This window comes from Cydia pomonella, chromosome 19, assembly GCF_033807575.1.
Source record: "Cydia pomonella isolate Wapato2018A chromosome 19, ilCydPomo1, whole genome shotgun sequence".
Lineage (NCBI taxonomy): Eukaryota > Metazoa > Arthropoda > Insecta > Lepidoptera > Tortricidae > Cydia > Cydia pomonella.
Window position 1 is genome coordinate 7957239 of NC_084721.1, and position 270267 is coordinate 8227505.

Here is a 270267-nt window from a genome sequence, read left to right on the forward strand (position 1 = left end):
AATTGGGTAGCGTACCTAACCACAGTACTATATCCACTAAATATATTATAAATTACTTTGTATGTAGCAAAACAAACATCATCTTAAGAATGATAGGGGATAAGCCTGATTGTCCGCTAATGCTACATTGTGCGGGACTACATTTTCCCCTGTGGACTCCATACAGTGGTAACTGGTAGGTTAAGTGGGTAGGTTTACGTTTAATTTTTAGGCTTAAGTACTAACCCTTTGAAAACTGTTCTTTACTAACAAAATGTATGTACGTGTCACAGTTACATGAAACAAATGATTTCAAATTCAAAGCTAAATCTATCCAAACAGATTTGGCTTTTCACGGATAGCAACGGTTGTCACCAGCTAATCGAATACTGCGATAACTGTTTCCCAAGCAACACAAATTGAGCTGTTTATTCAGACGACTCGAGTCCGCCCGGTTTTTGCGCCGGGTGCGCAGTAGGCCGTGTTCAACGCTCTCAATATTGTTAAAACTGCACTTTCACCTTCGTTAGGAAAGGGGACTGTGACTGTGAGCCCGTTAGCTCGTACCCATAAGCTTTAAATGAAATGAGACTACACCCACCAACGATGAAAGGGATTATGTTTTATGGATATTACATACATTCCCGTTTCCATTCGCGCTTACGTCAGGTATACGATAAGATAAATAAATAAATAGATAATAAATAAATATTATAGGACATTAGTACACAAATTGACTAAGTCCCACGGTAAGCTCAATAAGGCTTATGTTGCGGGTACTTAGACAACGATATATATAATATATACATATTTATAAATACTTAAATACATAGAAAACATCCATGACTCAGGAACAAATATCCATGAACATCACACGAATAAATGCCCTTACCAGGATTTGAACCAGGGACCATCGGCTTCATAGGCAGGGTCGCTACCCACTAGGCCAGACCGGTCGTCAAAAAACGTCTAGGTATAATAAAACACGAGGTTGTAAAATAAGTACAACTACGTAGCGGGAAACCACTGTCGGTCGGTAGTTGGCGCGGAAGAAGGAACTCGACTAGATACGATCGTAGGTATCTATCTACTCTGAGTAGTTAGTGTTGTAACCATAACCACAGACGCAAGGATGGCCAATATTCATCTAACCTCCTACCACGCAAAGTAATTATCCATCCCAGGATCAAGTTATACTTGAAATGATCCTACAGTTGAATACAAAATTGTTTGTAAATAAAAGACACACAGCCGGTTGAGGTCGCTTGGTCTAACTCCTGGCAGTGGCGAGCGATAGCTATCCGTAGTTATCGGTATCGGTACTACCGGGTTGGGAACTTCTGGAAAACTTATATAATTAAAAGATTGAAGTCCTACGTCCCTACGTAAGTACCTAAAATAATACTTACAGGGTTACATAACGACCATAAGGTTCGATCAATAAGACTAAGATTTAGATGACTAAATATAAGGAAGCTTAAATAATGCAAAATGTCTTAAACTAAATAAGTAAATAATCCGTAGTACTTTTATCTGCTTCCTTTTCCATACTTATAGCTGACATTTATTATATATATAATATGTATTTTAATATATGTATGTATATGTATTTATATATCTTTTTAGGGTTCCGTAGCCAAATGGCAAAAAACGGAACCCTTATAGATTCGTCATGTCCGTCTGTCTGTCCGATTATGTCACCGCTACTTTTTTCCGAAACTATGAGGGCTATACTGTTCAAACTTGGTAAGTAGATGTATTCTATAAACCGCATTAGGATTTTTACACAAATATAGAAAAAAAACAATAAATTTTGGGGGTTCCCCATACTTAGAACTGAAACTCAAAAAATCTTTTTTCATCAAACCCATACGTGTGGGGTATCTATGGATAGGTCTTTAAAAATGATATTGAGGTTTCTAATATCATTTTTTTCTAAACTGAATAGTTTGCGCGAGAGACACTTCCAAAGTGGTAAAATGTGTCCCCCCCCCCCCCCCTGTAACTTTTAAAATAATAGAATGAAAAATCTAAAAAAAATATATGATATACATTAGCATGCAAACTTCCATCGAAAATTGGTTTGAACGAGATCTAGTAAGTAGTTTTTTTTTAACACGTCATATAATTTTTAAAAAAAATTTTTTCATCAAACCCATATGTGTGGGGTATCTACGGATAGGTCTTCAAAAATGATATTGAGGTTTCTAATATCATTTTTTTCTAAACTGAATAGTTTGCGCGAGAGACACTTCCAAAGTGGTAAAATGTGTGTCCAAAGTGGTAAAATGTTGAAGGAGATCTAGTAAGTAGTTTTTTTTTAATACGTCATAAATGGTACGGAACCCTTCATGCGCGAGTCCGACTCGCACTTGGCCGCTTTTTATTTATATTTGTATATGATATATTGTTTTGTTTTGTGTTTATTCTGTGCTAGACTTCTTTTATTGCATCTGGAACACCTACTGACATAACATAATTTTTTTTTTAATTCCGCTACCTACAGGTTTTCTGGAAGAGATCGCTTTTTAGCGATAAGACCGCCTGTTGTTTACCTCTTCTTTATATATGTGTTGTATTATTTGTACTGTTTCTGTATTGATGTGTGCAATAAAGAGTATTTGTATTGTATTGTATTGTAATACTGATTATGCGGAACCAAAAAACTAGATTACTTGTATACTTAAGTAAAAAGTACTCTTAAACATTTAGTTGGCACTCATTTCTAAATTTGCTCATCAGAAACTTTTGACCTCTGTAACATATACAAAATGACTCACATTCTGCGACTGTAAATCCGTATGCAAATGGGTATACAGATTACATAAATAAACGATACACATTTAGCATGTATTGCGATATTTGTTTTGGAAAGATCTGGAAAAGATTTCGATAAGATGACGCGCTTTGCTTATATGGTAATGACCTAGTGAGTTAGTGACCCTACCTACGAATCTAGCGGCCCGAGTTTAAAATTTAAATCTTAGGTATATATGCACATCTAACACGTCTCATTCGTTTTTATTTAGCATTAGAAAGAAGGTAAGCGATTTTGTGTCTTTTAATTGAAAAACACTTTTGAAAAATAAGTCACCGGAAATATGTAAACATTATAAATCATAATAATATGATACGATCGAGTACCTATACTACCTATATTAAGTATACGATCATTTACATTATTTTGCTTTCATAAATAATAAGTAGTTACTGATTTTTTGAAAAGCGTATTTCAATAAAATGACTTCAAGATTGTTTACCTTTTTTCTAATGACCTACCTACTCGTAGATAAGATACTCGTAGTACGTACGTAGATGTTAAAAAATACCTAGTTAATAAGCATCATGCACCTATACTTACTTATTAGTAGGAACTTACAGGCAGCTAGCAAATATCATAAACTTACCTAATGTAAGTATAGACTTGAATCTATGATCCTTACCTAGATACCTACTTTGCCAGCGTACGCTGACAACTTTAAAAATTACACTAATGTGATCTTATTTTGACTAGTTGGACCAAGCTAACTCTGCATGGCGTTTTCATTGACAAAGTGTGACAATATCATCACTTATGTCAAATATCTACGAAAATACGACGTTAATAAAGTCACTAAGTGTCGAAGGCGCGACTAACTCGCGGGGGTTTTCCGTTCAAAGGGTTAACATTTACATCACTTATGTTAGATAGTATTGAATTTCCATTTCCACGTTTACCACAGCTTGCGCTTAAGTATTTGGAGTTCTTGTAATAAGTTGAATTACCAACTCGCTACCTGCAGAGTATAATATGAATATGAATATGTTTGTTATTTTATAACTAAAAATAACCGGTCTCCTTTTTTATGTTTGGTACCCAATAAAAACTCAAGCCGATGTTTTATCTGAAACTATTGCATTTTTCACATAATATTAGATTCAGTGAAATATGAACACATCGGCATTATGCACCATATTAGTAAAAGAATTCGTCGACTACATTACATAATTTCAATTTCACCTATTAACTGCCTGTTAAAATTGAAATTGATCTCAGTTGCACAACACTCACTAAAAAGTCCATAAAGACCTACAGTAAATTGAAAAGGTTTTCACGAAATGGGAGGCTGGACCGGCCGGGTGTCGGGTAGACGGGTAGGTACAAGCGCGCGCGTCGCGTCGTACAGTTCACGCCACTAGCCGCGCATGCGCGCCGGCGCGACGTCTCCGCCCGGTTACCCAACACACCACCACCACCGGACTGTTATTCAATGCTTGTGTCTTTATATGAAAACATGAACATTGTATTTATCTATCCATACTAATATTATAAATGCGAAATATGTCTGTTACCTCTTCACATTCACGCTTGAACCGCTGAACCGATTTCGTTGAAAATTGGTTACACGGGATACTTTTTATCCCAGAACTCACCCCTTAGGGGGGTGAAAAGGGGCTTGGAAATTTGTATCGGGAATCAATAACCGGTAAACCTATTTAGGTTTGGAGATAATTTGAGTTGTGGGGAAGAATGTATAATAGCTTTTCGTTAGACCTTTCGTTACAAATAAATACTTTTTACGCATTTTTGACCAATTAGTCATCCCTTTAGAGGATGAAAAGAAGGATGGAATAAAAAAGAGATTAATTTTAAAAATACTAATTCCACGCAGACGAAGTCGCGGGCAAAAGCCAATATACATATAAATGCATAAGTAATATGTCCTGACTGAGTGACTCATCAACGCAGTGCCTTGGAATTTTTACACCAATAAGCTATAACTTATAATGTGTACAAGAACTAATAAACAATTTTGAAAAATTCAATTGTTTGGATATAAGTTTTATTTTAAGCTTGAAATATAGTGAGCTTGTGAGTACGTAAAAATACGTTTTTTTTACTCATTTTCTAGTTAAATATTGACTTCTATTACCTATACTTCGTCCTCTAAAGTGATGAAAGGCAGTTGAAATTTCCTATCGAGAACGAAATTTTTGTTCATGTAAGCGACTTGTAATTTCATAGAAAGACACTAGGTATGTTATGTATGGTAGTAGGTATGTTAGAAAACGAGAAAATTATTTAAATGGTTCTGAAAATACATCCCCTCAGGGGGTAAAAGACGGCTTGAAAGTTTGTTTTGAAAACAATACCAATTTATTTGTTTTACTATCGGGCAAATTGGTTGGTTTGACCTCTCTCACCTCTGAGATAAAGATAGAGATCTTTATTAGCATTCAAGTACGCTTTCACATTACATTACAAGACGTTGACGTTTTCTATGGGAGAGCCGACTTTTTTTCGCTATTTCGGGGTTGGTCCCATGGTAAAAGTTGCTCACTTGACCTATATATATATTCACATTGCAAAATATTGCAGATAATTTAAACAAACGGTATGTACTGTATTTATCATTCGAAATCATCACATCACTGAGTCCATCACTAGATTCATCCTACCGAGGGACGACAGAAAACATATTATCAAGCATCAAATTACTTTACACCCTAAATGAAATTTAACTTTGCCCACTTATATCAACGAAAAGCCTTCACTTCAAAAGAAGCAAACGCCTATTACTATACACTAGCAATGCTTACAGCCAAAAAGCTAACTTTGCTCGAGTTAAACATCCAGCGCCTAATTTTGTTATTAACTATAATAATTCAATTCAATTCAATTCAAATATACTTTATTCATGTAGGCCTAGCAACAAGCACTTATGAATAGTAAGACAGTATTACATATAATTATCTTAATCTAATTATCAGAGCAATTTATTGATGTTGTAAATATTATTCCATATATAATACTAATGAATATAATTCATAGATCAAATTTAATACTAAAACTTTCACAAAATATAGTCATACAAAAAAAAATGTATAAAAAATACTAGTCTAGATTGTTTCTAGAATAAATTCTAAATGTCAAACAAATATAATAAAAACAACAAAGGAAATACATGCATTGGAATATCCATTTCATCATCATTATTCAAATATAATAAATAATTAATCATTTCGAATCACAATTAATCCCACGTTGTTTTATCATTCATGTAGTCTTGTGTGGTATAATAAGCTTTAGAAATAAGTTTACGCTTTACATTATTCTTAAATTTATTAATTGGTAACTCAGTAATATGGTTTGGAAGTTTATTATAAAATCTCACACAATTACCCATGAATGATTTTTTAATTTTATGGAGCCGAGTGAAGGGCACGGCGAACTTATGTTTATTTCTAGTATTGATATTATGAATGTCACAATTTTTCTTAAAATCGGCAATATTTTTATGCACATACAGAATATTCTCATAAATGTATTGACAGTGCACTGTCATGATGTCAATTTCCTTAAATTTATCTCTCAGTGAGTCTCTATGGCTCATTTTATATATTGCTCGAATAGCCCTCTTCTGCAGAACAAAAATGGTATTTATATCTGAAGCACCACCCCACAGTAAAATACCATATGACATAATGCTATGGAAGTAACTAAAATATACTAATCGAGCTGTTTTTACATCAGTTAACTGACGGATTTTGCTTACTGCAAAAGCTGCAGAACTCAGTCTATTCGAAAGAGTAGCAATATGGGGACCCCACTGGAGTTTAGAATCTAAAGTTATACCAAGAAAAACTGTACTATCAACTAATTCCAATTCCTCATCCTTCACAATGACACTTGTTTTTACATGGCTTACATTACTAGTGACAAACTTAATACATTTAGTCTTATTCTCATTTAACAATAAATTATTAACATTGAACCAATTTACTACTTTTGAAATAGCATCGTTTACATCATTGTAAGCTTGTTGCTGTCGTTTGACTTTGAATAATTATAATATAGTTACTATATTGTACTAATGAAATGCATAATAGTCCGTTTTCTATTGGGAAGCAGTATGACATTTTTGAGTATAGCAATGCCATTTGGTACGAATGTTATACACATCCACCTAAGCCCAAAACGCCCGGTAGCCAGGTTGAACTCCGCGACAAGTGGGGGGGGAGGGGGGCTCAAAGTATAGAGCTCCCGGCGCTCAGAAAAATCTGACGGATTAATTTGTACCTTTGAGCCAAGTTTGGTGTGTTCTTAACATTATTTTGGAGTGTCTTTTCAGCATAGAATCAGCAAGATGAAGCATGATTCGTGTGTCGGCTTCTTCGTGATTGCACGGTGCCACATTTTCAGTCGGAGTGGTTTTATTGAGAGCTTCGTCACCATCAGTTATGATGAACTCTTTACCCATTGGAATTGGAACTCTATGTTTGAGTAACAATGTGACGACAAAAGATAGTATAGCTCTTCTTTGTTTGATCCCTCACAAAGAAAGTTAGCCCATCCTTCGTGTTCCTCCTTGTATGTTCGCCAACTAACACGCGTTGGCCAGAACCTCGTTTTTCTCGAGTTGTATTCTTGAGACTGTCTTTCTTGTATGTATCCCAAACTACATCGATCAGTCTTTCAACATTAGATAACTCTCCAATCAGAAAGGATGAAAACACATTGGTAGCATAATCCCCGAATGTTTTTGATGGTCCTGGGCTCAAGATATGCATAGCCGAACCATTTAATATCTTAGAGGGAGTTGCTGGAAATGATTTACCCGCCGAGCGACGCCCGCACGCCACCCGCAAAATTCAAGTAGGTACGTGCAATAATTATTTTATTTTACATTGAAAATAGTTAAATGTATATTTAATGTTAATGTTTTTATGATCTGCATTAAATGGGCTTTCAGACAGTATTTTTATAAACCAAGTTTTTTTGCTACGGAACCCTAAAAACTGGTATGGGGAATGAATTGGGCATCATCTAGTTACCTGATAACGACACCAAAGGTCCAAACTAATCCATCAGATTTTTTTTTCTGGGCGCCGGGAGCTCTATACTTTGAGCCCCCTCCTCCCCACCTGTCGCGGAGTTCAACCTGGCTACCGGGCGTTTTGGGCTTAGGTGGACGTGTATAACATTCGTACCAAATGGCACTGCTGTACTCAAAAATGTATACAAGCATTCCCAATAGAAAACGGACTATAAGGAATATATACGAATATAACAACGATCCCAGAGAAAAAATAGGTACTAATTGACCGAGCGAGCGCGTAGTGTGAACCAAGCGTCTCTGATTCAGCTTAGGCAAATAACAGCTGTCCGACAGCTGTTCTTCTCTACAGGTCGCTGAGGTAGCACATCTCGACTCGTAAAATTTTGTAAGTGGGTTCGATAATTATTTAGAATTATAATTGGCATTTAAAGCGCGATACCGCGTCCGTTGTTTTTCCTGACGGGTATTTCCCGAATTCATTTTTGTCATTGGCAATATTGACAATATGTAACATGACGTGGTGATAAGATAACATGTTAGAGTCTCGTTCGGAAAGAGAAGAGTCGTGGAATGTATTGGGCCGCATATATTCTACGACACTTCTCTTTCCGAACAGACTATGTTATTGGTCATTGCTCTAGCGCCAATTACATCCATCGACAATATCGACATCCATTAAGTACATTCATCGTTAACAATATTTGAAATGTAAAAAATACTTTGTCTCTAATTGCCAAAAATGTTCAATGTTTGATATTTTTGCATATTAACCCATTTTTTTACATTTAAAATATTGTAAATGATGTGATGACATTTGGTGAAACGGAAAAATATTATTTCTCGGGTCCGAAATCGGGTCAGATTACGGGCCTGATAAAGTGTGGATGTAATTGGCACTTCTGCTGGCACTGCTTTCCAGCCATTCTTCCAGCCAATGGGATTAAACCATACACATTTTCGATAGACAGTTTATTGTGTATTGCAACTATAGGAAAGAAATCTCCATATACCAAAAAGTGTCAAAAAACCTTAAATAGGTGGCGCTACAATACCTAGAGTACTTGAACAAAAAAAATCATAGACAGCGCACTTCACTCTGTCAATAACGCCTAGGTTCTTAGCTACTCTAGCGCTACTCTGGAGACATTTTGAACTATTATTTATAGCTGACAGGACACTTTTGCAACAGTTCTACGTTCTACCGTAAGAGATTTCTCTCCTTTTAATCCACACTCCATAATTGCAACATTGCAACCAATAGTGTAGCTTGAATGCAACTGAGTCATGAATTTGGTACTTATATAGATGGTAGGATCAACTAGATACTAGATATGATATACGCATGCGCCCGTGAGGGACAGAACATAAGCAATGCGCCAAATTAAAAACACGTTTTAACATTCCCGACAACATGCCAAAAACAACCTACGTAATTTGGTCGGGTTATCTGTTGCCCACCATTCTATACAAGAACATTTAGATGCTAACAAATGGGAACCATAAATATAAACTATACATATATATATATTTATTTATCTTTTTTGTGTATTCTGTAATTTGTATGTTATAATTATAATTGTTTTATGTGTTAGTGTTAGGTAGGTCTGTATCAATCTGTATGAACACCAATGTGAAAGCAATAAACAGCTAGAACCCATTCACGGGTACAAATAGATACCCGTAAATCGGTCCCAGCTGGTGCAGTGGCTATTGTAAATAAAGTGGAGAAGAGGGGCCCGGTTGTGGTGTTGAAGTTTGGCTGGTCAAAAGACGGGGCTATTGTAAAGAGGTCATTTATACGCACATATACATAGCTTGCTCACCACCAAAGTGGCTACGGCTCGAGTAATAAATTTTGTACTCAGAACAGCTAACGGGGAGGCCCCGCTTGATAGATAAAACATTGAGCATTTTTCTGGGTACATTTTCCTTGCCTGTGGTATTTTCAATTAGCATTTGACAGTTGTCTTCATGTTTTGACGTCATTGTCCTAATTCGTTCAATTTCGTTCACTCATTGGGGAAATCCTAATCATATTTATTATCGTTTTGTACTTTTCGACTAAATACGCTTTAAATTCAAAGTTCAGTGTGACTAACAGTCGTTGTTTAATACGGAGAAAACATTACGTTCTGTTATTGATTAACTGTTTCTTGGGTTGTGATTTGATTGCCGTCTAATAGTAGTGTTTATAGTTCGTGACAATGGCTAGTAATACTCCGTCCGCTCCAAGCGACCTTCCACCCGCGTATTCGGAGGTCGTCGGTAATCCGCAGTACGGATTCGTGGCTCCAGAGGGTTCGTTCGCAGATCCTCACGCTGCGTACCAGCCGCCGAAGTCGTTTACTCCGGCGGGGGTGTACCCGCACCCGCCTAGCGGGGCCACGACGGCACAGCCCCAGCCGGGCGTGCCGCCGCCGCCGCCGGGCGCCGTTCCCGTGGGGATCGTACTGCCGCAGGCGGTAGGCAGTGAGCCAACAACCATCACCTGCTTCAACTGTGGCAAAGTAGTCACCACCAGAGTTACATACACAACAGCCTGGCATACCCATTTAGTAGCTGGATCAGTGTGTGTTATCACAATGTAAGTATACTCATCAGTTTATTAGCACCACAATAGCTACATATACAATACATATTATATATGACAAAGCATTATCATTTTTATCTATAAAAGGTTTACGTGATCATCATTGCTAAAAATAACACACATGAACCAGTATGTTCGAAATATGTATAGACTCAAGTTTGCTATCATTAGATATAGCAGTTAGCTACCACCAAAATAAATTAAACCTAAATATAAAATCTAAAGGATAAAGTTGTATTCAATTAAGGTTGGAAATGGATATCAAGGCTTTAATGAACAGTGGCCCAATTGGTTTAGTTAACTTCCTTTAATTTACTATGGGTAATAAAAACAGATCTATATAATATAATTTGAATTCTGATGTCTGAAGATTGTGGGCAACAACTAGTTGACATTACTTCTGAACAAAAATATGCAAAACAAAAAACCAAAACTACCTTAAGACATATTATTGCAATATTTTTCCTTGTGATGAAACCTGTTTTCCTTTAAACTTTACCTTGTTATTAATATTTTAAATCAATGCAGAACAGGATATTATTAATCTTTTAAGATACATAGATCTGGATGTAGGGACTTGGTATGGCACTTAGAATGTAGGGGGCCCCCTTCTCCATCTCAAAACCATTGCTAAGTTGTCTGGGCCCCTAGGCCCGGGCCTTGTGGGCCTAGGGGGAATCCAGCCCTGCTTTTAAGTATAGTTATAAATCATATTAACATGTATTTTAAATGTTGCTGCAAATGACAAATAGAAGTACAGCAGTATTAAGATTGTTTGTTACAAACTATTGCTAGCCCTTAAACATTAATTCTTATGTTTTAGTCTCTCATAACCATCTTTTCTGTCAAATATCACTGTTTTATTATTACTTTAAGTTCTATCTATCTTTGCTATTAGCCTTAGATTAAAGTTATGACTCACTTTGATGAGTATAATTTTGCAATGTGTGTGCAATCTTAACATACATAAGTGTCTGAATGACAAAGTTTTATTATAGCAATATGTACACAGAGTATACAATAGGAATAGTACACAGCACTGTATCAAAAAAATGTAGTTGGAATGGCTCCAAAAATCTATAATAAATTACCACTACGAATGAAATCTGTACAAAAGCTGAATATTTTCAAAACCCTCCTAAAAAAATTGCTAGTCGATAAGTGCTACTACACTGTTAACGAGTTTCTGGAAGACCTAATTTAAGTTTAGTATAAATATGGTGACATGAATGCCCTTACAATTTGTATACCGAAAGGCGCCACATAGTGAAGCTATACCCTAATGTAACAACCTGTATACCTGTTTTGGACAAATAAAGATTTATGGAATCGGGGGGCACATTAGTGCCCCCGCCAAGACATGCAAAGCAAAGCACAAGGGCACTAGCTACCTTTTTTCCTAGCGCTTTGTTGTTTTTTTGAAGCCTCATAACTTGAGTTTGGACTAAGATGTAGAGTTTGTGAGTTAGAAGTGTGGCTCTATAAGAGATCTGATATCTTTTGGACAGTGCGAGCATTATGGTTTCGTCTTGGCAACATTTTACAAGAAAATGGATATTATTTACAGGTACATTATGAGCAATATTAGTATAAATATGAAAATTGTTTTTACAGGGTGTGCTCTCTGTGCTGCCTCGGACTGGTGCCATACTGCTTCGACACATTCAAGGACGCGGAACATTATTGCCCCAACTGCAACACATTTGTCGGAAAGAGCAACAAATGCTAAACATTCTTATGAAATTTTACCCTCTTACAAGTTGACAATAGCAATGACTTATTAATTAATTATCTATCTTATTGAGACCTTCATTAAGCCCTTGATTAAGATAATTACATCTCCTAGTTAGTTTTTAATTATTATCCTTCATAGTGCTGCTTGAGTTATATCATGGCCTATCAATTTTATATACTTTTGCCTTATAATCTTTTTACATTTAGCGCATATACAAATGTTGTAAATTATGTACTATTTTTATAATGAAATCAAGCACTATTTTAATATATTTTTCATCACACTTGCTTGAAAAAGATCTTATTTCATGTGGATATCCTAAAGGACAAAGGCCTATATTGTTCCCGGGGGAGTTATGGTCTGTGAAAAAAATATTTTTTATTTTTTCGCTAATTCATACGAACAATGTAGGTTTACTTTAAGAATACTGACATTTCTAATTTAATATTTTTGCTTATGTTTAAAAAGATTTGATTTCATAAATTTAATTAAATGCTGTTTAAAATATTTTTATACAATTTTCAATCGTGGCTGAATGCCAGATAGGCCTGTGCCTTCGATACCTAACCTGCCAAACAATGGCAATATGTTTGAAATGTCACCGTATTTAAGAATTATTTTGCTTAAAATTTAGTTTTTTCTTCACAAGTGTGAGGAAAAACATTGTGTGTAACTCCGGGGGTAAGAATATTGCAAACTCGGGTCTTTAATTCCCTCCAGCCGGCGACTGTCGGGAATTATCACTCTCGTGTCCAATATTTCACTTACCCCCCCATGTTGCACAATGTACTAATTCAGTCTAAGCCTCATGAACATTGTAAGACATGAATTAGGTAGTTGAAAGAATAATTTACATAGTGGATGTAATAAGCTTTTATATTTGATAGATATTAATAGATTTACCTAATTGTAGTTGTCAACCATACCATCCGTAATTTTGTACTGCCAGCCGGCTTAAAGCAGGAGCACTGCTACAGTATCTCGCTCACAAAATAGGCTGACTACCCGTCCCCATCAGCTAGAAAAAGACCGGTAGTCTATCTCGCGCGCGAGATAATGTTGCGGCACTCACTCCTGTCCTGTGCTAAGCCCACAGAAGGCAAAAGAAATCGTGGCAATATTTTGGACAAATGTGTATGTGTCATATTCACTGAAGACACAATGAAATCCAATGAAAATAATTATGATCCTCGTCGACGATTGCTAGCAGCGATGAACGAGTTATTTCTTCCTAGGCGAGTCTTTTCTCGGAGAAAAAGATTTTGATGTAGTGTAAACTAAACAGTCTGTAAATAAAAAAGCGTTTTGTTCACGCGTCGGAAATAGTCAATTGCCAGTCGCTTTCTCGTCGCTGGCGCGACTACCAGAATAGTAAAGTGGTTAATATCCACATACCTACGCGTAACTTTCTCCATCTGACCTCGGCTACGCACTTGGCCGTTTTACCTGCATGGGCATATATGGTCATTTTCTTTTACGGTATTAAACAGTATACACCAAGAAAGTTTTCGACAAATATAAATATAAATAAATAAAAAATAAAAAAATAAGGCTAAGTGCGTGCCCAAGGGTATGATGTTATGATAGGGCCGGACATGCTTGCATGCATGTTTTGCGGTTCAAAGTCCGATTAAGATATAGACAATCACATTATGTATAAAGCGACCGTAAAACCTAATATTAATATAATTTTAATGTTTTAGATGTTTCCGTTCTTTTGTGATGCTGATCATCACTTTTCTATACAACATGACAACATACATGTATAATGTCAACATGCCTAGGTAATAGGTATAGAATATATATCCTTGTAAATTTAACGAGTTCCCAAAAACTTTGGCTGAAAATAAGGGGGTGAAAATCCGGCTTATAAATAAGTTAAAAGAAGTAATTTTAATTTTTCGACTGAGTAGCTTTTTTACCATGTAGTATTACCAAATAAGAACCATTAATATGGTTACTGTATATATGTTAATAGGTATGTTGCTGTTGTGATTACCTACTTTTATATATATATATATATATATATATATATATATATATATATATATATACATATATATATATATGCTAGTATTCTTTTCAAGCCAGGTTTACATGGTAAAAACCCTGATATCTTACCTCTATATTGATGTATCAAAGGGAACTTACTTTTTGTAACATTCCAATACTAACCTGGCAATTATTTGTCAAAATAGTTATTTTTGTAGAATGTAATTTTTGACCCATGTTAAATCCACTTTACTACGGAGTATAGACTACAATTTAAAAGACGTTGCTTTATTTGGCTTTATTTTTATATGTATATTAGGTATGAGGTGCCAACTTGTAAACGTTTTCATGATTCAAAAATAAGTTCACGTAAATTTTTTGGTGATTTATTGTTATTAGTATTAGGTATATTCAACCAATTTAGATTTTGGCCACAAGATTGTCACGACTAATACAAATAGAATGATTTTTATGTGTATATCCATACTCTGAGAGGTGAATCTCTGTATGTATAGGTCATACTGAACCATAGAGAAATAGTAAACATAGAGTGCTCACTCCATACATCTATTTTCTTACCAAAACACGGGTTATTTCGTAGTCGACATCATGCGTCGAGTAATGGATTTATCAGTAATGCTACTTGACAAAAGATGTCGCGACGAACGAAAATTCTAATGCTCTACAATTTTCAGCTAATATTACCGGAACTCAATTTCAACTCCTTCTGCTTGTAATATTAGTTGTAAATTGTTGAGCAATACACTTTTTGTCAGTCGCGACACTCTTGACTCTAGATGTCGACTATGAAATAACCCGCGTTTTGGTAAGAAAACTGATGAATGTTTTGAGCACTCTATGCTTACTTATTTCTCTATGACTGAACTACTCTTAGTCAGTGGCGGGGCAAGACCGATATGTGGGCTTGGTACATTTAGCGAGGCCCTCTGGTGGCGCAAGAAATAACGAACACTTTTACGTTGTGTCAGAGTTATTTAAGGCGCCCACGCCTAACGCCGCCTCTGCTCTTAGTACTCTTTCTGTAGAGTAGTAATTACAGTAGTAATACCCGGCGAAAAATTTTCATATCGGTCTTTAGAAAGAGAATATGGGAGACTTGAAACCCAGAATTTGAAAAAAAACTGCTGTTCCGTAGGGATTGTTGTTAAATATGACCTACATATTCACATTTCGGAGACAGGTATAACAAATCACACTGTATTAAGCTGAGTGATCTCATACTACGCTATGTGTTCAGGTACATAGTGGCTCAATTAAAATTGGTTCATATTAGTTACATATCTATTTTAGTATAAGGTACCTAATTTGTTTCTTTATAAAATAATATTATTCCTTGATTTACCTTTTGAGTGCCATCAACAATAGAATTTTCCAGTACATAATGTAAAAACTACAATGCCTACCTAAATAAATTTACACATACTAATTAACATCTACTTCCTAGTGAGACGTCTGGGTTATAATATAACCGGGAACCATTTCGTTCATTGGCTCGAATATGCAAGAGCGATAGAGGCAAATAAGTTCACGCCTCCAGGTCTATTGCATATTAAAGTGGCGTTAAAAGTATTCCATGTTAAATCTTTACACACATAAATATGCATGTGAAAATTATATTAATAAAAGCTTAGATAAATAAGACTTCAGTGTTTTTCTTCAAATCTATTTTATTCCTTAAATACCTATAGATTTACATATCTATTTGTTATCTGTACTGAGAAGATAAGTACGCACACTAATAAGTAATAACACTGATAAGAAACATAGCTGGGCAAGATAAGTAGATAAATTATATCTATTAGCAGGTATGGCTTATGTGGGAAATATTATGCATCAGACAACAAGAAATGAATATGGATACTAACAGTGATGTCAATTGTGAACAAAGTGACTCCTCGAGGGCAGAGATCAATGTACACATGGAAACAGTGGGATACCATAGAGACCTACCTCCACCATACACTGTGCAGGATGTGCAGCCTCAGACAGTTATCAGGCAAACTATAATCATACAACCTCCACTAAAAGATGCTCCTATGTTTTTCCATTGCAGCAAATGCTATAAAAGAGTATTAACTAAAGTGGAATACGTAAATACAAGGAAAACTCACATGATGGCTGGTTTCATCTTCGGATTTACATGGTAAGCACTGACAACGGAAAGGTGACAAGTCAAAGTTGTATTACTCATCTCATCTATTTTGTGAATTCTGTCTTGAAATTTTGTAAATTATTGGGCATTTATAGGACATCCATTTTCAATAAGGCAATACCTATGATATGAGAAAAAGTTCACAATTGGGAAGAGAAATTGCTTGCATTTTTATAAGGGATCATTAAACTCACCCTTTACACTTGATTTCTTCTTAGATTTTTTTATAAGGTAAGGTGGGGTAAGACGAACATAGTTTATTTTGCTCGGGGCAATACAAACAGTATGAGGATTCCATAGAGTCACACCAAGATAAGTTGGCAGCGATTTTGACAGCCCCGGTAGTGCAAGTATTATTTTAAATGTGAAATTGTGATGTTTACTTTACACTCGCTGCCAACAGATCTTGGTCTGACTCTGCAAGTGTTTGTCTTGCCCTCATGAAAGTCTTACCCCACCTTACCTTACAAATATAATGCGACTGTCTTGCACAAATCCATCAAGTTCCACAGAGATCAATAAGGTTTGTGCTTAAACTCTTAATGACAAATGTTTCTATTTCATTTTCAGTTGGTGCCTTTTGTGTTGCATTGCGTTTATACCTTATTTAATACCAACATTCAAAAGGGTGAAGCACTATTGTCCCGAATGCAACACATACCTAGGTGATTATTCTAAGGTATAAACTTCCACCCAAAGACTGCTTTATAAAGCACTTATTAACACCATGAGAAGCTGTTTTTCTGGAAGTTTGTAATTTACATGAGTACAGATGGTAAACAAGAATGCAACTTTAATGAACACACTTGAGTACTAGATTTGCATGAGAACAGTAATGTGTAATGACCAAGAGCCCTCTTATAATGCTCTGTTTAATAGGAAAGTCATCAGTGGTTATGATGCAAGTAAGATACAATATATACAGAGATATAAAACTATCTTTATCTTTACTGTGTAAATGTAAGCTGTAAAATATAACCAATATTACTTAAAATTCTTGTTTTTATTTAACCTGCTTTCACAATTCTACCTAGACCCTTTCATCAGGATTATGCAAATTATAAAAAAAAACACTAGTTAGCTATTTTAATTAGGTATCATTGATTTTTGGAATTTCAACTGGTGAGTCAGTAATTCGTCAACAATACAGTTATCTTACAAATTGCTGATTGTCCATCACTGATATGTTAAGTAATTATCAATAAACATATAAAAACTTCAAATAGACCATGGGGCAAGGAAATGAAAAGCCAGCAATTTGTGAATATTACATTTATATCAAACATTATAAATGACACTTTACAATGGTGGTTTTCAATATATATTCTTATTATTATTCTTAAGAATAGCAAGTCTTGGAACCAAACACTTGTTCACTAATCTCCTTTTTTGCGTAACATTAACACACAATTCATTACCCTGTCTACCAATTGCACCATCTTATGTAGAGTATGGTACTTGCAATCTAAAGCAATCTGACGCAATCTTCCACTTGCCATCGACCGCAACAATCAGGAAAGTCTGCTGGAATGGCTTCTTTACTTCGTCATTCTGGTAGGTCACGTCTCCACACGCTTGGATTAGGTATGTCAGCTTATTGTTCACCAGAGCTTCCGCTATCGGTTGGGCGTCCAGAGTTTTCAGCACATGGTTGCTAGCAGGTAAGTCCAACAAAAACTGCTGAATTCTGTCACTGCCAGTTATGCCGTTACCATTCCAAACTAAAAGTCCGGTGTCCAGGTACAATTTTGAGGTTAAGTGTCTGCTGTTGTCCACTTGCTTATAAAATACTCTGGTGAATTCTTCTGCAGTTTCGCAAGCATTTTCCACATTCTTGACTGCAATTTCAGCCATTTCAAAATCAAAATACTTCTGTGTAATACGGTAATTACGGTATACAAACAAACGAACAAGCCAACCAGAATCTGTCACTGTCAAAAACTCCAACCAGTGTTGCCAGCGTGTACGAAAACAAACTCTGAACATTGTTAACTTAGTGTATCTATCTGCTACACGCTCTTCCCTCCCCAAACTTAGGCACCTTACTAGACAACGACTCGATGCGGGTGGCGGCTGCTCTCCGCCTGGGTTCTGATGTATGCCAACCCCACCAATGCATCTGCGGTTCCAATGTGGAGAGCAACGGCCACCATGCCTTGAGCTGCTGCCGCTGTGCGGGAAGGTTCCCACGGCACCATGCTCTTAATGATATCATTAGGAGGGCCTTAATATCAGCAAATGTCCCTTGTATGCTGGAGTCGCCAGGCCTCAGCCGATCGGACGGCAAAAGGCCTGACGGCTTGACCCTGGTGCCGTGGGAAAAGGGTAAGTGCTTACTATGGGACGCCACATGTGTCAGTACTTTTGCCGCCTCGCATCTTAGCCGCACTATGCGGTCGGCAGGAGCGGCTGCTGAGCACGCGGCGTCCCTTAAAAAAGATAAATACTCGGCGCTGAGCGGTTATTTATTCGTTCCTCTTGCTGTGGAGACTTCGGGATGCTGGTGCTGTCGCGACGGACGCGAAAATCCGATGCCACAATACTAATTCACCTGCGGCAACACCGAACAGCGCCCTCTATGTGGAACTGTGGTAAGTTAACCAACGTAGTAAGTTGGTGAAGCTAGATTCAGTATGGCGCGAAACGCGCTAGTTCTATAAAATGTGATATAAAGTGAGGAAGCCTACAGCTGTCCGGAATCATCTAAAGCTAAGTATTTTATTTACTTGGTGAAAGCTCGCAGTAGTGGTATGGTTTCTCTGTGCGATTATCTCCTTTATTCCTTTCTGGTTCGAGCTTGCCACGTGACCTTGACGTGGAAGCTATTGGGAGCCCATCTTAGGTAAGGCGGACTAGGGACTTATGATTGTGTAGGAGTCTGCGGCTTCGGCCGCAGATCCTCCTATATCAATGTGTAAGAGAATGGCAGGTTTAGCTGCTAGATGCTCCCCGTAAGGGGGGCGGCTACTATAGAGAAAGGCGTTAGGAGTTCTGTGGCTTCGGCTGCTAGGTTCTCCTTTATCCCCGTGTAGGAGTAAGGTGGCTCCGGCCGCTAGTTACTCCTTTATCAGCACGCAAGGGGCAGCTTCGGCTGTGGTACGCCCCCTTGAAACCAGAGAAAGGCGTTAGGAGTTCTGTGGCTTCGGCTGCTAGGTTCTCCTTTATCCCCGTGTAGGAGTAAGGTGGCTTCGGCCGCTAGTTACTCCTTTATCAGCACGCAAGGGGCAGCTTCGGCTGCGGTACGCCCCCTTGACTATACAGCTACTTAGGTAGTTGGCTTTGTGTAACCTACATCCGGCCGGGTAAGATGGGGCTCACTAGTAAGATATATAGATTTATGTGTGGAGGTTAATGGTTTGGAGAATACCATGTTCATAGAGCAATTTTACCCACAGATCTCGGGTGTCATACATTCAGCCGCCTTAAGATAAGCGAAGCAGATTAAGGCTCCTCTGGCCCAGGAGTTGAGGTGCAGAGAGAGTGAGGATGAAGAGTCCCTTATGGGATATGAAGGTATGTATGCGATGCATTCTATACCCCAATAGATCCCCCTAATATAACATATAATATAAGTTGCCGCCTTTCCCCTCTTTACGGTCTCATTTATATATCGTAGGCGGCTAGGGGAGAGGCGGCCACAATGGTGGTTAATGCTGGGATTCAGCAGTTAAAGAACCAAGGCTTTGTTGAGAATAAATAATATAAAGAATGCAAAGCATACATCTTCACTATAGGCATATATGTTTACTATCGGAAATCATAGATGGCGCTAACAGTAGCGAAAACTGCGAGGTTTTATATTTTATGTGTACATTTTAAAGTGTTTTCTTATTACATCTGGTTCGACATTAATTTAGGCTCGTTTTAAATAAAGAGGCTGGCATTAATATTCATCAATTGAAGATATTTTGAGTTAATAAGTCATGTTTTTATATACGTGAACGGCAGAACATCAACATTGTACGGAGCCAACATGAAGAAATTACATCGCGGTGACCGGAAGCAGTCACACGACATTTTCATAATGGATGTATTTTATTTTCCAATTAGAATGGAGTCGCAAATTAGTAAAAGAATAAACAAAGATGAATAAAAAAGGGATTGGTGCATTTGTCTATATTTATCAATTATGATATTTATTACTTTAAATTAATAAGTGATACACTATTGTGTAATAATGCCTTCGAGTTACCAACGTAACCGGAAAAATAGGCGGCGCGAACCGCCTAGAACAAGATGGCAGGTGTTGCCACACTAGGAAGATTATCCACCAAATCGCGGAAAATGTGCGGATTATCGGGATTCTCAAGAAAATTAAAGAAGAAAGAAAAATTATGTCGCTAAGCTGATTCAACATAGAAAAGTTATACGATAACCAATTTCCAATAAGACGCTTCAGTAGGTACGTCATAGCAAAGCGTACTTAGATATAAGTAGAAGATTTACTTTATTTTATTATACATTAGTTGTTAGAGTTGTGGATTTAATATGATTATAATAAGTAAACGTATGCGAGTCAGAATAACTAATAAGCATCTTATAAGAAACGTACGTGTAGTAGATAAGAGTTTGTATGAGTAAGCACTCTACATTTTACCTTTTATATTTACGTTATACTTTAGAACTTAAGTAGTTTTAAGAACACAAGGATGCAATCATTTATACGGAATCAACATAAAGAAGAAAGAAATTTGTTAAAGGCCCTAAATTCATTTCATATTTATCGAAATTTATGGGGTTTGAGTTGACTTTGGCAACACTGACTGTTGCAAAGCGAACGTTCCACCATTTTGAATCGTTGGCGGAAGATCTCCAAGCAGACGCGAGTTCCCCGGGAAGGTTCCTCAAATTATGCTGGTAAATATTGAGAATATTATAATTTAAAGGGCACCAACAAAGGGATAAGCGTGTAGATAGGCAAGATTGTGAAAAACTACGTATTTACTTCATAGGTACAGTGAACTCGCCGCCGCCAACCACACCGGACAAGACAACTCGGATTTGACGAAAACCCCCCTGATTAGACCTGCTATCGGACTAGACTATTTCTCGGTAAGTTTTTAAACATTTACTTCACAGTGACAGAGCTCTATTCTGTAAAACAAATGCGCGCGACGAAAATTATTTCATAGCAAGCGATCCGACAGCATGGCGGCCATGATCATTTGGGTTTCTAACAAGAAAAGGAATCCGTTTTTAACTAAGTATCCTTCCGTATGTATGAATTATGAGTCGATTTCGTCTCCTACTTTATTGAAATAATTTCACTTTCTAGAAGTTGATAGTTGGGGACGACCGTAGACAAGAGTCAACCCTATTGTTTAGGTAACACGGCTCATATTAGTACGACTTAGTTTTAGAAATATCTAGAATTTTCCAAACAAGAGGCGAACCTTAGTAATTTTCCAAGCTTACTATAGGCCTTCTGGAATGTTATCTCGGGTTCCCTAGTTAGATAGTTTGGTATTATTACGCTACCTTATTTAAACTAAGAAAGACAATTTATTTCTTTATGAATTGTTTTACGGCGTATGTACAAAGGATTTAGTTGAGTAAGTAAACGTTAAGTAAGAAGTATAATTATATACAATATTATGTATATAGGCCTAAAGGGAACTTATACCTGATTTATTTTACATGCATTCCATATTGAAGTCCATGATTATATTATACGAAAGCAATTGTGGTGTGTATATGTATATATAAGTTAACATCTTCTTTCCAGATTTATTGTGGTGACTTTTATGTGCAATTAGACTCATTAGATAAGTGATTCTTTGAAGTGTTCAAATAAATAAAATTAAAATGATTACTAAATAAATAAACCAAACAAGTGAAATAAAAATAAAATAATCATTTAATAGATCAATAAAACAAGTGAAATGGAAATAAAGTATTAATTTTCGTTGTGCTACGAGTGAGCTTGAATCAGAGACACCAACATTAGAGGTTGTGTTGTGGCAACAGTGTATAAACGTCAACATCACTTACTGACGTCGATGACGCTTGTATTGGTGTAACCTATAAGTTATAAAGATAAAACTAGACACATTTATAGGTAGGTGTGTATGTTATGTTGCCTTCCATCCTTGTTTTACTCCCTCTCATGATATTTAAATGAAACATCGGATTATAATTGGGTCAATGGTTTCATTCATGTAATTTAATTGACTTTGATTTTTATTCTTTTTTGGTTTCAAATTTGAAAGGATTTTAGAGATCATTAGTTAAATTTAGATTTCAATATTTTGAGATCATTAAAATAAAGAATAAATAAAATAATTTAAAATTAAACAACCTAAAGTAGTATGAAACATAGTTACTGCAAGGCAGTATTAATTAAATCTACAAGCGTAATCATTTCATACATAAGCAAATAAATAGGACTTTAGGTTAAATGGGTTTATTTCTATACGTTACAGGATTAAACAAGAAAAGAGCTTATACAAACAACATAATGGACGATTTGCTTTTAAGAAGGCTTAGGCTCATTAACGACAAACTCACCACAGACATAGAAGTTATTCCTGTTACCATTAATTCAGAGAACTTAGGGCAGGCTCAAATTACTTACAGTAAATTAGATGCATCTCTGAAAAGACTTGACAACGACTTGATGGAGTACTTTCGCTTGGCTTCGACACCTGCTTCTGATGAAATATGTTTACTGAGTGGATTGCAACTTCAAGCAGAGGAGACTTTGGCTGAACTTAAAGTGAAGATCGATCAAATAACTTTGAAAAGCAACGCTACAGAGAAACCTCCGGAAGCGAATGCCTCGTGCCGACTCCCTAAACTTCAGCTGCCGGTGTATAGTGGAGACGTGCTCTTTTGGTGTGAGTTCTGGGACTCCTTCAAGAGCAACATTGATTCAAGAAATCTGCCTGATGTTGACAAGCTCTCCTATCTTAAAGCCTCGGTGACGGGAGATGCCAAGAAAGCCATAGATGGTCTGTCAACTACTAATGCTAATTATAGAATAGCCATATCGATCCTAAAGGAGCGTTTCGGCAAGACCTCTCATCTCATTGACGCGCATTATGCAACACTATATAAGGTTAAGATGGCCAAAAGCACCGCTGAAGACTGTAGAAAGACATTCAACGAAGTTGAACGAAATCTCAAAATTTTGGAATCATTAGGTGAAAACATCAATCACAATCATCTTCGTTTTATGTTGCTGGAGAAATTTCCACCCGATCTAGTTTACGAAATTAAGCTGAAGGTTAATGATGATTCTATACAAGAAATCAGGAACCAATTAGATAGAATTATTACCGCAAAAGAGGATGCTGAAAGGATTTCAGGAAGAAAACGCACGCATGAAGCAGAAGATAGTACAGTCGGAACTCTACATATAAATGTGAAACGTGCAAGAAGCGCATATCCACCCAAACAGCAACAAGGTCCCCCTAAGAAACAAAATCCTCAAGGAGGTTTTGATAGAAGACCGGAAAGGAAGAATAAGTTTGATAGTATTAATAAACCCAATAAATGGAACAGACCAAAACAAACTCCGACTTCTAACAAGGATCAACCAGAACCTCAGCAGGGCTCTTCGAAGGGGAGAACAGCGTGGACATGCATCTTTTGCAAAGGTGATCATTACAATGATAAGTGCTCTGAAGCTACTACCTTAGCAGAAAGAAAGAAACGACTTGGAAAGAAATGCTTCATGTGTTTGAAGTTAGGCCACTTTATAAAAGACTGCAAGAACAAACGTAAGTGTAGCATTTGCTGTAGTGAGACACCGCATAACAGAGCTTTATGCCATTTAAATTTTCAGAAGAATACTGCAATGAAGAAACAGTCCTGACGGTTCTAGGAAAGGGATTCACTACTCTTCAAACTTCTGTTGTTAGGGCTAACCCCCTAGATGATAAAAATAAACAATATAAATATAGACTTCTTTTAGATCCAGGCTCTCAGCGCTCCTACGTCACATTTCAAACTGCCAAGGAATTGAAGCTTCCCATTGAAGAGGAAAGTCATTTAACTATATTTACCTTCGGTGAAGATCCTCCTAAAGAAATACATAGTCCAATAGTTACTTTACAATTGCTGTCAAGGACAAATAAGAAGATAGTTATACAAGCCAACTGCGTTGAACGTATTTCAAGAGGATACATACCCACTGTCAAGTTGAAGGACTTACCGGAGTCATATATACTAGCGGATGACGGCTCGCTAAGCGGACAGGTGCAGATTCTGGTTGGAAACGAGTACTACTTCAACCTAATTTACGAGAAGAAAATACAATTGGGTAGTAACCTGTTCCTGGTCGATTCTGCCCTTGGTTGGATAATAAGTGGTAGAACAGAACCACAGCTTAGTGACGAGCCCTATGTAGTGACTTACGCTCAGACTTGTATAGAAACGAAGCTTCATCAACCTGACCCACCCCTTTGTGATGGAGACATAAAGAGCCTCTGGGAACTAGAATGTATAGGTATTAGTGATTCACCGAAAGCAACTAGAGAAGAAGAAGCAATCAAGTATTTTAATAATACCACTCTAAAATTAAGTAATCGTTACACGGTAAGCTGGCCGTGGATAACTTACCCACCGGACTTACCCAATAATTATGGAATGGCTTTTGGTCGCTTATCAAGCTTATTGAAGCGTATGGATCAAGGCACGTTGTTATCATACGATGATACGTTTAAACAACAATTAGATAAGGGTATAATAGAAGTTGTACTTGCTTCAAGAACGTCAACGGATAACGTAGTTCACTACCTACCCTTCCATGGAGTATGCCATCGAGGGAAACCTATGAGAATAGTTTATGATGCTAGCTCCAAGAGCAGCAAAGACACCAAGTGTCTGAACGAATGTTTATACAGAGGACCACTCATGTTAGAAGACCTCACAGGTTTACTCATTAAATTTAGAACTCATCAGATAGGACTAACCTCGGATATTGAAAAGGCGTTCTTACAGATGGCGTTACACGAAAAGGATCGTGACGTAACCAGATTCCTGTGGCTCAAAGATACCTCTAAACCGATATCTCAAGACAACCTATTACACCTTAGGTTTTGTAGAGTTCCATTTGGCGTCATTTCGTCACCGTTTTTGCTTAATGCAACAATCAAACACCACCTGTCTAGTGCGGAACATCAACAAGTCAGACTAAAAGCAAATGACATATATGTGGACAACTTTGTTTCGGGTTCCAGCACTACAGATGAAGCGATGGAGCTCTACAGAAATCTAAAAGGATCTTTTCAAGATATTTCAATGTCACTCAGGGATTGGAGCTCAAATTCTCGAGAATTTATGAAGAAAGTTTCTGATACATGTAAAGAAGATAAAGTAAAGGTACTTGGTTTAGAATGGGACATTAAGAAAGATACTCTTCAGTTGAAACCTAACTTGCAAGAGGAAGCAGTCACAAAAAGAGGAATACTGAAGACTATTGCATCAATCTATGATCCATGTGGTTATGCCGTGCCCTATACTCTATCATCTAAACTCTTTCTACAAGGACTCTGGAAGGCTGGAGTGTCGTGGGACTCGCCATTGTCAAGCGAACTAACAGAAGAGTGGAACGTCATCAGACAGAACTTAGAAGCCATTAGGGAAGTGTCAGTGAACAGATGCTACATGAAGACACCAGTGGGAAAAGGCTACCAACTACACTGTTTCACTGACGCCTCCCTACAGGCTTATGCAGCATCAGTCTTTTTAGTTTGCGGCTCGGGGAAAAGCTTCATCATTGGTAAATCCCGTTTAATACCAAGTAAAGATCAGGAGAGTCTCAAGATACCCCGTCTTGAACTATTAGGAGTACTGATTGGCAGTAGATTGATAAAGTTCGTTCTTAAATTCTTCCAGCAGAAGATAGCAAGGCAAGTCTTATGGACCGACAGCCAGATAGTCATAGAATGGTGTAAATCTGACAAACTATTACCACCTTTCGTTGCCAGGAGGATAGAAGAGATCAGAACAAATAAAGATCTGGAAATCAGATACCTTCCAACAGACCTAAATCCAGCAGACGTAGGCACCAGACCCACCTGTTCGAGAGAGGACGGGGAGAAATGGCTGAGTGGTCCACAATTTATAGTAGAAGATCCGAAGACGTGGCCAACTACATCCGGCAGTGGACCCACCAGTTCTCTCTTGACTGGGGAGGGTCTTGGGATCCAAGAAGATGTAGAACTGATGGAAATAGATGATCCAGATATACCTAATGTTAACCCGGTGGAAACGGAAAATGGCACAACTGCAAAAGAGATAATAAATCAAGAGAATGGTCAGATGCCAGACAATAAGTTTCAAAAATTGAAAGAAATTCAATCAGAGTATTTTCCTCTAGAAGTAGAGGGAAAAGTAACTAGTTTAAGTTTGAATTTAGGCATATTTAAAGATATAGATGAGTTACTGAGGTGCAAAGGTCGTATGAAACACACAAACTGGTCATTTGACAAACGCTATCCTATACTTATTCCAAAAAATTCAGATTTCACCAACGAAATTATAATAAAGACTCATCAAGAAAATAAACATGTTGGAGTGAGTCACACGTTAGACAAGATAAGGGAAACATACTGGATTCCACAAGGAAGAAGCCAAGTTCAAAAGATCCTGAAGAAATGCCCTGAATGTATGAGACATGACGGAGGGCCATATAGACTACCGGAAACTCCTGCTTTACCGAAAGAGAGAGTCAACTATAGTTCTCCATTTACATACGTTGGTACCGACTACCTGGGACCACTTCTAGTTAACAATGGGAATGGCAATTGCAAAAGGTGGATTAGCCTATATACATGTTTGGCTGTAAGAGCCATTCACCTAGAAGTTGTAAAGGACCTAACAGCGGAAGAAGGTTTATTGGCCTTACGCAGGATGATTTCAGCAAGAGGAGTGCCTATCTTGATAACGTCTGACAACGCAGCTCACTTTAAGTTACTCTCGGAGATTCTTCAGAATCCATACTGCGTAGATAAAGAAATAAAATGGAAATTTATACCACAGTTAGCACCATGGCATGGAGGATTCTACGAGAGATTAGTCGGATTGGTTAAGAACTGTATGAAGAAAACTTTACAGAAACATTTATTGAATGACAGCCAGCTGGTTACAGTGGTTAAAGAAATAGAAGCGGTTCTTAACACAAGACCTTTAACTTACGTGGACTCGGAGCCTGATCATGTATTAAAACCTTCAGATTTTCTTACCATGGGAAAATTTATCATTATGGAAACGTCAGGAAAGGATCCTACTACGTCACAAGGAACGGTGACTAAAGACAATTTAATTAAAGGTTGGAAGAAAGCACAGATAATTCTAAGAGAATTTAAAGAGATGTTCGAGAACCGGTATCTCCTAAATTTGAGAGAAAGATATTCCCACCATCCTAAAGAACCTAGGGTAATATCCAAGTTGGCTCCAAAGATAGGTCAAATCGTGCAGATCAAAGGTGACACGAAGAACAGAGTCAATTGGAAAGTTGGGAAAATAGTATCTTTAAGAAAAGGCGCCGACGGTTTATGTAGGGTTGCCACGGTACGAGTAGGAGATACAGAGTATACAAGATCTATCGCGCATCTCTACCCGTTAGAGATCGAAGATGGAGAAGAACAGTGTAAACAAACATCATCTTACGACGAAAGCGCAGAAGAACCTCTGCAACTTCCTAATCTACCCCGTTCGTCACGCAGAGATGACATGACGGTGGATTCCGTCAACGATGTTGCCGAATCCGAGTCTCTTTCTGAGCAAAGATGCACGCAAGCAGTCAGAGATAAGCCAGAAGAAGAAGTACAACCTTATGCCTCGCCAGTAGAGGGAAGGAGTTCCTCTCAACGAATCCTAGAGCCTATGTATAGTGAGTCAAACGAGCCTAAGCCTAAATCTATGTCCGAACCAGAACCGTTCGCGGTCGTCGACCTCGAATCTTACGAGCACACTAAGCCAGAATCACACAACCTGGAGGAGGTTACGCTAGGCAACGAGTCAAGACCTAAGAGAGCCGCAGCTCTTCGAGCCCTTGAGAAGATCAAAGAATGGACCAGCAATCTAGTCGCCCTATTCCTGCCTGTGTTGGGGAGTGTCGCGACGGACGCGAAAATCCGATGCCACAATACTAATTCACCTGCGGCAACACCGAACAGCGCCCTCTATGTGGAACTGTGGTAAGTTAACCAACGTAGTAAGTTGGTGAAGCTAGATTCAGTATGGCGCGAAACGCGCTAGTTCTATAAAATGTGATATAAAGTGAGGAAGCCTACAGCTGTCCGGAATCATCTAAAGCTAAGTATTTTATTTACTTGGTGAAAGCTCGCAGTAGTGGTATGGTTTCTCTGTGCGATTATCTCCTTTATTCCTTTCTGGTTCGAGCTTGCCACGTGACCTTGACGTGGAAGCTATTGGGAGCCCATCTTAGGTAAGGCGGACTAGGGACTTATGATTGTGTAGGAGTCTGCGGCTTCGGCCGCAGATCCTCCTATATCAATGTGTAAGAGAATGGCAGGTTTAGCTGCTAGATGCTCCCCGTAAGGGGGGCGGCTACTATAGAGAAAGGCGTTAGGAGTTCTGTGGCTTCGGCTGCTAGGTTCTCCTTTATCCCCGTGTAGGAGTAAGGTGGCTCCGGCCGCTAGTTACTCCTTTATCAGCACGCAAGGGGCAGCTTCGGCTGTGGTACGCCCCCTTGAAACCAGAGAAAGGCGTTAGGAGTTCTGTGGCTTCGGCTGCTAGGTTCTCCTTTATCCCCGTGTAGGAGTAAGGTGGCTTCGGCCGCTAGTTACTCCTTTATCAGCACGCAAGGGGCAGCTTCGGCTGCGGTACGCCCCCTTGACTATACAGCTACTTAGGTAGTTGGCTTTGTGTAACCTACATCCGGCCGGGTAAGATGGGGCTCACTAGTAAGATATATAGATTTATGTGTGGAGGTTAATGGTTTGGAGAATACCATGTTCATAGAGCAATTTTACCCACAGATCTCGGGTGTCATACATTCAGCCGCCTTAAGATAAGCGAAGCAGATTAAGGCTCCTCTGGCCCAGGAGTTGAGGTGCAGAGAGAGTGAGGATGAAGAGTCCCTTATGGGATATGAAGGTATGTATGCGATGCATTCTATACCCCAATAGATCCCCCTAATATAACATATATATAAGTTGCCGCCTTTCCCCTCTTTACGGTCTCATTTATATACCGTAGGCGGCTAGGGGAGAGGCGGCCACAGGTGCGCTGAGGGTAAGTCCTTCCTCCTGGATCTGGGTCGTCGCCTGCTAGAAAGGGGCCTTGACCCCCGCTCTGGGTTTTTCCTGATGCAAAGGCTATCCATCGCAATCAAACGCGGCAATGCAGCGAGCGTGATGGGCACCTTTGCATCGGGGGCGGCCCGGTAGCCAATAGGTAGGTAGTTATTTTATACATATTTAGTTTATATTTATATTTAAGTTCTGATATATTTAGGTTTAGTTGTAAATTAGTTTTATGTTTAGATATATTTTAGTATGTATCTTCTTTGTTTTTGTTATATTAGGTAATTTTTCTTGTTTTTGTTTACGAATAGTTGAATAAACATTGTTTTATCTGCATATGCAAAAAGATAAAGGGTCTAGCAGGCTAAGCGAACAAGAAGTGCCCCCAACGACGGATTTTGTCGATATTTCTGGTAGTGTACTGTTAGGTCCTAAGGACCCTCCATGCTTAACATCAGACCTCGATTCTCTTTTGTTTGCGAGTTATTCAGGATAACGTAAAATAATTAGGGTATCATTGAAAGTGTCATATTTTATAAACGATTCAAGTTACGTGAACCAAACAAAATTATATTTGATAACAATAAAAAAAACTACAAAATGCATATTTTTTACCAGCATCCTGTCCTTAAACTTCATTGCAAAAAATAAAAATATTTTTTTCCTTCCAATTTTTTTTTTTTACTTTTCGCGGAGGTACACCTCCAAACAAAAATATGCATGAGTAGCCACTAATTCCCACTACATACACATATAAAAATATTTGCACAAATGTTCGTGCTTCATGTCAAAAAAAAACCGATTCTCCAATAAGTAGTCACTGGCATTATATGTACAGATAGAAGTACCAGTGCAGTTTGAAGATTAGTGTGTAGGTATACAAACTCTTCTAATAAACCTATTTGGAGTGCATCAACGATGACGTGTCAGCTTTGATAACATCTGACACATAATATTATCTGCATTTGTTTTTTGCATTTTGTAGTGGAAAATGGAAAACATTAAATGCAAGTCTTGTAAAAAAACATTAAAAAATATCCGTGGGAAACAAAAATGCATAGAAACAGAGCAAGAGGCTGATTTATATAGCAAATGCAGTAATATGTTAATTTGCATAAATGATTTATTGTGTGGTAAGTGTCGACTTTTAGTGTATAAACATAAAGCAGTAGGTTGCAGACGAAGAGCCAGCATCGCCAATTGTTGTGCATGTACTCGCAGAAGTTGATGCTACTGCTTTATGTTTATACACTAAAAGCCGACACTTACCACACAATAAATCATTTATGCAAATTAACATATTAGTGCATTTGCTGTATAAATCAGCCTCTTGCTCTGTTTCTATGCATTTTTGTTTCCCACGGATATTTTTTAATGTTTTTTTACAAGACTTGCACTTAATGTTTTCCAATTTCCACCAAAGAGCATATAATCACTACGTTTTAAGAGACGGGACTTCCATACTAGCGAGTGGAATCCCTTTGTTTCGCAAATCATTACCAAAATGTACGACAAAGAACTGTCAAAGCACTGTCAAAGAACCATAGTACCAACATAAGCAATTTAAATAGTGTAGTACGCTACACGCTTGCGTTTCTTATCGATATCGATAAAATGGGGAGGCTTGAAATATAGACTCTTGTCTACAAATTTTGTACTCGAAATCAAGTCCACATTTAAGTTGTATGTTATATAGTGGATAGTTCTATGAGTGGACTAATACTTGGTCGAGCTTAATGTGGACTCGATTTTTTTTTAGAACACCTTGTTGTTCTTCACCACTAGGAAGGATCAAAGTAGCACTTTTTCCCTACTAGGAGGGATCACTTTTTTCCTCTTTTTGCATACTTCTTAGGTTAAATTATTTAATTTAATTACCATTAATTAAATTTATTTATTTATTCGTACCATAATAATTTCCTCATAGGTGATGTGAAAAGCAGTATGTAAAATTATCACGTGTTAGCCTTAGGGTGGTATTCCACCTATCCAATTTCTTGGTCCAATGTCATTGCGTCTCACTTATCAAACATTAATCAAAATGTGAGACGCAATACACATTGGACAAAAAAATTGCATAGGTGGAATACCACCCATAGGCGTTAACACTTGAATCCCTCACTACGCTAGGATTCTATTTTAGAATACCTTGTTACACTCAGAATGTAATTATAAAATCCTTCACTATTTTTTTTCTTATTTTTTTATTTTATTAAAAGCACTATTTTCAAAATGATCTGCAGATACATGTTTAAATAAATGTAACTTTTCTATGGGAAGATCTACCACGTCTTCGTTCCCAACAAATTTGACCCACTGCCTGCATCTGAAAACATACAGCCTTGGTTATGTACAGTTTATATTCCAAGTGTTTGCTAATGAGATGATCAACTGATTATTTAGCGCTAATATGCATCTATAAATCATGTTTTTTGGCATCCAATTATCAACAACCCTTTATCAATGCTCTAACTTTTTATATATTTATATGTCTGTTAATCATGAGAACCGGTCATGGTCCTACTGGGCAGTAACCCTGCCTATGAAGCCGATGGTCCCAGGTTCAAATCCTGGTACGGGCATTGATTTATGTGATGACCATGCATATTTGTTGAGTCATATGTGTTTTCTATGTATTTATATATATATATATATATATATATATATATATATATATATATATATACATATATATATCGTTGTCTAAGTACCCACAACACATGTCTTATTTAGCTTCCTATGGGATTAAGTCAATTTGTGTAATAATGTCGTATAATATTTTTTATTGATCACAAAAAGAGAGATTAATTTACTTACATTTCAGATTAATATATTAAATAATTACTAGATTAAAAAAAATATGTTAAATAATGACCATTAATGCATAGATGATAGATAATTTTCCACTGAAAATCTTCGACGAAATAATTTTGTCATATTGCATGCAAGTTCTCAGGAAATTTCACATATTTTATTTAATTACTTACACTGATATACAAATAAACATACAGTTATCGATAGTTTTAGTACATCCCTAGTTCACAACTAAAAATAATATAAAATATCAAATTTTCGATGTGTTTAAAGCCTGCTGCACCAAAATAAGGTCAAAAGTATCTAAAGCAATACGTACCGGTCTTTATTCAAGGGAAATTCCGCCATCAAATCCCTTTTTTCGTGATTTTCTCGAGTGGCTCGCTTGCCACATATTTCACACTTAGTAAACCGTTTTCTAGGTGGCATTGTAACAAACTCGTTCTTTACTCTGATCACGGTTCACTATTTTCGATATTTTCACTAAATAATAAAGAAATTGCACGAAATACCCGAACAAAACATTGAAGCCTTCATAACAAACGAAACAATTAGGCTGACAGTTGACTTAATGTAAACTTGACATAATAAATAGCACTGACGTTTTATTTTTCTTCGTTGGCAAAGATTTGCGAAACAAGTTCCATACAAATCTTATTTTGTTCCTAGTTGCGTCAGCCTGATTTCCACTACAAAATGCAAAAAACAAATGCAGATAATATTATGTGTCAGATGTTATCAAAGCTGACACGTCATCGTTGATGCACTCCAAATAGATTTATTAGAAGAGTTTGTATACCTACACACTAATCTTCAAACTGCACTGGTACTTCTATCTGTACATATAATGCCAGTGACTACTTATTGGAGAATCGTTTTTTTTTTTTGACATGAAGCACGAACATTTGTGCAAATATTTTTATATGTGTATGTAGTGGGAATTAGTGGCTACTCATGCATATTTTTTTTGGAGGTGTACCTCCGCGAAACGTAAAAAAAAAATTGGAAGGAAAAAAATATTTTTATTTTATGCAAAGAAGTTTAAGGACAGGATGTTGGTAAAAAATATGCATTTTGTAATTTTTTTTATTGTTATCAAATATAATTTTGTTTGGTTCATGTAACTTGAATCGTTTATAAAGTATGAACTTTCAATGATACCCTAATTATTTTACGTTATCCTGAATAACTCGCAAACAAAAGAGAATCGAGGTCTGATGTTAAGCATGGAGGGTCCTTAGGACCTAACAGTACACTACCAGAAATATCGACAAAATCCGTCGTTGGGGGCACTTCTTGTTCGCTTAGCCTGCTAGACCCTTTACAAATTTTTACTGTTAGGATACAGTATGGTATCGGCAAAAATAAAAAAGCAGAGCCCCTACCGCGACAACCAAAAATCTAAATTACGTTATCTGCCTCTCAATTTTTTTTTACATTCGAGCTATAAAGAGGCAGATAAAATAAAATTAATTTTTCGCGGTAGGCCCTCTGTAGTTACATCATGTACTTGCATACGTGTATACCTACAGTTTGGCAAGCCATTTACGTATTAAAAAAACTACTTACTAGATCTCGTTCAAACCAATTTTCGTTGGAAGTTTGCATGGTAATGTATATCATATATTTTTTTAAATACCGATACCGTGGAGGATGGGACGAGTGTTGGTGTGGGACGCGACCTGCGTGGACACACTGGCACCGTCTCACCTTCACGGTACTACAAAGAAAGCGGGTGCGGCTGCCGAGGCTGCCGAGGCCCTTAATAGGAGGAAATACAGGGGTCTCGACGCCAATTATAACTTTGCTCCTTTCGGTGTCGAGACCCTCGGTCCGTGGGGCCCGGGAGCTCAGAGCATTTTTAATAATTTGGCCAAACGGCTGGTTGACGTTACAGGGGACAAAAGAGCTGGCAGCTTCCTCGCTCAACGAATAAGCGTTGCGATTCAGCGAGGAAATGCTGCCAGTATCTTTGGCACTATGCCCCAGGGGCCCTCTTTAGAAATTTTTTTTTAGAATTTTCATTCTGTTATTTTAGAAGTTACAGGGGGGGGGACACATTTTTTTACTTTAGAAGTGTCTCTCGCGCTAACTATTCAGTTTAGAAAAAAATGATATTAGAAACCTAAATATCATTTTTGAAGACCTATCCATAGATACCCCACATGTATGGGTTTGATGAAAAAAAATTTTTTTTTTAATTTTATGACGTATTAAATATTATATTATATATAATATAATATTATATTAAATAAAAAATGAAGGGTCAACTTATCAATAGAATAGAACATTTAAATGTCGTGCCTTATTCCACGGACTAAGTGGGTGTGCCAGAAGTGCCAATTACATCCACACTTTATCAGGCCTGATATCAGACCAGACTTCGGGCCCGAAAATAGTATTTTTCCGTTTCACCAAATATCAGCACATCCTTCACAATATTTGAAATAAACACCTTTCCCTTTGTCAACTTCTGCTGCTGACTGTATATAGGTACAGTCAGCGTCAAATACTTTGTAGCATCCAAAGTAGCCAAATAGTTCGGTACACCATATATTTAGTATGGTGTACCGAACTATTTGGGCACTTTGACTGCCACAAAGTATTTGATGCTGATTGTACCTACTTATCAAGATCAACGGTCCATATATAATATAGGTCACAGTTAAAGCGCCAATTACATCCACACTTCCCGATATCAGTTCCGATGTCGGGTCTGATAATCGTTTTCCGTTTCACGGCATTGGGCACGGGATTTCACATCCACTCACACTCATCCATCCACTTTGAAATAAAAAATACTTTCTCTAATTGCCAAAAACGTTCAATGATAGTTCAATGTTTGATACTTTTGCATAAGAACCATTTTTTGATATTTCAAATACTGTTAACGATGTCCTTTGGTGAAACGGAAAAATACTCTTGCTCGAGCCCGACGTCGGGCCTGATAGTGTGGATGTATTTGCCACTGGCAGCCTGTGACATGACTTAAGTTTTTAATTAGAAGTCTGCCCTCAATAGGGACCGTGCGCGTTGGAGGGTCTGCCATCTTGTGGTCTGAATCGGAACCATAAACAGGCATATTTACACGTCAAGTGTTTTCTTGTGCATAGTAGGTTCTGCCATCTTGTGGGCTACATCGGAACAAAAAACATCACATTTACACCTCGCGCCAAAAATCTGACGGCTCCTGTGCTGCCTCCTATAGTTCATGCACGCTCCCTATAATGCCGTATAAAATAAGAAACCAAATTATGATTAAGATTTTTTTTATTTCATAATGTCTTTAACTAATATATTAATTATTATACAAAGTGGCTTATTTATTTTACAAATTAGATTCCATAATACATTATAATGCTATTTCAATATTCAGGACATTTGACACGCTGATTACAATTAAAATATTTAACTGTAACAAATCAATTTAAAATCGTCTTAAAAGTTAAAAACAAGCGTCGTTCACGAATTTTAGGATTCATTTCTTTGCACTGTAGAACCAGTAGAGGATAAAAGTTAAATCCAAAATATTGCACACCACCTTATTTTAACCCTTTACCAGAGGGCCTACCGCGAAAGCCGAAATTCGCAAATTGCGGGGATCTTGCTCTTTTACTCTCACTAAGACGTTATTAACTTATTAGAGTGACAGAGAACTACGGAACCCTAAAAATGGCCGCAATTAACCAACTTCGATTTTGGAGAGGTTACAGCCAAGGTATATTTCCCACATACGGCACTTCAAACTCGTGTTCTATTTTCAATGAGTAAGACTGACATTCGATTTTCTTTTTGAACTGTCAGCCTGGTAAAGGGTTAAAGATCTCATGTTTACATCTATTCCAATACTCGATACTAATATATTGTTAAAGATTTAAACTAATTTTCACGACTCCAGCTCGTAAAGGTTCTTTTGTTTGTTTAAAAACTGATGAGCAATGGAGCATGTTGCATTTTATCCACAAGAGTGGCAAAGTAATTGGATGCAAATTTTGAGTTGTTTCGTTATGTTGGCTGGCAGAATTGATGATAAATGATGATTTTGAATAAATATTTAATAACCTTCATTTGGATTTTATTTTGTTTGATGTTTTCCAGGTAGTATTTTCCTTGCGATGGTGTGGTGAAAAACTTTGTGTTCTTGAAACTCTAACAACGCTTAAGATTCCACTCTTCGAGCCACTCCCTCGTGGTTCAATTTTGGGATATTAGTATGAGCGGTTAAACAACAACTTTGCTAACTTGTAAAACAAATAACTAAGTATTAACGGTTTAACTCGGGTATTTTTAGCCACTCGCGCTACATGTTCGTATTGGTTGGAGTTTAAAGTTATCATGAGTATTATGACTAATGACAATTTACAAGTCTATCAATATGGTTATTTCTATTACCGAGTATTTTTTAGTACAGTGCAAAGAATATGATCTGTATTCAAAATAATGTAGTAGAGGAGGCTCAGAGTCGCATCTGAGACGGGCCCCAGACATACATAATATGCTTATCAAAAACGTCACTAAGCACTTACAGGCGGTGGACGGAAGAAAAGATTGAACTGTTTCCGAGAAGACGGGAGTATTCCGAAGATTTTATCACATTTCTAAGTTCCACTAATCTAAAATTATCCAGGTTTAAGCAAAGCTACAACTTCGGGCTTATCAATTTGAATTGTACCATGACTCCATCCGCGACGGCGCGGGGACGACGCAGTTCAAATCTTCGCCTTCTTCCGCCAGATATTAACTAAAATTTTACGGTCAGCTTGTCTAATTCAAACCTTACACTAAGGCACTGACAAAATGATTATGCTCTAGATACAAAAGTCATTTACAAATAATATATTTCTAAAGAGTAGATAACATTCCTTAAAAATCATAAGAATACCACTCAAGTTAAATTCGGTAGCTGCAAGTCATATCAAAAATAACAGAAATTAATTTATTGATGTTACACTGGTCTATAATTAATTTTTCTTACACAATCATAAAAAATACACGTATCATTTTTTGTATCAATAGATAATTGTTTCAATAATTGATTAAAATAAAAATGTTAAATATCTACCTAAATATATGTATCATACCTTGAATTTTAAATTGCAAGATCACGTTAACTAATTTTATCGATCGCATTACTAGATAAATAAGTATTTAAATTTAATAGAACAGCCGGGACAGCAGAGTTCAAAGAATTACTAAAAACGTACTTCCACAAATTCCTCGCAATAACTTTAATATTGATCTGTAAACCCGGACACGCGACACACTAACACAATACAACCAGGCCGCGTAGCCAACGTGCCAATCGCTTACGCTCCGTTGCGATCGAAACGCAACTGTCCCTGTCGCACTAATACGGAAGAGTGATAGAGAGACACAAAGCGTTTCGTTGTCGTAGCGATAGCGATTTTCACCTTGGCTAGGGCGGCAGGACTCGAGTTTTCGCTATACAATTTCGTATGTTACACAATGGCCTATGAGTACACAGTTTCTCGTCGCCGCTTCCCAACGTATATCGTATATAGTTTTACACTTCATAAGTTCCTCAACCGTCACCGACCATAGAGTTGTCTATAATAAATAAAACCGAAACAGTTGTGCCGTTCGGGACGATTACAATTGATTAAACAAAAATAATCCTATGATCTAAATTGAGCATGTCGTGCGTTTTCTGGGAAGTGTGTACACTCGGCGAGTCGGTTCTCCGCTCGAACCGTATACAAACGATTCGTAGCAACCGATAAACCGAAAGACAGATTCGTTCATATAATAATTTCACATTGTTCGAAGTATGAATGAATGAGTCTCTGAGTGTGTACGTGTACGTTGCTAGCGGACGTATAGTCGCCATCAGATATATCGGAGCGTCCAAGGTGTTCACAAATATGTGAACACGCACTCTGACGTCATGGCAGGAGAGGCGTGTTCAGGTATTTGTGAGCACCTTGTCTGCTTCGATATATCCGAAGGCGACTGTAGAACCAGTAATGAGGTCGGGCTTGGAGTGTCGGAGCCGCGCGCCGCTACCGCGCACGGCGCCGCCCGGAATGATACCGCAACACTTCTTCATATAAATATGTATTTTTTAAATGTTATTTTTCTTCTAAGCCCACCTGTGGAATAAACGAATTTCATTTTTGAAACAATGTTTGCATTGTCTGACATTAAATTATTCAGGACTATTATAACGGACCTGCGTAGCTAACAGGTCAATCGTTAACGCTCCGTAGCGTAGTAGGTAAGTGACAAAGAGAGACAGAAGTATGGTCACTCACCTGCAAGGGGCCATTGCTCACGTCCGTTTTGAATTTTTCTGACAAACCAGCAGTCAGTAATCTCTCCTGCAAAGAAAAAAAAATCACAAACTGCTAGATAAACAACAGTGAAAATAATTGACATTACTCATAGGGCGCTTTGATATTCTTCGCAACGTACTGACAATAAAAAAAACTTAAGTCTAGTCAAAAAGTCCCCCCCGAGTTGTCCCCGGCGCAAAGGTACCCATAACGCAAGCTCATTGCCACCTGGATGGATAACTGACAGTTGAAAATAATTGGAGAATATAGTTGGCAGTCGAACAATAAAGCAATAAAGTAGTATCAGATGTAAACCTGTAGGTGTATGGGCTGAGTGGCCGCTCGAGTTGGGCGGGGCGAGCATGTTCAACAAATAAATGCTAACGTATAGCGGCGGCCTCGCGGCGCTCGCGAGCCCGGCGCCGCGTGTGCCCCGCGCCGAGCGAGCGGCCACTCGGGCTTACTGAGCGTGGCATACCTCCGTGAGCCGCTCCGAGTCCGCGAAGCTGTGGTTGTGGTTGGCAGCTTGCTTCTCCTGCAGCTCGGCCTGTAAGCTGTCTATCTTCTTCTGCATCTGTTTACACAAATGCACAATTTACAATTGCCATTCCACTTACATTGTGACCAAAAATATTATGAGCCTTCTTTAAGGCAAATTCTGTTCTAGTTATAAATACTTTTGGTCGCTAAAAGACCACCACCGACACGAATAACATCGAATACCCGAATGGTAAGAATAAAAGTATATTTACATTGTATAAAACGACAATAGCAAGAATAGGAACACGATAGTGTAGCAACACGATTTTTTTTTCAAACAAAATAAAGTAAAATACTTAAGAAAGATCGTCGTTATAGATAAAGGCTGATTTGAATAAGCACGTATAAAACAAGTGCGAAATATTTCCGGGTAGGCCAGTAAACAAACAATACAAATAACAATTATTGTGTGCGAGGCGGCACGGACGTTCACAGAGCGTACACCAAGGTTGGTACCTCCTCTATGATGCTTGGCAATGTTTTCTCAATGCAGGAATATGCGAACGCCAATGGCTCCTACGTGAAAAAGCATAATAAACATGTTTGTCTGGCGATTGTTTTGATTCTAAGTATTCTAAGATACAATTCAGTAGCATAAACTATTACAGGTATTTGTTTACGACAAAAATAAACGAGTGAATCCACGTACGTATTCCGTGCAATAATTTAATCATTTACGCATATTCGTATCAACGGTTCATATATCAATTACCAAATTATATTTTAAAAATAAATGTTCGTGTTAAACAAAACTTTGTGAACCATGCCCATACATAAAGTTCTCTGACGTTCTTTAGTCAGAGTTCACATACAGTAAGGTGAAACTATTAACAACTATCACGAGCAGAGTGGCAAATATGTTACAACTGTTTTGATCTTAATTGATCGTACTATTTCATATATTGTGCCATATGTCAAATAAGTAGAGTTAAACCAAGTTATTTTAAACGTCAAAAATTATGACGTATACATAACACCTGCGCTACGTGACAGCAGCAGCTCGTGCTGCTTGCCGGCGAGCTGCCTCCCCCTGCGTCACATTGGCCTGGACATGTCTCGTGTGTATGTACCTGTGTGAGCGTGTGCTGCCGCAGCGAGTCCAGCTCGTGCTGCTTGCCGGCGAACTGCCTCCCACTGCGTCACATTGGCCTGGACATGTCTCGTGTGTATGTACCTGTGTGAGCGTGTGCTGCCGCAGCGAGTCCAGCTCGTGCTGCTTGCCGGCGAGCTGCCTCCCCCTGCGTCACATTGGCCTGGACATGTCTCGTGTGTATGTACCTGTGTGAGCGTGTGCTGCCGCAGCGAGTCCAGCTCGTGCTGCTTGCCGGCGAACTGCCTCCCACTGCGTCACATTGGCCTGGACATGTCTCGTGTGTATGTACCTGTGTGAGCGTGTGCTGCCGCAGCGAGTCCAGCTCGTGCTGCTTGCCGGCGAGCTGCCTCCCCCTGCGTCACATTGGCCTGGACATGTCTCGTGTGTATGCACCTGTGTGAGCGTGTGCTGCCGCAGCGAGTCCAGCTCGTGCTGCTTGCCGGCGAGCTGCCTCCCCCTGCGTCACGTTGGCCTGGACATGTCTCGTGTGTATGCACCTGTGTGAGCGTGTGCTGCCGCAGCGAGTCCAGCTCGTGCTGCTTGCCGGCGAGCTGCCTCCCCCTGCGTCACGTTGGCCTGGACATGTCTCGTGTGTATGCACCTGTGTGAGCGTGTGCTGCCGCAGCGAGTCCAGCTCGTGCTGCTTGCCGGCGAGCTGCCTCCTCCTGCGACACGTTGGCCTGGACATGTCTCGTGTGTATGTACCTGTGTGAGCGTGTGCTGCCGCAGCGAGTCCAGCTCGTGCTGCTTGCCGGCGAGCTGCCTCCTCCTGCGTCACATTGGCCTGGACATGTCTCGTGTGTATGTACCTGTGTGAGCGTGTGCTGCCGCAGCGAGTCCAGCTCGTGCTGCTTGCCGGCGAGCTGCCTCCTCCTGCGTCACATTGGCCTGGACATGTCTCGTGTGTATGTACCTGTGTGAGCGTGTGCTGCCGCAGCGAGTCCAGCTCGTGCTGCTTGCCGGCGAGCTGCCTCCTCCTGCGTCACATTGGCCTGGACATGTTTCGTGTGTATGTACCTGTGTGAGCGTGTGCTGCCGCAGCGAGTCCAGCTCGTGCTGCTTGCCGGCGAGCTGCCTCCTCCTGCGTCACATTGGCCTGGACATGTCTCGTGTGTATGTACCTGTGTGAGCGTGTGCTGCCGCAGCGAGTCCAGCTCGTGCTGCTTGCCGGCGAGCTGCCTCCTCCTGCGTCACATTGGCCTGGACATGTCTCGTGTGTATGTACCTGTGTGAGCGTGTGCTGCCGCAGCGAGTCCAGCTCGTGCTGCTTGCCGGCGAGCTGCCTCCTCCTGCGTCACATTGGCCTGGACATGTTTCGTGTGTATGTACCTGTGTGAGCGTGTGCTGCCGCAGCGAATCCAGCTCGTGCTGCTTGCCGGCGAGCTGCCTCCTCCTGCGTCACATTGGCCTGGACATGTTTCGTGTGTATGTACCTGTGTGAGCGTGTGCTGCCGCAGCGAATCCAGCTCGTGCTGCTTGTCAGCGAGCTGACGCGCCCAGCGCGTTTCCTCTCGCGTCACGTTGGCCTGCAGCTGGCTTAGCACGCCTTCCTGCGGACAAACTACTCTTTAAGACCCTAAAGCTAATTTTCCAGCGGCCACGATGAATACGGGGCGCGCGGGCATCGTGAACGCTGGTCATTCACGGCTCTCCAAAACATGTCCGCGAGTGACTTAAAATAACGTGAGTTAAACCATAAAATATGCTTAATATTAGTATGATTCAAGACATTTTAAAATTAATAATTTTAAACTGTATAATAAATGATTATATAGTTAAAAATTTAATTTAAACTTTCGATTATTATTAATAACAATAATCGAAGCTATTATTAATAATCGAAAGCTTATTGAGTGACGATTGCTAATCGGAGGAGGCAGCCAGAGAAGACCTGGTTAGGATCGCACCTCACACTCTTTACGTATGATCAAATATTTAATGTTCATGCAAAATTATTGTATGGCATCTTTCTCGTCGAACGAATAGATTTATGTGAATAAAGTTTTCAGAAATTAGATCGTCCATGAGTTAAAGTATAATGTTGAGAGGTTTGGAAGTTTTATATGTAAAGTGAAAGAAATATTAATATAGATACTGACCGTGTCATCAATGATCTTCTTGTATTTGTCTACGAGCCCTTGCAATTGTTCATTTTGCGCTTTGAGCTCCGTCACGCGCGCGTCCGAGGCGGGCGCGGGCGCGGGCGCCGGAGCGGGAGCCGACGCCGCCTGCCAAAACAAATTCAAATTTAATTACAATTATTAATTTATAAAACTGCTTTTAAGAATGCAATTCATGGTTTCATCAGAAACATTTTATAGCGCAGTGAAATCACTGTATAGGGCAAAAGTATGCCTAATATATAGTAAGGCAAATTACCCACCGATTGACACATATTTTTATAGGAACGTGTGGAGCATCCTCCCCATTAGAAATCACAATTAAAATAATAAATCTATTAACACCTAATTAAAATTTCGATACCGGTTTCGTCGCTACGGTAGGGCACGATTAATACGAATATAAAAAATATTACCTTCTGCAGCTCCTTCTTAAGGTTATCGGCGAAGTGCAGCAGCCAGGCCCGGCCCTCGGGCCCGCGCGGCGCCGCGCCGGGCAGCGCGCCGCGCAGCGCCGCCGCCGCCTCCGCGTAGGCCGCCGCCGCCTCCTGCACCCACGCATCAAGTTCAATCACGATACACATACAGACGGCTCAGAGCGGATTTCTCCACAGTTATATTTCGCCACATTTTTAAGTTGCCCTCATTGCGATATGGTCCACGGTCCTGTTTTGTCGACATTCCTATTTTCGATATTCGACCTTCTTAACTCGTCCGCAATCCTATGTAGTCCACGGTGCTGGCCCGTGACCAAAACTTTATCAACCATAGTGCTAACTTGTCTCTATTCCTAAATAAATCGGTACTCTGCTATAGAATACATACGAATAGTGACGAGTTGGCAATGTGGATCATATAGAATATTCCGATATCATCCAGATTGCTAACTCGTCACTTGTCCATATTTATTTATTTTATTTTTATTTATTTATTTTCATATGGACAAGATAAGAAATTTACGATACGTAGTATGAATTTTATAAAATGATTTTTTCGGTGCGGACCCTAATCTGTTAAACAAAACCCTTTCCTTTTTTTATACAGTGCCGAGAACCGGCACGTACCATAGCAACCATGTCATTAAAAAGCAACTATTGTGATATCAAAGAGGAAACAATATCTTTTGTAGATTAGGGCTTGCACCGAAACAATAAAAAAAAAAAATTCAAATATACTTTATTCATGTAGGCCTAGCAACAAGCACTTATGAATAGTAAGACAGTATTACATATAATTATCTTAATCTAATTATCAGAGCAATTTATTGATGTTGTAAATATTATTCCATATATAATACTAATGAATATAATTCATAGATCAAATTTAATACTAAAACTTTCACAAAATATAGTCATACAAAAAAAAAATGTATAAAAAATACTAGTCTAGATTGTTTCTAGAATAAATTCTAAATGTCAAACAATTATAATAAAAACAACAAAGGAAATACATGCATTGGAATATCCATTTCATCATCATTATTCAAATATAATAAATAATTAATCATTTCGAATCACAATTAATCTTTTCATAAACTATAACAATGTGGAAGAGTTAGGAGGTTGACGATTTAGGAATTGTACACTGACTACATGACATTGTAGACGATTTAAAAAGACGACGAACGAAAAAGAATTGTGAACGTGAGCTATACATTGGAGGTTCTTCCACTTTGTTTTATAAATCGAATGCTTAAACTTCGCATTAACTTTAAATTAACTAATAGGTAGATTCTGTCCCCTACATTTCACATCCGCTTTGGAGAGTGTGCCACCTTGAAACCGATACCTGAATCCTTTTTGTTAGTTTTCCCCTAGAGCTGGCCATCGGTTAATTCCAAGCAACAAATAAATAAGCACAACGCAGGCAGTAAAAGCGTTAGATAACAAGCGAAGCCGGCCAATTATGGTAATACTAATTTACATTATTCTTTACATCTTGGTTATTGAAAGGAAGTTTATATAAAATGCATTTGCTACCTTATAATGATAGCTATAAAGTCTATATTACAAAAATAGATGTTCAAAATATTAAATCTATCCAAACTAAAATGTGGCATTATACCGTGCATAACGGCAACAGTTCCTAGATGTGCAATGTAAATGCGTTGAGCGAGGAAGTTATAAGTCATTCCAATCGTAAATGAATAAATAGATTTCGGCTTTATTCTGTTCGTGTTAAGAAAATCAAATGTATAAAAACCATTTGATCATCACTTTTCATTTGGTATTATGTGACAGGGCGAGGTAAAGCAAATTTTATTACCCAGGGAATAATGCAAAAAGCGAGAAACTTACGCGAGGGTCTTGGGCCGGCAACGCGCTGGCCGACTTTGCCTGGAGAGCCTTTTCGGCAGTTTGTAAAGCCTCCATTACTTTCCAGTTTTTAGTTCGCAACTCCTATACGCCCGTTCAAAATAATAAAGCAAAATGTTAGCTTTGTTAAAAGAAGAGTATATGAAGTATGAGAAAAACTTGTCAACCGGCATGCATTTCAATTGTGTATTACATGCCATAGTTGATATTAAGAAACTATATTGTAATAGATTACACACGCTGGATTAATTGACGTGACAATCAATTAGAATAGAAATTGGATTCTAAAGAAGTTATAACAATACATAAAACATGACGGCGCGACTGTAGTTGGGCGTCAGGTTATTGTAATATATTCTTCTCATCAAACTGGAATCGTGTGGTTACGCTACTAATAGTATGATTTATGTACGATTCACATCAAATGGTTGGGCTCAGGACGCATAGTTTACTAGAGTCAAGGGGATTTGAACCTTGTACAGAGTAGTTAGATCCCATATTTGATGAGAACCGTACGTCGCAGATGTAGTCAGGGCTCACATTGTTCTTCTCCTGGTAGGTGCGCAGCTGTTCCTGCAGCCGCGTGAGCGCCTCCTTCTGCTCCTTGTTGGCGCGCTGCTCCGCGCTCAGCGAGCTGCGCAGAGACTCCACGACGCTCTCCACCTTCGCCAGCTCCGCAGACTGCAGGAAAACAGACTTTAAGATATCTTATTCCTTAACAAATAACATTGAGGACAAATCTCTCATAGGACATTTGACGCACGGAAAAAACTGTGAAACTTCGCATATAAGAAATTTTGCGGATGTTTTAATGGTAACTGACAGTGCATCAAACTGAACACCACCAACTGACTAAGAAAGTTAACGAGGGCTGATGGGCTATATTATTAAATTATGTCACCGCTCGGGTTCCATTTGCAAACTATTGCACTATGCACGCTCAAAATTGTATCAGAGAATGCATGCCAGCAGTTTAGCGTTCCCTTCGCAAGTGGTTCACGAGGCTATTCTCGATGCTTGAAATGTCCCTTGTGGTAAGTTTGAAAATGGCCACATTTGCGTCGAGCAAAACAAATCTTCTTAAACCGAGCCGCGGCAACATCCTCGCGAGGAGGCACTTCTGTGTGGAGTCACGATATGGCGCGTGATTGGCGCATTGATCAGATCTGACCTTGAGCGTAATGTATGAGCGAGCAACAGGTAGACGTGCCTTGTGCTGGTCGCCGGGCAGGCCGTTGTGCGCGGGCCTGGGCTGGCGCGCCTCGGCCAGCTCGGCCTCGCGCGCCGCCAGCTGCTCTCGCAGCGACGCCACTTCGCTAGACAACTGACAACAAACGAACAATGCTAATACGATAGTTTTTGATGGAACACTGACTTTGGATCTCGATATATGCCGCTATTTTAGATATCTCACAGTCAGCATTTCATCTTTGGTTAAAAACGTATGCAATAGAAAATAAATAGGAAAAAAGCATAGAAAATTATGACTGTATCAGTCCACTGCTGAACTGCAATGGTACGCTACAAAACGGGACAAATTTAATTGCAATTTAGATGTTAACCTGCAGAGTATCAAAAATAATGATTATCATCGACTTCTAACCTGTTTGATTTGTGCGTCTGCCTCCTCCTTCTGCTTGTCCAGGTTGCCCTCGGCGAACTGAGCGCGACTCATGAGCCTTTGCACGTTGTTCTGGAGATCTACGATGGCTGTAACAAACGTGATTGTGATGTATTGTATGTCAATGTCGCAGATCACCCATTATAAAACAGTGGTAGCTTATCTAAAAAATAAAAAAACCGGGCAAGTGCGAGTCGGGTTCGCGCACGAAGGGTTCCGTACCATTATTTATAACAACGGCAAAAAAATTATGTTTGTTGTATGGGAGCCCACCTTAAATATTTATTTTATTCTGTTTTTAGTATTTGATGTTATAGCGGCAACAGAAATACACTGGCCTGGTGACAGACGGACGGACAGCGAAGTCTCAGTAATAGGGTCCCGTTTGACCCTTTGGGTACGGAACCCTAAAAACTAAGTACAATAATGGCATCCAGCTACCAGTTGTACAAAATGCAAAAATTATGACTGCCCGCGTGAGCACTTTTGACAATACATTTTAGAGCTTGTCCAAACGAAGGCGCAATCGCGCGTTCCCGAGATACTAGAGCTCCATACACGCTCTCGCGTGCTTCTACACTTGCGCGTAAAAAGTTTGTAACTACGTATAGTTACTCTGGCGCCACATGCACTGCACTACGCGCGACTGAGCTATACAGCGCAAATAAACTGAAGTGCGCGAGTGCCCTCAAGGGCAAAACGCTTCGTCTGGATAAGTATCACACTCATGACGACTACCAGTAGGTATAACTGTAGTAGTAGTAGTAGTAGTAAAACTCTTTATTGTACAGAAATGAAAACAAAACAGGAAATAAAACACTCATCATTAGTACAAAGGCGAACTTATCCCTTTAAGGGATCTCTTCCAGTTAGCCTTTGAGCAATTGAGGGAGAATTGGAGATTCAAGCTGCTCCAGCTGCTGGGCGAGCTCGGCGGCGTGCTGCTGCGCCATGATGGCGGGTCCCGGCTACATACCGGCTTGTCGCTCCTGCATGGCGCGGGTGTGGTCGTGGGAGAGCTGCTCCAGCTGCTGGGCGAGCTCGGCGGCGTGCTGCTGCGCCATGATGGCGGGTCCCGGCTACATACCGGCTTGTCGCTCCTGCATGGCGCGGGTGTGGTCGTGGGAGAGCTGCTCCAGCTGCTGGGCGAGCTCGGCGGCGTGCTGCTGCGCCATGATGGCGGCGTCTCTGGCTGCGCCTGCATCACAACGGGCACCAGCCACCTCGAGCGCGCGCGCCGCCAGCTCCGTCTGCAGCCCCTGCAGCTGCGCCACCAGCGTCGCCTCGGCCTGATGAGACAACACATACATGAGCCCGAAACATTAAAAAATTGTATGATTCGATCAACGTTATGAAACACCTAAATGATTTATCTTAAAGATTCATAAACGTGTTGCGGAACTTGCGAGCCACAGACGCGACAGATTTTAAAGGTGTATTCTTGACCGCATTTATATAACTAACATGTCACAGAAAGTTTTTTAAAATTGGTTGTTTTACAGATAATGAAAATTCTTGTAAATATTTTTTTCTGTAATAATTCTGTGTACAACGCCTTTTTGACGCTGCCTCTATGTGACTTGGCTTAGACATACCTACTGACAAACATTAAAGTTTTAAAGGAAACTCACAAAATTTTATACTTATCGCGGGCGTACGTGGCCCACAAATGGTTTCGCTGGAAGAGCAGCGCTGACGGTTTAGCTTTTTTTATAACTACTACGTCGGTGGCTAACAAGCGTACGGCCCGTCTGATGGTAAGCGGTCTCCGTAGCCTATGTACGTCTGCAACTCCAGAGGAACTCTGCTTTAGATCTGGAACGACATTCGCTGTGCCCTACCACACAAAGCAAGATGACATTCATGCCCATACCTCTCTTTTGGACGTAGTTTAAGGACGTACCCGGGTCCATTATGCTGTAGTTGGGTAGCATTATGCTGAGGCGGGACCATTTCGTGGTAAACAGCTTATTTCTTTTATTTTAAATTTTTTTTTGTCGTTTTTACTTGTGTATGTTATAGTTTATCGCGAATAAACGCAATGATTTTGATTGATTTCTAATAATTACGAAATAATCTGCTACAATTTTGTGTTACTTATCTATTGATAACTCACCTCAGAAAGTTGCTGTATGTGCATCTCCATCTGTGCTCTCTGTTGTTGGAATTCACCCTCCGCGGCGAGTTTAGATTGAAGCTGCAAATATAAAACAAATTTAAACTCTCAGGTATTAATATTAACTTTTAACACAAGTAAGTATTATTTATCAATTTTATTTCAGTTACATTTTTTTTATGATTATCAGCGACAACACTACTTAGTCATTAGTGTTAACGAACCCTAACTCAATGAGGTTGCATATTTGATTGCAAAGTAGCTCGATTCTTTCGAGCTTTTCAGGCGAGTACCGTGTTTACGAGATTGAGACTTGATTAGGTATATCACTATTATATACAATAAGAATACGAGTCAACTAGAATAATACTTTTCCTACTATAAAACCAAAATAATATTCATTAAATAGTAGCGCGTTCATGTCTTTTCCTCTTGACCGCAGCGACACGTGATTGGTTTTATTACAGTCGACTAATATTTCGAAAAAAGTCATTACAGTTGAGTTGGGAGACTGAAAAGTGAGCGATTACAGTTTGCCTTTACCATTAAAGTCGCCGAGTAGGAAAACTACCCGTTCAGTGTAGTTGCGTGTAGTTACTCACGAGCCTGTTCTCCTGCTGCAGCTGGTGGTTGTCGTCGGCGAGGCGCTTGACGCGCGTCTGGTGCGTGTGTATCTCTGCGCGCGCGGCCTCGGCCGCCTGCTCGTGTCCGCGTTCAGTGTAGTTGCGTGTAGTTACTCACGAGCCTGTTCTCCTGCTGCAGCTGGTGGTTGTCGTCGGCGAGGCGCTTGACGCGCGTCTGGTGCGTGTGTATCTCTGCGCGCGCGGCCTCGGCCGCCTGCTCGTGTCCGCGTTCAGTGTAGTTGCGTGTAGTTACTCACGAGCCTGTTCTCCTGCTGCAGCTGGTGGTTGTCGTCGGCGAGGCGCTTGACGCGCGTCTGGTGCGTGTGTATCTCTGCGCGCGCGGCCTCGGCCGCCTGCTCGTGTCCGCGTTCAGTGTAGTTGCGTGTAGTTACTCACGAGCCTGTTCTCCTGCTGCAGCTGGTGGTTGTCGTCGGCGAGGCGCTTGACGCGCGTCTGGTGCGTGTGTATCTCTGCGCGCGCGGCCTCGGCCGCCTGCTCGTGTCCGCGTTCAGTGTAGTTGCGTGTAGTTACTCACGAGCCTGTTCTCCTGCTGCAGCTGGTGGTTGTCGTCGGCGAGGCGCTTGACGCGCGTCTGGTGCGTGTGTATCTCTGCGCGCGCGGCCTCGGCCGCCTGCTCGTGTCCGCGTTCAGTGTAGTTGCGTGTAGTTACTCACGAGCCTGTTCTCCTGCTGCAGCTGGTGGTTGTCGTCGGCGAGGCGCTTGACGCGCGTCTGGTGCGTGTGTATCTCTGCGCGCGCGGCCTCGGCCGCCTGCTCGTGTCCGCGTTCAGTGTAGTTGCGTGTAGTTACTCACGAGCCTGTTCTCCTGCTGCAGCTGGTGGTTGTCGTCGGCGAGGCGCTTGACGCGCGTCTGGTGCGTGTGTATCTCTGCGCGCGCGGCCTCGGCCGCCTGCTCGTGTCCGCGTTCAGTGTAGTTGCGTGTAGTTACTCACGAGCCTGTTCTCCTGCTGCAGCTGGTGGTTGTCGTCGGCGAGGCGCTTGACGCGCGTCTGGTGCGTGTGTATCTCTGCGCGCGCGGCCTCGGCCGCCTGCTCGTGTCCGCGTTCAGTGTAGTTGCGTGTAGTTACTCACGAGCCTGTTCTCCTGCTGCAGCTGGTGGTTGTCGTCGGCGAGGCGCTTGACGCGCGTCTGGTGCGTGTGTATCTCTGCGCGCGCGGCCTCGGCCGCCTGCTCGTGTCCGCGTTCAGTGTAGTTGCGTGTAGTTACTCACGAGCCTGTTCTCCTGCTGCAGCTGGTGGTTGTCGTCGGCGAGGCGCTTGACGCGCGTCTGGTGCGTGTGTATCTCTGCGCGCGCGGCCTCGGCCGCCTGCTCGTGCGCGCGCGTCGCCGCCGCCGCGCGCCCGCGCTCCGCGTTCAGTGTGGCCCTGGACCGAATAGGGGCGTTGACACGTGTTCCATTTTATTACTAAATCTAGTTCAATAGACAGAAACTGAGCAATTTATCACAATAAATTGGAAACTTAAGAAATATATGTATGGTAATAATACAAAAACACAAGACCTCAACGTTTCTTAATTTAAGTTTTCTTAAAACATCCAAAAAGGAGAAAATAATGGTACCATTCGATTTCTTACATTTTATTGAAATAAATATTGTATAGCAACTATATCCGCAATATTTCACCTACAAAATCGCAATTTCCTTGTTTTCCACGATGTATTGCCAATTTGTTAGGAGCGTTTCATCAGTAAAGTGAAGTTCATCAGACTTTGACTATCATTCGTGACTTTTGTACTGCTTTAACGCAATGGGTCCCATATAGACATTTGATCCTGAAAACAAACCTCACCGATTGATACCATTAATCAAAATTTGTCGAATAGCCATCACAAGTAATGTACTATTTGTTAATTGTACAATGAAAGCTTAAAACAAACTATTTAAACCGGGATTTTATTTTAAAGTAAGTTCATGATGAGTTATTTATTCATAATTATGCTAAAGTTAAACACTTTGTGTTTCACTTCGACTGCACGGGAACTAAACAGAAAAGGTTTGTCCCATCGTATTTTAATTCGACACTGATCCAGAATTCAGCCCGACGACAGTGCTGCGCAGCAGTCATTGGAAGGGTTTTGACTGTGAAGTAGACTCTTAAGGCAAGACGACCCTAAAATTACTTTTATTCGCTAAAACATAAAAATCATTTTTACACAGGCTACACTTAAAGGTATAAGACGTACTCATATCTATACTTTTTTAGTCGCAAATATCCGTACGGCCTATGTTGATTAAGTTTAATAATGTTTTGTCTCCTACCTCAATTCCTTCAGTTTAGCGTGCAGTGCTTGGGAAGCCTCGAGTTCGTCGGCCAGAGCTTTCTCCTTGTCGGCGAGTTGCTTCTTCAGCTTCTGCATCGGGTCGTTAGGTCCCTACAAATATAAAAAGTAATAAACAAGAGTCCCATTCCATTGTGACCAATGAGATGTCTGGAAGTATTCTTGGCTAAGAGCCATGAGGGCCAAAAAGCCTCCCGTAAATGTTCATGTCAAGTTTCATGTTATTCTAATCTGTGACGTGGTATTAATTACGTGAATACAGCCCGAATAGCCCCCTTGGTCCACTCGGAGTGCTGCGGCAGCGGGTCGTGGTGCTTGTTGAGCAGCGCGTCGGTGAGGATCTGTATCTCGGTGCGGGAGAGCGCCGCGTCGCGCACTACTCGCACCACGGTCACGTACCTCGGTCCACTCGGAGTGCTGCGGCAGCGGGTCGTGGTGCTTGTTGAGCAGCGCGTCGGTGAGGATCTGTATCTCGGTGCGGGAGGGCGCCGCGTCGCGCACTACTCTCACCACGGTCACGTACCTCGGTCCACTCGGAGTGCTGCGGCAGCGGGTCGTGGTGCTTGTTGAGCAGCGCGTCGGTGAGGATCTGTATCTCGGTGCGGGAGAGCGCCGCGTCGCGCACTACTCGCACCACGGTCACGTACCTCGGTCCACTCGGAGTGCTGCGGCAGCGGGTCGTGGTGCGTGTTGAGCAGCGCCTCGGTGAGGATCTGTATCTCGGTGCGGGAGAGCGCCGCGTCGCGCACTACTCTCACCACGGTCACGTACCTCGGTCCACTCGGAGTGCTGCGGCAGCGGGTCGTGGTGCTTGTTGAGCAGCGCGTCGGTGAGGATCTGTATCTCGGTGCGGGAGAGCGCCGCGTCGCGCACTACTCTCACCACGGTCACGTACCTCGATCCACTCGGAGTGCTGCGGCAGCGGGTCGTGGTGCTTGTTGAGCAGCGCGTCGGTGAGGATCTGTATCTCGGTGCGGGAGAGCGCCGCGTCGCGCACTACTCTCACCACGGTCACGTACCTCGGTCCACTCGGAGTGCTGCGGCAGCGGGTCGTGGTGCTTGTTGAGCAGCGCGTCGGTGAGGATCTGTATCTCGGTGCGGGAGGGCGCCGCGTCGCGCACTACTCTCACCACGGTCACGTACCTCGGTCCACTCGGAGTGCTGCGGCAGCGGGTCGTGGTGCTTGTTGAGCAGCGCGTCGGTGAGGATCTGTATCTCGGTGCGGGAGGGCGCCGCGTCGCGCACTACTCTCACCACGGTCACGTACCTCGGTCCACTCGGAGTGCTGCGGCAGCGGGTCGTGGTGCTTGTTGAGCAGCGCGTCGGTGAGGATCTGTATCTCGGTGCGGGAGAGCGCCGCGTCGCGCACTACTCTCACCACGGTCACGTACCTCGGTCCACTCGGAGTGCTGCGGCAGCGGGTCGTGGTGCTTGTTGAGCAGCGCGTCGGTGAGGATCTGTATCTCGGTGCGGGAGGGCGCCGCGTCGCGCACTACTCTCACCACGGTCACGTACCTCGGTCCACTCGGAGTGCTGCGGCAGCGGGTCGTGGTGCTTGTTGAGCAGCGCGTCGGTGAGGATCTGTATCTCGGTGCGGGAGAGCGCCGCGTCGCGCACTACTCGGACGAGCTCGCCAACGTTGACGCCGCCGCCGTCACCGGCTGCTGTCACGTATCACAACATTTATTTATACGATAGTGCTTTAGACCAGCATCTCTAGAATTGTGTCATATACATAATTATTAGACCACATTTTGACTTATGATATGATCCTGATAGTGGTGTTCCTTGGTTTCGAAAAACCCGATGTTTCCAGGCTGAAAAGTGGTTCCGTTACTCTCACCAGTACGTAAATGCACCATCTTACGTAAACTCAACTTAGTACATGGATAGTTACGGTGTTTATAAAAATACCCTGAATAAATTAATTATAAGTTGAGTTAATGTATATAAATAACTTTAAATTACCCATAAGCGAAAGCACATTAGGTTCGGGCTTCTTCTTCTTGTTCTTGCCGGTGGGAACGGGCGCAGAGGCGGGCGCGGGCGCGGAGGCGGAAGCGGGGACGGGCGCGGGCGCGGGCGCGGCGGCCAGCGCCTGCTTGAGTAGCTTGTCGGTGGTGAGCTCGCTAGGCTGCGGCACGTTCAGCGGGGGGACCACCTCCACTCGAGCCTCATCTTCGGCTTGTTTTTTGTCCACCTTTTTACCTGTGAATTTGATAGACTTTTTAGAAGTGGACATTGTGGCCCTGTAGGTTCTTGTTCTTCTCTCACTCTCTTTGAGCTTAAGCGTGAGGGAGATGGATGTGGGTGCTTGGGACCGCGGATATCATGTTTATGGATTTTAAATAGTTGTAAGTTTGAAAAAAAGAAAAAATAATCACTAAGTTCCCTCAAAAATAAAATTGCGCATTTTTAAAAGCAATTCTCATAATTTTAACTATTGTGCATAAATTGTAACAATTTTAAAGTGCGTTTTAGAGCTATGGAACAATTAATGGTAAAATTAGGATACGTATCGCTTAAGTCCCTAGAGAAAATCCTCAAGGTTTCTAATAACATTTTTGGCAAACGTATTGTAATCAAAAGAAGCGGAATGATTTTTAAAAAACTCCGCTCTCTGAACCTACGGTACCTTAAGCTGTAAACATATTTGTGTACACCGTGAGCTAGAGAAATTATTCAATGTATTTTAATCTTTTTTATTTTTATTTGTTAATGTACCATATAAAGTCATATTTGTTATACCTGAAATATTTTTTTTATAAGTTATTTTTATTGACAGATAAATTTTGCGAGTTTCCTTTAAAACTTTAATGTCTGCCAGTAGGTATGTCTACACTAAAACAAGTTACATTGTGGCAGTGACGTAACCAAACAAGCGGTTTTAGTGAGTTATTATAGAAACAAATTTTCAGAAGAATTGTCATTATCTCTAAAACAAGACAGATTTCAGAAAACTTTGTATGACATATTGGTCTCTAAATGCAGTCAAGAATGCATCTTTAAAATCTGTCAGGTTATTCTATCCCTCGGTGTATATAGTAAGAAGCCCCGTTCATGACATGACTTTAGATATTTTACTATCTTGAAATTACTGTTAAGTAGTAAAAATATTGAGCAATGTTTTTTTTGGCAACCCATACATGTACTTTGTTTACATACATGACTATCATAAGAATAAATATCAAATATCAAACATTTATTTAGCAAATAGGCCACAGGGGCACTTTTACATGTCCATTTTTACAAACAATAAATTAAAAAAAAAAAACAATTACAAATATCGAATCTATGAAATAATAAATACTTTATTAGAGATGTATACTGTCTCTAAATGTCAAATTACACAAAAAAAACTATGATAAAAAAATAAAACCATAAAATACTAAAATTCTTTAGAGATGTATAAGTCTCTAAGTGTCAGAGATAAAATATAAAAATATATATTAAATTATCCTTAGAGATGTAGAGGGTCGCCAAGGCTTGAATTCTTATATAAATAATTAAAAGACAAAAAAATTAAAACAGACAAGAACCGAATGAAGTGTCTCACGTTAATGTCACTCAAAAGTAAAGTTACATACTTTAACATAACCTGTACCCCGCGTAAGCTTAAACAGACCGGTCTCCACAAACAGCACCCGTTCACGAGTATGACGTGTATCTCAGCCATCGCCTCCCTCAACCTTCATTCGGGAAAGTGGCGACCCGATCAACGACGCCACCGTAAGTAAAGACTTTTAAGCGAGCATGACATGTTCAAGCTGCCGGGTTGTACTAATATAAATATAATAAAAAAAATTGTGAGATACAACATTTGTGCTTGTAAGTTACATTAAAGACGGAATAGCGCCACATAAACGCGACTACATATTATTCATAAGGAGTGCCTACCTATAAAACTAAATTATAAATTTAAATTGACTTAGAGATGTATAGGTCTCTAAGTGTCCAAATCATTAAAATAGGTATTAAAATAAAATGAAATTTAAAATAAAATAAAATTTAAAATAAAATAAAATTTAAAATAAAATAAAATTTAAAATAAAATAAAATCTTAGAGCTGTATAAGGTCTCTAAGTGTCCAAAACTAAAATAATACAATCAAACGAGAACATGATGTTCTCTTGTGTCAGTTCTACTGGACGCTAGTATGGTTATTTCACAGGAAGAAAACGAAAACACTATTACTGACATTTTTATCATACTATCAAGATCAAGCTACTGGCTTAAAGGCATCCTTATCATCTATGAAATCATTCACAGCATAATACGCCTTACTTAACAAAGAGCTCTTAACGTGTGACTTAAATTTGTTAAGAGGCAAATTCACTATATCAGTGGGAACTTTGTTATAAAAACGTGTACAGTTCCCGACGAAAGACGTACTAACCTTACGGAGGCGGTGGGCGGGCACAGCAAGTTTATGCTTGTTTCTAGTGTTATAGTTATGGATATCACTGTTAAGCTTGAATTCGTTAATGTTTTTCCGAACATACATAATATTCTCAAGTATGTATTGAGATGCAACGGTAAGAATGCTTGCATCTTTAAATTTCTCTCTTAGGGATACTCGAGCGCCCAGTCCATAGATGGAACGTACAGCTCGCTTTTGCAGTACAAATATTGTCTGAATGTCTGCCGCTTTTCCCCACAACAGAATTCCATACGACATAACACTATGGAAGTAACTAAAGTAAACCAGCCTGGCCGTCTCTACGTTTGTTAGCTGTCTGATTCTCCTCACTGCATAGGCTGCTGAACTAAGTTTGCCGGCTAAAGTGGCTATATGTGCATGCCATTGCAGTTTTGAGTCTAAAGTGACTCCCAGGAAAACAGTTCGATCTTCAAATTCCAGCGTATCACCTTTTATTTTAATCTTGCTGTTATTTACCTGCTTGACGTTAGGTAGCGTAAATTTGATGCATTTGGTTTTCTTTGCGTTCAAAAGCAAATTGTTTGCCGTAAACCAGTTTAATACGGTAGATAGCGCGTCATTAATGCTCTCGAATCTAGTTTCCTTTCTGTTCACTTTAAATATAAGGGAAGTGTCATCTGCAAACAACACTATATCATGTCTTTCTTGCACAACTTTTGGTAGGTCATTGATGTATACCAAAAACAGGAAGGGACCAAGAATTGAACCTTGCGGCACTCCGAGGGCTACCGGGGACCCAGCCGATTGAGTTCCATTAATAACTACTCGCTGAGTTCTATTCGAAAGGTACGATGAGACAAGGTCAAGGGCACTAGCTTTTATCCCATAGTGGCTTAATTTTCTCTTTAAATTTTCGTGATCAACGCAATCAAATGCCTTCGACAGATCACAGAAAATTCCAATAGCATCTTGAGCTTTTTCCCAAGCGTCAAAGATGTGTTTTAGAAGTACCACACCGGCGTCAGTAGTTGATCGACCTCTGGTAAAACCAAATTGATTGCTATCAAGCAGTTTATTTCTGTTGAAATGTGACGATAGTTGATTTAGAATAAGTTTCTCGAACACTTTGCTTAATGCCGGTAGTATTGAAATAGGTCTAAAGTTTGTGGAGTCGGTTCTTGTTCCTGATTTAAACAACGGGATAATTTTGCTATGTTTCATAATATCTGGAAAAATTCCAGCATCAATGCATCTGTTGAAAATCTCAGCTAAATAAAAAACTAAAATAAATTTTAAGTTCCTGTGATTGCTTCTTCCGATAAGAAATTGAGATTAAGATTATTTATTGATTAGTTTCAAATATAATATGCGTGTGTGCATGTACAATTCAATGTTTGTCCAATATTTTGTGATAATGATAAAAATGTGAAAGTCATTGATTTTAATAGATAGTTCAACTATAAATCGAGTTATTGAGACGAATCCTGATGTGCCATCGTTGAGACGACCATTGAACGAGATTAGAACCATTTGAATGTTTACACTATAAAACTGATACGATCATTGTAGCTACCGACTACAAAGTATGGTATCAAGTGTAGTCATTATTGACGTATGATTTCTTTAGATCATAACTGAAACAAAAGTTAGTTTGCACTTGTGTCAATACGTTACCTGTATCTCTGGTAGGGATGGGTGTCGGGAATTTTACCAAATTCGTTTTTTTTGGTTTTTTCCCGTTTTATTCAGAAAAATTAAATACGTCATAGATAATGCCACTGATGAGTGATGAACTGATGGCAGTGTCAAATATATAAAATGCCAGAAACTAACACATTAGACGGGCAACCTTAACCTTCCTGTTTAAATTCCCAATTAAATTCATATGGAAAAATACAGAAGTTTAAAAAACACTAGATTTTTTCGGCTTTTTCGGAAGTATTGTAACTGAAATTTGCATTGTTTTTTTCGATAGAAACTTGAAAAAAACGCATCGTTTGAAAATTTTCCCGTATTTTTCCGGGTTTTTTCAACGCCAGTCACTGGCAAAAGGCGCCCTTTGGTCCATCGCCTACAAAGTGCTAGAGTAATACCAAGATAAGTTAGCCACGATTTTGACAGCCCCAACATGCAAGAGTTGTTTTAAACGTCAAACTTCTATGCAATTATGACGTTTACTTAACACTTGCACAGGCTGGACTAAGTGCACTATCATAATCGCTGCCAACTTATCTTGATCTGACTATAGTGCATAAATATGTAAATAAAATTCGTCCTTATTGACAAGCAACAAGGTGACACCCTTTGCAGAGGATGTCACACATTAAATCGTAGGTCATATCGTTGGAAAGGATACATGAGTAGGTTCCTATTCTTTTTACACATGCTACTTAAAATGCATGTTGACGTGTAAAAGTGCCTTTGTGGCCTATTTGCTGAAAAATGTTTAAGTGGAAGCTACTACGTTTTAAAAGAGACATTTTGTAATTTTACTACAGCACAGAAAGCGCCATAGTATCTCGCCCGCGAGGTACGTTAACCGTCCCTCTCTTATGGATGCAGTTAAAAAAGGCTGCTAGTCTATCTCACGGGCGAGATACTGTCGCGCCGCTCCTGTGCTAGGCTTACTGATTACTAATTCAAATACAATTAAAAGTTTTCTATGTTTATATAGCAATTAAAAAGGAGCTTGGATACCCGAGAAAAACGAATGACGAGTACAATAGGGCCTCGCAAATCCGTACACTGGCTAATCAGAACTGCCGAGTGATCCCTTTCTTTGAGGGACCAAAGCCTTTGCTTGGTCTATAAATAGAGTACGGTAGTGCAGACTAAATTAGATGAGTTCTTGTGATGAGCGCAATTTTGTTTTCTGGATTAATTTCTAACTATATGTATGCCCCTCGCCCTCTCCTTGGCCATCTGCCATATGAATTGCTTGCATTTACCGGCCTTCGTTGCCTTTTCGCGCTTTTCCTAGACCCTAGACTAGACAACATCTCGTAGACTAGACAAACATACCCTTGCGTTGTTCCTTGGGCGCCTCGCCACTGTTGTGGCGCTCGCGCTCCTCCTTGACGGGCTCGGGCGCGGGCTGCTTGCCTTTACCGGCCTTCGCTGCCTTCGCGGGCTTCTCCTTCTTCTCAACCACTTCTTCTTTTTTCTCGGGAGTCTACAAGTTTATTTTATGGTAACCATCAAGATTTTGTATAGTCAATGAAACCATACAAAGGGCTTAAAAAGGCTCTAACTATTTATTCTGTCCGAGTGCAACTTGTTTTCTTTTTTCATGCATTATTGTGAGGTACAGTTGACATTACCATGATGTTACATATGTGTTGTGTGTGTGATATGTGAATGAGTAGTAATAAGATGCACTGATAGGAGAACAATTTAGTATAAAATATTATGTTCTAAGCAATACTTTAAGTAACTGTTTATAATAGACCATTGTTATATAGCCTGAAAATAAAGAGTTTCATTTAATTTCATAAATAATGACGGCCTGTAGGTAATAAATACTTACATAATAATCCAGAACTTGTTTAAACATAAAAAATACAAAAACAAGGAGGAAGGAATTTGAAAACGGGCAGTAATATCAAAAGTAACTATTAATTAGCTACTTTTAAAATGACTCGTCGTTTTAAAAGTTAAAACCCCATTTCAAAACAAGATGTCATAATTTTCACCGCACTATTATTTTACTAGAATAGTTAGTTAATGATGTTATAATTATGGTATATGGTAATTATAACTACAATGTAACAATACCTCTACTTACAATAAAGTAGGATGCAACTAAATATAATATGATAATTATTTAATGTATGACAAGTATGTTATCTAAAAGGTCAAACATATCTATTGTTTATCAATTGATGTATGCATCTTCTGAAATGCACAATGACAAATAACCTTTTGGTATGTTGATGCTTACTGTACATATAGTTCGATTTATGTATTTAAAATATACTAATCACCACAATATTGGCTTTGGAAATTTCAAATGCAAAGGTAAACATGACATCTCATACGAAATTTAGATTAATTATGTGAAACGCATACGTAATATTAAAAAAATATCGTGTCAGGTGACATATCTTTAACAATTTAACAATAGTTGAAATTTTCAGTAGATATATATTTTTTAATTTAATAGTTCAAGACATTCAAATGTAATTGTCACCATCATGAACGAATATTTAATTTACTACTTTTAATACAACCTGTATAAATAATGGGTACAAAACACCTGCAGTGACATCACGCAACTACTTAAAATGTAATTTAGCACATCCAGACGGTTTTATATGAACATACATACATATAGGTATGTAACTAAATCATGCTCATATCTGTACAATGGCCACAATCGAGCACAAAGGCGACTCTAAATTGAGTGCAACCCGACCACTCCATTCAAGTGGAGGATAAAGAAATGCTACAAAATATACAGCAACTGTTAACATGTAGTGCAACATACCTCTTATTTATTAACAAACATAAGATTAAAACACAAGAAAGAAAATTAAGTCACCATTTTACCAAACCATAAAAGCATAGCCAGTACCATAAAAGCATAAAATTAATAATGATAACAAGATTATAACATCCGACTTTAATCACTCAGAGAAGTTAAATCCAATATATAAAAATTGTTTAATTGAATTCTACTTGTGTTAAAGTCGGCTGGTCATAGTCTGGCTAACGAAAATGAATAACATAATTATGAAATAGTTTCAACTTTCATTTGCCAGACTCTAAACAAAAAAGTTAATTGTCTACGGCACTAATTAAAACCATCACCAAACCAAAAAGCTAATAAAATATGCTATGTTATATAGGACACACACGGGACTAGGGCGGACTGAGATCGCGCACTCACTTTTTCGGCAGCGAGAGAGGATTGCAATAGTTCAAACTCATCCTTGGGATGGATCTCCTCAAAGTGGTTGGAGACAGAGCCGGTAGGGGAGGGCGGCGTGCTCGGATCACTAATGCAGCTCGGATCCTCTTTGTTTATCAGTATCGGCTTTACTTTAGGATCCTTGCCGCGTTTGCGAATCTGCATAAAGGTAGCGCTAATTGTATAAGACCCATTGGCATTGTGCTCAAAAGTGGAATACTTACAAATTTTCTACATTTCCCACTTAATGGAATAGTCAATAGTTGAAAATCGGAATATCTAGCGTAGATTTTTTTTCCAGAATGCAAAAGTGAAACTAGAGATATCTAAAATATTTGAAGTGCCAAAATATTTGAGGATGTTAATAAAATACTTTTATAAACCACTCTATAAAGCACCCAGCCCCATAATACTGTGGTGGTACCCAAATGTGATTGATACTTAAGTATTTAGAGTGAAACGTACCTTTACATTGGGTGGAGTATCCCTAAGAACATCTACAACAACAGGGGGACAGAACTCAACATGAGGCTTAGCCGGAGGCACAGTGTCTTCATCCACACCACTCTCGGCTGGAGCCTCACTCTCCACCTCACTGCCAGTAGTCACTGCATTTTCCTTATTCTTCTCCTTCCGTGCTAGCTGCAGGGAAATTTATATTTTAAATAAGACAGAAAATATAATACCGTGTCTAATAAGATTCTAATTCAGTGATAGAATGATCGCTCTGTGTGGACCCGCCTAATTGTTATACATTGCTGCTTTAGCCTGAACAGATTTGCATGTGCTTTTTCATTAATTTGGTAGTTTTGTTAACATTTTTAAAATATTAAATTAAAAACTAAGATTTTTATATCAAAATAAATCTCCACCAAATAATATTGTTACATACATTATTTCAATATTATTGCACACTTATCTGTTCAATTACATTAAGTTATCCTACTAGTGGCAGAAGGAAAATAACCAAACATCATTAAATCAAAACAAGAATGTGATTCTTAATAAGTTTCCAATAAGTAAGGACCTATCATATAACCATGCAATGGAATGTATCTAGCTACAACATTAAAATAAATTCAATATGAAAAATTAACATAATAAAAGATTTTACCTTTTTAATGGCTTTCTTGTTGCTTTTCTTGGGTTTGTTTTTGTTTTCAGCCAGAGCCAGAAGCTCAGTGGTGGCCCGGCGCTGCTGAGCAATGGCCTCCTCGTAGCTGGTGCCCGAGGCCGAGAACAGCCCCATGAGCAGCAGCACAGCCACTACCACCACCCCCACACCACATAGCACTAGCAATGCCTGCAGCTCCATGGGATCTGCCGCATGCACCTATAACAAAATAAAATGTTATCTGTGACATATTTGATCAATGCTTGAATTTGGTTGTATTCCCATTTGTCGCTACAGGGCACAGATAGGAATAGGTGTTTTCACATAAATCATTCCAAATTTTTCCCCACCTCATGTATGGCATAGTCATATGATGGCGGCAAATGGGAATACACCTGTATTTGTTCAACTAAATGCATGGGATAAAATAAGTTATTCTAAAGAAACTATCTAAATAAATAGATTCTGATGATTTAAGAGCATATTCACCATATTCCAAATAAAAGATGAATGCAAGAAAAAAAAATTGTATATACTTCTTCAGTAATACTATATGTTATCTTGTTTAACATTTTTACAGAGGTATTTGCTTATAACCGGCACGCGACGAATCGGCACTTGTAAAACTGATGACGAGGACATTATTGTAAAGATATTTCACACTTATCATAAATGACATGTTCTAACAGCTGAAGTTGGTTGTTACATCTAAAGAGAGTTATTCAATGCTAGGCAAAAGGACTGAGTATTCTTGAGATATGCAAAATATACGGCTTGCTAGTTAATATCGCAATTACCGCACAATTCAATGATTCGACTTACGGTAACTAAAACATTATGCACGGACCTATTCAATACTATTTTAGATACAATAGGTTTCTTATAAGATGAGCTCCAGCACTAACAAGAAACTGTAGAATTCTGTGCGTAATTTTAAAAATCACGAACACAACTCCACAAAATGAAGGTATGAGCTGACACGTAAGCAATGAATAGAATGACACATGTCATAGGTTATTGACAGTACTTTCGCCCAGCACAATCATTTCCAAGAACAGTCCTTGCTGCTATTTACTCCTAAGGCATTACATTGTCTTGACTGTGTACTCCACTTCTGTAGTTCAAGCACTACATAAATTTCCATAAATATCTTATGACAATCATCTTTCATCCTACAAAAAAAACCTTATGAGAAACTGTTAAATACGTACCTAAAAATCGAAATCCTGACTGAACGATGAGTATCTCCTCCGAATTACCGATATTAAAGTGTCAAATAGTAATAGTCATTTATGATAATAATTAAAAAGCCGAGATAAAACGAAAATAGGCAGCCCAAGCAATCCGTCCGGACCGGGCCAACAGCAAACAGCAAGATACTCGTTCAGAAATCGTGACTACGTAGTGATGTAGTTTTTTTTATTTCAAAACTAGTATTTCGTTCGGAAAAAATTGTGATAAGGACAGGGGTAATTTTATTATCGCTTTTATACATTTTTTATTTTAATAATTGATATATAAATGCAATTGTCGCTTCAAAATGTTTCTGTATCGTACAAATTTAAGGGAATGTTTAATCCAGTTTTAAAAAAACTATAAAAGCTTTTCTGAACGCAGGTAAAGGTGTTTCATTTGATTTGACAGTAATTCTGTCAGTTCAATACAATCGTGAATCGTCGTAGCGAAATTTTGTCAATTAACAACAGCTGGCCTCGTTACTACTAAATGTGGTTAATTGTTTCTAGTGCTATGTAGTGATTATCAAATGATTAATGTATTTACTAAAATTGAACTCGGTTGCATGAAGGATCCGTTGGTACAGTGACACAGCGACGTTAAAATACAAGACCATGTCGATTCCTCCACTTGTTTGCAGTACTCCTCCTCCACCTGACCAGTGTGAAGATGACAAAGACCCCGAGGAGTTTGATTTACAATATAATCGTAAGTTCTTTCCAGTTATCTAAAAATACCACGCTTAAACAATACCCAATATAATAAAACTCCACCTACTTAAGTACATCGTACAGACAGGTCGAGTTCATTGTTACGTGTCTTATTTCCTCATATTCTGGCAGAAATCATAAAAATATGATTATCTAGCATACCTGTGCATAATTCTGTTTCTTGTTTATGTAAGTCACTCATACTTTAATTAATTGGAGTATGTTTTTATTTTCAGTGTCTCAAGAGGATGACTATGACTATGGTAGTTTTTCTACTTATAATCATTTCCAATCTGCCATATCAGTAAATAAACCATTGAGTGAACCTATACATAAAAACAATGCAAATAATGGAGACAGCAGTGAAACACTTAAAAATGCTTGTCACAATGAGACATTGAACTGGACAAATACTAACATTGAAAACAAATTAAATGATGATCAGAAACAGGAAATTGAGGTAAAATTACATAATGACACTGAAATTGATAGTATGAACAGTGAGAACCAAGATTCAGACCTAAAAACAGAAGACAATTGTTATGAAGACACACAGACCAACAAAAAGATAAACAATGAGGAAGAACTAAATATAGAAGACTTAAATTTAACAGTTGAAGAAGAATCTTTGAATTCAGTTGTCAAAAATGAACTGTATGATAGTAATGTAGATATTGACAAGAGTACAAGCTCTGATAAAAACAAATCACCCCACATTCCAGATGTAACCAGTATTATTACTAGTGATCTCCATGAGACTTTACCTTTAGATGAGATAACAAGTACCCCTCCAAGCTTAGATGATATTGATGATCCTCGCAATTCAATAGATGACCTGAAAATGGACAATGAAAATGTCACTGATTCTATAGATGTTAAAAATGAAACAGAAACTGGTCCTACCTTAAATATGAATGATCAGGTGGAAACTGTACAGGTTCCTGAAACATTTCAAGAAGTATTAGCAGAAGTGAACAATGAAACTGATGATGAATTTGGAGATTTCAATGACTTCCATTCTGCATCTAATATCAGACCATCAACAATCACATCTATTGTAGATGCTTGTGAAAATCCATGGGAAAACAATCAAACTGATTCAATGGACCATAGTCAAATGCCCCAAAGTTCCGATTTTGGGGCATTTGAAGCTCATTTTGAAGATGCAGAAGAAACGGAACCCCCAATCTTTGATGAGTTTAAATCAGAAGCCGCAAGAAGTGCTCCCGATGGACAATCATTAGAGCAAAATATTGTAGAAGATGATGATGACTTTGGAGACTTTGATGATTTTAAATCATCTGTACAGGAAACTAAGGACCACGAGAATGACATACAGGATCCACTGGCAAGGGTATTAGATTTCCAATCAACAGAAAGTGAAAGTCAGTTACTTGAGAACATAAATAAGATATTGAATTCTATATTTGAAGAGGAAATACCGGAGCCTGAGACAGAGTTTGATGGTAAACTTGAAGGGATGCTGTGTGAAACTTGGGGCCACCTGCTGGAGACTGATGTGCGGCAGCCATATATAATCAACTGGAATAGTTCAATAGGACAGAAAACTCTTTTGAAGGCTTTATGTATAGATTCAAGAAATATTGTGAGTATTCTTTAATTTATCTTATTTATCACACATTTTAAACATGAATATATTTCTAAGGCGATTTTTAATCCCTCGGCTTTGCAATATTTAGTTGTAGTACAAATTTCTAGCAATTTATTATATTATTTCATTAGTTTAAAAAAGAACTTGTATACATTCCAGTTATTTGGTCCAAAGTGGAGCTACAACATGCCTAAATATGCGGCTAACTTGAGTGCTGCCCCACTACAACCCCAGAAGCAAGCTACACTGTCAGGCCAGACCACCTCAGAAGTGACTGAGAAGCATGTCAAGCCCCCGGGGACCTGGTCAGACCCTTTCACGTCTGATGGCCAAGAATGTGAGTACATACTATACACAGCTTCACATGACCACTTGCAATAACAATGTAAATTAACTCACTAGTTTGACAATGATTATATAGAGAATGTGTGAATCAAGAAAGGCAGAAACAATGGAAACTTCAAGGGACAAATATGATTGTTGTTACAAAATCTTAGTTGATTAAGGACTTACCCCTTTATTCATAAACGTCTACTAAAGTTAACAAGCCGCTAATAATCGTTTGTCCCTTTCCATCATACCAATACGGAAAGGGACAAACAATTATTAGATTAAGCGGCTTGTCAACTTTAGTAGATGTTTATGAATAAGGGGGTTAGTAAATTTGTGTAATAATGTCCCTTAATATTTTTTAACCATTACCAATTTTGCTGTTAAGTTTAAATGAATACTAAAAATATTAGCTGTTAGACAGATATGTCAGATAAGTTAAGCTCTATGAAAGTTAATTATAGATTTTTAAAATCTTGTTGCATTGCCTTTATTTTATTTTACTAAATAAAAAACGTTGTAGTACTATACTCTGTATCTTTAGGTATTTCAATAAAAGTAAACAAAATCTACTTACAAATGGCTCGTTAAGCCAGTTGAGGGTAGATTAAAAATTACATGATCAAATAATATAGGTTAGGTCGTTCAGTGACAGATCCAGGCGGTTTTGTATTTGGTTGGTTAACCAATAAATGTTACAACTACCCGAAAGTGTACAAATTGTTTGTTACTTTTATTCAAATAACTAAAGATATAGAGTATAGTAGATAATGAAATGAAAATGAAATGAAATCGTTTATTTCGGACATAATTATCCATAGTTTTGCTTAAATATAATGAATAATTTATAATCTAATAATTTACTTAATATAAATAAAATCTACATTAAAATAATTAATTAAATAACTTAAATTAGATTAAATTAAATTAAATTAAATTAAATCAAATCAAATCAAATCAAATTATATACTCTAAAAATATACTCTAAAAATTTGATATAAAAAAAAACCTTTTAAAAAGGTATGAAATTAAAGTTTTAACAACACACATATTTTCACCTTGAAGTGTAAGCTCTATATATGCTACAATTATAAATATTGCACAAAAACACACAATGATATCTAAAAACTCTTGAATACTTACAAAGGAGCAAATCATATAGCTGCTAATACAATAAGCTTATTTAAATCACTGTAAATTCTTTTGCATGTCTTGCACATGGATTAACAATCACCTGGTACTCTGCTTGCCCTTTATCCTAGTCACCTATGCCGAAGCCCTACTCCTAGATTTAGAACACCTAATGGCCACCCTAGACCAAATGGCCCACAACCATTCCACCCTCAAGATATCAGAGTTGCTATCGCACGGTAAGTTACACACAACGTTAACTATAGCTAGGAAAGGCTAAACAAGTCGTGCTTGATTTGAATGCCGTTCTAGGCTTATAAGGTAAAAAACTGGTATGCTTGTGTATCAACGCAATCCACTAGTTCAGGCTCTAATCACAAGAGTATTTCGTGGAGTTGTTGAGCGACTTCCAGCATCACCCAACATTCAGAGGTGATTTGGAATTACTTGAATCCTCCTTAACGGAATTCCTACCAGCCTTCCTGGGTGGGTGGATTACAAATAAAATATCTTGGATTATATTATTATTATGGTTGAATACAAATGATACAATAAGTAACTTAATTTATTAGAACTCCTGAGTGTGGTTTCATCATAAGAATCGGTATTTGTGACGTCAAGCAAGTTTGAACTTTGACATTCTTATGCTGTTCATTGTCAGTATAAGCGGATTACGCCGAGCATGAAGCTTATTCTTAGTAGACTATTGTATCTTGTGGCCGACCGTATAGGCGTCTTTCTAATTTATTTTATTATATTTTTCAGCTTGCAACAAGGAGACTAATGTCGCTGCACCAAAGAGGCCTACAGACTTAGACGTATTCGACACGGATCTAACAACGAAATCCGACAAAATATACTCCAGCACTCTTGATGTTCAACCAATACGTCAGATAAACCTGCCCGATACTCACATCTTCACACCCACTGACTCTGAGACACCTCGATCAAAAACAATTCACTACAGCGGACCCTCATTTTTGTCGCAATCGCCTATGGAGACTGATAAAAACCCCACCGAGGAGAAATCTGAAGATCCAGCTGATGCTAAAGTTTTAGACGACGCAGATTACTCCGATTTCCAAGATTTCAAAGGTTCTTTCCAAGTTGATGCTTTAGAAGTGAAACCAGCTGCTGGACTATCCATGGACGGTGATGAACCGCCATCGAATCCGAACCAGCTCCAACCAAGTCCATATTCCATTGGCTTACTGCAACCTATCAAAATAGAACCCATCATACCTACATTAAACTGGCCTTCACCTGGAGAAGTGAAAGAAACTTTTGATGATTTTACCGAATTTGCTTCTACCACCACTTGGAATAATGATGTCCAAGAAACTAAAACTCCCAGTATATACTCCGAGAACACTCCTCAAATAGACAACACTAGTGTCGTGAACGATAATAGTATTAAAAGTATTGAGCCACCTAGTAAGATTAACGATTCGTTTGAAGATGATTTTGATACATTCCAGTCGGCTCTTCCACCCAATGTGCCAACTCTGGCATCACCTGTTAGGAACTTTAGTAATTTTGCATCAGCGGACTTCAGTCAAAATAAGACACAGGTCGTATCAAGTCAAGAGCCAGAATTCGATTTTGTATTTCAAAAAATTGAAACTAAGTCTGATCCCATATCATTTAACAAATCAAACGATATTTTAAATTATAGCGAACCTTTTATGCATCAGAATAATGTAGCAATAAGTGTGCCGAAAGTGAAAGAAACAGTTGCAAAAACCCCGGCGCCTTCCCTCGCGCCGCCTCTGAGCGCGGTGTTGCAACCGACAATGAGTTCGTCACAGACTCCACAGAACTCTGCACAAATTTTGCAACCTCTATCTTTAGAGAGTTTCTCGCAAATCAACTGGCCGAATCCTGGAATTAACTTACAAGATCTATCAAGATTTAATCCAGTAGAAACTCTGAATTCGCTGAAAACTGACTTGAGCGTCAGTGGCAACAGCAAAGGCGCCTCGCCCGTGCACAGTCAAAAGGCACCAGTACAAAACCAGCCACCCGAAGATGACATTTGGGGCGAATTCGTATCCAGCAAACCTAAATCGCATCAGTCATTACCAAAGAAAACCACTACGTTCGTCGATGACGACGAATGGACCGATTTTGTGTCGAGCCCTTCGGTAAAGCCCCAGAACGGATTAAACACGATAAGTTTAAACGTTCACACGAACTTAAGTATTCAGAAATCTACGAAACCAACCAAACAGAATAACCAAGCACTGGAGATACCAATGACGCATTACATAACACCTAAATCGAGCAACCATAGTTCTTATAACGACAGACACTTTCAAAACTTATAACGACACAGAATCAATTATCGCTACTTACTTAACTGTACTTAAATATTTGTAAATAGGGTGGTGGTGATTCATACAGTATGATATTCCTTTTACCCAGCGCCTGGTTGAAGAAAGGGCGCTATTCTTGTGAGTATTTTTTTATTTAGCTCTTTATATTGTTATTTAATTTAAACAGTTGTTTAATAAAAGCAAGCGCAAACAAAGTAGGCAAGGACGTGACCAATCAAGCGCAAAGGAGGGTTCTGCTTCATTGCCTGTTTAGGTCAAATATCGTGGCGACGTTTGACCCTTTTTATTTTATGTCGGGCTTTTTGGACCCGTGTAACAGATTGAAATAAATATGCGGGCTTGCGAAAAGTTATACACCTAAACTTAATCGTGTGTTGCTCCGAAGAAAACGGGAATTTAAACCGGTTGGCGCGTAAGTAGTAATACTTACGTCGTTCGTCATTACGGTGGTCCAATACACTTGTGAGAAAAGCGCTCGAAAAAGCACATACTTGTACAGATAACTGGAGCTAACACAGTTTCAATCCATTATTATACTGACATGGCCAAATAAATAGTTAGTTTGGCTTACGTTATCCTGCAAGCGTCACTTATTTAGAAGTTGATTAATGATGTGTTATATAACTTGATATACTTTATTTATTTTATAGTCATATGTTCCCGTCCAATTTGGAAGCGATATGAAATAATGTTTATCGCAAATTAATAAAATTGTGATTATATTAATATGTACATACGTGATTTGTGAATTTTAGCCTATTGTATTAATTAAGTAGATTATATTTATTGATTCTTGTTTAATTTCATTGTGCGCAGCAATAATTAAAATACATTAGTGGCACTTATTGATAATATTGTAAATTGGTAGTTGTTCGTTCGTAAAGCATCACAACACAACAAACGCATCCAACAAATAGTTTCCTTAGTAATAAGTAAATCCAAATTTGAGTTGTTGAATGCCAATTTAATGTCTAATGAGTTTGAGTACCTATGTTCATTCAATGTTTCAATTTTACACGCTAAAAAATTACTCTGTATTACCCTACAATCAAATATGTAGGTACCTAATAAAAGCCTTTGACCTAAGTAATGTATAAGTTATACTTTATGACATGAATGGTCAAAGAAAGAACTTCTGACATGCAAAATTGAGATTGCAACTGTACTACTGTCAGGTCTAAAATGACATTCCCTCCTTACCGCGTTAGCGCCCGTTTAGTTGCAGCAGGGGACAGTATTATCGCATTTTTGTCGACGCCGAATACGTTTAACCCTTTGAACGCTAGATGAAAGAATGGCGAAGGAATATGGCGTGCCCCGGACCCCAGGACGCCTTACTTGCCCTTAACCTTAGGGTGTCTTTGAGTTTCCAGCTTTCTGTAGGTACTTGAATTTTTATATGATCTCCTTAACAGTATTCGATTTATGCCAAGTTAATATTTATCAACTTATCTGCGAAAACAAGTTGGTGAAATGATCTATACCTAGTCCGTTTTTCTAAGATACAAGTACATACACCATAGTAAATGTATGGCGAACTCGATCTTAGAAATTGGACAGGCATGAAATCTTGGGCCCAAAGTTATAAATAGGTGACATTGTTGGTCAAAGCACTACAGAGACATGTTTTGGACTTGGTTTAGCGATCAGAGCGAAGTTACAATCTACCCTCTGTGTGTGTCCCTTTCTATTGCCTTTTTACAGATTTTAATGTAGTATTTTGCAACAGTTACGTTAGTTCATCGTCAGGCAATTCAAGAAATCATTCTATTCATCACGATGATTGATATTATTGATAATGACTAAAAGATATAAAAACCTATGAACAAGAATGAGGATTCAATAAAATCTTGAAATTGTCTACCAGTGCTCGATATACTTACCTACCTTATGTTTGACTTTTAGACGTTCTCCCTGTATATTAGTTCGTTCTGTACCCCTAGTGTAAATTTGATCGACATCATAACGTGACGAACGCGTTTGCGTTAAGTCTCATTTTGTATAGGATTTTGAGTTTCCAAAACGTCCCGCTTGGCGCGCTCTTTCTAAATCCAATACAAAATGAGACTAAACGCAAACGCGTACGTCTCGTTTCGAAATCGAATTTATTTACACTAGAGGTACAGAATTGTTCAGATAACTCATGAATGTATCATGACATTCATGACTTCTTGTCAAAATCTGATGTTTTCATACGAATTTAAGGCCAATATCAATTGCGTTTAGCAATTTATCAGTGTCAGTGTGCGACTGTTTATGACATAATTAGGTACATACCTAATATCAAAAGGATGTCTAAGTACTCGGGAATATGACTACCGTTTATTGCTGTACATTATTCGAGAGAAGATATCCATTATAATAAACTGCAAGAAAACCAATACCTAATCTGCAAAGTAGCAGTTTCTGCGTCCATTCAACGTAAATTTAGAAAAAAATAGGGTTAGGTATGTCTGCTTAAGTACCTACACCTACCTTGCTTACTGTGACGTAAAACAACTATTTTGATCGTGTATTTATGAATGCTCTGTTCTCTGCCTGCCTACACTCTCTCCACCAATTATAGTTATCTCTCGCGTCGAATGATCATCCCCATGACAATTCATTCAAGTTTCTTTCGGTTGGGCTTAGTGTGAAAAAGAATTGAAGGAATATGTTTTTACCGTATTTTTATTAAGTAAATCTTAAATAAATCCATGCTAATCTTCCAAAAATGCCTACAAACATGTTACGTAACAGCTACTCCATACAAAAATGAACCATAATTCGACGCGAGCGGTAAGGAGTAGCGATAGGCTATAAATGGCTGCCGGCGGCCTACATACCACTGAGAAAGTTAATTCATGGCTAATAGGAAATATTCCGCAAAACTCTGCGTAGCGGGCGCCACTAGCACAAACTGTAAACAAACCGCCTTGATGCATCAATGTTATATGTATATCATATAACTATATGTAACAAATAATCTGTGAAAACGTGTCAAAAAACTGTTTAAGGCATAGTATATACATATAAGTTACTCTATGGTTTCAGGTTTGTGTTAGTGCTAACCTCTGGCGGCAGAGCATTGAATTATACTCCATATTCCTAAGGTTGTTTGCTATTTGTATAGTTGTATTTTCATTGCACTTATTTTTCTATGGAGTGCATGTTTTTATGTATATAATGAGAAACTAACACCAGATAGCAATGTTTAGTTTTGTTACTATGTATAATGATCTAATATTGTTAAAATGTAAATATGTATTGTTAATAGAAGAGATAAACCTTATATCTTTTTTAGTGTTTTATTTATTCAAAAATAAATAAAATAGTATTCAATTCAGACTTTTTATAAACATAAAGTAGCACTTATTGAGTATAAGTATATATTTTTATTTACTAATTCTTCACAAATTCTTTAATATTTCGCGTCGACCGAGTGACCAACAAACAGTAAACAAAGTTAAAATAAAGACCTAAGTCAAAGAACTCTATTGCCTAGACTATGAGGGTGACGTTTAGGCTCCATTTTATAAATCTGCAAGTTACAATTACAATAGTCCAAAGGACCTACCGCGAACCACGTTCGACCTGTTGCCTCTCTGTCGCACTTGTAAATTTGTACATAAGTGTGACAGGGAGGCAACAAGTCGAACGTGGGTCGCAGTAGGCCCTCGGTAGTCTAACGTGGCGACCTGAAGAGGCAACCTGGCAACCAAAGATTAATTGATTGTATACGATGCGTATAACCCAAGTACGAGAGTTGGGCGGCTGCCGGGAAAATCGAAATTCGTCAATTGCGAACATTTTTCTCTGTCACTCTAATGACGTCTTACTAAGAGTAAAAGAGAAAGATCCCCGCAATTTGCGAATTTCGGTTTACGCGGTAGGCCCCCTGATCCAAAAGTTGTTAGTTGCTCCGGCTCTACTCATGCGATAAAAAAATTATTTATACTATTGTGAGGGATATTTCAATGCTATTATGGCCATCAATATTTTTTTAATGAATGCAAATAGTTTTTTTAATATATATTTCTAAGTGAAAGCTGTTTTGTATGGAGTTACGAATTATAAATAAATAAATATTATAGGACATTATTACACAGATTGACTAAGTCCCACAGTAAGCTCAATAAGGCTTGTGTTGAGGGTACCTAGACAACGATATATATCAATATTTATAAATACTTAAATACATAGAAAACTCCCATGACTCGACTTGAATTGCTAAGAAAGAACAGCAATTTTGGGCACAATTAAATGAATTTCGTATTGAAATCTTTGAAAATCGAACTTAAATTTACGCGGGACTAATTATTATCTTCCTTCTGCTATTTACAATGTTTCTACATTCAATAAATAATCTTATATGCATATATATATTTTTTTAAATATCAGAATTTTTACTTTTAATGAAAGGACTCATTGTTGACACCTATTAAATCATAATAATATTTACTCAATCAAAACGATTTACGTAAAAGAACGGCCGAGATTCGCCATTAGAAGCACCTAAAAAAAAACTTGTTTTTTTTTACAAAAACTGTCTATAAAACGACAGCACGCACATATGGAGTCTCAATTACTGATTTTCATGACTGATGGTTAGGCTTCGACGCGTCGAAGTAAAAATAAAATAAAAACAAAAATAAGCGTTTTCTAAAAATGTATTTACACCACTTTAATAAGTGCTGAAAACTCCCTCACAATAGTATAAATAAAATTTTAATCGCATGAGTAGAGCCGGAGCAACTAACAACTTTTGGAAATGCCCTCGTATTAGACTTAGTGCTTCGAGTTTGACAGATATGGCGTTACGGCTTCGTACATTATGCGATAACCATACAGCACCATCTAGCTCAGCTGTCAAACTATACTTAACATCTTTACTAACTACAATCAACTACTCTGATGGCGAATAGGCCAAAATGAGGTCTGACATGACTGAAAATTGTCGAAGACGCGTACCACGAGGGATATCGTCCATTGACCCGCCTGTTTCTATCTCTATCGTACGCGAATAGTTATATTGCTGTTCCGCTCGCGCAGTGTCATTGACAGGCGGCATCAGGGGCGGGCAATATAATTACGCGCGGGTGATAAAGATAGGAACAGGCATTCCTCGTGGTGAGCGTCATTTTTGTTCGAATAGACCAGGGGTCGGCAAACCGCGGCTCGTTTGAAGGTACAAATTGGGGCTCTTTAAGCCACACAGAAAAATAACACTAAGAAAGTTCTTGGACCACTGAAAACAACACTTGTGACTCTTTGAGTTACATATTATCCCTTTCCGACGTATTGGTATGATGGAAAGGGACAAACGATGATCAGCGGCATCGTAACTTTAGTACACGTTTATGAATAAGGGGGTTAGTGATTTTTGCTGTGTTTGGCTCTTTTTCTAAAGAATTGAACGATCCCTGGAATATACCATATTAAGATAACGGGCATGTTCGGTGCAACAAGCTTAAATTCAATCAGGTCTCGTTTTCGGTATCTGAACTTTCAATATCGTCTATGGGCGTGCCTATACTGGTTTTCTCGTCGTCTTCAACTGCGGTCACGAACTTTGGTAGATTATTCTCCATGGATACCCGGAATGGGCATTGTTTGAATTCCGGCCATGATATTAATCTGAAACAATAAACAGTTATTTGTTTAACCCCTCGTGCTTATATGTATCGTGATAATACCCGAGCAAGCGAAATATGCAAAATTGAACTACGAGAGTAGTGAGTGGTTAGAACAGTGGAATCTTGAGCTTTATGGTGGTTTCAAGGTACGAGGGTCAAACAAACTTAACTCCCGAGTGAAACACATTTTTTTTCCACACCAACCCGTGGATAATACTCACTGTAAACATAACGAAACATATTTACTTGAACATTAATAAATATTTATTGTTCAAAATCATCACGTAAAAATCAATTCTATCAGCCAACATAATCAAAGAACTCAAAATTTGCATTAGATTACTTTGTCACACGTGTGGATAAAATGCAACTTTCTCATCAGTTTTTGAAGTACAAACAGAGCCTTTGAAGGCTGGATCTAAATAAACTTTCTGAAAGCATTAATAAATACACATAACTGAATATTTTTATCCGACAGCGCAACGCAAAGGACTGTAATGAACCATATAACTACCTAAACGCGACATTATATATATATATCATTTTTGCCTCTGTGTATAACAACCTTTTCTTTTTACAATAAATAAGTAATAAGTAAAAAACGACCTTGGGGTTTTACATTTTGTTAGTAATTGCGGACGTGATATCAATATCACACGTGTGGCATTGGAAAATCAGTTTAAACTTGGAATTTACGTAAATAATGAAATGATTGTCACCGAGGTGCGATTGCATGTGGTGGACCAGATTTGTAGACAACCTTATTTACATATTCAGTTGTAAAATAGGAGATTACATAAACAGCATAAAAAGGAATATGCAGCCACACATGACAAAGACAAACTAGAGTTTCAGAAGTAAACGTACTTTTTAAAGACAGTTACTTTCTGCTTCAGATTGAGGTCTCCGAACTCGGTGAATATGGTCATGTGCGGCAGCGGCGCGTCGGCGGCGCCCGGCGCCAGCCGCCGGTCGCTGTCGGGCGGCTCCTGCCCCGTGATCAGCCACACGCCGCAACCAGGTATCCATTGTCTGCAAACGCGTTCTACATTTACTTTTATCTGTCTCTGTCTGACTGGAACACTTCACAGTTTCCGATTGGGATGAAATGGTACCTACGTAACTTCGCTAGTAATTAGGAGCATTCCACGGGCTGTCCTGTACGGACGCATTTTATTTCCTATATTGCGAATTTTTTTGGCGTTTAAAGCAGGCGATTATTTTTCTGTGCATATTTTTGACCGTTAGTCGCAGAAAATGAAACCTGTTATTGTACCTGCAAATCTTCAGAAAATTCGCATTTGTACGGGACAACGGTGGACAATTTCATGGAATGCTCAAATATAATATTATTGCACCATATATCGAGCTGCTTTGATGACTGCGTATTGCAGTAGTGGAACCGTCGGATCGCAAGATCAGAAAGCTGATGAATAAAAATACGCAATAAAGCGGAATCCCACTACACCGCCCGCAACGCGAAGCACTTGGGCGCACAGACTGACTTAATTTACTATCTTCACCTCCATGGCAATTTAGCGTTCGCTGTAGTGGAGTGGATCTCTGCACTTTTTATCGAGCTGTATAATTTAAATTGTATACCGAAATAAACATACTTACTCTAACATTGGAATCACCCTTGTAGACTTGGAAAACATGTGAGGCTTGAAAAAATACCATAGCAGAGGCAAATACTCAGGTGGAACTGGCAGCTCTCGTTTTTGGGAGATATTCACCAAGTATAAGCGATGTTCATCCATCTGTAAAATATAGGTACAGTCAGGTGCTAAGAAAATAGATTTGCTGACCTTTAAAAATGTTAGGTCAAGGAAAATATAAGAGAAAAGAACTAGGGATGTACCTACCGACTAGTCGGGAAAGCCAACTATCTGGCCACATTTGTAGTCGGCGATTAGACGACAAAAATGGGAGTTACGGAAAATGTGAAATTATAAGAAATATCAATCAATATTTAGTATACATTTAACAATTTGTTCATATTACGGGGCCATTCATTAGTAGTGTCATAATCAAAACTGGAACAGATGGACATTCATTTGGGTTTACCAACAATATCATACCTAATTATAGTTTAATTAGCAGAAATGTTTAAAATTACCTATTGCTCAAGTTTTTCAACGAGCCAAGTGACCTACCTATGAAAACTTTAGTTCAAATTATTGACCGTAGGACGGCTCTTCTATATGTCCGGTTGTCTGGTATTATCCTCTATAGGCCGCATTTCTCAACCGAATTTCGTGAAATTTTGTGAGAAATTTCGACCGTTAGATTTTGTACTTAGATTTTTTTGTTTATTCAGTTTTAAGATTTTTTTTAATGGCGGTGTCATAGTGTACGCGAAGTTCACAGAGCCACTAGTCATATGAAAATCAGGTATTATATCGCCGTGGTCCGGATAACATTTCATAGTTGGCTACAATTACAATCGTAATATACAGTAGGCACTTCTTTTTCATCTAAATGTGGTATTATTTTAGATGGTTTAAAATGTTGACCTCACAAATCACGGCACGGATTCCTCAAGAAAAGTCTATATTGCTCAAAGTCAAAGAGATTGAGATTATTTTTGCAAATGCATGTAAACTTAAACAAAACTGATCTGTGCCGACTAGCCGACTAGTCGGCCGTCTAATCGGCCATCTGATTGCCAAATCAATAGTCGGTACATCACTAAAAAGAACCCGTTATTGAGAGCCTGTGCTTGAATAGCATTAGCTTACAATGTGCAACATTGTGGCAACAAAAATTGTGGGCACCTTATTTTTTTGTTTATGTGACCAACCGACATATTATTAGTCAGCTAACTTTTTCTTTAAGATATAATTAATTACTATTTGAAAAATTCTAGGTTGCTAGCACTGCTCAACCCATCCACGAAACGGCAGCTGACCATCACGCTAAAGCACAGCTTAATTGTTGACAGACTGATTAGTACACAGTACCTAATGATAAATTAATAGTTTTTCATTTTAAGTTATAAAATTATATAAGAGTAGAAGATATACTTATAAAATTTAGATTTAAAAAAGTTACCAGCGTAACCCTCTTGTTGGTTGTCGGATGTGTCCATGGTAGGAAATGCACTTTTGGTACATTTGCAAGTATTTTGAAATCAAATAGAAGCTGAAACAGAGTTGGTACTGCCATATGCTTTCTATTTTGTATCTCATTGTCCGTTAGGAACTGGAAAAAATAATTATTACGTAAATTATACAATTTCCATCCAACAAGCAAGCTAATATATTTTACATAACTGCTGAATAGGTCTACAGTCATAGTTAAGAACACTCTTAATGGATTATCATTTAATTTAATTATTTTTATACGTAGGTAGGTAGTTTTAGACATTGTAATTTTGACCAAGGTGAATATATTTTTCCCCAGTCTCCCATTGACCATTAATGTTTTAATGCTTGGAAAGGATTTGAAAAGTTGGGATGTACGTATTCATATAGGCTATATAATCGGTTAAAATAATTTCATTTAATGAGTAACTATTGCAGTAGGTAATCAAAGACTTGGATAATAAATCAATATCAGTTCATTTGTTTTGGATCTGGGATGTTACAGACCTATGTATGCCTGATTATGTATGTCAATCAACTATCTAGCTTAATTTCAGGCTGAAAATATTTTTGTATTAAATTTTACTACTAACTTACTTCATAGTGATGTCCAGGCATAGTGATGAAAAGGTCCGGTCTGCCTAGATGGCTAGTAGTGTTGTGGAACACTATGGTGTTTATTAGATGTTTGACAAAAGACAGGCTAGGCATTGATCCCACTATTGTAACCACTCTATCTGGAAGATAAATGATGTAATATCGAAACCTAAGCCATTGTCAAATTTTAACACATTTATCTAGCTTTGTTTGCCAAACTTAAAACACTTGCGCAAAAACAAGTACTTCACCATTTATAAGGATAAAGTTTTCAGGAATTATGCAAAATTGAACTCTATCACTTTGACATAATAGTACGGTCGCCAAATCTCAAAAGCCCTCTAGAAACACGATTTAATTGACTCTGCTCGGCCTTACCCACAACCGGTATCAATGTGTTCGGACAGTTCTCCTGATCACCGTACATGCGGTAGTAAAGCGGAAAAATGGTGGAGGGGATAGTAATGACGTCACAAAGATGGCGGCCGGACCTATTCTTTTTGGCGGTGTATCTCGAAAACCACTTAACCGATTTTAATCATCGAGGTGTCAAATAATAGCTTATATTATGGAGATTATTTCCTTTTCTACAAACATTTACGTGAAACATATAGGAAAAAAAATAATCACAAAAAACAGTTTTTTTATAAAATTATTATTTTTTATTTTGTAAAAATCTCCGTAAATATTAGCATTTCGCAAATTTTGTTTAATATAAAACATATTGCTTCATTATCAAGGAATATAATGAGCTTTAAAACATACAGATCGAGTAATAAACAATGAAGCTACACTCATTTATTTGCGCATGGGTAACGATAACTGGCTTTTACCGGTCGAAACTGTGGTGACTGTTACGATACGTATTGAATGGAATTTATAGAGTATCGGTTTTAATTACTGAAATTATAATGACAATTATAAAAACCAGACACAATAATGTTACCTTACTTCGACGTTTAGTCTCTTTTTTCGTCTTAATCATAGGTAGGTACATATTTCTTTTTACTTAAAAATTTTATACAGGGTGAACTTTTAACCACCAGTCATACTCTGCGCAGCGACTTTATAGGTCATACTGAACAACTTTTACTATTAATAGTCCCCAAGCCGCTCCGAGGCCAGATTTAATTGACTCAGCTCGGCCTTACCCACAACCGGTATCAATGTGTTCGGGCGTTTCTCCTGATCACCGTACATGCGGTAGTAAAGCGGAAAAATGGTGGGAGGGGATAGTAATGACGTCACAAAGATGGCGTCCGGACCTATTCTTTTTGGCGGTGTATCTCGAAAACCACTTAACCGATTGCATTCATCGAGGTGTCAACTAATAGCTTATATTATGGAGATTATTTCCTTTTTACAAACATTTACGTGAAACCTATAGGAAAATAATAATCACAAAAAACATTTTTTTTTATACATTTGGTTGGTAGGTTTGTCTTATGTTTTAAAGCAGTAAAATCTTTCAAGTCGAAACACAGTATAAATATACATTTTGTTGTCTAATCTAAAAGTATGATGTTCATTGTTTAAGACTGATTAGTGATTACTGAATTAAATAACATGCTATTTGTTATTTTTGTTTTATTTTTTAAATCAGGTATTAATTTATTCACTATGTATCACTATACAGGCAAAATGTGTATCATAGTTGGTCTGTAAGTACTTACTACTTGTGTCGAATATAGGTATAAGATGAAATTTTAACCACCAGCCATACTCTGCGCAGTGACTTTACAGGTCATACTGAACAACTTTTATTATGGGACCAATGCCGAATCACGCAAGAAAATTTGGATCTGGAATGACACCCACTGGCTGTGCCCTACCACACAAAGCGAGATGTAAAGTAAAGTAAAGTAAATTTTATTTGTGGAACACAGGTGTTACATTTAAGGTCTTATATATAAAGTAATAAATAGAACTCTGTGTTTTGCCTATTGGCATACAAATATTTAAAAAAGTCACATACATATGTTAATAATAAAATTATTACAAATCAATTACCTAAATTAGGATTATCAGTAATATTACAGCAATAAAAATATTTATAATAGAAAAAAATAGCAACATTTCACAAATCTATATAATGATGAAGTACTTACATGTTAAACTAGTATCTATATAAAATGGACAAGTTATAACTATTTCAGTTATCTTCAAAAAAATCATTTACTGAGTAATAGCATTTGTTTATTAAGTATGATTTTAGTCGTATTTTAAACTGGTCAGGTTGCAGGCACTTTATATCATTTGGGATATTATTGAAAATTTTTGGAGCCATACCCAGTATACTCTTACCCAAGAAAGCCATTCACAATGCTTTGAATGACATTCACAATGCCCATACCTCTCTTTTGGACGTAGTTTAAGGACGTACCCGGGTCCATGACGCATGCTCGCCACACCGCTGCTTAAAATAAGCTGACGCACCGTAAATTGAACTGCGTAAAAATCGCAAAAAATATTACACGGAGATCTTATGGCAGACACCGTACCGGTGACGTAAAAGACGCAACTGTTATGCGAACAAAAAAGATTCGCGTGAAGCACGTCACTGCGATTCCGTACCGTCACCGTTTTTTAAACAGCGGTGTGGGGAGCATGCGTCAAAAACGGTACGCATACGACGCGTCACTGCGATTCCGTATCGTGACCGTTTTTTAAGCTGCGGTCTGGTCGCACCTTGTATTGTATTGTATTGTATTGTATTCGGGCGATTTTTCCGCAACTCGACGACTTGCGCCTATTTTGCGTGATATGTTGGGGGTGGGCTAGTCCTGCCAGCCCAGCTCCTCGAGGAATCCTATCAAACCTTTGATGTTGAGTAGGACCTCGGGGAGGTCTCTCGGAGATCCGAGATGTTTAGCCCTGTATGGAGTCACTCCGCTGCATTCCAGCACCACGTGAGAGGCTGTTTCTTCTGTCTCCATGCAACCTCGGCACAGGGGACTGTCTGTGACACCTGTTGTGAAAAGATGTTTGTTAAATAGTCCATGACCTGTTATGACACTGGTTACCATACTCAGTCGGACCTTCCCTAGTTGCAGGAGCGCCCTTGTGAGTTTTCCGTTGATGCCAGGCATGGCTTCTTTTGCCTGTCTGCATCCAGTCTGGTTCAGCCAGTGTTCTGTGTGTAGTTTCCCTGTACGTGCCAGCAGCATTGAGCGTACCTTGCTAAATGGTATCGGAAGAATCGGTTCCGGACCAATCGCCCCCGCATTCGATCCTTGCCTGGCAAGCTCGTCCGCAGCATCGTTACCTCGGGATCCACTGTGTCCCTTGATCCATTGTAGGGTGATCTTGTTATTATGACATACCTCCATTAGTCGTTCGTGGCATTCGTGTATAAGTTTGGATGTAACTATATGGCTATTTAGAGCCATTAAGACTGCTCTACTGTCGGAGAGTATGCGGATGGAGGATCCTACTACCTTCCTTGCAGTGATGGCAGCCGCCGCGTTTATGATGCCCATGCACTCAGCTTGGAATACCGAGTTATGGGCTCCTAGCGGAGTGGTGATCGACATGTTCAGATCTTCTGAGAAGGTTCCAGAGCCCGATCCGCTGTCTGTTTTGGACCCATCAGTGAAGATTCTCAGCTCCCGGGGATTGAGTCCTTCATGATTGTCGTCCTCATATAACTGTATTTTGTACCTTTTATCGAAGATAGCTTGTTTGTGAATCCGGTCCGTGCCTGACCTAAGCACTGGAAATTCGTCATACACCTTTTCCAGGCATTTTGTGTGAAGAGCTCCTGTGATGTTAGACCATATCTTGAGGGTTCGCAACCTGACCGCTGAGAGACTGGCCTCTTGCTGTATGTGTAGGTGCAGCGGTGGAAGGTTTAGCATGACCTCCATGGCTGCAGTCGGGGTAGACCTCGTGCAGCCAGTGGTGGCCGCGCATGCGAGCCTTTGAAGTCTTTGTAGTTTGTCTCGTACGTTGCCTAGGTTTGTTCTTGGCCACCAAACCAGAGCACCGTAACAGAGTAAGGGGCGGATTATCGTCTTATAGAGCCAGAGGGTAATTTTCGGGTTGAGTCCCCACCTCTTACCAATCATCCTTCTGCACTGCCAGAAGACAACTCCCGCCTTGTCTATCCGTTTGTTGATGTGGTTGTTCCAATTGAGTTTATTGTCGAGAGTTAGTCCTAAGTACTTAACTTCATCGGACAGCTGTAGCTCAGTTTGGAAAAGTGTTGGTCTGGTAAAGTTGGTCGCACCTTTATATGGGACAGTCAAAATTTTTTTCGCGATTTCGGAATTGGTCCCATAGTAAAAGTTGTTAAGTATGACCTATAAAGTCGCTGCGCAGAGTATGACTGGTGGTTAAAAGTTCACCCTGTATAAAATTTTGAAGTAAAAAGAAATATGTACCTACCTATGATTAAGACGAAAAAAGAGACTAAACGTCGAAGTAAGGTAACATTATTGTGTCTGGTTTTTATAATTTTAATTATAATTTCAGTAATTAAAACCGATACTCTATAAATTCCATTCAATACGTATCGTAACAGTCACCACAGTTTCGACCGGTAAAAGCCAGTTATCGTTACCCATGCGCAAATAAATGAGTGTAGCTTCATTGTTTATTACTCGATCTGTATGTTTTAAGGCTCATTATATTCCTTGATAATGAAGCAATATGTTTTATATTAAACAAAATTTGCGAAATGCTAATATTTACGGAGATTTTTACAAAATAAAAAATAATAATTTTATAAAAAAACTGTTTTTTGTGATTATTTTTTTTCCTATAGGTTTCACGTAAATGTTTGTAGAAAAGGAAATAATCTCCATAATATAAGCTATTATTTGACACCTCGATGATTAAAATCGGTTAAGTGGTTTTCGAGATACACCACCAAAAAGAATAGGTCCGGCCGCCATCTTTGTGACGTCATTACTATCCCCTCCACCATTTTTCCGCTTTACTACCGCATGTACGGTGATCAGGAGAACTGTCCGAACACATTGATACCGGTTGTGGGTAAGGCCGAGCTGAGTCAATTAAATCTGGCCTCGGAGCGGCTTGGCGACCGTACTATAAAGTCCAAAATCAGGTGGGAAATATATTCATCTGCCTTATAAATGCTTAAGACATTAAAAATACAAAGATTAACTTATTCGTTTAAAATAATCTTTATTACCAATACAAGGTGCCCATGAGGAACCTGAGAGATTTTAACCACGCATTTCTGAGGCTAAAAGAAGGAAATGAGATATGAGTTTAAATCAATTTCTCAAAAAAAAAATTTTGTTTATATTTTTCGATTTTTTGTATGTATTTGTACATAAAATGTAAACGCTCTTTGTAAAACTGAAACTCAAAAGAATTTAAACCTTTACCTACTTTTGGCAAAGTGTTACTTGTCACTTTTTCAACAATGAAACTCCAAGTGTTTGTGAACAAATGCTTTAGGCAAATTCTACGCATCTTTTGGCCAAACTGGATCACAAACGGTCACTTATGGAGAATTACCGGACAAGCACCCGTACATAAGGAGATCCAAACGCGCAAATGGCATTGGATTGGGCATATCCTCAGGAAGCCTGACACCCACCTATGCCCTGGGCCCTGACCTGGAAGATGCCCGGAAAAAGGAAACATAGTCCTAAATTTACTTGGTGCCGTTCCGTGGAGCAAGAGTTGGGTGTATTGGGGATGGGGTGGGAGGAAGTTACCCAAGCTGCCCAGGACCGGAGTCAGTGGAAGAAAATGATTCGAGCCCTACACCCTAGCAGGGGGTAACAGGATGGAAAGAAGAAGAGTTGTCACTTTTTGCGTCAGTGCGAAAGACCTTTTTGATTGCGATGTTGCCACTAGGTCCCATAGTGGCAACATCGCAATCAAAAAAGTGTTTCGCACTACATAACAATAAAAAGATGTTTTTTTTTGTAAGTGGCTTTAACTCTGAAATTAGGCAAAATCCAAAAAAGTTTGTAGGACATTTAAGTCTTTAAACATGATCAGGTAAATACTGTTAAAATCTCTCGCAATGCTCATGGGTACCATGTATTCATGTTGACAGTTATGTTTCAGTTATCTACGTAAATAAAACTTTAGAATGGAATATAATGTTTTGACTTGATAATATTTCAGGCTGTTTCATGAAAGAGCCTGAAATATTATCAAGTTTGCAGTGTTAAGTGAGATTGAATTCTAAAAGTATGAAACACAGTTACAATGCATAAAATTGCACAAGGAAAACATACCAGGATCATCAGTTGCCAAATCACCCAATAACTCTTGAATTCTGTTCCCTTGGTCCATCTTATCTTGAAACGCAAGCTTCCACATCCCAAAAAAATCAGCTATTTTTAATTTCACTCGTTCAGGATAATTTGATTCTAACTCCTGTAAATGTTCGTATATTTAGGTTTCAAGTATGATGTGTTAAAGATTTTAGTCATTGACATATATCTAAGGATGGACCTTATGGGCACTAAAAATGGAATTAGCACTATTGGCTTGAATTTGTGTGCTTGACAGCGCTGTATTTTCCCCATTCTTTTGCCCGTAAGGCCGGTCCTTAGATATATGTAAATTTTTTTAGTATAAAAATTCAACAATAATAATGCTTACTTTTAGATATTGAGAAAAATGACTAGAAGTTTCATACATGTACAGATTACTTTTTTGGCACTGTAGTAATTCCTTAGTCAAAATTCCCAATCCTGGATTGACTTCAACTATAGGAGAGTGAATAATCAGGTTTTTCTCTACAGCCTGAACGATTTCTTTAGCAGTGCCTTCATTTATAAGGTACATACTCTCAGGAGCCTTGTATTTCCTTAAAAGAAACTTCGGTATCTGATTTTTAATACCAGCATATTCAGGAGTATTTTCAATGTAGTTCATGACATCTTGGGCAACTTTCGGAGGTGGTTTTTCGTCTTTAGCTTTATTTAATTTGTGTCGCAGTCTTATTGAGTTCCGAAACGTGGAATTTATAACACAGGAAGTGTATTTAACTGATTGTATCATGTTAAACTTTTAAAGTTAACCTTTTCTTTAATCAATGAATTTTGTTGGTTTTTTTGTGCCGATTAAGTGACAACAACCAGCAGACACTCAAAACCATGTATTGTACATTAAACTAATCAAGTTAAGATTAGATTCTAACTATTCAAAGAATCGTGCTCTTGCTTTTCTTTGGAAACAGTAATGAAAAATAATAAAATCATATGAAATGTAAAAACTTAACATGCAGTAAATACTGTAACTGTCGAACTGTCAATCAACTGTCACAACAACTGTGACACGAAATGGGGTATGTTATAAAACAGTAAAATAAGTTTGAATTTAATATTATATGTAAACTTGCGTTTCATAGAATGATGAGGACAACCCTCTGTGATTATTTACTATATTTTTAGATTTATTGCTATACTTATGCGTTACCGTTAACTTTTTGTTCTCATTAAGAAAGATCAAACAATATTATAACAAATAATGCAATATTACAACGCACAAATCTCATTCTATGCAGTATCATTATATCTGACCGCACATTGCTAAAGGTTGCCAGACAAAAAAAAACATTGTGTAGCCCGGCAAATTAATTAGTCAGTAGAAAAATGCGCGAAATTTAAATTTTCTCGCGCTACATTTTATAAATTTGCCGCTTTTTTCTACTGAAGGAAATAGCTTGACACACTTTATCTAAAGGATACAAGGTCGGGAAAACAATTGATTGTAGATAGAGGCAGACAACATGCAGTTTTATAGCTAAAGAGTGATCTCTTCCAGTCAACTTTTGTGTATATGACATAACTATAACATATGCGGTCACATAATCATTATCTGTAGAGTGCGAGCGAGATAAAGAACCAATTTCAGTGTGCTGGAACGATACAATTAATAGTACTGGCGGAGACTATGATCTATAAAATGCATAAGGCACAAAAAAAAGTGAAATTTGCATCATCTGGTACGAAGATGAGACCGGTGGCAACAGATAGGAATTAATATGTAGCTTCAGAAACCGCCAGATCGACCATGCCCTGTGCGAAGTCTATTAAGCCTTGGAGACTTTTAATGGGATTGTAGTCGATGTTGGCTGCAGATATAAAAATAGAATCGTTATAAAAACTCCAGGAAATCGAAAGTGGGATTTTGAATAGGAGACGGTTATATACAGTCAGCTGCAGAGAGAGGTGACCCCCTGCATAGACTGACTGTATGCAAGGGGGGTCACCTCTGTCTGCATCTGACTGTACATACTATTACATACACATACGTGAGTTTCATCACATATTTCCATGCATGGGAGAAACGTCATTTCCTTTATCTGTAATTTTACATTTTTCACATGAGTCATGGCGCAAATTAATATTAATTTTGGCTTGTAATTATTAATCAACGTCGCCCAATGCATCAGATTTACAGTGGCTGAATTGGCGTTATCAGGAGGTGATAATATTGTACGCGCCTATACTTATACATACCTACGTTGGCGTGCGCCTGTTGATATAATTTCAGTTTCGAAAGCATTTGTTGTCACGCGCGAGTATATTTTGTTACCATAAAAAAAATGCTGCTGTTCAACCTTATAGTGCTGGCGACAGGAACGGTTTCAGCGGCGGTGGTATTTGAGGATTGTGGTAAGTTCTTTTAACTGCTCTAAGTGCTGAAGTCTATGTAAAGTGCCAATCTCGAGAAAGTTCTCCGTTTACTCTGGGAAATATTGTAGAACGTGAACGTTTCTCATACAAAACGGAGAATATTCTCTAAAACGGCACAACTCTAAGCCTGAGGCATTGGTTCCGTACCTTTTCAACTGTGCTTATAACCGGAAACCTATTCTAGAAGTTGATATTACCCACTACCCTCAAATTAAAATTATTTCAAGCAATCAATACAAGCAAATAGAGATACAATTCAGGTATATATTTCGATACCTCCAAGAAATAGCTGTTTTACCTGTACGAGGGTAATTTACTAGTTTTACTACCAGGTTCAGGTCCAATACACCTCATACACCAGTACACGAGCATTGCGAGTTAAATAAATAAAAGTTTGTAAATACGTTGTAACTTTTCTGAAGTGGAAACAAAAATCACAAAAAAAAAAATTCGAATTTTGAATTGAACAATGATTAAAAATTTAATAATATTAATCAAAGGTAAACATACATAGGTTTGACGACCGGTCTGGCCTAGTGGGTAGTGGCCCTGCCTATGAAGCCGATGATTGAACCCGGGATCAAATCCTGGTAAGGGAATTTACTCGTGTGATGAGCATGGATATTTGTTCCTGAGTCATGGGTGTTTTCTATGTACTTAATTAAGTATTTATAAATATTTATATATTATAAGTTATAAGTACCCTCAACACAAGCCTTATTGAGCTTACTGTGGGACTTAGTCAATTTGTGTAATAATGTCCTATAATATTTATTTATACACCGTGTTTTTTTTTATTTGCGTTAATTTCGAGGGTGCATTCCTGAGCTTAAATTAAGTAACTTTCTCAAAGATACCGATAATCTTACTAACTCCATTTCGGAGATAATCAATCATAATTTTTTATATTATAAGGCCCTTACGAGCGTGTACACTTGCCTTAGGGCCTGTTTACTTATTGATTAGTGTTTAGTGCGAGTTCATACATTTGCTACTAAACGTACGTACTATCTCGGACGATCGATGTTAGAAATGACATTGATATATCACAGTTTTCAATTGTTTGGTTGAGTTAAATGTAATGCCCGTGTTACAACAACGGTATATGCAACATTTAGTTACTTTTTATAAAAATAAAAATAGTAAAAAAAAAAATATTTTTTGAAAATTAACTATGCCATTTAGTTTCCTTAAACGTACTTACCGAAACCACGGAGTTAACGTAATTCAATAAAAACACGGTGTATAATAAGTACGTAGGTAAATTTAATGATTTCATGCAGCGTTTCATGTAAATAGAGAATACTTACTTAATACTTAGAAGACGACGATGTAAGTAATTCATAGTTACATGTCATCATAAATCCTTGCGTTGTCACGGCTCATGGGAGCCTGGGGTCCGCTTGGCAACTAATCCGAAGAATTGGCGTAGGCACTAGTTTTTACGAAAGCGACTGCCATCTGGTAAACCAGGCCTTATTGGGATTAGTCCGGTTGCCTCACGATGTTTTCCTTCACCAAAAAGCGACTGGTGAGTATCAAATGATATTTCGTACATAAGTTCCGAAAAACTCATTGGTACGAGCCGGGATTTGAACCCGCGATCTCCGGATTGCAAATCGTACGCTCTTCACCGCCACAGGCCACTAGCGCTTCACTCAGTTACATGTAATTTTACAAATATTATGCTGTAGTAGTTGTGAAAAATCTCTACACTATTTCAGTTTATATTATAATGTATTAATTAGTTGAATATATGTAACATTACTATTATATTTAGTACAGATAATATAATTATCCAGTACTGAAGCGCGCTGAAGCAAATTTTCCCGTAATCTGTAAATCAAGGCAATGAGATAGTAATGTGAATCATCAGAAACTAGTACTACCTACATAATTAGCGAGGTGTATATATAGACCCAGGATTTACCCAGCTGGAAACAGACATAGTAGGTACATACCCATTTTCCAGGTGCAAACGTGGATAATTAATAGTATGTAGATATATACTCATTTAGAGAATGGATTCCATTCATAAAGTTGTTGGCTAATTTCGCAAACCTCGTGACTACTACGTAGTAGTTACGAGGTTTGCGACTTTAGCCGACGAAGTGGGTATGCAATGCACTATGCACTTGCAGCTCGCTGTACCTATTTGAATAATACCGAATCAGTTGCGAAGCTCGTAATTCCGTAAAAGGACTCTGCTACGATGAATATATGGGTGTTTTTTGGAACTACTCAATATACGGTAGTGACTCTGACTCGGAATTATCGGAATTACTCATAAACAATACAATAAATTATTGAATAGTATCTCCGTTCGTTATTGACTTCTGGTTTATTATAAAAGATTAAGATTGCGGCTGTGATTGAAGTTTATTGTTCTACTTATCTACTAGCTGTGTCCGCGTGTTCGTGGATCCGCCCGCTTGGATATTTGTCTGTGTCATTTCCCCTCCCTGGCCGGGTGCTTACCCAAGATTCCAATCGTTAATAGATACTTTCATATTATTGCGACAGAAACAGTTGCGTTTCGTTTGCTACGGTGCGTAAATGGCATCTTGGCTCTGCACCCTGCTCTAAGGAGTAGGTAGATTTCTAAAAATAAGTTTCTATTTGCCGAATCTCATCAAAATCGGTTCGGTAGTTAAGCGATGAAAAGTTGAAAGAGTTATTACCTACTTGCTATTTAATAATGTTACATATGGATACGAGATAAATAGAATATTAGGTAGCAAAGCATGTCCGACTAAAACATAGGTACTTACCCGATTTTTTATTAAACAGAAGAGTGTAAGTTTAGGGCTGTAGCGCTAGAGATCCATCCCATATTTCGATGTATCTTTTACAAGTACGAAACCTAGATTATCTTACTGTGTGTAATAAATATACTTAGTATAGGCCGCCTGGGTTACCTTTTTTTATTTGACTTGATATACGACTTATAGAACATAAACATATATCTTAATCCTTTAGATTCAGCTTAGATAATCTTAAGACGGCTAAACGTTTTGTAAACGATAACAAAAGTGCATCAGGATCTAGGTACACATTAATACTACTACTACTAATATGTCTACCTAAACCTATAAGAGTTGTAGCGCCATTAAAAAGAAATTGATGGTATGTCAATTGCCTGTCTGCTCAAAATCAGAAAGTACGGGTTTTTCAGCAGAGATAATGTCCCTAAATAATATAATTCAAGAATATTTCCAATATTTTTCTCCCAAACAGTTATAACACACATTTGCGGAATATGCCGTGCCGATTATATATACCTAAGCTTAAAATTTTTAAGAAAAAAAAACCGACTTCAATTTTGGCTTTCATACAATGAAATTTAAAAGACAGCGTCCTACGCTACGCCTAATTATGTAGAAAAGGAGGTAACATGTTTTTTTTTGTCACTGCACCCACCTTGACACATTTTAGATTTGCCCTATGGTTGACTTGACTGGTAAGATACCCGCAATAGGGTATTCGACTGTATTTAAAATAAATTATGCAAATATGCCATGCATGAAATAAAGCACCAGATAATTATTAAAAAAACTAAAAAATAGGATATAAATATAAAAATATGCCTTGAAAACCTAACTGCTTGACAAACATGCAAAGAGAACAAATTGCCAAACGTGAACTATGCATCTTTGAAGAGTTCCGTTCTGTTCATCATCAGCAGTTCCACTTCATCAAATGTCACTTCTACAAATGTAAATACTTGATTTGTTCATGAATATTCTAAGATCACTATATATATATATATGCCTTTATTATTTGAGGAGTTCCCTCGATTCCTCATGGAACCCATCTTCAGAACTCGAACTTGACAAAAATTTGTCTTGATAATCTAATTTGCCTAACAAACACAGCGAAGAGGACAAATCGCCAAACGTGTACTATGCGTCGTTGAAGAGTTCCATTCTGATCATCATCAGCAGTTCCACTTCATCAAATGTCACTTTTTTTAATGTAAATGCTTGATTTGTTAAAGAAAATACAAAAAATCAATATATGTATGCCTTTCACATTTGAAGAGTTCTCTCGATTCCTCATTTTCGAGTTTTGGCAAAAACGGGACCAATCTGTATAGGTATATATAGATTCAAACAAAAAAATGATTTTCACAATCAGTTCAGAAATGACGGAGTTATGAAGTAACAAACATAAAAAAAAAGAAAAAAAAACATACCCACCTAATTGATAACCTCCTCCTTTTGAAATCTTGAAGTCGGTTAAGAAAGAATAGCAAACGACGCGAAATAATAATCAAATTACGACATACCACTGATGTAAAAAGTCGCGATACCGCGTTTAAATAGAGCTAGATAGTCTGCAATGATTTTGTTAGCATACGCAGTGCAAGTGTTATTTATACGTCATAATTTCATAGAAGTTTGGCGTTTAAATTAAACTAACACTTGCACTGCGTGTGCTATCCAAATCGTTGACTTATCTTTGTCTAACTCTAGTTGCCTGTTTGAAATGGCCTTCAGAACTGTCCTAGCTTCGTTTCAGCCAATTACCTATTTAAGATTGGCGCTACAATTAGAATAGGTACTAACTTACTATCTAAAACACCGTTAATAATTAATCTTGGAGATAACTGCATAAAACTATGTTGTAAATCATAGGTACTCCTACATATTTAAATAATGATTTATTTATGATTATTCACTTCACTGGACGACTATTAATGATTTCTGTGAACTTCAATTTATAGGAGTCATAATTAGACAGTCATCTACCTAAGGTTAGACAAGTCGTATTGATTTGAATAAAGACAATGATATTATATACCTAACTATAGATGGGTTATGCTCATATATAAGGAGCACAATAAATCGGCCAAGTGCGAGTCAGACTCGCGCATGAAGGGTTCCGTACCATTATCTAAAAATCACATTTTGCATAGGAGCCCCCTTAAATGTTTATTTTATTCTGTTTTTAGTATTTGTTGTTATAGCGGCAACAGAAATACATAATCTGTAGAAATTTCAACTGGCTAACTATCACGGTTCATGAGATACAGCCTGGTGACACACGGACGGGCGGACGGACGGACAGACGGACAGCGGAGTCTCAGTAATAGTTTGACCCTTTGGGTACGGAACCCTAAAAATACATCCATATTTATTTCTATACCTACCAAGAAATCTGTTATTTTTGATGAATTTTCGCAGTCCATTCATTTTTGTCATATTCATTATTAAACATAAGCATGTCTCTTTCTCTTTTGGTGAGTGGGAGCTCGTTAGCACGTACACATTCCTCGGGCAAGCGAGGGGTGTGACTAAATGCAACTTGTCAGAAGGTACGGGCTTCAATTTTAAAACGCCTATAACATATCTTGAGTTATTAATATAATTGAATAACGACAATTATTGTCAACTCAACTCAATACTAGTCCATGTCCTTATAAAAGCGGCACGAGTTGTGGAGCGCCGCATAAATACATCTGTTTTATTTTACTACCTACATGAGTAATTTTGCTAACAGTTTATAGTAGAGGAGATATAGCCTTTGGGGTCATAATAATTCCCACAAAGACGGGGTTTGATTTTTTTAGGTCTTTTTGTGTATCTTTTTGACATACTAAAAATCTAAAAAAATATACCTATGTAAAATACGTTTTTTTGACCGCCAAAACTTTTAACTTTGAAAAATTAAAATAAATATTAAAAATCGTGCGTGGTATCAAATTACAGGAAATTACACGCTAAAAAACGTTATGGCATTGATTTTGTAAAATAATAAAATAAAAAATAAAATAGTGACATAAAACCGGAATAATTTTTCAATGTAGGAAATATCTTTATATTTATTGATAACTATTAATTTTACACATTAATATTCGTTTTATAAAAGAAAAGCACGTTTCATTATTAAATATCTTTAACTATATTAATATAGCTAATATAGAAAATAGGTTGCGTATTAATATAAAAGGTTATTGAACGCACCTCAAAGGAAACATAAAAAAAAAACGAATTTACCATAGAGGTCGTTGCAGAGCGCAGTAAGGTCGTAAGTACTGTACTCGAATGGAGGGAAAAAATTACTATAGAACGTATTGAAATATCTGATGCTAGAAAATCTAGAGATGCCAAGGATTTATAACATTACTTAAATTTTTGGAAGTCCATTTGATTCACACTGTGTAGAGCTACACAATATTTCCACTGGGTTAGTCGATAGCCAACACAAAGTAACAGCAGATGAAACTAAGTCTATTGGACTCGATATTCCATCCAAACTGACTGAAAAAGCTTTCATCAATGGGTAAAAAGGATCAGGCTGTCACAATGAAGATTTAAAAAAAAGGTCTTGTTATTCACGGAGCTATTAAGCATATTGATTTAGGATTACTCACTCAGAAAATGCTGGTATCTATAGGGAGCGTGCATATGAACTATAGGAGGCAGCACAGGAGCCGTCAGATTTTTGGCGCGAGGCGTAAATGTGACGTTTATTGTTCAGATGTAGCCAAAAGATGGCAGAACCTACTATGCACAAGAAAACACGTGACGTGTAAATGTACATGTTTATTGTTCCGATTCAGGCCACAAGATGGCAGACCCTCCAACGCGCACGGTCCCTATATCTGTTAATCCTGATCCTTCAAAATTTAAAAGATAATTTCAATTATGAATTATGTGTGCTGCCTCCGTCTCTATTTGATACAGAAACTCAGTTAATGAGAAAATGTGACAAATCTACATTGGCTTGAACTTTAGATAGCATAGGAACTATAAATGACGATTCACCTGATGAAACATCTTATGTTCTTGATGGAGGTGCATTGCTACACAAGTTACCATGGCCAAGAACTGGAACATTTGGGGATGTGTTAGAACTGTATCATATTGCCAAGCAATATAAAGATAAAGTTGTGACAGTTGTGTTTGATAGTTATACCACCTCCAGTACAAAGGATGTAGAGCATCAGATATGCACAAAACAATCATCAGTAGCAGTGAATTTTAATGTAAGCTCCCCACTTCTTATTAGCAAAGGACCTTTTCTTTCTATGTAATAGTCAAAACAAACAGTGCTTTATAACCATGCTTGGCACACACTTGGAAGCAAATGGTCATTCCGTGATTCATGTTAGAGACGATACTGACACTGTTCTTGTAAAAACAGCACTGACCTTGGCGGAAGAAAAGCATGTAACAGTGGTTGCTGATGGTGATGACACCGACATTCTTGTACTTTTGATTTATCATAATACACGAGATATTTCTTTGCAGTTATCTTTGTCCAGTGATAAAAACGTGATATTAAATCGATGCAATGTGCACTTGTTGTAAACGGATGCAAAATAATTCTCTTTTCACATGATTTAACTGGATGCGATACCACAAGCTCCTTATTTGCTAAAAGTAAATCAGCAGCATATCGTCATTTTTGTAAATGGGAAGATTTTAGCATTTGCGCTACTCTATTTGGATCAGAAAATGCAAACAGAGCGGGACTCATAGATATTGGAACCAAGGCGTTGGTATCATTATACGGTGGAAATCCAAAGACAGAGACTTTGAATCTATTGCGTTATAACCTCTACTTGAAAAAAATCACTACGCCCACTACGGCCAAAGCAGAATTTAATATTGCAAGATTGCCACCTACAGAAGATGCTGCTGTCCATCATCTTCTCCACGTACATTTACAATGTCTTTATTGGAAAACTATGGACACCAATATTACTAATCACGTAGAGCAGAGTTGGAAAAAAAGTAGAAAACCAACTCCAGCCCATAACATGCCAATTGAGCCCTGCACTAGAGTTTTTATTAAATATACTATGTTTTAACTGTTCTGGTAGCGATTGCACCAATAGTGTAAAAAAGAAACTGATTTAGAAGAAACCGAAGATTACTAGATTTAGATTTTTATATTTCATTTGTATTTTGATATTATATTTATAGAAATGTATATTTCATTTGTGTTACGAAATACAATCCACTTATCTAAAATAGGTAATGATTTTGAATACCTACTGCATTTTTTTCTTCCACCTATTTATAATTTCTTTATATTTTCAAAAAATTAAGGCTTTTTTCTCCATGTCTTCATGCATTCTGCCACGGCATGGGAGCCTGGGGTCCGCTTGACAACTGATCCCAAGATTTGGCGTAGGCACTATTTTTTACGAAAGCGACTGCCATCTGACCTTTCAACCAAGGTGGCCTTAAGAGCCCTTAATCCTTGGAGCGTTCTCCGATTTCACGAAATAACGCTCGATAGATGGCGTTGGCGCTCGGTACGCGAGCGCCGGCAACGCGACGCGCGTTTCAATGCAGACTAGAATAATCTTGATAGTTTTCAATATAATTTCAAGCAACATTAATTTTAGTGTCATATGATATCATATAGGCACTCTTTATTTTATTGTATATGCACAGTAGTTTTTTTTTTATGTACACTACTACTAAGTGTACAGACTACAGAGTGTACTATAACCCTTGCTCTTTATTCTGTCTCTTTCACACCAATGGAAAATGAAGAAGTTACTAAATGACTGCAGGTATAAATAAAGTATATTAGTGCGATAGAGAGACAGATAGTGTTTCGTTGTCGTATCGTAAACGATTGGCATGTTGGCCACACACTTGCTTAGTGCCTAGCCAAAATACCAATCGTTTGCGTATATTAGTGCGATAGAGAGAGAGTAGTGTTTCGTTGTCGTATCGTAAACGATTGGCATGTTGGCTACGCACCCATGATACCTAGCCAAGAAGCCAATCGATTGCGCATATTAGTGTGATAGAGAGACAGATAGTGTTTCCTTGTCGTATCGTAAACGTTTGGCATGTTGGCTACGCACCCATGCTGCTCAGCCAAGATGCCAATCATTTGTGCATATTAGTACGAGAGAGAGACAGATAGTGTTTCGTTGTCGTATCGATTGGCATGGTGGCTACGCACCCATGCTGCGTAGTCAAGATGCCAATCGTTTGCGCACATTAGTGCTATAGAGTTTCAGTGTTATTTGAAATCACGTTAGGGTTTGTATTATTATTTTTGACCCGAATGAAGTCCATCCAGGTTCTTATGATGGAGTCAGGAGTTGGTCACCAGAACTCCTAATCTACTCATTATAATTCCATCGTGCTTGGGCTCAAAAGATTTGCCCTGACGAACACCATCGATCTAGATGAGGTCCAGGGTCTCATGACGGAGTCAGGAGTTGGTCACCAGAACTCCCCAGAACTCCTAATCTACTCATCATAACTCCATCGAGTTTGGGCTCAATAGATTTACCCTGATGAGCACCATCAATCTAGATGAAGTCCAGGGTCTCATGATGGAGTCAGGAGTAGGTCACTAGAACTCCTAATCTACTCATTATAATTCCATCGTATTCGAGCTCAATAGATTTGCCCTGACGAGTACCATCGATCTAAATGAAGTCCAGGGTCTCATGATGGAGTCAGGAGTTGGTCACCAGAACTCCTAATCTACTCATTATAATTCCATCGTGTTTGGGCTCAAAAGATTTGCCCTGACGAGTACCATCGATCTAGATGAAGTCCAGGGTCTCATGATGGAGTCAGGAGTTGGTCACCAGAACTCGTAATCTATTTATCATAACTCCATCGTGTTTGGGCTCAATAGATTTACTCCGACAAGCACCATCAAATTACCATTATGATGAATAGATTAGGAGTTCTGGTGACCAACTACTGAGTCCATCATGAGACCCTGGACCTCATCTAGATCGATGGTGCTCGTCAGGGCAAATCTTTTGAGCCCAAACACGTTGGAATTATAATGAGTAGATTAGGAGTTCTAGTGACCAACTCCTGACTCCATCATGAGACCCTGGACTTTATCTAGATTAATGATGCTCGACAGGGCAAATCTATTGAGCCCAAACACGATGAGGTTATGATGAGTAGTTTAGGAGTTCTGGTGACCAACTCCTGACTCCATCATGAGACCCTGGACCTCATCTAGATCGATGGTGCTCGTCAGGGCAAATCTTTTGAGCCCAAACACGTTGGAATTATAATGAGTAGATTAGGAGTTCTAGTGACCAACTCCTGACTCCATCATGAGACCCTGGACTTTATCTAGATTGATGATGCTCGTCAGGGCAAATCTATTGAGCCCAAACACGATGAGGTTATGATGAGTAGTTTAGGAGTTCTGGTGACCAACTCCTGACTCCATCATGAGACCCTGGACCTCATCTAGATCGATGGTGTTCATCAGGGCAAATCTATTGAACCCAAACACGATGGAGTTATGATGAGTAGATTAGGAGTTCTGGTGACCAACTCCTGACTCCATTATGAGACCCTGGACCTCATCTAGATCGATGGTGCTCATCAGGGCAAATCTTTTGAGCCCAAACACGTTGGAATTATAATGAGTAGATTAGGAGTTCTAGTGACCAACTCCTGACTCCATCATGAGACCCTGGACTTTATCTAGATTGATGATGCTCGTCAGGGCAAATCTATTGAGCCCGAACACGATGAGGTTATGATGAGTAGATTAGGAGTTCTGGTGACCAACTCCTGACTCCATCATGAGACCCTGGGCCTCATCTAGATCGATGGTGTTCATCAGGGCAAATCTATTGAGCCCAAACACGATGGAGTTATGATGAGTAGATTAGGAGTTCTGGTAACCAGCTCCTGACTCCATCATGAGACCCTGGACCTCATCTAGATCGATGGTGCTCATCAGGGCAAATCTTTTGAGCCCAAACACGTTGGAATTATAATGAGTAGATTAGGAGTTCTAGTGACCAACTCCTGACTCCATCATGAGACCCTGGACTTTATCTAGATTGATGATGCTCGTCAGGGCAAATCTATTGAGCCCGAACACGATGAGGTTATGATGAGTAGTTTAGGAGTTCTGGTGACCAACTCCTGACTCCATCATGAGACCCTGGGCCTCATCTAGATCGATGGTGTTCATCAGGGCAAATCTATTGAGCCCAAACACGATGGAGTTATGATGAGTAGATTAGGAGTTCTGGTGACCAGCTCCTGACTCCATCATGAGACCCTGGACCTCATCTAGATTGAAGGTGCTCATCAGGGCAACTCTGTTGAGCCCAAACACGATAGAATTATAATGAATAGATTAGGAGTTCTAGTGACCAACTCCTGACTCCATCATGAGACCCTGGACCTCATCTAGATCGATGGTGTTCGTCAGGGCAAATCTTTTGAGCCCAAACACGATGGGATTATAATTAGTAGATTAGGAGTTCTGGTGACCTACTCCTGACTCCATCATGAGAACTTGGACTTCATCCGGGTCAAAAATAATAATGCAAACCCTAACGTAATTTCAAGTGAAAATGCGTTTTTCAGAAAATCGCAGCCAAATAACACTAGACCTTACTCATAGTGTTGTGTTCCTGCCGGTGAGTAAGGTTGCCAGAGCTCAACGAGGGGTGGGAGGGGGTTAGGGTCGGCAACGCGCATGTAACTCCTCTGGAGTTGCAGGCGTACATATGCGGGCCGTATGCTTGTTTGCCACCGACTTAGTATTAAAAAAAAAGTAACACTGAAAATCCATCAATAAGAGAGTCTGTTAGGCATACTGTATAAAATGAACTTTTATTAAGATTTTCTAATCGCAGTATATAGCACTTCTCGGAACTCCGTAGCTGATTACGATCGCAACGAATGCCTGACAATCGAGCACAGGTCCGTCCTCTAAGCGCGCTCCGCGCGGACTGAGAGCGGGGCGTCGCTGCTGCGTGATTTATACGTGTTTAAAAAAAATATAAATTTACGGCAATGTAGGTCCCATAGTTACGATTTTTTTTTAATAGGTTAACATAAAGTTACAGTTTGCTATAATATTATTTTTAAAGCAAAATATGCGTACAATTTGCGGAAATAAAATATAATAAAACCCTGTTTTCGCCAAAAAAATGAAGAAAACTCGGAAGGTATTTTATCAGTTTTTTCAAATGAATCTTCGATTGTTAATCATTCCAGCCCCTCGTACGAGATATGTTGAATCAAATTGTAGTCATTCATGTACCAAATGATTCTTGTTTATAGCAAAATTGAGAACCGAAACGCCACATCTCACTGCAAAATTTGGAAAAGACTCCCAAAAAACCTCATTAAAAAAGAGGTTTAAAAGAAAAAATGAAAATTTGAACTGTTGGAGCCCCTAGTTTAGGAAACGATTATTTAAGTACGTTATCAGTTTTTGAATAAATACTAATAGTTACGTCGTAATCTTGAATGAAAAAGGAAGCATTTTACAAAATACGCTCGTCTGTAGGAATAAGGACTCTTAAACTAGGCCTTCTGGAAGTAGTAACACCATGTAATTTCCTGTGATTTGACACTACGCACGATTTTTAATACTATACGAAAATGTTCAAAGTTAAAAGTTTTGGCGGTCAAAAAAACGCATTTTGCATTGGTGTATTTTTTTAGATTTTTAGTATGTCAAAAAGATACCCACAAAGGACTAAAAAAAACAATCCCCGTTTTTGTGGGAATTAGTATGACCCACCCCATACAAATTTTCACACGTCTCCTGTACTATTAAATAAATATTATATTATAGGACATTATTACACAAATTGACTAAGTCCCACAGTAAGCTCAATAAGGCTTGTGTTGATGATACTTAATTAGACAACGATATATATAATATATAAATATTTATAAATACTTAAATACATAGAAAACACCCATGACTCAGGAACAGATATTCATGCTCATCACACAAATAAATGTCCTTACCAGGATTTGAACCCGGGACTATCAGCTTCGTAGGCAGGGTCACTACCCACTAGGCCAAACCGGTCGTCAGATTAATATCTATCCATCAGGTAATTGCGGTTATTAGGTTATACGCCCCTAGTCTCTCACCTCGCAACTGAGGTAAATCAGCAGAAAGCGCAACATACATATATGTATACTTAGATTTACTGTCGGACCATGATGCTAAGTTTTTATGCCAAGTGCTACATCAACATCAAGTGTAGCGCTCCATGGTATATGTATCCTTACATATTCATACATGCAGTGATTGTCACTGACAAGAGTGACAAGTCAGTGCAAACTTAGAATGGTTAACTTACTATATGAGGGCCACTTGTACGTTCCAGGGTTAGCCAACTGATTCGGAGTTAACCGTTTATACAGTACCTACAGTTTAACCCGTGCCCTGTATACACGTAGTTTAAGGGTGCCTTTCGACCAGCAGAGATGTGCTGTGCTGTGCATAGCACTTCTCTGGTCGAAAGGCACCCTAACTCCCAGTTGGTTGGGCTGCCCTACTCATAGCGTTGTGTTCCTGCCGGTGAGTAAGGTTGCCAGAGCTCAACGAGGGACCGGAGTGTTAGGGACGGCAACGTGCATGTAACTCCTCTGGAGTTGCAGGCGTCCATAGGTTACAGAGAATGCTTACGATGGTAAGCCTGATGAGGCGGGCCGTATGCTTGTTTGCCACTGACGTATTAAAAAAAGTTAGCCCTTAAACTAAATACATAGCAAAGAGAATTTGAAATAGAGGTGTATTGTCAAAGACAACTTTGTAGCGATGTAAATTTACTGGCGCCACTTATTGATATATAACAAATTGAACACATATCAGTAAATTTACGTCGCTACAAAGTTTTCTTTGACAATAAATACTCTTTGATACATAGGGATAAGTTTTGCTATTGTTTTCATCTTTGTCCAGGATCAGAGTACGAATTGGATGAAGTTAACATAGACGGGTGCGGCATGAGGCTGCCCTGCGTAGTCACCCTGGGCGAGAATGTTCCTGTCAACGTGAAGTTTTATGCGGGTTAGTATAAGGACAGGCTCCGTCAAATACACATTTATATAAATTTTGAATCTTATTACAATGTAATAAGGTGCCAGATTGTAATAGTAAGTATCTTTAGGTACTCCTAGGAATGATAAAAATAAGTACCTATACTTTGCTTCCTATAAACGGTCGATATAGTCAAATTAGTTTAAAAAAACTTGTTTCAGGCTTCTCATCAACGCAACTCGACCAGGATGTGGTGATCAATATCAACTTAATAAACTTAAAAACAAATGTTACTCCAGGTACATTACAACATAGGTTTTCACATATTAAGGTTCTGTGGTCAAAATGGCAAAAACGGAGTGAGCGTCAGGATGGCGGGTGGACCTTAGGCCTCAACAAACGAAATATTTATAAACATATAGTACCTTCGGTGTACCTCAGTGTACCTTTAATAGAATCAAGTGTACCTCTCCCTAAAACGAGATATTTAACAAAAAAACCGGATGGCGGGTGGGCCTATGAAATCTTGGATTATACCGCACTACAAGTATGTAGTTATATTCTACCTTTAGTGTACCTCTATAAACCTTTAATAGAAATCAGTTTACTTATCCCTATAACGAGCTATGCTCAAACTAAGGTCCACCCGCCGACCTGACGTTGGGTTGGCGCGTGGACCTATGAAATCTTGCATTATTCGCCATCCTGACGCTCACAAAACCCTTTAATAGTTTCGTCATGTCCGTAATATCTCAGAAACAATATTAAGGTTCTATGGCAATTATTGAAGTGAAATGTGGAACAGGTATATTTTTGAGCCGACACTAAGTTCAAAGATTAAAATTAAATATAAAGAAAATGAAAAATTCAAGAAAATATTTTTTTTTTCATAAAAAAATATTTTGAACTTGATCTGTTGACCTAATTGAGTTTTCACAAAATTTCTCTTATTAAAATGTCGTAAGTGTCGGGAAGATACGTTTTTTGCTAGTATGGCTTTTTATGTCGTATTAAGGTACGGAACCCTGCATTATGCGTGGCCCGAGACGCACTTGGGCAGTTTTATAACATTGTGCCTATTCGTTTCTTTTTTATATTTCTTTATTTTTCAGAGCCCTGTCAAACTGTGCACTGTCCAGTAAGAACCAACGCGGTTACTTCTTTTACCAGCGTTATGACTGTGCCCACCAATATGGCTCTGGTAACTATAGTACTTACAGGAATAATTCTTTGAATCCCTCAATGAATTAAAGAGTATAAGATCATTTCAGCAGAATGATTAAACTTTGCTAGCGATATTGTTCGGCGTTTGAAACAAGTGGGATTTTGAAACAAACAGGGACGCTAATGAGTTTCACTAGAATAAATTTAAAAGTGGAAAAATTACTGTCTTGGGTGAGACTTGAACTCACGGCCTCTGAAATTAATTTAGTATGGGTAGCACATCGTTACTGGTGAATTTCCAATATGACTTGGAACTCCAGTAGCCGTCCAAGAAGTGTAACGTTCTTACGGTAAATGTCGCTAGAGTCCCCTAGACCCTTATGGTGGAAAAATTTGCTGCTTAGGGATGAGGTCTTGGTGGCTCAGATGGCAGAGCGCTGGAGTATTGATCCAGAGGCCGTGAGTTCAAATCGCACCCAAGACAGTAATTTTTCCACTTTTAAATGTATTCTAAGCTTAATAGCATCGTTCGCAGACGTTTCTGCTAGTTAAAAATTAATTGAGTTCCACTAGCTTCTGTACTCAGTTGCCTTTTTTCTTAAAAATATCAAATTTGTTTATCACATCTATTTAATTAAGTAAATACAGAAAGAGAATACGGAATACAACAATGACGGAGTGGACGAAGAATGGCTCCGTATGGGACCGTAGTAGACACGCAAAAAAATTAATTACTTATGCATCAATGCCATTGGCATGTTTTTATTCTTATATGCAAAAAATCTATTTCCATTTAGAACAATGGATACTAAATTTAAATTAAATTGAGGGCTACGAGCTACGATGTTCGGAGCTGTGGTTGTTTTCCTGGTAGTTCTAAACTTAAATTCATAGTTTTAGAGCATAATTAAGTATAATAATACGTGTTAGATAACTCTGACACTTAGGTGTAAAAAAACAATTAAGCCACAGTTAATTACTCAGGCATAAACATAAATTATGACATATCACATGTCACATAAGTGCGTTTAATATAGCCAGCAGTGGCAGCATGGTTCCATTTTTATCACTTATCACTATGCCCGCCACTTTCGCGCTTACATACTTGTTAGAACGTGACAGGCATGGTGACAAATGATAAAGAGCTGACCATCTTAGCCCTCCTGGCGTAGGTACTTACTTACTTAAAACTTGCTTGAATTCAACAGTACTTACACTGCTGCCAATTTTAAATGTCTGCCTCTCGCGCGATCTTTCTTGGCTTGCATAGTAAATTATGAACCAAGGAATGAAAGGCACGTACTTGGAATGTAAAATGCTCTAGAGCAGAAACGCTCTGCACACTTCATAGAACAACAATGATCCACTTTCAAAGCATGAGTTTAAAAAAATATTGACTTATGCCATGAGGTGTTTGTTACCAATTTTGTTTGTAGATGTTAACCAAGAGATGGAAGGCATCCATTTCTGTCGAGGTAGTTTGGCCAATAGTCCGAGATTCAAATGGTGCCTTTCACCCGAGTTAAACACTCTACTTTTCATTTCGAATACCAGGAAAGTAAGCATGCATAAAGACGCATACTTCAGTAGTATTTCTTGAGGGTATTACTTTCAATTAACAGTTTAGCTAAAAATGTCGTTATTTATGGAATGGGGGAGTTAATTATAAGAATGGAAATTGTACAACAAATCCTTAGAAAGTACAGTGCTCTAGAGCATAACGTATCATTTTCTGCACACTTTTTAGAACAACAACTACCCACGTTCAAAGCATGAATAATGAAAACACATATGTATTATAATGCCTGCGGTGACGTCTGACTAGCATCACAAGCACCACTTTTATTATTTATGGAGTAACGGCATATTTAAATGACAGAAATATTTTCTGTGACTGGCCAAAATAATTTTAACCCTAAGAAATCCCTATGATTTCCAGAATCAACGGGGCTATTTGCGTTGGCGCGTATACAATGAACAAGGCAGACAAGTGCTGTGCTACGCCGTGCTGGTGCAAACTCAGAGTCCACTGCAGAAGATTCTTCGTCAAGCGATGGCCCGCGTCCAGGACACACCGAAACACTCCCTCAATTTGAGCAACGTAAATGCCACTGAGCTATCTTACATAGAGAAAATAGTCAATGGTCACTATCAGACAAATAGTAGATAGTTCGACTGTTATGAATACATCTATTGTAAATAGAAGGCAAAGTGATAATGAAAAGATAATGGCAGACGTAATAAAACTGTGATTTACAGATAATGTATTGTACCTACTTAATGTCTTTGTTAGAGGAAATTAAAGATAATGATTAATATGAAATCAGAAATAATATACTATAAATATCTAATTTGTAAAATGCCATTCAGTAGAAATGACAAAAAGTAAACAAGCAAGGGCGCCGGCAGCGGGGTGCAAGGGGGTGCAATTGCACCCCCCTGGCAGATGAGAATATATATAAAAAAATTACGTTTGTTTTAGTTGGACCAATATAAGTCTGCAGTGATTTTGATAGCGTAACTCGCAACTATATAACACAAAAAAATATTACTGCATTCTATTCCATCTATTATGCACCACCCTGAAAGTAATCCTGGCGGCGCCCATATAAACAAGTTGTTTTGTTTTACTAAAATAGGTACTAGTAACTAACAGACGTGTTTCTAAAAAAATAAAAATAAAGTGTAGGATGCATAAAGGTGATTGAGATTGAAATTGAGGGATTACGAAGCATGTAATAAACACAAATTGGTTTGTTTACACTTTTTTAATTTCTATTGAACTCCATTTTCGATACCTTTTTAGGGTTCCGTAGCCAAATGGCAAAAAACGGAACCCTTATAGATTCGTCATGTCCGTCTGTCTCTCCGTTTATGTCACAGCCACTTTTTTCCGAAACTATAAGAGCTATACTGTTCGAACTTGGAAAGTAGATGTATTCTATGAATCGCATTAATCTTTGCACGCAAAAAAAACCAATAAATTTTGGGGGTTTCCCATACTTAGAACTGAAACTCAAAAAAAACTTTTTTCATCAAACCCATACGTGTGGGGTATCTATGGATAGGTCCTCAAAAATGATATTGAGGTTTCTAATATCATTTTTTTCTAAACTGAATAGTTTGCGCGAGAGACACTTCCAAAGTGGTAAAATGTGTCCCCCCCCCCCCCCTGTAACTTCTAAAATAACAGAATGATAAAACTAAAAAAAATATATGATATACATAACCATGCAAACTTCCACCGAAAATTGGTTTGAACGAGATCTGATAAGTAGTTTTTTTTTAATACGTTATAAATGGTACGGAACCCTTCATGGGCGAGTGCGACTCGCACTTGGCCGCTTTTTTTCCAATTAGATCATAAAAAGTCTTATTATTTTAAAACCCATCCAGTATAACTGGACAGTATATGTTGTATGTATATGTATGTTTAATTGTATATGTATGTTAAGTTTTAGATTATCATTGGCAACCCGCATTCATGTCCAGGACCAAAAACTCTATTGTGTCTTAATAGGTATGTTTGGTTATGGTTATCGGGGGAAATTCCTCATTAAGACATTAATCTCAGATACTCGAATAACATCCATCAATCTCAATTAAATGAATGCGTATTCATGCATTAAATACCTACATCATATCATTGTATTAATGCGTCCAATATTTTAAAGTAAATTTATAAATGGACGTTATCTCCGTTATAAAGTAATGCCCCTTTGTGCGTTCGTCTGTCTGTTCGCCTGTTTCCATATGTCACAGTCACAGCTCACAACCATTTTTTTCGAAAAGTACCTATAGGTCATATGAATAAAATTTAGATTTGTAAGGCTCTTGGAGTTTATAGTTATACGCAATCATCATAATCATATTTATGACTGCAGATAGGTAAAATATATTTATAAAGACTTTCAAGTAGGTAATATTCACGCGTTAAATTTAAGTAAATTGAACTGTAGAAATTTAAGGTTTTTAAAAATATTTTCAGATAGATTAGAAAAAAATATTAATCTGACCATAAAATTATACTTAATGACACTTTATAATCGTTAAATGAATAAAATTAATTATATTATGTCAGAGTTAAACCAAGATAATTCTGCAACAATTTTGATAGCATAGACTGTGCAAGTGTTATTTATATGTCATAATTTCATAGAAGTTTTAACACATGCACAGTCTGGGCTATCTAAATCGCTGCAGACTCATCTTGGTCTAAATTTAAACATTTGTAGGTATCATTTGAGTTATATTATGGCCGATAAAGTGGAATGTGAATTGTGAACACCATCATCCACGAGTAGAATATGGGCTCCACGTGTACCTATTATGTAACGATGTAGGTAATCAAATAAATTGCGTTGCGCTCAACACAATAAGTACGTTGATAATAAGTATTTATAATATGTCATGTATAATATCTTCACCTTTTTTAATCGCAAAAAATATCTACGAATTGGCATCTAGTCCAGAAGAGTGTACCTAGGTTTCATTTATCGTTTATTTATGGGAAGATTAGGTAGGCAGGCATCCTTACATTTTAAGGTAGGTACGGTCAGCTGCAGAGAACAGCCTGCCGTGCATACAAACTTATTATGCGGGGGTGGTACATTTTCTTTGCAGCTGACTGACTGTACTACGGTACGGTGCCTCATGATGATTATTATAATTAGAGATGAGGCCCTCATCTCTAATTATAATAATCTTGACTACCTACTACACCCCAATTGTCTTTAGTTCAAAGATCCACTTCAATCTATCGAGTTAAGATACTTATGATACGTAATGAATGCTAATGAACAAAAAAGAAAAAACATTGTTCACATATACCTACACATAGCTACATATACGTATCCAAAATAATGAACTCGTACCGCCCATTGTAAATAAGGAATTTTAGTTATAAAGACGATACGCCCCGCCCTGAATAGGTACCTAAGCACCTATTTTTTTAATGTGAAGTTTGTTTACTGTGTTATTTATGAATGGCTTTGCTTTAATAACACCACCGTTGAATGTCAACCTATGTGTAAAACTATTATACCAAAATTAAATAGTACAGTGCTTTAGTTTATAGGTAACTGTTATGCTATATTACTTTTGTAATACAAAATAAATTGGAAATTACTATTATGTTTAGGGGCCCCGCGCGGTTATTTACTTGAGGCGTCATGTATCGTAAGTCCATAATAGTTATTTGTTTTACAAGGATGCAAATTTATTGTTTAACCCCTTAATCTAATATTTCTAATATTGATACACGAGCAATCGAATTATTCCAAAATTGAACTGCGAGTCAAGCGCGTGGCCAAAATAGTTAAATCTTGAGAGTTGCGAAGCTTTAAAAGCAGGAGGGTTAAACAAATTTTGCTACCAAATGAAGTAAAAAAACTCGCAATAAAACATCGTGTTATTGAATATATAAAGTTCATCCTAATCCTACTGATCAACGTGAGTAAACGCTCATGCATCATATTATTGAAACTTCCCAACTTCATCTATTTACATAAACAATAAGTAATATAAACGCAACATAATATAATAAAGTATCGTAGTATCGCAAGTAATTAAATATTTAGCCATTTTTGTAAAAAGCGACAATAAGCCGAAATGGCAAGCTATAAAAAATGCATTATTATTTATTAGGTACGTAACATAACTTTTTAGGTATAAAATTGGATCTAAACTATCCAATTTTCTCCTGATATAGCGGTCGCTCCACCCTATGTTGTAATACCTAGGAGCTGTCATAAGAAAATCTAGAAATGCGCCCTAATGCAATTAGTTTTGAGTTTTTACTTGAACCTGATACCGTCCCACCTCCAACGGACTAATGTAAAAGCGGGCGCAGCGGCGGAAAGCGCCGAAATTTTGAAACGTAATAAATATAAGCGCCTCGGTAGAGAGTACCATTTTGTACCATTTGGCGTTGAAACTCTAGGTCCATGGGGTCCCAGCGCGCACAAGTTTTTTGGAGAAATCGCGAAACGTCTGGTTGACGTAAATGGTGACCGAAGAGCTGGCGGCTTCCTAGCACAACGTATCAGTATTGCGATACAACGCGGAAATACCGCCAGCATCCTTGGTACAATGCCTCAAAGGCCTATTTTAGATATAAGCTAGTTATAGTAATCATCTGTATATATCCATTATGTATATTGTTATAATAAATAAAGTATATTTAAAATATCTTATTTTATTAAGTTACACAGAATTAAGCCGATATAGTAGACGCTCGGTAATCCGTAATCCAGTAGTAGCAGCGTGGTTCCATTTTTATCGCCTGTCACTGACACTATGTCTGTCACTCTCACACTTACATACTTGTTAGAACGTAACAGGCGATAAAAATACGACCGTGCTACCGCCACAGTAATCCGGCAGTTAGCGTCTTAGATGGCCCGCTCTATAATGCGGCAGTTTACACAGCCGATCGCCGGATTACAGATTACAAAGCGGTTGCATTGTTCGGTTTGTTTTATTGATTTACAAATCCGGCAGTTCCAACAATCCGGCAAATAAAAAAAAATCGGATACAGGATTACCGAGCGCCTCCTGTATTCATTAAAACAAAGTGTTTCAATAGTGTGAAATCTCGCTGTTTCTTATGATAATTGATATACCTAGGTATAAAACCAAATGTATAAAAACTATCTGACAACTAAGTAGGCATCCTTTCGTAACACGTGTAAATTTATAATTATATGCAAGTGTACAGTTGTGCATGAAATCGAAATACACAAACTCATAGTGCAACGTCGTAAATCTTTAGTTTTTTTGAGATGCGCAAACATCAGACAACCGGTCACTTGAATGGGCCGTTGCGGTAACATAGTTAGTTGCCACAATGGTCGCGCTGAGTGTGGTTGTGCTGTCGTGCCTGGCCCTCGCCGCCGCCACCGACGTCGACCAATGTCCAGGTAAGTCTTTACATAAGCCATTAAGAACACGACCTGCTTTCGTCTCGGATTGCGTTCGCAGAAATCATGCACTTGTATACTTAGCCTAATGTTCACTGCATAAGATACTGGTGAAACTAGTCATAACACTTAGGTAATTGGACTATTATCGTGAAAAAACTTAGCATAACGATCTATTGATTTAAAGGAGACAAATGGAGTTAACTTACATCACGTCAGTAATTAGGACAAATTTAGTAAACTTCGTTTTTATATCTAATACCTACACTAAAATGTCAAATCGTTTGGCCGATCTACTACCCAATTTAACTGGTTTTGTAAATAAAAATAGAACTTAGGTAAATACGAGTGTCAGGTTAGGTATCTATTATGCTAATTTGCAAAGGCAAACTTTGGCACAGCACAGTAAACTTATGAACTATTTATTGTAACCATACCTACTACTTCTATTTTTCTACTAAAGAAAGGTACCTAAAAGTATCCCTTAGGTTAACCCTTAAAATATTGATAATGGGGATAAATACCTACTTTCAAAAAATGGTTTTTGTTTAATGTTATACCCGTAGTTACGTTTATTCTTTCGCAAGTTTATTTTTTGTAAATTGAGTTTTGTGAAGGAAAATGGGAGGGATGGAACTTGTGCCCAAGAACGTAGTGACGGACGTTGTGTAGGACGACTGAGAAGACTTAAATGGGTGATGCTGATGAGTGATGACTTAAGTTTTTTTTTAATTTAATGTCGTGTGTGACGTAAACCAGGACTGGCAGCTCCTAGCTTTGGATCCTTCAATTTAAATACAAAACTACACCTTGCTTTGATACTAATCGTATCATCATTGTTATAATGTTTAAAAATTGATTTGGCAGCACACAACAAACTAAAAGTTTGTTCTAGCTACTGTAGATAGGTAGGTAGGAAGCAAGCTAGTTAATACACTTGCAATGGTTATGATACTTATGATTATAATTTGTACACACTCAACACAATTGAAGGCACTTTTTCTCACACTTGCTCGAGAAAGGTGTCATGCGCGTAGGCATAGGTATTTAGAGTACATAATAACCGATATTACTCCCGAGGGAGAAAATCTTTTATTGTATTAAGTATGTCATTAAGTCGTGCGAACCTTGAAGATTACAATATATATTATAAGTAAGGTGAATATTATGCGAATCAAGCTAATCCTACCTATTTATTTATACCTACTACATATACTAGATTACTAACTCATATGTATTCTATATACCGACCATTCATTATTGGTTATTAAACATATATTAGGCTGTTTTCAATCGTGGATGAAAAGTTGTATGACGTATGTAGGTAGGTAGTTAGATACAGTCGCCATCAGATATATCCGAACGGCCTAGGTGCTCACTAATATCTGAACACACTCTAACGCCTTGACATTGACAATAGAGGCGTGTTCAGATGTGAGCACTTTGGCCGCTCCGACTCTGATATATCTGATGACGACTGTTCTACATTGGTGCTAGTGTGACAAATTGCCAGATTGTGACAAATTTTCATACTTATTGTAACTTGTGACACAACTCGACATTAATATTGATTGGTTCACAGTAATGACTTGGCAGTTCATTTTTACCGTTATTTCCCCTCTTTGTTGATCTTAAGGAAAAAAGCTGTATTTTATCCTATTCGTCAACATAAAATATGAATAATAGGAAAATTAAACCAAAAGTCACTTAATAATACCCAACGCAGCCGCAGTATGTATGTTAGTAATTATGTTGACCTGACCTAAAATACAACCGCGTGCAAAAGTATTGCATCACTGCATTTTTTCGTCCGCACCCAATATCTTTGTAGTTCTATACTTACCCAAATCTGAAAATTTCGGTATCAACTGAAAGCTTATAATGTAACGCATTAAAAAATTCAAGGAAATTTCGAATATGAAGACTGAAGAAAAACTGAAAGTAGGTAGTCCCAAAATGATCCAAAAATAAATCAGGAAAATTATCGCGCCAGCATCGGGCCCCGTTGCGGGCCTCCTGGGTGTCAACTGCCAAGATAGCTTTCTTAAGTCTCCTTCTTATTGTCCACTCACTGGCAGCCACTCGTTCCTCACGCAGCTGGATGACAACGCTTGTCTGGGATCGATCTCGGAGAGATGTTGTGACAATGGAGCGGTCGTCTCTCTCTCTGATGTACACTTTCTGAGACCGCTTCTTGGTCTGGAAATAAAGAATCCAGGCCACTGGAACCTCTGGTAAACTCTATACAAACTGTAGATTGGATTCAGCTCGGCAGCTACTGAACGTTGGCTACGCCCCTCTTACAGGAGCTGGACGACTTGGCGGACTTAAGCTTCAGTGGTTTCCATTTTTCCAGGTCTTCTTCACGGGTAAATATGCGGAAAAGTGTACCAGTCGATTTCTGATAAGTGCCTTAAAAGTTGTTTTCCTACAGGGGAGGGGTTGCCCTCCCCTACCCCTTGTTTTACAGGTGTTAACACTGTTAACTCGAGAAAATGCCAATAATCTGAAAAATACTGATCCATGTTTTTTAACTTTCCGTAAAGCCAACCGGCTTGTGGCCGTACAAATGTGAAATGCGCTACGACTCCGCCTGTTCGGTGGCAATCGTACTTTAACTATAATATAAACTTACTAAATTCCAAAAAGATAGGTATATCTTTTCTTTACTAAAATCATCGCGGTACAATAACATATCAAAATAATAATAAAAACTTCGAAACACGACTAGTGTGGTAGGCATTATAAAGTTATACCAGTGGTGGGCACAGTACGGCCCGAGGGCCAGCTCCATTTTATCCGGCCCGCCGCAAGTCCCTCGAAATAATTTGTGTAAGTATGACCCGCGAAATAATAAAAAAGCATTTTTGCTGCAATTCTCGCCTTCCTCTGAAATGTTTTAAGCTTTCAGGCTCGCCATGAAAAAAAGTTTGCCCACCACTGAGTTATACTAAGTAGGTATGGAGTGTGGATTTAAGAGGAGAGAAATCTCTTATGATAGAACTGTTGCAAAAGTGTCCAGCTATCGGCTATAAATAATAGTTCCAAATGTCTCCACAGTAGCGCTAGAGTAGCTAAGAACCTAGGCGTTATTGACGGAGTGAAGCTGTCTATGATTTGATTTTTTTGTTCAAGTACTGTAGGTATTGTAGCGCCACCTATTTAAGGTTTTTTGATGACGCTTTTTGGTACATGGAGATTACTTTCCTTACCTCCACCTTCCATATAAGTAGGTGCAAAAGAATACTAGTATAATGACGTATAAAAGAGAATATACGAGCATCTACGACGTCCAGCTAAGATTCTTACATCAATTATGATTAGAAGGCTGCACAATCGCGGGAAAAAAGTGATTATGAACAAAACAATGGCGGCCAACCGTGTCGGCCGTTCCTCTACTTACAGGCGTATTCTGATTTTAATAACAGGTTAAGAATCAGATCTAGATTAATTATATAATATATAGATAGGATCGGATCTGTCATTGTCATCACTTTTGACACTGACAGATCAGATTAATATCTAATCCTTAACCTAACTATTAAAATCAGAATAGGTACGCCGGAACTATAGATTTAATATAGATTTACAACAACTTGTTTTAGTAGTTGTTCCGGTTACGTCCAAAATGCACAAAGAGCGCGCTTAACACATCTTGTCCATGGCTCAAATAAACTGCCTAAATAATTAATAATCAGCTATGCTATAGGCTATATGTAAAGTCTAATCGAATTACACTAGTTTTGTACTTTTCTTGTAAGTTAATGTTTAAGTCCATTTAATTTATTTTGACGCGATATATCGCGGGACCGACCGTCCCATGATGATCATGCTTTTCGCCGAAATACATATTTGATTGATGTTTGATTGTGGCTTGTATGTACAGTCACGGAATTTGAATGTTTGTCTCCTTTAAATCTTAATGCCAATTCATAGAATCGAAAAGAAATCGCTCACGTAAGCAAGTTCTGTGAGGTAAATATCTTTGATTTCGTATAAAAAGATGCAATTCTCTCTTCTAGTTTTTACAGAGTGACAAAGAATACATTTTGATTTATTTGTGCATCACATCATGAACATCATGCATCATTCATTATGATTTTTTCATTCATTATGCATTCACAGTGCCTTGGATTTATTCTAATGCTGTGTTACTTATTTAAGTAATAAAATAAAATGTTTCGACTCTGTGTTGATTAATCAGTCAGTCAGTAAGGACACAATCATTTATAGGTACATACACCGTGGGCTGATAAAACGCGACAGATTTTAATTTTATTTTAGGCACGTACCTATTCCTGAAGTCATAGAAGCAAATTGCGTTTTCAGGACACGACACGAAAAAAAAAGCATTACAACGAATAAGTACTGTTTTTTTTATTTGCAGATAAAAATTACTAGTTTCCTTTAAAACTTTAATGTCAGTCAGTATGTATGTTATGTCTAACTAAAGTGGCAGCGTCACAGCTTTTAGCGTTTTCACTAAGTTATTATACTCGTAGAACAAATTATCACAAGAATTGTCATTAAATCTAAATCAAATCAAATTTTAGAAAACTTTGTATGTCATTTTGGTCTCTAAATGCGGTCAAAAACACACCATTAAAATCAGCCGGGTTTTATCAACCCACGGTGTACAGATAACCTTCAACAGAATGACATCGAAATAAATGAACAATCGATTTAAAAAACGCGTAAAAATCAGGAACAAAAAGAGATGATACGCATGAATATTTATACCTATCCAACGCAACCCAAAAGTGACAACCAGTACCAATACCCACCTACATAACATACAACACGTAACGTTTAATATCTTTAGGTATAAGTACGAAAATATTCGTACATACTCATACTCATGCATAAAAGATGAAGATTATGATAACTCGCGTACACAGGCCTACTTGTTAGGTGTAAATAGGCATTAGTTGCGTCAAAATGTTTAACTATCTTCAAAATTGTAGTTGCATCCCTGTTTTGTAATTGTAATTTCGCAGCTCACTGTACATATTTAAACGCGCTTGTATGGTAGAATTGTTTGAGGGTGATAGTGGCCTTACTATAAATTATACCCACTGTTTTGCAGGTGGTCGGTCCGTTGAGACCCTCAGGAGCGACGTCGTTCTGACGCCGTGCAAGAAGCTACCATGCAAGCTCAAGAAAAACACCAGGCAACAAGTCACTTTTAAATTTAAAACAGGTAAGCGAGTTACTTTGACTTTTATTTCTTTATTTTTAATATCCTGTGTCCCTCATAAGGCGCAGTGTACATTGGATCGATATTTATTTCGTGTTTGAGTTCGCTCCACCTCCATGTCTTCCCAGTGGCCTCCGCTTCTGCAATAGTAGTCTTCTGCCAGATGAGCTCTATAGAGGATTATGACCAAGATGCCTTCATACCGTGTCTTCGACTCTTACTGGCGCTTGATGTGTTAGCCAATCGGAGTCGCATTTCAGTATTTCCAGGACTTGTAATATTGGAGGATTTCTTGGGCCGGGCCGGTAGTTGGTATATACACCACATACCTGCCGTGTACCCGGCGGAGGCAGCTATTGATTGATGCACCCATGCAGGACGGTTTTTACATTAAACCGAGAATTCCTTAACCAACTTTCCAAGACTACCTGATTACCATATACGGGGCGGAGGTGGAGTTGTGTGCGATGGGTCGCTATTGGTAACATGCAGTCAGATCAGAAGTACCCGGCATCGACCACGGAATTTAGATGTAGTTACTGAGTGTAACCACTCCAGCCTGCTTATTTTGAATTTTATAAATGCTTAGTATAGATATTCATAACGTACTTTAACTGCATACCAGGAAAACGAGTCATTAACGTTTGTGTCTGAGTAAAAGATTATAAATTAAAAACCCTGAGCACGTAGATCTCGACAATAGAATGAATGTATCATATAACGATACGTAAACTAACAGGAAGTTTTATTTCTAGATAAGGAAATTAAAGATCTGAAGAACCACGTGCAGGCGGAGGTGTTCGGAGTGCCGCTGCCTTTCGTAGGTGTGGACGGCAAATCTGTGTGCGACAAGCTTGAGACGGAGGCCGGAGAGAAGGCCTCCTGTCCGCTGGCTGCCGACACTACTTATGTCTACAAGGACTCGTTCCCTATTGAAACCTTTTATCCAAACATAGAAGTAAGAGTGCACTGGGCTCTGCAATCGCACGGGAAAGATGTCGCGTGTTTTGAAGTACCCGCTAAAATAAGCAATTAATATATTGGAGATGTTTTCTTCTTCTTAAAATTAAAAAAATGTTAAAAATAGATTCATTTGATTTGAAAGTTTCGTAACAACTGAGTCCATTTTGATGATTCTTGGCCATATTTGGGCAAAAACAGAATCGTAAGGTATATGTCGCTTATGATGAGAGGTTTTGGTTTACATAAGTATTATAAATTGTTAAAGAATACATTTCTTTAAATTCTGTTTAGTTAGACGCTGATACATCTGGGTATTCGAAGTAGAAAATAAGTATAGGTACAAGAAGAATTGCATAGAAAAGCTCAAGTATCTCGAACAAAAAAGTATAAGCCATGTTCATGCTTTAAATGGAATGCAATAATTAATTTAATAAATGGAAGACAAGTGTTTAATAAAACTGCTCGTACTTACTGCTTGTGTTATTATTTAAATTCTAATTTATTCGCTAACCTCACGATACAACCCGCCAATCAGTGCGTAAGGTAAGATAAATAAAACCGGCCAAGAGCATGTCGGGCCACGCTCAGTGTAGGGTTCCGTGGTTACTCTTCCGGCACAATAAGCTAAACTGGAGCTTAAAGTATAGTAAATTGTTAACCAAGGGATGAAACGGTACCTTTCACGCGAGTTAAATAAAAAGGCGAATTTGCATAATCAGTACCTAATTAAAGTAAGTCTTTTTACTATGAAGGGGAAACTTTTTGCGATAACTCAAAAACAGCTAAAGTGATCATGTCCGCTATAGTTTTCATTTAATGTCTTTCTTAAGCTCTACTTCCACGATTTTTTTCATATTTTTTGGACCTATGGTTCAAAAGTTAGAGGGGGGGGGGACACATTTTTTTTTCTTTCGGAGCGATTATCTCCGAATATATTCATTTTATCAAAAAATGTTTGTTGAAGACCCCTATTAGTTTTGAAAGACCTTCCCAACGATACCCCACAATGTAGGGTTGAAGCAAAAAAAAAAACACCCCCACTTTACGTGTAGGGGAGGTACCCTCAAAAAAATTAAATTTTTAGATTTTATTGTACGACTTTGTCGGCTTTATTGATTTATATATCCATGCCGAATTTCAGCTTTCTAGCACTAACGACCACGGAGCAAAGCCTCGGACAGACAGACAGACAGACGGACATGGCGAAACTATAAGGGTTCCTAGTTGACTACGGAACCCTAAAAAAGCCCAAGTTATAAGTAAATACTAATAAGTAGGTTAAACTCGTTACTTTTTTTATTACTGCCCCAACAATTGGCTAGAAGAAATATCAAACAGGATCTCATGAAAATCAGTGACATTGCTCGAGAGCGAAACTTGGAATCTCTCATATGGTTAATGAAATAACATAGGTTTCTTCTTACTTATACACGCACAGTAATAGTCTGACTGCGTAGGTAGTCCTACATGTGCAACAATTTAAAATTCTTTATTTGAATATATATTTATATATTCATTGGAGCAATAGCAACCAACCATTATATTAGAGCGGCTAACTATTAGCTGTAGGTACCGCTGTTTTTCCTAGAGTTACTTTTTATCTTTTATTTTGTTTATTCATTGGTACCACTACACACTATAAATCTATGCCACTACATATCTTATTATGCAATTGTCCTCAAGCAACGATTTTATAATAGCGACTTATTATGACCGTAAAGCTGCGAACGGGTGCAAGGTGAGTCGCATGAGGAACCAGTTTTGTCGAGATTAGATCTCGGTCGTGGACTTTTTGTCGTCGGCGGCGTCCCGCCATCGCCATGCCTGCTCGAATATTCCGAAGCTTGCATTTCGCAGACGAGTCGAATGATCAGATAAGCCAGAGTAGCTGCGACCTCCTGATCTCTCCGTAATAGGACTGCACGCTCATATTATTAAAATATCGAGCTTTCGCCTCGTTGACGGTCGCCGCGATTGGAATACATAATTGCATCAGTGTGAGTAGTGACGGTGACGCATTCCATGCATCGACAGCATCCGAATACTAAGCGGATCGCGATCGTCCACAAAACAATGGATTTAATATAAAGTTATGTTTGTTTTATCTTGTGACTCGATGGCGCATGAGACATGAGTAACATATATATTATTCCAACTGAGAGATATTGCGCGTTAGGTCTTAGGTGGTTATCAGACTGACTGCGATTCGCGCGTGACGTCGCACCGATGTTTTTTTTTTTTTTTTTTTATACCACGACGGTGGCAAGCAAGCATACGGCCCGCCTGGATGGTAAGCAGTCACCGTAGCCTATGGACGCCTGCAACTCCAGAGGTGTTACATGCGCGTTGCCAACCCTTTAAAAATCTGTACACTCCTTTTTTGAAGAACCTCATACTGTAGACCCTCGGGAAAACCTCGGCAGGTAGCTCATTCCACAACCGGAGCGTGCGCGGGAGGAAGTTCCTCTTAAACCGCACAGTGCGTGACCATTTAGATTCTAGGGTGTGAGGATGAACATCCTGCCGACGGCGGGCGGTGCGGTGATAGAAAGTAGCCGTGGGCATCATGTCAAACAATTCTTCAGAGCACAGCCCATTGTACAAGCGGTAGAACACACATAAGGAGGCAAAGTCTCTCCTTAGACTTAAAGGTTCAATACCGCTTGTGAGTTTGGGATCGTCGACGATTCTTACAGCACGTCTTTGAACTGAGTCGAAGGGCCCAAGCTGGCATCCAGACAATGTTTGAGCGAGACAACATCGGAGCGACGTGCAAATCGCATCCAATGTGACAACGGCCTTAGTAGTGAACACGTTAATCACCCCAACAATGTTAAAATGATAAATATGATAATCTTTGTTTATTTCATGTCTTTATTAAAATAAAGGTAAAAAATGACATTCAATAAATAAAAATACATAATGAGGCAGTCAGAATACTAATAATAACTATATTATATACATATCTAGGTATGAATACACGTACTTAATGATTTCAAACAATGTGCTAAAAGAGACTCGGACACGGCTAGCATATTGCAGCATTTCGTAATTTTAACAGTTTAATAGGTTATATTTTTTTACAAATATTTCAAAGCTCTTAGTGGTCCTTAATTTTTTCCATTATGGACTTTTTAAGAGCTCAGAAAGCATTTAGCATAACTAATTATTTGATCTGGTTAGCCAAAAGCATATATGAATTTCATGAGAAGATTTTTTCGGTTTCGTCTCCGGTCTGCATAAAAGAAACAAAGGCTTTTGTTCAACAAATTAGTGCCCAAGCTAAAAAAAAAATCTCCTAAAATTCATACTATAGTATGAGTTTTTACTTATAATAAAAATGTAAGGTGGGGTAAGACTATCACCGGGACAAGACAAGAACTTGTATGGAGTACTCAAGTCCTCATACTGTTTGTCTTGCCCCGAACAAAATAAACTATGCTCGTTTATTCGTCTTACCTTATGTAAAAACTTAATAAATTCAAATACGTCATTGTCTTAAGAATTAAGATCATGGTTCTTTGTCTGCAATGTTAAGAATTGAATTGAGATAAACTCATCGATGTCTATAGCAAGCAGCACCTTAATTAATGTAATTTAAAGCTGAATACGAGAATCTAATCATATATGCAAATATTTAAAAAATATGTATTTAGTAGTAAATAGTTAATTGTTTTACAAGGGAGAAAAGTTGTTGTTTAACTCGTCTATCTTACTTTACTCCTAATCTCAGATATCAATATGGAAAACAACAGGGAAAGATAACAAAATTGAACCACGAGCTTAACCAGTGGCACAAAAGTGGAATCTGGGGAGTTGCGAGGGTTTCATTTCAAGGCACGAGGGTTTAAACCAATTTAGCTCCTGAGTCGAACACAAAAACATTACAAATAAATTGCAACATTCTTATAGAATTGTAACACTGACAATGTACGATTAATACGAAAAATTAATATGAAAATCAATTTTTAAAATACAAAGAGACTTAAAAGAGCCTTTACAAGCTGGCGTGGTGAAAATATTGTTTTCGCTTAAAACTTAATTTAATCCTTCGCAAATGGAATGAAACCTTTATATGTGACATAGGCTATGTTACATAGCCAACATTGGTATATACATATTGACTCTAGTTACCAATTAGCCATGCCAACTTTATTACACATTATATCAACGAGCAGGGTTGCCATACGTCAGGATTTCCCCTGACATATACCTAAGGATTTTTGATGCTTTTGTCGTTGTTACATTTGTGCGTTACATTTCCACATTTGGTCTATACGATCTAACACGCGCGTATGAGCACGCTTGTATAAAACGCTAGTCTGAAACTGCCCTAAGAGGCTAATGGACGTGACAACTGCCACTCGGGCCAATAATGCATACTAATACATACATAAACTATAGTCATTCTAAAGTAACATATCTGAACTGTAATTAATGTTGTAGGTAAAGAATAGACACTTATGCTCACACCCATACACCTTTATGGCTAAACGTACAAATAACGATGTGTTACCACACTAGTTCTGTTTCTCCTTGCAATTACTTTAGCAAAGTAATAAAAAAAATATGTCTTGTTTGTAATTCAATAAACAATGTCATGAAGATTATCTTAAGTGCTTGTGTTAAAGATGCTTGGCTTGTAAATTTATTTCGTGCCAAAAAGTATTTTATTAAAAACATATATTAACTATGTTGAAATAGGTCTTAACTAAACGCAACATCACCTAGAATACCTAGATTAATAAGCCTATAAATACTTTAAATGACAAGTAATCTACAACTCAACGTAAAATATATTAGATTTTTTCTATCTTACGCGCAATGCGCACCATAAAAATAGCGAGTATAAGGTATAAGTATAATGTAACTAACCGCAAATGTACAATCATAAAACACGCTATCCTCCATCTTTATTCTTGTTTTATGGTTCTTTATACAACTTAGTAATTATTTAGATGTAGGTAGTATAACATCTCAACTAGTTTACCTGTACAACATGCGTGCAATATCTGACGTTGGCTTAGCAAGGAATATAGATTTAGGTTAAATAGAGACGAATGTACTCATATTTTCTAGTGTATCATCTCATACTCTGGTATGACTTGTTTGAGAAAAAGTGACTTTTAAGTCTATTTGAATGTTAGGATGAAGATTCTCACTGTTATGTAGTTTTGCATGCCCTATACTAGATCAAGGCTTTAATATTATGTATCATTTAAATTAATTTAGTAGGTACGACTTCCGTTGGTTTAACGGAGCCCTCTAATAAATGATAAGTAGTCTACTCTGATTTTTGGCTTGGGAACTCCGAATTTAAGTAGCGATTAAGATTAGCGACACAGATTAGAAACGGACTCCGGGTATAGTCGTTAGATTTGTAGCTGGGCCCTAACGGCTTATCCTTTGTCTATTGTTAACTATCACTTTAATCGGTTATTTAATTACAACTCCTATGGTAATTGAAATAAGATTCAAAATGAACAAATGGAAAAATAATTTGCTATTTCTTGTGTGGTCCCTATACGGTTACTGAGTGCCGGCGAGTCGAACGCTACCGAACCCGTCTAAAAAGTGTCCTTGATATGCATAACAAAGGCGCGTTATCGGAGAGCACACCTACACTGGTGTTTTGAGCGTTGGACTAGCCCGCGCTCAGGTGCCAATAAGAATTATACGACCCTTTTTTTGCAGGTAGTAGCACGCGCGGTTTTAGTTAACAATAGACAAAAGATTAGCCGCTTCGGGCCAGCTTCAAATCGAACGACTATAAATTTTACTTTCTTCCTCTTTTCAATCGCATCGTCGGCAGACAAAAGGGAGTATCTGAGTATATGTCCGTTTTCTCCTTGATTTGCTCAATTTCTGCATTTTTAGGTCCAAGGTTCATTGGAAACCGAATGATACGAACCAATAGCATTTTAACGACTAAAAAATTGCGTGAAATATGACTTTTAAGAAGACAATCCAAATCGGAAACTCGTTTTTTATCAGTAGGTGCCACTTTTAAAATCAATTTGGATAAAATGTTAACACTTAGATACCGAATAGTAGCCCCTATGTATAATAATGTGGAAATCTATTCGCCGCGATAACTAGCCAATACGTATACGGAAGTAAAACAAATAAAAATTGCTACAGCAAAATTTAGACCAGTGACTAATTAATTGGTTCTTATCCTTTCGTTGATCAAATCAGGTACCTATTTCCAGGACCACGGGTTAAGATAATCACGGTGTAGGGTCAGATGTACTTAGCAGTATGATGATGATGACTCCTGACCGATTTCGGCCACAGCGACTGTGTTCTGGAGTGGACATTTTTAATTACTGTTAACAGAGTGTAGCTGTCCCACTCTCTGCTGCACTTTTAGATGGCTCGCGTAACCAACCTTCCTACTAAATTTCCGAGCGCATTTTAGGCACGTCAACACACCACCTACATAATTGTAGGAAATAAATTTTGAGTTTGGAGTTTGGTTTGGCTTAACAGTATGTCACCGTTAAAGCATTCGTTAAATTTTATTGTATCATAGTTCACTAATGAGTGACGCTATCAGTCCGCTAATTGTGATTGGCGCTTCGTCCACTCCAATACCTCCCTTGTAATTTCCATTTCATAAGCTCTCGGCGGTACTCAGAATATGTCTGCGGTTGCGTCTAATTACAAACCATTTACTACTCTTTACATTTAGGTACATATACCGTCGAGGTTATCACTTATCAGATAGAAGACATATTTTCTGAGAATGGAAAACTTCTGACAAGATTTAATATAAACCGTGCGTCATTAACTAATAATTAATGAACTAAGAGCTAGCTCCTACCTACATATATGATAATGAGAGCGATGGAACTGGTCTAGTTAGTTTACTAATAAATTTAGTTTTGATTCGCGAATCTGGCAGCTGTCCATCGGTGGATGCCAGAGTGACAAGCCAACAAATAACTGAGGTTATAAAATCACCGAAGTAAAAAAAATCGCGAGTTCTTGGTTTGATTGAGTTTGTTTTGTACAATTGGAATAGGTATAACATTGCCAGACATTTTTATAAAGTAAATAAGTACCACCTGCTGTTTTCTTAATGATATGTTAAGCCAGTGTCATTCAAGCGCCAAATAAAATCATGAGCAATCGAAAAATGTGTGCCACCTCTTTGCTGGCTTGCTACTCTGGCCTACATCAATAAATAGCTGCTAGATTTCCCGGATCAAGTACTTAATATCTATAGCGTAGCGTAGCAATAAAACTAGAGCATTTTCCGAGGTCAGCTCGTTGTCTATAAATATATGCATATGCTACGATAAAGCCAATTAACAGTAAATAAATGTAAACTTATACACAGTAATATATCAGTTGGTCTCTTGGTAACAACAATGGATGAATTTAATTTAACATAATACCCTAGTGCAGCAGTTCCCAAACCATGGGACGCGACCCATTGGTGGGTCGCGAGCGAAATTTGAGTGGGCCTTGTAACATTAGACGACATGCCAACAACAAAATGCAGTTGCTTGTTTGATGAAGCTATAAAAGTACTACTTACTTTCAGTACTCCATAGCTATGTAAGGCCAGATTTTAGGCAATGATTAGGTGGGTCCTGAACTTGGCCGGTTTTGTTAGGTGGGTCGGAGCCCAGTCAACTTTGGGAACCACTGCCCTGGTGAATACTATGATATTATATTAAGGCAACATTTCAAATACTTTAAATCTTAATTGTATAAATATAATACATTGGTGACATTTGTGTCTCAGAAAAAAACTACCTTAGAGCAGTAAACGTCGCAAAGTGTTTCATAATATATGTTATATTACAAGTGAACTATATGTATCTTACTTGTAATTAATAGTAATGATAAATAGAATCACTGTACGGCCACATTAAGGTCCATTTTTCCGAAACACAACTTTTATTAGCTAACGTAAACACGGAAATCAAACACTAAAATATGAGTACTCAATTTCTTCTCAGATTAATGTAATACATTTAAATACCTTAGCTGCTCACTTAATTAAGAGTCACATGAATCTTGGCGCCGCCATACAATCGAAGTTTAGCTCTCATTCTGAAATTACATTATGTAATAACATGAAATTTCTGTTACCGTCAACCGGGGTGAATAAGGCTAGCTGGGATTAATAGGGACAAAACTTAAAATGTGATTTACCTGACAGTTTCTTTAAAAAAATCTTACACTTTTGAAATGAAATCGTTTATTCACAATGAACATATGGTAACATAAGATCTTAAATTACAAGCATTGTGTCCCATGATATATTCAGTCCATGTAGACATGTGAACAGTTGTCAGTGATAACTTGTTTTTTTTTATATACCACGACGGTGGCAAACAAGCATACGGCCCGCCTGATTAGATCACTCGGTCAATTAAAATAAATTATATTTATATGATTAAATATAATTTAACATCAACTAATAAGAAATAATTTAATGAGGAGTCAATAGCATGAAAATATTAAAATTACAAAAAAAAAAAAAAAATAGGATGAAATAATTATAAAAGATTTTCAGATATCAATTAACATTTAAAACGTATGCAATAAAAATTCGTTTATACTGTAAAAACAATTGTCAATTAGTATTTTATACAATGTCTTTTAGAATTCATTAATAGGCAATATCTTTATTTCAGCTGGTATTTTATTGAATATATTAATACACATACAATACGCGCTTTTTTTTCCGAAGTACTAACTTGCTAGTAGTTGGCAATGCTAACCTTCAGCGTCTATGTGACCGTGTTGTTTCTTTGTCTCCTGTGAAGGTGAATAGTTCAATATTCAGTTTTACAAAAATGCATATCTCGTAAATATAGAGGCAAGGGAAGGATAGTAGTGTATGCTTAATAAATAACGGTTTTTTTTTAATATTATAGGACATTCTTACACAGATTGACTAAATCCCACGGTAAGCTCAAGGAAGCTTGTGTTGTGGGACTTGTGGGTACTCAGACAATGATATATATAATATACAAATACTTAAATACATAGAAAACACCTATTTGTGACTCGGTAACAAATATCTGTGCCCATCATACAAATAAATGCCCTTAAAGATAAAGATAGTTTATTTTCCAAGTAGGCATATTACAATGCACTTATATACGTCAAATAAAGCTACGTCGGCTCTCACCGGGATTCGAAACTAGGACCATTGGCTTCATAGGTAGGGTCACTACCCACTAGGCCAGACCGGTCGTCTAAACTTAAGACATTTATTATATCATTCTATTGAAAATACCAGTAGATTCAGTATAATATAATTTGTGTGGGTATTTTTGTCAGGTAAATCATATTTTAGAGACCGGTCGTCTAAACTTAAGACATTTATTATATCATTCTATTGAAAATACCAGTAGATTCAGTATAATATAATTTGTGTGGGTATTTTTGTCAGGTAAATCATATTTTAGATTATGTCCCTATTTACCCCAGCTGTTCCTATTCATCCCAGTTGACGGGATTAGTTTCAGTTGCTATAAATTTAAATACAAAGCGAGTAGCAGTTTCATATACAAAACTCGCTATATTTTCTTTGTATATACTAGAGTCAGACCTAGATAAGTTCGCAGCGATTTTGAATAGCCTAGACGGTGCAAGCGTCAAGTAAACGTCATAATTTCATAGAAGTCTGACGTTTAATAACCCATCAGAATCTCTGCCAACTTATCTTGTTTGGACTCTATATACCATTTTTAGCAACTAAATCTACAATTTTTGGCGGTGGGTTCATGTGACTCTAAATCTAATCTTAAGCGGCTGAAACTATCTTATTAAACTAAGATACCTGTATTTTGTTTGTTGGAAACTAGCTGACCAATCGGGTCCAATCACGTCATTATATCCTTACAATATTTATAACGCACGAAAAAAGGTAAGTTTACGCAATGGTACATTTCCTCCGATAGTCAAAGGAATGTAATAGGTAATTTACAGTGAAATTTCAATAATCCGGCACTAAAATAGGGATGCACGTGGTCCTTCTACGCCCAAATTTACTATGTGCGGTTACATTATCACTCTTGAATATTTTTATAAATGCCTAAAATCCAGATAACAGTACAATTTCCTTTGTATTTAGTTTATGAATATAGTGTATTGCTTCAACATACTAAAAAAATATCGATTAGTGCCAGATTAGTGAGATTGTCCTGTATTTGCAGACACAAAGTTACGGATTAAATCCAGTCATATTAAAATAAAAACTGTAGAATTAATGATAACTTCTAAAGATCATTTTCTAACCTTACCTCCGATCACCAACCTTAATTCTAGTTATTCACCTCATTGTAATGGTCCCTTCGCTCTTCAACTTCGTAAGATGAAGTCGCTACCTGTGAGAATTAAATACATGTTAGATTAGTGTTATTGAACGCGCGTCGAAACAAATTTCTCGATGATTTGGCCTAGAGGGAATAAAGCCGATGAAGCTAATGGTCCTGGATTCAAAACCCAGTAAGGATATTTATTTATGTAATGAGACAGATATTTGTTCTTGAGTCATGGGTGTTTTCTATGCATTTAAGTATTTATATATGTTTGTATTATATTTATCGCTGTCTGAGTACCCTACCCTTCTTCAGCTTACTGTGGGGCTTACTCAATTTGTGTAAGAATGTCCAATACTTATTTTAATTACACTCAAATTACATTTAAAAACATGCCTATAATATACTTTAATATATAATTAAACGAATAAACAGATGGAATGAGACACTTTAGCGTCTCTGTCATAATTTTAGCATAAAATTGTAAATTAATGATGCCTGTCGGGTTTCCTATGCAGCTTGGCTATTGTGGCCGTGGAGACCTTCAGGAAGGCGTCCTTGAGGTTGCCGCAGAGCGAGGAAGGCGCCTCCGTGAAGTAGTGCTCGAGTACGGCCGGTAAGTCCGAGGGGTCAGAGCCGACAGACCACTCCTTGATAGCCGGTATACTGCAAAGGTAACCTGTCGGGTTTCCTATGCAGCATGGCTATTGTGGAAGCGGAGACCTCCAGGAGGGCGTCCTTGAGTTTGCCGCAATGCGAGGACGGCGCCTCCGTGAAGTAGTGCTCGAGTACGGCCGGTAAGTCCGAGGGGTCAGAGCCGACAGACCACTCCTTGATAGCCGGTATACTGCAAAGGTAACCTGTCGGGTTTCCTATGCAGCATGGCTATTGTGGAAGCGGAGACCTCCAGGAGGGCGTCCTTGAGTTTGCCGCAATGCGAGGACGGCGCCTCCGTGAAGTAGTGCTCGAGTACGGCCGGTAAGTCCGAGGGGTCAGAGCCGACAGACCACTCCTTGATAGCCGGTATACTGCAAAGGTAACCTGTCGGGTTTCCTATGCAGCATGGCTATTGTGGAAGCGGAGACCTCCAGGAGGGCGTCCTTGAGTTTGCCGCAATGCGAGGACGGCGCCTCCGTGAAGTAGTGCTCGAGTACGGCCGGCAAGTCCGAGGGGTCAGAGCCGACAGACCACTTGATAGCCCGGTATACTGCAGAGTGTATATACCTGTCGGGTTTCCTATGCAGCCTGGTTATTGTGGCCGTGGGGATCTTCAGGAAGGCGTCCTTGAGGTTGCCGCAGAGCGAGGAAGGCGCCTCCGTGAAGTAGCGCTCGAGTACGGCCGGTAAGTCGGTGGGGTCCGAGCCGACAGGCCACTCCTCGATGGCTCGGTATACTGCCTGCAAAATTTGAATTGAATTGATTGAACTAGCCTTTATTCCTGACACATCATTTTTAATTATTTTTTTTATAGTTATATAATCCTGTAAAATGACTTGCCAATTATACTGTGTGTATAGAAGCAGTAAAAAGGATACATTTTTGGAGAGGCAGTAGCACCTTCCCTGTTCCATTACTGAACAACGATTACGTGAGAAGCAGATGCATTCCTAGATAATTCCTACGTTTTTGACATACTATTCATTTAGCGATTTGCTTTGTCTATTTTAATGCGTAATAGTAAGGAATAGATTTTTCTCCCATCTCTTGTATTCTCTGCCAGACTACCATATTTAGACTTGGTATCTAAGACACCGTGTCTTCAAAGAAAGAGTAAACAAAAGAAACTATTACCAGTTAACGGCAATCCCTGGTCAGTTTTTGGATAGTAACTACATTTAGCGACAGTATACCTACATATGCAATTGGGGTGAGACACTGTTTGTTTGAATGTATTTGTATGTGATTATTTAAAAAATCTGTCGACTGATTTTTTTTAGATTAAAATATTCTACCGCAAATATCTACAGGACATTGAGAATGATAACCTCATAACACCAGGCAGAATAGAATCTTTTCAGGCTTTACAACAAATAGCTGCCACTCATAGAATACCTCAAAAGCGGGCTGCTTGTGCGCGTGGAAGGCCTTCCTGCTGCCGTGCAGGAGGAACACGCCGTTGGTGGTAGCGTCGGGGCACGCGTCGCCGTACATGCACTGGTCCGTGCGGTAGTTGTAGCGGCACGAGAGCTCGAGCACGGCGCGGGGGTGGTAGTGGAATATCACGTTTATTATATCCTGTGAACAGAGATTAAGACAGGATATGCAAAGACAACTTGAGTAAATTAGAATGCTTTTTGACTACACAAGTTCAGAGCTACATTGGTATAGATTGGAATAAATTATCAGAAATCATTCATTTTCATTGATACAGTATGGAGATATTTACAATACAGTTTTACAGTTCATGCAAGTGTGCAAATTTATAATCAGTAAAATTATAAAAAAATATAAAATTATAAAAAGTCCCACTTTGTCGCTTGCCATAAGGACACCTTGACAGGTTATACATATAAGGGTACAAGCAAATCTGGTCCTTATGGCAAGCAACAAAGTGGAACATTTTGCCAGTTTCAGTCAAATATGAAGAACTTTCTTTATGTGTTAGGGTGGTCCAACTTTGTATGAAAAAAAAAGTGTAGCAAATTTTATCTCCACAAGGCTCCCTTTATTTTTATATGAATCACTAATAATTGTGCCAAATTTGAACTTATTTGCCAATAATTTTGTGATTTGCAATAATCTCATACAAACAAAAACATACAAAATTACAAATTAACATAAAAATATTTTTTTTGACCGGCATATTTTTTACACACTTATATAACTAATAGATAAAACGTAAATAGAGCCATTAAAACATATCCAAAACAGAATTATTGATGGCTTAATATTTTATTATCTACCATTTTAGTATGGCAGAATAGTTTCATTTAAAGCAACCTCCAAATGATGTTTATTTGCCTAAAATTTTGATATGGATAATTTCTGTGTATATTGGATAAAAAAAGACCCTTGTGGAAAAGGAATATTATTAACTTAATTTTTTTGGACCATCCTACTATGTATAATTGTATTACTTGTCCAGTTACAACATAGTTTTTAGTATTTTGTGAGGAGAAATGTTCATGTTTCAAGCACTTCAGTGAAATATCCAGAAAGTGACAATGAAACTTGTTTCCAATTCCTTATTTTCTGGCTTACATAGTAATGTACCCTTAATTACCTGATCTCCCCATGGTATGTACAATTTCCATTTAAGCATGATTGGGGTGACATAGTCAACCCAACCAAAGTCTCTCATTCTTGTCAAATTCATTAACATCACACCTGAATTTAGCCCTGAAAATATACAAACAATAACTGTTAAAGTTTACATGGACAAATGAGCTTATCTTCTAGGTCTTGTTTTAGTGATGCTAAAGTCAAATTTAAATTGAGCTGATGCTAGAATAAAATTTGATTGATTTGTCAATTTCATTATGCTTATACATAAGCAGCAGAGTCAGAGCAGGACACAAGTTACCAATCCAATAATATACATATCTGCAATGTCTTATACCAGCCACTTAAAGTGGTCATACTGAGCAACATTTACCATGGGACTATCCTCGAAATCGTGAAATAAAAATGACTCCCCCATACATTTTGGCTGGCTGATGTTGATATCTTGTATGGGAGAGTCAATTTTTTTAACATGATTTTGGGGTTTGTCTCACAGTTAAAGTTGTTCAGTATGACCTATATGACGTGTACCCACCCCACTTTCAGTGGCTGGTGTAACGTGTATAATAAGACAATAATAAAACTAAGATTATACACTCACCATACTTCCCATAAAATGGATGCTTGGCAAATCTAGGGTACCAAGATACATTTGGATTGTCATTTTCCAGGGCCATGGCAGATATTTGGGAGATGTTGAACAGGGAGAACTTTCGCCACAACTCATCAGCGGGGCCCAGGAACAGGGTGTCAGTGTCAACATAGATCATGGCATCAATGTGGGTGATCAGTTTCTGAAAAATTATATATTTTGTTATGACAGGAAAGGTAAACCAACTGAAATGTCTGTGTGAGACACTTTAGACAACATAAATAAATAAATATTATAGGATATAATTAAACAAATTGACTAAGTCCCACAGTAAGCTCAATAAGGCTTGTGTTGAGGGTACTTAGACAATGAACTTACTTACTTAGTATGAAATTGCAAGATGATAGGTCACATCACATTTATGAAATGAAATGAAATGAAAATCATTTATTTATGTATGTAGTGTATGTAGTTTATATTATTTGCTATTTATGTATGTGTATAATTTGGTATTATTATCTCTCAACTTCTATCACTCACAGCATCACCTCACTTGTTTTTTTTTACCTTGTCTCCACTACCCTGAGGTTGTCTGGAAGAGATCGCTCTTTAGCGATTAGACCGCCCGTTGTCTACCATAGTCTAAGTTGTATGTTTAATTTGTATGTCATTATGTTCTTTCATATTAGTGAGCAATAAAGAATATTTGTATTGTATTGTATCACATGTAGGTTTATAACGGAAATATGTGCTGTATGTTGCACTATGTGATCACAATTATAATAGAATAGATTAGATGATTTATTTCATGAAAGATAATTACATAATAAGTTTGCATTGATGTCAAAAATATAAGAATTTCTATCATGATCATCAAAATAAAATTAAAATAATAACAATACTAATAATATAAAATTATAGCTAAAATAAGGATTGTCAATACAACTCGAATAAGATTAAGTAGGTAAATACTTATAAAATCCAAAATATAAATTTACAATGTCAAAACTTACAAATAAGATCAAGCAAATGTTATAATGATTATTACCGGAATAAATAATCGTTGTGCAGCACATTTGCTGAATAAGTTCATCCAATCATCAACATGATCCTCAGGGAAGTTAATGCTGTGCAGCTCAAAATCAAGCTGGTAGTCGGTTAGCACTCTCCAGTTGCTAAGAGTGTCATTAAATTTCAATTTAAGATTGTCGTCTGTGAATATGACGAAGTGTACGGGGGTCTTGGTAAACAGTAACACTGATTTAACAACATTCAGGGATTCGTTGAATCTTGAGTCACACACGACGAACGACAAAACGATTCTGTTTATGGTAGTCTTCTGAGGTACAGTACTTTGAGGTTTTCTGAAAAAAAAGGACGTATTATATAAATAGTGCTATGCAAAAAAGATGAGAATATAAAATAGATTTTAAACGGTTACTTACAGCGTTAATAACTTAGTGTTCGTTGTACCCCGAGATCTATATACAAAGTTCTTCACATCATCATTACTAATCCAAGAGTATAAATAAATTATCATAAAACTAAAACCCAGTAAAACTACGATTTTGCAAAGAGGTAACCGTCTCATGATATATGTTAACGAATTAATTTCTAACTGAACATCCATCCATTGTTTGTTTACAGCTATTTCCTTTTTTCTTTAACTGTCAAAGTATGTCAAACGACATATCGTTCGAGGCAACAAGTGGTCTGTGGACTAGTCCGGTAAACGCATAGACATACAATATAAGGTAAACGCAATTTGTCAATCAGTAAGAATCAGGGGGCCTACCGCAAAAACCGAAATTCGCAAATTGCGGGGATCTTTCTCTTTTACTCTCACTAGGACCAAATTAGAGTGACAAAGAAAAATGCCCGCAATTGACGAACTTCGATTTTTGCGGTAGGCCCCCCGGGCGGCTACCGGGAAAATCGAAATTCGTCAATTGCGGGCATTTTTCTCTGTCACTCTGATTACGTCTTACGAAGAGTAAAAGGGAAAGATCCCCGCAATTTGCGAATTTCGGTTTTCGCGGTAGGCCCCCTGGAAAACCATTTCTTTCTTTTGAGTGCTAGCTGCTAGTACCAGCGTAAGACAAAGACAGTATAATTCTCTCTGTCTATGTTTGAAATAAGACTTCAATGAGACAGTCCTAGGCCAATCTATATTTGAGACATTATTAAATACGCTGGTAAGTGATAAATTTTTGGTTAGTCTGTATTCGTTTTTGGCACTGACACTGACAGATTTTTGTTAATGTCAGATTATGTATGAATGGTGTTATACGAATAGCAGAAAACTTGCAAAATTAAATTGATACATGCAATCGTTTGTTCGGTTTTCCCTAGTAGGGCTAGAATTTCTATATTAATATTTGCTGTGTTATTACAATCCCTAGAATTATAAGCGACAATGGTTATTGGAGCGTTTCCTATTGCCAAATTGTCTGTGTTACTAATCAAGCAGATCAGCAAACCCATCGCTAATGCATGTAAAGAACGAGCCAAAAATAGTCCCTTTTTCAGGACGTATGTTTGTATGCCTCCTGCCCAATGTAAGTATATGTTTAGTGACCGTTTTATGATTACATTAAAATGAATATGAATATTGAATGTTGATGTTGATTATTGATTTGTTCAGTCTACAATTGGTGCGAGGTGAAAGCTAAGATGTGGGTCCTAAATTTGGGTAAACCTGTAAACATACCTGTGCTGAGCCAGGAAATGGCCATTGAGCTGGGTGCCAATCTGCTGGGTGAATCAGTCATTTTTATTATTGGTGCTGCCCTGATTACTGTGGAATATAGCAGGTAATTTTCTGTTTATGTTTCAAATCAAAATTTCATTGATCTTTGAGCAATAAATGGTTTTTTTTTTTTTTTTTTAATAAACTTGCAGTAACATGGTTGTCTTAAGTTTGTATTATTTTATTGTTTGCAGGCAAAGCAAAAAAGAGGCAGCTAAAGAACAAGCTCGTATAGATGAGCTGAAACACATAACCAATACTATTACAGACTTGTACTTTGCAGTCCAGCAACAAGAAACACAGATCAGGGAAATGGAGCGCCTCATTCATTCAGTCAGTGAGTATCAGTTAGCTATTATAAGCTCATCTCGACTTTTCAGTATTATTGCTTTATTAATAACAAACAAAATTTCTTTATATTTTCAGTTTAAAGCACTGACTTACATATATCTGTAGAAGTTGGCTTACTTTTTTTATATCACTTCTTTTTTCATTTGCTTTTTTTTCCTATTTAAGAATTTCTATTGCTGATACCATTGTTACCAAATTGAGAGCTCACACCTAGGAGCAATCACTGACTCCTGAGACACAGGCTTGGACCTAGTTCGGGAGGCAGAGGCTCAACCCCACTACCAATATGTGTTACAAACCTAATACACCTGTTTCTTATTGTTCATAAATTTTATAAAATGAAATGCAATGTAAGGTTTAATGAAATAAAATTAAAATGTAGGTACCATTGCTGCTATTATTACTGTGTTGTGTTTAAGAACTAAAATAATACATTCTATTTAAGGTGGTAAAAAGATACAAGCCCCTCCTCCAGATGTCAGGGACATAACCAAATCACTGAAGGAACTTGAAGAATTGACTACTGCTAAGAGTTCCCCTCCACAACCCCCAGCTGGACAAACATCCCCAAAAGGCCAGCAGCCCCCCACCACCCAACAGCCTCCAGCACAGCAAAGGCCACAAGATGGCTCTAAAATGATGACAGCTGAGGCTCAACTTATTTCCACACCATACCCTGACAAAGGACTAATACTTCAATCATTGAATTACATCCAAATGGATGTTTTTAGTTCAATATTTCCTCATAGCCAAAGGGTAGAGGACAATAAACAACAAGAAAAGAAAATACAGTCTCAGAAACGTGATAGTGCTGTACTTTCAGAGGCTCTCTACAACATTGAACATAACTTTAAGAGCTTGTTTTAAAGTGTATGCAAATTTGTAAAATTTAGGGAAAGTTAGTTTGTTATGGTTATGATATAACACATTCTATTGTATAAAGTTTTTTTTTGTATATTGGCAGTATTTATTTTGCTGCGCTTTTCTTTGAAGTTAGTGAAGCTTAAAATTTATAAATGACAATGTTTATAAATTGCTTTTAATCTTTACTGCCAACCAGTTTGCATTTGTGTTCGAAACTTTTTACTCTAGAAGGGTTGACACAAGATACTGGGAGTTATCAGGTACTTGATGATGTATACATTTTGGTTTGAAATGTTTTATGGCTATAGTATTTGAGTGTAAAAAGCTAGTGTATATTATACACATTCAAGCTATAAATTAAAATAATGTTGCTAAGCAGACATTTAATAGGCAAAATAATAAGATTAGTGCATGCTTAATACTTACTGAGTAGTGTAGTGATTCAATGTTTGTTACCACACTAGGTCTATGCAAGTCTACAAAGTATGACTTGTAAACTCAAATGTATAAATACTAATTTATTAGGCAACAATGTAAATAAATTGTATCCAATAATATTATCTTTCTTTTTTTGAGGTACTGACATCATAACTCATTAGACATACAAGAACTATAGTCAACTATGATTCAACAAATGTGTAATGTTGTATGATTCAATTTGCTGTAAAGGTGTGAAAAAAGGGTAATTATACAACTATTATATTAGACCAGTAACCAATAACAAGATAACACTAGGTTAGTTAGTACAGAGTTTTTAGCTAGAACACATGTTTAAAAGTATTTTGCAGCTATGTGTGACTAAAGAATAATTTAGGGCATTCAATATTTACATCTGATGTCTCCCATGTTGCCTACTGTAAAGATACAATAAATAACACAATCACATATTTTTATATGTTTATTATTCTAGCCATTCATTCATATAAGTACAGTCCTGTGGGGTGATGAGTCCTTTGGAATAGCACTTGTGTATGAGAGGGCACACTCCACAGGGCACTTGCACCAGCCCTGGGGGTGGTAGTAGGGATTCAACGGCGCGAAACACCTTGCTGCCATCAGGATACACACTGCTCTCTGCCTTGCCATCATATACTAGTGTGTTCAAAATTGTGATGACATCTTCAACATCTAGGGTGACCTGAAGTGAGGAGTATTTTTCTAAGTGAACATAGAATTATATTAATAAATAGGCGGGTCCACACAGAGCAAGCATATAATTACCTCAAGCACAAAAGAGCCAGTGTAGACGTGCCTCAGCTGAGGCGGCACGCTCAAGTGAGGAAAAGCGCCGCCTCAGTCTAGGCACGTCTACGTTGGCCGTATGCTCGCTCTGTGTGGACCTGCCTAATGCCATAATTTACATAAATAATATTACATAAAAAAATTGTTTGGTGCAAAGTTAATTTCTATGATCTATTCTTTATAGAAAATAATAGTTTTATATTTATTAAATTATTGTTTTACAAGTTAAAATAGTAGTCTGAAATACTCACATTACTAATTCCTAGGTCAGTTATGTATTTGTGTACTTCTGCACCAGTAGCGTAAGACTGAGTTCTGCCTACAATGGGTCCTCGGACATTGTTCTTGATTTTGTCAGCTCTTTGCTGCAAAAACCTAAGGCACTGGCGATTCAGTATATCCACAAACTCAGACTCAAAATCTTGATCCTGATACCATGCTCCTCCAGATATAGACCTATCTGGTTCTAAATTATACAACATGTACACTTTCTTTTTCGAAGCCTAAAAGTTGAAAAATAAAATTAAAAGTACAGATAATAAATCATGGAAGTTATGGTTATTCTAAAAGTAGTAATAACTGGCATTCCATGTGTGGGTGGCTTCCATTTTGACTTGGCCTTCAACCAAATAAACAAGAATTGGACCATTGATTTAGTAGTTTATTGACCATCACTCCACTTAAATCCAAATTTATTAACTTACGTTTACGCATTTCACTGCCTTAATAACTTTTTTGCTCTCAAGACTTTTGAGTACTTTAGTGAGCTGTGTATTGGCGAGGTTAGAACGAATTCTGATGTCCCGAATCCATATTCCCTTATTACCAGCCTCCTCTATTAAATTGTAAACCACTTTCTCCTCATTGTCTGCACCTTTAACAGCTGTTTTACTAGTTTGAGCTTTTAACCTGTAACAAAGGGTAATTTCCTTATTAAATTCCAGGCATGTTGATTTTAACGTGGCTCTTATTTTCCGAATTGCTTGGGAATACGAATAATAGAGTACCTATAAATTAGAGATCCTCCTTGGTTAAATAAATCAAAACACCCTTGCTGGAGTAGCGAGTTGATCGCAGCCACTAGTTCCCCAGAGGATAGCTCCGGAATAGCGGCTTTTATGTCTTTATCTGACACACCTTTAGGATTTTTCTTAGCCACATTCAAAATCTTTTCCCTGTTTGCTTCCTCTGATTTATTAGTGCTCATTTTGAGTCCTACAATTTTTAAAAACACGCCGACGATCAGCTGCGAAATTGACGTTTGAGTGAGCTGTAACTGATAATGATAATATCTAGTGCTATTCGAGGTCCTATTAAAAACATCAAGTTGTGTTGTAAACTCTTGCACACAGCGCATATAACAAACGCAATAGGACATTTGACCTCCTAGTGAGTATTGTATTCTTTACATTTGTCTACTATACTCTGGCACAACCACCTTGTCATTAGAACACGAAAAGATGGTCAATTTAAAAAATTTTGGCGCAAAGATTTGACTTCCCATACCATTCATGAATTTCGCGCCTTTTTCTATTGACAAAGAGGGGTCTTATGGCCATGTCAATAAAGTCATATCGATAAACTTATCGACATTCCTTACAATTTTAATTTTACTCGAAAGGATTAACTATACCTAAAATAAACAGAAAACGCTTTTATTCTTTATCGTCGTTAGCGTTGGTCACATCGTAACGACACAGGTTGAAACGAAGGGAAAGTTCGGATTTTTAATTACATTACATAATTAACTGCTAAAATAGAATAGGTATGTTTTCCGCAAGCATTGAGTTATTTTATTATTTAATAAAATATTTATCATTATAAATATATATTATGATGTTTATTTTTAGTGAAGATATCGAAACTTCAATTGGGTACTTGACACATGTTGAATATTATAACAAAATTTAGTTAAATGGATAGAAAATGAGCCATCCATTATAAAAAAGTGGAATTTTAAAACTTATATGGACATTATAAAAAAATACAAGGCTCCGAAGTCTCAAACAATTTATTTTTTGTATTTAAAAAATAGAAAAGAAAATGGTACCATTCGATTCCTTACATTTTATTGAAAAATAAATTGTATGACAACTATACACATAAACGCAATATTTCAGGGTCAAAATGGCAATTTCCTTGATCTTCCATACATTTAGGACTTTAGTATATGATGTGACGTCACATCACCTTTGTTTCCAAGTCCGTTCGTCTTGTTTTTAGGGTTCCGTAGCCAAATGGCATAAAACGGAACCCTTATAGTTTCGCCATGTCTGTCTGTCTGTCTGTCTGTCTGTCCGAGGCTTTGCTCCGTGGTCGTTAGTGCTAGAAAGCTGAAATTTGGCATGGATATATAAATCAATAAAGCTGACAAAGTCGTACAATAAAATCTAAAAATTTAATTTTTTTTAGGGTACCTCCCCTACACGTAAAGTGGGGGTGAATTTTTTTTTTCGCTTCAACCCTAGTGTGGGGTATCGTTGGAAAGGTCTTTCAAAACTAATAGGGGTTTTCAAGAAACATTTTTTGATAAAATGAATATATTCTGAGATAATCGCTCCGAAAGAAAAAAAAAATGTGTCCCCCCCCTCTAACTTTTGAACCATAGGTCCAAAAAATATGAAAAAAATCGTGGAAGTAGAGCTTAAGAAAGACATTAAATGAAAACTATAGCGGACATGATCAGTTTAGCTGTTTTTGAGTTATCGCAAAAAGTTTTCCCTTCATAGTAAAAAGACTTACTTTAATTAGGTACCGATTATGCAAATTTGCCTATTTGTTTAACTCGGGTGAAAGCTACAGTTTCATCCCTTGGTTAACAATTTACTATACTTTAAGCTCCAGTTTAGCTTATTGTGACGGAAGAGTAACTACGGAACCCTACACTGAGCGTGGCCCGACATGCTCTTGGCCGGTTTTTGATCTATGGGTATGGTTCCCGTCGTCTGTTGTGTTGTCAGCCATTAGCCGAATAAAACTGATCAGTGATCGCATATAAATTTGACTTATTATTTATATGTATAACAACATGGTGTCAGAAGTGGGATAAAAGATGTGCTGAGCTGCCAGAATTGCAGGTAGGACAGAATGTTGTTACTCAACTTCAGCCCGAGATTGATAAGAGGTGGAGTTTTGGTACTATCACTAAGAAGCTAAATAAAAGATCGTACATAGTACAGGTAAAAGACAAAGCATACAGAAGAAGTAGAATTCACATAAAGCCCTACAGTGTGCTATAGACGGTGGTTACCTTAGTCAGACACAGGTCCCAGATCACCAACCACTTGACTGACAGAGAGTACCAGAGTTTTCTGGCTTTGAATTAGTTGAACAGAATCAGAATGATAACCCTTTTGTGGTTCAGTCACAAATCAGAGAACAGCCACCACCGATGGAACCTGAAGAGGCCGTGCGCCGCAGTGGGCGGGCTAGGACACAACCACATCATCTAAGAGACTATATTGTATCTTGTTTTGAGAAAGGGAGATGTTTCCGAACGTGATTATTTAGTTATAAGTGTTTTCGAACGAGTCCGTTCGTCTTGTTTTTGATCTATGGTTCCCGTAGTCTGTTTTCAGCCATTAGCCGAATAAAACTGATCGCATATAAATTTGACTTATTATTTATATAACAACAACCTTATCATTTTGTCAGAGGCGTTTCAATCGTCTACTGCGAGCATCAGACTTTAACTCTCATTTCTGACCTTTGTGTTGCTTAAATGCCATGAGTCCTATATAGACATTTGATCCCCAGGAAAATCAAGATCGTTTGACATTATTTACAAAAAACAGTCAAGTAGCCAATTAATCACTATTCCGTTCCGCTGTGCACTTATCGATATAAAATCGACCAGTCCACATGTCTATAAACCCACGCATACACAGGCAGTGTAACCACCAAAACGGCTTGAGTCAGTATTCAATTTTGTATTGCGAACAGACAACGTTGGGGCTAGTGTTTTCGGAACCGGTATTCTTTTTGAGAACCGGGAATTTCGGTACTTTTGTATTACGGAACCGGGATTTCCCGGTATTTTCGGTTCTTGCTAGTTTTTGTCATAGAAAACAAGGGTTATGCTTCAAAAGTAAACTAAAATTCTGTATTCAAGTAACTTTAATTCGCTCTCATACCTAGTAGTAGGTAATTATATATAAATCAGACTATAATTAATCATAGTGTTATGTTATTGTTAGGTACTAAAGTAAGTATTTATTGTCAATTAAAGGGTAAAAATAAGGCAGTCATCTTAGATTCCTTAACATTTAGAATTATCTTAAACATTTTTAAAGAAAACAAAATTAAACTATTTTCTATTCTCATACCTAGTAGTAAGTAATTATATATAAATCAGACTATTGTCAATCACAGTGTTATTCTTAGGATCTTAAGTATTTACTGTCAATAAAATGGTCAAAATTAGGTAGTCATTTTAAATTCCTTAAACATTTAGAATTATCTTAAACATTTTTCAAAAGCAACAAAATTAAACTATTTTCTATTCTCATACCTAGTAGTAAGTTATTATATATAAATCAGACTATAATCAATCACAGTGTTTTTGTTAGGTTCTTAAGTAAGTGTTAACTGTCATTAAATGGTAAAAATTTGCCAGTCACCTGAGATTCCTTAAATATTTATAAATATCTTAAACATTTTTCAAAGAAAACAAAATTAAACTTTTTTACCAAAAAATATTTAAAAATAATATCTCTTTCCGAGTACCTACCTATTCATAAAATATAGCGTAACCAAAGTTTAGCTTTTTAAGAGCTTTTAGCTCTCTCTTCTCTATAATAGGACCTTAAAAACAACAGTGCATCTAGACTTTTGTCACTCAAACGAGATCTTATTTTGTTGCATAACAAACCTGCCGATGAGAAAACTCTTTCTGGCTCAACACTGGTTGGCGGAATCGTTAATAGATGGTCATATGCCTGAGACAAGTAACGCCCACGATCTCCTCCATTCTCAAAGAGAGCCATTTCAATACTAACATTCGTAAAGAGATCTTCATGAGCAGAAGATCTAACGCGTTTTTCACTAACAGCCTTTGCAAGCTCAGCATTTAACTCATCGCCTTTTGTCAAAGCAATGTTTTGAACTTCAAGCACATCAGAGTCTACTACTTACTTAGAGTATACTTACTTTCCTTCCTAGCAACAGCGAGCGAGTGTACGTAGTTATTGGTAATATCGAGCGCACCATTAATTTCGCGCGTTATTTATTTTAACGCTGAATTATTCACGTTAGTTTTGAATGTTTGGATAGTAGAAAGTGTGGAAAATTAAAGTAAGAGTAAATAAGTAAATAGTAGTGTGAATCGCTTAATAAAAATAAAATTCCCGAAAGTACCGAAAGAACCGGGAATCAAATTTGGTTTCCCGGTTCCATTTTACTGACAAAAGAACCGGGAATTCCCGGTACTTTCGAGACCGGGATTTCCCGGTTCTGAACCCTAGTTGGGGCCTTGGAATTAACAGTGAACGGAAATGGGAATTAAAATAATATGAAATGACGTCACGGTCAACTTCCCTCTATAGTTCTATACGATCGATAAAATATAAGTTGTCTAAAAATAACTACTGTCTACGTTTCTCTAACTGTTCTGGAGCTTTATTTCATGCATGGTATACAATAATTTATTTTGAATATAGTCAACATCCCTATTGCAATTTGCACATATTGGGATACTTACGCTGAACTCTAATGAAATCGAGCTAAAAGTAATATAAGTTAATAAAGTCTGTCAAGCCATTTCCGTCAGTAGAAAGAACCGGCAAATTTAAAAAAATGTAGGCGCGAAGGGTAATCGTCCCATAGAAAATTTGAATTTGGCGCCTTTTACTACAAACTTGTTTGACCGGCTACAAATAAAAGTAAAATAAATGATATTAACTTTTATTTATTTTCTGCCTAAAAATGTATTTACTTACAATAAAGCTAAATATACTATTTCGTAAAATTACTACACATCAAAGTCCATCTTGTACTGAGTAATACTTTCTTTTTTTGGGAAATTTGTTCTTAAAATAAACATCTTATTTACTTCTGGGGTGGAGTCCAGTGTTTCTAGATACCCAAACCAATAGATTACTAATCCTGGACCAAATCTGTTCCAATAAGCCATTAATTGATCCTTTAAATATCCAGAATGGTTTTCTTCATCACCAAATAATGCTTTACTTTCTACCCAATGAACAATAAAGCCATCTACTGCTATGGGTACATCAAGTTTAAAATCAGGGGTCTTATCATAACCTCGAGACCTCAATACATTTTCATCTGAGAATGTTATATTCATCAATCTTAACTCTTTTTCTAGTCGCAGCTCATATTCTAATCCAATTGACCTGAAAATATAAAAAAGTGAAATTAAACACTAAGGAATTTTGAATAAATAAGCTTGTACAAATGTTTTCTACACTATAAAATTTTCTTCTCAAGTTATCGTTAAAACTTTGATGAACCATAACTTACTGTTTTATTATATCTGCATATGGGCCATACTGGTTATCATTCATGGTGCCCTGTAAATACATTACAATATAAAGGTAAATAAAAATTTAAATTATTATATTATATATAGTAAAGTAAAATTTGCAATGACAAACACATAACTATCACAGTGTGGGATTTTCGATCAGATTTGACTATTTTCATTGTTTAATTTATCGCATTAGTCTCGTCAAATAAAAGCTCAGAATGAAACTCCAAAATTTCTATCATGCGTAGTTTTGGAGATAAACTTGAGAAATATCCATAGAAAACATAGAAACGAAATTTCTTATTTTATGTGCATCTTTTTTGTGTCAATCTAATTTATATCTATTAGGGATATATTGAAGTATACATTTCATCAAAATAAAGTTAAAATTTCTTATTCTGGGTGGCGATATAATTTTTTTTTAATATATTGAAAAACTTTTTTTTGCTCGATAATCCTACATTTCTAGCATTTTATTTCTAAACGAAACTGTTCTATGCTATAAAAGGCGGTACTGAAAAAAAAATTGAATTAAAATAACGCAGGATTGCCGAGATATGCATTTTTAAATATTTGGGTCAGGGCTGTCACATAACTCCGGTGGTGTACCTAGGTGAATACCTACATAGTTACAATGTCTGGAAATACAATGAATTATAATGATTAATATTTATTGTTTTGATATTTAAGCATTTATTCAGTACATTAAGTATTTATACCAATATAGTCTTGCCTAAAAGCCTTAACTCTACAGCAGAACGAACGGTCATATCAGCACTGCGTTATATCTCTGATGAAGGATATCATGTGGTATTGGGAAGGGGTCCGCCCTCGTAAAGCAATTGCTGAAACCCAATACTTATACATGATATCCGGAGGAGCGGGGGTGAGGCGTCATGGTGCCGGTAAAGACCCATGACGCTGCTTTGCCCCGGCAGGAGCTGACCCAGGCCGGTGAATCCAGGAACAAATTCTGGCGTTATGACAGAGAGCACCACACGAGGAAAATCAATAAGCAAATTACAATCCTAGATCTTTTTCGGCGTGCGTTAGAGTCATCTGATCCTTACATTTCACATTTCTCCCTGAAAGACCGTTTAAGTAAACAAAAGCGTCAGCCTATTCCGGCAAAAGTTTTGGCCATTTTAAAACCAATTGAACCAAATTCTTTCATTGCAACAGAGGAGTCGGATTTGTCGGAATTGGAGTTAAGCACGGATTTAATTCTCACAGAAGAAATTCTACTTCATTCAGATGATGATGATAATGATGTTGACGACTGAAGACGATTCTCATTTAACTGGTTAATTCAAATTTTCTGTTAAAAACTATATTACTGTATCATGTCTTAAAGTCAATCTTGACAACCCTATTTCCATAGAAATCGGTAAAAAACTTAGAAATGTTATAAATCCTAAATCCCGCAAGATTAGCTTTTGAAATTTTGAGTAATTATAGTTAGCCATATTTTAAATACATTTAATAAAAAATAAAACGCTAATATCGGAAAATATAGGAGATATAAAAAATAATGTTTGAAAACTTTACTAACTTCTAACTTTTAACTGAATGGCACTAAAATGCTGGATTTTTCGTACAATTAATGAGTATCTCTCACTAAAACTCAGAAATAAAAATTGGAACTATATTGACGGTACTTTAGTAATTATGCCAATAAACATGTTTTCTTAAGGTCATTGACCTAATCAACAAAAAAATATTGTGCATTAACTACGCAAGATAATCATTCGGGAGTTTTACACTGGGATGCAGGATATTATAATGCATATTATAAAAATATAAAACGAGGGTGGTCAAAACTGATCGAAAATCCCACACTGTGTAACTAAGACAATAAAATTTACCAGAAAAACTTGATAGGCAAGCTCTTTGTCTTCAATCAATGTGGTGTCTTTGAAGCACTTCTTGACCATGGAAGAGTCTGAGTAAACATTCTGCAAGAGAGATCTTGCAAACAGAGCTGGGCTAATTCCTTGGTTGTCCGAGAGCCTTAAAAAAAAAGTACAATAAACTAAAAATTAAGGGATTGTTTTGAAACAAAATGTAAATTTAGCATTGTTCACAGATGTTTCTGCTTAAGACAAAGTTAATATACTTAGAAAATAAACATAATGTTCAAGAACACATAAAAACATAGTCTACAGTAAATGGTAAATTAAAAAACCCAACTTATCCATTGTACTGTACTCTAGGTGATTTTCTGCAACTGCATGACCTAACTTATCTATATAATAAAACTAAAAACGAATACTAAAAAATCGCCCCTTTGGCATGGTACCGAAGATGCTGGCAGCATTTTCCTGCTGGATTGCGATATGTTTTGCGAGAAAGCTGCCAGCTCTTTGGTTCCCAATAAATAAACTGAATAAACAAAAGACTAGTCACGTTATGTCTCTTCTCCAATCTCATTTAACAAAAGTTTTATGTACTAAAACACACAAACTAAAATACTTACTGTAAAAGAACACCATCTTCTGCAGATTTGTCTCTCATTAGTCCTTCATACAGTTCATAATATCTACTGGATATTGATGGAGATTTTCTATAGCTCTGTTTCATTGATCTCTGCACCAACAGTGATATAATGCTGCCCAGTGTAGCTGGTGGTAAACTGAAAATATTACCATCATATATTAATCTCAACATTTTTCAACCAGCAGTTACGATGAAATAAATTATACGAGAGCTTGGCTCGTAAGTAACAGGTTGATAAGCATAGGATACTAACTTTTTGTACTTTTTCTTTAATTCATTCTCAGCTTTACGCCCATACGATGTGAGCCTATTAAAGTCTGCTACAATAGCGTTGTATAATTCCACTTTCATAGGTTTCATACTGAAAGTTCTCAAGGCAAATCAATGAGGATCAATACACGAATACTATTCGTGATTTATTCAACTGAATAACGATTTCATAAATAAATAGCGAGCACAATGCACATGAGTAAAATCATACAAAAGTTCAATCAACCAATTTTTCGTATTATGGCTCCATCAAGGTGTTGATGATTCTGCCAAAAAAACTCAAAACAGCAAAACACGGTTCTGACAGCCAGTGTTGTCACATACAATTATGCCGAAGTGGTAGAACAGGGTGCAAAAATAGGTAGAAATGGGTGGAATTTAAAATGAAAAATTGGTAGATCTACCACTCAATAGAAGTAAATTTTTATGATTAAAAATGTTTTGAATTATTTATACGTTTTTAATATTGTGACGTTAGTACACGTGTTCATTAAAGAAATTGAAACATAAGTTAGGATTTCCATTGTTTGTAGGTAATAAACCTGCTTGTATAATCTGTTTTTTTGGCAAGTTTTCATTAAATCAAATCTAAATTCGGTAGAAATCAGGTAATGTTCCGTCACATGTATTGAGAATTGCTTACAATTGTACCATTTTGAAAAATAGGTAGATTTCAGGCCGAGGGAGGTAGATAGGTAGAACGCAGGTAAAATAGGTAGATCTACCAAAAAGTAGGTAGATGTGACAACACTGCTGACAGCTGTCAAATTAGTTACCAGTCTAGCAAATAGCAAATATTCCCACATCACACTTGTGCCTTTTTGCACTCGTGTATTTTCTTGGTTCGTTGTCGCTTTGTATAGCTGCATCACATTCAAAGAATACAATACTCACAAGGAGATCACATTTATTATTCTTATTGAAAATAAGTTTTTTCTTATTTGAAAATGCCACCCTTATTGTGACATAGCAAAGAAACTAAAAAATATGGTTATACGTGTAAGCTAAAAGACTAAAGTTAACGAAAATAAAAACCGGCCAAGAGCATGTTGGGCACGCTCAGTGTAGGGTTACGTAGTTCCCCCCGAGGGTTGCCCACCTTGTCGTGGTGGAGGGGCTTAGTAGCCGTGGCTTGGTCTCCCACGGTGAAGCGAAGAGGCAACCAGGGCCGGCCTGTTTGAGGTGCTGGCTGGCCCGAGGAGGACGCTCCAAGTGGGCTTGATAAGCCCGCTTGTGACGCGTTGGAGGTGGACCGTCGAGGAAGAGGAGTGTCGGTATTGCGGTTAGCCGTTCTCCCTATCCTCGACGGCCGAGGTGGGATCGCAGGGGAAGAGGCGTGATGGTATCACGATGCGCCACTCTCCCTATCCCCTGCGACCTTGGCGGCCGTTCCACTGTAGCGGCGTTGGTGGGGCTGCAGAGGAAGAGGAGTGTCGGTGTTACGGTGTGCCGTTCTCCCTGTCCTCTGCAGCCGAGTTGTGGTTTGCGGCAGAACCATGGACCTCATCTGCCGCCGGGCGCTGGGGAGTTTTCTGGCGCCCGTGGCCTCCTTGTGGCGGGCTCGGGGGGGTCCGCTACACTGCAGGACGGAGGCCGAAGAGGAAGGCGCGTCGAACCATCTGGCGCGCCTCGCGTGAAGGGCCTTCGGGCATCCGCGAAGGAGCCGCTCGCGGGCGGCTGCCGCCGGTGGGGTCGCGGATGAGTACGCAAGTGTTCCCGTAACCCCACCAATAAGGCGGCGAGGTGGCATATGGGGGGTTTTTAGTGGGTATACCGTGGGCCTCATTAGCCTAGACGGGAGTCCCACATAACCACTCGGGTCACCCCCCGCACCCGGGTGGTATGCGGAATGCATTTTCCCCACTGGAAAAAAAAAAAAAAAGGGTTACGTAGTTACTCTTTGTCACAATAAGCTAAACTGGAGCTTAAAGTATAGTAAATTGTTAACCAAGGGATGAAACGGTACCTTTCACGCGAGTTAAACAAATAGGCAAATTTGCATAATCAGTACCTAAAGTAAGTCTTTTTACTATGGGAGAAACTTTTTGCGATAACTCAAAAACAGCAAAACTGATCATGTCCGCTATAGTTTTCATTTAATGTCTTTCTTAAGCTCTACTTCCACGATTTTTTTCATATTTTTTGGACCTATGGTTCAAAAGTTAGAGGGGGGGGGGGGGGGGGGGACACGTTTTTTTCTCTTTCGGAGCGATTATCTCCGAATATATTCACTTTATCAAAAAATGTTTGTTGAAGACCCCCATTAGTTTTGAAAGACCTTTATAACGATACCCTACACTGTAGGGTTGAAGCAAAAAAAAAAATTCACCCCCACTTTACGTGTAGGGGAGGTACCCTCAAAAAAATTAAATTTTTATATTTTATTGTACGACTTTGTCGGCTTTATTGATTTATATATCCATGCCGAATTTCAGCTTTCTAGCACTAACGACCACGGAGCAAAGCCTCGGACAGACAGACAGACGGACATGGCGAAACTATAAGGGTTCCTAGTTGACTACGGAACCCTAAAAATCTTCAAACTCATCCAATTGCCAAATGATGGCTAAACCGGTTGTATTTTTCTATTCAAATTTAACATGAAGCTATTTAAGACTTATAAAAGCTTCTTAATCAAGACTTTTACAAACCTTTAAAAAAATACATTACACTCATGTCAATGTCATGTCATGTAGGAGTGTAGGTTATTGATAACAAAACAAAGGTTCTAGTTTATACGGTACGGTACAAAAAAGTAATAAAATATAAATACTCGAAGATAATGACCGACGAGAGCGTGAATATATCAGCAAAAACAAGAGCCAGAGCTCTAGAACCAATTAACAAAGTCTGTATTTTATTTCATAGTATTTCTGAACGTACAAATCAGGTTTCCAACATGACTTGTAATTTTTACATGTACGACATATTTTTCTTTTCATTATTTTCAGCTTGGATATATGGATGGTGCAGCCGACGGACAGGATGCTGCATTCCAAACCAGTTTTAACATTGGCTATGAACAAGGTTTCAACTTTGGTGTGGAGATAGCATTCAATCAAGCTCTGTTAGTAATCAAATAATACTTAATAAAGCATATAAAGTTGAAATGGTTAAGTTAACTTGATACTTTGATTTCAGAGCACAATACAAAAATGAACCTGTGATGAATTTGCAAGATCCAAGATGGATAAATTGCCAAATGTGTATAACTGGGTCAGGGGCTCAGGAGAACATTGTCAATTTATACAATGCACAAAAAGAAAAGAATGATCTCTATTTAAATAATACAAAATCTAATAACGTAACATAAATCAAAATGGTAATTTCATTTACAATCTTAAAATAATTATCCTATGCTGTTGGTCTTTCAAAATTGTAGCTCTTGAACATTTCCGATTTACTTTATTAACCTTTTGACCGCCAAAGACGTCATATGACGCGCGCGGCTACAGCCCAATATCAACCTACATGCGGACCGTCAAGGTTGATGATTACGCCCCACGTGCGATAGGGGCATTCAAAAGGTTAACTAGTTCAGTGCTCTAAGAGTACAATCACACTCTGGGCTTCTTCTCTGGAGGAGGTTTCATGTTCTCTTGCTTGATTTCTTGCTTGATGTCCACATGTCCTTGGATGGCCCCATTGGTCATGTCTGATCCACTAGGGTCAACAGGCTCCTGCTTTATAGTAATGTTATTGACATTGTTGGTTTCTGATGGCTTGTCTTTGTCATTTGTATTTTCTGTCTTTACTCCATTTGCCTGAAATTAATTTAGAAAAATAAAAATGATATATTGCTACAAGTCAACAGAATAAATAATAGTACAGTAGATAGATTATTACAGTGTGAATGTTACCACTGGGAATAATCCATAAGTTATACATAGAACTTAGATGACTTGATTCTGCATATACAGTGTAAACTCCATATAACATCACTCGATATAACGATTCACTCCCCATAAGATCAACATTTGTTGGCTATAGTTGCTTTACTTTAATATTAATTTCCCTCCATAAAACGAAAACTCTATAATGTCAAAAAACATTGTCCCTTGAGTGTCACTATATAGAGTATACACTGTATTTAGATGGATTATTATTGCTTTTTTAACAACCTAAAATTTACAAAGAGTATTAGAATGTTACCTGATTATGAGCCACTTGGGCAACAGGTAGTGGAAACTGCCGCACTAGCTCTGCTAATAGCATGTCCACTCGCTGCCGCTGGAACACAGTTGATGGCTCTTCTTTGGGAGTTGTTGTTGTTTCTTTGGGTGCTGATGAACCAGCATTAAAGGGGCTTAGACCTACAAACATGAGCGATTCGCAGTTAAGAGGTACACACCTTTCTTTTTTTTTTTTTTTTATCTGATTTTTATTGAGGCTTTGGACACTCTAGGTGAACATGTCAGCCTCATGGGTGCTTTCATAGTTCCTTACGCAAGGGAGAGATCAATAAAGTGGTATACGCTGATTGCTATGTCTGATAAAGGCTCTGCCAACCAACAATTGATCTGTCCATTGTGCATGGAGCCCAAACTACTAAATATCCTTTTTCTCAAGTCCGAATTCCGGACGCAGTCCAACAATACGTGAGACAAGTCATCAGGCTTCTGACAGTCTACACACAGTGGTGACGGTTTAACACCCATCATACATAGAAACTTATTTGTAGGGATGTGTCCGGACCGGACTCGGAAAGCTGAGTGTTCGCGCCCTTTTTCATTCATGCTCATTCATATTCATCCATCCCGCTCGCTTTTCTTTCATACTATCTACTCTATTCAACCTCATTTTTATTCTCATATCACCCGCCTTTTTGCCGACCTACTTAAACGCAAAATAAAGAAGCTAAAAATTAAAATACATGTCAATGGTTGGACAACGTCAATGAAGTGAAAAATCAATATACTTTTTTTTCCTGATAATATGAATAGAATAATACGATGAAATAATTATAATAAACGAGAGTGTGAAGGAGTAAGGAGAGAGAAGAACGAACCAAAAATTAAATACGGCGGCCGCCGTTAACAAATCGGAATCTATATCCAGGTACGGTCGGCCTCATAATTAACATCCTTTTAATTTTATTCTCATTTTTAGTTTTCTCATAGCCATAGTCCCTCTGTATTTCTTGGACTGCGCTTTTTCTCTGGTCCTTCGGCATTCCTCGCGTTAACATTTCTGGTCCTTCGAGCCGGATTCTCTTTTCTTTTCCTTCTCTCCTCATACATTCATTGCTAATCGTTCTCTTCCCGCACCGCACCGCCCTTATAAATATTACCTAAATTATTCTATATTAATCGCTCCCGCAGTTTAGGTATTTATTTATATGAGTATTACTATTCGCCGCCCTTATAAATTAATTACCTAAATATAATTTCTTAATCGCACCCGCAATTTAGGTATACGTTTATAAGAGTTAATCCTTATTCATAGGAACATAAATTGTTTTACCGCATAAATAAAATTAAACTACTTAACCCGTCTCCTGCATTATGGCGAAAGATACAAGAAATATCGAAAGCGTCGACAGCGCGTATTATGAAGACGAGCTGTCGATGCTTGAAGCAAAACGCAATATCTTCTTTGAACTCGTCCAGGGTATTTATAAAAAATCGCTAGTTGTCGATACCGATTTAGCCAGTCGCGAGAGTTTCCTTGATGCTGCTGACACTATCGACGAACTCCGCTCAGAGTTCAAAGAGGTGGTTAATGAGTATAATCGCACGTTGCTAAGAGCTAGGGCGGCTGCTGTCCCTAATTATCAGCCGATTATAGCCTTCGAAGATTTGTACTGCCGCATCAGGAGAGTGGTTAAGCGGCTGCAACCAGCCGCACCGCCGGCCTCTTCGCTGCCTTCTATAGTGGAGAGAGCCAGACCTTCTTTGCCAACGATGGAACTGGTAGCGTTCGATGGAGATATACGGAACTGGCCGCTTTTCTACGCTAGTTTTAAATCCAGAGTGCACGAAAATCTGTCGCTTACTGATGAAGAGAAGCTCTTCTATCTTATTGGGAAATTGTCACCAAAAGCTCAAGCCGTCATCGCGGGTATAACTCCGAGCGCTGAAAACTATCAGCTTATCATCGATAGTCTAATTGACAGATTTCAAGACAAGCGCACTCTTGCCTCGACCTACATGGATCAAATGCTCAATTTAAAGATTAATGGTCCCGCTTCCTCGTCTAATTTTCAAACATTCATCGATAAGTTTGTCACAGCTGCGAATGCGCTTAAGTCGCTTAAGCTCGATGATTTATGCGATTTCATGCTCCTTCATATGGCATTAAAGAAGCTAGACCAGGACACTCTTCGAGCATTTGAAATGTTACACCGAGATACGAAATTGCCTACCTTCCGCAATTTGACAGATTTTATGAAGAGTCAGTTTAGGATTTATCAAAATGTGCAACCAAGCACCGTCGTCGTCTCCGCCGCAGCAAATCCATCGCGCGAAAAAGGCGTTAAGTCGTCTCAACCGCGTAGTGCCGCACCAAAACTACAAAGTTATGTTGCTTGCGCGAGCACTACTAAATGTATTTGTGACAATATTGTTCATGAACATTTATTTAAATGTCCGTCCCTCAACAGTTTAACGCCTTCTGAACGCTTCAAACGCGCTAAAGAGCTTAAGGCATGTGTTAACTGCCTAAGTATCAAACACCGCACCCGCGAGTGCAATTCCGAGGTGAAATGTCGAGTTTGTCATCAAAAGCATCATACTCTGTTGCATTTTGACAAAGACAAGGATGAAAGAGCTACGACGTCTGATGTGTCAAGTGCATCTGCGAGCGCCGTAGCTAAGTCGTCTTCACCGCCGCCGGAAAGCACATCTTGTAACACGTCTATCGTGACTCAAGCACTAGCGGCCTCTAACAATAAGATGTCAAAACAAAACTCAACATCTTCGTGTGATACGGTTTTGCTGTCCACGGCAAAGGTTATCGTCCGCGATAATAAGGGTGGCACGCAAGTCGTCAAATGTTTACTTGACACCGCGTCACAAAGTAACTTCATTACTGAGGAGTGTTGTAAGCGCTTAGGTTTGAATTTTGATAAAAAGCCAAGCGCTGTATTTGGCATTGGAAAAACTAAAAAAATTGTTAAGGGTAACGCAGATATTAAAATATTTTCGCGATTCGACGAAAACGTCAACTTTGATGTTTCGAGTTTTGTGGTTGATCGCATCACCGACGATCTGCCATCAGTGCCGGTGGACATGTCAACCCTCACACATGTTCATGGCCTCCCTTTGGCTGACGACACGTTGGATACGCCCGTCGCAATTGATGTACTGGTGGGTGCAACTATATTTCCACATTTGTTACTGCCGCACATTGTTAAAAGCGATGTGGACTATCTGCCACCGGCTATTCAGACAGTATTGGGGTATATTTTAATGGGTTCGGTCCCTGCTTTACAGTCACCGCGTAAATATACTTCGGCATGTTGTACTTCTGTTCAAGACTCCACAGACAACCTTCTCAAAAGGTTTTGGGAACTTGAGGAAATATCCGCTCCGCCCGCTCAAAGTCAAGATGACCTTGAATGCGAGGATTATTTTCGCGCCACCACTACGCGCGACGCTAGTGGTAGATATACTGTCGCATTGCCTTTCCGAGATGACGTGTTCAAGCTCGGAGAGTCGCATTCTGCTGCTAAGAGGCGCTTTCTTTGCCTTGAAAGAAAGCTAGAGTCATCGAGTGTGTTACGTGCCGCCTATGACGATATCATTCGTGAATACGTCAGTAAGGGTTACATATCGGAGGTAACTATCTCCATGAAGGCCTCTCCAGCTGTCGCATACATAATTCCTCACCATGCTGTCATACGCGAGGACAAATCAACGACCAAAGTGCGCATGGTCCTGGATTCGAGTAGCAAGACAAGCACAGGTCTGTCGCTGAATGACGTTTTGCACTCAGGGCCCAATCTTCAAGGGGATTTGTTTTCAATCCTTCTGAACTTTCGCTTATTCAAAATAGCGCTTTCGGCCGATTGTCGCCAAATGTTTTTACAGATTGGTGTTCGCGAAGCGGAACGCAAGTTTCAACGAATCTTATATAGATTCCGCCCGGCAGATCCCATTACCACATACGAATTTAATCGCGTGTGTTTTGGTATGAAGTCGAGTCCCTATCACGCGCTCCGCCTCGTCCGTCAGCTAATTGCAGACGACGGGCATAAGTACCCAACGGCAGCGGCGATCGCGTCCTCTTGTACATACATGGATGACGTATGCTTTAGCATTATGTCAGATGACTCGCAGCAGCAGGATGAGTCTGTTGCTATCGCCGCGGCTAAGGAGCTGATTGATTTATTCAAATGCGGTCAATTTGATCTTGTGAAATGGACCTGCAATTCAGACGCCGTGCTGCGCGAAATACCTGCTTCGCATCGGGCTTCCGTAGACATTGAAATCGACCCAGGGGTCTCCCAAAAGGTCCTTGGCTTATGTTGGAATAAATCTGGTGATTACTTTCATTTCAAGGTGACAGAGCCAGACTCAACGTGCACTAAAAGGACGATCTTGTCCGCAGTGGCACGTCTATGGGATAACGTGGGCTTAGTAGCTCCAGTTGTCTTATACGCAAAACTCCTCATCCAGGAGCTTTGGTTGATCAAATGCGACTGGGATGAGACTCCCCCACCCCATATTGTGGATTTATGGGAACGATTCTGTTCGGAGTTGCCAAAGCTCAATGGAATCCAAATACCGCGCCATCTTGGAGTAGCACAGGGTTGTACTATAAACCTTTTAGGCTTCGGTGATGCATCCGAGCGTGCATATGGAGGCGTCGTATACCTTCAGGTTCTAAAGGGAGACGAAGTGGCAGTTCGGCTGGTGTGTTCCAAGTCGAAGGTCTGTCCCCTTAAAACAGTCTCCGTCGCGAGATTGGAACTGTGTGCTGCGGTCCTCCTGGCAAAGCTCATGCGGAAGGTACAAGATAACTTCGAACCTCGTTATAACATTAACGAGGTCTACGCGTTTACAGACTCGAAAGTTGCTCTCTGCTGGATTCAGTCATCCCCCCACCGCTGGCAAACGTTTGTTGCCAACCGGGTAGTTAAGATTATCGAAGCTATTCCGGCCAACTGCTTCCATCATGTGGCGGGCTTAGAAAATCCCGCGGATTGCTTATCCCGTGGCCTGACGCCTTCTAAGCTCGTGGACCATCCTTTGTGGTTCACGGGACCGGCTTGGGCTTCCAAGCATCCATCGGAATGGCCTTTAAGGGAGCTTGATCGAGAGTCCATCGGTGAAGTGCCGGAGCTTAAGCCTCTTGCACACGCTGCAACTACGGATGTGTCAGAGTCACCACTTTATTCACTCGCTCAGCGAATATCGTCGTGGTCTCGATTATTGCGCATCGTCGTATACGTGTACCGCATTCTTAAACCGAAACCGCGCTTCTCAGCACTTTCCCGAAATGACCTAGAGTTCGCTGAGGGTAAAATTATTTCATCGTTGCAAAGTGAACACTTTAGCGACGACATTGATAAAATAAAGAGCAAAAGGTATTGCTCACCTGCCTTGCAAAAGCTTAAACCATTCTTAGATAAAGACGGGCTGATTCGTGTTGGAGGCAGGCTGTCAAATGCTGACATGAAATATTCGCAGAAACACCCAATTGTGCTTCCACGACGTGATCATGTAGTCAATATGATCGTCGACTATTTCCACAGAAAGCATTTGCACGCTGGTCCTGAATCATTAATGACTATACTTAGGCTTCAGTATTGGATACTGTCGGCTCGTCGTGTCATTCGCGACCGCGTTGCCAAATGCAACACGTGTTTCAGAGCGAATCCACAATCGTCTCTCCCGCTCATGGCAGACTTACCGAGCTGTCGCGTGAATCAAGTGAATAAACCGTTTACACATACGGGGTGTGATTATGCAGGTCCCTTGCAGTACACTCCTACTCGAGGCAGAGGAGTCAAGAGTCGCAAGGCTTGGTTATGCATTTTCACTTGTCTCAAGACGCGCTGCCTTCATATCGAGATAGCGACGGAATTGAGTACTGCCAATTTTTTGGCTGCTTTAAAGCGCTTCTTGGCGCGGCGTGGCCCCGTACAATGCATATATTCGGACAATGGGACTAATTTTACTGGTGCCAACTCTTACATGCGTGACCTCTACAAGTTTTTAGACGGTCATCGTCCACATTTGGAGATGGAGCTCGCGGAGAACCGCATTGATTGGAAGTTCATTCCTCCCGCTTCTCCACACTTCGGAGGCGCATGGGAAAGCATGGTGAAAATAGTAAAAAATCACCTTTTCAAGGTAATCGGTACGCAAATACTGTCATATGAGGAGCTTCTGACTACGCTTGCGCAGATAGAGGCCCTTGTAAATTCGCGACCACTGACAGCTCTGAGTAGTGATCCCGCTGAGCCTTCAGCTCTCACCCCGGCTCATTTCCTCAACGCTGCTCCGCTGTTGTCCTTACCTGCTCCATTGGTCGAGTCAGGTAATTTGCGTGACCGACATGCACTTCTGGATAAGATAGTGCAGACCTTCTGGCAACGTTGGCGTGCAGAATATCTGCATCAGTTGCAGTCTCGAGCTAAATGGACCACGCCATCAGTTCCTATCGTAACTGGCACAGTGGTTGTCATAAAAGTAGATAATGCGCCGCCATTTTCATGGCCTTTAGGCGTCGTAGAGGCAGTACATCCTTCGAAGGACGGCTTAACCCGCGTTGTCACTGTCAGGACAAATAAAGGAAGTTTCGTCCGTCCTGTCGTGCGATTATGCCCTCTACCTAACCAATAATTAATAGGAGTATATACTTCGTTAGAATAATACTTTTTCTTTGGTTCATTATTTCGCTATATTATTGTTTATGTTCGTTTAATTTGATGAGAAGGGTTATTATTTATTATATTTAGTTTTTCTTTCCTTTAAAGGAACCCTTTAAGGTCGGGGGGAAATGTTCGCGCCCTTTTTCATTCATGCTCATTCATATTCATCCATCCCGCTCGCTTTTCTTTCATACTATCTACTCTATTCAACCTCATTTTTATTCTCATATCACCCGCCTTTTTGCCGACCTACTTAAACGCAAAATAAAGAAGCTAAAAATTAAAATACATGTCAATGGTTGGACAACGTCAATGAAGTGAAAAATCAATATACTTTTTTTTCCTGATAATATGAATAGAATAATACGATGAAATAATTATAATAAACGAGAGTGTGAAGGAGTAAGGAGAGAGAAGAACGAACCAAAAATTAAATACGGCGGCCGCCGTTAACAAATCGGAATCTATATCCAGGTACGGTCGGCCTCATAATTAACATCCTTTTAATTTTATTCTCATTTTTAGTTTTCTCATAGCCATAGTCCCTCTGTATTTCTTGGACTGCGCTTTTTCTCTGGTCCTTCGGCATTCCTCGCGTTAACACTGAGACTAACACTTTTCGAGCGAGGTTGGCAGAATCAAACCAGGGTATCCACAAGGGTCTAGCTTGGATTGTTCTGTACCAGATTCCTACATCTCTTGATAAAGATTGTTCTCCAAAATGGTATTCCCATTTTTGTAAACATCTTTTTTTAATTCTAGGAATGACTTCACTTGTATATGGTATAGAATCTAGTACAGAGCCACCCATTACAGCGGTTTTAGCAAGCTTGTCTACTGCCTCGTTTCCTACTAACCCTACGTGGGAAGGAATCCACTGAATTTTGACAACCTTATCATTACAAGTAAACTCATGAATTAACTGGAGAGCTTCATATGCAATAGGCATGCCTCTTTGTCCGTAAACACAACGATTAAGGTGTTGAAGTGCACTCTTTGAGTCAGATAGTATCACAACTGGAGCACTATTCGGTAGCTTATTTGCATAACTCAAAGCTTCTTTGATAGCAACCAGTTCAGCTCGCATAACGCACACGTCATCATGCAGCTTCCACATGAGTGAAACATTACACTGGGGATCAAACAGAGCTGCTCCAACACCTTGTGCACACTTCGAGCCATCTGTGTATATTTTATAAAATTGGATATACTGCTCAGTAAAAAACCTCAATGTGGAATTTCTCAACTCCTCATTCTGTTGATGCCGCTTAGGAACATCAATATAATCAATGCTATCCATTATACATGATCTGGAGTCGACCGAGGACACCCACGTATTCAAAGAGTACATACCCAATTTGTCACAGTGATACACAGGTAAATCTTTCCATTCCTCATAAATGTTTGCTAACAAAGGAAAATTTTTATCAGTAAATAGATTACGTTTAGTCAAAATGCTCTGTAACGCTGAAATAATGGGGCTGTTTGATCTCGATCTTATTCTTAGTAAAAATCTACAACCCAACCAATAACGACGCACAGCCAGAGGAGGAATGGAGAGCTCACTCACCTTTCTTTAAAAAATAAATAAATTACGTTAGTGTACCTTAATAGATTGCATTTACTTTTGGACATGGACAGTTAATTTAAATCCATTAATTAACTTAGTTTTTTCACAATGGCACTTCAAACACGCAAAATATCTCTTTCCCTTGGTCTCATATAAATGCTAAAAAAAATGTCTGGTGACCTTGCAGGTATACACAGAAGAGTTGTTTTAATGAAACTATTGTATAATAAGATTAAAAAATTAACATTTATGTTGTGCCCCATTTTCTATACAAGCAATTACCTCTTAACTAAGAATGACCCATATACAAGCATATGCAACATTTAAATATGTTTCAATATAAGTTCAAGCATAAATAATACATACTGAAATTACTGGCAATATATATCACTTAAACTATCTTCCACTCTACAAAGAAAAATGCCCTTTAATATGAAATTATATTAAGGTTGTATGACTAACCTGGTTTATTTGCCTTGAAATCCCACCAGTAACCTTTACTGGGATGATATCTTGAGTAAGACATAGTTTCTTCAAAGGAACATTGCAGGTGGTGGACAGCAGATAGCTGTACAAAAATAATATTGAGAATATCATAAACAACATCTACAAACAAAGATACAATTTTGCATAAACAATTACACATTAGCTAAGCCTTACTGTGCTCATCACACTGCAAAATAATGGTGCTCCCACATTGGCTGTTATAAAATGTTATATAACTTGGTGTAACAGGGACACATAACATGTGTCCCTGTCACACAATGATATATAACATTTTATAACAGCCATGTGAGAGTATCATTACTGATACATTTTCAGAATATCCTCTTAACTAATTTGAAATGAAAGTTTAATAGGAAAAAATAGCCAGGAGGATATTTTTATTATTATGTATTTGATTGATATCTCACCAATCTAGAATTAAGTACACTGGCGAGGTCAGGAGCCTGATAAACAATGCCAGCAATGATGTAGTAATCAGCAAGAGGTATGACATGATTTGGACTGTGTCTATGTTGTTTTCGGATAACATATAAGATTGGGTCCTGAACATGTAGAAGCATGTATTCCAACCCAGTCATAGACCTGCAAGGTAAAATTAATAAAATGAAACAAAAAATATGTAATATGTATAGTCAGTGGCTAAATCATTGACATATTACTTTGTAAAGACGGGCCCTATGGGTAAAACAAAGTGGGCCAGTACATTGGTGTCAAATGTATATGGAGTTTACATATGCATTGACACCATCATTTGAAACCAGCACTATAACCGCGAAAATCGAAGTTCGTCAATTGCGGGCATTTTTCTCTGTCACTCTAATTACGCTTTAGTGAGAGTAAAAGAGAAAGTGTTAAGGTGCAACCTTTATGGTGATTGCGTAGCAAAATACCTAGCCTATAATATTCAAATTTAGAACTGGTGTCAGTTGTCAAAATAAAAAACGTGTTTACAAACATGAAAATATAATTTAATAATTATATAAGTAATAAAATCGACAAAAGTTATTTCGAGTTGTGTGTTATCAATCCACCGTGCAATTCCTCTACTTTAAAAGGTTATACGGCTCAGCCATGGAAATTATTTCGAACAAATATTCGATTGGCAACCTAGAAGGGAAGAATAACTGGACGACGTGGAAATACAAAATATGTATATTACTACGTAGCACCGCAGACGCAACGGATGTTTTGGAGGGCAAACTGAATAAACCAGAACCTCTTCAAAACGGAGCGGGTGACGCAGCAGCGGTTGCAAGGAACAGTGCGGCATTGGCAAGGTACACCAAGGCAAATTGCGCCGCTCTTCTCATTCTAACGACGAATATGACTGATGACACATTGCAGAAGATAATGCGATTTGAGACAGCGTATGAAGTCTGGCAGGAGTTACATCGCTTGTTCGATGGTCAGAGGTGTTGAAATAAGGTTGTAAGCTACACGCCACAATTTATATTTCAAATTAGAATATAGATTTGAACTGTTAAGTCAATCAATTGTCACTTGATAAAAAACAGTCTGTGTTGTTATTATGTTACTTATAATATATTTAGATTAATTGTATTAACTACTTTATGAAATATATTCATTGAAGATTCATCCGTTGTGCTCCATTCATGCTACTGCTCTCTGCTTAGTCTCTCTCTAACAGGGTTATGGGCGAACAATATTCAACACAAGCATGAAAAATGTCAACGGGCTCTGGCGATTCTTCTAGTGACGTGAATAATAACAGAGGTACTGGAATTATGAATAGTATGACGCTCTTCGATAAACTGGACGGCTGCTCGAACTATTCAACATGGAAATTCCAGATGGAACTATACCTAATAGATACAGACTTATGGGAATACACGAGCGTTACTCCCGCGATTACCGATTTAGCAGGTATGAGAAAGGATCAAAAAGCAAAAGCTAAAATTTGCTTGATGATAAAGCCGCATTGCCTAGTACACGTCAAACACGTGAAGACAGCTAAAGAGGCATGGCAAGTGTTGAAAGATGCCTTCGAAGACAAAGGTTTGAATAACCGCTGTAGATTACTCTCTAGACTAGTGAGTTATAAACTAGAGATGTTTACGACAGTAAGAGACTATGTAACAGCGGTAATGGAGACATCTCAGGAACTGTCAGACCTTGGAAAGGAGATAGATGATGAATTGTTAGCAGCTTTGATGCTTCAAGGCCTCACGAGTGAGTTTCAACCTATGCGGCTGGCTGTAGAAAACAGCAACATAATATTGACATCTAATTATGTCAAATCGAAACTTTTTCAAATGGAAGAGACGTATACGTCACCGAGCACAAGTGGAACTTCTACAACTTCTGCATTGCTTACCAAGCAAAAAGGCAAGAAACTGCCGAAATCTAAACAGAAGAAGATAAAATGTTTTATCTGTGATGGTCCACATAAGGCATCAGTATGTCCAGAGAAACCTAAAAAGCAGAAGGAAGCTTTAAGTGCCTTTGCATTTGCTATGACTGGAGACCGTGAAGAGGAATGGGTCCTAGATTCCGGGGCGTCCACACATATGACAAATCGAAGACAGTGGTTTAGAGACTATAAGGTTACAGATCGTGTTTCTGTAAATTGCGCTAATGGTGGTAAGGTATACGGAGAAGGACGAGGTACGGTGCTGTGTAAGTCAACTGGAATGACTGTAAGTAACGTCATGCATGTCCCAAAGTTAGCAACTAACTTGATGAGTGTGAGTACTATAGCAGAAAAAGGGTATGTTATAGTATTTGGTCACAAAAGGTGTGAAATTTATAATAGTGATGAATGCAAAATAAGTGGTACGGTTCTTGTCAAAGGTATAGAAGATAAAGGTGTATACAAACTTAATGAGTGTTGTTTACAGAATACGGCCCTTAATACTACGTCGGAACGCGGTGATGCACTGGATTTGTGGCACTACCGTATGGGACATCTAGGTATTCGAAATCTTCTACTTTTGAAAAACAAGATGGCGACTGGGGTAAGTTTTTCTAACAGCAATTTAAACCTGGAATGTGTCTCCTGCCTGAAGGGAAAACAAACCAAGCAACCGGTGAAGAAAAATCGTGTAACACGAGCAACGGAAGTGTTAGGACTAGTACACTCCGATGTGTCTGGACCCATCAACGTACAATCCTTTGGTAAGTGTCGATATTTCCTCACGTTTATTGATGACCTAACGCGAAAAACTTTTGTTTATTTCTTAAAAAATAAAAGTGAAGTCTTCAAATACTTTCTAGAATTTAAAGCATTAGTTGAAACGCAAACCGGTCATAAGTTGAAAGCGTTAAGGACAGACAACGGAAAGGAGTACGTCAACAAGCAGATGGAAGATTTTCTCAAGCGGCATGGTATTAAGCACCAGCGCACGGTTGAATATACTCCAAGTCAGAACGGTGTCGCAGAGAGAGCGAATCGCACGATTTGCGAGAAGAGCAGATCGATGTTGCAAGCATCAGGCCTGGAAAAGCATTTTTGGGCTGAAGCCGTTCACCACGCAGTATTCTTGAAGAATAGATCACCTACAATTGCAGTCAAAGACAAAACGCCAGAAGAGGCGTGGACGGGGAAGAAATGTAATTTGGACAACATCAAGGTGTTTGGATGCAGAGCTTTTATGCATATTCCTGATCAAAAGAGGACAAAGTTTGATCCTAAAAGTTTAGAATTGGTCTACACAGGTTTTGCAGATGATGCGAAGGCATACAGACTGCTAGATCCAAAGACTGGTAGAGCATACAATGCGAAGGATGTGGTATTCTTTGAAAACCAGATGTACCGATCCCAGAGGCAAGAAAGTCAAGGAACACCGACCAGAGATAACTCGGTTATCCAAATTATACAAGATGAGGAAGATCGAACGGAAGCAGATGCAAGGGCTGAGCAACCAACAGTCGAATTTCTACCTGATGTTCACAAAAGTCAACCTTTCTCCGTAGAAGAAGATATAAGGGCAGAATCCCCAATAATAGACCTCTTACCGACTGTTCAGGAAAGTCAACCTTCCTATAAAGAAACAGTAGAACAAACTGAAGAGGATAGAGAGCAACGAGCAGTTGAACCTGTCATGGAAGGAGTTCAATTTCCTCGAGTGGAGATTGAAGCGTTTGTTGATGAATCTGATGATTTCATGCCAGAGGACGAGGAGGACATAGCAGAACCTGCGCAATCACGAAGGTATCCCATAAGGAACAGAAAACCCAAGCAGTTTCCGGACTATGACCTTTATCACACAATCGAACATGATGAGGATCCAACTACGCTGAAAGAAGCCTTGTCAGGTCGAGATGCTGAAAAATGGAGAGCCGCGATTCAGGAGGAGTTAGACGCTCTGAAGAAAAATAATACATGGACCCTTGTGAAGCCTCCTAAAAAGTGTAACGTCGTTGATTCTAAATGGCTATTTAAAATCAAAGAAGAGGCGGGAAATAGATGCAGATACAAAGCCCGACTGGTGGCAAGAGGCTTCAGTCAAAGGTGGGGCATTGATTATAATGAGACTTTTTCGCCTGTTGTACGTCACAGTTCATTAAGAATGCTAATGGCTTTAGCAAGCAAGATTGGACTGAACATAGATCAGATGGATGTTAAGACTACTTTCTTGAATGGAAATCTGAGTGAAACTGTTTACATGAAGCAACCTGAAGGCTTCGAAGTCAAAGAGAAGAGGGACTATGTATGTCAACTTAACCGTTCGCTTTACGGATTAAAGCAAGCACCTCGAGCGTGGAACAATAAACTTGACAGTGAATTGAAGAAACTTCAATTTAAACAATCCAAAAATGAACCATGCATTTACACAAGATCAAAAGGAAACAAGATCATCATTTTAGCAGTTTATGTGGATGATTTGTTGATTTTTTGGAATGATGAAGACGAGCTTTGTAAGGTCAAGAGTGACCTCATGTCCAAATTTGAAATGAAGGATCTTGGAAAAGCTGCATTAATTTTAGGAATGCAGATAACTCAAACAAAGGATGTCATCAAAGTTGATCAGGAGAGGTACATCGAGAAACTTCTCAAGACTTTTAGAATGGAGGACTGCAAGACAGCAGCAACTCCGGCAGCTGCTGGATGTCACTTAAAGAAGTCAGATCACAAGCCTGATGATAGGATCCCATATCAGAATCTTATAGGATCTCTGATGTATTTAGCAGTATGTACGAGGCCAGACATAACGCATGCAGTCAGTATTTTGAGCCAATTTAATACTTGCTATACAGAAGAACACTGGGTAGCAGCAAAGCGTGTGCTCCGCTATTTAAAAGGAACGAAATCTCGTGGGATAGTGTACTCCAAAAGATGCAGTGCTGACAGATTCATCCAAAGATATTCAGATGCAATTCACGGAGGTGATGAAGATAGAAAATCATGGACTGGCTACACCTTTATAGCTCAAGGAGCAGCTGTCTGCTGGCAAAGCATCAAGCAGAGGACAATAGCACTATCTACTGCAGAGGCAGAATACGTAGCTATGTCAGAAGCTGCAAGAGAGGCAATATTCCTCAGAAGGTTAATTGCAGAAATCACCAGAAAGGAAGAGGAACTGATTCCTATCCTCAGTGATAGTCAATCCGCAATAGCGATTGCAGACAATCCAGTGCATCATCGGCGGACGAAGCACATAGACATACGTTATCACTTTGTGAGAGAAGCGATCATGAATAGGCAGATAACAGTTACGTATGTTCAGACAGATCTTATAATTGCTGATGCACTAACTAAACCTTTGTTGAAAGGAAAGTTTGTATGGTGTACAAACAAGTTAATGGGCATGCAAGGTGATTGAATGTTTTGATGACAGTACAGTCTATATTCAGGAGGAGTGTTGAAATAAGGTTGTAAGCTACACGCCACAATTTATATTTCAAATTAGAATATAGATTTGAACTGTTAAGTCAATCAATTGTCACTTGATAAAAAACAGTCTGTGTTGTTATTATGTTACTTATAATATATTTAGATTAATTGTATTAACTACTTTATGAAATATATTCATTGAAGATTCATCCGTTGTGCTCCATTCATGCTACTGCTCTCTGCTTAGTCTCTCTCTAACAAGAGGGAAGACAGGTCGTACCATTTATGCATGGAATTCTTTAACTTTAAACGAAACCCATCCGATGACGTTTCCTCACACATGTCGAAACTGAAGAATATATGGAACAATTTAAATGTTGAGATGACTAAAGCAGATGGCACAGGCCAACTCCCAGATCTGTTACTAATATGCAAGATATTAGAAACTCTTGACGAAAGATTCTTTGCGTTCAAATCCAGTTGGTTACTTCTGAATAAGACCGATAGAACTGTCGAAAACTTGACAACTCAATTGTGCTCCTATGAGAAAGCTCTGGAGAACAAAGAAGGGACTACTAGTCAAGAGACGCTAGTAATCCAACAAACTCAAGAGTCAAAAAAGAAGAAAGATGCGAAGGTCAAGTGCAACTATTGTTCACAAATGGGACATAGAGTAAGGAACTGCAAAAAATGGATAAAGGATGGAAAACCACCAAAGCCAAGCAGCTCAGCACCAGACTCATCGTCTAAGCAAGTACAAAGCATGACGCTAATGGCAGTCAACGCCTGTTCAAAGGCAGCAGATCAAGATATAGAAAATTGGTATGTTGACAATGGAGCAACGATGCACATAACCATTAGAAGAGACATATTTCAAGAGTTCGAGCCATTTGATTTTGATGACCAATCTGTGAAGACAGCAGACGGAACAATGAATCCTGCAGTAGGGAAAGGCATTGTCTTGGTGGAATCAATCATAGGCAAGAAGAAGGAAACCATACGATTGAAAGATGTCTGGCTTGTACCAACGCTGACGAAAAATCTATTCTCTACTTTGGCAGCTCAAGACAACGTGCGGAATAGTTTATTCACTTCTACCGCGACAAGTTGTCAGCTAGATGTTGATGGAGATACAAAGATTGTAGGCAAGAGAGAACCTAAAGGGGGTTTATATAAACTGCAACTGAAGACAATCACTCCTTCAAAAATATCTAACTCAATTGAAGTGAACGCAATCACAGGCACCAATATGCTGCAAGTTTATCATGAACGCTTTGCTCACCAAGACAAGAGACATGTCAAGGCTCTAGTCAAGAGAGAGTTCGGGATGCATGCATATGTGGTAAGGCTCATAGATTGCCATTTGGGAGAAGAGAAAGAGCAACAACTCCTGGTGAGTTAATACATACGGACGTATGCGGACCATTCGAACATCCCAGTGGACAGAAATTCAGATACTTCGTGCTCTTCAAGGATGACTTCTCTTCATACCGCCTAGTCTACTTCATGCGTCACAAGTCAGAAGTCAAAGACAAATTGAAATTGATGCTCAACGAAACAAAGACTACCGGCCACTCTGTCAAATATTTACTGAGTGACAACGGAGGAGAGTTCGACAACGAAGATGTCAGAAAGATATTGAATGCACACGGGATCCAGCAGCGTTTCACCATGCCGTACACACCAGAACAAAGTGGTTGTAGCGAGCGCGAGAATCGCACCCTAGTCGAAGCCGCAAGGACCTGGCTGCACGCCAGAGGTGAGCTCCCGTAAAAACTTTGGGCTGAACTTATAAACACAGCAGCCTATGTCCTGAATAGGACGGGACCCACCAAAGTCAAAGATAAAAGTCCATATGAGCTATGGTTTGGAAAAAAGCCTAAAATTTCTCACCTGCGAGTCATAGGGAGTCAGTGCTATGCTCATATCCCCAAACAGTGCAGTAAAAAACTCAGCAAAAAGGCCATAAAAGGAATTCTCATCGGCTATGAAAACAATGACGGTTATCGTATTTGGGACGGAACGAAAACCAACCGCTCTCGAGATATTACGTTTGCAAGTGAAGTGGAATTTAAAATATCAATTGGCTCAGAAGATACTTGTCAAACACCAATAGAAACAGAGGGAGCAATCTTCAATGAACGTGAAACACCGGAACAAACCAGGCGCGGATACAAGATTTGGCTTAGGGGGGGGGCATTTTGAGAAAATCATATATTTTTGCACAGAAAAAATAAAATTTACTCAATTTAGTAATGTGAGAGCCAGGGTTTTAGGGGGGGGCCATTGCCCCTATGGCCCCCCCCTTGTATCCGCGCCTGGAACAAACCGTAATCAATAACCAGTTCAATGTGATATTGAGAATGTACCTGAGGTCCGAGCCAACCCTAGCCATGATCTAGAGGGAGAGTGTACAGGAGACCAAGGCCAGGATTATTGCGACCAAGATTACGGCCAAGAAGATCGTGAACAGGAAGCCCACGATCAGGCAGAATATGGTCAAGGTGAATCTGAGTTTTACGATGCAGAAGAAAACGATAAATCGACCGTTATAGAGGAACCAATCGTTATAGAAGAACCAAGGTACGACCTGAGGGATCGAAACTCGATCAAAAGACCTGAAAGATATGACGATTTCATCTGCTCAGTTGTATCAGAAGATTTTCCGACAAGCTATAAGGACGCTGTGTCGAGAAAAGACAGACAGCAGTGGATTGATGCCATGAGAAGTGAAATGGCCTCCTTAGAGCAAAACAATGTCTGGACATTGTGTGATTTACCGCCTAACCGCAAGGCACTTCCGTACAAATGGGTCTTTCGGATCAAAACGAACCCTGACGGATCCATAGACAAGTATAAAGCTAGACTTGTTGTAAAAGGATTTAAACAAAAAAAGGGAGAGGACTACGACCAGACATTCAGCCCAGTAGCCAAGATGGCGACAGTCAGAGCCCTGCTATCTATAGCGGCTAGTGAAGGCTTGAAGCTAAGTCAGTTCGATGTCTCCACAGCTTTTCTTTATGGCTCTCTATCTGATGAAGAGATATACATGAAACAGCCTGAAGGGTATGACGACGGTACGGGTCGAGTTTGTTTATTAAAGAAAAGCCTTTACGGTCTTAAGCAAGCTCCTCGTTGCTGGAATCGGACCATTTTGGAATTCCTTATGAAAATAGGTCTCGAAGTCAGTGAGGCTGATCCTTGCCTATTTAAGAGAGAGAATGCGAAAGGAAAGCTAATTGTGGCCCTCTATGTTGACGATGGTCTAATCGCTGGCTCAAGTGAGGACGTAATTAAGGAATTTCTTGAGCAAATAAGCAGAAAATTCAAAATCACTTCAAAGCCAATTTCACATTTCTTAGGAATAGAAATCGAAACCAGAGAAGATGGTGATGTAAGGATACGTCAGACAGCTTATGCAAAGAAGATTTTGCAGAGATTCGGAATGCAAGATTGCAGACCAGTGACCACTCCAATAGTGAAAGATGATGCATGCCAAAGACCTCAGAAGATAGATACTAGTCTACAAGCAGAGAAGGCTGAAGATTACTTCTTAACCAATTATAGACAGGTGGTCAGAGCACTTGCATATCTCATGGTTGGTACAAGACCTGACATCGCATATGCTGTGAGTGTGGTGTCTAGGAGTCTTGAAAAACCAACACAAGCAGATTGTGTTAGATTGAAACAAATACTACGCTATCTGAAGTATGCTCCAGATATGGGCGTTATTTACAAAAAGGACTATAGAAAAGGCCAAATAGAATGCTATAGTGACGCCGATCATGGTGGTGATACCACAACTGGAAGATCGACATCTGGAGTTCTATGTCTTTATGCTGGTGGAGCAGTGTCGTGGCTTAGCCAGAGGCAATCAAGCGTGGCAATTCCAACTACAGAGGCCGAAATAGTCGCGGCTAGCGAGGCAGCAAAAGAGAGTGTTTGGCTGAGTCGCCATATCGGTGGCTTAGTGAAGACGGAAGGGCTCCCAGCACAGCACACAAACAATGAGGCAGCTGTGCGCCTAGCTGAAAACCCAGAGTTTCATCGGAGAACTAAGCACATACGCATACGCCATTTCTTTGTTCGAGAGCTAGTAGCCAACGGAAACTTAAACGTGCAGCGAATAAGCACTGAGTTACAGCTGGCTGACATATTTACGAAGCCACTTGCTAGACCAAGACTGGAAAAGTTGATTAGCGAGCTAGGTCTTTTCAACGAGAGAAGGTGTTAAGGTGCAACCTTTATGGTGATTGCGTAGCAAAATACCTAGCCTATAATATTCAAATTTAGAACTGGTGTCAGTTGTCAAAATAAAAGATGTGTTTACAAACATGAAAATATAATTTAATAATTATATAATAAAATCGACAAAAGTTATTTCGAGTTGTGTGTTATCAATCCACCGTGCAATTCCTCTACTTTAAAAGAAAGATCCCCGCAATTTGCGAATTTCCGTTTTCGCGGTAGGCCCCCTGTGCACTGGCACACTTCGTTTCGCCCTTCTTACGAAGTAATATAAATGTTGTATGTATGTATGTCATTTTATTGCACACAAACAGGTTAACGTTAAACAGACAAAACAAAATATACATATATACTTACTGCAATTGGTCCATGCTAAGCCGTTGCATTTTAACAACTTCATTGTTACATGTGCGATCGAAAAATGGGTTAGACCTTTCCGAAAAATAGTCCATTATATTTGATGGGTTCAGCGAAGGTATCCAAGTTGAATCGTGCCAAGACAATCCTAGAGGGTTCTCAGCCGCTAAGGGCAAATTACCAATCCTTCCGGGCATCATTTTGATTACGGCGATTAGCAAGCTTTAGGATTATTGGTCAATGAAGCACTACCGAATATATGAACAATAATTACAATATCAAAAATATTTCACAAAGATTGTTGTGACATTCCAAAGAGCATATAATCACTACGTAAAGAGCATATATCACTACGTTTTAAGAGACGGGACTTTCATACTAGCGAGTGGAATCAGTTTGTTTCGCAAATCATTACCAAAATATACGACAAAGAACCGTCAAAGAACCATAGTACCAACATAAGCGATTTAAATAGTGTAGTACGCTACACGCTTGCGATTCTTATCGATATCGATAAAATGGGGAGGGTTTGAAAACTTGAAACATAGGCTCCTGTCTACAAATTTTGTACTCGAAATCAGGTTAGCATCGAGTCCACATTTAAGTTGTATGTTATATAGTGGATAGTTCTTTGAGTGGACTAATATCTGGTGGGGATTAATGTGGACCTGAATAATTTTAATACAGTTTTTAAGTCGTTTTTTTATTTATTAAAAGCTTTATTTTCAAAATGATCTGCACGTACATGTTTCAATAAATGTAACTTTTCTATGGGAAGATGTATCAGGTCTTGGTTCCCAACAAATTTGACCCACTGTCTGCATCTGAAAACATACAGCCTTGAACAAACATTACTTTATCTACAGTTTATATTCCAAGTGTTTGCTAATGAAGAATGAAATAATCAACTGATTATTTAGCGCTAATATGCATCTATAAATCATGTTTTTCGGCATCCAGTTATCAACAACCCTTATTTGTTCCTGAGACATGGGTGTTTTCTATGTATTTTTAAATACTTATATATAAGGTATATATATATATATATATATATATATATCGTTGTCTAAGTACCCACAACACATGCCATGCATACTTTAGTACTAAGTCAATTTGTGTAATAAATAATGTCCTATAATATTTCTTTATTAATCATAAAAACAGAGAATAATATTCTTACATTTTAGGTTAATATATTAAATAATGACCATTCATGCATAAGTTATAGATAATTTATGCATTATTAATCTTCGAAGAATTAATTATGGTCATATTGCATGCAAGTTCTCAGGAAATTTCACATATTTAATTTAATTATTTACACTGATATACAAATAAAACTACAGTTATCCCTAGTTCACAACGAAAAAGAATATAAAATATCTAATTTTCGATGTGTTTTTAGCCTGCTGACCCAAAATAAGGTCAAAAGTATCTAAAGCAATACTTACCGGTCTTCATCCAAGGGAAATATCGCCATAAAATCCCTTTTTTTGTGATTTTCTTGAGTGGCTCGCTTGCATTGTAACAAACTCGCTCTTTACTCTGATCACGGTTGACTATTTTAGATTTTTTTCACTAAATAATAAAGAAATTACACGAAATACCCGAACAAAACATTGAAGCCTTCATAACAAACAAAACAATTAGGCTGACAGTTGACTTGATGTAAACTTGACATTAAATAGCACTGACGTTTTCTTTTTCTTCGTTGGCAATGATTTGCGAAACAAAGTCCATAAAAAACTTTTTTTGTTCCTAGTTGCGTCAGCCGTGACACTCATTCGATTATTTCGATTGGCTTTTATCATTTTCATTTGATTTTGCCACAGACTATAAAATAAACTCGTATAACTTGAGAAAATTAACGAAGTAATGCCAACATTCAACATTTATAAGTATTCAAAATAATTCCACATGGAGCTCGAGAAAGGAAAGAAAGAAACATACTTTATTGCCACAAAAAACGAGTACAAAAAATAACCTAACTTAAGGAGATCTTGAGTAGTTTGTTCCGTAATCCTTAACACGTGGATATTACCAAACATTCATGTTGATTTTCTTTCCATAATATAGCAAAAGAATGACACGTGATACACTACATCAACCAAAACCATTAAATTGATCGATAAGGGATCAGTTGAACTAAGACGTAATTGAAGTCACAGAGAAAAATGCCCGAACTTCTATTTTCGCAGTTATAGTCCTTGCTATTGAGATTTAACCAAACATTCGAGTTGCATCAAATACAAATAATTTATTGAAAAAGTATTGTACAGTGGGTTCTACCGACTACAATGATTCCACCATCGATTTTTTACTATCAAAATCTACGGAAATATGTGCTATATTATACCGTAAACAAACTTCATTGACATCATCAGAACTTTTCACGATTTCGTAAATCGATATGCGCTTGTGATGTACTTTGGCGACAGAACATTGCAGTAATATAATATTCCCCATAGTGAATTTTTGTGCTAAGCTGTGGTCCACGTCCATGCCTGTCAATATGTCAATACATGAATGAATTTTACGATAAAAATTAAGTTTTGAATGTATAGTATAAAATTTTGTCATGTATTTAGATTAAGTTAGGTAAACAACGTATCTAGTACAATTCGTGTGAATAGACGGGATTATTTACTTTTAGATACTGTAAGTATGTGTCACAACTATCGCGTAATTTAAGTTTGTTTTCATTGTAAAGGTTATAAAACAAAGGTTACAATGGGCCTAGAATTAGCAGATACCTGAGCTGAGATCTATATGCAGAGGTGTCTGTAATTAGAATGCAATAAATAGATCGCTCGGGAGCTAATTGGGGTAGTAAACCAAGCTGCTAGCCAAAACAAACTTTATAAATGTATACAGCTAGAATCTAGATTATGCTTTGGCATTGTTATATAGTATTATAAATTTATTAGTGTACCTTTCTAATTTTACTTTTAGGTAGAATAATTCTTCTCTCCTTAGCGTATTTAATTTAAAGATGAATAAAAAACTGGAAAATGAGATTCGGTGCTATGCCAACATTTCCGCAGAAGCTTATAATACAGAAAAGGTAGTCACGGATACAACAACAGATCAGGTAAACAATGCATAATTATTTATTTATTTCTCTTCTCTAAACTTACAGTCAAATGTGCCTACTTTACTCCATATATTTTAAATCATAAAGATGTGGTAGGAATGGTAGGATTATTTTATTTATTTAAGACAAAATCAAGATTTAAAGTAGCTAGACCATCACTACTATCATGTTGTAACACTTGAATGAGGTTGTGATATAGCTTTCATTTATAAAAAAACTGTTGCAGCACAATTACTCAGTGGTGAGCAAAGTAGGCACATTTTTTCAATACCTATTTATTTTGTTATTCACAGCAGATTTCATGTTATTGTTGCTCTTTTTACATTCAGCTGAAAATTATTACTTAATAGATTAAGTAATTGGTGACTAGGTAGAAATTTTGTGGCAGCATAGAACATAGTTATAGTTAACTTTTTAATTGGTATACAACCCCAATTAATTAGTCAAACAGTACAAAACTGAAATATGTGTGTATTAGTGGTGGGCATAAAAGTAATTGTAATTTACTTTTATGCCCACCACTAATGGGTCGTCATAGGTCCCTTAGAATCCTGAGTATTTTATTCTCCATTTTGTTTGAGCCTTCCTCTCCTGTATACCTACAAAGTTCCCATAATGATTACTACAGTACCGATTACTACTGTAAAATTCGTTTATTATGAGTATTATGACTCTGCTTATATTAACCAACCGCTTACTATATGTATGACGTAATTACTGTGCGAAATTTGGTATTCATATAAACTTCTTTGTAACAATCTCGGATAAGATGACTTCGCTTGATTTTCGATGAAATCGTTTACTATAAGTCCTATTTTCATTAAATTATGACCGGTTATACCGACACATTCGCTGAATTTCGTGACCGTCTCCACGTTTTTCGCTGCAAAATATGGGTCCACGCAACTTACTCAAAAATATGTCCCATAGCTCTTAATTCGCCGACATAAAAGCTATGGGACATATTTTTGAGCAACTTGTACATCTATATTTTTACACTTGACTGTACAGTAGAATCCGTATAACGACAAATACGTCATACCACGTCATACTAAGCGGATGTCACATAAAACAGTTGACCAACTTCAAACTATGATAAGTTTTCTAAATTAATCTCAAATTCCTTTTTGTGAGATGAGTTATTAATTTTGTACCAATTATGAACTTATCACTGAGATTCAAAAGTAAAACAACTTACGCGCCACACACGCATCAAACGCTGCAACGAATTAGTTATGCCCACTACAACTACAACACTAGCAATTGATACAAACTATTTCAAGGGTGATTATGGCCACTTGAAACTTTGTCGACTTATACTAACATTAAACTAATTTAAAGTAAAGTTAGTTTACCTAAAAATTCTTTTAACTTTAAACTACCTCAAAGGCCACAAATAGTACACTGAAATTCCATCTAGCTGAAATCTAAAGCATCCCACTATACCACTTCAACTATACTAATACTACCACATAATTGCTGTCATAGTCAATAATCAATTAATCATAAGAACATTCAATACTTAGTAAACAAATTGATTTGACACTTTTAATTGTGTTTTTAGTTGGAGGTTGAAGCTACAGTATTAAAAATATTTAGACAATTTGAAAAGGAAGCATCCATTGATCCTGATCTGCCAATACTTAATAAACGGGTTCACAGTAAGCAATTAAAAACTTGGTTGAAGGCACTACCAAAAGGATATGAGTGCTTGGATGCCAGCAGACCATGGCTGGTGTACTGGATTTTACATGCTTTGTGGATCTTAGATGACATGCCTGACACAGAGACATTATCTAGTGCAGTGGACTTTCTCGCTCATTGCCAACACGAGGAAGGGGGCTATGGAGGCGGCCCAGGACAATATCCACATTTAGGAACTACTTACGCTGCTGTAAACGCCTTAGCTATAATAGGGACAGATGAAGCATACGATTCAATAGACCGCAGCTCTTTACAAAAGTTTTTATGGACTCTTCGAGATGTAGATGGCTCCTTTGCCCTTCATAAAGGAGGGGAACAAGATATAAGAGGAGCGTATTGTGCAGTAAGCGTCGCTAAAATGACTAATACTTACACAGATCTCTTATTTGACAAGACAGCAGAATGGATAGTTAGTTGCCAAACTTATGAAGGAGGTTTTGGCGGATGCCCGGGCATGGAGGCACACGGCGGATACGCTTTCTGTGGGATCGCATCTCTGGCGTTACTAAACCGGCCTAAGTTGTGTGACATAGATGCACTCTTGAGGTGGTGTGTAAATCGTCAGATGCGGCTAGAGGGTGGCTTTCAGGGACGAACTAATAAACTTGTTGATGGCTGTTATTCATTTTGGCAAGGGGCTGCTTTTCCTATAATCAGTGCTATCTTAGCTCAAGGTAAGATTAAATAGTAATACATTAGTGAATAGAATCAGGCGTTACTTTGCGGAAATCCATACTAATTAAAACAAAAAATATTACTTTGCTATTCCGCGAAAATATAACGTGCTAGTCAAGCAGTGCTAACCCGTTATACTTACTTGCGTATTTTTACATGCAATTAATGTAAAGTACAAAACTCGACACGTGATTCGCCTCCCTACGAGGCATCCTCAGGAGATGCTGGAGATGTTGAGAGTCTGACGCACGATAGCTGAAACTTTCATTTGCGTATTTATTTTTGCGGCGGGAGGGTGGAAACATTAAATTGCTTGTAAAAATACGCAAGTTAGTATAACGGGCTAGCACTGACGGGCTACACAAGCATGTAATTTTTTCGCGGATTTATTTATTTATATAAGTCTAGTGTTCCGCTGCTGGGCAAAGGCCTGTAACATCTACCACACACATGCTACACGCGGATTAGCAAAGCAATATTTTTTGTTTTAATTAGTAATTCATTTTAAATTAGGAAATATGATTGCCTGATATATGGGTAGTTAATGCTTTCGTTCTTTTTTGCAGAAGACAAAGAACTTATAGAAACGTGTTTATTCAATCAAGGTGCCTTACAAGAATACATCATTGTTTGCTGTCAAGCCAACGACGGTGGCCTAATAGACAAGCCTGGCAAGTGAGTGACATGAATTGTTAACATGCCTTTGTTATTGATACTAGTCATATACGGGGCCGACGATACAACAGCCGAATTGTTTGAGCAAATATAACGTTGGCGGATGTATTAAATACTGGCTTAGTCACTCATAACATAACAGAGTTAATAAACACTGATTTCGAACCTAACATCAAGCGACTGAACCACTATTTTAGTTCATCACAGTACTTATGCTTATTGTACTGATATTTAAGTATACATAATTATCTTCACGATCTGATCTGAATTAGATACTCTGTAGTAATTAAAGTAATTTACTTGTGAATCAGATTATGAGGTCTATGTTCAGCAAAAGGCTGAAAGGATAACGATGGTCATAAATTTACTGCTCTCACTCAGGGGTAACCGTATCAATTAAAACGTGAGATGTCAGTGTGTAATTCGGTTTCAGAGCGCGTGACATCTACCACACATGCTACACGCTGTCAGGGCTGTCGATCGCGCAGCACGGCACGGGCGCCGGCGACCCGTTCGTGGTGGGCTCCCCGCGCAACGAGCTCAACCGCGTGCACCCCCTGCACAACGTGGCACCGCACCTTGTCTATAACGCCGTGCACTACTTCATCAGGCACCCGCCGCCGGTCAAGGATTTCAGGAAAAACTAGGTTGTTTTAGATCTTCAATTATTTAGCACTGATGATGCACGATGATGCGTGCTTCATAACAAATGATAAAAGTAATAGGACGCTAGTAACTTTTCTATCTAAAATAATTAATCTAGTAAAGTAACAGTTCGATTTCGGTAATGAATATCGCAATAATTGCTCAAAAATGCATACTAGTTACTACTATAAAAAATAACTAGTCCTTCGAACCGGATATAAAGATCCATAACTATCAACTGATCCCTGAAGTTAGTCAAACTGACATTTGTTTTTAGGGAAAAATGATTATTTTCATATGTTTTGCTCCTGATATTAAACTTTGCAAAGTTATGGCTGTAATTGTAGGCAGATATGGTCCTTCGAACAAGATTTTAAATCAAAATAGGCCTTCTGGAGATCGGAAACACGTTATGTAATATCAGAACATTTTTATTAAACAAACCTGGGAAAATAATTTCCAGTAGCTACACTAAAGTTTATCTAGATCAAACCGTATATATTATTGAACCAATAAAATAAAGCCCTATAAGTAGAACCAAAGTGTGAATAGACCAAAAACGAAAATGCCAGAATAAAAGCTGTTTAAGCATTTCCGACTGTAAAATCCATACAATAATTGGATCCTGCTATGTTATCGAACGTCTAAGTAGAGTTAATCGTAAAACGCTCTTAGGTAATTCATGCCTTGCATATACATGGGTATTTAATGCGAGTGTTTTAATGACTTCAATGAGATATAACTATACGTGGGACATACTGAAAATTCAGGAATATCATTAGTAAAACTACGTATATTTATATGACCATGCAGACAGAGCAATTCAAAATTTAATGGCATTTTACGGACTTTGAGTATATTACGTACTTATTTCAATTTACTTGTAAGCGAATATCAATTTATTTATGTATTAAGTATATAGTAATACCAAAAAGAGACTTAAGATGTTGGGATGCCATTTTGAATTGTATAAATTCTACTTAAAATCTTTTTTTGCCATGGAGAGTAGGCACTTACTATTACTGCCATCTTAACCGTCAATGGATTTCAATCCCAATAAAGCGTTCCAACATATTATGATAATATTACGTACCTTTTACGAGTCTTACGAGCAAGACTATATTACGTATCGGACGGTATAGAGTAATTTTCCCACATTTGGTTATACTAAGTACAAATTTTCTCTTCAAATAGCCTTGCGTGATTCTATTCATCTACAGATATATATGTAAATATGTAGCGATAAATTACGCAATCAACTTGATTGCTTTAACATTAAAGTAGTTTCTGTATCGTCAAGATTATACATAAAGTATATAGACGATTGCGCAGCTTAGGTAAGCAATTTGATTGGTATAAGTTAAAATGTGGTTATTATGAGCTCGGTTATAATCTTGAATACTACTTGTCGTCTAACTAGAAGTGCTGTTCATGTGGGGGACCCTTATTCGTATTAGCTTATTGCATTCAAGCTCGTAGATAATCTTTATATCCTTAGTCCATTTTTATAGATAGAGTATCACTATACGTATACCACGCCACTGCGTGGTGTGATATACGTTGTTAAAAGGCTTTAAGTACACATTATTTTATTCCTACTATTTAATAGTGAATCTGAATAAAAAGACAAAGACGTTGTGTTGAGAAATTTAACATTGGTACTCTAATCCGGTTTCTGATAAATTAATGAATGATAACTGGAACAAGATAACAATAAGTTTACGTCTAATGTAATAAGAATGTAGTCAAATTAAAACCGACTTTTTACCTGATTGTGTATCCACAATATGCACGAATGCTAATAATCATACTAACAATCAAAAACACAAACATTATAGGACCGAAGAAAAAAAAATTGGAAAAGAAAAGAGGCGGAAAACGTTTTTTACCAAGGGGGCCGAGTGCGATAATGGTTGAAAGATCCAGGGTTAAATACTATTAGAACGTGCTGTATAGGGACCGTGCGCGTTGGAGGGTCTGCCATCTTGTGGCCTGAATCGGAACAATAAACATTTACATTTACACGTCACGTGTTTTCCTGTGCATAGTAGGTTCTGCCATCTTGTGGGCTACATCGGAACAATAAACATCACATTTACGCCTCGCGCCAATAATCTGACGGCTCCTGTGCTGCCTCCTACAGTTCATGCACGCTCCCTATAAATAAAATGTCGTTTTGTAAATACCTAGACAGCTGCCAGTCAGCATATCTTGTGGCATGGAAAATCCGACCATAATGAAACAATGTTAACACATGTGACTTGGTATTCTGGCACTTAATGCAATCGTTTTCGATAGGGCCGTAGGTACCTAAAATAATTGTTAAATAATAATTCCTGATTAGTGCTAATTTTACTGGAGCATATATGACGGTACCTAGGTCAAGATCTATAGGTAAACTGTAAAGATGGTGGAATGTATTTTTATAACATGTGTAGACATAAATGTACTTATAGTGCAACAGTTTTATTTGTATTAAAAACAATAAACATTTTCGCAACGGTTATATTTGTTTTGCTGTCATAATATTACATGTTTTGTATTGGATTTATAGCTAATGAGTTGGCAATAGTAAATCATGATATCCACTTTACAGTCCAGCTGAACAAACTAGTCAAACTAATTTAAGTCTCATCAAAGAGAATTAAGAAGACCAAGAGTGCTCACTCCATACAACGGTTTTGTTACCTAAAATACTATTATTTTCGTAGTCTTCATCTAGCGTCAAGTAGTGGAACTCTCAGTACTGCTACTCGACAATAGATGTCGCGGCAAACAAAAAGTCCAATGATCAACGATTTCCCGCTAATATTATAAATAGTGTAACCGAACTCTGAATTTATTTAATAATCCAATATTTAATATTTCTGCAAATAATGAACTGTGTTTTTATGTACATAATGTAATTTGTATTGTAATCCTACTGTAATCTAGTTTGTAAGCGATTTGGTGTACCTGTTAGCTTATAGGTAAATGTCTAATAAATAAACAAACAAACAAACTCAATTTTTATCTCCTACGCTTACTCTGGTTATAACATTAGCTGAAAATCGTTGAGCATTAGACTTTTTGTTTGCCGCGACATCTATTGTCGAGCAGCAGTACTGAGGGTTCCACTACTTGACGCTAGATGTAGACTACGAAAATAATAGTATTTTTAGTAACAAAACCGTTGTATGGAGTGAGCACTCTTGGTCTTCTTAATTCTCTTTGGTCTCATTATTAATAGGAAGAAACTTCGCTTTTTCATTTTGTTATTATTACATTTAGATACTGTTTCACACTGCACTATCCAGACTGATAAATGGTTATACATTTGACATTACCAGTTTTATTATATATTGCATAGCAGCCTCTATTTCAAGATTTTATACTTATCATAGCTTTATATTGATTGGTATAAAACCTTATACTTTTTAGCAATATTAGTTATTAAAAAACTAGCAGGTAACTGGTCCTTGAAATGCATGAAAGTCTTAGTGGAAAATGAATAATATTATTTTGATAAGAAAGTTTTAAGTACATAAATTCTGTTATTTACCAGAAATGTTCCTATGATAAGCGCATATGTGTTGACCTTGTGTATCACTAATCAATAATCATGTTATGTACACTCAAGTGAGCATGAACATTTGAACATTTATTACTCCTTTTCCAGGCCGCACCAATCTACAAGGTTTTCCCAAAATATATTCCAATTAATCCAGCTTTGATGATTCATTTGAAGACAAGTAACATTTCCTGAAAGTGTAATCTAATTTGAACCTTAAATCGGAATGCTAAAGTTGAAATTCTAATGGCACATATGTGGTTGATAAATCATACTATGCCTGGATAAGGGTTAAAACACACAGAGATCTTTATATATTACAATAAACACAATAACATCAATAAATTAACTTAAAAAAACCTAACAGATAATGCAGTACCCAATAAAATGATCTACTTTAAAATAACTGATATACACAATAATTGCAATCATATTTGGTATAACTATAATTATTAAACTAAAACAAATTCCTCTGACTCGATGTCTGTATCACTGTCATTGATGCTGGGGGCCACCCAGTTCTGCTCTGATTCATAAATTGAGTATCTGATATTTGGGGGGTTCATGACTGAACTACGGGACCCATGGTGTATTGAAAATATTGGGTACTCATGATTTGATGAAACTCCCTGAGGGATGAGAAAAGACTTGATTATGTTTATATATGTCTCAAAGTCATGCTCAGTAGCAAGGTAAAATCCAATACAGCATGAGGGATCCATTTTACTAATAGGCATCTTTCTCGGAGAATGGCAGTGGAAGGACTGCAGGGAAAAGTTGGGCTGCCACACATCAACCATTTCTTGACAGTAATGTGGATCTAAATGTATTAATCTATCATCCTGATAACCAACAAAGTAAAGTGAATGTTTAGGCCGGCCCCCAATAATCCCAATACAAAAGTCCAGGGTTAAGAGAGAAGTGAGGCAGGGCCCATATATAGGATTTAACTTATCAGTGCCTAACTTGACAGGCACCAGAAGTATCAGGGATTTCCAGCTTCCGCTGGGCAGCTTACATAAATCTTGTATATCTTTGATATACACAGTAGAGTCTTGAGCAACATAAACTTCTAAGGAATCAAATTCATAGTTTTCTTTAGAAGCGGCAGTCAGCACTGCCTGCAAGCAGTGGGCGACAGAAGCTGGTCCGTACCAATCTCCAGGCTTCTTGCCCAAGTTTTCTCCTAACTTTACCATCTGGTGGATGGAGAGGGGACTGTTTACTGATGACTTATCTCCAAACCACCTTATTATCATTCGATGAAGGCAGTCTTCTTGAAATTCTCTTGCATTTTGAATAGGCTTTTCAGGAGTCCAGCGCCAAGTTCTTCCAAGGAAATGGCATACCAGTGCTTGCGCTAATAACATTTGTCCACTCCTCAACATGCAGCCCCACCCACAGTCTGTGGTGAATGAAGAGCCTGACATTGTAGGAAACTCTCTTCGGTAGGTCATCCATATTTTACTAACAAAATCAGACTTGAATCCTTCAATTCCTTCGCCATATATTTGCTCCATGGGTTGAAGTGCTGTGGCTTCCATACCGATCTCTGTAGAGGACTCCAAAGAACCGGTTGGGCTTAACTTTCGATGATAGCACCGCCCCAAAAGCCATACTGGTGATTCTTTTGAAAAACTAGTCTTCAATTTTACAGTCCAACCGAACTTTACGTTGTTCCACATAGACAGCAATCTAGATTCGACTTTCCCTTTAAGATCTTGCAAGTCGTCAGTTTCACGTCCATTTTGATGAGTAGGTGCAGGTGGAGCAGGTGCAGCTATACTAGCGAATCTCATTGGAGTGCTGTTAGGAACACCATTATCCGATGCTAAGTGTAGTTGGGAGCTCTGGGCGATGTTATTAGAACGGTTCATTATGCACCAAACAAATAAGTTCAAATTTCAATAACATGCCGAAGGCAATGCATTCCTTGAGGCCAAATTCTTGACCGACAACCAGGAAGCATTTCGTTGCTTTGTGACTAATCTTTCACAACGGTTACTCCGATTTTACGTGCAAGCAAAACGAAGTCTTTCTTTCTTTCCTTTAGTTACAAATGTCATTTTGACAATGACAATACGATGTGACAGGCATGTCTGCAGTAGGCATGTAGAGAGACCAACAAGTTGATGGTTGGCAGCGATTTCGAATACCCACCCTGTGTGCAGGTGTTAAGTAAACGTCATAATTTCATAGATGTTTGACGTTTAAAATAACACTTGCGCTCTCTGGGCTATTAATAGCTGCTAGCTTATCTGGTTCTGACCAGAAATATATGATCATTGTCAAGAGAAATTATGGCGCGTGATCATATATTACTGGTCAGGCTTTAATTTATTTCTGGTCACTTAAATTTTATCGATTGTGCAAGTTCATAATCGATTCACATAAAGCAAAAAATAATTGAGATTACCATGTTGTCAACCCTGTTTATAATCTCAAATGAAACGTCAAATGTCTATGTGTCAAATCTAAATGTCAAACGCACGTTTTCGTTTCCTTAATTTGTCATCTATATAAAAACTTAAAAAACATTGCTTTTTCTATGAATTTAAAATATTTTATCACGGATTGTTGAATTCAAAATGGGTCGAGGAAAAGGAGGTAAGTTTCATAAAAACAATAAGAAGCAACACACAAAACATTTAAAAAAGAAGAAAGAGAAAAAAATTGAGGTTGTTAACAAAAAAGCTCTATTTAACCGATACAAAAATAAGCAAAAGGTTGAAGAAGAGAACTTGAAGAAGGAACAACTGGAACGGAAGCTAAAACAGCAGCAGGCGGCATACTCGGAGAGCGAGGAAGAAGAAGATCCTTATGGAATGCTAGTTTCTTGTTTCAGTCAGCCAAAAAAACAAAAAGTTGTAATAGATAGTGACGAAAGTGATAGTGAACAGGGACCCGAACATGAGAGTGGTGATGAAGACATGACTAGTGAACCGGGAGATATGGCTAGTGAACAGGAAGACATGGCAAGTAAGAATGGAAATGATAATGGTGTTGGAAGTGATGACAGTGAACAAGAAACAGAAGCTATGCTGGATGAAGATGAGCAGGACAGTGACTTGGAGATAAAAGTAAGACACTACATAATAAAACTAATTAGGACACTAAATAATTTTAACTCACATTTTAATTGAAAATATAATCTAAAAAATAATTTCATTATTACAGGTAAAGTCTTCACACAAAGATGAAAATGACGAACAGGACTCTTCAAATGACCCATTTACCAAGCACCTACAATATGAACTTGGGGAAGATCTGTTAGTCACTCTCTCAAATCCATCTCCCGAGAATTTGGACCAAGTTGAGAAAACATGGCCAATTCTTGGTAACATATCTGTAACCATACCTAAACCAGTCAAGTTGAAAGCGAAAGTGAAACCTAAAATTTCCTTACTTGAAGAAAAACCTTCAGCTCCAACAGGCACTGTTCCACAAATAGCAAGCACAGATTTTAAAAAGATGTTCATTAAATCGCAAATACATGGTAACATTGTGTCTGCTAATAAGACTAATCTAATCAAGAACGATTTGGAGCTCACCGAAGTGTTCACACCTCTGCAGAGGGAACTCTTTGGCATAATGAACAACTATCAAGATCTTTACTACCCAGAGAGAACTTTTACTAATGCTGAAGAAGTTCGCTTTACATACTGTTTGCATGTGGTCAACCATATGTTAAAGACAAGAACTAAGATTCTTCATCATAATTCCAAGCTTGGTAAAAAGACTGACCCTTCTGAGGAATATAGAGACCAGGGCTTAGTGAGACCGAAGGTACATATTTATTATTTTATAATGCTCTTTATTTTTCTTTCATCTTAGGGTAGGATTTTATAATATGGATATAAAATAAAATACAAAATAATACAAAATACATATAAATGCATTATAAAAAACCTAACCTAGGGTGCCTCCAGCTGTGGGGCAGAGGCCAAGCTGCCGGTGGTCAGGGCCGCAGAGAGAGGAACTGCCGGACTATCCGTTGTGTCCAAGATCACTGCCTTCTGCATCTAACCCTTGATCCAACCACCTTTATAATATTATTAATATTTCCAATCAAACTTTTTAGTATTACACTTACTTTGATTTACAAAGCTTAACACATTCAGTGCCAACAACATGTATGTGTGTTCATTTTGTACAGGAAATGCAGCGGCCCGGCATTGAAAGTGTTAACTTAATGGTGTATTATCTAATGTAGGCATTAATTTTTTTATGATACCTATTCACTTCACCATATTTACACAAATATTCAGGTTGCATCTTTCACATTACATTATAATGTAATCTTGGATGGTTCTGAATTAGTGAAAATAGTACTTTCAGCAATTTACCATAAATTTGGAAATATTAATAAACAAATAATTTTTTTTTTTTTTGCGGGAATCTTTGTTTTTTGTTACAGATAAATCACAATTACAGAATATCTGTTCAAAAAGTATTGTTAAACCACTATGGTTTGTCTAGATACTCCATTCCACAGTAATTAATAATTAGCTATACAATGCAATACACATACACATCTAATTCGTGAAAAATAATGTTCTATAACATTCACACATGAATATTATAGAACATTATTTTTTTCCAGGGTGGGGGCCTGTAGATCTGTTATACAGGTCTAACCTAGTTCAGACTCTAGTCCCTCAAAGGTCATTAATAAAACCAAAAAAGAAATGAAAAAAAAATTGTTTGTAAGATTATTCCACAAATTGACGAAGTTCGCACAGTAAGCTCAGTAAGGCTTGTGTTGTGGGTACTTAGACAACAATATAAATAAGATATACATATTTATAAATACTTAAATACATAGATAACATTTATGACTCAGGAACACATATTGATGCTCATCTCAGGATTAAATGCCCTTACCAGGATTTGAACCCGGGACCTTCAGCTTCATAGGCACTAGGCCAGACATGTCCATATGTATTTAGTTATACTGCTTCATGATGCGTGCTTATTCTATTTTCAAGGTACTGATACTGGTTCCATTCAAAAGTGCAGCATACAAAGTGGTCAAAACTTTAATGGACATCCTAGTGCCCAAGGAAGCGGGCCAGGTGGTCAACAAGAACCGCTTTGAGGAGGAGTTCACTGGCGGTGAGATTGCCATGCCTCAGAAAAACCCTAAACCAGAGGATTATGAACTCATGTTCAGTGGGAATACTGATGACACTTTTAGATTAGCAATGACTTTAACCAAGAAAACATTGAAGGTAAGTTGTATTAGCCAAATAGATATTTTCGTCAGTGAAGGTCACGACGACGGTGCCTAAAGACTTGGCTCTACGGGTCCGAAACGGCGCGCGGTTCCGCTATGTGAGCGAGACAGCGCTATGAACATCACATAGTGTTGTTACCGAACCGTAATGCCTAACCCACATCTTTAAAACAGTAGGGCTAATTTATTTTCGACCATATTTAGAACCTTGTTATTGTTAGGGCCTAAACAGAGCATTTATTAATAATGAGTTTACTTTTATGATATTACAGTTGCAATTTACTATTACTAGTTCATCAGAATATACCAGTTTAAAGAGACAAAACAAAAAAGTCCTGAATATTTACGAGAATCGCGTAAGTATTTATACGCGCTTTGGACAACACGTAATATCAAATATATATTCAATAAATAACGAGAAACCTAATGTAATATAATAATAATCCCTTCATACAAAATACCTAATTCTTTAATTTTTTTCTTGTGGGATGGTAAATAACCTTGCGGCCTGCACTTAAACGTTTTATTTATCAACGTTATATTACAGTTGTACACAGACTTCTACTCATCAGACATCATAGTAGCCTCTCCCCTCGGTCTCCGCATGATCGTCGGCGCGGAGGGCGAAGAGGATCGCGACTACGATTTCCTGGCCTCAATAGAAGTCCTGATCATGGACCAGACAGATGTGTTCCTAATGCAGAACTGGGACCATCTACTGCACTGCCTGGACCACTTCCATTTACAGCCGCAGAAGACCCGTGATACTGATTTCTCTAGAGTCCGATCGTGGGCTATTAATGGCTGGTCTAAATACTACAGGTTAGTTTTCAAATCCACCCCTTCTAGCTTCAATAGAAGTCCTGATCCTGGGCCAGACAGATGTGTTCCTAACGCAGACTGGTATCATCTACTGTACTGCCTGGACCACTTATTTATTTATTATTATTACATAATATAAACTTATAATCTAATACAGTTTCCTGCAAAACTGTTTGCACAGTTATTCTTAAGTTACTCGTACTGTAAGTGCAGTAATCTTGGGTAGCGGCATGATCAGCGGCAGAAATACGTTGACGCGATGTGGCCGAGAAATTTCGTTACTTATCTGCCTCTCTATCACTCTTGCATATTCAAACGATACAGAGACATATAAGGAAATTTCGACTTTCGTGTTTCCCGGTAGACCCTCTGCTATCTGCACTATACACATAGGCAAAACTCTTTGCCTATTCACTTGCACGGCGTATTACACCTGGAGCCGCTGAAGACGTGTGATATTGATTCGTCAGCTACTAATTTGATGATTTTAGTAGTATATGTGAGTTTGCTACTCGACTGTTTTTGATACCCAATTGCAATACATAACGTGATGTAGGTACTTGGGGCCTTTATACCTTTATAGGGCACAATGCGATATCAAAAGGTAAAAATATAACCACCTTATAACGCATCTTTTTTTTCCTCAACCAGAAATGTTAGGACTATAAGGTGGCAATATATGAGGCTCGAATTGCGGATTTCTTATAATCTGGACCGTTAAAAAGTAAAGTGTGTTTCATGAAAATCATGAATGGTTTGTCCTAGTAAACTGTTACAAAACATTATATACCTATTGCCGATTCTAGTTTTTTAGTCATTCGTACAGACGTGACCAAAACGTGATTATCGCTGGATTAACCTTATTTGTATTATCACCCTGTGACCGACGACCTGCCTATTCATTTTCAATGCGTCCTGATAATATATCTTATTATCGGAATAAACATCGTATCTAAATGGTAAGCGCGATCTATTTATACTGCACTGAATAGCGGTCGGTATTAAGTGCTTGCCTGATTTATGCATTACATACTGTACCGAAAATATCTTGTTTATAAGATTTATGTTTATTTGATACGCGTCAGGCATAAGTTCACGTAGACATATATTTTTATAGACAGTTTTAGTGCGACATGTACTTAGCCAGGTCGTAAGTTCTGCCACAAAGTTTTTTGCTGATAAAAAAGTTATTGGTACAGATCCCTTATTATTCATATATATGGGTAGAGAGCTTATTTAATGCTGAATTACTTACAATATAATTTAACGTAATTTACTGTCTCAGTATTGCATAACTCTATATAATATTCAAAAACGTTTAAATTTTTACGTAAAAAAATGCACGACCTGTTCGAGAGGATTGATATATTTTCCTTTTTTCATGTCTGAATCTTACATAAAACAAAAGCTGGATATTTTATCTTTCTTAAAATGTATAATTCATGTGTATTGGATTGCCAAAATTGCAACTGTACATATTTTACCAAACCAACTCGTTGGATGGCAGTAAAAAATAAGCGTGTTACTGAAAAGTAACTTAAGTTTGAATTACGTTCTAATAAAGTATTTAGGTTCATACAAATAAACAATTGTACCTATGTTATGAATGTGGCACTGGTTTTTACTCCCTTTTGTAAAGTATAATTTTTCACAATCCAGCTGCGTAGTATATAAAGTCGCGATCTAAATTTTAAATTTATTACATAGCGTTTTGATCAGTATAAAACAAGCTTTCAACTCATGCCTAACTTTTTTAAATTTTTTTAGTCACGACTTAACGAGATTAAACAAAAAGTCCTGAAAAGATACATATTTAAATTTGTAAATATCCTCTTTATGATTTTAATATCTATTTCATTCCTGAAATCGATTAACGTTGAAAACCAGTCAGAAAAAGTTATTTAGATTTATCCAATATTCATCCTATGTCCCGAGGATTTAAATTGTAAAGCAATTACAAATGTGCATTGTGCATATCATATAACTCATATAGATAAAAGAAATATTTGACAAGTATGTTCGTTAACGTGTACGTGTGTGTGATCCACGTATGTAGCTGTATGTCTGTGGTGTTTGATTTATATTATTTTTCCAGGCAAACGTTGATCTTCAGCTCCGTGGCTCTGCCGGAGATAAAGTCTATTCTCAACCATAAATGCAAGAACTACGCCGGCAAGGCGGTGGTCTCGAACCCGTGCGAGGTCGGGAGCATACAGCAAGTTTTATTGCAAGTGCCGCAGATATTTCATAGGTATTTATGATGACACTATTTATAGAAATGTATTTATTTTAGTCCGAATATACACGGAAGCTGACATGACGTGTGCTGAACTTGCCTTTTTATTGCTCCTGAAGTAATATGAACATCTTGAATAAATTTCATTTTAGCCGGAATTTAGTCGGTGCACTACTCTAGTAGTCATCTAGGCCTAGGTCGGAGCTCAATTGAAACATTAAGGTAGCAGGTAGCGACCTTTTTGTCTCTCCCACTCATGGGCTGCCTGTTCGAAGGCTTCTTCTCTCCTTTTCCACTCTTCTCTATTTCTTAGGCTGAGAAAACCGCCTCTTCCGTTGGAACGCAAAGTCGTAAAGCCTTCCCCTTCTTTGTTTGGCGGCGTTTTCCCGACGTGACCGCAGCCATAATCATAATCATAATAAATAAATAAATACTGTAGCCTTCTTGAGCTTAATGTCCCAATAAAGCTCAAGAAGGCTTGGTTTGTGGGTACTCAGACAACGATATATACAGGGTGTCTGGCCGAAAATACTTATATACCTACATAGAAAACTTTTATGACTCAGGAACAAATATCTGTGCTCATCACACAAATAAATGCCCTTCACGGGATTCGAACCCACGACCATCGGCTTCATAGGCAGGGTCGCTACCCACTAGGCCAGATGGATTGTCAAATTCCCATCTGTGCCCGACAGGGACAAATGGGAACATGCCATTTTGGCCTATCTGTCTACGTGCATGCGCCAGACATATTCCGCCCAATCACATTTTAATACGGCGTCTTCTTCCCAATCATTTTTTTCAATTTAATATACATATATATACCCATTTTGGATTAACATAAAAATAAAGTTCATAGCATTTTTTATACATATATATGTAGTTTACTCGCATAATCTTTATTACTATTGTAGGTTTAACGCAAGCAGTCCGCTGGCAGCGGTAGACGCCAGGTTCGAATACTTCGTGAAAGAACTCCTGCCAAAGCAGCGGGACCCTCTCATGAGCCACACGCTGATCTATGTGCCCAGCTACTTTGACTACGTGCGGATACGCAACTATTTCAAGAAGGAAGATATAGGATTCGTTCAAATTTGCGAATACTCCAAGGTAATAGTTTACTTATTTCGTACCTAATATGTATACAGAGAACAATTGTAAGGAATACGTTCAGACCAATGACGACGATGAGTGGCAAAAAGTCTGCTCCAAGTCCTAAGCACCAGTTTGCAGTTGTACCGTTATGGTTATCTGGTTCTTAAATGTTCTTTAACAGGTACTAGAACTAGGTTTGGCTTTTCTTTAAGTTATACAATTTTAGTTTGATACGCATACTTTGTTTTGAAGTTTAGGAACCAATACTTACTTAAACTTATATTTATATTATATTATTATAGTCATTTGAATATTTGAGGGTGTATGGTTGAGAATAGTACCTTTATTTTCAACTATTTGTTTTAGGATGGTAAAATAGCTCGAGCCCGAGATATGTTCTTCCACACAGAAGCGCATTTTCTATTGTACTCCGAGAGGGTGCACTTTTTCAGACGGTTCAGGATAAAAGGCATTCGGCACATCATATTCTACCAACCGCCGACATATCCACATTTCTACTCGGAGATGTGTAATCTTATGCAGGTACTTATTTTCTTTCTAAGTTTGAATGCCCACTGTGTAGCTATTCCATCCGTATCCTAATCCTAACTATCCCTACTAACATTATGAATGCGAAAGTTATTCTGTCTATTAATATGTCTGTTAAGAAATATTTATTTATTGCGGTAATATTTGGTCAAGAGATAGTCGAGAAGGAGATAGGATACTTTTGTATCATGAAAGTCGTCATTTAACGCAGATGAAGTCGGGGGCAGGAGCTAGTTAAAAATAAATTCTTTTTCCATCCTCCTATGGGTTTCCGACTAAGCATATATCAACTGAATCAACTGATTGGTTGGTTCAGTAGATAAGTACTTATTTGTTTGAGTAGATACCGTGAGAAATCTACGTAGGTGTTTGACAGATGTCACATTTTGACCTTTTAATTCACAGTCATTGTGCTGAATGTATGAAAATGGCGGCCTTAGTTTTTAGGTGAAACGTGATCTGATCTTGTTTCTCATTGCCATAACGGCGCCCGATGCCGTCCTACCTAGGGCCGCCTGATTGTACCAAGCTTGAGGTGATGGTGTAGGTTCTCAAAGTTTGCATTTATCTGCTAGCCTCAAAACTTTAATCTTTTTGCAACCACCACATTCGTTATTTTGTTGTAGGAATCAAACCAAAACAAATACGGCGGCAGCGAGTTCAACATGTCTGTGACAACCCTAATGTGCAAGTACGACGCAGCGCGCGCCGCCGCCGTCGCGGGCGCCGCGCGCGTCGCGTCCGTCCTGCGCTCGGACAAGCCCGTGCACATGTACATCACCGGCGAGTGATTTTATGTTTTACTACAATGGATTTAAGGTTTAAGCTTGGCAGGACAGTGCTGAGCAGATCGCTGATACGAATGTTTTGCCTGAAGGCATTAGATATTTTTTTATTATTTCCTATGGCGTGGACGACATCCGTCTGGTGCATTTAAATAAGGTAGGAGTTTTCTTTATTGTATGAAAATTAGTCATAGTTTCCCTCAAACGACTATTTTGTATAAATAAATAGAAAATAATTACTTATTTATTTGTTAAAAATAAATAATTATAATAATCTTGTTCAAACCTATCCAATGGTTTTTGTCCAAAATAATAACCCCATATGTGCTGCGGTACTCTAATAATATGGTCTGGCAGGTATTTGGAGTTTGAATTAAAATAAACAAGTTTCAATATTATTTAAAAATATATTATACAATGAGTTCTCTACTACAACACGGCTTGTACTTATAAATTACAGGAGTTGTGAATGAAAATGTGTATAATGTCGCCTGAATGCAGGATGCGCTTCGTTATATTTTTGGGTATCGATACAACGAATCGTCAGATAAAAGGAAGGCAATAAGTATGAGTTTCCGAGACACTGCTCGAGTTTGAAGTGACCATAGGGTACAGTATCCGCTTACCACCAAACGGGCGGGCGGTATTCTTGATTTTTCATAAGGCATCCGAATTTCGATTATTTTATTTTATTGCTCTTGTTAATTATAATACAGGGATTTGATGGACGTATTGAATACATGGACACGTTTCGTGAACTTACGATACTTATGTCTACAGGCACTACAGAGACTTGGAAATAGTAAGACGTGATCTTATTCTACACAAATAGGTATATAGCAGCTACTGTGAGGATATGTCAGACGATACACGCAAAGTAAATGAGATCAGCAACTTGGTCTAACACCGATAATGTAAAAAGGTTAAATAGGGTAAGTGAAACACTAGGCAAAGTTGGGAATCCTGTTTCTTCCCGAGCAAAATAATCTGTATTTCTCTTACCCCACATGACCTTAATATGTGATTTATGAGTAAATAAATCTCTAAACATATTTGTTAACACTTAACACTAAGTATAAATTACTTTAGTAAATATCTGAAGAAATAACCTTCATCTTATGCTAATTAGGCTTCTAGAAAATTATACATAAATATCACTAGTAATCCGTCGTTTAATATTGGTGTTTGTTATCAGCCTTTAGATGTGATTGGCGCCAGTGACTATTTAGACATCGCCGCTACTTTGAATAATGCCGCAATTATACTACTACGTTCACCTAATATAGAGTACAGACTTGTAAAGCTAAGGTTGCTAGGCATCTGACATTGTTTGCATGCGGCGACCAAACTAATGTACTTGCAGCATAATTCTTGATTTACATAAGTTCAGTATCTTACCGATCGCATATTTTAGCCACTTATTCAACCAGTGTCAAATTCTGATGATTATTTTTTCCGATGATTTTCTTCGTAATATTTTACTTGTTTTGTTACATGATTGTTTCAAATTGTACTTTGAGTCAGAAACTTTTCAAAGTAAAGGCGATCCTTTTATTCAAGACCCTTGTATTATTTATAATTTAAATACTATATTATGAGTAACTACCCAATAAGGGTTAAGAACGTAATAGTGCAGGCGACAGGTATACATTTTAGATACTGAACTGAAGAAGCGGCGCAGTTATACCTACCAATTGAGGCACATGTCGAAGTTACGGGATGAGCCTCTTTACTTTTTATTGTTGAAAATATTGGTTCATCCCGGGCCTTCTAGTTCGATATAAGTACCTCAATAGTTGCACTACTGAACTATTGATTATATGCATCTTGCATACTAGCGTATTTTATCACAATCTTCAACCTTCTCACACTCTTCAGCTTATTAAACTTGAGTCGTAGAAAAGTTTAACATGTTAGCTCGTATTTTATGCAACAAAGTTCTTTAGTTGATTAGCCTGTCGCCATCACTATACTAATTGGCGCTATGAATATTTGAGGGTATGGAACTACATTCGATTGTAATTAGTTTAAATTCTTTTGTCATGTGACGCTGGAGTTGTCAGCGCGAACGCCGCTCGTCTTATTTTCCGAGAGACTAAAGGACTCTGTAGATAGGGGCAGTTCCGAGCTTGATAATGAAGAACTAGAGTCTGATGTTGTCTCATTCGCGATGTCAGCTGATGGAGTTACTGCTGTTGAGTTCAAGGCATCGTCTACTGCGCCACCGCCTCTTCCTGTGAACAATGTCTTACATTAGCTAAATTGCATTCACCGAACTTATAGGAAAGGATAGTGGTTGTATTTTGGCAGCTGCACACAAGCCATGTGGGTTAAATAATCATTTGTAAAAGCGTCTATCTGCATCTTGAAACAGTGCAGTTACAAACTAGTGATCGTTTATATGTTCTACTACTCATACCAAAGTCTCCTTTATCTGTACAATAGGGTTTAGAAGTCCCGTATCATTTGGTAATTGTAAATTTCATTAATTAATTTGCTTATAAAATGACCCAGCTTTGTGTTATACGTATATTCCTTAAATTAAAGAGCCATCTTTACATAATCCTGAAGAAGAGGCCGAAAAACTCCAGGCAGAAACTTTGTTCAATTCAATTGTTTTCCCCGGGCTTAGTAAATTACGGAGAAATGAGTTCGCGGAGATTTAAAGTGGCTATATAGGGCGACCACAAATTTGTAATGGTAATGAGTCATTTTGGCTTAGCTATTGACGGATTAAAGGCCGGCGGAGTTTTTATTGGATTTGGATAACTTTGAAGATTAAACCAATTTTCTTATTTAATGAACACCAGATTTATTGTTAATAGCTTCATAGAATTTACAATTTTATTCAAATACACTCTAAATATTACGTCAATAGATAATGATGTCATACAGTACAAATTAAGCTTAAGCTAAACTAAAACTAACAAACTACTCAAAGAGGCCCCCGCGAGTTGTTCCCGGCGCAAAGGTGCCCATCACACTCGCTGCGTTACCGCGTTGAATTGCGATGGATAGCCTTTGCGCCAGGAAAGAACCCACGCGGGCATCACACCCCCTCTCCCTAGCTCGCCGCCCTATCTCCCTTATAAAATCCATAGCTTCCACCCCCCAGCACCCTGTCGTCTCACAAGCCAAGGGGATAAAGTAATAATTATTAAGTAGGGCCGAATATTTGTCATGCTTTCTCGCTGCAGCACATTCCGCAGCGGCCCCCGCTGTATGCACCGTACGGCTGAGGTGCGAGGCGGCAAAAGTGCTGACGCACGTGGCGTCCCACAACAGGCACTTGCCCTTCTCCCAAGGGACCAAAGTTAAGCCGTCGGGCCTTTTTCCATCCCTTCGACAGAGACCCGGCGGTTCAAGCACACAAGGGATATTGGCGGAAATTAAGGCCCTCCGAACGATATCATTGAGTGCATGGTGACGCGGAAACCATCCCGCACAGCACCCGCACATTTTCTTATTAGCATAATTTTTGCATTCCTGTTTTAATTTTAGTAGGTTATAGGTGACATGTAAATGTAACATTAGTACATTGTGCTACGAGGGGGGTAAGTGAAATTTTGCAAACGAGGTCTTTAGATATACTCCAGCCGCAGGCTTACCCCCGGAGTTACACACAATATTTTTCATCACACTTCCGAAGAAAAAACTAAATTTTACACGAAATAATTCCTAAATCCGGTGACATTTCAAGCATTCGTCCGCCATGACCGCCATATTATTATTCTTTGACAGGTTAGGTATCGAACCTATCTGGCCTATCCGGCATTCAGCCACGATTGATAAATTTTAAACGGCTATTAAATTAATCAAATTATATATTTTTATATAAAAACATTAAAAATAAATCATAATCCTCAGTATTCTAAAAGTAAAACTCATTTATACGTTCGTATGAATTAGTTAACCAATAAAAAACAGCTATAACTCCCTCGGGAGTTATCAGAATCCATAGCTCCTGGGGGAACAATACATGCCTTTGTCCTTCAGTATGCCTTTTTTAGATTTATGCCAGTTTCAGAATCCAATAAAAATACTTATTTTACAGCAATCTGCCTGTCAAGTCTCATTTCAACAATCTAGCATAAAATCTAGCCGAGCATGTCGGTTTCGAGTGCGATTTACATTTAAATCGATTGTCGAAGTATCGAGCCTCCAGAACACAATTAATCCCTGCACGAGAACTACTTAGTTCAACTCGCCACATATGTCTTCACTAATTGAATTGTAACTTCCCAGCGTATAATTTGAAACATGTGGAGTTCGCATTTTCCAGGTAAACTGGATTTATGTTACTGAACAAATTACTGCTTATTTGATTTCCAAATGTTCGTCTCGATTGCGTGGAAGTTCTCCAGTATAAGCTGATCCCGATATTTGTAACAAGTAATGGTAAGTAACAGTCTGTGGCAGTCTTTTACTGGTTGTGGCGAAGTCGTAGTTGTTTTAACAGCGGAGTAGGTATTCGGCGGTGTTAACTGTCTCTGAGTTGGTTTTATGGCGCGGGAAATGTAGTGCAGATGCAGACGCAATTATTTACATTTTGTTACCAGTTGAGAATAAAAATATACTTTTATAAATATTTAAATACGACATAGATGAGTTCATAGAAACAAACCGGTTTACGTTAACTCTTTTAAATGTGTTTCGGGATGTATATAATTCTAGACCAAAATAATCTACCCTACAAGTTCTCATCGGTAAATTTTAAGGAGAAATCACATAGCAGGTACACTAATTGTAGTCAATAACGCGTTTTTCGCTTTGTGTCATGAGTTCAGAGTTCATCAATGTGTTAAGAGCCCATCAACGTGCTCACTAGCGCCACTGGAAAATAATTGTGATTGTTTAAATTTAACGATAGCTATTTAAAAATGGGTACTTAAATACAAAATACAGTACGTAGCTTTTGTATTTAAGTACTTTTTGAATACATCAAACTTTTATGTCGCTGGATTCGTCGATCTATGAACTCAAAACAAAAACGGCCGTTTTAACTTTTGACGCCTAGATTGACAAATCCAGCAACGTATAAACTATTATGATTTATTTAAAAGGTACTTAAATACAAAATACAGTACGTAGCGGCCCCCTTTTTTAAATATTTATCGTTAAATTTATAAAATTACAATTATTTAGCAGTGGCGCTAGTGACCACGTTGATGGGCTCTTAAGTTTCGCTATGTCGCTCGTTTTCACCGGATTTCCGTGTTGACGCAAGTCACGTGATGGTGACCAGCTTGTCGACAGCTATATTATATTATGCAAAGTCGAGCGACATTGCTTGGCACACGCTCACTATAGTCACTATCACTTTTCGCGGAATATTTAATCCTCTAGCTGCACTCTATCTTTGCGCGATTTCGTTACGAGCTCTACGGCGTACTTACATAGTGGTACAATAAGTATAGAGATGAAATGGTAGAGCCGGCAGATGACTGAAAGAGATGCTCTTATGGAACTTTCTGTAGGAGTATTAGCAGAGAAAGCGCTATAATTGTTTGTCTCTGTCACAGTATCATTTTTTTTATTCCCCACCGTAAATTGTAGTATGCCAATGTCTGTCCGACTTTGGCATCGTAGCTCTCCAACGGATGGACCGATTTCGATGCGGTTTTATAATATACGTGGAAGCGAGTTTCCTTGAGGTGGTTCTTAGCTATGTTTGATCGAAATCAATTCAGCTGTTTGAAGAGTATTAGCTTTTTCCCAAAATGATGTAAGGCATTTTTGGCATGAAATGGACTTTTTTGCCATATAGCGTAGAGGTGTTTTACATTTTCAATTTAATAGTTATAATAGTAATCGCTTACAGAAGTGCGACGAAAACTTTATACACGGTGCTTACGAGACCCCGAAAGATTTTAACCAGGCATTTCTTAGACCAATAGAAGGAAAAAATGTCATATGAGTTTAGGTCAATTTCGCCAAAAAAATTGTTACGCTCCGTGTGCTGAGGGCCTAACGCCACTGTTGACCGGTTATTACAATCAGAATACGCCTCCAGTATGCTTAAGTCTGCGCTCTCGGATTATGTATTGTAACTACTTAGGTATGTTCAACACAATATTTTATTGTTATGAATGAATAAAGAATATGTGAGGTTATATGTTATACATACGTAGGGCTGGTCTTTCCAAGAGCTTTGGCTCGCTCGCCCAAACATTTCTCCTAGTAGAATCAATAGGCAACCGTCAACCAATAATATTTTATGAAAAAGGCCAGATACTGTGAATTATATTTTCTAAGCTTTTAACTTTACATGATTTCTGATATTGCTGGCGTGAGTGGCGTGTAAGTCACTACGTCATATAGTCTGCAATCAATCATCACGGCTAGCAGCTACGATTCACAATGCTTACCGACGTATTTGTAAGAGAACCACTATAAGACCTTTGATTACACGTTTTAGTTACGACAGCAAGGCACAGTCTTAGGGTGGCATTGATGGGGATTTGACACAAACTTACAGGCGCGTACTGAACATATTGGTGAAAAGCTATACAAAATTGTCACAATTGAAAAGTGTACGCAATTGATGATGGGTGGATCAGCTTGATGTACGAGGTGATCTGTAATCTGATGAATTGTTTGAAAAGGTTATTAGAGCTAATCTAAATTATTGACTGAAGTCATAACTAGTGAGTATTTTTAGGGTTCCGTACCAATTGGTAAAAAGGAACGAAACCTCACTTACAGTGCGACTCTTGTCTGTCTGTATGTTATAACATTTTAAACTCCCGCGTTTTGTACAAATTTTTAATGATATTAACGGGTCTATCGCGATATAAATTATTATTTTTACCATAAATCCGACGTTTCTGCTGGGTCGCACCAGCTCGGTCACGGAAGGCTGACGTCCCAGCAAAATGTCAAGGGAAATATTGGTAAACAACACTAAACCACCCATAATTTGTCTACGGCACGGCACACAACAGTAACACTATCCGCCCACTGATCCGGTCCGTTGGGTTGGTCAGATCTGGTGCAACCCAGTAGAAATGTCGGATTTAAGGTAAAAATAATGGATTCATATCGCTATAAGTCCGTTAATATTAAAATATCTGTATGTTTTTCTTAAATCTATCAAAATCAATGATTCTCCTCGTAAAAAATATTTAGGACACTTCTTGTGTACCTGTTCTACATTGCAACAACATCAATATGCGAAGAGCGTTTGATGTGTTGACTTAAAGTTCAGTAGAAAGTAGAAAAAAATAGGAAAATGTCGGGAATTTCTTAAATTTTAGCATGGAGTATGAAAATTGTTTTCATTTTTGTACAATAAAGTGTTTTACTACTACTACTAAAATTGAAAATTTCCAATAAGTTGGAAAAACTCCGGGCACTGACACGAAATAAAAAATAAAATAAAATCTTGTGAGTGCCCGGAGTTTTTTCAACTTATTGGAAATTTTCCGCAACTTGTACTTATGTAAGTACTCGTGGAGGAACTAATGCAGTGTTTAGATTAAAGTTAAAGAAAATTTGTTTTTCCGCGATACCGAATATTCCCTATTATTCTTGTTACACCTTGTATGATAACATTGTACTGTACGTAATAAAACGAATAAATGTGAACTTTCGTGAGACCATCTTATTTGACATAAGTGGAATAACTAACGTGGCCTAGGCAGTTATCCCCATAGCCAGCAACGAGTTTAAAATCATTCGGTGCTGTAACTATTCAGCGCTTTTCTCTATTCTCGGTAATTCGGCCGGATTCGTAGGTGATTTATATAAACATAATCGGCAATCGGCAGTAAATAGCAGAATGCTCAATGCTGCTTATTGTACCAATGCTATATTTAAACTTTAAAACGCCGCACTATAAATTGAGTAGAATAACAAAGTAATAATATTAATTTCAAGTTTTGAGTTCTGAAGCCAGTAGCAAGCCCTTTTTACTCTTTTTCAACTGTCCGTCTGACCGACCGTCCATCTTTCTGCCCGTCCGTCCGTATGTAAAAGGAACTTTACCTAGGTACTCGGAAACAACAAGCCGTAATATGGATAAAAATTAAATTTAAAACATAAGCGTTATAAACATAGCGATAACACGGCACCCGAAAGAGTGTAAGTAATAAAGTTACAAGTCTGTTTCCTCGCAAGTGTATCGGAAAACCTTGTATGAAACATGTGCGCATTGATAACACAATCTCAGCAAAAAACTCTGGCTTATTAGCTACCTAGCCTTTATTAACACCAAAGTGGAGGACCCGCGCGAAATCGCGTTTTCATACAAACGTAGTCCTCATTTTCCTCTCTGGATATTCACATTATTGAAAATATTTTGACATAATTTGTTGTATATCAACCACAGCTATGCCCCTACGTTAGATTTTTTTGGAATTTTTAATTATTATGAGAGTTTGGAGCATTTAAATATTTGTATGAAAAACTGTTTTTCGCTCCTAGTTTTAACAATAATCAAAATCGAATGAATTCAAACGTAGGAGCATAGCTATGGTTAATATACATCAAATTATCTAAGAATATTTTCCATAATGTCAATATCCAGGGAGGAAAATGGGGACTACGTTTGTATGAAGAAGCGGCCGTTCCCTTTTCCCGTCCCCAGTTATGAGTAAGATTATCCCTAAATATTATTTAGGTATTTATTTATTTCAACCATTTAATACTGCCTCGGGTGCAGTGACCAACATAGCACGTTAGCACGCGTGTGTCATTATGTTCTATTAAAATAATTACAAAAACACTAAGAAACGTACTACTTAAGGAACGAATGAATCATTGTTTTGAATATCGGGCATAACCCAGTTATCTGGACATCGTCAATACTTTTACCAAACAGGCGGGAACGCCAGTTGTGTAACGTGCTTAAGGGAGATTCCTTTAAGAGGCTGCAGGAAGCTCGGCCGAATTTCACCTTCCCATACAAACGGAGTTTCGTTCTCATTTCAAAACTACGTGTTGGATTTTAATGAAACTTTGCACATACAATAACATGAGGTATATCTATGCCTGTAGTTAGTTTATATAGGTCCAGCTTATAAAACAAATGAAATATAGCAAAAACAAGTTTTGTATCTAAACCTTAAATTCGCTGTATTTTTACAAGCTATTATTACCTATGTATGTAATATCTATGTTTGTACAGTCGCCATCAGATATATCTGAGCCGCTGAGGTGCTCAAAAATATCTAAATACGCACTCTAGCGCCTTGACAATAGAGACAAAAAAGTAACAGTGGACCGACGCCTTTGATGTTTGCGTAAATGCTGACCCCGCACAAGAACATAGTAGGGGTTTCACAGACTTACACAACTGCCCAAAAGGACAGCTAGATAAAACAATATGGGCGGCCCGGTAAGTATTACCGAGCTACTAACAATGGCGATGTATGCAGCTCGGGTGCGCGCGCATTTGCATGCATATGTAAGTCGGGTGACAATGCAATATTATGGTACCATCGAGCTGATCTGATGATGGAGACAGGAAGTGGCCATAGGATCATTAGGAACTCTGTGATAAAATAATGCAAACTGAGGTTGGGGTTGTTAGAATTGTCTCGATGAGTTTTACTCGCCCGTGGATGGAAAAGTACAGTCAGCGATAAAAGCAAGTATCAAAAATGCAATTTTTGCCAAAAACTTTTTAAACTATGGTATCTGAAGCTACATAGACGAATTACAGGCATAGATATAATACCTTATCCTATTGCAAGTTTCCGAGCAATCTAGTTTGTCGTTTTAAAATGAGATCGAGCGTAACTACGTTTGTATGGAGAACCGAGCCTGCTGCGGACTCATAAGTTTCAAACTATGTAATTTTGCTTGAGCTGATAAACATCTAGGTCTATTAGTTGGTATACATCATCAGGAATTTTATAACGTATTTTTTTCTTGTGTCAATATTACTGCAAGTACATAATAACTAGTGGCCCTTTGAGCTGTTATGTTAAAACTGGAAAAATGTTTGGCTCCGCCATTTTGAAAAAAAATCCAAAAACAGAATCGACAAAAAGTTCTACTTATTTAATCGTCGAACCTGCTCACAAAATTTCACGAAAATCGATCCGGACTTGCGACTTGTAGAGGAGAACATCCGGAAATACGAAAGCATTTTTACTCAAGCTGAACCGGACACCTTCGCTAAGGCTCGATCTATTATTACATAACTTCATACGTACGTACAGCAATAAGTTACTATATTTATGTGATCTGTTTAAAATAACTTTAGGACCCTATAATTATGAGACTGATGTCAGTCGAACAGTCTAACAAAACCTGATGAAGACTTTTAGAATTTAAACTTACATTAAACTTACATTTTGATATAAAAAAAGATGTAATTTCCCGCGTACATAACGCTATGTCTGTCGATAATTGGTCGTATATACATGTATTGGAGTGATCGAGACGCACGAGCGAATGGTGACAAAATGAAATCATTTTGAAGTCATTCATAATGTAAGTATTGACTTAGAATCATTATAACTATTTTCATTTGTTCGGGACTTATGATGGGCCCTTGAAGTGCATATGTTTATACGTGTTTCTTCATTAGATTGAAGATGGAAAGTAATATCGATACATTTGTGATACCTTTTTAATATGCAAAAAGCACATTCTTCAATATACCCCTGCATTATCAAGCGCGTTAGTTAACTACAGAGTGGCCCAAAAATACGTCGATAAAGAATTTTGGCTGCTGCATATTGTTGATAATTGGCTACTTGACAGTTTTTTTGTAATTTTGATTTCTCTGAGGATCAAATATCTATATAGGAAACACAAAGATCAGAAATGAGAGTTAGTCTGACGCTCGCACTCGACGATTGAAACGCCCCTAACAAAATGATATTGTAATGTGACGTCCCATTAGGTACATTAGTTTGTCCTAAATGTATGGAAGATCAAGATAATTGCTAAAATATTGCGTATGTGTATAGTTGTCATACACTTTATTTTTTAATAAAATGAAAGGAATCGAATGGTATCATTTTCTTTTTTCTTTTCGAAAGTAAAATTATATATATCTTTTTTGAGACTTTGGAGCCTTGTATTTTTTATAATCTAATAATGATATAAATTCCCCTTTTTTTAAAATGGATGTCTCATTTTCTATCCATTTAGCTAAATTTTGTTATAATATTCAACATGTGTCAATTTTCACAAGTTTATGTATCAAACTATCAAAGCTAAAGTAGGATATATTGAAGATAGTTAGTTTCTTGCCTTTAATAACTTTAGTTTTAAATTTTAAGGCCATGTTGTAAAAGACGTCTAAATATGAAAAAAAAATCTTTGTATAAACGTTATTTAAATATTTTTGTAGCTGACTGTACCTGCTTGTTTGGCAGTAAATCTGAGAGAGCTCGCATTATTACAATCCGGACATGAATGTTTTACCCCTGTACGTGTCTGTTAAGTATCTTCATTATGTATTCCGCTCGGCCGTACCGTAGCCCATAATTTAAGAAAACGAAGGAATAAAGCGCTTGGCCAAGTATCTCCGTTACGTAATTTGCCCCAGCGGCGGCGTAATGAGGGATAGATGGGCCGGAACAACTTCACGGCTGGACGCGCAGTGCAATCATTATCACAAAGTTTTTGGGGATTAAATATCTTACAAATTAGCAAATTGAACTTCAATTTGCTTTTATGTAGACATTGGCTGTTGTTTAAATATTAAAGTAGCTAAACAAAATGAACGATTATCCACCATTTGTTTGTTAAATTGGATCCTTTATTCAAACAAACCAAGGTGTTTTATTCAAGGTGTTTTATTCAACGAATTCAACTTGTCTAAAAGTGAATTATTTAAAACTGGGATCATCAATGTAGAATTGATTCCTAAATATTATAGAATCTATAACATATGTATGTATGTATAATGTTAATGTATATCGGTGTTAAAACATATTCATGTCAGTACAAAAGAAAAAATAATAAAATATAAAATAAAAATAAAAACAATTATAACTTAAGGCTAGCTTTAGGCTAGTCAATAAGTCCCCCCCGAGCTGTCCCCGGCGCAAAGGTACCCATCACACTAGCATGTATAATTTCATAAACTTGCTACGTATTTCTGGTGTATTGAGTGAGTGCCTTCTCGGAAAGTATTATGATTTTTGATTGGATCGGTTCTAAGTATCAATTAATGTTGATTGCCATTTTTTGTATTAATTATTTAAATTCATGTAAAATCATCGACACATGAATAATAATATAAGTTGTTTTAGTGTTCACTGTCGGTTTCATGTACCTTGCACCAAAATAAATCTCCTACCTAGTACACATGTCTCTTTGAAGATCATTTTACTGGGTAGTTCACCTACCGTCAAATGAATGTTTTCTTTGTTTAGAGTTTAGATCTTATATTTGTTTTAAAGAACGGGTCGTTAATCGTTAACGAATATTTTATGCGTCCGTAGCACTGTTTCATGAATGTCTCGTAAATTTTACGCGTTCTGTCGTTAAAATAGTATTTGATAGATCCGCACTTACTCGCGCCCATAAAATTCCGATATCCATAAAGTTATCGGCCACAGAAATTACACTTAGTTTTTTTCTCTTAGACGTTGATTCCTGTAGCTTGCAGAAGTAGCCCAACGGGGGCAGCGGGGGCGTGGGTGTGGGGGCAATAGAAAAGAATAGTGGGTTCACCCGCCCCCCTACTATACATAAGTATAGACGTCTCATCTCTGAATTGTGAAATGAATACATTTAACCTTACGAGCCAGCGAAGCATCTGGAAAGGCGGAACAGTGCCTAAAGATAGCTGACCCGCCCGCCTTAATTGGAAGTGCTTGTAGGAATGAAGGTATTAACCCGGAAACGAAAATATACTTGATAGGTACTTGAAGAAAGGCTCCCGATGTTCAATATGTTAGTCGTACTTTAAAGATATTTAAAAAAATGTCAATTATTTCTTGAAAATTTCAAGAATGACAGTTTTAGTCTTACCTAATTTAATCTACGATGGTAAAGTATATAATAGTCAATGACACAAACATGCGGTTTAATAATATATTTATGGCTCACATTTGGTGCAATTGTAGTGTATTGTGTGTGCCACGAAGCGCAGTTAACACGTTGTTCTACTATGGTACAGGTAGTTTTGCAGTGTTTGCCCTTGTTAAAGTAATTATGTTTAGTAATCCTCTAGGAATATCTAGTCAAGGTACTACGGTCATTAGGTAAGTGGTTCTAGTTAAGGTATGTTAGGTACAGTATTTTTAGGGATAGAAATTATGCTGTAAAGTCGTAATTACAGTTGTAAAGAGGAAAAAGTGGCAAAGGAAGCGTTTCGGAAGTGTGACCTACCGGTGTGGGGCATTAAGCATGTGGGCATTGGTGTAGTGCTGGTCTGGTCTACAGTGTGAGACACCTTGCGCTGCGCGTACTGCGCGTCCTTGGGCTCCCAGAAGAACACGTAGTAGAGGGAGAGCATGATGGCGGCGAGGGAGACGCAGAAGACGTAGATGATGACGGTGAGCACGCGCACGCTCTTCTTGTCGCGCTTGCGTTCGTAGAGCGCGTCGAGCACGAGCTCGTGGCCGGCGCCCGCGCCCGCGCCGAGCCGCACGGACCCGCCGGTCGACCGCATGCTCCCCGTAGCGAACGACTTGCTCGACATGTTGGACGCCCGCCCAGCACCGATGCACCGCCGCACTGCTGGCCGCCCGCGTTGAATCCAGGTAAATGGGGCACGCTTATCGAATGGCCCAGTTGGCCCGCTGCGCGGCCGAGTCGCGTCGCGCGGGTCACGCTCGTGTCTGCTGCTTGACACCTCCTGAGGCGGACTGCTTCATTATTCCCGCCGCTCCGGACTTCATTTGTTTATCCTTTAATTTCACGCACGGTACATGCGAATCTATTCCAGTTGGGCTGACGTAGTCGCACGATCGTGATTCGTCTGTCATGAAGCCGCCTCTGAGTTTACATTGTTTCGGGTTAATGAGCTATTATGTTTTTATTCAGCTCTTTTAAATTTTTGAATATTCCGGAAACAGTATAAGTCCAGTGTAAGTATCACAGTGAGTATATGCACGATAACACAGAACAGTTATTGTGTGGTTTGAAAGGGGTCGCGGCAGGTGTTATTTGTGTCGAGAGCGGGTCGAGCTATAACAATACGCTAACGAAGTTAATTCAGAAGAGGTCGTTCGTTGTTATGACAGCGAGTGTCGGCGGCACAGCGGTGACAGGAGCGGCGCGTCGCCGGGAGCGCTATCCGTGTAATACTGTTTCCTACCGAGAGTAGGCGAGCATTCAGCACCTTTAACCAGTATAACTGTATCCTTGAGGTCCTTGACATCTATGCTTAATCAAAAATCCCGCCTATTTTGGTTGTTCTTAGGCGAACGTACGCCTGTGCCCGTAAACGAGTGGGAACACGGCCTGGGGAGGCGCGCGCCGCCGCCTCGACGTCCGTTGTTCCTCGTCGGCGCCGTCACGCTGCCCGGATCAATAAACATTTCGCGAATAATTTGCACTTTGCAATCATTAATTCCATGCCCTCCTTTTTTCCTCAAGATTTAAGTTCGTGCACACGTTACGCCAAAAGAGTCGCTCGTTAGGTCTTTTTTATTTTAAAAGTTTTTGATTAATAGCCATAACTATCAAAAGCGGAAAACCATGTATGTAAAATAAGTACAGCATGGATATAAATGAATGAAATATATATAAATTGGAATACCAAGATCTCGCACCTTTAGTGCAAGATTGATATTGCACGTAAAATCGTGCGCGATCTCGCAAGATTTGTAAGAGTGCTCAGCTATACATTCCATGATTTGCATGACCTAATTTTCCTAATACAAAACCAGTATCTCTACGGCACTTCGAGGGTAAGAATTGAAGACACCGAATCAGGCCATCGCGGAGTCAGACAGTGTGTGTTCTCTTGCTACAGCTGTTCAATCTCGTAGGCGGACACGTCATGAGAAGGGTCTTGACGGATTGGAATGAAGGCATACGGATAGGCAGGCTCCTCATCAATAATCTACGCTTTGCAGATGAACCTACCATTATAGGCACAAATGAATCTTAACTTGACGTGGTCCTACAAAGGGTACGAAAAAGAGCGAGGTATACGGTCTCCTTATTAAATGATCCGAGACTAAGCTGAAATTTGCGTAAAGGACAGGCCCCTTAAACTGAACTGAAAAACTATCAGATCTGGATACTATTCAGGGTGCGTAGCCAATGTGCCAATCGATTACGCTCCGTAGCGAACGAAACGCAACTGTCTCTGTCGACTCTGTCACAATAATATGAAGGAGTGATAGAGAGAGATGACTACGCTACGCCACGGGGCGTAAACAATTGGCACGTAGGCTAGGCACCCTGGACTTCATTTGCATCAGATCGCTGATTACCGTGAACGGCGATCAGAAGAGCTCAGCTCGCAAAAACCGTAGTAAGGCGGATAGAGAAGATCTGGCGGAACAGAGGAATCAACCAATGCAACCCAAACCAAGCTAATGCGCACCCTTTTCGATATTTCTGTATGGTTCGGAAACCTGGACTCTGAAAGCGAGTACTCGGAGTAGAATTGATGCATTTGAGAAGTGGTATAGGCGCAAGAGGATTCCATGGACGGCGCGTAGCGTCAATCCTGACGGAATTAAAAGTCTAGTGCCATTTATCAACCATGTTATATGTAATTATGCATTAGAAATCGTAGCTTTGCGAGATCTCGCAAAATACCGAGATGTTGCGAGATTGAACCTCTTGAATCTTGCAAATACCGAGATCAATAATTATGCTGCAAGATTGCACTCCCCACGGCACTCTTCCCTAGGTTTATGAGATTTGCATAGCTTTTTAATATTATCTTAACTTAGGTACTATCGGGGACATTCGCGGTGACCCATCTTAAGGGCGCAAAACTTTTAAACGTCTTGCAGGCGGTGAGGCGATAACTACTACATACTACCTACATACTACATACTGCCTACATAGTAATACCTTTTTTCATGACGATCAAATTCATCAAATACAAAAGGCGGACAAGATGATGACACATAGGTATTTACGCTTCTAATGGAACTCAAAATCTCCTTACACCATTATAAACTGCTCCCTAATCCTTACTAAGTAGATAGTGAAGTAGCTAATAAAGCTACCTACTTACAATTAGGCCCGTATTACAAGGTTAGATCGCAGCGACGTTTGATAAATATTTACCAGCGCCGATATTGGCTATTTCAAACGCGGATTACGATTGTTCTGTAAACGAGACGTCTCTCGGAAAGCCAAGTACCTGCCAGTTAAATGACATTTCATAAACCTTATTGCAACGAGATAAGGTCTACAAATGTTCAATTATGTGTGTTGCTGTTGGTACGGCTCCGATGGGGCCGGGAATTACGGGTAACGAGTTCAATTGATTTGATTTCAGAATTGTATTAGTGTTGCACGTGTAACCCGTATGAATATGAACGGTATGGAAATATGAACAGACAACTCAATCCCACCAAAAACATTTTCATGTAAAATGTAGCCAAGACGAGACCATAAGGCTCGCACCGTCAAAAAGATATCCAATCTCTTGAAGAGCCAAGCTTCTAACTCTACAAGGCCTAACTTCACAAACTCTACTAAAATATTCCCCATATAAACATCAACCCCCTTCCCCCCCCCCCCAACGCCCTTTCCCCCCCTTTTCATCCAACCTTACGGGGTGATTTTAGGATTGAAAACTATTCTATATCCTTCCCTATAACAAAAACTAACTACCTGACATGCCAATTTTCAACTAAATTGGTTCAGCGGTTATTGATTCCTCATACAAAATTCCACCCCCCTATTCACCCCCTTAGGGGCAAAAAAAATCAAGTTTTTGAATTTTTTTGTTAGCTTAGCTTAGCCGGCTTGGCTTCCTAGGGCATCAAGAAGTACGCTAAAGGTTTGATGATCATCAGTGAGTGAGTCAGTGACGAAATCGGGGTTTATTAGATATGAATAAAATCGAAAGTATGAGAGCATAAGGCAATTGAAATTTTTTATGTTTAATAAGTCTACTATTGACATTATATCCCGAGAATTTTGTTTATCTGGTATAATCCAAACCCAAATTATGAGGGTTCAAAAAAATGGCGAAGCGCTTCGAGTACAAGGTAGGTAGTGCTCTTGCGCTTCGCTTTGCTCGTCTTGACGGGGGCACTATACAGTGCCCCCAGATTATGTACCTACTACCTACCCACCAACCAACCCATTATAAACTACTCCTTAATCCTTAGGTACTAAGTAGATAGTGAAGTAGTTAATAAAGCTACCTAAATGTTCAACCTGATAACCATATCAGGTGGACAAATTGAATTTTTTTATTTATACTACGTCGGTGGCAAACAAGCATACGGCCTGCCTGATGGTTAGCAGTCTCCGTAGCCTATGTACACCTGCAACTCCAGAGGAGTTACATGCGCGTTGCCGACCCTAACCCCACCCCCCTCGTTGAGCTCTGGCAACCTTACTCACCGGCAGGAACACAACACTATGAGTAGGGTTAAGTGTTATTTGGCTGCGGTTTTCTGTAAGGTGAAGGTACTTCCCCAGTTGGGCTCTGCTCTAGATCTGGAATGACATCTGCTGTGCTGTGCCCTACCACACAAGGCGAGATGACATTCACATTGCCCATACCTCTCTTTTGGACGTAGTTTAAGGACATATCCGGGTCCAATTTTGGGACTCCTTTGAAGTAAGGAAAATAATAAGTACTTACTCATTTTTCGGGTTTCCAAAGGGTAAAACGAGATCCTATTTCTAAAACTCCGCTGTCCATCTGTGTCTGTCCGTCGGTCACCAGGCTGTATGCCATGCTGTACATATACCATGATAGCTAGACAGTTGAAATTTTCACAGATGATGTATTTCTGTTCCCGCTATAACAACAAATACTAAAACGTACGGAACCCTCGGTGGGCGAGTCCGACTTGCACTTGTCCGGTTTTTTATTTATTCATAATGTGTCGGACGAAGTTCATCTCATATTTAATTTTTTTACGGTTCCAAAACTTCTAGTTCTAAATGCCTTACATTTGATTGATTTAGGTTTGACCATACTGTACTCGTACATATTGAAAGACATTGTTATATATTCGACCTTTTTGCCTACTATTTGTACTTATTTATTTATTACCTGCCTTTATAATAATTCCTTAATTATTCCTAGAACACAAATTCAATTAAATAAATCTAAAGGATGTATTCTCCTAAATTACCTAAGTACATGCTTGGTATTTTACAAGATTATAAAATAATCTTTCAATACGCCGTGCATTATTGTAAAAGCTTCGCGGTGCCCGTCTATTCACCAAACATTATGTGGTGGTAACAGGTACGTGTGCTGAGCTCGTTCTTAATTTATTTACTACCTACGCATCTTTCAGTAGTATCTATTAAATATTTTATTTATAATTTCATGGTATTACACCGTCTCATTTATATTTATACAGAAAACGCCTGAGCCGCAGACCAAATACTATAAGCCCCCACGTAAACTGGTGATGGTGCTCAGTGAAATACCACCCTAAATAGTAACCTAAAAAAAAACCCCATCTGATTATGGCAAGAACTAGTATAGCTCAATGGCTAGAACAGCCGATTGCAGATATAAGTAGACGAAAAATAACGCCTGAATCTCAAAATATTTTTGCAAATACTGTCAGTTTACTGTAACGTACTCTACGTTACAGTAAACTGACAGTAACGATTATTTCCCGGTTAACGGAGACCAGACTTAGGTATACTGGGGGCGTAGCCATCATGCCTATCGTTTACGCTCCGTAGCAAAAGAAACGTAACTGTCACTGTCGCACTAATACGGAAGAGTGATAGAGAGACACAAAGCGTTTCGTTTTCGTAGTGTATAAGCGCTAAGCCAATGTCACCTTAGCAAGGTACTCTGGAGGCCAATTTGAACGTACATTTTTGACATAAAAATTAAGTATATCTAAATGCTTTTTTATGACAATCTGACTCCGGTGCGTAGACAAGATGCAAATCGTTCACGCTCCGTAGCGTAGCGTAGTTATCTCTCTCTATAACTTCCAAATTAGTTCGATAGAAACAGTTGCGTTTCGTTCGCTACGGTGTGTTATCGATGCACCCTGCCCGCGTAGCCAACGTGCCTATCGTTTATGGTTCGTGGCGTATCGTAGTAATCTCTCTCTATCACTCTTCCATATTAGTGCGACTGTGACAGTTGCGTTTCATTCGCCACGGAGCGTGAACGATAGGCACGTTGGCTACGCGGGCTGGTCTGTTTACAGCGCATCGGTTCGTAAGCTTTGTGATTTTCTCCCCTAAAAGCTTCCGTTGGCATAGACCCCATCGGAATCCTTCGTGTAATGCGTTCTAAACACGCTCGTTGTTTTATATTAATGAGTTTCTACTTAGTGAAAACGTCGAGGGATTTAACCCTCGTGCTATAATATCTTACAGTAGGCATGTCAGTCAAACACAAATACAACACTCTTATTATACAAAGTTTGAATGTTTTTCCAATTAGAATAGCTCAATTTTAGGCTGTGGTAAAATGCTATAAAAATGTAAAGTAATACGAAAATAAAAAACGCTTCCTTGAAACAAAATGATCGCCTGCAACGATATAGAATAGAAAAGAGAATAGATATCATTTATTCAGACAACACAACATCAATACAAATAACACATATAGCAAATACAAGACATAGATCAACAAAACAGTAAAAACGGAGATGTGAAGCCGGAATGGTCTCCACTCACTCCACTCAGCAATGCAGCTGGAACGACTAGCGTGGTCAACGGCGCTGGATTTATGTGCAGCTAGTGGGGTGTGCGGGACAGCACAGCCGGCCTAGCCAAAGTGACATCGACAACGAAACGCTGTGTGTCTCTCTATCACTCTTCCATATTAGTGCGACAGTGACAGTTGCGTATCCGTATGCGAATCGAAAGATCGCTACGGAGCGTTAGCGATTTGCACGTTGGCTATGCGGCCAGGTACGCCTTATAGGTAATAAATAACAAAGACGGGATGCGGAAAAAGAGGACGGAAGGCTTTTTAGGGTTCCGTAGCCAAATGGCATAAAACGGAACCCTTATAGTTTCGCCATGTCCGTCTGTCTGTCTGTCTGTCTGTCTGTCTGTCTGTCTGTCTGTCTGTCTGTCTGTCTGTCTGTCTGTCTGTCTGTCTGTCTGTCTGTCTGTCTGTCTGTCTGTCTGTCCGAGGCTTTGCTCCGTCGTCGTTAGTGCTAGAAAGCTGAAATTTGGCATGGATATATAAATCAATAAAGCCGACAAACTCGTACAATAAAATCTAAATTTTTTTTTTTTTTTAGGGTACCCCCCTACACGTAAAGTGGGGTGAATTTTTTTTTTCGCTTCAACCCTAGAGTGTGGGGTATCATTTGAAAGGTCTTTCAAAACTAATATCAAGAAACATTTTTTGATAAAGTGAATATATTCGGAGATAATCGCTCCGAAAGAAAAAAAAATGTGCCCCCCCCCTCTAACTTTTGAACCATAGGTCCAAAAAATATGAAAAAAATCGTGGAAGTAGAGCTTAAGAGAGACATTAAATGAAAACTATAGCGGACATGATCAGTTTAGCTGTTTTTGAGTTATCGCAAAAAGTTTTCCCTTCATAGTAAAAAGACTTACTTTAATTAGGTACTGATTATGCAAATTTGCCTATTTGTTTAACTCGGGTGAAAGGTACCGTTTCATCCCTTGGTTAACAATTTACTATACTTTAAGATCCAGTTTAGCTTATTGTGACGGAAGAGTAACTACGGAACCCTACACTGAGCGTGGCCCGACATGCTCTTGGCCGGTTATTTTTGTATAGTAGCTTCATGCAGCAAAACTTTGTATTTATAATATATAGTAATTACATTTTGCAATGAGGAGGGTAAGTGAATGAGGTAACTTACTGTAAATGAGAGGCTGTCGATTCACGACAGCCGCAGGCTGGAGTCAATTAAAAACTCGAGTTTGCAATATTCTTACCCCCGGAGTAACCATGATTTGCATCACACTTGCGAAAAAAAACTAAATTTTGAGAATTATCTGGAATACTGTGACATTTCAAACAGTCGTCCGCCATATTGTAATTTTTTGACAGGTTAAGTATCGAAGGACCAGACCCATCCGGCATTCAGCCACAATTGAAAATTATGTAAAAATATTTTAAACGGGTATTAAATTTAAATAAGTGTTACACTTATAACCTATTTGGTTCGTATGAATTAGTGACATAATTAAAAAAAGCTGGAGGTAACTCCCGAGGGAGTTAAAGCTTATTTCCACTAGCCATAACTCCCCCGGGAACAATATAAGGTAAGTTGGAGTAAGACTATCACCGGGGCAAGACAACCACTTGTATGGAGTCCTCATACTGTTTGTCTTGCCCCGAGCAAAATAAACTATGACTGTTCCTCTTATCCCACCTTACCTTAGGCCTTTGTCGTTCAGCACACCTGCATGAAACAAGATCTTTATCCAGCGTGATGAAAATTGGATTCTACACACGATTGTGACACGTAGGATTGTGACACTTGCTACGCCGTAGCCCGTAGCATTGTTTACTCTGCGCATAAAATATTAGGTACAGCCGATAACTATTTGTCATAAACAAAAATAATTCCGGTTGCAATCCTTAGTAATTACCAAGTATTTCATTCCAAAGATATTTTAGATACAAAGTCACCTGACTTTGTATCTAAAATATCTTTGGAATTCATTTTCAAGGAAATAGTACATTTCGATGCTAGTGCGGAAAGTATGTCATTACTTAAGAATAATATTTCCGCACGTGTATCGAACGACGTTTTTTAATACAGTTGCGAAAAAATAAAAAAACAACAAGTACTTTTTTATGCATGTTCTATAAGACAGAAACAATGGTAAATATAAAATATTATACTATTATTGACCTAAGTATCGTTACTTACGATTATTTGTGTATCGTATATTTAAATTATATGAAAAGAATATCGAATGTTGCCTTTGGAAACTTAAAACATTCTTGCAGTAAGAAAAACGCCTCTTCTTTGACAGGCGTTTCGGTAGGTATTCCGTTCCATTCAGACAACTTATTAAGAACGGTTTTACAATATTATAAACTAAACGTGTTACAATGATGAAGAGGTAAGTAATAAAATATGAAATATGCTTATACTCGTATTTATTATTTTTACATTAACAGTAGGTTTTTATTACGACTTTTAAAGGAAACTAACATTAACACTCATCAATAAGTAGTCATGAATTGGAACAAGTGGAAAAGTAAAAAGCACTAGTTCGCGAAATCCAACTTTCCGCACGCTAAACAGCTACGTAAAGTAGCACTTTATGAGCAACTGTATTAAAAAATCTGTTAAAATCAATTTATCTGTTGAAAATCTGTTAAGATTTTTTTACAACATTGGTGGCAAACAAACGTTCATTTAACCTGTTACTAAACGGCAACATATGAAGTATGTATGGAATTATGGATGCTTTTAAATCCAATAAGTTATCATTTTTGTTTTCTTGCCATTGACTGATTACTGAAATAAGCCGATTATGGTGTGTGAATACAGCACGTCGCCTACGCCTCCATGTATAAATGTATCGATTCTCTAAAGTAATTTACTTTTGCTAATTGTGGGCGTTAGAGTCAGCTCTCCAAAATATTAGGTACTTTTTAGGTTTCGTACCTACTAAAAATTCAATGTCAACCAAAATTAATGCCAAGAATTTTCCTGAGAATCATGTTATCGGCTACGACGTAGCACTACGACTGACCGCGACCGAAGCTCAGCAGTGAATGACAGGCCAATTCGAACATGCACTAACATCTGAATGATATCTAATAATGTTATTTTTCTCTCGTACTTCTACGTACACGAATTGGCTTATGAGTTTATTACAAATTTAATATTCTGCTCCACCACACATAACAAGCGTAAGTCATATTCTTGTGCAATAAAGTACAAGTTCAAACTGATAATAGTGGCCTATTTTACTTACGGTTGTTATGCTTGGCTGGGTAGTTTCGTAATCTAGGTTCTACGTCAGATTTTAGCTACCGTGAAATTTCTGCCCATCCCAACCGCTACAATGCTGTGCTTGTAAAAAAAATGTGCAGTGAAAGGTCGTAGCAAACTTTCAACATAAAAACAAAATGTGGATCATATAAAAAAAAAAAATATCCGTTTAGCTTTGTGGGTTTATTTGTGGGTCAAATATCTCTGTTTGCCACTGCGTGCGTGGAGGTACTAGATAAGTTCGGTAGTTATCATAAAAATCGTATTGTCATAGACAATTGCAGTCAGTCAAACCTTATTAATCCAAGACGTTGCGCGCAGCGGCTTGGAGGATTTATCATGCACTCGCATTTGTGGGAAACTGAAATTGCAACTATGTTGTTATTTCTCATCGTTTTAGCGTGCTCCCTGTTGCATAATAAAGCAGACGGAGGTTAACTTTTTGCAACCTAATTAGGTACAAGAGTTTGGCGCAGTACGGTTTTTTGGTGAAACTATTGGCAAAAGTCCGGTTTGTTAAGCACTTAGCCCTTGTTAACAACTTAACTTTTATCATGTGTATTGTTATCTAATACTTAATACATTAAGCGTCATGTTTCAATTAAACACTACTGAGACGAGCTAACCGGTTCACAGCATGCTCATAAAAGCGTGTGTATTGTTACCTAATTCCCAAAACATTGCCTCGACTCTAGCTCATATTTAGTATAACTTGACCACACGAACAGTAACAACCCATAGGCAATCGAAGACCACAGTTAAGTACTGGTTTACTGAAGCGATATGCTCGATTAGGGTTGAGAATGACAGCATTTAGTCGCGTGGCGGCGTACACTTGTTGCGCGGTTCATAAAGATAATTTAGCGGAATAACATGCCCGTTTGTTGTAACATACAGCAAATCGAGGGATATATTCCGATTTTATTGATATTTTCACTTGCATGAGGATCATATTGTATCTCATATGAACAGAGCTTTTTGCATTTAGCACGTGAAGCTGAAATGTTTTTGAATTTTCTTTAAAAATAAAAATGTTAAGTATCTATATCACTACATCTAATAAAACAAAGTCCTCCGTCGCGTCTGTCTGTATGTTCACTTAAAAACTACTGAACGGATATTCATGCGGTTTTCACCTATCAATAGAGTGATTCTTGAGGCAGTTTACGGTGCATAATTTGTTAAGGTTTTGTGTAAATCCGTGCGAAGCCGGGACAGGTTGCTACTACCTATTATATGATTATTTATTCCGCTTGATCTTGATCCCTTGATATTTTAAGGATCTTTAAGTCATAATATTACTGGAAAAGGCAGAAAGACGGAAGAAGGTCTTACGATAATTACGGAATGTTTTCAGTTTCCTCAACGAGTAGGTAATGCCTGCTGGACAAATGAAATAGTTGAGTAGGGTAAAACATACTAGAACCTACTTTAATATCCTTCTTGATATTGTCCAGATCAGTGTCATCCAAAGTTAGTTTGCTTGGTGAATACTGACAGTTCTTAGCTATCTCTCATTAGATTTCGGGGTTGGTCCCATAGTATAAGTTGCTCAGTCTAATCCCACAACCTCCCTGGCAACGGGAATGCGCATATGGCCACAATATACAATACAATTGCGTATCAATATTACCTTACTTGCATGTAGTACACAACTAAACCGGTAATTTATAATTGCGTAATTTACATTTCTATGTAATAATTTCTTAGTAATGTAGGAAAGTTAAGGCCTATTTTTAGTTCAGTTATTTTAAATAGGTTGTTTGTTTGTAAAAGGCTGTTTGTTTTCTAAAAAATAAAAAATACAATAATTGTGACATTCAAATAATAATCCTACTTATAACAAAAAATATTCGAGTTACTTTTGGACCATAGTTAAGGACTTTCGGACCCTTTTTTTTTTTTTTCTTTTTCGTCCAGGGGGGAAAATGCATTCCGCATACCACCCGGGTGCGGGGGGTGACCCGAGTGGTTATGTGGGACTCCCGTCTAGGCTAATGAGGCCCACGGTATACCCATTAAAAACCCCCCATATGCCACCTCGCCGCCTTATTGGTGGGGTTACGGGAACACTTGCGTACTCATCCGCGACCCCACTGGCGGCAGCCGCCCGCGAGCGGCTCCTTCGCGGATACCCGAAGGCCCATCACGCGAGGCGCGCCAGATGGTTCGACGCGCCTTCCTCCTCGGCCTCCGTCCTGCAGTGTAGCGGACCCCCCCGAGCCCGCCACAAGGAGGCCACGGGCGCCAGAAAACTCCCCAGCGCCCGGCGGCAGATGAGGTCCATGGTTCTGCCGCAAACCACAACTCGGCTGCAGAGGACAGGGAGAACGGCACACCGTAACACCGACACTCCTCTTCCTCTGCAGCCCCACCAACGCCGCTACAGCGGAACGGCCCCGCCAAGGTCGCAGGGGATAGGGAGAGTGGCGCATCGTGATACCATCACGCCTCTTCCCCTGCGATCCCACCTCGGCCGTCGAGGATAGGGAGAACGGCTAACCGCAATACCGACACTCCTCTTCCTCGACGGTCCACCTCCAACGCGTCACAAGCGGGCTTATCAAGCCCACTTGGAGCGTCCTCCTCGGGCCAGCCAGCACCTCAAACAGGCCGGCCCTGGTTGCCTCTTCGCTTCACCGTGGGAGACCAAGCCACGGCTACTAAGCCCCTCCACCACGACAAGGTGGGCAACCCTCGGGGGGAGGACTTTCGGACCCTTTTCTTTTTTTTTTTTTTTTTTTGATGACCCAGGGGGAATCCGTTATGGATCCCACTGGCCCGGGAGAAGCCGAGTGGGTATGTCCGACTCCCACGGACTAAACCCCCTGGGGTGTTCTGGCGCTCGCTTTGTTGACGGGGTTTCGGGAACACGGTTGCAGGCCACCGATACCCTGCCGGCGTTGCCCTTGCGGGACCATCTTTTCGGGCTGCTCGAGCAGCCTACTTCACTGAAGGCACCTCGGAACACGCGAGGGCCTTCCAGCTCGGAACCTCTTCAGGCGGGTGATGGAACTCCCGACCCATCACCCGCAGGGTTCCGTTAGGGTGGCAGCATTCGGGCCGCGAAGGCTCTTCGCCGCCTGCCCGGCCTCCTGCGGCGCTGAGGGAGCGAGCTCGCATCATCCTCGCGCATTCGCTCTGCCGCCTCCTTCTGCGTCATGACGGTGACACTGAAGGAGGTCACTGCCGCCCATGCCTCCTCACTGTCCACCATACGGCGGATTAGCGCCGGCAGTGAGAGGTCACCTCCTATAGGGACTTTCGGACCCTAACCTAACCCAATCCAACTATAAGGTAGCTTTACAGTACTAAATAATTTGTAAATCAATCAATTGTGTAAATGATCGGCCTTAACTCGTAGTGCTAACTGAAACAGTATATTGGGAGGCGAGGGCGCAATTGGGTTAAACGGCTAATTGGATTAGAGAAACCCCTCGCGAGCGACGGGCCTTCCCAGGCGAACTTTTTGACATGTTTGCATAAAATAACAACGGTCGATTATTTTATTTTTTCTTAGCGTACGACCAAAATTATGGTTCCGGCATAAAAATCATGTTACGGCTAAAGTTTCGCTATCGACCAAAAAATTGCCATGCCATGCCGAAATTTTACGTTTAGAGTTTAGACGTTTTATATAATGATACTTAAGTGAATTATAATTAATCTTTCTTCATTAGAATAGACTTGATCCGCCCACGCCCTTTGACGGTTTTTTTAATTGTTTCATTGTTCATATCATATGTAGGTAAATGTTCATAAAAAGAAAGCCTACCGAGATTTTGTTCGTTGATTTTTAAACGTGTATAAAAGTTTCCGTTGCGGCTGAAACTGAGTTCAAAACGGAACCTTCGGTTTCGGCATCAAATACCATTTCAGTCGGACTCGGACGCAACAAAAAACTTCCAGTCTTTTGGGGCTGTTATTAGTACTTAGATTTAAAATTAACATTCGTTTAAAAAATAAAATTGCAAGTAAAATTTTAAATAAATATTCGTCACGATTTTGGGCTTAAAATTTATTTTCTTCTCTGTCTGTTTTCGAAACCCTAAGGCATGAAAATAGGGACGAGAGGAGGTTTTTTTTTCATTAAAGGCCTGTAGCTTTACCACGACTGCCTTAGCAGTGTTAAGCTGACATATTTGATAACGTCTGCGTAACTTATTTTCTATACATCTCGCTCGCACTAATATGCCCGTACGAGCGCGATGCATAGGAAGTAAGTTACGCTCACGCTAGCGATTACTGTCAGTGTAAAGCCGGTGGTAGCCGTACTTTTCAATCTTTAGACACGTTATTTTAAAATTATATTAGTTTTGTTTTTCCTTTTGTTGTACAGTCAGCGTCAAATACTTTGTAGCTGTCAAATTGGCCAAATAGTTCGGTACACCATACTAAATATATGGTGTACCGAACTATTTGGCTACTTTGGTTTGGTACCTATATTAAGGTGTTGGTAATTTATTGTTTAATCCCGTACATATTGAAGAAAGAAAGAAACTTACTAGCACGACAAAAGAAAGACAATAACAAATTTATAATTAATTTGCGGTCATCTTGTTGGTACAGTCAGCGTCAAATACTTTGTAGCAACCAAAGTAGCCAAATAGTTCGGTACACCATACTTTAGTATGGTGTACCGAACTATTTGGCCACTTTGAGTGCTACAAAGTATTTGACGCTAACCGTACCTACCTACTTGTAAGATGTTTTATATTTTAGAACATCACACTAGGGAGTCGTGATGCTGGATCGTATTTGTGTCGTACATTGTCACATGTGAAGAGTCAAATGTGATTAGATATAAAATCGAGCGCACATTACCAAAATCCACTTATTTTTTCTTTTACACAATTTTACCACATCATTGGCTTTGTTGTTTCTACACGACAGCCAAAGGCTGTTTAGTTTCAATCAATTTAATTTAAAATATCCTCGTTAATTGCTCATAAAAATTAAAAATAACATGACGCCAAGACTTACTAAATCGTTCATTAGCCATCCACCATCGTAAATATACCTAATATTCATCGCATCATTTATTAGGGTTCCGTAGCCAAATGGCAAAAAACGGAACCCTTATAGATTCGTCATGTCCGTCTGTCTGTCCGATTCTGTCACAGCCACTTTTTTCCGAAACTATAAAAGCTATACTGTTCAAACTTGGTAAGTAGATGTATTCTATGAACCGCATTATGATGTTCACACAAAAATAGAAAAAAAACAATAAATTTTGGGGGTTCCCCATACTTAGAACTGAAACTCAAAAAATCTTTTTTCATCAAACTCATACGTGTGGGGTATCTATGGATAGGTCTTTAAAAATGATATTGAGGTTTCTAATATCATTTTTTTCTAAACTGAAAAGTTTGCGCGAGAGACACTTCCAAAGTGGTAAAAAGTGTGTCCCCCCCCCCGTAACTTCTAAAATAACAGAATGTAAAATCTAAAAAAAATATATGATATACATTGCCATGCAAACTTCCACCGAAAATTGGTTCGAACGAGATCTAGTAAGTAGTTTTTTTTTAATACGTCATAAAAATTAAAAAAAAAAATTTTTTTCATCAAACCCATACGTGTGGGGTATCTATGGATAGGTCTTCAAAAATGATATTTAGGTTTCTAATATCATTTTTTTCTAAACTGAATAGTTTGCGCGAGAGACACTTCCAAAGTGAAAAAATGTGTGTCCCCCCCCCTGTAACTTCTAAAATAACAGAATGAAAAATCTAAAAAAAATATATGATATACATTGCCATGCAAACTTCCACCGAAAATTGGTTCGAACGAGATCTAGTAAGTAGTTTTTTTTTAATACGTCATAAAAATTAAAAAAAAAAATTTTTTTCATCAAACCCATACGTGTGGGGTATCTATGGATAGGTCTTCAAAAATGATATTTAGGTTTCTAATATAATTTTTTTCTAAACTGAATAGTTTGCGCGAGAGACACTTCCAAAGTGAAAAAATGTGTGTCCCCCCCCCCCTGTAACTTCTAAAATAACAGAATGAAAAATCTAAAAAAAATATATGATATACATTACCATGCAAACTTCCACCGAAAATTGGTTTGAACGAGATCTAGTGAATAGTTTTTTTTTAATACGTCAATAAATTAAAAAAAAATTTTTTTCATCAAACCCATACGTGTGGGGTATCTATGGATAGGTCTTCAAAAATGATATTTAGGTTCCTAACATCATTTTTTTCTAAACTGAATAGTTTGCGCGAGAGACAGTTCCAAAGTGGTAAAATGTGTGTCCAAAGTGGTAAAATGTTGAACAAGATCTAGCAAGTAGATTTTTTTTTAATACGTCTTAAATGGTACGGAACCCTTCATGCGCGAGTCCGACTCGCACTTGGCCGCTTTTTAATTTATTTTTAACACTATGAGAGTTTAAAGCAAAATAAATATCCGACAAGAAGCAATAAACTTCGCGCGTTATCTTTGACACTTTATCAATGAAATCCGTTTTTTTGCGAGGACATTGAGTAGTAAAGTAAAAATCACGTACTAAACATTACGTAGGTACAATCACCATCAAGTAAAAATAGTCGAAGCCAAAGTGACTAAAGATATCGCTACACACCCCTTATTCCTATGGTTTATTTTGGCGACTTTTGCTGTCACTATTTGATACTGACACATTTAATAATGTACCTTCTTTATACTTAATTTAATTTGACAAATGCTTGCATGTTATGCGATTACCATTTTATTTATTCTGTTAATAATAATAATAAGCGGTGGTAGCCGAGTGGATATGACGTCCGAATTTAAATCCGGAGGTCGCGGGTTCAAATCCTGGCTCGTACCAATGAGTTTTTCGGAACTTATGTACGAAATGTCATTTGATATTTACCACTAGCTTTTCGGTGAAGGAAAACATTGTGAGGAACCCTGCACACATCTGCGAAGAAATTCAAAGGTGTATGTAAAGTCCCCAATCCGCATTGGGCTAGCGTGGGACTATAGCCCGAGCCCTCTTGCACATGAGAGGAGGCCTGTGCCCAGCAGTGGGACGTATATAGGCTGAATTATTATTGTTTATATGTCTCTTACAAATTCTCGGGACCATGGGGTCCCGGGTATTTGGAAGGCGTGCGTGGGGCCGAAGCCAACACGTAGAGGCCCCTCGTAATAAGACAATTTACTCTAAATGTAATGTGACACCAACCGACGACTATCCTTGTTCACACTATAGCAGTGCACCCAAGGACAAGCCCCGGTTGGACTATTGTAAGAAAAAGGTACAAAAAGAAACCGGGCTATTATTATTAATAATATATTGTATATTAATAATAAACTAGGACTTGGTTAGGTATTACCTATTGCCGATACAAATAGTGAAAAAAATAAGAATGAATGAATAATGAAAGTACAAATAATGGAGATACAGCTCTGCAAGTATGGACTTTTCTATTGGAAATATTATCCTCTTTTATAATATATTAATACTTTTTGAGATAATGGGGAAATAAGAAATATTTACTTTATTCCGCCTTTTTTTACAACTTTTTTCTTTTGTGTGCTAATAAACGCTTCGAAAACATTTTTCTAGATATCTCTATTTTTCACCGTTTTCAATTTGTAGAGTCCGCCACGATTGAAAATTGTGTAAAAATATTTTAAACGGCTATTAAAGTAATCTCTATACCTACTTGAAAAAAAATCATTATGCCCAATATGCCCATGGGCGTAATGAAAAAAAAAACTATAACGCCCGTGGGCATAATATAGTTTATTGCGTCTCAGAATACTGGCATACAATAACACGCAAGTGTGATGAAAAAAAAAATCGTCGGGAATCTTTGTTTGCCGCTCGTTGGTTTTCTAAGCAGAATATTAATTTGGATCTAATAACATTAATACTATACATATACCGAACACGTATACGTAACCTTCATATATGGGCAATAAGGTCGTGTATACATATTTTTGGCACTTTGTCTGTATCGATATTTTCATACGGTACTGTACTATATGTATATTGGCACATGCTACGTTAAACGCGTATCTTGGTAGTAGGTACCATATTCGGAAAATAAGCATCGATATTTCTATCCCACCATGCATAACAGCGGCGTCTAACAGTCATTGTGGGTAATAATAATAAACCAGTTTGAATTTGAATTTGTATGAATTTTGCAATGACTTTTACGGCTTTTATGGGTAGTGGTGCGGTATTATCTATTGTCATTGAGTGATGTAGTTTTAGAACAAAATTGCATTTAATAAAAAATAGCATAACTAGATAGTTATTAGTTAATTAAGCCAAAATTGCATCCCCGTTTTGTATTTTAACGGGGATGCAACGGATTAAAATACATATATTTTACAAAAAATAAATAGTGATCTAATTGATCTAAAAACCTATGTACTCTATTTAGAATTATAAGAAAAAGCGGTTGCTTTTATTTTTATTATATTTCATAGATAAAAATTAGTTAAGTAGGTAAGTCCAATACATATCTTAAATGCTGTGCAGTGTAGGTACTCTAATCATTACGTTACGTTACCTTAATTGTTATTGCTCCGATTCTTTGACAAATGCGGCATAATTTAATAGTATGTTTTGGACTACAGGCTATTTTAATGACACTTAATTGCGTGCGTTAATCTAATTTTATGCCTATCAGTGGAGGGCGTCTATAAAACTCGATTTCCACCGACTTGCCTCATTTTCAGGCAGTTTAAAACTTTTTCTACCTTTCCTTTCTAAAATACTTTTACTGCGCTGCCGCTGCTGCCAAATTTTTTAAAACAAAAACTTCGTTAAGATTTCAAATTTTGACTAAGACACTTAAGGAATTACCATGGACATCGTGAAACGGCGGGTTCGATGCACCTCCGAGGTCCGCTTCAGCGCGCTGTGCGGCCAGCTCGCCCTCGCCAGTGCCATTCAGAGGCGGCAGTTCCGGGCTTTTCCACACGCACACGTAGTACACAGACAGCAGAATAGCCGCCAGCGACACCGACAGCAGGTACGCCAGCACCGTCAGCACGCGTACCACCTTGCTCACGGACTTCGGCTCGTACGCCTCCCGGAGCGGCGCGCCGGGTTCCTCCGACGCGCTTTCCTCTTCCCCCTGAGCGCACACCGACATCACCTCTACATTTCTTGTAATAAGAAGGATATTTGTATACAACGTAAGTGTGCGGGTGTTCGCGGTCGGGAGCGCGGCGAGAGTGGCTCCCGTCCAGCGACTGCTGTTCCCGCTCTAAGCCGATCAACTACACGCGTCACGGATTTACGAATGTTCGACGCGTCACCGATACTCGCTATACGTGTACGATGTGCTTACAGACGAATTGACGAATTCATTCATAGCCGATAAAAATAGCAAATTTGGTTCTTATATTTTCGGGGAATAGGATAGAAATGAGTAAGAATTTGACTTGTATTCAAGTCGCGTTTCAAGATATGAATGGTTACGTTGATTTGGGTACCCATTTAGCACACGTTTTCTTTGTGTTATATGTCGAATTTACTATAAATTTCTAACAGCTAACTTACAATGGGAATGTGTGTATAAGTAAAAAACATCAGAAAAATAAGATTTTTTATTTCGGTGTTCATTAAGTACCTAAATCAAAAGGAACATATTGATAGAATACCTTATCCGAACAAATTCCCCCTTTTCTTAGTATCTAAGTTCTAAACTACTTATGCGACCGATTTTCTCAAAACGTTTTAGGGAACCGTAGCCAAAATTTCCATTCGTACGTTAATTTGTCTAACCGTATATCACACTCATTTTATTCGAAAACTATTCGCTATATTTTAATGAAATTTGGAACATAGTTGTATTTTGTAAGCCGCTACTTTATTAGTTTAGTTTAGAAGCTAAAATTTAAAAAATGTATTTTTATGTTCACTCCATGACTCCATACATTGAATTGGAGTGATGGAGTAAACATAAAAATATTTTACTTTTTTTAAATACTATTTCTCAACTAATAAAGTCATGTACCTAAGTAAAAGTGTTTTTTAGGGTTCCGTAGCCAAATGGCATAAAACGGAACCCTTATAGTTTCGCCATGTCCGTCTGTCTGTCTGTCTGTCTGTCTGTCTGTCTGTCTGTCTGTCTGTCTGTCCGAGGCTTTGCTCCGTGGTCGTTAGTGCTAGAAAGCTGAAATTTGGCATGGATATATAAATCAATAAAACCGACAAAGTCGTACAATAAAACCTAAAAATTTAATTTTTTTTAGGGTACCTCCCCTACACGTAAAGTGGGGGTGAATTTTTTTTTTCGCTTTAACCCTAGAGTGTGGGATATCGTTGGAAAGGTCTTTCAAAACTAATCGGGGCTTTCAAAAAACACTTTTTGATAAAGTGAATATATTCGGAGATAATCGCTCCGAAAGAAAAAATAAATGTGTCCCCCCCCCTCTAACTTTTGAACCATAGGTTCAAAAAATATGAAAAAAATCGTGGAAGTAGAGTTTAAGAAAGACATTAAATGAAAACTATAGCGGACATGATCAGTTTAGCTGTTTTTGAGTTATCGCAAAAAGTTTTCCCTTCATAGTAAAAAGACTTATTTTAATTAGGTACTGATTATGCAAATTTGCCTATTTGTTTAACTCAGGTGAAAGGTACCGTTTCATCCCTTGGTTAACAATTTACTATACTTTAAGCTCCAGTTTAGCTTGTGACGGAAGAGTAACTACGGAACCCTACACTGAGCGTGGCCCGACATGCTCTTGGCCGGTTATTTTTTAATAATTAACGTGTGGCACATCACATGACATGAAAATTATTTTAATCTTGATCCACCCTAAATTACGATTCTTGCTAGTACATTTTGTGAGAGTGATAATTCGACAAGTGGTCCGAGAACTGGTAGATATTTTAGGGTACCTGGGTATTTGAGGCAAGCTGAAAGGGTACAGCCGGGTAAGCATGGCCAAACTGCCCTTAGCGAAAAAATTTATTTCCTTTTACTGGATTATTAACCTACATATATGTATGTAGTGCTTTCACCAAAACTTAAGCCTCAAATGCTTCAGGTATTTAAAAAACCGGCCAAGACCATGTCGGGCCATGCTCAGAGTAGGGTTCCGTAGTTACTCTTTCGTCACAATAAGCTAAACTGGAGCTTAAAGTATAGTAGATTGTTAACCAAAGGATGAACTGTGGGTGTACGTCTTTTTACTATGAAGGGGAAACTTTTTGCGATAACTCAAAAATAGCTGAACTGATCATATCCGCTGTAGTTTTCATTTAATGTCTTTCTTAAGCTCTACTTCCAAGATTTTTTTCATAATTTTTGGACCTATGGTTCAAAAGTTAGAGGGGGGGGACACATTTTTTTTTTCTTTCGAAGCAATTATCTCCGAATATATTCACTTTATCAAGAAATGTTTGTTGAAGACCCCTATTAGTTTTGAAAGACCTTTCCAACGATATCCCACACTGTAGGGTTGAAGCAAAAAAATATATTCACCCCCACTTTACGTGTAGGGGTGGTACCCTAAAAAAATTAAATTTATAGATTTTATTGTACATCTCTGTGGGCTTTATTGATTTATATATCCATGCCAAATTTCAGCTTTCTAGCACTAACGACCACGGAGCAAAGCCTCGGACAGACAGACAGACAGACGGACATGGCGAAACTATAAGGGTTCCTAGTTGACTACGGAACCCTAATAATGCAAAAAAAGAAAAAAACATTTTTATATTATTACAGTCAAAGTACTAATCCGATTTCTTTGTAATTTGGGTATGAATGTTGTATATACAATTAAGGTCGTTTTCTGAAAAAAAAATATTGAATTCTCTTGAAAAAATAGTATTTAAAAAAATTTAGTTAAAACTTTCCGAAAAATTAAAAAATTACGTGCGTGATTGCGACAGTTATCAAATTTATATATTTCATGTAGAATTTAATAATGTTTAACTTATATTTTTTTCAAAAATTAAAATCGGTTAGGTCTGAGGCGGGCAATCTCCATTTCCCGCCGAGGTATGTATAGTGTTTTTCTCAAACATGCAATGAAATAAACGACAAAAAAATCTAAGTTTTATTTTTAAAGAAATTATAAGTAAACAAGACAAAAACTAACGTGTGTATATTACTATTTCGCTATATTTTAACTCGGTTTTAATAGAAAACAGATACTTCATACATTTATATAAAAATTACATACTCTCTCTTCTTCTTCCTCGCGTTGTCCCGGCATTTGCCACGGCTCATGGGAGCCTGGGGTCCGCTTGACAACTAATCCCAAGATTTGGCGTAGGCACTAGTTTTTACGAAAGCGACTGCCATCAGACCTTCCAACCCAGAGGATAAACTAGGCCTTGTTGGGATTAGTCCGGTTTCCTCACGATGTTTTCCTTCACCGAAAAGCGACTGGTAAATAAAATATCAAATGATAAAAATTACATACATTTATATTAAATATAAATGTATGAAGTATCTGTTTTCTAACAAATATGATAATAAATTATTTATTATCATATTTGTTAAAAAAAGTACGAAAGCACGTTTCTGAACGATCCTTTAGAATTTCAATTTGTTGCGACGAAAATTAAATAAATAAAATTAAATTATACCTAACCTCTTCTCGATCTCAATAATCAATCAGAAGTCAATAGCAATAGGTACTTGACGCTAGATATGTAGATAAACTGAACTTATATATTAAGCGTTGTGGTCAAAACTGTCGAGTTACATTTTAAAATACTAAAACACAATGCAGGGTTAAAAGATGCTTATTAAACAAAACATTAAGCATGGAGTACAATGTCCACAATGTTGAAGACTTTTTAGTTTCTGCCAGTTCTTTAAAATATGACAAAAACACGTGTTCTGAGAAACTGTGGGCATTTTTTTGGTTTTTTAATTTATAAAATTGTCATAATTATAATTAACCATATATTTCGCCTTTAATTTTGCCGACAGCATGTTCAGTAGAGCCAATTCTGCTTCAGTTCTTAATTCAGGTGGGGTGCAATCAATAATCATTTCTTCGTCGGTAGTTTCGTCCGAACTCATATTGAATTATTTATAACAACACAAGATTACAAACAACAAAATTAAATCCGATAAAACAGAATGACAGCGAAAAGTTTTCAACTTTTTTTTAATACGCATAGTGGCAGAATGTCATGATGCCTGTGCCACAAATGTATGTGGAATGGAAATTAAAAAAGAGGAATTTTCCGGCCTGATAGGCCTGCAAGATTTGTATGAAATTCCATTAACGACCTCTTGTCCTAGCCGCACCTGAAACGTCATACTTCGCAGCCTATTATAAGGAACATAATATTAATATTTCATTTCATGTTTGAGAAAAACGTTGTACGATACACGTGCGAATAGATAATTCGCAACTCGTGTCGATTCAAAACACTCCCTTCGGTCGTTTTTAGGGTTCCGTAGCCAAATGGCATAAAACGGAACCCTTATAGTTTCGCCATGTCCGTCTGTCTGTCTGTCTGTCTGTCTGTCTGTCTGTCCGAGGCTTTGCTCCGTGGTCGTTAGTGCTAGAAAGCTGAAATTTGGCATGGATATATAAATTAATAAAGCCGACAAAGTCGTACAATAAAATCTAAAAATTTAATTTTTTTAGGGTACCTCCCCTACACGTAAAGTTGGGGTGAAATTTTTTTTTCGCTTCAACCCTAGAGTGTGGGGTATCGTTGGAAAGGTCTTTCTAAACTAATAGGGGTTTTCAAGAAACATTTTTTGATAAAGTGAATATATTCGGAGATAATCGCTCCGAAAGAAAAAAAAAATGTGTCCCCCCCCCCTCTAACTTTTGAACCATAGGTCCAAAAAATATGAAAAAAATCGTGAAAGTAGATCTTAAGAAAGACATTAAATGAAAACCATAGCGGACATGATCAGTTTAGTTGTTTTTGAGTTATCGCAAAAAGTTTTCCCTTCATAGTAAAAAGACTTATTTTAATTAGGTACTGATTATGCAAATTTGCCTATTTGTTTAACTCAGGTGAAAGGTACCGTTTCATCCCTTGGTTAACAATTTACTATACTTTAAGCTCCAGTTTAGCTTATTGTGACGGAAGAGTAACTACGGAACCCTACACTGAGCGTGGCCCGACATGCTCTTGGCCGGTTATTTAATTTATCACCACTCGTTGCGAATTTACTATTTTCTGCACTTGTATCGTAAATAACAATTTCAACACACTTGCTCATAACGGCGTTTTTATTCCACCGATTTTTGACTCTTAATCCTAAAATATCAAACACGCGTGCTTTTCAGTATATTATAACACTCGTGCTTTTTCATTATATTATCCGACTGAGTTAAGAAGGTAACTGATAGCTAATAATATGTATGGAAAAGGAGCCTTCTTAAATTGGTACAGTAGATTTTTACAACGTGGACTGGCGGGAGCCGGCGCCCCGCCCACCGCCTGGGCCGGCCGTGGCAAGTCGGCCTGGCCCGGCGGCGGAGTGACGGGCGGCAAGCAGTATGACAGATGCAAGACTGCATACTAACCGATTTAACCGAAAATAATGTATGTGATGTTACATATTCGAGTTTTTCACACTGTTAATCCCGATTTTAAATTTTGAAAAAAATATGTTAAACATTATTAAATTCTACATGAAATATGTAAATTTGATAACTGTCGCAATCTCGCATGTAATGTTTTAATTTTTCTGAAATTTTTTTAACTCTGTTATACATTTTTCAAGAGATAATTCAATATTAATTTTTTTCAGAAAACGACCTTAATTGTATTTACAACATACCTAAATTACAAAGAAATCGGATTAGTACATTGGCAGTAATAAAGTAAAAGTTTTTTTTTGCATTTTTTTTAAAACCTGAAACTTTTTAAGCCTAATTTTTGGTGAAAGGACTACACATATATATATATATATATATATGTATATGTTAATAATCCAGTAAAAGGAAATTAATTTTTTCGCTAAGGGCAGCAAAAGGGCAGTTTGGCCATGCTTACCCTTTGTCTCATACTTGGAGGTCTGCAGTTCTGATTTTGGGGTATGATACTCTTATCAGACCTGGCTGAGGAGTAACGGGGCTACATCAACCCTTGTGATATATTTAAATTAAATCGCATATTTGTTTATAATTGGATTACAAACTTAGTTATGCGTGCTGCGAGTGTGTTGAATACGTAAAATTCCAGATCGTCTGGAAGGTAGAAAGTCTAACCAAAATAATTTGTTAAAATTTTGTAATAATTTCAAGGTGCCTCAAATGCCTCAAATACATTATTTTGAATATTTGCGAAACAATTTTGCACGCGTCTGGCAATAAAATTAATTCCTACTCCGGTTGGTGAAATTCACAGTGAAATCAGACCTTAGTGGATAAAAATAGCACTGCAACAATTGCAACATCCAACGTAATTTTGCGAAATAAGTAGCGCCCTTGACTAAAGGGATCAATTCCCCAAAAGCTTGGTTTAACAGCCGATTACGTGTAAGACTTCCTTGCGCTGGCCTCTTATTCCCATCCCATACTTCACTACTTAGCAGCACATACCCTCGATGGATCCAGTATAAGCGTGATCTTTCATTTACAAATGGTTGTTAAAGATCTCGAAGGTCCACTTATGTTAGTTCACCAGTGGAGATGAGCTAGCCAAGCAAAGATAATAGCAGTGCTGCCTCATAACCCACTTACGTCTGTTAACACGAAACCCACGTTAATGTCATTGGGAAAAATCGGCAAAATACAAATTGGATGTTGAACTGAGGCTTATACAAATAGGATTAATCTCTCATACGTGTTCATTTCAATGTGTTACTTACGTGACCTGACTATTGAAGTTTTGGAACCAAAACAAATCCTACACGCATTTATTAGGTAAATCATATTGAAGGATTTATATAAACAGATTATTTTTATTTATCTACATGTATCAAAACGTACTTTAATTAAATTCGTTCATTTCAGGCCGGGGGCCCATAAAAAAAAAGTTAGTAACAATTCCTTAGACTATATTAGTACCAATTCGTATACAAAAAGTAATTAGAATGAAATTATTAATAATTAAAAATTACAATACCAATTCCACAATAATCAAATAAATAAAAATAATCAAAATAATAATTCAAATTCAATATATAATTTTAACACAAGGCCGAGCATTATAATTATAATAATAATACTTTACTAGCCAAGCACTATCTCACTGTACTTTGTCTCAAGAAGATGAGATACGAGTATGGCTTTTATTTGAGATCTTGGGCGTGTACAACACGTCTGCCGATTCATAAGGTACTTTAGTGTATGTAATTTATTTAGTCAATCGATCAATTATTAAACTTATCTATTAGCCTTACGTATTTGTGGGCTTTTGTAGATCTAGTTCGTACTTGGTTTACTTTGCCAGGTTATCGTACCTACTCATACATGTCTCGCTAATAGCTATCCAACGTAGTAGGTGGCGTGTCTTAGTTTTCTTTGTTATTTTAATTACAGTCGTACAGTTTTACAAACCAGCGGCGGTATCATGCTCGCATTTTTATCACTTGTCATGTCATGAGTCACTTTCGCACTTACATACTTGTTAGAACGTGACAGGCATGATGACAATTTTAAAAAACCGACCATCTTAGCCCTATTGTTTATTTATTTACGTACTTTTGCATTACCACTTTCCGAAAAATTGTCTGAGTATGTTTTCACCATATCAAGTACTTGCTCAATGTCTCAAATTCAAACAAAAACAATTTCATTTATAATCGGATGATTTTTTTATGTGAACGGACGTCTTGTATCTGCCTTGTCCTTGTTATGCGTATTAACTGGGGAGCCGGTGGTCCTAATGGTGTAGTCTAGTTACTCGAGCATCGTAGATACCTATTGGAATTGAAAGATTAGATGTTAGGAAGAAAAATAGGTTATATAAAGTTTTCTTTTCCAGCGAGCAGGAAAGCGTCTACAGATTTTTTAAATTTCGGCAATTTCGTGGAGGGTGGTTAAAAGAATCGTTAAGTATCTTGTGGATTTGGTCGTTATGGTCCATGTTAGTACTTTAATTTTTCTATAAAGGGTGTAGCAGGATAGCCTAGGAAAAATTGCCCCCAGCGATTTTGGGCCGAAACTGTAATCAAACGATGCCTTTTGGGGAGGTTATACTCTGCACAAAGTTTCATCCCTCTGTTACCCCCTGGGGGTGAAAAAAACCCGATTAACCCCAAAACTGTTTTAATTATTTTTTCCTAAACTATGAAAGTGACGAATTTTAAATTTCGTACAAATATTAATAAGACTAAAAGCTATGTGCTAAAAAAATATTAACCCCCTAACCATTGAAATTCTTGTAAAAAAAAACAAAAATAAAAAAAGAATCAACCTGTATATCAAGTTTGGCTCATGGTACCGCACCATTTTTTTTTTCAAAAATGAACCAGTTTATATTCTACATGATACAAAAGTTTCATGGACCTACTCCAGAAGGAACATTGCGAAATTAATATGTATTGGCTCTTTGGTGCGTACTATTCATTGAACTCCCACTAAGAGCCTTGCATTATTAATAAACAATGGCTTGCGATCGGACCGCTGCTCGTGCCCGATTTGAAAAAGGTGGGGATAAAGAAGTATGAATCAAACTCATTTGTACATGGATCTCAAGTTTGGCTCATGGTACACACACCATTTTTTTTTTCAAAAATGTACCAATTTATATTCTATATTATATAAAAGTTTCATGGACCTACTCCAGAAGGAACATTGCGAAATTAAAATAAACGTACTATTTCGTAGCTACTAATCATTATACTCGTATCATGCTTAATACGCAACGTCTCGGACCCGAAAACAAAATAATTTAAAAAAACCGGCCAAGAGCATGTCGGGCCACGCTCAGTGTAGGGTTCCGTAGTTACTCTTCCGTCACAATAAGCTAAACTGGAGCTTAAAGTATAGTAAATTGTTAACCAAGGGATGAAACGGTACCTCCATTACCGGTACCGGTACCGCCATTGAGAGCAAGGGAGAAGCTCTGGCGGTTAGCCTAGATATCGCAAAGGCTTTCGATAGGGTTTGGCACAAGGCGCTTCTTTCCAAGCTTCCCTCGTACGGGCTTCCTGAAGGGCTATGCACATGGGTCGCCAGCTTTCTATCTGGGCGTAGCATTGCAGTTGTCATCGACGGACAATGCTCAGATCTCCGGCCCATTAACGCCGGCGTACCCCAAGGATCTGTACTGTCACCTACACTGTTCATCCTTCATATCAATGATATGCTATTGACTAGCAATTTCCATTGCTATGCGGATGACAGCACGGGTGATAGCTTCTATACAGGTCGTGCAAATGCATCTCGTGAGCAGGTGTTGGAATGCAGAATGCAACTTGTGTCCGAAATCGAGGCCTCTCTTGAGCAGGTATCCGAGTGGGGTAAACGTAATCTCGTCCAGTTTAACCCCAGTAAGACACAAGTTTGCGCGTTTTCCGCTAAGAAAACCCCATTTGTCTTAGCGCCTAAGTTCCAGAACATTCCCCTTGCCATTTCTAAGAGTATCGGGATACTCGGTGTCGACATTACGAACGAAGTCCAGTTTCGGGGCCATTTGGAACTCAAAGCCAAACTGGCCTCTAAGAAGCTCGGGGTGCTCAATAGAGCGAAACAGTACTTCACACCAGGTCACCGGCTTTCGTTATACAAAGCGCAGGTTCGACCACATATGGAGTACTGTTCTCACCTCTGGTCTGGAGCACCGAAATACCAACTTCTTCCACTTGACTCCATCCAACGTCGGGCAGTTCGTATTGTTGGTGACCCCGATCTCACAGTCGGTTTGGAACCCCTCAGTCTTCGGAGAGACGTTGGCTCTCTATGCCTGTTCTACCGTCTGTACAATGGGGAATGTTCTGAAGAACTTTTTGAATTGGTGCCACCGTCACGTTTTTATCACCGCACATCCCGCCAAAGAAACAAAGTTCATCCTCACTTTCTCGACACGTGGCAAACCAAGAACAAGCGGGCATCTCGCTCGTTTTTTCCCAGAACGTGCAAGTTGTGGAATGAGCTACCTTCTGAGGTGTTTCCCTTGCGCTATGACATGGGGTTCTTCAAGAAGCAGGTTTTTAGGGTTCTCAAAGGTTGGCAACGCATAAGTGGCTCCTCCGATGTTGCTTATGTCCATGGGCGGCGATGACTGCTTCCCATCAGGCGGCTCGTCTGCTCGTTTGCAACCTATTACATAAAAAAAAAAAAAAAAAAAAAAAAAAAAAAAAAAAAAAAAAAAAAAAAAAAAAAAAAAAAAAAAAAAAAAACCTTTCACGTGAGTTAAACAAATAGGCAAATTTGCATAATCAGTACCTAATTAAAGTATGTCTTTTTACTATGAAGGGGAAACTTTTTGCGATAACTCAAAAACAGCTAAACTGATCATGTCCGCTATAGTTTTCATTTAATGTCTTTCTTAAGCTCTACTTCCACGATTTTTTTAATTTTTTTTGGACCTATGGTTCAAAAGTTAGAGGGGGGGGGACACTTTTTTTTTCTTTCGGAGCGATTATCTCCGAATATATTCACTTAATCAAAAAATGTTTGTTGAAGACCCCTATTAGTTTTGAAATACCTTTCCAACGATACCCCACACTGTAGGATTGAAGCAAAAAACAAAAATTCACCCCCACTTTACGTGTAGGGGAGGTACACTCAAAAAAATTAAATTTTTAGATTTTATTGTACGACTTTGTCGGCTTTATTGGTTTATATATCCATGCCAAATTTCAGCATTCTAGCACTAACGATCACGGAGTAAAGCCTCGGACAGACAGACAGACAGACAGGCAGGCGGACATGGCGAAACTATAAGGGTTCCTAGTTGACTACGGAACCCTAAAAATGTTTTTATAAATACAAATGAGTTTGATTCATACTTCTTTATCCCCACCTTTTTCAAATCGGGCACGAGCAGCGCCAGCGGTCCGATCGCAAGCCATTGTTTATTAATAATGCAAGGCTCTTAGTGGGAGTTCAATGAATAGTACGCACCAAAGAGCCAATACATATTAATTTCGCAATCAATGTTCCTTCTGGAGTAGGTCCATGAAACTTTTGTATCATGTAGAATATAAACTGGTTCATTTTTGAAAAAAAAATGGTGTGGTACCATGAGCCAAACTTGATATACAGGTTGATTCTTTTTTTATTTTTGTTTTTTTTACAAGAATTTCAATGGTTAGGGGGTTAATATTTTTTTAGCACATAGCTTTTAGTCTTATTAATATTTGTACGAAATTTGAAATTCGTCACTTTCATAGTTTAGGAAAAAATAATTAAAACAGTTTTGGGGTTAATCGGGTGTTTTTCACCCCCAGGGGGTAACAGAGGGATGAAACTTTGTGCAGAGTATAACCTCCCCAAAAGGCATCGTTTGATTACAGTTTCGGAACAAAATCGCTGGGGGCAATTTTTCCTAGGCTATCCTGCTACACCCTTTATCTGACGATCACAAGTTCGACGCCCGATTTTCACATTGTAACGGTCAGATTAAGGAAATGCGTACAAATAATTGTCTAATTTATTAATAGCACAGTTATAACCTAGAAGAGGGTAAACTTCATAATAATAATAATAATTCAGCCTATATACGTCCCACTGCTGGGCACAGGCCTCCTCTCATGTGCGAGAGGGCTCGGGCTATAGTCCCCACGCTAGCCCAATGCGGATTGGGGACTTCACATACACCTTTGAATTTCTTCGCAGATGTATGCAGGTTTTCTCACGATGTTTTCCTTCACCGAAAAGCACAAATAAGCTTAAATTAATGTTAAAAAAGCGGCCAAGTGCGAGTCGGACTCGCCCATGAAGGGTTCCTTTATGACGTATTAAAAAAAACTACTTAAACTACTAGATCTCGTTCAACATTTTACCACTTTGGACACACATTTTACCACTTTGGTAGTGTCTCTCGGGCAAACTATTCACTTTAGAAAAAAATTATATTAGAAACCTAAATATCATTTTTGAAGACCTATCCATAGATACCCCACACGTATGGGTTTGACGAAAAAAAAAATTTTTTTAATTTTATGACGTATTAAAAAAAACTACTCACTAGATCTCGTTCAAAACAATTTTCGTTAGAAGTTTGCATCGTAATGTATATCATATATTTTTTTTAGATTTTTCATTCTGTTATTTTAGAAGTTACAGGGGGGGGGACACACTTTTTTTTACTTTGGGAGGTTCTCTCGCGCAAACTATTCAGTTTAGAAAAAAATGATATTAGAAACTTTAATATCATTTTTGAAGACCTATCCATAGATACCCCACATGTATGGGTATGTTGAAAAAAAAAAAAAATTTTATTTTCATGACGTATTAAAAAAAAACTACTTACTAGATCTCGTTCAAACCAATTTTCGGTGGAAGTTTGCATCGTAATGTATATCATATATTTTTTTTAGATTTTTCATTCTGTTATTTTAGAAGTTACAGGGGGGGGGGACACACTTTTTTTTACTTTGGGAGGTTCTCTCGCGCAAACTATTCAGTTTAGAAAAAAATGATATTAGAAACTTTAATATCATTTTTGAAGACCTATCCATAGATACCCCACATGTATGGGTATGTTGAAAAAAAAAAATTTTTTTAATTTCATGACGTATTAAAAAAAAAACTACTTACTAGATCTCGTTCAAACCAATTTTCGGTGGAAGTTTACATGGCAATGTATATCATATATTTTTTTTAGATTTTTCATTCTGTTATTTTAGAAGTTACGGGGGGGGACACACATTTTACCACTTTGGAAGTGTCTCTCGCGCAAACTATTCATTTTAGAAAAAAATGATATTAGAAACCTCAATATCATTTTTGAAGACCTATCCATAGATACCTCACACGTATGGGTTTGATGAAAAAAGATTTTTTGAGTTTCAGTTCTAAGTATGGGGAACCCCCAAAATTTATTGTTTTTTTTCTATTTTTGTGTGAAAATCTTAATGCGGTTCATAGAATACATCCACTTACAAAGTTTGAACAGTACAGCTCTTATAGTTTCGGAAAAAAGTGGCTGTGACAGAATCGGACAGACAGACGGACATGACGAATCTATAAGGGTTCCGTTTTTTGCCATTTGGCTACGGAACCCTAAAAAGCACTGCTTGAATAATTAAGTAGTTAAGTCTAAAGCAAAATTAGATACACATTATATATAGGTATAATATTAAATAAGTAATGATGTAATTAGAACTTCATACTTCTTAGCTAACAATCTACAAGAAATAGATTATGCTAAGTAATCTGTTTGAAAAAAAAAACTAATTATTATAATAAACAGTTAAAAGTTTGCTACGAGTGTAAATATATATTAATTCGGACTCCAATCCTTAATCTGCTTAACAATTTGTTGAACCCCCCACCAACCAACGGATCAACATAGACAGTTAAAAGTGGTTACGGTAGAATCCACGGGGTAGCAAGATATCACTCATATCTAATGTGCTCTACGAGTAGTAACTACAAAAATCCTCTTTTGGGCTCCGCAACCATATTATGTATGCCCAACAACTTGAATGGGAAAAGCGGATTTTGTATATTTTGCCTACAACCTCCCAAACCCCCATAGCACTGTAATTTAGAAAAATTTCTAAAACTGCATTGACAAATAAACATCTATATAATTAATTACCGAAGCTGCTCAGCAAGTTTCACGAAAATCGGTTGACATATGTGACCTGTTAAGGAGAACATCCAGACATACGAAAGAATTTTAGACCAAACTGAAACGGAGACTTTCGCTATCGCTTGGCCAATTTGGTATGTATCGAATATAACATACGCGAAGTATAACGCTTATAATTCCTGAAAACTATATATATTTAAGAGTTACATTTGGGCAGATTTCAAAGGTACGAGAAATACCTACCATACTCGAACAAGAAGGAACCGTATTTTATTGTTTTTGTAACGTTGTATCTTTAAAAGTCTCAAACTCAGGTATGACAATAAAGAAAAATATACTGCAAACTGCAACTAATAATATAAACTGGCCAAGCGTGACTTGAACTTAAGGAGAGAAAAATAAACATAGTAAAAAAAATTGTTATGATACAAAATCTTCGGGGCGCGAATCCGATTTGCACCCTATCGGTATAGAGTTCAGTTTTCATTTTAGATACCATTGCAGGTAACTGATTGTACTGCGTTCAAGTGACTATTAATTTGGAATACTTGTAATACGGTCCCGTCCCTTGTGTGATGTGAACCCCGGAGTTGTCCATTAGGGATAATTGGATCGGTTCGCGATATTGTTGGGACACGCCGGCCGCTCTAAGCGGACAGGGCGTTTATTCTCAATTTCACGCGTCACAGCATTTTTTAATAAAACTTAAGACGGGTAAGACGAACATAGTTTATTTTGCTCAGGGCAAGACAAATAGTATGAGGATTCCGTACAAGTTATTGTCTTGTCCGGGTTCGTCGAAAATAAATATTCTACGGTTCGACAATATTTTTCCCTGACATAAACTCTCGGCATTTTCTTGCTCGCTTGGATAATTAACAAAACCAATGCTTTAATAACAATACATTCCTTTTTTCAAAAATAAAGGTTGAAAATAGTTATTATTTACTCACCTTACCGCGAGAGTCGAATAAACCGAATGATGTTACTATAAATGTTGTATTGACTTGTAAAAGAGCCCTTGAGGCCTACTTGCAGAATAAATTTTTGAATTTTGAATTTTGAAACGAACTAGGGTATAGAGTCAGACCAAAACAAGTCTGCAACTAACAAAATTTATTTATTTGGAATTTAATTCATGCAACAAGGCCTATATATATTACAATTACCTTACAGACACATATTATATGCAATTTATAAACTTAAAACTATAGATCGTGTCATTCACGAAGACGCGTGCCTTGACTCGTACTGTCATGTAATTTAAGGTTAGATTTGACAAATCTGCGCGTCATGGTGGATGACAGGAACTATAAACACTATTTATTTATTTAAGTCTACCGGGTTCTTCTTTCAGTCAGCCCTAGTGCCTAGGCCATTAGTCCGTAAGTGGGTTCCTAGGAATTAGAATAGAGTTCTGTCTATGCTCATAGATTTGCCAGCCATCTACTTATCCATCTCATACATGTGATGTAGGTACGGTCACGTCTGAAAATATCGATACCAAAAAAAGTGCCAAAAATATGTATACACGACTTTATTGCCCATATATTAAGGTGGTGTATACATATATTTGGCACTTTTTTCGTATCAATATTTTCAGACGTGACTGTACCTAACATTGCCGGAATTTCTGTACTCATTTTGAACTAATATATATTACAAAACTATATCGATTTACGCCGAACTTTTAATGGACGAATCGTTGGTAAGTTGTATCTTTGTGTAGTTAGTATAACAAATAGGTCCCAATAGATACGTTGAGTCAATTAGTTAATCGTTATTATATCAGTTAATACACTATCTTGTTAATGAGGAAGAAATGAGACTAATATTACGTCTATATTAGGTGATTCCCATTCAGTTTACTATAGTAAAAAAAAACTGCTGCTAAAAATCGGCTCTTAGAAAAATATTGAAAATTAGTTGGTAGAGCTTAAATTAATATGTTCTATTGTTTTGAATCCAATTGAAGTATCGTTTTACAATGTTCAATAACGCTAGAATAGGTGCCCTGTATGTAGACAATCAATCATGCTCAACTCGTGGACAGAGGGCAACCGTCGCCGTGGGACTTCTAATGGCAATTAAGTTATACCTATATATACCCTGTCGAATCCCTATATGTATTATATAGGTTACCTTGTTACTTTCGTAAACGTGGAGTCAAAGTGAAATCTTAGTACTTACCTACTATGAAAGAATTAAAGAGGGAAGAATAGCTTTGCGATCCTAACGAAATCATTGTACTTTTTCTATGAAATTCCATTTTGGGGAAAAACGAGGAATTGTTCGGATTAATCCCTGCCGCTTATTTTCGCCATCGCCCTACGCGACAACATTTCCATCCTCACCACTTAGATGGTTGGCAGTCCTCAACTGTGCGTTTCTCCAGAAACTCCTCGCACAGCTAAACTGTGGAATGAACTGTCGCCTGCGGTATTTCTGGACTGATACGACCTTCAAACCTTCAAGAAAAGAGCGTACTCCCATCTTAAAGGCCGGCAACGTACTTGCAACCTCTCTGGTGTTGCAGGTGTCCATGGGCGGCGGTAATCGCTTACCATCAGGTGATCCGTCTGCTCGTTTGCCTACTGTATCATAAAAAAATAAAACCGGCCAAGAGCATGTCGGGCCACGCTCAGTGTAGGGTTCCGTAGTTACTCTTCCGTCACAATAAGCTAAACTGGAGCTTAAAGTATAGTAAATTGTTAACCAAGGGATGAAACGGTACCTTTCACCCGAATTAAACAAATAGGCAAATTTGCATAATTAGTACCTAATTAAAGTAAGTCTTTTTACTATAAAGGGATTTTTTTTTGCGATAACTCAAAAACAGCTAAACTGATCATGTCCGCTATAGTTTTCATTTAATGTCTTTCTTAAGCTCTACTTCCACGATTTTTTTCATATTTTTTGGACCTATGGTTCAAAAGTTAGAGGGGGGGGACACATTTTTTTTTTCGGAGCGATTATCTCCGAATATATTCACTTTATCAAAAAATGTTTCTTGAAAACCACTATTAGTTTTGAAAGACCTTTCTAACGATACCCCACACTCTAGGGTTGAAGCGAAAAAAAAAATTTTTAGATAAAAAAAATTAAATTTTTAGATTTTATTGTACGACTTTGTCGGCTTTATTGATTTATATATCCATGCCAAATTTCAGCTTTCTAGCACTAACGACCACGGAGCAAAGCCTCGGACAGACAGACAGACAGACGGACATGGCGAAACTATAAGGGTTCCTAGTTGACTACGGAACCCTAAAAACGGTTTCCACTAACTAAACCTTAACAAATCTCTTTGATTTTGATGTCGATCGCTTCAGCATAATATATTCAAGTTTGGGGTTTCGCATTAAAAAATATTTTATTATTTGCAAATTAAAAAAAAAAAGCAAATCTAATAAACAATGAGCGGAATTCTTCATAGCAAAAATCAAACTGTCAGAGGGATTGACCTAACTGTTTTATCGACTTATCGATAAATATTTGTCACTTAACGAAACAAAGTTAAAGTAGGTAATGAAATCAGGCTTTTGGATATACATACAAACAAATTAACGGTGTCCCTAATTAGCTGACCGCCACTGTATTTTGGTATAATAGTAAAAAATAAAACAGAAAATACTTTTGGGAGAATCAACTTTTTAGCGTCACTCGTTGCCATGGTTACGATTAGTTGTCCAGGGGACAAAAGTTCATTGAAATACTGATTTTATGGTACTTAAATGTATTAAACTTGCGTTTTTGTGGTCGTTATAACCAATGTCCATAATGGGCCCCCTACTAAGCATGTTAATAGAACGGCATACAACGTCTCTTCAAACAAACTGTGCCACTGTTGTCCCTTGGACAACGGGACAGGATAACAAAACAAAAAAAGTTGATTCACCCTTTTACAGTACATATGGGGCTACTTTATAGCACTAGTGCGAGAAGTAGCATATTACGTTACTGTGTCGAACATTTAAAGGGCCATATGTACTGTAAAACGTTGTCCTTCGGTCGTGTTTTAATTTATCGCCACTCGTTTCGAATTTCCTATTTTTCGCACTTGTATCGTAATGTACTATTATGATGTAAATGAACGTAACATTTAGAGCAATATATTGTGGAAGAATCTTCTTTGAAACTGAAATAAGAATCTTTCGGTATCCATTTTTTTATTGTTTTCTTTTAGGATTAACCATTTTAGTAACACGGCACGAAAATCACTCATGAAAACTCAAGTGACATAAATGACATATGTGACGCTGACATGATTTACTTTAATACGGAGATGCAAGTTGCTTATCAAAGAGGTCAAATGTTACAGAATAATCTTTTCAGTTGATTATGCATACCTAATGCGATATTATTCCGTAACATCGATAAGTCGATAAAACAGTTAGGTCAATCCCTCTGACAGTTTGATTTTTGCTATGAAGAATTCCGCTCATTGCTAATAAATTATGGAGAGTAAAAAATATTTAGAAGTGGAAAACCATTTTCGAACCGACGATCACGTGTTATACTTCCCTTTTAATACTTAGATAGTTTCATTCTTTAAGGTATTAAAACGTACTATTAGGATAATAAGTAGTAATAGGAATGAAATATAGGAAAAAAGTAAATTACATTAATTCGTGGAAAATATTGTTATAGGATTATTTATGTTTTATTAATTTAAATTTTAAATTTATTAATTTATTGATAGTCATCATGGTTTACTAACCATTTTTCTACATGTGTAACTACTAACAAAAATATGGATTTGAAAAAGTCTGAAATAAAATAAATTCATTCATTCATTAATATGTTTTTTTTATATATTTAATAAACAATAAAGGCACTTGTATAAAAATATCAGAAAACTTAAAACCTACAGTTTGCTTGCGCGCATCTCTTTCAGCTTCTGCTTTAGTACGCGGCGAAGTAGTTTCCCGGATGGATTCTTTGGGATCTCTTTCACGAATATAACACCGTGAAGTCGTTTCGCTGGAGATAGCTGAAAAAGAGTAAAAGACTTACATTATTGCCTGAAGGTCCTTAGCATGTTCGGCGATGTTTAGCTAATAAATATGGAAATGTTTACTATTTATAGAACCTATAACTAATCAGGTGCATTCATTAGTGGAAAAACTTTTCTCGCAAGTCACGTGAAATTAAACCTCATTTCAATAACGACGTCATTTAAGTTTAAGTATTATGTCAGGTGAGAGATTATTACGTAGATTAGGGATTTGAATTCGACAGAGACCTGCCATCAGGGTACCTATTTATTAGTTTAAAATATTCTGAGCATATCCCTGGGCCGGTTTAGGGTGAATCATCCTTTACCTGACAAGCTGTGATTTCCAAGTGCTCGGGCGCGGTGAGCGTAATATTCGGATTCGGGTAAAGGTGAAAACAAAATTTGCCGTCTACGGCATTTGCCTGTCCGCTACGCCCACGGCCCCGGCTGCAGTAGGACACGCGCTCTAAATACTTCAACTGAAGACAAGGCTACGTTATTAGTCTGGTTACTTATGAACTCTAGTAGTGAGTTTGGTGAGCGCTGTAGCCCTATGGGTCTGCTGACCACGAAAAGGCTATATGTCGTCTTTGCCAGACCCATCCCAACCCAACGCACCCCACTCCGTTACGCCGGGGTGTGTTGTAGCATAGCAAGACGCGCTTCACTTCATCTAGTTTGGATAAAGTTACTAGAGTGTTACCCGGCTGGCTGTGAATTCCAACAGCTCAGCTTCCGTGAGTGTGGCCCCGGGCCTGGTGACTACGAAAGCAAACGGCAGCTCGCCGGCGGACATGTCCGACGCTCCCACCACGCCGCACTCCGCTATGCCGGGGTGTTGGAGTAACACGCACTCTACCTCGGCTGGGGGCACCTGCAACACCAATAATTATCAACACAAGTTGTATATAGGTAATACAATTTCAAGATAAGACTATTATTTCACTTGGTATATATACATTGATCACCAGACATAAATTAACTTCTGGAGGATCCTACTGCGTACTGCCTTAATCTGTCTAAAATCGCCCGGAGAAAATAAATCGTTTTTTTCGTCTAAGTGTGACTAGAACTTTCAATTTACTCTGAAATGTTCACGAAAACTCACCTGGAATCCTTTATATTTGATAATCTCTTTCAACCTGTCGGCAATGAACAAGAAGCCCTGTTCGTCGTAATAGCCGATATCTCCTGTCTTCAGATACCCCTCCTCGTCCATGACATCGCGCGTGGCTGCTTCGTTGCCCACGTATCCTTTCATCACGATGGGCCCTTTGATGCATACTTCGCCTTGCTGGTTGGGGCCAAGCTTTTGACGAGTTTTTATGTCCACCACCTGTAGACATTTCAAAATAAGTGAAGTTGTACTACTAATAAATACCTTCATTCAAATAATGATTAAATACGTTTAGGCTACCTACCTACTGGTGAACATACGGCTTGTCACTCGAATTCCTTATAATTATATAACTTTAATAAAGTCCTCGGGGTCACGTGATAAGGGTTCTCGAACGAAGTCTACTCGCCAATGGTGTTGGCAACTGTCAATTGTTTGCATAGATGCCGCCATCATAGCTTGCCCCTTTTTCATCCAGGCTATAAAATTTCAAAAAAAAAACAAGAATTTGACACAATTCTAGAGATTGACAGGGCAAGCTATGCTGGCGTCTTCTGTAAAATACTTCGACCGGCCAGTCCCATTACCGGGAATACACACGGCCTAGGATTAATTACCTTGGTCCTGACGCCCGGAAGCGGCCGGCCGCCGCTGCCGACCCGCTGAGTGGCCGCGTCCATCTCATCCCGCGTCGCCGCTAAAGACGTTTCCGTCATGCCGTACACTTGAAATATTCCGATGCAATTCGGTAATCTAATTAATAAGCAACAAAATTATTCCCACGTAGCACAGATAGCGGTATAACAGCCAAATAATGGAATACGAATGCACTTGAAGCTGAATATAAAAGCTGCATAAGAACTTTATCAGCGAGTTTTCAGCTTTTAATACTCTTAAATGGGCACAAAATTTGGCAGCCTTAAGTTCACGTAGCTGCTAAAGAGCATTGTAGCAACAATTTAACGGAACAATATAACGGAAGTTATAAAAGCTGTATTTTGACTGGATAAGAGGCGACCAGTTACCCTTTATTCAGTAAATATGTCACATGTACGCCCCTAATACCGGGAAAGGTTAACGTTTGGCTGAATAAAAGGGAATTAATATAGAAATACTTTTTCACTTGTGCCTTAAAGGCAGATAAATTAATAGTATAATATTAGTGAACGCAGTGACATAAACAAACGACTGCCATCACAATTATAACGTTTTGTAAAGTGTTATACGGATATTCCCCCAGTGGTACCGATGTTTATATATAAATATGCGAGAAAGATGTTTGGGAATGCAAGTTTATTGACATATATATATACATTATCTAAGAAAATTTTAGTGCGCTACGAAAATAATCAGTTTCCATTTAATTTAATGATATAAATAAGCTATGTATAAAAACAATTTCTGTGGCTTGAACAGAATTATGAGATAAAACGTTAATATTTCGTTACTAGGAAGTACTAAACTATGGAATAAGTTAAGAACTCAAGCACAAAAGATCTAAGCCTTACAGCGTAATTGCAAGCCTCCAATATTTTATATTGCATTTGCAATTTGAAGTGATGTCATTTGACATTGAACCTTACTACGTATTCTTACGTTAGCTTTTTAGATATGTATAAGATATTATTTACGCTCCTTGTTCTATAGAATAGACAACTAATTAGCTTATCTTTATGTTTTCATGGCTCTTTACTATTAAATCGCCGGACGAGCCCTACGAGTTACGGGCTCAAAAATTGTAGCAATAATCGTCAGACACAAAAAACCGGCAATAGTAGGATCGCAGGTTGATTCATTTTTAGAAAAACATAGTACTGAAAATATATGTAATAATAAACTAATATGAAATTATTATTAATAATTACTAATATGAATTTATAACTGCACTATAAAAAACTAAATTTGTAGTTAAGTGCTTCCCGTATCCATAGATAAAGTGCCATAACTCTAAAGTGTTACGGACTTAGTTAATAATACAATATCTTGTGCATTTACTATTGTTTATAAATGGATAACACGGACATTAACCATGCTGACAAGTTATCATTGCAGTTGTATGAAACTTAGGTTTATGTTGGCACAGTGCGTATTAGCAAACTCGGGCTCTATTGGGAGCGTGCACGACTGTCACGCAACCTAGTGTCCGCAAGTCTAGGGGAAAACGTCAATTCACTACATCTTATAAAACTACTCCAAAACTAAAAAACCGGCCAAGAGCATGTCGGGCCACGCTCAGTGTAGGGTTCCGTAGTTACTCTTCCGTCACAATAAGCTAAACTGGAGCTTAAAGTATAGTAAATTGTTAACCAAGGGATGAAACGGTACCTTTGACGCGAGTTAAACAAATAGGCTTTGCATAATCAGTATCTAATTAAAGTAAGTATTTTTACTATGGGAGAAACTTTTTGCGATAACTCAAAAACAGCTAAACTGATCATGTCTGCTATAGTTTTCATTTAATGTCTTTCTTAAGTTCTACTTCCACGATTTTTTTCATATTTTTTGGACCTATGGTTCAAAAGTTAGAGGGGGTGGACACATTTTTTTTCTCTTTCGGAGCGATTATCTCCGAATATATTCACTAAATCAAAAAATATTTGTTGAAGACCCCTATTAGTTTTGAAAGACCTTTCCAACGATACCCCACACTGTAGGGTTGAAGCAAAAAAAAAATTCACCCCCACTTTACGTGTAGGGGAGGTATTTACACATTTTTACCACCTTATGCGCTGTCATTACTTTACTTACCCCCACCATGCACTTCGCTCAGTGGTGTTATTCACAACCTCTACTCTACAATCACTTTGCAAAGTACTTATCTAATCTGTTATTGTAAATAGATGAATAGAAGTATTTGTCAAAAAACAGACTTGCGATTAAATTATACTAGAAATAGGTACCTATCTTAACCCTTTAAGGACCCTAATACTCTAAATATATTATATTCCTCTTTCGTCCGTAGTATTTTAGAATTCGGTCGCATCGTTTGGATATACAGTTCATAAAACGCGAATTGAAAGAATTCAAAATAAATGATTAGTCACTCAACTTCCGCCTTGGTTTGAATCTGTCTGAAAGTACCAGAAGACGGCAAGGTCTCGCCCCGTTAGTCGGACGCCGCGTATATTTAGACCAATGGTGGTCAAACTTTCTTCTTCATGGGAGGCCAGTAAAATAAAATAAAAAACGAGAAGGGCCGGAACTGCAGAATAAATGCATTTTGATTTGAAACCGTTATTTCACGAGCCATATACTATATTATTTTGAAAGCCCGGCAGCGGGCCGGAAGAAAAACCCTTGCGCGGGCCGTACTTTGCCCACCACTGATATAGACCAAATGTTTTTATATAAGCTTCTAAACCACTATACTGACTCTCCTTGATCTTCTTGAAAAAAATATTCTCAAATTGCCTCGCCGTATTCCCACTCGCCACCCCCAAACGGTCCATATTAGCTTTCGTGGCTCTAATTATGCCAAACGACGAGCCTGTCATGATTTTGATTACAATGATAAATTCTCAAACTTAGATATTTTTTCATTATCATTTTGTAGGTAAATACAGTAGCATTCTGCGAAGTTCAATCTTTTCTTCATAAATATTGTATGTTTACGTACTTCTAAGTACCTAGTAACTATATTATTTGCACGAAAGCTAAAGCCTAACAACTATAGCGATACATATTTTCCTTTCGGCCGCCATCGCAACTGTGTTTCACAACCAGTTGTCTATTAGGATTTTTTAATCTTTCATGGCAACCAGTTGTGATAGAAGAAGATTTATTCCTCTTACACATCCAGTTGTGAATAAGGAAAATCTCAAAAAGGCTAGTTGTTACTGAAGATTCAATTTTCCTTGTTCACAACCATAGAAGAAATTTTTTATGCTTTGTAATTTTTTCGGCTTCGGCCTTCGCCCAAACTTTAACTTTAACTTGCTAATATAATATACTCATAATATATAAAAAATATCTGCTTATTACAGAACACCAACCGCTTTTGTGCCTCTGGCTTACAGTTAGAGTTGCCTTTGTCTATGGCTTCTATGGAAATCAACCGTGTCAGATTAATTAAGATTAAGATTATTATTATTATTAAGATTCAAAAGAAGACTGTTTATTCTGTATCGGAAACCAGTTGAGGAAACAGAATTATTTTTCTTGATTCGAAACTAGGTTTCCAAAGAAGAAGTATAATTCCATTTTCTAAACTGGTTACGAAACTTTGGTTTCGAAAGTGGCCGAAGGGGTGTTAATAACCATGCTTACATAAGAGCATGTACTTTAATGTACAATATACACTGTGATTTAGTGATATTTATCAAATATCGTGATATATTTTGGTCGGTTAACTAGTGTATATGTCCCTCATAACAATATTTATCACAGCCGGAATCCTGGTTGAGTAACAGGAATAAATGTTCTTCTGTCACAACTGGTTGCCATGAAATATTTTAAAATCCTCATAGACAACTGGTTGTGAAACACAGTTGCGATGGCGGCGATTTTTTTCTTCTTTGACAACTGGTTGTGTAACAGGAATAAATCTTCTTCTATCACAACTGGTTGCCATGAAAGATTAAAAAATCCTAATAGACAACTGGTTGTGAAACACAGTTGCGATGGCGGCCGAAGGGCATATTTTTAATTGATTTTGTATACCCGTTTAAATTCCCTACTATGTCATGCATTTATTAATTACCTACCGACGTTTTGAAGTCCCTGTATGCGTGACAGATAAGAAAATGCCTAACACCTTACCAGTTTCTGTCTATCTATTAACTATGTATTCCTTTATTTTCAATGGAACTAAAGGTCTGTTTGTTATCACTTAAGCTTATATATATTAATATGTGACTGTTTATTCCTAAATAAAAGAAAATCTTGCAGTTGATTTAAACAGACCTACCTCGTACCACTACTACCACTTCGTTCTTCCGCTTGTCTATTTGTTTCTTTATTGTTCGAATATGCAAGATCAATAAAGGCACATACGAAATTTTGGTTTATAATGTTCGCGGTAGGTCCACCGTTCTGTGAATATTCCCGTAGCTCACCGTTTAAGAGCTGCCTGAATAATCTCCTTGCTAAGAGGAGCAGCAGCGCACCATACCACGTTCACTGATGACAGGTCATACTTCTCCACAACTGGAGACTTCGCCAGCAAGAGTACAATTGGCGGCACTGTTAGTAAAACTTGTATCTGGAAACATATTACGATCGTTAAGAGCTTTGAGACATATTATCATTTATATTATCGCTCATGGTAAATAGGTTTCAGGGATTCGCTCTCTCACGAACGCTCCTTCCACGAGAGAACAAGATTTTACGCGAATGTGAGACGAAATTATCAGTCGGTTAGCCAATGCCGATCGCTTAGGTATAGGTATCGTTGGTACATAGGTACTATCCTTATGTAAATAAAATCTAAGCCTTACAGGCTATTGTGATGTTCTTGATAAGAGAGCTAAATTCTATGATCTTTTACGACGTAGCAAAAATAGGTACTTTATGAATTTAGTGGGCTCCGACTTTCATACTATATCTTTAACATACATATGTCAAATGTCTGTCATATAACTTAAGCCATGAGATAGATACCACTGTCAATCACATAGCCAACATTAGATTAAAATTAAATTAATAATATTTATGTCACCTTGTACTTTTGTATAGCTCCTAAATATTTTTCAGCATTGAATCCCGAAAAGAAAACCAGCTTCTTTTTAACGGCTAGGTATTTAATTGTGGTTAAGAGTCCGTAGCCGTGATACCACGGAACCACTGTCAGCAATCGTTTGTAGGCCTCTTCATCAATTTTGTCGTTACTGAAAGTATAAAGTAAATAAGTAGAGTCGGCCAATCTAACTGCATGGTTTAGGTAAGGGAGACCCTATTGGGAGAGAGGGTAAAACAAAGTTCTCTTTAGTACCCCGATTTCGATTCCATCATCAACTGTATACCAAAAATGCTGACTCTAAACACGCGTCACCGACTCACCGCCATGACCCTACAATGGGCATATGCAATGACCAAGTAATGTCAAATTTCTATGAAAATATGAGGTTTATAATGACAATCCCTATATCCCTTTGTTCTATTCAAGTCGGTGCAAAGACTGCAAAGTTAGCTTAGACGGACTCTGTACATAGTGAAAGATAATGTAAATAATTATAATTTTATTAGCAAACGTTAAGCAGCAGGTTTTTTTAGGTAATATACAAGCCTTCAGTCAGGCCAAGTTACTGGAAACTGAATGGAAACAAATTGCTTTTATGTAAATTACGCCCTCGGCGTCCCTATACTCTATAGAACTTATGTAAGTACTTAAAGTACCTTAAGGCCGCTTTGCATATTCTACGCGGGGATAACGTTAACTTGTATATCATTATCCCGCATACCATAGCAGTATAATAATTTTAATATAAAACAGGTAGTGATATAGCCGAGCGACAACATTATACTCCATTTAGCATTAGGAAAAGGAGTAAACAATCTTGACATGTCTTTTTATTGAGAAACGCTTAAAAAATAGTAACTTTTACTTGTGAAAAGAATGTTAATGGTCATAATTAAATAGGTATATGCTTTATAATTGTTGCTGTGAGTTATTTTTGATTTTTTTTCCAATAAACAGGAACGTCAAGATTGTTTACCTTTACCTTTTTGCTAAAAAAAACCGAAAGCAAAAGTTTATACGGAAATAATTGTTCAAATTCAGGGCGTAGTGTGGAGTTTTCGGATTCAGTTTAGGGCCGTGTGGTAACTAGAATATTTCGATGATAGCTAACGAACCGAACAAAAGAAGAAACGACGAGACTGTTTAATTACCTGTAATGCATTGCACCGTACAGTATGTTGAAGTGTGTGAGCATGACTCCTTTCGGCAAGCCCGTCGTGCCCGACGAGTACAAGATCAACAGCACGTCTGACCATCCTTGGACATCTTCCGGGGAATACTCTTCCACACTCACGTCACCGCTCATTAAACTACTCAACAGGACAATACCAGGCTCTAGAGGTGTACCGTCGAACTGCACTATCTTCTTTACAAATGCTAGTTTTTTGAAAGTATTTAGATTTATTTTTAGAGCTGATAACGATCCGATTATGATATTTGGCTTCGCAATGTTCAGGACGTGCGACATTTCCTCTGAAAATTTAAGTGAGTATTTATAATTATAATTCAGTTTTTAAGTTAAGAGCGTCTTTTGGAATAGGTACGACTTATCATTTCTATATATATATTTCAATATAATAAATACAGTAAACTGTAACACAGTAAACTCAAGAAGGCTTGTGTGTTGTAGGTACTCAGACAACGATATATAAGTATAATATATAAATACTTAACTAAAGAGAAAACACCCAACACCCAGGAACAAATTTCCATGATCATTGTTTGACAAATAAATAACCTTACCGGGATTTGAACCCAGAAACATTGGCTTCATAGGTAGGGCCACTACCCACTAGGGTAGAATGGTCGTCACATAGAAAATTCGTATAATTTATCAAGTAAGCGCTACAAAGTCCAGTACATCTGTGACGATACACTGTCGGACCTCGGTATAATTCTTCGTTTGCATTTTATTTCAGATAAAAAAGAATTGAGCCGCAGGTTTTTCTCGTATTTCAATTCGTAAATACAAGTCTTACGAGGAATAGACAAGCAAACACATTGTGCGAAATGACACATCGTAAAGAAGGCACTTAAAACTTAAATTGCTCTTAAACACACAAAAAAAATAGGTATGCATTTTTCTTATACTTAGTGCAGCGACTGGCATAAAGTTCAATGAGTGGGCCAAATTGAATAAGTTTCTCGATATAAATTGGGGCACAAGTTTTTCGCCACTATTTACCAGAACGGAGTGAGTGCTAGAGTTAGACCAATCTAAGTTGGCAGAGATTTTTCATAGCATAAAGACTGTGCAATCCCAAGTAGCACAGATAGCTCTATAACTACTCACTTTTAGTTCTATTTAACGTTCTGTGTGTATTAAGACACTTATAAGAACACACTTGTGGTCCTACAGCTGTATAATAGCTGTCAGTGATATTTAAATAGCTTAGGGCTGATTAGAAGCTGCATTACGGCTCTGAAAACTACCATTAATACGACCCTATACAGCTTAAAGGGTTATCAAATGCTTTAACCGTAATAAGGTCTGTTTAGTGGATAAAATTACGCCATGTGCTGTATAAGAAGGTAATTGTGGACTTTTATTACGCTGACTTATTAAGGGAGCACGTGTGAACTATTATGAAGCTAATAGACGTGTAATGGAACACATGTGGCGCATAATAAATCTTAGCGTTGAACATGTTTACCGCTCAACAGCTTTTATTACGCTGGCTTAATAAGGGAGAACGAGTGAACTATTATGAAGCCAATAGATGTATAATGGAACACATGTGGCACATAAAGCAGCTTATCTCTGAACATGTTTACAGCTAAGCAGCTTTTATTACGCTGACTTATTAAGGGAGCACGAGTGAACTATTATGAAGCCAATAGACGTATATCTAATGGATCACATGTGGCGCATAATATAGCTTAGCGCTGAACAAATTTACCGCTAAGCAGCCTTTTATTGATCTTATTATACTGCTATTGATACTGTCTGCATAGCGGCCGTTTAAACGTTGACGATAATTTGATTTATCCATATTGCAATTAAAAAAAAGAACGCTGACATTAAATATATCGCTTTGACAATTATTAACTAGAAAATATATGTAATGCAGTGGTTATACGTTATACTTGTAAAATTGCGAATCTTTAAAGTGTCTGTATAATACCTGTTTAATGGTTCACATTACATTTAAAGGTGAGCCTGTGAACAATTATACGTCAAGTAAACAGCTTACGGCTGCTTACAGGTTCATATGTTCAGTTCTATTTGAATTTGGGCTCTTTAGTAGTACACAAATAAATCATTAAACAGTCGTGTGCTGCTTATTAGAAATTTAACGGTTCTCGTCGCTGATTAACATAGTCCGCCATTTCATTGTAAATAAACCTATAAATTTAAGATTACTTTTCCAACTTTTATGAGGTTTTGTGCATGAGTTCTTAACTTATTCCATAGTTTAGTACTTCCTAGTAACAAAATATTAACTTTTTATCTCATAATTCTGTCCAAACCACATAAGTTGTTTTTATACATAGCTTATTTATATCATTAAATTAAATGAAAACTGATTATTTTCGTGGCGCACTAAAATTTTCTTAGATAATGTATATATATATAATGTTGACGACCGGTTGGCCTAGTGGGTAGTGACCCTGCCTACGAAGCTGATGGTCCCGGGTTCAAATCCTGGTAAGGGCATTTATTCGTGTGATGAGCTTGGATATTTGTTCCTGAGTCATGCGTGTTTTCTATGTATTTAAGTATTTATAAATATTTATATATTATATATAGCGTTGTCTAAGTACCCTCAACACAAACCCTATTGAGCTTACTGTGGGACTTAGTCAATGTGTGTAATAATGTCCTATAATATTTATTATTTATTTATTTATTATGTCAAAAAACTTGCATTCCCAAACATCTTTCTCGCATTAATATATAAAACATCGGAATCACTGGGGGATTTAGGCGAGGCTGGTCTTTTTCTTATTTTGCCAGTTGAGCAGTGGGTCACAAACTGATTAAGTACAATCCTTATTAGGTCAGATATGCAGTATGTCTGCTTCTGAATATGACAGTAACGGAATACGGCTGATTAAGTGCACGTCATTTTCTTTCTAAATCGATTTCGGAGTAGGTCAGATTCGTTGTACATCAAGTGAAATAATACTGTTATTTCGATTTGCAAATAAAATATTGCTAAACCAAAGTTAAAAAATAAATTAATTAAAGCTCCTTCTCCAAATAATTCAAGACTGCAAAATTTAGAGACCGAGGATGAGATTATATTAAGACCTTATCATTTTCAAATAGTATAAAAAAACTGTTTTCTTATAAAATATAACAGGTATGTTATTAATGATCTATAAATACACATTAGTATAAATAGCTTACAACGAATCTGACCTACTCCGAAATCGGCTTGGAAAATAAATGACATGCACTTAATTAGATGTACTCCGTAGCTGTCATATTCAGAAGCAGACATACTGCATATCTGACCTAATAAGGATTGTACTTAATCAGTTTTTGTCCCACTGCTCAACTGGCAAAATAAGAAAATGACTAGCCTCGCCTAAATCCACTGGGGGAATATCCGTATAACACATAACAAAACGTTATAATTGTGACGTAACGATGGCGACCGTTTGTTTATGTCACTGAGTTCACTATAATATTATACTATTAATTTAGCTGCCTTTAAGGCACAAGTAAAAAAGTATTTTCATATTAATTCCCTTTTATTCAGCCAAACGTTAATCTTTCCCGGTATTAGGGGCGTACATGTGACATATTTACCGAATAAAGGGTAACTGGACGCCTCTTACCCAGTCAAAATACAGCTTTTATAACTCCTGTTACACCTTATAACTCCGTTAAATTGTTGCTACAATGCTCTTTAGCAGCTACGTGAACTTAAGGCTGCCAAAGAGTAATAAAAGCTGAAAACTCGCTGATAAAGTTCTTATGCAGCTTTTATATTCAGCTTCAAGTGTATTCGTATTCCATTATTTGGCTGTCTATCTGTGCTACTTGGGATTGTTATTTATATGCCAAAATTTCATATAATCACACTTGCACAGTCTGTGCTATCAAAATCGCTGCCAACTTAGCTTGGTCTAACTGCTATTTAGCTTGTGGTGGTGACCTGAGTGACTAACCAGGTCGGTACTGCAAGTTGACAGCTGTAACAGTGGCCCCGCAGCACATGACGGCTATCGCAGTTGAGATGTATTCTATCCGGCTCTCGCTGCACAGGCCGACCACGTCGCCACGCTGCACTCCAAACTTCTTAAGCCCTGTGGCGACTCCCACCACATCATTCAAAATTTGTTGAAACGTTACCTCTTCGCCAGTATCTCCGTTTACCTGAAAAAGTGGGCAGAAGAAGACGAATTAAAGATTAAGCCACCAAGCACAAAGAGGGCACCTAGGTTAGATATTTACCAGAGCAACGGCATCCCCAGCCTGGCAGTGCTCTCTAAGCTTGTCTATCACGTACTGCGCGAAAGAGAGGTGTCCTGGCACCTCCATAGCAGGCTCGCCAACCACCACATTGTCTATTATCATTTTCTTCAGACGTATATGTAACTGCAAAAAAATCTTATCGTAAGTACGACACTTCTTACGAACGAATGACGTACGAATTCATAAGTGCGACAGAGAGGTAACACGTTGAACGTGGTTCGCGGTAGGCCCTCTGTTCCCAGACTGTTCCTCACGGGTGCACGCGTATAGCTCATCTAATATTATAATTATGATAGCGCATGCCACCCAGCCGCCTCGCTAAACTGGTCAAACAGGCAACCGGCTTTATTATTCACAGATAATTCTGCACGCTTATGCCTCGGGGTTTAGTAAAATTTGACTACATTGTACTGAGCAACTATACACAATCGGAGGTCAAGTTATATTGATCCTTCTGCGGTGCTACTGCGAACATCGAAGTTCGTCCATTTCCGATTATATCTATTGGAGTGACCAAGATGGAGGTTAAAGATGTTTGAAGTTCGCTAAGTTTTAGCGGAGTTATCACCTTGATGAGTCAAACCAAGATAAGTTCGCATCGATTTAGATAGCCCAGACGGGGCACGTGTTATATTCAACGTCAAACTTCTATGAAATTATGACTTTTACTTAACACTTGCCCCGCTTGGGCTATCGAAATCGCTGCCAATTTATCTTGGTCTGACTCTAGATTAGTTAATAGCGTTTATTTGCGATGATATTTGCAGAATAGATGAATTCAAGCAATCACCAAAATGTGTCATCCTTAATCATCCATTCAAATCCAATCATTAGATTTAGATTTAGATTTATTTATTACACAACATACGATTGCATTACAAATTACATTCATGTCAATTTATATGAATTTATATTGTGATCGTCAAACATAAATTCTAATAATGACTAAAAATAACATCATAATCCAGTAATCTTATTTCTAACAATTAATTAAATACTTACCTAGGACCAAAAATTTCACTATTTATCATCTCACCACCCGCGGAGTAGTTGACACGACAACAACTCAACACAAAAGATATATGTACCTACGGAGATATAGTGCAGCGTTATCGTTGCGCCTTCTTATCTTAACCACAGAATAAGTATTAGTACTACCGTACAGAAAGGAAACTTCCTACAAAACCGAAGTTTGACAGCAATTCAGGGTCGAATCATATTGTCCCTTTCTAATGTATGGACTTTCCCTATCGGCTATTTAGGGTTGTCAAAATTCAAGTAATTTTCTTATCTGTGGGTGTGCGCGCAAAGGGACGTCCAGTTTTGCCAACCTTAATAATTGCTCGTAGCAATGCTGAGCCGAACAGAGCCGTGCACGCCCGAACCGTGGACTTTCCCCCCACTATCTTAACAATAAAGCAACCGAGGACAGCATCTTAGTAAAAGTAAAAAAAAACATGGAGTAAGTAATTGAAAATTCAATGTCACAATGAATTAAAATATTAACCATTGTTATTTTTAAGTATTTGTACCACTGTAGATACTTCACCAGTGTTTCATAATTTAAAAACACCTCAATTAAATAATGGCATTTGTTAAGTAACATGTCTTTTAATTTTTTTTTCGAGTCACTTGATTCTAGTTTGATACTGTCCGGAAATTTATTGAAAATTGAAAATATACTTAAGTATATGGGCCCATTATGTTTTGAAGATTTTGGCTTCGAGTTTTTGATGTTTCCGATTTTATTGGGTGGTCTGGCTGTTTTCGAACAAAGAGGGCCGTTTCCATTATAAATATTGAGGGTAGCGTTAATAGCTTTAGTTAAAAAAAAATATTTGTATTTGCGCAAACATAATCTCGTGGCCAGGATGATTCACCAGCAACTAAATGGTCGTGCCACACTCTATTGGGATCGATCTATTACTTATCACTGACAGGACTATTGTAGCCAAAAAGCCTGACATCGTGATAATAGGTCGATCGCAACGCCGGGCCGTGCTGGTCGACATCACAATCCCCCATGATGATAATGAGAATGAGATGAGTCCAGTAAGCGGTCTTACGCGGGGCCACTCTGCAGGGGCTCAGCATTACCTGCTACGCTGATGACACCCTCGTGTCAGCCCGTGGCAGGAACTACAGCGAGGCCGCCTATGTAGCTACAGCGGGTGTTGCAAACGTGGTGCACGTGGTCTTGAGGTCGCACTGCACAAATCCGAGGTTTTGGTTTTTCATGGGCCTCGGAACAAACCAATGGAGGGAGCACTGTTAGAGCAAAGAGGATTGGACAATTGTTGACAGACTGGCTGGTTTGAAACTTGAGGGATGTTTGAATGGAATGTGACAGTTCTCTGTCGAGCAAAAATTATAATTGTCAGCGGAAGCTGATTTTTGCATTGAATTTTGTTTATTGTGTTATGTAATAGTAATGAAAGTGTTTAACTATATATAGTGTTTTCCTGAGATTAGTCTACAGGTGTGCGAAGTTCTCACAGGTCATGGGAAGTACGATTTCCAAAAATCTGATCGACCTAATCATGAACGAGGTACAACACTTCAACACTGTAGACTTCGATATACTATTAGGGGTGCTAAGTACTCTCAATATATCTCCTGCGGCGTCTGGGTGGTTTCGCAGTTACTTGGAAGGTCGTCGGCAACGTATTAAAATAGATGACGTTCGTTCATCGTGGTGCAACACGCTAGCTGGCGTCCCGCAGGGTGGCGTGTTGTCTCCCCTTCTCTTTTCTATTTTTATTAATTCTATTTCTCTTAACCTCATTTCTTCTTATCATTTGTATGCCGACGATCTCCAAATTTATTCTCAGTGCCCAATTGCTGATCTACCTTCTCTGATCCTTACCACCAATTCTGATTTAGAACGCATTTTATACTGGAGCTCTTGCTATGGAATTAGAGTTAACCCTACGAAGACCCAAACTATTATTATTGGTAGCCCTAAGAACATAGCTAAGGTGAACTTTGAGAGTCTGCCCCCTATTTTATTCGATGGGGTTCAGATCCCGTACTCGTCCCAAGTAAAGAATCTGGGCGTGATTATGGATCGTACTCTTTCTTGGGGTCCGCAACTTAATGAAGTTGGTCGTAAAATTTTTGCCGCTGTGGGATCTCTTAGGCGTCTCCGCAACTTTTTACCACTTTCAATTAAAACTGCGTTGGCTCAATCGCTTCTTCTTCCTATTTTAGACTATGCCGACATCTCTTATCTCGATCTCTCCGAATAGCAATTGAATAAGGTTGAACGGCTTCAAAATGTGTGCATTCGCTTCATTTTTGGGCTACGGAAATTTGATCATGTCTCCAGATTCCGGTCACAGCTCAGGTGGTTACCGATCCGTTTCCGACGTACTACTCATATTCTGTCTCTACTCTATAGTACTCTATTTATTCCCAATACTCCTGAATACCTTAAAAAGCGGTTTAGTTTTCTTACGTCTGTCAGGTGTTCTCAGAATCTCCTTCTTGCTCCTCCTCGGTCGTCTACTAAATTCTACGTCAAATCCTTCACTTTCCAGTAGGTAAGGATGTGGAATGCTTTGCCCATTGACATAAGACGTGCTCAATCCCTACCCATTTTTAAAAAACGTCTAAAAGAACACTATTTATCTCTCTCTTAGTCATGCTCCTTACACTCATATCTTTTTCTTACCTGGTCGTTATTTTTCTCTTGCTTGATTACTCATTATGTATTTATGTATTTTGTGAAGGTATATGTTATGTATTATTGTTGCCTATATAATATACATATGTAGTTTATGTAGTTTATTTCTCATTGTTTGTAGTTTCTATTTACTTATTTTATAAACTTTACACTTATGTGGTTTTGCACTGCCCAATAACTTTATTTCTAGCCACTGAATCGCTATCTGAAGGTTGTCTGGAAGAGATCGCTTTTTAGCGATAAGTCCGCCTGTTGTTACCTACTTACTTATGTAATTTTTTTTTTGTTTGTAACATGTATTTTTCTTTGTAGTGCACAATAAAGTATTTTATTATTATTATTATTTGTATGTCTCTTACAAATTCTCGGGACCATGGGGTCCCGGGCATTTGGAAGGCGTGCGTGGGGCCGAAGCCAACACGTAGAGGCCCCTTGTAATAAGACAATTTACTCTAAAAGTAATGTGACACCAACCGACGATTATCCCTGTTCACACTATAGCACTATTGTAAGAAAAAGGTACAAAAAGAAACCGGGCTATTGGGTTGAGTTGCTAGTGGACTGGTAACCGAGACTATGGAGGTGACTATGGCACCTGCCCTGATCATATGTTAAAAAACACGAAAAATGGACAGGTGGTGGCTCGCCAACTCACAATATGGGTTCCCGAAAACGGCCGCTCGCACAGAGCGACAAGGGGACAAAATTGCGTGAGCGGCTCAGGGTGTGGAGAGGTGTGCGCCGCTTTCTACCCAGTGGCTGTCAGCAGCCACTGTGCCAACTCGCGCCTTATGCATATTTCACTTCCACCCTGCGAGCATATAGCTCTGACACCCCATTCTGGACGGCCGGCAAAGGCAAGCCAGAGGTGAGAGTCCTGCGGCCCCTGCTCAGTGTTTACTCCAGCCGGCCAATGAAGGCAAGCCGGAGAGAGGGGCCAGACCGACTCTCGGGGGTATGGGACCCAAGGGACGTCACTTCCCATTCAGCTCGCCACAAGCTGCCCTGGGGGCTTATTATTATTATTATTAACACTAGTGTAAAACACAGAGAATTAATATTTTATGTTGGATCTAGAGGAGCACGGCGGTAAGAACTACCAACCAATAACGTCCTACTAGCTCGAGTAACATACGAGTAACACAATGAGTACCACCATGTCGAATGTGGGACCGGGACTCCCGAGCATAGAGAAATTGTAAGGTAACAATAACTGGAATACCTGGAAGTTTGACATGGAGTGCGTATTGATGCACGATGATTTGTGGCAGTACTTAGAGAAAGTTGCTGACACAACAGATGCTACCGCAAAGAGAAACGATCAGAGAGCGCGAACTAAAATCTGCTTACTGATTGAGAGTCAGCGTAAGGTACACGTTCGTAAAGCCACTACTGCGTACGAGACGTGGAATAATCTTAAAGTAGCTTACGAAGATAAGGGTATCAACAACAGATGTAGACTGTTGTCAAGGCTAATGAGCCTAAAACTGAGCATGTTTAATTCAATAACTGAATATATAACTGAACTGATGCAAGTTAGCAATCAACTAGCAGACTTAGGAAAAGAAATCGATGACGAATTACTAGCAGCACTCATGCAACAAGACCTACCAGAGGAATATGCGCCTATGAGATTGGCGCTGGAGAGCGCGAACATAACCTTAACTTCGGACTATGTAAAAACAAAACTGCTGCAACTGGATGAGAACAGAATGAGTGCAGGCCCAAGTAGCAGGCCTAGCTCGAGCTCGGCGCTCACTACATCAAAGCATCACAACAATCACAAGAAGCTTGTTCAGAGGAACAAAGAGAAGAAGGCAGTAAAATGCTTCATTTGCGAGGGACCGCATAAAGCTTGTGACTGTCCACACAACCCACGTCAATCGAAGACGAATCATATGGCGACGGCACTAACTAGTGTGGATCGAGAGAAGACTCATCAAGACGAGTGGATTATAGATTCGGGAGCGTCAGGACATATGAGTTTCAGAGGCTCAGGACCGCTTCGGCCTCAGTTTCATTTCGTCAACTTCTTAAGTAGTTCTCATTCGCATTTGGTCTACTGTTCCGATTCGCCAGCATTCCTATATCGTCACTTTCTTATCTCGCCCGCTTTCTTACGTGGGCCACTGTAGTAACTTGGTTATATTCCTAATTAGAATACAGTGCCGATTCGTCAACACTCCTAATTCGTCCATAGTGCTTACTCGTCAACATTCCTATTTAGACCACAGTGCCAACTCGTCAACTACATAGCATAGGCTTGGGACTTTTGGATGCTCGCTATGGTTTTAGAATCGACGGAGTCGTCAAAGTCAGTCAAATATTTTTTTCGAAGTCAAAATGAAAGTGTGAAAATAAAACATGTTAGATGTCGTACTTTATACTGTTAAATCTGTAATAAACACGTTATTATATGACTTTGGTCGAAATAGGAACGTAGACAAAAATGGTATATTGACGATATCAGATATTGGACGAGTTGGCACTATGGTCAAAATAGGAATTTAGACAAAATGGGGTATTGACGATATAAGAAAGTGGACGAGTTAGGAAGGTTACGAATTAGGAATTGTAGGGTGACGACATAACACTGCGGACGATTTATGGAGATGACGAAATGAAACTGGGGCCGAAGCGTTCCTGAGCCGTTTCAGAAACGACTGGATGGATATGTTTGTGAACTTTGACAAAAAGGTAGAAGTGAGTTGCGCGAATGGAGGTAAGGTTTTTGGAGAAGGTTTTGGTATTATAGAGAATGATTCACTTGATATTAGCATAAACAATGTGATGTATGTACCAGATTTGTCTTCAAATTTATTGAGTGTGAGCTCTATGGTTAACACAAGAAATAAGGTTGTGGTTTTTAACAAAAAGGATTGCGAAATTTACAATGCTGATGAATGTTCTATAAAAGGGAACCCATGTGTAACTGGGAAGCATGACAGGGGAATTTATAAACTAAAATGTTCCTCAGAGGCAGTTGCACTGGCTGGCGTCTACAATTGGAAACGAGATGGAGCTTTGGCTGACCTGACTTTATTGAGAGACAAAATGGCAACAGGGGTAAGTTTTGAGAACATTATTAACTCCAAAATGGACTGCGTAGCCTGCTTGATGGGCAGGCAGACTAGGCAACCATTTAAACGTAACCAGGCTACAAGAGCTGGAGAGCTCCTCGAGCTAATTCATTCGGATATTAGCGGGCCAATGAGTAGTAAGTCTATTGGAGGTCATAGATACTATATAACTTTTATCGACGACTACTCGCAAAAAACTTTTGTATATTTTCTAGAAGCGAAAAGTGAAGCGTTTGAAAAAAATAAAAGAGTTTATAAATTTAGCAGAGAGGCAAACAGGAAAAAAGGAGAAAGTTATAAGGACTGACAATGGAACTGAATATGTAAATAAAAGAGTAGATGCCTTCTTCAAAGAACAATGGCATTAGGCACCAGCTCACCATAACATACACGCCTGAACAAAATGGTGTAGCCGAACGTGCAAATCGCACGATTGCCGAAAAGAGCAGAGCAATGTTACAAGAGGCAGGACTTCCCGTCAGTTTTCGGGCCGAAGCAGTCAATACCGCTGTATACTTGAAAAATAGAAGTCCCACAATAGCTGTAAAGAAGATGACGCCAGAAGAGATATGGACTGGACGAAAGACAGACTTAAGTCATCTTAAGGTTTTCGGATGCAAGGCATATATGCACATACCAGATCAAAAGAGAACCAAGTCGGATCCGAAAAGTAGAGAGCTGGTATTTGTAGGATATTGCGAAGAGTCAAAAGAGTACAGATCTTTCAAACGGAGAGCTGCATAGAGCCCGAGATGTAATATTTTTTGAGAACAAAAAATATGAAGGAGGCATAAGGGCTTATGATCCTGAGAATAAGCAGCACGGTACTATCAACCTAGAAGAGCATGTACAGCAAGAGGTAGCTCCAAAGCAAAGAGATAAGAAAGAGATATACTGGAAGAGATCCCATACAGGGATAAGTTCGCCTTTGTTGTATTTAATTTACTCTGTAACTGTGTTTTTCGTGTTTTTATTTCTATGTACAATAAAGTATATACATACATACATACATACATACATAATGTTCAGCAACGGGGAACTCTACAGCCAAGAGAAAATATTCAGCAAGAGCAGAGAGTTCAGGTAGAGAACCTGGAATCAAATGATGGAGATCATGATGCTCATACTGAAGCATCTGATGGTGAAGAAAACTGGGCTTCGTCTGAAGAGAGACCAGATGGAGAAAATAGAGATACATCAGTAGACATTTTACCAGCTGAAGAGAATAGAGACACTCCTGTTGAACCTTTAGTGGAAAAAAGGAGATATCCACTCAGGGACAGAAAACCTGTTCAGTTACCTGAATACATACCATACCAAGCGACATCAGAGTTTGATGATCCGCCTACAGTGCAAGAGGCATTATCCAGGAAGGATGCTCAATAGTGGAGAGACGTGATTAAGGAGGAGCTAGACGCACTGAAGACAAACGGAACGTGGACTCTAGTAAAGCCTGAACAAGCAAGCAACGTTGTTGATTCCAAATGGATATTTAGAATAAAAAAGGAGGCGGGGAATAAAACTAGTTACAAAGCTCGCTTAGTGGCACGCGGCTTTAGCCAGAGAAAAGGCATAGATTACGATGAGACTTTCTCACCGGTAGTGCGACTTTCTCACAGTTCAATGAGACTTCTCCTAGCCTTAGCAGCTAATCTCGGTCTACAGATTGATCACATGGACGTAAAAACTGCGTTTCTTAATGGAAGTCTTAATGAGAGAGTCTTCATGCGTCAACCACCACACTTTGAGGAGAAAGGGAAGGAAGACTACGTGTCTTATCCAGAAATCTCTATATGGACTTAAGCAAGCACCACGATCTTGGAACGTGAAGTTACACACTGAGCTGGAGAGCATAAGCTTCAAACGATGCAAGAACGAATCGTGTGTCTATATGAGAAAAACAGATAAGGACATGATAATCCTCGCTGTTTATGTAGATGGCATTTTGTTACTCTATAACAACGAGAATGAGATGAAAAAGGTTAAAGATGAACTAAAAGCAAAGTTCGAGATGAAGGATTTAGGAAAGGCCGAACTGTTATACTTGGAATGCGGATAAAACAAGAAAACGGACTTATTCAAATTGATCAAGAGGAATACATTGACAAAGTCCTTCGCAGGTTTAAAATGGAGAACTGTAAACCAGTCAGTACACCAGGAGTTCCAGGCCAACGTTTCCAGAAACCACAAGAGCCATATACACATGATAAAAGTATACCCTACAGAGAGCTGATAGGATCACTGATGTATATCTGACGACCGGTTTGGCCTAGTGGGTAGTGACCCTGCCTACGAAGCTGATGGTCCCGGGTTCAAATCCTGGTAAGGGCATTTATTCGTGTGATGAGCATGGATATTTGTTCCCGAGTCATGGGTGTTTTCTATGTATTTAAGTATTTATATATTATATATATTATATATATCGTTGTCTAAGTACCCTCAACACAAGCCTTATTGAGCTTACTGTGGGACTTAGTCAATTTGTGTAATAATGTCCTATAATATTTATTTATTTATTATTTATTTATTATATAGCTGTGTGTTCCAGACCGGACATAGCACACTCAGTAAATTTTATGAGTCAGTTCTGTAACTGCTATGAGGAAGTTCACTGGACTGCTACTAAGAGAATCTTAAGGTATCTTAAAGGTACGAAGAGCATGGGACTCAAGTACTCCAAGGAGACATACGGATGTATACAAGGATTTGCCGATGCTGATCATGGTGGAAACCTAGTTGACAGAAGATCATATTCTGGCAACGTCTTCAAGATGGCAAAGGGAGCTATTTCATGGCAAAGTACCAAACAAAGAAGTATAGCTTTGTCAACAGCCGAGGCTGAATATATGAGCCTATCGGAAGCTGCCAAAGAAGCCATATTTCTTAAAAGGTTCCTTACGGAAATTATGGGAAAGGAGGAGTCTCCCATAACAATACACACGGACAGCCAATCCGCTATGGCAATTGCACAAAACCCAGTGCAACATCAGCAGACTAAGCATGTTGATGTTCGCTACCATTTTATAAGAGAAGCAATCGAACATGGTGCAATTTCGCTGGCATACTTAGAAACGAAGCGAATGGTTGCTGATGTCGTGACAAAAGCCGTTGTTAGAGAGAAGCATGAGTTTTGTCGTAGAGAGATGGGTGTGTGTTGAAGGCTGTTCGTTAGTGATAGTGAAAGGAACCAGGAGAGTTTGGATGAGGATAGAATGTCTGAAGGAAAACAATTGAGGAGGAGTGTTAGAGCAAAGAGGATTGGACAATTGTTGACAGACTGGCTGGTTTGAAACTTGACGGATGTTTGAATGGAATGTGACGGTTCTCTGTCGAGCAAAAATTATAATTGTCAGCGGAGGGTGATTTTTGTATTGAATTTTATTTATATTGTGTTATGTAATAGTAATTAAAGTGTTTAACTATATATAGTGTTTTCCTGAGATTAGTCTACAGGTGAGCGAAGTTCTCACCAGCACAAATTACAGTGTGAGGAACTCCCATTGCCGTCGGGTCGACGTTGAAGTACCTGAGACTTTTTTTTTTTTACTACGTTGGTGGCAAACAAGCATACGGCCCGCCTGAAGGTAAGCAGTCTCCGTAGCCTATGTACGCCTGCAACTCCAGAGAAGTTACATGCGCGTTGCCGACCCTAAAGCCACCCCCCCCCCCCCTCGTTGAGCTCTTCCTCGATGGCAAATGGAGGTTCGAAGAGCACTTCAAGCGCCTGGCTCCTAAGTTGCTGGCTTGCCGCGACAATTCGCATACAGCAGCCTGCGTGGTAGCTGGAAGCCCGCCATAGGAATGGGACCTTGAAGCCAAGGTGCAGTCCGCGGTCTATTGGCAGGTGCTAGTTGCTATAGGAGGGATGAAAACTGGCTCGCTTCTAGAGAAGTTCGCCAGTGGCGGGAAGAGGCTCGAGAAGTTTTAGAATTACACCAAGATATTAGGTTATTGTTCGAATATTCGCGTCCATTGTCGCATCTAATTTTTCTCACTTTTGTATTGAAATGATTTTCCGCTAAAGTCACAAACTGTTTTACTTTATCAAAGGCTTCACTATTAAAAGTAATTAAATAAACGACACAAAAATGTGTGAAATCGTCTAGAAAAGTAATAAAATATTTCTTGTTATCCCAAGTGGGAACTTCTATTGGACCACAAACGTCCGTATGAATTATCTCCAATGGGAATTTAGCTTTAATTCTATTGTTATTGAAAGGTTTTCTGGTCATTTCTGCTTTGATACATATTTCGCAAAACTTTTCTTGATGTTCCCCCCCAATTTTAATACCGTTTACTAATTTAGCTAGACGCGGCACATCCGATACGTGACCAAGCCTACGATGTCAGATATCGACATTCTCGGTAAACAATACCTCACGAACGATGTTAGCAGAGAATTCTGTTTCATAGAGACCGTTTCTAGTTTTATAGCCAGTAAGAATAATCTTATTATGTTTCTTTACAGCTACCTTGTTTCCAACGAAGAGTACAGATGCACCATGATCAGTGATTGAACTTACAGATATCAGGTTTCTAGAAATTGCAGGAACATATAGTAGGGTAAGTTAACACCAAAAGTTCAAACCTTCCTATCTCTGTTGTTTTTAAAGTTATGAGTATGATATTTCGTATGAAGATAAACAATTTAGTTGGATATCGTATGACATTCTTGATTTCTACTTATCTTTAACAGTTTCTGTATTATAATCCCTTTGAAAAAAAAAGAGATATGTTTCATTGTGTACTTATGCATGTTTTCAATGAAACACTCCAATTTTTACAGTGAAACAAATGTAATAATTTTAGTCTACTTTGAAACATCATTAATAAACATTGAAACAGTGTTATAAATACGTGACATTAATACATATATGCTTTAAATCAATTAATGAGAAAGGAAAAGAGAAAATAGTGGTACCCTGAAATTGGTTATTTAAGAGGTTTCCGACATATGGAACGCCTATAAGACTGCCGAAATATATAAGAGCGAAAGACTTGTATCATTGTACACACCTAAAGTTTCATTATGAATCGAGAATCTGGTCGGCGCGTACGGCATGCTGCAAGAAAGGTACGCCTTTTATGTCCACGGAGCATGATTGCCAACTAGGTGGGCCCGGGAGGGTTTTGAGCATCTCCATGCTTGATATCATACACTTGCTGGCAACATAGTGTTTTATAAATATCGTGAAGTTTCATTGTGTACGACTGTTTTAATGTTAGACATGTGACCTTAAACCTTGCCATCAATGAAACATTCAACATATAAACTATCCTATATCAGTCGTTGCTAAAGTTAAGTATCTTGTATGTTGCCATAGGATAGACAAATTATCATAAACTTTCATGGTATTTTACTTCCACAAATTTCGCATAAATTCTTTAATTATTTAAAAAAATAATGGTGTTGTTTCATTGTGTACTGGAACTTGGTGTTCAGTGAAACACCTGGACTGCTACAATGCCGTTTCATTGTCAACAAAAAATGGCATTGGTAATCAACAGTGAAACAATGCTATGCGGCCAAGTAGGTTGATCATTTAGATAAAAGTGTAGAAAAAAAACAAAAGTAGAATGGTCAAAAACAAATTATGAAAGAAATGAAATTTCGGTTATTAACCGGTTTGTGGATCCGCAAAACCGGTTATTAACCGAGCCCAAAAATCTCAGTTAACCGGTTTTCGATTAACCGGTTTCTAATCCCTAGTTGGCAGCCAACGCTCTACTGCCCTCTACTGGTATAGGTTTTGAATAACCACTCTATAAAACATTGACTACTCCGCCTTTTGCAAGGCAATGTATGCAGGTGGTTTCCAGATTATTGGCATAAAACGAATTTGACAAACAATTCTTGAACTGAACATATTCACAAAAACAACTTAAAAACGAATCTAAAATAATTTTGTAAAAATGGTAACCTATTGCAATTTATGACTTGGTCTACAATTCTACATAATACATAATGGTACATAATATACAATGAAACACGAGACATGATTCATTGTACACTATTGTAAAAATCGAAACCTATTGCAATTTCTCATTCGGTCTACATTAAAACTACATAGTATACAATGGAACATGAGACCTGTTTCATTGTACACTACATACATATGTTTCATTGTGAGAGAACGGGATGTTTATTCAAACAATTTAACAAAACTACACCAAAGAGTGAACGATATTTAAAAATATTTCACTCCAAATAAACTTTGATACACATAGAACACAAAAAAAAAATGAAAACACCAAACTCGTTTCTATTTCTTGGTTAAAAATCGAGAAAAATAAATAAAACAACTTACTTTTGCCACACGAATTTATATTAACGCGCGCAGCAACGTGCTCTTTCCCCGAGGCGTGCTCGCGTATTGGGGAGGCGCGGGGGGTCCCTGAGCCCGTCTTTGCTTGATAGCATAGCCGCCACTAGCTGGTAACACCTAGTTTCCGAGATATTGCAAAGTTTCACTGTGTCCGTTTGTTTCAACCTAGGACAACTGACCCTACATCTGTACCTATGGCTTGAGCGGCGAGGTTATCTGCATTGGCACATCTTATTTCTACATTTATATTTTATGTGGAATTTATAATATTATTATTGTAAAACATGTGGGAAGAAGCACCTGAATCAATGATAGCTCGAGTTGACTCACCAGGCTGAAAGTGCGACGGAATCTTTCAATGTGTGCCTTCCTATTACATTTCCTACATACTTTTGTGGAAAAATATTCACTGGAAGTGTGTCCACTCTTATTACAAATGGTGCACTTTTTATTGAAGCAGAATCTCGCAATATGGCCTGGTTGATTACAGTTGAAACACTTCTTTTCATTACTTTTCATGGCTTCTTCTATTTGTGGATGTATTTCTGAAGGACTATTTTCAAATAGCTCAAGTTCTTTATGAACACGTTCAATGAGAGTGTGTATGGTTTGGTCAGATTTAGGAGTTACCTCCCATATAGTTCTAAAGTAATTTAATTTTGGTGGTAAATTTGTTAAAATCTTTTGTATAAGCATGTCATCATTAATTTTATTTATTGTAGACTGTAGATCAAAACACATATTTTGCAGTTTACTTATGTGTTAAGGTGCAACCTTTATGGTGATTGCGTAGCAAAATACCTAGCCTATAATATTCAAATTTAGAACTGGTGTCAGTTGTCAAAATAAAAAGACGTGTTTACAAACATGAAAATATAATTTAATAATTATATAATAAAATCGACAAAAGTTATTTCGAGTTGTGTGTTATCAATCCACCGTGCAATTCCTCTACTTTAAAAGGTTATACGGCTCAGCCATGGAAATTATTTCGAACAAATATTCGATCGGCAACCTAGAAGGGAAGAATAACTGGACGACGTGGAAATACAAAATATGTATATTACTACGTAGCACCGCAGACGCAACGGATGTTTTGGAGGGCAAACTGAATAAACCAGAACCTCTTCAAAACGGAGCGGGTGACGCAGCAGCGGTTGCAAGGAACAGTGCGGCATTGGCAAGGTACACCAAGGCAAATTGCGCCGCTCTTCTCATTCTAACGACGAATATGACTGATGACACATTGCAGAAGATAATGCGATTTGAGACAGCGTATGAAGTCTGGCAGGAGTTACATCGCTTGTTCGATGGTCAGAGGGAAGACAGGTCGTACCATTTATGCATGGAATTCTTTAACTTTAAACGAAACCCATCCGATGACGTTTCCTCACACATGTCGAAACTGAAGAATATATGGAACAATTTAAATGTTGAGATGACTAAAGCAGATGGCACAGGCCAACTCCCAGATCTGTTACTAATATGCAAGATATTAGAAACTCTTGACGAAAGATTCTTTGCGTTCAAATCCAGTTGGTTACTTCTGAATAAGACCGATAGAACTGTCGAAAATTTGACAACTCAATTGTGCTCCTATGAGAAAGCTCTGGAGAACAAAGAAGGGACTACTAGTCAAGAGACGCTAGTAATCCAACAAACTCAAGAGTCAAAAAAGAAGAAAGATGCGAAGGTCAAGTGCAACTATTGTTCACAAATGGGACATAGAGTGGACCAAAGCCAAGCAGCTCAGCACCAGCCTCATCGTCTAAGCAAGTACAAAGCATGACGCTAATGGCAGTCAACGCCTGTTCAAAGGCAGCAGATCAAGATACAGAAAATTGGTATGTTGACAATGGAGCAACGATGCACATAACCATTAGAAGAGACATATTTCAAAAGTTCGAGCCATTTGATTCTGATGACCAATCTGTGAAGACAGCAGACGGAACAATGAATCCTGCAGTAGGCAAAGGCATTGTCTTGGTGGAATCAATCATAGGCAAGAAAAAGGAAACCATACGATTGAAAGATGTCTGGCTTGTACCAACGCTGACGAAAAATCTATTCTCTACTTTGACAGCTCAAGACAACGTGCGGAATAGTTTATTCACTTCTACCGCGACAAGTTGTCAGCTAGATGTTGATGGAGATACAAAGATTGTAGGCAAGAGAGAACCTAAAGGGGGTTTATATAAACTGCAACTGAAGACAATCACTCCTTCAAAAATATCTAACTCAATTGAAGTGAACGCAATCACAGGCACCAATATGCTGCAAGTTTATCATGAACGCTTTGCTCACCAAGACAAGAGACATGTCAAGGCTCTAGTCAAGAGAGAGTTCGGGATTAACTTACCTGAAGATAATGGTAAGTGCGAGGCATGCATATTCGGTAAGGCTCATAGATTGCCATTTGGGAGAAGAGAAAGAGCAACAACTCCTGGTGAGTTAATACATACGGACGTATGCGGACCATTCGAACATCCCAGTGGACAGAAATTCAGATACTTCGTGCTCTTCAAGGATGACTTCTCTTCATACCGCCTAGTCTACTTCATGCGTCACAAGTCAGAAGTCAAAGACAAATTGAAATTGATGCTCAACGAAACAAAGACTAACGGCCACTCTGTCAAATATTTACTGAGTGACAACGGAGGAGAGTTCGACAACGAAGATGTCAGAAAGATATTGAATGCACACGGGATCCAGCAGCGTTTCACCATGCCGTACACACCAGAACAAAGTGGTTGTAGCGAGCGCGAGAATCGCACCCTAGTCGAAGCCGCAAGGACCTGGCTGCACGCCAGAGGTGAGCTCCCGCAAAAACTTTGGGCTGAACTTATAAACACAGCAGCCTATGTCCTGAATAGGACGGGACCCACCAAAGTCAAAGATAAAAGTCCATATGAGCTATGGTTTGGAAAAAAGCCTAAAATTTCTCACCTGCGAGTCATAGGGAGTCAGTGCTATGCTCATATGCCCAAACAGTGCAGGAAAAAACTCAGCAAAAAGGCCATAAAAGGAATTCTCATCGGCTATGAAAACAATGACGGTTATCGTATTTGGGACGGAACGAAAACCAACCGCTCTCGAGATATTACGTTTGCAAGTGAAGTGGAATTAAAAATATCAATTGGCTCAGAAGATACTTGTCAAACACCAATAGAAACAGAGGGAGCAATCTTCAATGAACGTGAAACACCGGAACAAACCGTAATCCATCCCGAGGAACGAATGGATCAAGCCGAACCAGTTCAATGTGATATTGAGAATGTACCTGAGGTCCGAGCCAACCCTAGCCATGATCTAGAGGGAGAGTGTACAGGAGACCAAGGCCAGGATTATTGCGACCAAGATTACGGCCAAGAAGATCGTGAACAGGAAGCCCACGATCAGGCAGAATATGGTCGAGGTGAATCTGAGTTTTACGATGCAGAAGAAAACGATAAATAATAATGATAAGTTCGCCTATTGTACAGTGTGTTTTCTTATGTGCAATAAAGATTAAATAAATAAATAAATAAATAAATCGACCGTTATAGAGGAACCAATCGTTATAGAAGAACCAAGGTATGACCTGAGGGATCGAAACTCGATCAAAAGGCCTGAAAGATATGACGATTTCATCTGCTCAGTTGTATCAGAAGATTTTCCGACAAGCTACAAGGACGCTGTGTCGAGAAAAGACAGACAGCAGTGGATTGATGCCATGAAAAGTGAAATGGCCTCCTTAGAGCAAAACAATGTCTGGACATTGTGTGATTTACCGCCTAACCGCAAGGCACTTCCGTACAAATGGGTCTTTCGGATCAAAATGAACCCTGACGGATCCATAGACAAGTATAAAGCTAGACTTGTTGTAAAAGGATTTAAACAAAAAAAGGGAGAGGACTACGACCAGACATTCAGCCCAGTAGCCAAGATGGCGACAGTCAGAGCCCTGCTATCTATAGCGGCTAGTGAAGGCTTGAAGCTAAGTCAGTTCGATGTCTCCACAGCTTTTCTTTATGGCTCTCTATCTGATGAAGAGATATACATGAAACAGCCTGAAGGGTATGACGACGGTACGGGTCGAGTTTGTTTATTGAAGAAAAGCCTTTACGGTCTTAAGCAAGCTCCTCGTTGCTGGAATCGGACCATTTTAGAATTCCTTATGAAAATAGGTCTCGAAGTCAGTGAAGCTGATCCTTGCCTATTTAAGAGAGAGAATGCGAAAGGAAAGCTAATTGTGGCCCTCTATGTTGACGATGGTCTAATCGTTGGCTCAAGTGAGGACGTAATTAAGGAATTTCTTGAGCAAATAAGCAGAAAATTCAAAATCACTTCAAAGCCAATTTCACATTTCTTAGGAATAGAAATCGAAACCAAAGATGGTGATGTAAGGATACATCAGACAGCTTATGCAAAGAAGATTTTGCAGAGATTCGGAATGCAAGATTGCAGACCAGTGACCACTCCAATAGTGAAAGATGATGCATGCCAAAGACCTCAGAAGATAGATACTAGTCTACAAGCAGAGAAGGTTGAAGATTACTTCTTAACCAATTATAGACAGGTGGTCGGAGCACTTGCATATCTCATGGTTGGTACAAGACCTGACATCGCATATGCTGTGAGTGTGGTGTCTAGGAGTCTTGAAAAACCAACACAAGCAGATTGTGTTAGATTGAAACGAATACTACGCTATCTGAAGTATGCTCCAGATATGGGCATTATTTACAAAAAGGACTATAGAAAAGGCCAAATAGAATGCTATAGTGACGCCGATCATGGTGGTGATACCACAACTGGAAGATCGACATCTGGAGTTCTATGTCTTTATGCTGGTGGAGCAGTGTCGTGGCTTAGCCAGAGGCAATCAAGCGTGGCAATTTCAACTACAGAGGCCGAAATAGTCGCGGCTAGCGAGGCAGCAAGAGAGAGTGTTTGGCTGAGTCGCCTTATCGGTGGTTTAGTGAAGACGGAAGGGCTCCCAGTATTATATGTGGACAATGAGGCAGCTGTGCGCCTAGCTGAAAATCCAGAGTTTCATCGGAGAACTAAGCACATACGCATACGCCATTTCTTTGTTCGAGAGCTAGTAGCCAACGGAAACTTAAACGTGCAGCGAATAAGCACTGAGTTACAGCTGGCTGACATATTTACGAAGCCACTTGCTAGACCAAGACTGGAAAAGTTGATTAGCGAGCTAGGTCTTTTCAACGAGAGAAGGTGTTAAGGTGCAACCTTTATGGTGATTGCGTAGCAAAATACCTAGCCTATAATATTCAAATTTAGAACTGGTGTCAGTTGTCAAAATAAAAAGACGTGTTTACAAACATGAAAATATAATTTAATAATTATATAATAAAATCGACAAAAGTTATTTCGAGGTGTGTGTTATCAATCCACCGTGCAATTCCTCTACTTTAAAATTATGTCTTGATGTATATCTCCACTGAATTTATAATTATAAAATTCGATAACTTTAAGGTGGCTGTCTTTTTCCACTTTGTAATTAAAGACAACATCTAGCTTATCAAAAATGTCCTTTGTTGTTGAGCAATTAATAACGTAATGTATAATATTGTCATCTATTGAATTTAAAATAAAATATTTTGCTTTTGCGGCTTTACCTTTATCGTTGCTGTCGTCTCCAATTGCTTTGGCATCCAAAAATAATTGTGCTAGTTTTCTCCAATTTGAATAATTTGTATTTGTTTCAATTTATTTAAGCTGTCCATGTTATTCATGTCTGAAAATTACGTACGGTTTTCTTCAACTGAAACGTCAGTCTGGTTGCTAGCCTTATTTTATAAACAACTCCGTTGCTAGGCTTATCTTCTGAATTGTTTGTACACGAAACGAATTCGTTTTTCTGAAACACTATAATCACTTATTTTTAACACGTAATTGAGGGCCACAGATTATTGGGAGGTCTTTGGAGATCTACTAAAATGATGAGAAGGAACTTTTTGAATATCACAACATTCTTTTATTGTTTACTTGACACAGTTACATAATATTTACATGACTTCCATTAAACAGTTGGACGAAGAGTGAATGCTCAGATTTTGAATTCATAGATATTCAAAATCTGACATTCCATATTTAAAATTAAAATGTTAAGCTCGAGTCGATTGCCAGTCAAACCTCTTTACACTAACAAGCCTCCTTCCGTCTCACACAGCTCCTGACGGGGCAGGGCTGCTTTGGCTGGTACCTGTGTGAGGGTGGGAAGAGAGCCGACAACGGCGTGTCACGTGTCACCACTGTGGTGGAGGAGCCGTGGATACGGTCAAGCACACGTGCGATGGGTGCCCTGCGTGGGCGAGTCTCGCGCTGTCCTGTTCACGGCTATAGGAGGCGACCTCTCACTAATCCGCCGCATGGTC

The 270267-nt window shown here is 38.2% G+C and overlaps 21 protein-coding genes and 1 non-coding gene across 27 annotated transcripts; 12 read left to right on the forward strand and 10 right to left on the reverse strand.

The window, feature by feature from the left end:
* The first annotated feature begins 9677 nt into the window (after positions 1-9677).
* LOC133528628 (lipopolysaccharide-induced tumor necrosis factor-alpha factor homolog) lies at positions 9678-13279 on the forward strand. The gene is made up of 2 exons (XM_061866074.1): positions 9678-10383; positions 12004-13279. Exons 1-2 carry the CDS (start codon positions 10004-10006, stop codon positions 12116-12118), a joined length of 495 nt encoding a protein of 164 aa, XP_061722058.1. The 5' UTR covers positions 9678-10003; the 3' UTR covers positions 12119-13279.
* Positions 13280-17546: 4267 nt separating this feature from the next.
* Positions 17547-18222, reverse strand: LOC133528629 (NTF2-related export protein-like). Its single transcript, XM_061866075.1, has one exon. The coding sequence runs from the start codon at positions 18141-18143 to the stop codon at positions 17730-17732; it is 414 nt and encodes a 137-aa protein (XP_061722059.1). The 5' UTR covers positions 18144-18222; the 3' UTR covers positions 17547-17729.
* Positions 18223-19870: 1648 nt separating this feature from the next.
* On the forward strand, positions 19871-24357 carry LOC133528627 (uncharacterized). Its single transcript, XM_061866073.1, has 2 exons — positions 19871-21341; positions 22712-24357. The coding sequence occupies exon 2, from the start codon at positions 22747-22749 to the stop codon at positions 24103-24105; it is 1359 nt and encodes a 452-aa protein (XP_061722057.1). The 5' UTR covers positions 19871-21341; positions 22712-22746; the 3' UTR covers positions 24106-24357.
* Positions 24358-25454: 1097 nt separating this feature from the next.
* LOC133528625 (uncharacterized) lies at positions 25455-29466 on the forward strand. The gene is made up of 2 exons (XM_061866072.1): positions 25455-28435; positions 29240-29466. Coding segments are annotated over exons 1-2 (2949 nt in total). The 5' UTR covers positions 25455-25487; the 3' UTR covers positions 29241-29466.
* Positions 29467-35572: 6106 nt separating this feature from the next.
* LOC133528335 (ribosome-binding protein 1-like) lies at positions 35573-63130 on the reverse strand. Its single transcript, XM_061865691.1, has 22 exons — positions 62957-63130; positions 61746-61964; positions 61097-61273; positions 60611-60790; positions 58744-58894; positions 53310-53549; positions 52857-53002; positions 51322-51434; positions 50272-50425; positions 48419-48499; positions 47412-47591; positions 47279-47330; positions 46285-46382; positions 45892-46005; positions 45222-45362; positions 44664-44765; positions 42783-42914; positions 42346-42474; positions 41680-41796; positions 39092-39187; positions 38593-38658; positions 35573-38430 (listed from the first exon to the last, which is right to left on the reverse strand). Exons 2-22 carry the CDS (start codon positions 61944-61946, stop codon positions 38410-38412), a joined length of 2691 nt encoding a protein of 896 aa, XP_061721675.1. The 5' UTR covers positions 61947-61964; positions 62957-63130; the 3' UTR covers positions 35573-38409.
* Positions 63131-63191: 61 nt separating this feature from the next.
* On the forward strand, positions 63192-69892 carry LOC133528332 (uncharacterized). 2 transcript variants are annotated; one of them, XM_061865684.1, is made up of 5 exons: positions 63192-63689; positions 63928-65297; positions 65463-65640; positions 66896-67003; positions 67530-69892. In XM_061865684.1, the coding sequence occupies exons 1-5, from the start codon at positions 63596-63598 to the stop codon at positions 69089-69091; spliced, it is 3312 nt and encodes a 1103-aa protein (XP_061721668.1). In that variant the 5' UTR covers positions 63192-63595; the 3' UTR covers positions 69092-69892. The 2 variants fall into 2 exon arrangements, with proteins under 2 accessions (XP_061721668.1, XP_061721669.1); XM_061865685.1 differs by lacking the exon at positions 66896-67003 and having other exon boundaries at positions 63204-63689.
* Positions 69893-72451: 2559 nt separating this feature from the next.
* Positions 72452-85786, reverse strand: LOC133528334 (dimethyladenosine transferase 2, mitochondrial-like). The gene is made up of 7 exons (XM_061865689.1): positions 84990-85786; positions 84620-84761; positions 78399-78538; positions 77770-77919; positions 76336-76475; positions 75583-75747; positions 72452-74716 (listed from the first exon to the last, which is right to left on the reverse strand). The coding sequence occupies exons 1-7, from the start codon at positions 85389-85391 to the stop codon at positions 74560-74562; spliced, it is 1296 nt and encodes a 431-aa protein (XP_061721673.1). The 5' UTR covers positions 85392-85786; the 3' UTR covers positions 72452-74559.
* Positions 85787-86637: 851 nt separating this feature from the next.
* On the forward strand, positions 86638-104691 carry LOC133528101 (uncharacterized). The gene is made up of 5 exons (XM_061865323.1): positions 86638-87010; positions 100721-100828; positions 101020-101097; positions 101911-101999; positions 103902-104691. The coding sequence occupies exons 1-5, from the start codon at positions 86941-86943 to the stop codon at positions 104130-104132; spliced, it is 576 nt and encodes a 191-aa protein (XP_061721307.1). The 5' UTR covers positions 86638-86940; the 3' UTR covers positions 104133-104691.
* Trnan-auu (transfer RNA asparagine (anticodon AUU)) lies at positions 102374-102446 on the forward strand. Its single transcript has one exon. It is a non-coding gene; the product is annotated as a tRNA-Asn (tRNA).
* Positions 104692-108688: 3997 nt separating the features above from the next.
* On the forward strand, positions 108689-115513 carry LOC133528102 (NPC intracellular cholesterol transporter 2 homolog a-like). Its single transcript, XM_061865324.1, has 3 exons — positions 108689-108882; positions 113969-114082; positions 114835-115513. The coding sequence occupies exons 1-3, from the start codon at positions 108810-108812 to the stop codon at positions 115113-115115; spliced, it is 468 nt and encodes a 155-aa protein (XP_061721308.1). The 5' UTR covers positions 108689-108809; the 3' UTR covers positions 115116-115513.
* A 2382-nt stretch (positions 115514-117895) lies between these two features.
* LOC133528430 (glucoside xylosyltransferase 1-like) lies at positions 117896-131102 on the reverse strand. Its single transcript, XM_061865817.1, has 6 exons — positions 130591-131102; positions 130194-130509; positions 129155-129347; positions 128555-128670; positions 127384-127566; positions 117896-126728 (listed from the first exon to the last, which is right to left on the reverse strand). The coding sequence occupies exons 1-6, from the start codon at positions 130773-130775 to the stop codon at positions 126324-126326; spliced, it is 1398 nt and encodes a 465-aa protein (XP_061721801.1). The 5' UTR covers positions 130776-131102; the 3' UTR covers positions 117896-126323.
* A 290-nt stretch (positions 131103-131392) lies between these two features.
* On the forward strand, positions 131393-133996 carry LOC133528432 (putative OPA3-like protein CG13603). Its single transcript, XM_061865819.1, has 4 exons — positions 131393-131703; positions 131790-131958; positions 132089-132231; positions 132691-133996. Exons 1-4 carry the CDS (start codon positions 131562-131564, stop codon positions 133110-133112), a joined length of 876 nt encoding a protein of 291 aa, XP_061721803.1. The 5' UTR covers positions 131393-131561; the 3' UTR covers positions 133113-133996.
* LOC133528431 (DNA-directed RNA polymerase III subunit RPC6-like) lies at positions 133995-135638 on the reverse strand. Its single transcript, XM_061865818.1, has 4 exons — positions 135359-135638; positions 135056-135260; positions 134603-134854; positions 133995-134247 (listed from the first exon to the last, which is right to left on the reverse strand). The coding sequence occupies exons 1-4, from the start codon at positions 135556-135558 to the stop codon at positions 134011-134013; spliced, it is 894 nt and encodes a 297-aa protein (XP_061721802.1). The 5' UTR covers positions 135559-135638; the 3' UTR covers positions 133995-134010.
* Positions 135639-140238: 4600 nt separating this feature from the next.
* Positions 140239-143920, reverse strand: LOC133528433 (CDAN1-interacting nuclease 1-like). Its single transcript, XM_061865821.1, has 5 exons — positions 143588-143920; positions 143315-143470; positions 142704-142848; positions 140832-140881; positions 140239-140704 (listed from the first exon to the last, which is right to left on the reverse strand). The coding sequence occupies exons 1-5, from the start codon at positions 143692-143694 to the stop codon at positions 140320-140322; spliced, it is 843 nt and encodes a 280-aa protein (XP_061721805.1). The 5' UTR covers positions 143695-143920; the 3' UTR covers positions 140239-140319.
* Positions 143921-146291: 2371 nt separating this feature from the next.
* On the forward strand, positions 146292-146924 carry LOC133528436 (uncharacterized). Its single transcript, XM_061865824.1, has 3 exons — positions 146292-146452; positions 146556-146671; positions 146746-146924. The coding sequence occupies exons 1-3, from the start codon at positions 146387-146389 to the stop codon at positions 146915-146917; spliced, it is 354 nt and encodes a 117-aa protein (XP_061721808.1). The 5' UTR covers positions 146292-146386; the 3' UTR covers positions 146918-146924.
* On the reverse strand, positions 146863-167241 carry LOC133528435 (mediator of RNA polymerase II transcription subunit 6-like). The gene is made up of 5 exons (XM_061865823.1): positions 166900-167241; positions 156908-157082; positions 156456-156561; positions 147757-147917; positions 146863-147368 (listed from the first exon to the last, which is right to left on the reverse strand). Exons 1-5 carry the CDS (start codon positions 167097-167099, stop codon positions 147162-147164), a joined length of 849 nt encoding a protein of 282 aa, XP_061721807.1. The 5' UTR covers positions 167100-167241; the 3' UTR covers positions 146863-147161.
* Positions 157510-166680, forward strand: LOC133528434 (uncharacterized). Its single transcript, XM_061865822.1, has 2 exons — positions 157510-157912; positions 162559-166680. The coding sequence occupies exons 1-2, from the start codon at positions 157572-157574 to the stop codon at positions 163694-163696; spliced, it is 1479 nt and encodes a 492-aa protein (XP_061721806.1). The 5' UTR covers positions 157510-157571; the 3' UTR covers positions 163697-166680.
* Positions 167242-169383: 2142 nt separating the features above from the next.
* Positions 169384-176196, forward strand: LOC133528708 (protein farnesyltransferase subunit beta-like). The gene is made up of 5 exons (XM_061866180.1): positions 169384-169557; positions 169852-169990; positions 171558-172371; positions 172939-173047; positions 173481-176196. Exons 2-5 carry the CDS (start codon positions 169892-169894, stop codon positions 173692-173694), a joined length of 1236 nt encoding a protein of 411 aa, XP_061722164.1. The 5' UTR covers positions 169384-169557; positions 169852-169891; the 3' UTR covers positions 173695-176196.
* Positions 176184-179336, reverse strand: LOC133528707 (cysteine protease ATG4D-like). Its single transcript, XM_061866179.1, has one exon. It carries the CDS (start codon positions 179117-179119, stop codon positions 177695-177697), a length of 1425 nt encoding a protein of 474 aa, XP_061722163.1. The 5' UTR covers positions 179120-179336; the 3' UTR covers positions 176184-177694.
* A 360-nt stretch (positions 179337-179696) lies between these two features.
* On the forward strand, positions 179697-188257 carry LOC133528699 (U3 small nucleolar RNA-associated protein 25 homolog). Its single transcript, XM_061866168.1, has 8 exons — positions 179697-180322; positions 180420-181028; positions 182231-182473; positions 183026-183300; positions 185396-185551; positions 186454-186649; positions 187001-187177; positions 187810-188257. Exons 1-8 carry the CDS (start codon positions 179831-179833, stop codon positions 187972-187974), a joined length of 2313 nt encoding a protein of 770 aa, XP_061722152.1. The 5' UTR covers positions 179697-179830; the 3' UTR covers positions 187975-188257.
* Positions 188258-188361: 104 nt separating this feature from the next.
* Positions 188362-220331, reverse strand: LOC133528700 (uncharacterized). 3 transcript variants are annotated; one of them, XM_061866171.1, is made up of 2 exons: positions 219782-220331; positions 188362-190202 (listed from the first exon to the last, which is right to left on the reverse strand). In XM_061866171.1, the coding sequence occupies exons 1-2, from the start codon at positions 220071-220073 to the stop codon at positions 190009-190011; spliced, it is 486 nt and encodes a 161-aa protein (XP_061722155.1). In that variant the 5' UTR covers positions 220074-220331; the 3' UTR covers positions 188362-190008. The 3 variants fall into 3 exon arrangements, with proteins under 3 accessions (XP_061722155.1, XP_061722154.1, XP_061722156.1); XM_061866170.1 differs by lacking the exon at positions 219782-220331 and adding an exon at positions 201268-202308; XM_061866172.1 differs by lacking the exon at positions 219782-220331 and adding an exon at positions 201332-202308 and having other exon boundaries at positions 190064-190202.
* Positions 220332-238366: 18035 nt separating this feature from the next.
* On the reverse strand, positions 238367-269649 carry LOC133528333 (uncharacterized). Of its 3 annotated transcripts, none has more exons than XM_061865686.1 (10): positions 269509-269649; positions 250779-250922; positions 250493-250700; positions 246523-246844; positions 245351-245519; positions 244749-244894; positions 240312-240447; positions 239686-239913; positions 239281-239451; positions 238367-238571 (listed from the first exon to the last, which is right to left on the reverse strand). In XM_061865686.1, the coding sequence occupies exons 1-10, from the start codon at positions 269542-269544 to the stop codon at positions 238446-238448; spliced, it is 1686 nt and encodes a 561-aa protein (XP_061721670.1). In that variant the 5' UTR covers positions 269545-269649; the 3' UTR covers positions 238367-238445. The 3 variants fall into 3 exon arrangements, with proteins under 3 accessions (XP_061721670.1, XP_061721672.1, XP_061721671.1); XM_061865688.1 differs by lacking the exon at positions 269509-269649 and adding an exon at positions 252897-252921; XM_061865687.1 differs by lacking the exon at positions 269509-269649 and adding an exon at positions 251802-252388.
* Between the last annotated feature and the right edge of the window lie 618 nt (positions 269650-270267).

Excerpts from the sequence above, each read along its gene's own strand:
- LOC133528628 (XM_061866074.1), top strand. The coding sequence starts at position 10,004 with ATGGCTAGTAATACTCCGTCCGCTCCAAGCGACCTTCCACCCGCGTAT. Across the intron at positions 10,384-12,003 it reads TCAGTGTGTGTTATCACAAT|GGTGTGCTCTCTGTGCTGCC; the intron begins GTAAGTATACTC and ends TTGTTTTTACAG.
- LOC133528629 (XM_061866075.1), bottom strand. The coding sequence starts at position 18,143 with ATGGCTGAAATTGCAGTCAAGAATGTGGAAAATGCTTGCGAAACTGCA.
- LOC133528627 (XM_061866073.1), top strand. The coding sequence starts at position 22,747 with ATGGACGATTTGCTTTTAAGAAGGCTTAGGCTCATTAACGACAAACTC.
- LOC133528625 (XM_061866072.1), top strand. The coding sequence starts at position 25,488 with ATGGAGCTCTACAGAAATCTAAAAGGATCTTTTCAAGATATTTCAATG.
- LOC133528335 (XM_061865691.1), bottom strand. The coding sequence starts at position 61,946 with ATGGAGCTGCAGGCATTGCTAGTGCTATGTGGTGTGGGGGTGGTGGTA. Across the intron at positions 46,006-46,284 it reads CAGACGCACAAATCAAACAG|TTGTCTAGCGAAGTGGCGTC; the intron begins GTTAGAAGTCGA and ends GTTTGTTGTCAG. Across the intron at positions 38,431-38,592 it reads TGAGCAATGGCCCCTTGCAG|GTGGGCTTAGAAGAAAAATA; the intron begins GTGAGTGACCAT and ends TTTATTCCACAG.
- LOC133528332 (XM_061865684.1), top strand. The coding sequence starts at position 63,596 with ATGTCGATTCCTCCACTTGTTTGCAGTACTCCTCCTCCACCTGACCAG. Across the intron at positions 65,298-65,462 it reads GTATAGATTCAAGAAATATT|TTATTTGGTCCAAAGTGGAG; the intron begins GTGAGTATTCTT and ends TATACATTCCAG. Across the intron at positions 65,641-66,895 it reads CACGTCTGATGGCCAAGAAT|TCACCTATGCCGAAGCCCTA; the intron begins GTGAGTACATAC and ends CCTTTATCCTAG.
- LOC133528334 (XM_061865689.1), bottom strand. The coding sequence starts at position 85,391 with ATGATACAATCAGTTAAATACACTTCCTGTGTTATAAATTCCACGTTT. Across the intron at positions 76,476-77,769 it reads CCAACAAGAGGGTTACGCTG|ATGGATGAACATCGCTTATA; the intron begins GTAACTTTTTTA and ends TATATTTTACAG. Across the intron at positions 74,717-75,582 it reads AAAGTAACTGTCTTTAAAAA|ATTAATATCATGGCCGGAAT; the intron begins GTACGTTTACTT and ends TTATTGTTTCAG.
- LOC133528101 (XM_061865323.1), top strand. The coding sequence starts at position 86,941 with ATGCTGCTGTTCAACCTTATAGTGCTGGCGACAGGAACGGTTTCAGCG. Across the intron at positions 87,011-100,720 it reads GGTGGTATTTGAGGATTGTG|GATCAGAGTACGAATTGGAT; the intron begins GTAAGTTCTTTT and ends ATCTTTGTCCAG. Across the intron at positions 101,098-101,910 it reads AAAAACAAATGTTACTCCAG|AGCCCTGTCAAACTGTGCAC; the intron begins GTACATTACAAC and ends TTTATTTTTCAG.
- LOC133528102 (XM_061865324.1), top strand. The coding sequence starts at position 108,810 with ATGGTCGCGCTGAGTGTGGTTGTGCTGTCGTGCCTGGCCCTCGCCGCC. Across the intron at positions 108,883-113,968 it reads CGACGTCGACCAATGTCCAG|GTGGTCGGTCCGTTGAGACC; the intron begins GTAAGTCTTTAC and ends ACTGTTTTGCAG. Across the intron at positions 114,083-114,834 it reads CACTTTTAAATTTAAAACAG|ATAAGGAAATTAAAGATCTG; the intron begins GTAAGCGAGTTA and ends TTTTATTTCTAG.
- LOC133528430 (XM_061865817.1), bottom strand. The coding sequence starts at position 130,775 with ATGGATGTTCAGTTAGAAATTAATTCGTTAACATATATCATGAGACGG. Across the intron at positions 127,567-128,554 it reads ACATACCATGGGGAGATCAG|GATATAATAAACGTGATATT; the intron begins GTAATTAAGGGT and ends CTCTGTTCACAG. Across the intron at positions 126,729-127,383 it reads ACAAGCAGCCCGCTTTTGAG|GCAGTATACCGAGCCATCGA; the intron begins GTATTCTATGAG and ends CAAATTTTGCAG.
- LOC133528432 (XM_061865819.1), top strand. The coding sequence starts at position 131,562 with ATGGTTATTGGAGCGTTTCCTATTGCCAAATTGTCTGTGTTACTAATC. Across the intron at positions 131,704-131,789 it reads TTGTATGCCTCCTGCCCAAT|TCTACAATTGGTGCGAGGTG; the intron begins GTAAGTATATGT and ends TGATTTGTTCAG. Across the intron at positions 131,959-132,088 it reads ATTACTGTGGAATATAGCAG|GCAAAGCAAAAAAGAGGCAG; the intron begins GTAATTTTCTGT and ends TATTGTTTGCAG.
- LOC133528431 (XM_061865818.1), bottom strand. The coding sequence starts at position 135,558 with ATGAGCACTAATAAATCAGAGGAAGCAAACAGGGAAAAGATTTTGAAT. Across the intron at positions 135,261-135,358 it reads GGAGGATCTCTAATTTATAG|GTTAAAAGCTCAAACTAGTA; the intron begins GTACTCTATTAT and ends CCTTTGTTACAG. Across the intron at positions 134,855-135,055 it reads AGGCAGTGAAATGCGTAAAC|GCTTCGAAAAAGAAAGTGTA; the intron begins GTAAGTTAATAA and ends TTCAACTTTTAG.
- LOC133528433 (XM_061865821.1), bottom strand. The coding sequence starts at position 143,694 with ATGAAACCTATGAAAGTGGAATTATACAACGCTATTGTAGCAGACTTT. Across the intron at positions 143,471-143,587 it reads TTAAAGAAAAAGTACAAAAA|TTTACCACCAGCTACACTGG; the intron begins GTTAGTATCCTA and ends TAATATTTTCAG. Across the intron at positions 140,882-142,703 it reads TTGCCTATCAAGTTTTTCTG|GGCACCATGAATGATAACCA; the intron begins GTAAATTTTATT and ends ATGTATTTACAG.
- LOC133528436 (XM_061865824.1), top strand. The coding sequence starts at position 146,387 with ATGACCGACGAGAGCGTGAATATATCAGCAAAAACAAGAGCCAGAGCT. Across the intron at positions 146,453-146,555 it reads CTCTAGAACCAATTAACAAA|CTTGGATATATGGATGGTGC; the intron begins GTCTGTATTTTA and ends CATTATTTTCAG. Across the intron at positions 146,672-146,745 it reads ATAGCATTCAATCAAGCTCT|AGCACAATACAAAAATGAAC; the intron begins GTTAGTAATCAA and ends CTTTGATTTCAG.
- LOC133528434 (XM_061865822.1), top strand. The coding sequence starts at position 157,572 with ATGGAAATTATTTCGAACAAATATTCGATTGGCAACCTAGAAGGGAAG. Across the intron at positions 157,913-162,558 it reads CGCTTGTTCGATGGTCAGAG|GGAAGACAGGTCGTACCATT; the intron begins GTGTTGAAATAA and ends CTCTAACAAGAG.
- LOC133528435 (XM_061865823.1), bottom strand. The coding sequence starts at position 167,099 with ATGATGCCCGGAAGGATTGGTAATTTGCCCTTAGCGGCTGAGAACCCT. Across the intron at positions 147,918-156,455 it reads TTTCAAGGCAAATAAACCAG|GTCTAAGCCCCTTTAATGCT; the intron begins GTTAGTCATACA and ends TCATGTTTGTAG. Across the intron at positions 147,369-147,756 it reads CCCAAGTGGCTCATAATCAG|GCAAATGGAGTAAAGACAGA; the intron begins GTAACATTCTAA and ends AATTAATTTCAG.
- LOC133528708 (XM_061866180.1), top strand. The coding sequence starts at position 169,892 with ATGAATAAAAAACTGGAAAATGAGATTCGGTGCTATGCCAACATTTCC. Across the intron at positions 169,991-171,557 it reads CGGATACAACAACAGATCAG|TTGGAGGTTGAAGCTACAGT; the intron begins GTAAACAATGCA and ends TTGTGTTTTTAG. Across the intron at positions 172,372-172,938 it reads CAGTGCTATCTTAGCTCAAG|AAGACAAAGAACTTATAGAA; the intron begins GTAAGATTAAAT and ends TCTTTTTTGCAG.
- LOC133528707 (XM_061866179.1), bottom strand. The coding sequence starts at position 179,119 with ATGAACCGTTCTAATAACATCGCCCAGAGCTCCCAACTACACTTAGCA.
- LOC133528699 (XM_061866168.1), top strand. The coding sequence starts at position 179,831 with ATGGGTCGAGGAAAAGGAGGTAAGTTTCATAAAAACAATAAGAAGCAA. Across the intron at positions 182,474-183,025 it reads TAACCAAGAAAACATTGAAG|TTGTACACAGACTTCTACTC; the intron begins GTAAGTTGTATT and ends GTTATATTACAG. Across the intron at positions 185,552-186,453 it reads GTGCCGCAGATATTTCATAG|GTTTAACGCAAGCAGTCCGC; the intron begins GTATTTATGATG and ends TTACTATTGTAG.
- LOC133528700 (XM_061866170.1), bottom strand. The coding sequence starts at position 201,580 with ATGTCGAGCAAGTCGTTCGCTACGGGGAGCATGCGGTCGACCGGCGGG. Across the intron at positions 190,203-201,267 it reads ATGCTTAATGCCCCACACCG|GAAGAGGCGGTGGCGCAGTA; the intron begins GTAGGTCACACT and ends CATTGTTCACAG.
- LOC133528333 (XM_061865686.1), bottom strand. The coding sequence starts at position 269,544 with ATGCCAAAGCAATTGGAGACGACAGCAACGATAAAG. Across the intron at positions 250,923-269,508 it reads AGACGACAGCAACGATAAAG|TTACATATACGTCTGAAGAA; the intron begins GTAAAGCCGCAA and ends ATTTTTTTGCAG. Across the intron at positions 244,895-245,350 it reads GAGCTATACAAAAGTACAAG|ATACAAGTTTTACTAACAGT; the intron begins GTGACATAAATA and ends ATATGTTTCCAG.